The 288,358-nt window shown below is 36.0% G+C and overlaps 6 protein-coding genes and 1 pseudogene across 11 annotated transcripts in view; 3 read left to right on the forward strand and 4 right to left on the reverse strand.

Annotated features, from left to right (window-relative positions):
- The first annotated feature begins 6,914 nt into the window (after positions 1-6,914).
- Positions 6,915-32,715, forward strand: ACAT1 (acetyl-CoA acetyltransferase 1). 2 transcript variants are annotated; one of them, XM_063093824.1, is made up of 12 exons: positions 6,917-7,052; positions 18,658-18,705; positions 20,197-20,314; positions 20,595-20,690; positions 20,922-21,022; positions 24,238-24,381; positions 25,013-25,163; positions 27,395-27,490; positions 29,101-29,214; positions 30,021-30,085; positions 31,835-31,992; positions 32,400-32,715. In XM_063093824.1, exons 1-12 carry the CDS (start codon positions 6,981-6,983, stop codon positions 32,518-32,520), a joined length of 1,284 nt encoding a protein of 427 aa, XP_062949894.1. In that variant the 5' UTR covers positions 6,917-6,980; the 3' UTR covers positions 32,521-32,715. The 2 variants fall into 2 exon arrangements, with proteins under 2 accessions (XP_062949895.1, XP_062949894.1); XM_063093825.1 differs by lacking the exon at positions 31,835-31,992 and having other exon boundaries at positions 6,915-7,052.
- On the forward strand, positions 26,633-27,152 carry LOC134374931 (small ribosomal subunit protein uS19-like; annotated as a pseudogene).
- Positions 32,716-39,866: 7,151 nt separating the features above from the next.
- LOC134375444 (protein NPAT) lies at positions 39,867-81,957 on the reverse strand. The gene is made up of 18 exons (XM_063093877.1): positions 81,839-81,957; positions 68,563-68,681; positions 64,199-64,259; positions 62,886-62,958; positions 61,285-61,325; positions 60,381-60,605; positions 59,367-59,448; positions 58,078-58,165; positions 57,445-57,536; positions 57,274-57,361; positions 55,185-55,281; positions 54,221-54,349; positions 50,141-51,811; positions 48,554-48,669; positions 48,370-48,478; positions 43,966-44,026; positions 42,717-43,857; positions 39,867-41,500 (listed from the first exon to the last, which is right to left on the reverse strand). The coding sequence occupies exons 1-18, from the start codon at positions 81,873-81,875 to the stop codon at positions 41,423-41,425; spliced, it is 4,308 nt and encodes a 1,435-aa protein (XP_062949947.1). The 5' UTR covers positions 81,876-81,957; the 3' UTR covers positions 39,867-41,422.
- A 315-nt stretch (positions 81,958-82,272) lies between these two features.
- Positions 82,273-214,636, forward strand: LOC134374714 (serine-protein kinase ATM). 4 transcript variants are annotated; one of them, XM_063092642.1, is made up of 63 exons: positions 82,273-82,384; positions 88,155-88,256; positions 88,337-88,449; positions 89,730-89,875; positions 93,151-93,315; positions 103,432-103,597; positions 104,118-104,356; positions 106,213-106,376; positions 107,433-107,602; positions 108,956-109,327; positions 117,216-117,410; positions 118,202-118,297; positions 119,492-119,717; positions 121,350-121,475; positions 122,569-122,694; positions 123,541-123,630; positions 124,920-125,091; positions 128,194-128,393; positions 130,775-130,857; positions 130,952-131,107; positions 132,112-132,187; positions 132,314-132,444; positions 134,298-134,418; positions 136,136-136,309; positions 137,355-137,524; positions 141,441-141,687; positions 144,437-144,552; positions 145,661-145,787; positions 147,556-147,755; positions 151,773-151,947; positions 152,882-153,046; positions 153,966-154,098; positions 155,375-155,470; positions 157,711-157,882; positions 160,492-160,633; positions 161,695-161,871; positions 163,599-163,776; positions 168,858-168,945; positions 172,392-172,547; positions 176,360-176,447; positions 178,487-178,575; positions 178,675-178,777; positions 179,325-179,473; positions 180,817-180,921; positions 181,767-181,886; positions 184,471-184,705; positions 185,181-185,348; positions 186,374-186,487; positions 187,217-187,434; positions 188,263-188,470; positions 189,470-189,583; positions 189,901-190,059; positions 190,536-190,674; positions 191,709-191,791; positions 198,535-198,675; positions 199,466-199,582; positions 200,688-200,837; positions 202,757-202,922; positions 204,270-204,356; positions 208,128-208,242; positions 208,988-209,051; positions 213,245-213,381; positions 213,491-214,636. In XM_063092642.1, exons 2-63 carry the CDS (start codon positions 88,185-88,187, stop codon positions 213,672-213,674), a joined length of 9,174 nt encoding a protein of 3,057 aa, XP_062948712.1. In that variant the 5' UTR covers positions 82,273-82,384; positions 88,155-88,184; the 3' UTR covers positions 213,675-214,636. The 4 variants fall into 4 exon arrangements, with proteins under 4 accessions (XP_062948712.1, XP_062948708.1, XP_062948710.1 ...); XM_063092638.1 differs by lacking the exons at positions 151,773-151,947; positions 153,966-154,098; positions 155,375-155,470; ... (28 more) ...; positions 213,245-213,381; positions 213,491-214,636 and having other exon boundaries at positions 152,882-152,979; XM_063092640.1 differs by lacking the exons at positions 128,194-128,393; positions 132,112-132,187; positions 132,314-132,444; ... (39 more) ...; positions 213,245-213,381; positions 213,491-214,636 and having other exon boundaries at positions 130,952-131,041.
- LOC134374933 (small ribosomal subunit protein uS14-like) lies at positions 165,811-166,487 on the reverse strand. Its single transcript, XM_063093091.1, is given in 2 exon segments — positions 165,811-166,000; positions 166,477-166,487. Coding segments are annotated over 2 exon segments (201 nt in total).
- A 4,143-nt stretch (positions 214,637-218,779) lies between the features above and the next one.
- Positions 218,780-270,037, reverse strand: LOC134374606 (protein MFI-like). Its single transcript, XM_063092445.1, has 8 exons — positions 269,957-270,037; positions 250,535-250,627; positions 236,605-236,658; positions 236,268-236,468; positions 235,108-235,238; positions 226,840-227,010; positions 222,675-222,730; positions 218,780-218,931 (listed from the first exon to the last, which is right to left on the reverse strand). Exons 1-8 carry the CDS (start codon positions 270,035-270,037, stop codon positions 218,780-218,782), a joined length of 939 nt encoding a protein of 312 aa, XP_062948515.1.
- Positions 270,038-283,555: 13,518 nt separating this feature from the next.
- The window catches only part of LOC134375183 (protein O-glucosyltransferase 3), a 22,541-nt gene continuing 17,738 nt past the window's right edge, over positions 283,556-288,358 (reverse strand). For both annotated transcript variants that reach the window (XM_063093410.1, XM_063093409.1), the window contains 2 exons: positions 287,300-287,404; positions 283,556-285,747 (listed from right to left, as the gene is read on the reverse strand). In XM_063093410.1, the coding sequence (XP_062949480.1) occupies positions 285,622-285,747; positions 287,300-287,404 (231 nt within the window). In that variant the 3' untranslated portion in view covers positions 283,556-285,621. The remainder of the gene's footprint in view (positions 285,748-287,299; positions 287,405-288,358) is intronic.

A 288,358-nucleotide genomic window follows, 5' to 3' on the forward strand; every position in this document is an offset into this window, starting at 1 on the left:
AAACACTGTGTTCCTAAAGCAGGAGGTCTCTGTAGTTAAGAGCCGTTAAATAAAATTATAGAAGGCCATTATTTTGGAATATAAGCTCCTCATTGGAAAAATAGAATAATTTAATCAGTCCTCCTCGCCTGCCTGTCTGGTTGGGGGCGGTGCAGCACATTCTTTGTAAATACGTTGTGTGTGGGCGGAGTTAGTGCACATGCACAGCGCTGCAACTTGGCTAGCGTCTGCCTCAGGTGTCCGCCCTGCGCAGCCATGCTCTCAAACCTACAGCTCCAAGGACCTTTTTTGCTGGTTACCTAACTCATAGCCCTGTGTGTGAGGGGTCTGGTGACCAAGCCTGGCATATGGGGGTCTGGGGACCCAGCCTGGCATGCGAAAGGTTTGTGACCCAGTCTGTGAATGGGCTTGTGTGGTCTGTGAGCTCCAGACCCAGCCCTAGCTCAACAGTTGGCCCAGTTGGCAGGATTATGGGCAGGTAAAAGAGTTTGACACTCCTGCTCTAGGCCCCAAAAGACCAGACTAAAAATCAAAATGGGGTCACCCCTGCCAAGTTCCATGTCACCAAACCTAAATTAAGTTGTGTTCTGATCTTCAGAGAAATCAAGAGAGAGAGATAACAGCCAATTTCCCAAACAGGCCAGTTTCAGTCTTCAACAGGTATGATAATTAAGTTCCCTCTGTTTTAATCCTTACACAAAAAAGATAGCCTGAAATTACCTGATGTTAAACAAACAGTTATTTTTCTATGTTCTGTCTCTCTGTCCCCACCTTAAACAAGTAAAGTAACTTTGAAATGAGCAGTCTGCTTTTTTTTTTGGTGGCTGACTGGCAAGGGGAACCAAATTCTTGACCTTGGTGTTACAAGTAAGTGCTCTAACCCACTGAGCTAACCAACCAGCCCACTGTTTCTGTTTTCTTTAGCCTCTTCTGTCTATAAAACCAACCTCCTCTGCTCAGCTCATTGAACACTCCTATTTTATAGAATGACATGTTGCCTGAGTCTAGAATCACAATAAAGCCAATTGAGATCCTTAAATTTGCTGTAATTTTGTCCTTTGACAGAGCCTAGACAAGACTGCCTTGGTTCGAACTGTAGCTATCACTAACTACTAGCTCTGCACCCTTGGACAAACTTCTCTTGAGTTTTTTCATCTGTAAAATGTGGATAATGATACTCTGATTCAGTGCATTTATGTGAGGATTAAAAAAAACTGTGAAAGAACTGGCCCATTTTAAGAACTGCATAAAGAGCTATTATAACTAGGCGTCTTTTACTGTTTGATCCCCTAGTCTAGTCAGCAGCCTTGGCCTCTCACAACTGGTAATCTCTGTTTATTAGGCCAGACTAGCTGTTTAATTTTCTGAGTTATTTCTTTAAAAATTCAACTCAAAAATTTAACTGAGACTTTAGAACCTTTATACATTTCACACATATACACACAAAGCTTAAACACTGATATACATTGTAACGACTTTCTTTCGATGGCTATTTTAAGCAGTACAGGTATGGAAATGTTTGTGCTTGGTCTAGGGTAGGGTCAGCAAGAGAGGAGAGGGTGTGAGTGTGACATTCAGAGGAAGGAGGTAGGGCCGGCCTGTGGCTCACTCGGGAGAGTGCGGTGCTGATAACACCAAGGCCATGGCTTGGATCCTATATAGGGATGGCCGGTTGCTCACTGGGTGAGTGTGGTGCTGACAACACCAAGTCAAGGGTTAAGATCCCCTTACCGGTCATCTTTTAAAAAAAAAAATAAATAAAAAATAAAAAATAAAAAAAATAAAGATATGGGATCCGAACCCGTGGCCTTGGTGTTATCAGCACCACACTCTCCCGAGTGAGCCACGGGCCGGCCCACCAGTCATCTTTAGAAAAATAAAATAAAATAAAAAATTAAAAAATTAAAAAAAAGAGGAAGGAGGTAGGAATTGGTCTACTGAATATAGAGATTATCGTGGGTGTAGGAATCGCAGAGTACTTTAAGGGACCAACCTGGGATGACTAGGAAATTAAAGATAGGGGTGTTGTATTTATCTATTGTTACATAAAAAAATTACCCTGAAACATAGTGGCTTAAAACAACAATAACCATTTATTTTATCTCTTTGTTTCTGTGGATAATAAATTCAGACAGAACATAGTAGTGACAGCTTTCTGCTCCATGATATCTGGAGTCTCAGCTGGAAGGGCTGAAGGCTGGGGACAGGAATCATCTGAGGCCTTTTTACTCATATTTTCGTCTGGACTCAGCCTGGGAAGTTACATAATATCACTTTTGCCATACTCAATTGGTCCTGGCAGTCAGCATGCCCTGCCCAGATTCAAGAAGAGAGAAAATGGACTCTGCCTCTAGTGGGAAGAGTGAGGTCAGTCACATTGAAAGAAGAGCTTGTGCGGTGGGAGAACTACAGGTGTGGCCATCTTTTAAAAATCAGTCTCCCATAGCTGCCAACAAAACAAGAACATGTTAAAACGTAATAAGGGGGCCGGCCCGTGGCTCACTGGGGAGAGTGTGGCTCTGACAACACCAAGTCAAGGGTTAAGAGCCCCTTACCAGTCATCTTTAAAAAAAACAACAACAACAACAAAAAAACATAATAAGGGTGGAGATTTTACTCTCATTAGGAAAAACATGGCTTTGGCTCGGGGGCACATTGAGTTGAGGTGTTTAAGTTGAATGTTGTCACTCCTTTTGTCTTTTATATGACTACTAATATAAAGGAAACTCATGTTACAAAGCCACGAAGATTTGATGTCCCCAGCTAAAGGTCCATAGGTAATGAGGTCTGGCCACTTAATTCAGTTTGTTAGAGCACGGTGCTGATCACACCTGGGTCCGGCGTTCAGTCCCTGTGTCACTGAACTGAGAGGGGCTCATATCCGCTGTCCAAATATCTAGGAAATCTCTCACGCCAAAGTTGAAACTATGGCAAGTTTTACTTATAAACATTTATACCATTGACATTTTCCTAATTTACTCATTTTTAACAAATATATATGTAAATTGTTTATAGTAAACAAAGCTAGTCATTTAACTTATTATTATTATTTTTAAGTAAAAGCAACCTAAACCTTTATCAACTAGTTTTAACTAAGATCTTAGAGATATTGGACATAGGTACTGTGGATACCTATGTCTCCAGGACTCACCTTGGTCTCCTGTCTAGACCCTGGAATTTTGAGGCTCAGAATGAAAGACATAAGCTTACAGCAAGATGTGTGCAAAACTCTGTGGGAAGCCCAGTAGCCAGTCTTCATAGCTTTTAGTTCATAAAAAAAGTAAGCATAAAAAAAATCTCACAAAAGCAACAATTTTATGACTTTAAAACATCAGAGAGAGTATAAATCTATTTTGACCAACATACAAATGTAGGCAAAGATGTCTAAATTAAATTTAGAAAACATTTTTTATTTTATTTTACCAATAATCCTAAAAGCTAGCTTGATTTACCGAAGATTATGCATGTATCATTTATAAGCCAATTTGGTACCATGTGGACAATATACAGATGTGTATAAGCATAACATACATGTAGACACAACATACAGCTTACATATGTATACATGCATATACATAAAAACACAGAAATAAAGATCTTATAGTTTTAATTTAAAATCTTAGTTTTGAGACAGATTTAATATAAAATTCACTAGTTAAAAAACGGTGGGCTGGCCAGTTAGCTCAGTTGGTTAGAGCACATCCTTGTCACACCAAGGTCATGGGTTCAGGTCCCTGAATCAGCCAGCAGCCACAAAAACAAACAAAACAAAACAAAAAAAAACCCAGATGGATTTAAACTGAGTCTCTATAGAAGGAACAGGTTAAAGCTTATCTGTCCCATGTGACAGAAGCTCTGCCTAAAGCCAGGTAGCAGATTTATATATATATATATATTTTTTTTTGTGTGTGTGTGTGTGTGTGTGTGTGTGACCGGTAAGGGGATCTAACCCTTGGCTTGGTGTCGCAGGCACCGCGCTCAGCCAGTGAGCGCACCGGCCATCCCTATATAGGGTCCAAACCTGCGGCCCCGCACTCCCAGCGCCACACTCTCCCAAGTGAGCCACGGGGCGGGCCCAGCAGATTTATATTTTAAAGTACAGGGAAAGAATGTAAGTTTTTCCAAGGAGTTTGGGTGTGAGTGGCTTTGAAATCCTGTTCATGGCGTCATAACCATGGGGGCCAAGGGAAAACTTTCTCCTCGCTGCTGAGAAAATCACTGACAAATTTAGGTTAATACGAAGAAAAGTATAAATTACGTTTTTTAAAAATAGGTTCACTCTGGTACAAAATACACAAGCACGGAAGCCTGGGCATATGGCATATGGGACTTGATCCTGTTACTTTTTTTTTTTTTTTTTTGCAGCTGGCCAGTACAGTGATTGAACCCTAGACTTTGATGTTATCAGTATCATGCTCTAACCAACTGAGTTAACCAACTAGCCCCCTTACCTTATTTTTCACAAATCTGCTCCAATGGCAAAATGATGTTATAATTTAAAGAGCCATTTTTGGCCATTTTTCTTGGTCTCCCAACAAGTATGGGGGCCAAGCAGAGTTGCAATAATAGGTCATTTTCTTCTTCTTCATGGGCTCATGGCTGAATTTAGCCCAGTACTGCAGAACATAGCCAAGAGGGCTGCATGGTGGGATTGAGCTCCTAGTCCCTGTTGTGAACAAAATTTTGAACCAGTTTCTGTAGCTCTTGAGACAACTCATAAACAGAGAAATAAGATAGAAGGCCTGTGACCAGTGTCTCTATCTGGACCCTGAATATTGTTACTTTTTTTTTTTTCTAAAAGATGACTGGTAAGAGGATCTTAACCCTTGACTTGGTGTTGTCAGCACCACCCTCTCCCAAGTGAGCCATGAGCCGACCCTGTTATTTCCTTAATGGGCGCATCCTGTTGAGACTTGAACTCGTCCTGGGCTGCACCAGATGCCTATTATCCACTCAAGGTGGAGAGGGTTGACCTCAGGCTGGTGGCTCAGTCTGGTCAAGATTGAATGAACAGCTACCAGGTGTAAGGCCTATCAAGCTTCTGCTGGGGCTAACTCCTTCAAGGCATGCTGGACAAACACGGAACGAACAAAAAAACCCAGAAAACCCAAACCAAGACAGTCTTACAGGGTTGATTCTCACTTCCCCCCAAATAAGGGAAAAAGTAAGTCCTTTGTACCAAAAGCAAAAGCTTATAGCAGAAAGAACTAGGTTCTTGGTGTCATCGTACCAGGCTGTCACTTACCAAGGCACCTTCCCAGTCCCAAGCCAACCTTTTCCACTGCAAAGTTTGGGAGGATGGGGGGCATTTGGCCTCAGCACCCAGTCAGCTGGGGAAGGTCTAAAACCCGTCTCCAAGCAAAATGGTCTCCAGCAGCTGCTGAGGTGGTATCTGGGAATCCGCAGTTGGCTGGGAATCTGAGGCGCATGGGCGAAACACCCGTGAGAGCATGTGTCCCCATATGGGCCACCAAATTTGTTATCAAACTGAGAGGGGTCCATCATCCACTGCCCAAATATCTAAGAAATCTCTCATGCCAAAGTTTTCAGTGTTACAGATGAACGTTTATTTGAATGCCTTTCAAAGGAGCCTGTGGTAGCCAAAGGAGCTTTTAAGACTCTGTATTCCCTCATAGCTTAGAATCACAAGCATTTTTTAAAAAAAAATTTTTTTTTTTGTCTTTTTTCGTGACCGGCACTCAGCCAGTGAGTGCACCGATCATTCCTACGTAGGATCCGAACCCGCGGTGGGAGCGTTGCTGCGCTCCCAGCGCCGCACTCTCCTGAGTGCGCCACGGGCTCAGCCCCGAATCACGAGCATTTATAGAGAAAAATCATGAGTGAGGGTACCCAGGAGTCACATGTGAATCTGACTGGTGGGCGGTGAGGTCAGTGTAATTATTTCTGGCACCTGGATTGGTATTTTCTATGGTGTCTTACGGTCCAGGGTGTGTGCATTTCAGAGTAGGCTCAAAGTAGTTGTTACCTGCAGAGACGACTCATTACAGAATGTTATCCTAAGCCACAAGGCATTTATTTAACGAACAAACATTCTGACCTCCAGATGAAGTCTTAGCCTAAGGAAGTTTGTTTAATCGATACTATTCATCTTATTATTGCTACTCCTAGAAATCCAGCCTGCCCTGCCAGGTTAAGCCACTTTTTCTTAAGCTATTCCCCTTCTCCCCGCCCCGCCCACCCCACTGGGGTCAGGCGGGTAGCTAGGAGAGATCAGGGTTAGTTCCCTGGTTTGACCTGTACCTGCCACCTGCCAAAAAACAAAACAAAAAGTAATGGGTTCCCAAACATGAGAATGATCATAGCTAACATTTATACTGTTCTCTGGGAAGAGGTATAGGAAAGCAATATGAATATAATGATATCAGTTCAGCTCTACCACTTTCTGTGCAATCCTGGACAAAAGAAGTTGACTTCTTTGTATCTCAGTTACTTCAATAGTTGAATGGTGGATAATAGCAGCATTGAATTCATGGGGGTTTTTGTGAAGATTAATATCCTTACTAATTGTTCATTAATGTCTAGCTATTAATATGTATTCTATTCCTGTTCTTCCTCCTTCACTGGAAAACAAGTGCAAAATTATCTCGTCATAAATTAAAAGCTAATTGGTTTCTTCAAAATATTTTCATGAGTTTCCTTTGTACTGGGCGGGTATAACTGAGAGAAGCAGGCTCTGCTTACACATAAACCACTGGCCTCCGAAGGTTAGAAGTCGTGGAAACGGGAACAGCTCGTCAGGTGCTCACTAGCCCAGGTGCCAGGCCTGACGCCACGTCCGCCTCCCTCAGCCCCGCCCCAGCGCCAGGCCCCGCCCGCCGTGTCTGCCGGCCAAGCGCCGCCGACCGGAAGGAGGGGGGCGGGACCTGCTCCCGGCCGCTGGACGGGAGGACGCGGAGGTGGGTGGGGCGCTGCTGCGGGGCGTCTCCGCCCTTGAAGCCACCTCTCCGCCCTCTGCAACCATGGCTGTGCTGGCGGCGCTTGTGCGCGGCGGCGACCGCGGGCGCAGCCCCCTGCTCCGGGGGCTGATGCAGGTGAGCGGGTCTCGTCCCCCCGGGTGGGCCCCGTCCCCACTATGCTGGGACCCGCCTGTGAATGGACCGGTTCCCCCTGCCTCGGAAGGTTCCACCGCCGCGGTTCTTGCCGACGGCCCTGCGGCCGGGGCGCAGCCTTAAACGTAGGCCCCAAGAGAGCCACCGACGGGACTCTCCCTCGAAGAGCTCCATAGGGCCCCGGCAGCGCGCAGTGACTCGCTTATATTCACAAAGCACATTTCTGTGCCCAGCCTCTCTGCCTAGTCACCGTAATTGCTGTGAGTCGTGCGCCAGAAGGGGCACACATTCGGACAGGTGGGAAGGCCCGGGACTGACTCTCCCGGCCTGACCGCTAGACTGGAGAGATACGCCTCTTTGCAGCAGATACAATTGTTTCTGATATTTTCTTTAAAACATATTTGTGAGAATAATTGTTAAGAGAGAGGTTTGCTTGTTTTCCTTTTTTTTTCATGCAGTAGGTAAACATTGGGCTTACAAGGGGTGAGGCCTTATGTGATTAACAAAAAGATGTTCCTGCCCTGGAGCAATTTGAAACTTAACAGGGACAATAAATGGCTACTCAGATAGTACAAGAAATAAATGAGGGCGTCCAGAGGGGTATTTGGGGAATACAATAGTGGCAGAGCCTTGAAAGAACTTACTTTCCGTAAGTCAAGCAAGGGAACTTGCACCCCAGACGTAGTGTCTGGCAAAAGCCTCAGGAATCGGTAGAGAACTTCTGGGCATGGCTGGTGAAATTTGAGTTTAGTTTGGTCGGGGTAATAAACTTTGAAATTCATTTACGTTGTAACAGCTTGGATTTGACCCAGGTCAATGGGGATATTTTTGTTTTTGTTGTAATCGTAGGTCATGGAGAGTTACAGTGGAGAAAAGACTAATGTCTGTCTGGGTGTAGAGTAACATAACTTGAATTAGGGTTCTGGCAATAGGAGCTGAAAGGGAGCAGCATTATGCAAAAAACTGAAAAAATAAGTGTAGGACTGAGCTATGGAGTGAGGGTGGGGAGACGGAGTCTAAAATTAATCCTGGGTGGCTGAGATAATAGAAAATCCAGAAAGAGTAGGTTTCTGGGAAAGATATTTGTTTCATGGAATGACTTGATAAATCACAAAAATGTAATTAGGTTAACTTGAGTTTCAACCAATGTTAACTGGGTACACTAGGTACTCTAGGTATGTAAAAAAACAAGTGCAGAACCTTCTTAATTTATGATTTAATTAGGATCTGACAGTCAAACATAAATGTTCCTGATGAAAAAAGTGAACCTGTAGGTTAGATAGTGTACTTACTATATGGGGTATTTATTTTATTGAACTCTAAGAATCAGTTGTATTGGATGTTACTTGAATTAAGTGGTCATTTATTGAACCGTGGAAATCTGTTTAGCAGGATTTTCAATTTTCTGTGCCGTTTTGTGGAATGGAATTTAACCTGTCACCCATTACATTGGCTCTTTCCCCTTTGCCTTCAAATATGCATGAGTCCAACCTGTGGTCAGCACACCATATGGACTTTATCGCTGTTTGTTGTCTTTCTAGTTCTAGTTGCTTTTCTCTCTGGTCAAAGAACTAGTAGTTTCTGCTCATCATCTCCCATTTATTCTACATCCATTTCCCTTTGACTCTCTGCAGTTAAATTTCTGTGCCACTCAGCTGAAAAATACTAGTAATGTCCTTTCTGTATTTTTTCCTTCTTCTTGACCTTTATATACTATTTGACACTATTAACTACCCAATCCTTGAAAATCCCATTTTGTATTAGGTTTTTTTTTTTTTTTTTTTTTTTTAGAGATGACTGGTAAGGGGATCTTAACCCTTGACTTGGTGTTGTCAGCACCACGCTCTCCCAAGTGAGCTAACCGGCCATCCCTATACAGGGATCTGAACCCGTGGCCTTGGTGTTATCAGCACCACACTCTCCCAAATGACCCACAGGCTGGTCCTCGATGTCAACAATTTGTGAACAGTGTCAAAATTTATAAGATACCAGAGTGGGTATGAAAGATTTTTTTATTTTTGTTTTTTTTGGCAGTTGGCTGTTATAGGGATCTGGACCTTGGACCTTGGTGTTACAACACTGCCCTCTAACCAATTGACCTAACTGGCCGGCCCTAAGATTTTAACAAAGGAGTCATATAAATTAAAGGAATTCATAAAATAAACATATATATAAAATGAAAGGTGTTGATTGAAATTAACATAACTATTTAATACTTGGAGACATTCATAAAGGCATGAAGAAATATATATTTGGGATATCATGGGTTTTTTGTTTTGTTTTTGTTTTTAAAGATGACCGGTAAGGGGATCTTAACCCTTGACTTGGTGTTGTCAGCACCACGCTCTCCCAAGTGAGCTAACCGGCCATCCCTGTATAGGGATCCGAACCCATGGCCTTGGTGTTATCAGCACCACACTCTCCCTAGTGAGCCACGGGCCGGCCCTGGGATATCATGCTTTTATGTAAGGGAACTTGCATTCTTTATACAGAAAATATATACAAAATGTATTTTGAGTACTAACTGCTAAGCCCTCTATCCTAAGAAGTTGAAAAGTTTAAAAATGATTTAATCACTTTTCGCAATCATTTCCTCGACAATGGGTCATTTTCTAATTCATTTGACTGCTTTTTACAGTTATTTTGATATGGAGATGTTACCTGTGAATTTTTATTGTGTCTCCTACGGTTCCACATATACTTACAAAGGAATAATAAACAATTACTGTCACTTTTACAGGCTTTATCAGTGAACAGTCATAAGCAATTAATTAATTAATGACTAAAAAATAGTGCAGTATTTTGGAAAGAGCTGTTGCCCCAAGTTCCTAAAGTTTATTTCTATTTTTAATAAAATATATGATATTTCTAGTAGCGTAGAGGCTCAGGAGTCAGACTGCCTGGATTTGAAGTCCCAGCTCTGCCCTTTCCTGGCTGTGTGATGTTGGGCAGGCTGCTTGACCTGCCTGTGCTTCAGTTTCTTCATGTGTCAGATGAGAGCACCCGCTGGCTGGCTCCACTCTAATACATATTCCCTACCCATTTTTTGTATCCAACCCTCTTGTTACTCCCTAGCACTAGCCATGTGAGCTTCTGCCTGATCCCCTTCCTTTTTTCTCCTCTTGCCCTGCCACAATCGGTTCTCTACACTATGGCCAGATAGTCTTTTTATAATATAATAGTCTCCAGTGACTTGATCCAGACTCCTTATTATGGCCTGTTTGGTCCCTACTTACTTCTGTAGCTTCGGCTCACACTGCTCTCCTGAGCTTATTCTGCTTCTGCCACACTGCTACTTTTTTTTTTTTTCCCCCGCTGCTGGCCTATGGGGATCCAAACCCTTAATGCTGGGTCTTATCAGCACTCCACTCTACCAGCTGAGATAGCTGGCCAGCCTCTTTGCCACACTTCTCTTCTTTCTATTCTTACTAAGTGCCAGTTTTGTTCTTAATTCACAGCCTTTGTCCCAGGTTGTTCCCCACACCTCAAATGTTCTTTTCTTAGATCTTCCCAAGACTGGCTCTTTAATTTATGTTTCTCAGCTCTGTTGACATCTTCAGAGAGACTTTTTTGACCATCCCATGTAAAGTAGGCCCTTAGTTACTCTCAGGCTCATCCCATGTTTCTGGTTTCATAAAGTTTTTACTCTAGCTAAAATTTTCTCAGAGTTGCTAGTAAGAGTCAGACTTTGTTCAAATATTTGTTTAGCATCTACTGCCATCACTGAGATAGAAAATAAGTAAAACAAAATCGTCTCTTCTTGGAACTCACAATCTAGTGGGAAGACAGTCAAGCTACCTGAGGGTTACAAAATTATATATTCTGGGAACAATTAGAATGTGCACAGGGTACAGTGGAAGCTGAGATAGGAGTGCCTGCCTCTTCTGGCATGGTTGGGTGAGATTTCCAGAGTTGGCAGTACAGCTGAGCTGTCATGAAAGGTGATTGTTATGTAGATAAAACTTAACTGGTTGTGTTCATTGAACACTTATTTATGACACACTACGTTTAGTGTTCTGACCATTCTGTGATTTTGTCATTTGTTTCTCAGATATTTAATGAGCACTAGGCATTGTGCTAAGTGATCGGGATGTAGCAGTGAACAAGACACACTAAGTGGTAGGGACATATAGCTGTGAAGAAGAGACACAGTCCTGCTCTCAGGAAGCTTGCATTGTGCTGGGGGGGTGGGAATGCCTAATAAAACAAAGAGATGAAACCATATACTTACACAGTGTGAGAGGTGCTTTGAAGGAGATAAAGATGTTGATATAAAAGAGAGTAAAAAGTAGAGGCCAACTTTAAATAGAGTGGTTAGGGAGGACCACTCAGGGGGTTTGTCATTTGACATGAAGAATAAAGACATGAAGAATAAAAATGAACCAGCTGTTTTAGTCCATTTGTGTTGCTATAACAGAAATAAGAGAATGGGTAATTTATAAGGAGAAAAGATTTATTTGGCTTAAGATTGTGGGACAGCTGCATCTGGCACAGGCCTCAGGCTGCTTCTATTCATGGCAGAAAGTGGCAGGCAGCTGGCGGCAGGTACAAGCAGATCACATGGTGAGAGGAAGCAAGAGAGAGAGAGAGGAGGTGCCAGGGTCCTATAAATAACCAGCTCTCATGGGAACTAATAGAGTGAGAACTCACTCAGTACCCAACCCCCCCACCTAGGGAGAGCACTAATCCATGCATGAGGGATCCGCCCCCATGACTCAGTTTCCAACACTGCCACATTGGGGATCAAATTTCTGCATGAGTTTTGGAGGGGACCACACATCCAAACTCCATCATTCCACGCTTGGCCCCCAAAACTCATGTCCCTCTCACATACAAAATACAATCATTCCATCCCAACAGTGCCAAAAGTCTTAGCTTGTTCCAGCACCAACTTAAAATTCCGAAGTCCAGAGTCTCATCTGAGACCTAAAGCAAAAGTCCTTCCAGCTGTGAACCTGTAAAAGTCAAACCCATATTTATATACTGCCAAGATACAATGGTGGAGCAGACATTGGGTACATATTCTCATTTCAAAAGGGATGAATAGGTCAGAAGAAAGAAACAGGTCCCAAACAAGTCCAAAACCCAGCAGGGCAGACATTATGTCTTAAAGCTCCAAAATAATCTTTGACTCCAAGTCCTGTATCCTGGGCACAATGGGGCATCTGGGCCCCCAAAACCTTGGGCACCCTTGCTCCCACAGCTCTGCTAGGTGCAGCCCATTGAGCTGCACTGGTACCTGTAGCTTTTCAAGGCCGATGTTGCATGTTGCCAGCCTTACAGATCTGGAGTCCTGGAGGCAGCCCCACTGCCTTGGCTCTACTAGACATTTCCCTGGTGGGGGCTCTCTATGGGGGATCCTACCTCACTTTCCTGCTTGGCATTGCTCTAATAGATGGCCTCTGCAGTGGCTGCACCACTGTGGCAGCTCTGCTCCAGCGGCAGGTCTCTGCTTGGGTCCCCAGGCTTTTCCGTACATCCTCTGGAATCTTGGTGGAGGATGCCACACCTCCACTGCTCTCACATCCTGCCGGCCTGCGGACTTAACGCAATGTGGATGCCTCCAAGATTTCAGGCCTCTACACTACAGAGCTGCTGCATGAACCACACTTGAGGCCACTCCAGCCAGAGCAGCTGGGATGCAGGGAGCAGGTTTCCGGGGGCAGCTGCGCCCCAGGTCAATCCTCTGGGACAACTCAGTCCTTCTAGGCCTCAGGGCCTGTGATTTGTGGGGCACCCTTCTAGACTTCTCAGATGTCTTTAGGACATTTTTTCCATTGTCCTGGTTATTAGCATCTGGCTGCCTCATTGCCAAGATAATGTCTTTAGCAAACAGTTTGTCTGCTTCACCATTGCATTTTTCTCTTGCTCTCTGCTTGTCTACCACATGGCCAAGCTGCAAATTTTCCAAATCTTTACGCTGTGCTTCCCTTTTAAATTCTGGCTTTACATCATGCCTTTGCTGCCATAACTCAGAATAGGCTGTTCAGAGTAACCCTGCAGCTTCCTGAATGCTTTGTTGCTTAGAAATTTTTTCCACCAAGCATTCTGGTTCACAACTCTTAAGTCCCACCTTCCACAAAGTCCAAGGGCATAAACACAATGCAGCCAAGTTCCTTGCTACGGTGTAGCAAGGGTTATCTTTTGTCTAGTTCCCAGTAAGTTCCTAATTTCTATATGAGACCTCATCATCTGCATGGTCTTTACAGTCCACGTTTCTATCAGCATTCTGGTCACAACCATTTAACCAGTCTCCAAAATCTTCCAAACATTCTTTCATCTTTTTGTCTTTTTCTAAGTCCTCCAAATTTCTCCAACCTTTGCCCATTACCCAGTTCCAAAGCTGCATCCACATTTTTAGATACCTGTATAGCAGCATCCCACTACTGGTACCAATTTTCTATTTTAGTCCGTTTGTGTTGCTATAACAGAAATACCTGAGACTGGGTAATTTATAAGAAGAGGTTTATTTGGTTTACGATTCTGGGACAGCTGCATCTGGCATGGGCCTCAGGCTGTTTCTACTCATGGTGGAAAGCGGCAGGCAGCTGGCGGTGGGTATGAGCAGATCACATGGCGAGAGGAAGCAAGAGAGAGAGAGGAGGTGCCATGGTCCTAAAACCAGCTCTCGTGGGAACTAATAGAGCGAGATCCCACTCATTACTTCCCCTATCTAGGGAGAGCACTAATCCATTCATGAGGGATCCGCCACCATGACTCAATCAGTTTCCAGCACTGCCACATTGGGGATGAAATTTCCACATGAGTTTTTTTTTTTTTTTTTTTAAAAAGATGACCGGTAAGGGGATCTCAACCCTTGGCTTGGTGCTGTCAGCACCACGCTCAGCCAGTGAGCAAACTGGCCATCCCTATATAGGATCCGAACCCGTGGCCTTGGTGTTATCAGCACCGCACTCTACCAAGTGAGCCATGGGCCGGCCTTCCACATGAGTTTTGGAGGGGACAACACATCCAAACACCATCACTAGCCATGGAGAGGGGGGTAAGACTAGTACTGGCAGAGAAACTGCAAAGATCCTGTGGTGGGACAGGGTTCAGAAGAAAGAGGAGGCTAGTGTGGCTGGCACAGAGCAAGAGTGATGTGAGTTTGGAAAGGAAATCAGGAGCTGGGTCATGCAGGGCCTTGTAGGATAAGGTAAAGAGTTTGGATATGATTCCAAGAGCAATGGAAAGCCACCAAAGGATTTTAATCAGGGGAGTGATGTGACCTAATTTACATTTTTAAAACTGGAGGGACTGTAGAGAGGTGAGTTGGGGAAGCAGGAAACTAGGTAGAAGGCTATTAACAGGAGCAAGAGGTGGTGGCTTGGACTCCATTACAGTAGTGAAGATGAAGCAGAGTGGAAGAGTTTAGGTATGTTTTAGACAGAGTATTGACAGTATCTGTGATAGAGTATCTGGGTTTTAGGGGGTTGAGATAAAGGGAAGTCTGAAGGGTGATTTTGGCTTGAGCACCTGAGTTGGGGACTACAGGGAAGAAACCAGTATCCTAGGGGTAGAAATTGAAAACTGTTTACCTAAGGAGACAGTGAAGCTGGAAACTAAAAGGGATCTGGAACAAAGCCCTGGGGCATTCTAGCACTTGGAGGTTGAGAAGAAGAAAATGAGATAATAAAGGAGACTGAGAAGGATACAACTAGTGAGGTAGGAGGGAAACCACAAGATTGTGTTATGATGGAAGTCAAGAAAAGGGAGGGTTGTCTGTCGTGATTTGTACATATTATCTCATTTCATTCTCACAGCAACCCATGGAGGGTGTTCAAGAAAACCTAGGCAAAGCTAATCTAAAAAAGTTGCTCAAGAACACTCAGCTAGTAAGCCCAGGCTCTTAACCACTCTGCATATTTTCCAAAGAAGAAAACTGAGTCTGGGCTGGCTGGTTAGCTCAGTTGGTTAGAGTGCAACTTTATAATACGAGGGTCATGGGTTTGGATCCCCCTACCAGCCAGCTGCTCAAAAACAAACAAACAAACAAAAAAAAGTGGGTCCAGTGTTGCTGAGAGGTAAGTGAGATGATAATAGTGAAGTGTTTATTGGGTTTTGCTACACAGACATTGTTGGACCTTGCTGAGAGCCAGCAATGGTAGAGGTAGTGTTAAAAGCCAAATCTGAGTGGGTTGAACAGTAACCAGGAGGTGAGGACAAGGAAACAGAAATTGTAGGTAACTTGTTGGAAGAACTTTTCTTGTAAAAGGGAACTAAGAAATGAGGTGAAAGCTCAGTGGGAATGTGGGTCAAGGGACATTTGTTTGTTTTTACTTTGTTTTTTAGGTGGAGGGGCTCAGAGCCTGTTTGTATGCTATGGAATGACCCAGAAGTAAAAGGGATAAATGAGGTAGGGGAGAGAGAAAGGATAACTGAAGACGTGACATTTTTGGTAAATGGACGGTTAGCTCAGTTCTTAGAGCTCACTGTCATAACAGCATCGTTAAGGGTTCACATTCGCACACCAGCCAGCCGCAAAAAAAAAAAAAAAAAAAAGAAAGGCCACTGGAGATGGGATCTAGAGCAAAGTGGTGAGACCACGTAACTTTCAATTAAACTGAACCAGAAAGCTGAAAAAAGTGACTTAGTGAACAAGGAACATATCCACTTCAAAGTAGCTGGATAGAAAGGGGAATATTTGAAGAGATGTAATAGGCAAGCTCTGAGACATTCACAGATAGGAAATTGAGTGCATCTGGCCCTGCCAGAACTTGAACTGGAAAATCACTAAGCAAGTGATTTTTTTGTTTCTTGTAGTGTGCCATCGTCTTTTTCTCCTGTTCTCTGAGTATATATGAAGGTACTTAAAAGAGTTAATGGAGGGCCGGCCCCGTGGCGCACTTGGGAGAGTGCAGTGCTTGGGAGCTCAGCAGTGCTCCCGCCGAGGGTTCGGATCCTATATAGGGATGGCCGGGGTGCGGATAACACCAAGCCAAGGGTTGCGATCCCCTTAACGGTCACAAGAAAAGACCAAAAAAAAAAAAAAAGTTAGTGGAAAATGGATTTAAAAGATGATATGAACATTTCTGTGAACTTTTCTGTTTTTTTAAAGGTGACTGGTAAGGGGATCTTAACCCTTGACTTGGTGTTATCAGCACCACACTCTCCCAAGTGAGCCACAGGCCGGCCCCTTCCATGAACTTTTTAAAGACCCTTTGTTCCAGTCTTTTGCTTCCTTGCTTATTCATGGCTTTTCTCTTTGCTCTAACCTCTGCTTTTAATGGCATTGGCTGGCCATGGTGCTGACTAGTTCCAACCCTTTGTGACTTTTCAGTTCAAGTGCCCAGCTGGTCACCAGATGTCCCAGTCTCTCAGGGTGCCAGCTTGGGTCCGTCCATTCCATTGTTGGTCCCATCAGCTCTGGCCAGAGGAAGGGGAGGGGAGTCGCCTTGTAGGGGTTACCCCTTCTGGAGCTCTTTGAGAAAGGAGTGTGCTTGGAGAGGCAGTGATTGGCATGTTTACTACATGCAGGAACTTTTTATTTCAAAGTTGGACCACAGTTAATATGCTAACATCCCTTATGATAAATAGGTTATTTAAGCAGCAACCCAAATTCTATGTTCAGGGTCCGCTTGTTTTTGCATAGCTCATACCAAGGAGTACATACGCTGAGCAGATACACTTGGGCCTCGCCTACTTGTGTGCTGGCCTGGGCCAGTAGCATACACTATCACTTGAGTGGACATATGGAGCTCAGGAGAGTAAAAGCAAACCCAGACCTCCGTTAACTAATGATACAGCTTTAAGAAGTACAAATGTAGACAGAGATGGCAGGTCAGTTTTATTTCAAGGTCTGAGCAAACACAGGTTAATGATAGCAACAAGTAACATATTGGTGATCTCTGTTGTTTTGACATGAAGTTTAAACAAAATGTTTGTGAAACTCCTCTCTGAGCATTTCAGTGGAACTCCAGATTTGAAGACCATTGCAGAACACTGAGGAATCTTTCTCCTCTGAACCCAGGGGATGGCTCGCTTATTATGCCACTCTTATAGTTCTTACCAAATTCTGTCATAGGAATATGTACAGGTAACTTCAGCATTTCTCCCCCAGAAGATTATAATGCTGTAATGCCTTCTGTAAGGTAAATGATTTAACATGTTTGTCAAGCCAGTGAAGGATAAAATAGTTTTATGTATGTTAGTCATCTCTCCCTCACAAAGACCGTAAAAGGCCTCTTGGGAATAGGGGCTGCATTGAATACTTGTAATGATGAAATTTTAAAAATCAAATCAGGACAAAATTATTTCTTATAGCAAAGTTGTTTACATGAAGTTTCCATTAAAAAATGACTTATTCCATCGTATTAACGTTGAAAAAAAAAGATTATCTTAGAGTTACATTCTGTTCTTTCACTGCCTAGGAAAACATTCTGTTTTTAATCTGCCATTTGCATGTATCTGTCCTCATCTGAACAGTTTAGAAAAACCAATTTGTGGGGCTGGCCAGTTAGCTCAGTTGGTTACAGAATGGTGCTGATAACACCAAGGTCCAGGGTGTGATCCTTGTCACAGCCAGCCACCAAAACAAAACAAAACAAAAACAATTTGGGGAGGTACCTTGTGGTTATTGTGGTTATTTCCATTTACAAGTGTACTTGTCAAATGCACTCTCTTTTTGTCTGTTCTGAATTGTAAATTGAAAGTTTTAGTTAGTACTCGCATTGAGTCAGGACAAGGCATGTTTAGTCTGTGAAAAGCTAAATTCTTAGGTCAGTTTAAAGTTTAGATGTTTGTGGGCTTGTTTATGAGATGGGATTGCCCATTATAACTATCACAAGATTAGGTTCTATATATAAACTGTCATTTTTGAATATTTGTTATGCTTTCTGACCTCAGAGGATAAAGCATTTTATTCTTTGTTCTTTGTTCTGTAAATAATTCAGTTTCAGATCAGTTAGTTCTGCATTTTTAGAATTTCTTCTTGTTGGCATTTGTTCCTAAGAACAGTGTGGAACGAATTGAGTAGTGGTAGGGACAAGATGTTTACTCTTTCCTTTCTTAAAAAAGAATGTAACTTGTAATATAGACCATATTCTTATGAGGTGTGTTTGCCACCTCATATAAATCTGACATTTGTGGAAGTGGATGGGAAGTAGCCCCATCACTGAGAAGTATAAAATGATGTATGATGGAGTTTGGATGTGTTGTCCCCTCCAAAACTCATGTGAAAATTTGATCTCCAATGTGGCAGTGTAGGAAACTGATTGAGTCATGGGGATGGATCCCTCATGAATGGATTAATGCTCTCCCTGGAGGAGGGGGGATTAATGAGTGAGATCTTGCTCTATTCCTGCAAGAGCTCGTTGCTTAAAAAGACCCTGGCACCTCCTCTCTCTCTCTTGCTTCCTCTCGCCATGTGATCTGCTTGTACCCGCTGGCTGCCTGCCACTTTTCTGCCATGAGTAGAAACAGCCTGAGGCCCGTGCCAGATGCAGCTGTCTCAGAATCGTAAGCCAAAGAAACCTCTTTTCCTTATTAATTACCCAGTCTCAGGTATTTCTGTTATAGCAACACCAAACGGACTAAAACAATGTAGATTAATATTTTTTACATCATAACATTATTATTTATTTTACAGAAAATGAGATATGTAGAACGAAGATATGTATCAAAGTCCACTTTGAATGTAAGTATAAATTTAAATTGTGCTTTAAAATTTCAAGAATTTGAAAGGAATGCATTCACTTATGATTTGGGTATGTGTGAAGGCCAACGCAGGATTATGCAATGATTAGGGATAGCTGACTATTCAACTATCAAATTAAACTCGTATATTACCATAAAAATATTTCAGTTAGTCCCTGCATAATTCCTGCTGCTTCTTCGTTGTCTGCTGCAAAACAGCCTTCCCTCTAAAACTGGGCAGTGTTCTCCCCTTACTCTTAGAGACCCTCATTATATTGCGTGTGGCTTAATGTAGAGGCCACATGGAAGATCCTAGAAGAGAGGGACTGGACCAGCTGGGGATTAGAAAAGAAGGGCCATCACACCATCACCTAGTGCTTTCTGAGGTGTCCTTTCTTTGTTTTATAAGGGTCCCTTAAGTGACTTAGTAATATCTTTCTATCAGAATGTAGGGAATACTTCTCTTATTTATCTATGAGTTTAATGGGAGATTGTGGAAGACAAATGTGAGGAGAGAATTGTTACAGTAGTGTTTTATAGTACTTAAGAGAGCTTTTTCTACTTTTTCTTAATTTCGATATTATTATCTTAGTTGTTTAAGAACTTATGGCTCTGTTCAGATCCTCGTATCTGTCAGCCACCAAAAGATTAAAAAAAAAGAAAAGAAAAAAAGAAATTATGTCTCTGGCTGTGTCCTAGTTAAGTGGTATGGCCGCATCTAGCATACAGGTCTTGATCCCTAGCCCAGAATTCCCTTCAGTAATGGACCCTTTTTAGTTAGCGTTGTTTATTATGTAGTTAACAGAGTAAAGTGCCATTTTTAAAATTTTTTGACTGAGAAATAGAATTGAAATTTAAGTATCTGGCCTTAAAACTCCTGTGGAGAACTGGGGAGGATGTATGTCTGTTTGGGAGTTGGTTTGTCTTAGATTTTCTGTTAGGTCTTAAATAATAAAGTGCTATAGCATTGAGCTGATTAGTTTTATATCTTTTCAAATATTAAGATTATTTTAGGGGCCGAGCCCGTGGCGCACTTGGTAGAGTGCTGCGCAGGGAGCGCGGCGACGCTCCCGCCGCGGGTTCGGATCCTATATAGGACTGACCAGTGCACTCACTGGCTGAGTGCCGGTCACGAAAAAACGACAAGAAAAAAAAAAAAAAGATTATTTTAGTCTTTTATGACTACTCATTCATAAAAATAATTTTTTTTTTTTTTCCTTTTTTTGACCGGTAAGGGGATTGCAACCCTTGGCGCGGTGTCACTCGCACCGCGCTCAGCCAGTGAGTGCCCCGGCCATCCCTATATAGGATCTGAACCCGCAGCGGGAACACCGCTGCGCTCCCAGCGCCGCACTCTCCCGAGTGAGCCACGGGATCGGCCCATAAAAATAATTTCTTTCTTAGATAATATGCCCATGAATTATGTTTATTTAATGAAAAATGATTTGGATAAAATACCTGTAGTAGTTTTAACCATCTTCTGTCTTTCCAGGAAGTGGTTATAGTAAGTGCTGCAAGAACACCCATTGGATCTTTTCTAGGCAGCCTTTCCTCCCTGCCAGCCACTAAACTTGGTTCCATTGCAATTCAGGGAGCCATTGAAAAAGCAGGTCAGTAGTTGCTTTGCTTTTTGTGTTGAGGGGGCAGAATGATTCAATGGAACAGATACTTATTTTGCACTTAGTATATACATAATACTCTGAAATGACTTAATGCCCACATTTCTGAATTCCCTTGTAAAGAAATCTGTACTATAAAGTTAGGAATGAAACTCAAAACTGACAGGAAAAAGAAACCATTCCTGCTATGTAACCTAATGTACCTTATTAGATAATCACTAATCATTACATTGAATAAAATATGGAAATGCCTTTTTGGTGTTTTTAAAAGGGATTCCAAAAGACGAAGTGAAAGAAGCATACATGGGAAATGTTCTACAAGGAGGTGAAGGACAAGCCCCTACAAGGCAAGCAGTACTGGGTGCAGGTACCAGAAGTACATTTTTGCTTTTATAGTTAAAATGTTTGAAATGGCAAAATGGAGTTCATTTTAGTTTAAATAAAATATTAAATGCATAATATGATTTAACATTTATAAACATATTGGCAGAAGAAATGTTGAAGATTATAGACACATCCTCAATTCTATTAGTTTTAATTCTACAGTTGCATTTGAAAAGTATCTCTTTTTCAAAAGTATGACTTATATTGATTTTAGGCTTGCCTATATCTACTCCATGCACCACTGTAAACAAAGTTTGTGCTTCAGGAATGAAAGCCATCATGATGGCCTCTCAAAATCTTATGTGTGGACATCAGGTAAGAAGCACCTTCTTTTCCATTTACTAATTAAAATAATATCCAGTGCTAAAGATCTAAGTACATTCATGCTTTAGCAATGACATTCCTTCTCATAAGTAGTTACTGTGTTGTCTTAGGCACTCAGGAATGTCTGGATTTGCTAATTCCATTTGAAAACGATAGCCAAAGTGTTAAACAATAGCCTTGTATTAAAAAATAGTTTTCAGCCAAGTGTTTTAGTCAGAGAAGGAGATTCTGGGTGGTTTAAAAAATCATAAATTCTGTATTTGCCAGAAGAAGGGTTTTTGTTTATAAAAGAGAACAAGGTGCTGACCCTGGGAATCAAATCATTGATTGAGCCCAGGATTGATGACTACAGTGCCCAAATTCATTTGTTAAGTTCTGCAAGCTTTCTATTGACCTTGCTGATCTAGATCTTGTCTTTACCTAAGTGTGCAAGCTTTTTGTTGGCCTTGCTGATCTAGATTGTGTCTTTACTGAGATCAAGCAAGAGATAGGCTGCTCAGCAAATATATGCCACGATTTTAGGAGACTAGATGTAGATTCATAGAACTAAGAGTTCCAAGCCCTTCTTTTTTTTTTTTTTTTTTTTTTTGCCCCAGCCCAAGCTCTTCATTTTTAAGATGAGGAAAGTGAAACTGAGATGGTCACAAATACAAAGTTATAGGGCTGAAATGAAAAACAGGTATCTCATAATAAAAAAAAACAGAAAAAGAAAAAAACAGATGTCTTTATCCCTATCTAGTGCATTCCAGCCTATATCAGGGTGTAATAGACAAGGGTAAAAATCAATTGTGAGGTGTTTGCAAATTATTTTTTACATATACAAGAACTAAAATTGTGTGCACCCTTTGCTCTTACTCCTGCCTTGCTTTTTTTCCAGTTAGATGGTAAGCCAAAGAGAAAGGGTGGGGGAAAGGATGGAGTGATGTCTGAGTTACTGTACAAGATACTTCATTACAAAAGCAATATATGCACATGCTAAAAACTCAAATGGTGTAGAAGAGTATTATATAAAAAATAAGTCTTTTACTCACCTCCGTGAGTCGCTTACTCATTTACGAGTTTAGGTATTCTGCCACTTAAGACCAGAGAAACTTTGGGCAAGTAGCTTAACCGCTCTGTATCCCACTGAATGTGTTGGAGACCTTTCTCTCTCAGCACATAAGATAGTATTCTACTGAACTGAACAAGTATAGCTATTTTACAGGTCCTTATTGAATGGACATCTAGGTTGTTTCCACTTCTTCATTATTTTAAATAATGCTGTAGTATACATATATCTTTTGTACTTACACTAATTCTACTCCACTGATACAGTACAGTGTAGTGGTTAAGAGTACAGTCTGCAAACTTCAAATCCTAGTTCTGCCCCTTATTAGCGAGCATCTACTATGTGACAGTCACTGGAGATAGAGTACTGAACAAAACATTAAAAAATCTTCTCATGTACAAGTCTCTGTCAGAAAAATTCCTAAAATAATTTCTGAGTCAGAGAATTTAAGAATTTTTGATATTTTCAAAATGTTTCCCATGAAAGTTGTACCAGTTACACTTTATAAAAGTCGTGTGAGCCTGTTTGCCTATATCCTTACCAACATCTGATGTTACCAAACCCTTGTGAAACCAGTGGGTGAAAAATGGTCATGAGATTGTTTAGACGTTTCAAAACTGAATGTGATAGGGAAAGTTTTGTCTTGATTTGTTGTGGTTCTCTAGCAAATGCTATTTGCACTACATCGAAATACTTTTAATTAGTATTATTTGATTCATTCGTGCATGTGTACAATGACAGGCAAACTAGGAATGACCTTATTTTGAACATTCAATTATCTATGATTTTGGAAAGTGGTCTGTTTTATAATGAAGAAAAATTGATCTATTTTCTGTCACTTATTATTGCCATCATCCCCAGAAAATATTCAATATTTCAAGATAAGTGAATAAAACTTAGATGAGAACTAATTAAGAATTTCCATATTTCAGGATAGGCAAAATATTTAGATTTCTTTGGTATAGAACTTCTGCTTGTTTTTATTTCTGATTAAAAACTGTGAGAAAATATCCTTTTTTATTTTTTATTTCTGTGGCTGGCCGGTACAGGGATCCCAACCTGTGACCTTGGTGTTACAACCAACTGAGCTAACCAGCCAGCCCTTAAAACTGTGAGAAAATATCATTGGCTTTAATTTATATTTACATTAATGTTTTATATTAAACTGTTTGTTTTTAATTAGTCTTTATATGCAAGTGAATTTCTTTTATTGACTTGTAACAACAGTTTAATTGATTAATATTTATTAAACTCCTACATGCCAGTTGCCAAGGACATAAAAATATGAGTGTTTCTGGCCTCAAAGCTTAGTCTAAGTGAGAAGATTTGACATATAAACATAGCTACAATACAGTGTAATAATACTAATAAAAGTATTACACAATAATTGGGGAACACAAAAGAAGGAAAACTGTTTCGAGAGAGAAATAAGTGGTCAGGAAAAACATGAAGTTGCTGTGTTTTGATTAGTTTTAAAGGAAATGTAAGGTTTTTACATGTTGGTGGATGGGTCAGAAAGAGCAGAGGTATGTGAGAATAAGCATGGCATCTTTAGAGAGCTTTAAATAGTTCTGCATAAGCTGAGGTGTTGGTCCAGGCAATGAGACTGAAAAGGGAGAGAAAAGGCAGATTGTAAAGGACTTTATATACTATGCTGAGTTCTTTAAGGTGTGAAATGTTCAGACATATTTTAGACAAAGTGACTCAGATGAGTGTAGATGATGCCTTGGTGGAAGGAAAAGCTGCATGTCAGATAATCACATGGAAAATTATTACAGCTGTCTGGGAAGAGTTGGTAAGGACCTAAATCAAGGAAGTAGAAGGATTATTTCCATGAACTGAGATTACTTCTAATCTTTTAGAAGACATTACATTTTTAGCAATGTGAATGAAATAGTTTAGAAAGTAAGAATTTCAGAAGATGGTCTTACATGAAAGATTTCTGACGTTCTTATTGTGTGGTTCTAATCTAAACTCTCATTACACATTTTAGACTATTTCCTTTCATTAGGGTCAAGTAGTAAAGAGGATACTTCCTATATTCACTGACAATGTTTAATACATCCATGTAGAATACTTGTTCGTTGGTAGAGTATAAGGGGTATAATGTGTTTGCAACTATTTGAATTGACATGGGGTTTTTTGTGTTGCTGAGCAGGATGTGATGGTGGCAGGTGGGATGGAGAGCATGTCCAATGTCCCATATGTGATGAACAGAGGAGCAACACCATATGGTGGGGTAAAGCTTGAAGATTTGATTGTAAAAGATGGGCTAACTGATGTCTACAATAAAATTCACATGGTAAATGTTGCTTTTTAATGGAGAAATGCCATCTAATTTACAGTACAGCTCGATCTTTCTTAAGTATTTATTTTATATATATTTTGGGCAGCAGGAGGACCACAGCATTGCTGACATAATTATGTATTTTGGAAACTTAACTGAAAGATGGGCTCTATAAATTTAGTCATTCATTTGAGGAATGAATGCATTAGCATGGCTCAATTCTTAAAGAAATTGACCCATACCTGAATAGGCCATTTTCTGACTTTTTTTTTTTTTAAAAGATGACCGGTAAGGGGATCTTAACCCTTGGCTTGGTGTTATCAGCACCACGCTCAGCTAGTGAGCGAACCGGCCCTCCCTATATAGGATCCAAACCCATAGCCTTGGTGTTATCAGCACTGCACTCTCCCGAGTGAGCCACGGGCTGGCCCTATTTTCTGATTTATAAAAATGCAACTTCTGGGCTAATTTAAGTATTTGAAGGTAAGCCATGAGTGAAAAGTTACCTAGTACAGAAGGAAGTATATTTGAAGAAAATATATTTAAATGTTAACTGCTGTTAACTTATACAATAACTTATACAGTGTTAAAAGACATTTTCTTGGTTATGCAAAAGTTAGTTTAAAAAAATTCCAACTTTTATCAGGGCAACTGTGCTGAGAATACTGCAAAGAAGCTGAATATTGCACGAGATGAACAGGATTCTTATGCTATTAACTCTTACACCAGAAGTAAAGCAGCATGGGAAGTTGGAAAATTTGGAAATGAAGTTATTCCTGTCACAGTTACAGTAAAAGGTAGAAGGATAATGTTCCAAAATAGATTTTAATTTTTAGTAGACTTTACATGTTGCTGAATTTATTTTTTATTGGGGCATAGTTGGTTGATTGTTATCTGTGGGGTACAGCATTGAATATCTGTGTGCAGTATGTGATGTTCAAATCAGGATAATTGGTGTATTCATCATTTTACAATGTAATTGATTTTCATGGCCCTTTACCAATTCCCCCAGCAACCAGTTCTTTTCTCTTAAAAAGTTCAATGTATTGCGATTGTTGTATTTTTTTTTTTTCCTAATTTTTTTTTAGCTCCTACATATAAGTGAGGACATGCAGTATTTCTCTTTCTGTGCCTGGCTTATTTCACTTAACATACTTTTCTCTAAGTTCATCCATGTTGCTGTGAATGGCAACATTTCATTCTTTCTTATGGCAGAGTAGTATTCCATTGTACTGTTTGTTTTAAATTAGTACATTATTATCTTTGTTCATTTCAGCTGAGGACACTGACACTTCTGCTTATCGTTAATAAAGGGAAGAGTTGCTAGTGCAGAGATAACATATTTCAACTCATTTTAATGTCAAATTTTAAGCCAATTATAAGAGCCACTAAGTATATTATCATTTTTTATTATATTTTAATTGACACATAATTGTACATATTTATGGGGTACAGTGTGATATTTTGATATATTTATACAATGTATAATGATCAAATCAAGGTAGTTAGCATATTCCTCACCTCAATGCTTTATCATTTTTTTGTTGAGAACACTCAAAATCCTCTCCTTTTAAAAAATATACAATAGTTATAGTAATCCTACAGTGCTATAGAACTCTAGAACTTATTCCTCCTATATAGCTGTAATTTTGTATTCTTTAACCAGCGTCTCCCTATCACGTCTCCCATCCCCAAACCCTTTCGTTACCACTGTTCTATTTGCTACTTCTATGAGATCCACTTTTTAAACTTCCACATGAGAACAAAAGCGTATTATTTTTGATAAATGTATTCATTAGAATTCTCATATAAAAGACAGAGAATATATTAGCTTAAGTAAAAAGGGATTTATTAGAAGGCTACTTGTGGTACCTCCTACAACTGAAGGATGAAAACGGCATCAACCAGTCAGATTTGGGAATTTAAGGGATTAAAACTGGGTATTCAGTAGTATTAGGACACGCTCTCTTGGCTTCTCATTCCTGCATACTTTTGTGCTTTATTTTCTGAGTTAAGTTGTTGCTTCCATCTCATCTCTAGTCACATTTGTAGGGCTCTCAAAGAAAAGAGACTGCCTCACCAACTCCAGCGGAATAAATCCACAGCAAAGACTCATTAACTTGATTTAGGTTACATTTCTATTCTAGGAATGATTGCTGTGCTTTAGATGATAGAATACTAGAGTTTACCCAGTGTAGGTTGGACATCTACCCCAGGGGTCAGGAGAGTGGGGTCTGTGACCATAGAAGGGGGCTGAGAGAATGGGATGTGGATAAGATTTAAATTTCGGGATGTCTCCGTGGGGTTCGATACGGGGGTGGAAGGGCATCGTGCGTTTTCCTGCTGGGACCTCGGGTGCATCTGTGGTGGTGCCCAGGACCGCAGGAGGTGGGTCCCACGCAGGCGGAAGTGGAGCAGACGAAGAGGATCTTTGGCAAGTTCACCAACCGCAGTGGACTACGAGCAGATGATGTAGTAGCATAGTGACTGGCAGCTGTGGAGGCTGAACCTGGCCTTCGGTGGAAGCGGCACTTGCTGCTGAAGCACCTGTGCAAGGCTGAGAAGCCGCCAGAGGTACAGACTCACCCGTGGGACATGATCATCCTGCCTGAGATGGTGGACAACATGGTGGGTGTGTACAATGGCAAGACCTTCAACCTGGTGGAGAGTAAGCCTGAGATGATCTGCCACTACCTGGGCAAGTTCTCCATCACCTACAAGGCTGTGAAGCATGCTGGCCAGGCATCAGGACCACCCACTCTTCCCACTTCATTACCCTCAAGTAGCCTGCTTGGCCCATAAAGGAACATGCGTGTCTAGTAAAAAAAATTTTTCGTTAATACCCCTTTTTAAGACACTAACATAATAGAGATTATAGATGGTAGACTCTAGCACTTAATAGGGATGGTTTAAAGTACGCAGGCATACAAAGGAAGGCATGGACTACCAGGCACCTTGTGCGAATTTCTTGCTGGATGACTCATTGTTACCTTGAGTGTTTTGATTACTTGAAATATTTTTGTTTTAGGTAAACCAGATGTAGTGGTGAAAGAAGATGAAGAATATAAACGTGTTGATTTCAGTAAAGTTCCAAAGCTGAAGACAGTTTTCCAAAAAGAAAATGGTTGGTATTAAATGAAGCATAAGAAAAAATTAACTCAAGAGTACCATATCTATTGTTGGAATAACCTAAGGATTTTTAAAATGTTAATTATAAAAAAATCTAGATTTTTTAAACATTTTCAATATAGCAGGTTGAATTAAAATTAACAAAATATTAATTCAAAGTATATTAAAATTGCTTAATGGTTTATATCTTCAATATATAAATCTGAGGGAAGAGATCGTATGACTACAGAATTCAATTTTTCATATGCTGTTCATCTTGAAAATTTATTGTGACTTGAAGGTCAAGTTTACGTATTATGTTAAGTATAAGCTCCTTGACAATTAAGGTGACAGCTGTTGTTCACTGGTGTTAGTTATCTCCAGTGCCTGATATATAGCAGGTCCTCAAAAAATAACTGTTGAATGTTGGTACCAATGGAATCTTTGTGCCCTAAACTAATTGTTTTGAAATGCTTTGAGAAAAGATCTGTTGTGCATATAGTTATAGTATTTCCCCTTTGTGATTGAATCTCTCAGTTCTAAGTATAGGAATGGATCTTTTTTTTTTTAAAGCATCATATAACAATTTGTATTGCAAGAGTGTGTGTGTGTGTATGTATATATATTTTTAAAGATGACCCGTAAGGGGATCTTAACCCTTGACTTGTTGTTGTTAGCACCACTCTCTCCCAAGTGAGCTAACTGGCCTTCCCTATATAGGGATCAGAACCCGTGGCTTTGGTGTTATCAGCATCACTCACCCAAGTGAGCCACGGGCCAGCCCGCAAGAATATATTTTTATAAATTCAACAAGTCTATTATAGAGTCTTCATTGACATTTTATTTTTTAATTTTTTTATTTTATTTTATTTTATTTTTTCCATGACCGGCGCTTAGCCAGGGAGTGCACCGGTCATTCTTATATAGGATCCGAACCCGCGGGCGGGAGCGTCGCCGCGCTGCTAGCGCAGCACGCTACCGAGTGCGCCACGGGCTCAGCCCTTCATTGACATTTTAAAAAACAGCTTCGGGACTGGCCAGTTGATTAGCTCAGTTGATTAGAGCAGATCACCATACCGGCCAGCTGCAACCCCCTGCCCCGCCCCCCCCAAAAAACCCTAGCTTTACTGACACAATTTACACACCATAAAATTCTGTTTAAACTGTTCAGTTCAGTGGATTTTAGTATTCATGGACATTTAACTCCAAGTGATTATACAGAAGAAGAAATACCTGATTTGACACTGGTTTGAAAAATATATAGTAAATGTCTGCTATATTTTGGATAAGCAGAGTTAGGCCCTAGGGAGAATAATATGAATAATATATGGTCCCTGCCTTTGAAGAGTTGTAGTCTAGCGTTCACCCAGTGCCAACATGCATGTGTTGCTGAACTGGCTTTGAGAAAACTATTACTAAGAACTGACACAAAAAGGCGTTGTTACATTGATTGTGTTGTAGTTAGCTATGTACATGTTTCCAGAGGGCAGGAATTATCTCCATTCACATTTATATTTTTTCATACATTTAAGCAAGCCAGTCGGTATTCTGTAGGTATTTGTTAAATTGAACAAATGAATTCAGTGCAAAGGAATGTTTTGACTTCATGGTCATTGTTGCTTTCAGGCACAGTAACAGCTGCCAATGCCAGCACACTGAATGATGGGGCAGCTGCTGTGGTTCTGATGACCGCAGACGCAGCCAAGAGGCTCAACGTTAAACCACTGGCAAGAATAGCAGGTGAAAAATGTTCTGACCTTGTTTATTCCTAAATCTCTATGAGCTTTCCCATAAATTGAGTTTCATTGTTGGTAATCCATAATATTGGAGTTGGCTATTTCTATCTCGAGGTTGTATTGTGTGTCAGAATTTAACTGATATGTATTCTAATTGAGATAGAAACTCCTTTAATATTTTTGTTATAAGCAGCAGCTGGGTAGAATAAAAAGAATATGGGATTAGGAGTCTACAAATACAAAATCTAGATGTTCTGGCAAATGCCAGAAATTAACTATGGGATCTTGTGCAAGCACTCAATCTCCTTAAGCCTATTTTTAGCTGTAAAAATCTGCCTTCATAAGGACTTTATTTTGTTTATTTATAAAAATCTTTTAATTTCATTTTTTTTCTTAGCCGAGGTCATCGTTTCTTAACCTCTGCACTATTGATTTTGTACTAAATAATTCTTTGTTGTGGGGACTGTTCTGTGTATTGCAGAATGTTTAGCAGCATTGTTGGTCTCTACCCACTAAATGGCAGTGGCATCCTACCTGTTGTAATAACCCAAAATCTCTCTAGACAGTGCCAGTGTGTCCCTAAAGGCAAATTTTCCCTAGTCCCCCTCCTCCCCACAAAAATCAATGTCTTATATAATTGGTATAATTTCATAAAGTGTAGAATCTTAGAAAATGAACATATTTACATATAATAGGGATTAGGAAATGTGCATTTAATGGGTGAACTTGTCTTTTGCATATTATATTCAACAGCTATAACTTTGGGTGCTTGTAAAAAAGAATTTAATAACCTATTTTTTTTTTAAATAGCATTTGCTGATGCTGCTGTAGAGCCCATTGATTTTCCAATTGCACCTGCATACGCTGTACCAAAGGTGAGAACAAAGTGATGGGCCATACTCCATTATGTCAACTCCTGGTTTGCTTATACCAAAGTTGTGTTTTTTAGATTTTAAATGTTATTTGTCTGCCAAAACATAGAGATAGCTTGGTTTAGAATCTTCCTACTTCTCCTCTGAAAACAATAAGAGCAACAAGGATAACAAAACAAAAAAATAAGTAAAAGAGCAATGTACAAACTACATCTTCAGTAGAACAGATAAAAACTTCATAACTGAATTACATTTAAGTATGATGCTGAACTCACACACCTGGTATGGTAGCAACAAAGGGGGATGTTGGTGGGAGCAGGGAGGGAATGCTGGTGGTCCCAGATCTAGAATTTAAAGCAAATAGTCACTCCCAGGAGGAGTGCTCTCCATCCTGAAAGGGAACTGCTGGCAGCAGGTCTTCGAGTAAACAGTAAAACTAGGGAGAGAAAACCTACATATTCCAAATTTTAAGGGCTACCAAAGGCAGAAATAACCAAGTTTCTGGGGTCACAGGAAAAGAGAGTGCTGAGAAGGGTTGGTTAGGGGTTCAGGGATCTCAGAAGTCCCCAGCATATATTCCCTCCCAAGAGAGAGCCTCACCCTGAGAGTGAATTTGTGAGAGTACTACCCAGATTTTAAGAAAAGGAGTTAGTATGGAATAAGAGTAGAGAAGGATCAGAAACAATGGGTGGGGTTGGGGTTAAGTAGGTAGGTGACAATCTGTCCAGAGGTGTAGGTCTCAGAAAGTGAAAGAAGTATACAACTTCTGAAAGTGAATGCATCACATTGGAAAGCAAGGGTGATAAACAGTTCTGGATTTTTAAAAAAAATTTTTTATTATTAGCATATTCATTATCACAAATCATAATTTTTCTTTATGCTCTTTACCCAATCTTTCCGGTTCTGGATACTGAAGGTAGAAGCCAGATCCTGACTGGACTCTGAGAGCTATAGAAGTGGCTGTACTTAGCCCTATTTTGTCTCATGCTGTTTGAACAGAGGAAACTTTAAGCTATACAGCTTAGAAAGCCACATTGGCCCACTGATAGAAGAGAGGAATGGGAAGAGTTTCACGTTTATTTTATTGTTGCTCACAACAACAAAATTTCTTTTATAAAGAAAAAGGGCACTAGCAATAGTTTATAAAGGAATTAGCATAAAAATAATCACTAGCACAAAAACACCTTCCTGCATAGCCGAGGAACTACAAAAACAGATCATATAATGGAAGACTTTAAATAAATGATTTATAATGAAGATACAACAGATATAAATATCTGTTCCCCAGATAACCTCACAGCAACTTCTATAAAGCAGAAACTACACGAGAAGTGAGAAACAAACATACTAATAGTAGAGACGAATATATCTCTTTCATTGGACAGAGCAAGAATACAGAACTAAGCAATGTATAATCAGAAAAGTAAATCTTAAGACAATAAAATGTTATGTACTCCCAAATAGAGAATACCTTCTTTTCGAATAGCCATGGAATGGTCTAGAAAACCAAATTTTCTATCTCCTTAAAATAGCCAGAAAATAATACAAACAGAATTCTTTGATTATAACGCAATAAGATGAGAAATCAAAAGCCTGAAAATAAAAGGATCCTTCCTCCCAAAACTCCTTATTTGAATAACTGTTACATCAAAAGGAAATACAAACCAAGGTTGCAACATTTCCAGAAAACAATGAAAATAAGTTGTGATTGTTAATTATTTGAATATCATCTGTCTTTTAAAAAAAATTTAGGTTCTTAAAGATGCAGGATTGAAAAAAGAAGATATTACAATGTGGGAAGTAAATGAAGCCTTTAGTCTGGTTGTACTAGCAAACATTAAAATGCTGGGTATTGATCCCCAAAAAGTGAATATCAACGGAGGAGCCGTTTCTCTAGGGCATCCAATTGGGTAGGTAAAATGATAAAGAAAATCTGTCTAGCTTAATAGCTGTCTTTGTATTTCTATCTAAACTTGAACTGCTTCATGATAATTCCTACTGCTCTTGGTTTAACATTTCCATTCTACCCATCCTTCAAAAGGCAAACTCCATTTCTGATAGTATCGAGTACTGAACACAGAGACCTGTCACATGTCACTTGTATGCAGAAGAAAAAAAATAATACTGAAGGCTATGCTTGGGCTTTTAACAGGACTGTAACTCTTCCTGAAATAAGTCTCCCAAGTTTAAGTAGTTAATTCATCTATAAGTAGTGGTTAATAAAGTTTTCAGGAGTTTAATTTGGAATAGAAACATTTTTTGGTTAATTATAAATTCTATACTTCATTAAAGAACCCAAATGCTTTCTTAACCCTAGGATGTCTGGAGCCAGGATTGTCGTTCATTTGGCTCATGCCTTGAAGCAAGGAGAATACGGTCTTGCCAGTATTTGCAATGGAGGAGGAGGGGCTTCTGCTATGCTGATTCAGAAGCTGTAGACAACCTCTGTTAAGGAGACAACCCTGTGTGTCCAGAAGACCTGCTGTAATCAGTGTGACTACACTGGGTCAGGTTATACTTAAAATAAGCTATTTTGTTTATTGTTTTCTACTTTAACTTTTTAAAAACAAGATAAAAATGATCAAGTCCCTAAACCTTTTGAAATTACAAATAAATTTTTTCTTCTGTTTTAATTTTTTGGTAATCTTTAAAAGTTTGACACATTTTTACATTATTGATCTTTTGAAACACCAGTGTGTACTATTAGTAACTTAAGTAGGTAGAAACTTCCATTTGAGAGAACAAATCATAATTTATATTTTTGAGGACTGTTAAAGGTCAAGTGAATGTTATCTTTCATTTACATTTACATTTATTAGACTCTTTAAAGTGAGAGCTGGATACTCTGGGCAACCTACCAGTGTCTTATACCACAAATCAAGAAAACACATAGTGTGTGCAGTAGTACTAGAAGCAAAAAGAAAACCCATGTGCTCGGGCAGTTTCTCAACCTTTGCATTCAGGGTTGGAGAAGCGGGAAGGGGTCAAACTGAGAAAATCCTGGGATTTGGGCTTTGGGCTTTGAATTACTTTAACAGCACAGAGAGTGGGAAAGAAGGTGAAAGCTAAGTTGAATGGATTTTTAAAGAGGGGAAGAGAGTGCCACCTCCAATAAACCATGATGCCTATTCTTTATCAGGGTAGATGGTAGCATGAGAACCTTCAATTGCAATTCATCTGTAAAAAAGTTAAAACACTGTAGGCAGTGGCTATGCACACCAACCTCAACTTTAGCTCTGAAAAGGGAAAACTCCTACTCAGTGGGGAAGGGGAGAGGGCAGTATGATATCAAATTATAAATATCAATTATTTGCCACATATCTGTTGGCATATAATTCATTGTGGATCCTTTAAAGGGACAAAAAGATAATGTGTGGGAAAAAAAGAATTACTGTTCTTAAGATTCAGAGGAAGAATATTTCCAAGAACTTCTGTAGAATAATCACAACTAAATTGTCGAGGCTCATTATGTGCCACGTACTGTCCTCAAGGCTTTATTGTATTAACTCATTTAATCCTCCCCCAAACTCATACAGGTAGGTACCATTATTATCCTAAATCTATAGATAAGAAAATCAAGGCAAGGAGTGGCTAAATAAATTCCACAAATAAATAGAATCAACAAATAAATAGTGTTTCTTAAAAAGAAATGGTACTCTGAAGATATAATCCAATATCATAGAAAATGAAAACAGTAGAAAACACAGATTTTTAAGTCCTAAATGGAAAGATTTTAAAGGGTGTGTTTTATCTGTAAAATTAATTAGCAGAGAATCACGCTTAGACACCCTGGAGAAAACACATTAAAGAAAAAAAATTCTTCAAATATTTAGGTAGAAAAATAGGTAGCCCTAGTCCTTATTTCTTTTACATTAAATGTCAGGAGACAAGTGATCAATATCTACATATTTTTTTTTAAATTAATTAATTAATTAATTTATTTTTTTTTTTCGTGACCGGTACTCAGCCAGTGAGTGCATCGGCCATTCCTATATAGGATCCGAACCCGCGGCGGGAGCGTCGCAGCGCTCCCAGCGCCGCACTCTACCAAGTGCGCCATGGGCTCGGCCCAATATCTACATATTTTTAATGGAATGAAATATGATAGTAGAAAGAGTGGCTCAGCCATTTAAGAGCTTAGAAAATAGCACACTCTTGATGTTTCCTCCAAAACTGACAAAGGTCTGGACTAGTCCATGGAAAGGATTATTAAAAATTCAGGAATATGAAAGTTTTTAATGTTTTGAATGGCTACTTAAGGATTGGATGGGGAAGAACTGAAGATAGTGGTGGAATATGGATGAAATACTTATCTGCTTAAAGGCAAATACCAGTAGAATGAGTTCTACATTTTAAATTACTATAGAAGATAAAAGCCAAAAAATCCAATTATGAAGTAAAAAGAGTTGGCATACATCACATGCAGAAAGTATTCAAACAGGAAATGAACTATTTTATATAAAAAAAAGATTATTCAAAATGATGTTATGACGGTTATAGACTATGTATGCATATGTATGCATTGAGCAATAATACCAAAACAAAGCAAAAACTATGGCCAAGAAATTAAACATTTCTGAAAAAGAGGGTTTAAAAGCAAAATTAGAGAGGATTTGAATAAATATCAAACTCTGTACCTTTATAAATACCTATTTTTAAGCACCCATGCAACATTTATAAAATTTTGACTTATCATCTGACCATAATAATAAAAGTTTTTAAGCAAAAAGAGCATGATAAACTTATTCTAAGTAATTGTGTTAAAGATTAAAAAAAAAGAGAAAATTACTTACCTCATCTTCCAGATTTTGATGTTGAAAGTTGAAATCAGAAGTAAATTCAAAGCCTTAAATGCTTACAAGGTTTAAGAAGGAAAAAAACATCAGATAACTCTTTATTCAATTTAAGAAGTCAAAGAAAAAACTAGGAAGCACAAAGAATAAAGTAGAAATTAGTGAATCAAAAAAGCATACAACTGTTTAAAGAGGAGTTTTTGTCAGAAAGGAATTAAGTCACATCTAATTTAAAAGAGAACAAAAGCAAACATGAGAGAGAAAGAAATGTGATATTTGACTCAGGAAAAAGTTCAAAACCTGAATGGACAGATAAGCCTGGAAAAATCTGGGTGAAAAATATTGGAGGGCTGGCTGGTTAGCTCAGTTGCTTAGAGCGTAGTGCTGATAACACCAAGGTCTAGAGTTCAATCCCTGTACCAGCCAGCTGCAAAACAAACAAAAATTTTTAAGAAAAAATTGGAAAACTGCTTAAGCAAAAGTCTCCAGGCCTAGATGATTTAGTGGTGGCTTATTCTCAAGAGACAGTTATTTCCTATACTAAATAAACTTGCAGAAGAAAGAAAGAAAAAACAGCATCAGCTATAACAGCAGCTAGTTCTTACATCATGTTCCAGGCATTGATCTAAATGCTTTACATATGAGTATATTTAATGTCTTATTTAAACTTCACACCGACCTTAAGACAGGTACTATTTATTATCCCCAATATTCAGATAAACTAGAAAGAGAAGGAAAGATTTCAAGTTCATTTTAAAAACTGGCATAAGTTTGAAAGCAGTCTCATTAAAAGCAAACATTTAAAATGTTCACAAATCAAATTTAGTTATAATTAAAAGAATCAATCATTAAGATCACAACGTGTACAGTATTAGGATTATTAATATAAAAATACATTCATAGGTTTAAGGAAAATATTTTAATTGATGTTAGAACAGCACCTAATTAAGTTGAACAGGTTGATGGAAATTCTTAAAACACTACAAAGGCCAACATTATACTCAACGTTCCCATTAAAATTAGAAACAAGACAATGATGCCTACTTTGATCATTAGTAGCTGTAATGGAAGTGCTAATATCAGTGGAGTAAGAAGAAATAAAATTGGAAAGTAATGACAGCAAACCCTTTAACAACATGAGTTTGAACTGCACAAGTCAGCTAATACATGGTTTTTTTTTTCATTAAATATATTGGACAACTTTTGGTTAGATATGTCATGAATGTATGACATACAGTTAAGTAGACTACCTAAGAGTAGGCTCTTAGCAGTTGAGTAATGATGCCTCTTCTCCCCCATGTGGGCAATAGGGAGCACCTGCAACCTGGGGTAAAGTGCGTTAAGTACTTAAGTAGTGTTCAACATGGATTTTTGACTGTGTGGGGGCCAGCACCCTTAACCTCCATTTTCAAGAGTCAACTGTATTTACAGATGATACATCCTTAGTAAATTAAAAAAAAAAAAAAAAAAAAAAGACTGGAATATCCATTAGCACTAAGAGTTCACTCAGTATAGAAATTAAGTAGAAACTAAAATATAAGATACTTCATGTAGTAATTAAGACAGTATTACTGATACATCTTTCAAAAAATAGACCAATGGAACAGATTAGAGTCCAGAAACAAATCCACACATATACAGTTTACCAGCTTATGAAAAAGACAGTGCGATGCCGTTGGGAAAGGATAGTTTTTTTCAATAAATACTGTTGTATTAACTGAACATCCATATGGAAAATCAGTTCCAGATAGATGATCAATCAAAATATAATAAACAATAAAGCTTTTAGAAGAAAAATGCATCAAAACATTCAGACATCTGATATCCATCTGAAATTCAGAAAAAAAAAATCAGTAACAAAAAGGGAGACAACCCAATACAAAAATGGGCAAAAGACATGGACAGTCCAAAAGATACCCCAATAGCCAGTAGTCAAAAAGATGCTGACTTCGTCAGAAAAAAAACCACAATATGTGCCTATACACACCACCAAAATGGCTAAAATGAAAATACCAACAGTAATGTAGAATAACTGGAACTCTCCTTATACTGTTTTATGTAGTATGAATTGGTACAATCACACTAGAAAATGGAAAAACTTGAATAAGTTTGGATATATACAACCCTGTGACCCAGCAACGCCACTCCTACGTATACAGTCACGCAATGCCTAATGACAGGGATACATCCTGAAAAATGTGTCATTAGGCAGTTTTGTCATTCTGCAAACATCATAGAGTATACTCACAAACCTAGATGGTATAGCCTGTACCATATATAATACAGCCTATTGCTCTGACCACCATCGTATATGTACTCCAACAATGACTGAAATGTTAATTCAGTACGTGACTGTATATCCAACTGAAAAGTGTAATACATTCCCCCCCAAACATGTACAAGGATATTCACAGCAGTTCTGTTCTTAACAGCCCCAACCTAGAAACAATCAAAATATTTATCTATAAAATGGATTAACTGTGATAACCACAATGACAATATACACAGCACTGAGGATGACTGAACTGAATTACACACAGAACTTGAGGGGGGTCTCGCAAACATGAATCCATCTATATCGTTAAAAAAAAAAGCTAAAATTAATCTACGGTGCTAGAGGACATGATAATGATTACCCTTGGGGCTGACAGTTACTAGAAGCAGATCTGAGGGGGGTTTAGGATACTGGTCATGTTCTAGTCTTGATCTGGATGATTAAGTGGATGTGTTTAGCAAGAAATTTATGAGGATAGGGATAATTTTGATACAAATCATATAACCTTTACCATTTGCTTCTTTCAGTATCAGTATTAGTGTACTTCTAATCAGCATTCAAATAGAATTTGTATTTGAAACGATACAAGTGATTCTAAAGTTTTCAGAAAGCAAAAAAGGGATGAATACTTGAAAAAAAACAAGAATAGTAGTAATGGGTACAAAGTAAAATGATTTCACCAGTGGCACAGAATAGTCTACACACCACACATTATAGTGTGTATAATATGTGTATAAATTTAATAAAGGTTCAAAACCGTTGATAATATGCCTTTGGGGTTAGCTGGGTTTCATAATTCAGAATATTTTAGGTTTCTAAAGAGTAACTCAATGTATCCACCATATACTCCCAGTTGAATCTGGATTAGTACACTAATCAAACATATCACTGCCTGTACAGTAAAACAAGAATATTCATACCAACTCAAAGACTGTAAACAGTCTCATGTCATTTCAGGTCAGGTTTTGCCATGAAATGAGTTTTAGGGGAAAAAATTAGTTGTCAGAACCTTTTGGATTTCAGAATTGTGAAATCAGTATAGGATAAGAGAGACATTATAAGTTAGCAAGTGGGGTAAAGAAAAGCTTTTAACAAATTGTATTGGATCAAGTGGTTAAATATTTAGGGAAAAAATGTACTTTGATCCTTTCTTCATACCAGTTACCAAAACAAATTATATTTGGTTTAGCAGATAATTCCTAATTTTAACAAGTCAAGAAATAAAAGCCTAGAAACAAGCGATGATATAGTTGAATATACCTCTGGTAAGGGGTAAGCATACGCTGTGGAAGAAATGACAATTTGCTGGTAGGAGTGTAAACTGATGTAAATTTGGAGGCAGAATTTGGCAAAATGTATTGAGATCCTTAAAAAATGTATGCTAACTTTTTGATTTGGTAATTCTACTCTCTAAAATGTCTCCTAAGGTAATAATTGGTAAACAAATGTTTATTTACAAAAATACTGCTGTTTTGTTTGTAGCTAAAACTGGAAAATGCTTAATATTATTTGAAGTGAAAAAAGTGTCAGGAAGTTATATTTACAATATGAGCTCAACTATGCAGGAAAAAAATATGAAAAAAAAGATGAAGTATGCCAAAATAATGAAATGAACACTTACAAAAAGTCCATAATAAAGTCAATACTCAATATATAATTTTAAGAAGTTGGGACAGAGTTTGAAAGATGGTGGCTTGTAAAAGGATAAATGGAAAATATATAGTACAGGTTGTATATTCTTTATCTGAAATGCTTGGGACCAGCAGTATTTCAGAATTTAATGTTTTTTTGATTTTGAAATATTTGCATATACACATCACCTGAGCATCCCTAATTGGAAAATCTGAAATGCTCCAATATGCATTTCCTTTGAGCCCTATGTTGGTGCTAAAAAGTTTTGAATTTTGGAGTATTTCAGATTTTGGATTTTTGGGTTAAGGATGCTCAATCTGTAATATGCTGACATTACTCCTTATCAAAGCAGCAATCTAGTTCTCCTCAATAGTCATGACATCTGGCCTTTGCCCTAACGCTGACGGATGCTTTTCTCATGTGCAATTTCAACATGCTATAGGGTTCTAACAATACCCAGGGCTAAAATAATCAAATATTTTAATTATGAGACTTCTCAAATTTGGCATACATTGACTATCTTAACCCCCAAGTAATGTCCAAAGTATGGACCAGATCATCACATGTAGTTATAAAAATAATCAAACATTACTGTTCATGGTATACTTTAATCCTGAAATGTAGTCACTGGGCATTTGACTGTTAAAATAGCTACCAGGTACACTTGTACAATGAAGTATAGAACATTTGGACTTTCAGGATAAAATGGGATCTTGCTCTTGAACAAAAACAAAAGCTCAAAGTACAAGTTGTCTTTGGACTGTATCTAGTGACTCCTGGCCAGGTTAACTAAGAATCATGAAGAAAGTGAACTTATTTAGTTTATGAATTCTCAATACTTAGCCTATATAATTAAATATTAATTGCATGAAGAAAAAATCTGCAATCTTCAGCATTATAGAAACTCCTGAAAAAGAGTAAGCAGTAATTTGTTGACTTGCAAAGGAATTTAATCAAAGTTTCTAAACAAGACTGCCAATATAAAGTAATTCAAACTTTTGATGTTAATGAAAATATTTATTCAAACCTAAATGTAGTACAGTATCAAGTTAAATAAACATTAGCTGTATGATATTTAGTTCCTTAGGAATAGACCATTGCCACATCATAAAAATTTCTTACAACACAAATTTCCGCAGTAAGGTTTAGTAATTAAGGCGTGATTTCTACATTGAGAAATGCTGTGTTTGAGTAGGATGTATTTATATTTTTAAAGACCCAGTACAAAAAAATGGTTGAGGAAAGTGACTCTTTAAAAAAATATATACGTGTAGAAAAAAAACCCTAATATACTGATATTCAAACAGAAAGCACTTAAGAGAACATACTTAAAGTCTAGGCACAATTGGTCAGGTACTAATTATAGTTTCTGTTCTCATGTAAAAGTTTAAACCAATTCTTAGATTTGACTGATATGTTAGAGTCGAATACAGAGAAGGCACCTCTCTCACTCTCCTTAAGGACCTTTTTTTGGGCAGCCGGCTGATATGGGGATCTGAACCTTTGACCTTGGTATTATATGCACCACGCTCTACTGAGTGAGCCAATTGGCCAGCCCCAGGACCTTTTGAGAGTAACTCTTTATAACACTTTAAGGAATACACAGACAATGCACTTTATCTAAATATAGATATAGTTATTTAACACACCCTATTTTAGGAGAAACTAAATTAAAATATAAAACTATGATTTCTCTTTTTACATCTTATGATGAACATGACTTTCTAAAAGGACACCAGGAGATAATCCTCCACACAAACTTTAACATAGAATACAAAATTTATATTAAATGTGCATTGGTCACTACTATGTAAAGAATTCTATGAGTTAGTGCAATTCTTTAAATCCCCAGTATTTAGGGGAAAAGTATGTACATACCGAGAAACCTCAACTACTAACTACATAACCAAACTTTTTATGGCTCAATAGTCTAACCACTTAAAGTTCTGTAAAAGACCATAAACAAAAGATCAGAACACTCAATAAGTGGCTTATAAAATTCTCTCTTTAAAACAGAGAACAGAACTATTAGAAGAAATAGTTAAAGTGTACAATTCCAGGAATATAATCTTTACTGCAATTATAAGAAGGGGTGGTAAAGTATTCATTCCGGAAAAAACCCATCAAACTGAATTTCTGTTTAGATACTTTACTAGCAGTTGAGGTGGTTATCATTTTGTAGTACTTAGTAGCTACATATTTAAATGTCATGTTGAACAATTACTAAAGGCAATTTATAAGCATCATTTTCCTCCAAAAGAAGTGAAAAATGATTCCACATGAATAAGCCTCAGAATTAGGATAAGAAGTCAAAAAACACAGTGTAAGAACATCAACCTCTATTTCAACAAGATTTACACAATATTTACAATATGCAATTGTCAAAGCTATACAGTTTTGCAGACTGGCTTTACTTAACACTTCTGCAAATGTGTTTTCCAAGATAAAAACATACCAAGTAAGCCTATTTACAAACTAGGAAGCTGCTTCAGAAACAGCATGATTTAGCTATAAAGTGAAATTTCAGTACAATGAAAGTGCAGGTCATGCTTTCAGATTCTGTTAATATCCCATTCCCTACACTCATAGTTTAAGGGATACAAGTTTTAAACAGCTACTGTTCTTATATTTTCAGAATGTTTACTCATCATAATGCAATGATAACAAAAATTTGTCCACATCCATTCCAGCTGGAAATGAACTGGGTAGCTTCTTTTTCTGTCAAAAAAAAAAAAAAAAAGGAAGAAGAAGAAGAAGAAGAAAGAAAAAACAAACTCAAACAAGGCCAAAAAGCTTTCTTAATAAGTCACCTAGAACATTATATCGGGTTCTTCCATATACAACTAAAATTGCCAAAACTTTTAATTTTTTAGTCTGTTAGAATTTTAGTTCTACTTTAGAGAAGTAGAGCAAGTTTTTAAAACCCAAGGTTAATTAAATATATTTCAATCGTACTTCAATGTTAGTTTAGGGGAAAAAAACATTATACAGATCCAGAGTGTATCCAGAGACAAGACAGAACATGCTTTCTATAAGGTGGTCATTATTGCCAAATCATAAACCTTAGAAAGCTTTACTAACAGAGATATTAAGAGTAACAGGCATTTATCAAGTTCCAAACACTTACTATATACACCAGGTACTTTATATACACTACATTTAGTTCTCACAAACACCAGGTAATATGTATGGTGGTAACATCATGTCAAATGATGAGGCTGAGACTCAGGAAGGCTATAGTATTAACCATGGTCATGGAGCCAATAAGCAGCAGATGCAGGATTCAAACCCAGGCTTTCAGGGCAGCAAAGCCAAGATTCTTTCCCTGATATCATACTTCCTCTATGACATTTTAAACACTTTCTTTCTATTCAATCCACTTACTAAATAGCTGACCGAATTTAAAATAAATGGGTTTCATTCATCAATGCTACCCTTGTATTGCCTTCCTACAGACAACCATGGTTAAAAAAAAAGTTGGTAAATTTAATTTTTCCACAGCTCCAACATGTTAACATTCCAAAGAACCTACAGAAGAGATGATAAGATGTGATAAAAAACCCAAGATCTAAAAGGAGCAAAGTAGTTTTTTTACTTGGTAATTCCACACAGTAGTGGTTTCCCAATCTTTCATGCCTTATGTCATTCTCATGAAAAAACTTGGGTCCTACCATGACAAACAAAACCCCACTTTTCCCAAGGAAGATGTTTATAAATAAATGCCTTAGCAATTGTTTTGAAAATGCTGTTTCCCCTAGACAACTTCTGAGTACCACACTGAGAAACACTGCTATTGAATCTATTTTGTCAATAAAAACTCAAAACTGTCTTGATCATAACAGTCAGGTAGCTGTGGCAAAAAATGCTGAATTCTCTAATCTGGGTATTGAAAGAAGGGAAAGGTGTAGTTTTAAATCAAAACTTTCAAACTTGCCTTAATTTTCTTCTTTTTCATTGGTATTGATGAATTTGCAAGATTTTTACTAGAAGTACGGGAGTTTCGCTCATGCTCATCTAATTCCTCAATTTTCCGCTTCTTTGTGGTGCTCCTTGAAGATGCTCTAAACTGTTGTGTATTATCTTTTAGAGGAGTTGCTGAAGTAGTCCTAGAGATGGCTGCTCTGGACAGAATCATTAATGTATGGGCAGCCATGTTTACACTGTTTTCACTGCCTGTTTCACTGGCAGGGCTGCAGGCAGGCAAGTCTGGGGTGACAGGAGGGACCATTACTTTGGGTGTGCTACTGTCTTCACCAAAACGCCTACTAGAGGGGACCTTGATACCATCCGTAGGTTCTTCTTTATGTTTTTCCCCTGTTCCTGGGCCAGGTGTCCGGGGTACAGGTAAATCACTACTATCAGCAAGCCTATTTACTGGGCTATGCCACTGAACATCCTGTAACATTTCTGTGGTAATCACAGAACTTGCAGACTTAGTTTGTTCTTGTTTTAGATCCTTCACAGCTGTGCCTACTGAAATGACATTCTTACTGTTTGAAGATTTGCCTTGTTTTTTGGTCAGTTCTTGCAGTGAAGCTATAGTTTTCTCATTCTGTAAACCTCCATTTTGTTGTCCAACAGACAGTTTCGAAGTTTCTGGATTTTTCTGCCTTTCCATATCACCGCATAATTCATTCTCCTTATTAGCTGTTGCTTTATGGAAGGATTCAAGTACAATTTCTGTTGGTGGAACTTTCTTTTCTGACTGAGTTTCTCTTATGGTGGTATGTCGGCTAATGGCAGTTTCTGATTTAGATAAAATCTTAGGAATAGGAGGTTTCTCTCTGTCTTTTTTGATAGCATTATTAGAAGGGGGTTTTAAGGTGGAGGACACAATGGGTGAGTCAAGATTAGGAAAGGAAATTTCATTCCTTTCTTTGTTTTGGGACACTATCTTATGGTTTGGCCCCTGTGTATTTGCCACATGAGAAGGAATGCTATCAAAACAGAGCACCCGTCTGTGGCTTTCAAATTGTTTGTTAGCTGGAACTATACTTTCTACAGAGAAGGGAACTGTGATTTCTTCCAATTTTTTCCCAAGATCTGTAGCCATATTCTTGTCAGAAACTTCAGTTCTAAAAAAAAAAAAAAAAAAAAAAAATTACTTTTAGTAACAAAGAAATCCTTTGTTTTTAATCTGAGCATTCAAATAATGTATGTTAGAAACTACTTTATGCTCTCACCTATGTGCATGACATCCAACTGAATGACTTGATGAATCCACCAAATTATTTACTTGTTTTCCTGGAATTAAAAATGAATTCATTAGAAAAGAAAAACATTCCTGAGAGAATGGAACAGATGACAGTATCATACACCATGAGAAAAAATTTTAAATGATAGCTAATGTACAAATAAAACACTTTCACATACTGACTTTGTAATATACACAAGACTACCACTTATCCATTCTATAGAGGACATCTTGATATGGAGCAAATGACTTGCTTCAACTTCAGGCAAGTGTTACAAATCCAGTCTTTGGATCTACAAATTACAATGCTCAATATAACAATGTACTACATAGATCCAGACAGTTACTTAAAGAAAGATACATATGATACTTATTTGAAAGTTTTGCCCATGTAACTGTTCTGTTTGCAAGCCTGTGTCACTCAGAACACATGCTCTGGAGTTTTAATAGTTTGTTCTTAGTTTGTTCATATTTTAATTTCCATAGGCTTCAGCATTTATGTGAGAGCAGCAAGATATGAGAGCTAGGAAGGGGAGCAAAGATGAGACTCTGAAGGACCTTATATATTATGCAAAAGGTTTCAGAGACAATCCTTAAGAGTTTTAAACAGGGAATATGCATAAATAGATTTATGTTTTAGGAAAATTAATCTGGTAATACTGTGGAAGATGGAATAGAGAGGAGAGAAAACTGGAAGCATGAGTTCTAGTTAAAAGGCTACAAATACTTCAGGTAAGGGATGATGAGGGTCTTAGAGACAATAATGAGCATTCACATGGATATGAAGGGTAAAGGAAAATCAATGATGATGTTAATCAAGGAGGAAAAAAGGAGGCAGAGTTCTTTGAGGAAGAGAGGTGAGACTTAGATATGTTGAGTTTGAAGGTCTTGAGTTACATGAAATTAGCAAGGGAGAAGGATAATACTTTAGTGATAGTTCCAGAAGCTACCAATACTATCAACAGTTATAGAGGAGTAAAGTAAGGCAAAAATATAAAAACTCCAATACATATGGCAATATTAGGAGGCAGCTGGTGATCTTAGTATAGACAATTTTAGTAGAAACATGAGAAAAGACAATGATGTGGATGAAGGAATGGGAGATTAAGAGGGGTTGGGAATAAAGGATTGGCAGGTGGGACAAACATAAGTAAGTTTACAGTCATAGAGGGAAGGAGCCAAAAAAGGAAAGATGAAAGATACAGAAGATAAAATCTAGAGCACAAGTAGACTGCATTAACCTTAGAAAGAACGAGTTATTCTTTTACGGAAAAAAAGAAAAGGGAAGGATGATTTTCGAAGCAGGAAAGGTACATATTGAATGGGAGTGATCAGAAAATAAGTTTAATACTGATAAGCTGGAAAATAAAATCATTGGCTAAGATCGATGAGGTGAGGATTAGACAGACTTGAGAAAAGCTGTGCATGTCTGAAATAATTTGATGGGGGAATGGGAGAGAAAGCAGACAGGCAGACATTTAGAATGATTGCCAAGTGGCAGGTGGATGAGAAATAAATCTTTAAGTGGTATGGAATGGCAGCACTTCTAAAGCAATGCTGAGTACCCCACATGTAAAAGCAGAGATGGTTGGTTGGACAGATCAAGGGCTGTAGACTAGCCTGTGAGTATGTAGCAGAATGTGGATATACATTTTATTAAGAGTACTGGCAAAAGTGGCGGATGTGATATATTATGGGGTCTAGGCTGTACAGAGGAGGAAATTAATCCAGAAAAAAGATGAAAGTTCAGGCAAAAGGTTAGAATTCAAGTAATAGGAACTATTACTGGTTGAAAAGGAATTCAATGGGTACATGAAAATAAATGTATTTAGAGAGAAGTTATTGGCTTTAAAAAATCTTGTAAGGCCACTTAGCTTACTTGTGAGAGCATGGTGCTGGTAATGCCAAGGTCATGGGTTCAGATCCCTGTACTGGTCAGCTGCCAAAAAAATAAGTAAATACCGGCTAGCCACCAAAAAATAAAATAAAATAAAATAATTTTGTAAGTCTAATAAGAAGGTAAAAAAACTCAAGGTGTGGCTATAGAAAAGGTTGGCTGATGTAAAGATTCGATTGATAAGAACTGAAATCCTTACACTGTTAAATCTTCAAATCTATGAACATAGTTCTCTATTTAGATCTTATAGATTCTTTATGAGAGATTTCAAGTTTTCTCCATTTGTAACATTTTTGGTTAGGTTCTTTATTGTTCTGGTGATTATTATAAACGGTATCTTATTTTCTATTACATTTAATAATTGCTTATTGCTGGCATAAAAAACACAATTTGGATAAATTAATCATACTGGTAACTTTGTTGAATTCTTATTAGTTCCAGTAATTTCTTTATTGATTCTCTGGCACTTTCTGTATATAGAGCATGTCATCTGCTATAATAGTTTTATTCCCTCTCAACAAATATTTACACCCGTTTTCTTACTGTATTGTCATGGATCACTTATCTATGGTAACTTGTTTTTTGTTTTTATTTTTTTTTGGCAGCTGGCCAGTTTGGGGATCTGAACCCATGACCTTGGTGTTATAAGACTGTGCTCTAACCAACTGAGCTAACCGGCCAGCCCTGTATGGGAACTTGTATGTGGTGGAGGTAGAATCAGATGTCAGTGGGGAAAAGATGGATTATTTAATAAATAATTTATTAGTATTGGAAGTGTTGGCTTACTATCAAAAGGGTGAGAATGACCATCCTTGTTTTATTCTCAACTTCAAAGGGAATCCATAATGTTTACTAAGGATAGCCTTTAAGAACTTTTATTATAAATGGACGGTGAACTTTACCAATTTTTTTTTGGTATTGACTTTGTAATGGGATAAAAATAGAGTCAGACTGAGAAGATATTTGGGATATGTACCAATAATAGAATAACACCTCAACAGACAGGAAATCTAACAGAGAAGCAAGAATAGGATATGAATAAGCAATTCACAAAAGTGGAAATACCTATCATTTATAGTTATGAGAGACAATTCTGAACCTTATTAGTAATCAGAATAATGTAAAAGAACGATACAACATTCTAGTACTTAACATCATCCATCATTGTGGCAAAAATTAAGTTACCACATGGTATCAGGCATTGGCAATGTTGTGGGGGAAGTAGGAAAAATAATGGTGGAAGTATGTAAACTCTCTTCTCTATGACCAAGAAATTCTACTCCTGGGTATATGCCCCAAAGAAACTCTCATATGGGTCCACACAAGGCAAAGATGTTCATATCATCGATTGTCAAGATAAAAATCCTGGAAACAAAAGTCCATTGATAGGGGATAAATAAATAAAATAGGTTTATGCAAGTGATGGATTCCCAATGGTCATTAAAAGGATAAGATAAAGAACATAGAGTGGGGTGAGAAGAGGGACTTCACGGTGGAGGAGATAGCAGGGGTAAAGGTATAGGGACAAGACCAGCAAGTATAGGATGAGCGTCAAAGTATGGTTGGTAAAAAGGGTCCAAGCTGAGAAGTGGTAAGAGATGAGAGTGGAGAGGTTGTTAGTGGTGAGATGACAAATGCACATACATGTTACCCTGAGGAATTTCAATTTTAACCTGTGGGCAGTGGAGAGCTGCTAAAAGATTTTAGGCAGGGAAGCAACATGTTCAGATTTGTATTTTGAGGGAAAAAAAGTCACTCAGCCAGCAGATACAGGAAGAACTAGAAAAGTAACGACTACAAGAAGGGAGACAAGGATAGGATGTGACTGATATAACTTAGATGAAAAATGATGAATACTTGGACTAAGAAAGGAGAAATGTGTGTTAAAAGCGACTCCAGTTTTTTGACATAGGTAAATAGTTAGATGGTTGGGCTATTGACTAAAATAGGGAACACAGAAAGGTGTAATTTGCAAACTTTAAAGCCTTGCTACTCAGAGTGTGTGGCATAGTATCATCAGCACTGGCTGGCATTACTTGGAAGCTGTTAGAAATGAGGCATCCCAGGCCCTGTACAAGTCCTATTAATTCAACATCTGCATTAACAAGATCCCAGGTAGTTCATATACACATGAAAATTTGAGAAGCACTGTTCTTAAAGTCTCTATACAAATATATAAGGCACTTACTAAACACTTTAAAGCAGTCAGGAAAAACAGGAATTATGCTTATCTTAAATAGCTCCAAAGCATAGACCAAGGAAAAGCAGGCAAAAGCTAAAGGATTCAACAAGGGAAACAACTTTCTCAGAATCAAAGCTGTCCAATAACAGAGTTGGCTGCTTTCTGACATCTGTTACTAGAAAACTTTAAGTGATAGGAGAATCACTTGTTAGGAGTGGTATAGGTATTGAAAAGGAAAATATTCAGGTGTTGCTGCAAACAAGTACACAGATGTAGAGTTGACATTAATGAACTTAAAAAAAAAAAAATGGTACCTATACAAGGCTTGTTTCTTAGTCCCTGAGCCCTCTGAGATTTTGGAGGGATGGGGAATTGAGGGATACTTCTATTGCATACAGGTGCTGCCAAAGGCATATGAAGCACCTAGAAGAGAAGAAGCCATTAATTATACTATGTTAGAAAAGCTTCACTGCACCATTTTTAGTTCATAAATCTTACCTGCCGAGGAGGAGCAGAGAAGGTATTTCCATTCTGTCCAACTACAGATACAGGGATCATTCCCACCATTCCTTGGAGTACAGGCTGGACTGGAGAAGCAATTATGATGGCAGATCCTAAAAAAACAATTCTTATTAAGATAGGATTTCCTCTCAAATCTTCTGGTATGAAATACCAAAGTAATTATTACTTTTAAATAAATTCTGTGAACATCTCTCCCTTACAATATACTCCTTGAAAAAAATTGACTTAGAAACAACAGCAAGAGTAACAAATTAAGAAAAAGTTGATCTAAATATTAAGGTGGTCTTATGGCATTTAGTCACGGTTAATTATCGTGGGCAAGTCTAAGACTCTACTGTACAGAGAACATGTTACAATTATATCTTGATTTCTCTAGAAAGAATAGTTAAACTAATTAGAAGATGAATGGTTAATGTTTCAAGTCTGAATCTTTTACCAGAAAATTAGGATCCTGACTGAATGTTTATAGCCCAAGACTATGTTTATAATCTTAACCTATCATATCTCAATGGTATCAGTCAAAAAGCATCCAAAATTAAGTGCATGACCAGATAAAACTATGGGGTGGGGGAGAGAGCAGGAAATTACATCATCCTTAGAAGTCAACAATATAGTCCATGGCTATCATAATCTGGCCCTGCCCTGTAAATGAGCTTTTGCCTAATACACTCACTAACTACTCCTGTCAGGTTGATCTCACTTTTATGCATGCCTACTGCAGTCTCTCAAGTTACCTATGCTTGTGCTGCTTTCCTTGTCTATAAACACTTCCTTCCTTTAACCCCAAATACTACCTTATTTCTCTGAGCTTGAGCTCAAGTCACCCCATTCTCTACCAGTTCTGGCCTCTTCCTTATCTCATTTGAAACAGCACTTGAAACAGATTCATGAGGTTTAATACTTAACTGCTGATATTTAATCAAATTTTACTGTATGCCTACAATGTAAAAGGGGAGGGAGGGGAGCTTGAGAACCAGTACATAAGGGAATGTAGATGAATATGCCATAAGCTCTATCTTTGAGGAATGTACAATCAAGAATGACCAACATGACAAGCATGTCAATCACTAAATACGTATAAAACAGCATGTAATAAATGCTACAAGAGCCCCTATGAACAAAAGATTCTACAGACAGGGATTAATTCTAGAAGGCTGGAAGACAGAAATTAGAAAGGGTTTTATGGGGGAGAAATTCAAGTTGTTTTTGAAAGTCTCTATAAAAAGATGATAAATTCCTTGAAAACTACAGCTATTAAAAAAAATCTCCCACAACATTGGATTTTAGTAGGTATGTAGCCATGCAATGAATTATTCTTTCTTTTTGCCTTCTTGTAGATTATTAGCACATAGCTTGAGAAGTAATTGTGAAAAGAAAAAGAAAAAAATTAAACCTCTGAAGTCCACAGTTTACCAGCAGATTTAAAGAGGAGGTATAATCACAAGATTCAGAGTCTGTTCTCATACCATCTATCCATGATTTATTACCTCCTAGTCAATAACTTCATAAGAGAAATAAAATCCCTACCCACAGAAATTAATTTCAGTATGTTCTTAAAGTTACCTTGTGAAAAGTTAGGTGACACAGCTTGGTTGACAGCAAATACACTGTTTGACCTTGGTGGCGTCTGTAACTGAGGTGGTGGAGGTTGAGCAGTTATAGGTGCAGAATTTCCAGGCAACACCACTACATTAGACTGACTGACTGTTGTTCCCATGGCTGTTGGATCAGTCACACAGGTAGCTATAAGAATGTTATTTGAATTGCCAAAAGTTGTGCTTGTGGCTGGCATCAACTGTATGTATCCTCCATCCTTAGAAACACATGGTGTAACACTGGCTGTAAAAGCAATGCCATCTTCATTCTGAGTGTTGTTTATGGTAGAATCTTCAGGTTTGAGTGCTAAAAGGCTGTGTTCCATTGAGGCTGAATCTCCTACTTCAGCAGATAGAACAGCACCTGCAGTTTCTTCTGAAGATAGGCATTTAACTAATTCTGCATTTTTGGGAGGTGATTTAACAGGAGACAAAATTATAGTTGGCAAGTTTTCTCCACTGATACTAGAAACAGCAGTGTTAAGTTCAGTATCTGAGGAAACAAATGGATCATCACTAATGATAATTTTGAGAGAGACAATATTTGATGCATCTATTTCTGTTGAGTTGTTGCTAGAAGGTTTATCACCAGTATTTTGGGATCCAGGGTGAGAATCTCCCACTGAAGAACACACAGATTCTGAAGGAAGAGAGTGATTATTTTCTATAGGATTACCTTCCAGAGGCATCAATGCAACTTCCCCACAGTTATCATTTCCACCTAGAGAGAGAAAAATAGTATCTCCATCTTCTTGTACAGAAGATGAAGGCTCTTGTGAATCCAAAATAACTTTCTCAGACTTGGACGACTGAGTTTCATTTTCTGTATGATTTAACTCAGCAGATGCTGAATCATTAGATGGTTGTTTAACTGAAGGGACTGAATCTCCAAGATGAATTTCTACTTGTTGTCCAGATACATTTGAACCAGAACTTTCAACAGACACAGGTAATATTTTACTTTGAAGTGAAGAATTATCTTGGCAATCTGATAGTTGTTGTGATACAGATGATAATACATTATTGATTTCAATTTTACTCTTGTGAATTTCACTAGCATCTAGTGATTTGGAACCATGCAAATTAGTTTTAAGTCTTACTGTATCATTAGAATTTTCACAAAATTGACTTCTTTTTGATGACTTTCCAGTTAATGGAGTATTTTGGGATAAAAGTTGAGAACTTTTCCCAGACAGAATTAAGTTTTCATTGTTAGTTTCACTACCAAGTGAAACAAATTCAGTTATTGGTATATCAGGCTGATCAGGCTGTAATTGAGATTCATTCAGTACATTTGGAGACAGTGAATTCTTTTCAACCTCTATAGCCATTTCAGTTTCAGTGGACATCTGATTAGTGTATAATTCAGCACAATGCTGATTACACTCAGCATCAGAATTTCCTCTTTGGTTAAAGTCATTCAAATTAGGCACAGACTCAAAGGTAATGTCCAGGTTACACTTCTGTTTAGTAAGTACAGTTGTTTTAAAGGCTTTTTTCTGGATGCTAGAGCCTATTTGGGAAAAATTTTCCTGGGCTTCTTGTCTAAGCACATCACAGTTGCTGTCATTCTTCAAAGCATTTAATGCATCTTCACTTTGATAGGATGTACAAAATGGGGGCTGATTAGATTGCCCATCTGTAAAATATCAGGATAATGGAAAGATATGGTGAGCATGTTTGGCTTCTGAGGTAGTCATCTTTACTGGAAAACTTATTTTGCCAAGAAAGTTCCTGATCTTTGGCATATCAGTAAGTTGAAGTCCGACAGACTATATCTCCTATTTTCTGAGCATCAAACAATTTTCAAGTACTTTTCTAATTACTGATCCTTTTCAAAAACAAGTGTCAAATTATTTTTCGAGCTTCTTGGAAAACAGACAACACAATGAAGGAAGAAGCATAGGGGTTTAAGAGCAACTAATACTTACCAGCAGGTAAAAACACTAGCTCCAAAGATGTAGTGTGTTTTAAAACACTGACTTTTCAACCTCTACCATCTCTATTGACCTTACTTTATTTGATATATTCATAAAGGTAAAATGGAGCCAAGTACATTTTGCATGATCAAGTTTTTTTTTTTTGGCGGCTGGCTGGCATGGGAATCTGAACCGTTGACCTTGGTGTTATCAGCACCATGCTCTAACTGAGTGAGCTAACCAGCCTTCATGTTCAACATTTGTTCTCACTGCATACTATTTAACATTCAACACACATTTACTAAAGACCAATCATATGCTTGGTACTGGGACATAAAGATGAATAATCCAGTCTCTAGACTAGGAGAGATTAGTCTAGTCAGGAAAACAGATATAGAACAGAAAGTCATAATAAAACATGATTAAAATCTGTAATAGCATAGGAACAAAAGTCACCTCTTTCTGCCTATGGAGCATGAGAAAGCGTTATAAAGGAGGTACTGTATGAGGATTTCTTGAAACATAAAGGAAGTATGACAGATGGAGACAGAGGAAAGGGTGTTTCAGAAATGACAGCACTTATACACCGCGTCTTTCCACATTCACAATTTAACACAGCAAACATTACTTTGAAACAATATGAAATATATAGGGTAAAACCCAGAAAAATGTATGCCAACTATAGTATAATTCTGTTATGTAACATTGATAAAATGATATTGGGTATAGAGCACATTTGAATCCTTTTTGTGGAGAAAACAGTGAAAATCACGCCTAGGCTACATAAATTCAGGGGAAGTAGTTTCTTAATGAAGTGGAAAGGCTTTTTAACAAAGTAGGACTTCACATTTCTTTTTTTGCAGGGTGGAGCTTCAGTGAAGCACAATCTTTTAGACATAATATATAGTGAAAGACATACCCCACTATAATTGAGCTAGAAGAAATGGAGGATTGGGCTTGGGTGTTGTCACAAGACTCAAAGAAAGAATGTAGTCTGAAATGCTCCAAAGCCAGTTTCTGGAGGAAAAGATGTGAAAATTGGAAGCCATCAGGTTACTTAGGGGATGCGGGGGTTGATATACTTAAAAACAGGTGAGCAGAAAAGATTATTTTGGCATAACATGTAAATAGAATGGATAGAGGCAGTTATGAAAAGAAGAAGTTTAGCACGAAGTGTGAGAAGCCAGGATAATGGTTATCTTTGAGGAATAGGGATGGAGGGAGTAGTGATTGGGAAGGGGTACAAAGAGAAATTTTTGTGGTGCTGGTGATGTTTCATTTTTGTTTTTTACTACTTGGGAGACGGTTACATAGGTATCTGCTTTATTTAATTGATTGGATTTGGTAATTCAATGAGCTGTATATATTTTTACTGTGCACTTCTGTGCACGTGTTATATTTTAAAATAAGACTAAGTTTTTTAAAAATCTGCAAGTATTTTAAAAAATCTAAGATGAACTTATTCATAGACTTCCTTCATTCAATAAGTAGTTACTGTGGGTTAGTTACGTACCATACTGGTACTCCATGAGGGGCAGAACTGTAAAGAACCAACTTAGTAGACATAGTAGAAATATGAATGAAAACCTCATAAATCCTCAAACTCAAGACTATTATGGTATATAATTTAGACAGATTAGTCAGGGAAGCAGATACAGAACAGGAAGTCATAATAAAGCATGGTAAAAACTGTAACAGCATAGGAACAAAGGCACCTCTTTCTGCCTAGACAAATTAAATACAGATGCTGAGCAGTCAGCTAAACTCACTTACCAGGATGAATAATTGATACCACAAACAAACCTGACAAATTAGGAATTTGAATTTGTGCCTTAATAAAACTATGTTAAATGTTACAGACTTTTGTTCAACTGATCAACATTATTAATACTAAATTATGCATGTTAAGAATCTACTGTATTATAAAGAAATGAGCACTAAAAATTCACCTTTTAATCATAGTAATAAAGATTTAGGAGTAATTATTTTTAATGGGGAGAAAATTAGAAATAAAAAAATGACCTATATGGTAATTTGAACAACTTCCAAAATTAAACAATATTTTCTGTCTTTGAATTTTGAGAGTAATATTAAAATTTGGATTGATATTAACAAAATCAAATTCTTACCAGATTCTTCTGTTTTAAAAGGACTTTTAACTATTAGATTAGTTTCATCTGCTAAAACTATATTGGAATTGGTTTCCATATGCTGACTGGAAATGCCTTGTGATGTATTTTTATTATTCTTTGTTTTACCTGTTAAAAAGGGAACAAGGAAATAGTTAAATGAATAAAATAAAAATAAGCATCAATTAACACAGCTTGAGAGTGGTCAAGCAAATGTTAAACTTTGGTTCTAATTATGGTTTTGGGGATGTTTTTAGCATGCTGCTTCGTATATCATTTTAAAGCACAAACATCTTTCCACCAAATTGGTGGTTCTTGGACTTAAGCCTTTATCAGAATCTCCTGAAAGGCCCAACAAAACTGCATTTTCTTTTCTTTTTTTTTTTTTTAAAAGGATGACCGGTAAGGGGATCTCAACCCTTGGCTTAGTGTTGTCAGCACCACGCTCAGCCAGTGAGCAAACTGGCCATCCCTATATAGGATCCGAACCCGCGGCCTTGGTGTTATCAGCACCGCACTCTACCGAGTGAGCCACGGGCCGGCCCCAAAACTGCATTTTCAACGAGCTCTCAGATAATGTCAATATTGCTGGTTTAGGGGACTACACTTTGAGAACTACTATACTAGATCATAAAATTGAGGTCAATGGCCAGTTTTTTTGTATTCCTTTTATACCATTCAATTGTGTTTCGTATAATGTCTGTATAGCAGTAAACCTTAACACATTCCCTGTTGACCAGCAAAAATGCCCACAAAAACAAACAAAACTGTCCCCCATGTTTATAGCTGAGGCTTAAGTGAAAACAAAACAAAAACCCCTTTCATTTATCCATATAATGTTTGCTTTAATGAAAATAGGAACTTTTTCAGATACTCTGGGGAATGTTGTTTCACTCTGCTTAAGTTACCAAAGAAACTGGATAAACTCTTCTTCTAACTGCCTTGAAGGAAATGATCTACTTACCATAGTCAAAGAGATCAAAGAGTGCCTGAAATGCTGGGTCTGATTCTGTCTGTTCCAATATATACTGTATAGCTTCTTCAGACATGTGGATTTCATTCTGAAAATAAGAGTGAGTTGAAGGCATGATCCTAATTGAATTAATATGGTTTAATACCAGCAAAATAATTAGCAGACATTTGATAGTTTTGACTTTTTATGTGGAAGCATTCCTCTTCAAGAAAACTTCCTCTGATTTTAAGTGTAACAATATGTTCATTTAAAACAAGACTAGAAAATAGGTGAATGTTCCTTAATTCTACTTCCTAGAGTTAATCACTTTGGTGAATATATTCCTAAACATTAAAATAGATATGGGATCTATCAGTATATAAACAGAAATAAAATCATACTGTAATATTCTGCAATCTGCTTTCTACACAGTTTACTGTAGATTGCTTTGTAGGTCCTTCAGTATAAATCTGTCTCCCTTCATTTAGCCTTCTGCTTTGGTCTCTTCACATTAAATGCTCTCTTCAAATGTTAGACAATCCTTGCTTATCTGCTCATATTTAAAAGTAGCATGCCAAAAAAAAAAAAAAATTAAAAATAAATAAATAAATAAATAAATAAATTTGCATTAATTAAAAAAAAAAAAAAAAAAAGTAGCATGCCAAAAGCTACTTGCAAGCTCTGCGCCAATTTTGGGGGGTGAGTTTGTCAACAACAATCTAAGCTGTAGAATAATCTTGCAGAACCATCTGTATTTTTAGTTCTTTTCTTTTGAGCGAGTCAGACTTGTTGCTGGGAGAGAAAGTGTTTTTCGGGAAGAATGTAGAATGGGGAGAAGATACAGAGTTTAACTACCTCCTAAAATTTGCACATTATCATCCCGTTTGTAGCCCACCTTTCTATTTATTTTCAGAGGTACTGGTGCTACTTCTTGAGCCTTTTGGGATTTTCATTCTGTGAATTTGCTTTTTTCTGAGCTTTGCCTGGCTTACCTCTACTGGGTCTACTAAGTCAGGTACCACTTGTCCATTTCAACTTCCAAACATTGTTTTTCTGGTTTGTCTTTGGTAAAAATCATTTTTCTGGTTTATGCTTTAAAAAATTCCCTATATTGTTTTAAAAACTGTTATTTAACAGTTGATTAGAATGTGGTGCTGATGACACCAAGGTCTACGTTTTAATCCTTATACTGAGCGGCCACCAAAACAAACAAACAAACAAACAAACAAAAAAATCTTTAATTTTCCAGAAATATACAATATTAGGAAGAACCAAAGCAGATGGTTGCATCTTCACTTTCTTTAACATATTATTTCACTGTTTCTTTAAATTATTACACAGTTTGTAGCAGTGTAGAAGAACTTTAATTTATATAAACACTGGAAAGTATCATTGCTTACTACATACAAATGTACCCACTAATGAATCTTTTAGTATTAAATACTTGGAAATCCACCACTGATTGTTTTATGACTACTTCAAAAGTCTCTATCCAATATATTTTCAGGAACAGATTACATTTGGGTAATGAAGGAAAGCTTTATCTGGAATTATTATTTTAAATCGTTTTATATATCTAATCTGTTGACAGCAATTTTGAAATGAAACCAAAATACCATCAGTATTAACTATGAGTATGTGTACTACACACACACACACACACACACACACACACACACACACACACACACACACACACACACACACACACACACACACACACACACACACACACACACACACACACACACACACACACACACACACACACACACACACACACACACACACACACACACACACACACACACACACACACACACACACACACACACCCCCTACCCATACCGGATCTAATCTGTTGACAGCAATTTTGAAATGAAACCAAAATACCATCAGTATTAACTATGAGTATGTGTACTACACACACACACACACACACACACACACACACACACACACACACACACACACACACACACACACACACACACACACACACACACACACACACACACACACACACACACACACACACACACACACACACACACACACACACACACACACACACACACACACACACACCCCCTACCCATACCGGAAGTCCCAGGAGTTCATCAATTGAGGTCTCTTGTTCAGTAGGGTTGCTATCTGTTTGCTTAGGTACTTGAGTAATACTGTTATCACTGTAATACAGAAAGGAAAATCTTTAGCACAGTTATGCAATTGAGCAAAAAAAAATTACGCATTTTAAACATATATATCTCACCTAGTCAAAAACTTATTAATGTTTTCTGCTAGTTTTTCTTGGAGAGATTTGTTGCTTAATATTTTTTCTCGTGCATTTTCAATAACCATTTGCTGGAAAAGAAAGTCAGTATTAACAAAAGGATAGGAAAGAGTATTATGTTATTTATTTAAAAAGAACCAATCAATGGAAGCTATACAGTTTTAATAAACCTAAGTGGAAACTCAGAAGTTTCCACTTCTGAGAGCCACCCTAAGTGGTGGCTCTCTCCATATTAACACCTGAATATAGCACTTAAAAATTAGTGTTTTCACAGATCTTTCACCAACTTTTTCTTCACTGCATATATAATACAGTTCAACGCTCTAATTTATCATATAAGATTTTTAATAATCTGACCCTAGTAAAGCCCTATTATACTGCATGACTCAGCAAAAACCAATTATTTACAGTTTCCTAAACATACCACCATTTCTTATTTGTTGCATTTGCCCATGATATCTATTCTCTATCCCAAGGCAATTCCAATGCACAGTCTTACAGAAATACTACATTTTTACACACACACACACACACACGCATGCACGCACGTACGTACCAGAGTTTTAAAACTCAGGAATACCTTGAGTGGCAAAGTTTGGGAAGGCCACTTACTTTTTCTACTGCAAATGCATTTGGATCCTGGAAATTCCGTATTGTTGAATGAGGACCAGAAAAAGTCATATTCTTCCTTTGAGATTCACTGAAATACAATTTAAAAGCTTGTCTTTTAACTACTATGTCCAACAGATTCGGTGATAACCAAATAAAGAGACATACATTTTAAGATCATCACGGCAGAATAAATATTGATGTGTGTAGGAACAAAGGGCAGTAGAGTAGAAAAAGCATTACCAGACTTGCATTCAGAAGAAATGACTTTGAGATCTAGCTTTACCACTTACTAGCTATGTGGCTGGAAGCAAGGTAGTCTGTGACCTTTTCACCCATATTATAATGGGATAAGACCAACTGCATTATTGTGGAAGAATGAAATAAAATAAAGTATATGTAAAGACTTGACAAAAAAAAAGTCAAGGTTCCTATAAGTGTTAGATGTTGTTATTGCTGTTTTACTATTTTTTTTTTTGACCGGTAAGTAGATCGCAACCCTTGGCATGGTGTCGTCCGCACCATGCTCAGCCAGTGAGCGCACAGGCCATCCCTATATAGGATCCGAACCAGTGGCCTCTGCGGTAGTGCCGTACTCTCCCGAGTGAGCCAAGGGGACGGCCCCTGTTTTAGTATTTTATGTGAGTAAGTGAGAAGGCCTACAAAAAAAAGGAGGCTGAGGTCAACCTTGAATGAGAGACAACAAACAGAAAAACTCCAACAAAAATCATGGCTTGATGGCTGAGAAAACAGAAAAAAAATTTTAAACTATTATCTTCCTTTTCTGAAATATCCTTCAAACAAAGACACACAGGCTAAGTAGGACAGAAATAACTTTTCTCAAAGACTATCCCTGAAAAGATTCTGTCACTTGATTTAGGACTGTACATGTGTGTTTGTGTATCATAAAACATACTGGTATTATTTATATTCATTTAAAAAACACTTATTTTTTAAAAAACTGTAAAAATAAATAAATCAGAAAGATAAAAAAGAAAGAACAAACAAAAATTCTAAGATAATATCAATTGTAAGATTGCCATTATTTTATATAGCACTTCAGAAGAAACATTATAGTTTCCAACGAACAGTGATATGCCATCAGTTGAAGGATGCAGTCCAATTTCAGGGAGGGTTAGAATGTGGGCAAAGATGTGTTTTGAAATGGATATAACAGTAGATAGTCCCAAGAACTTAATCTAGCCTTGCTAATTTATTCACAGTGTAAGCATCCTGGTGTTGTTGTTTTTAAAATGGTTATTGGCAACTTGTCCCTTTTAAAAAGCATTTACCTTTTGCGTCTACCAGGAGACATTAAACTGGCATGAGTTTTCCTTTCCTGAGGACGAGGAATGATATTTATAGCCTCTCCAGCTGTATTTCAAGAAAACAAAACAGGAAATAATAGTTTTCTAAACTTGTAATGGGATAAGAAGCATTAAATACTGATTATTATGTTAAATTCAGTTAACATTTACTGAGTGCCTCCTATGTGCAAGGCATTGCAGAAGATATTAAGATTAATAAAATATAGTCCCTATGCCTTAAGGTTTTACAATAAAATACAAAGTACAATATAGTCTCAATAAAAAATAACATGGCAGAATGGCAAAAGTCTAAGTAGTATAAACTAAGTGTTCTGGGTGTAGAAAAGGATTTGGGGAAAAGACAGAAATGAGGAGGATCTTAATGGATGGTAATAAACTTTAGCTGCATAATAAAGAAAGATTAGGAACTAAGATAGCTGACACCTGAATTCTAGTCCCAACTCCATTATTAATTAGCTTCTTGCCCCTTACTTAGTATCATATATTTTCAATAGTTTCAAGTATACAACAAGCAAGATGTACCACATGATCTCTAAGTTTATTTGTAGCTCTGAAATTCAGCCAAGAATATGAAACATTTCCAACATGTAGAGATGGAGGTAAACTGGAAAGACATTCTTCATTCCATGAGGACAGACTGGCATGAACAAAGTAAGTAAGTGGTTAAATATAATGTATATATTATTTAAAATGAAATACAACAGGGTCTTTTCTATTAATACCAAAAACAGAATTAGAAGAGAGTTCAAGGTTGGACTTCAGATAGTACAGAAACAGGAAAAATCCCAGATTAAAATGACTCATAGATTTTATATACTTATTTTAAGGCAAATCTACTTAAAAGTCTGTTTCACTTCTAGCCTCTCATCTCTTTTTGGGGTCATAATTTTGTACTATGAGTATAAAGATATTAGTATATCATAGCCATTTATACAATTTGGTTAACAACAGAATTTAGAGAACAAAATTTAAACTTACTGGTTACTGTATCTTGTGACTGTGAATGGTTGACCACTACAAAATCTGACCTCAGTGGAGCTGAAACTTGGCCAGGTGGTCGAATAACTTGTGTAGCTGTCAAAGGAGAAGTGGTAAATTGTCCTGAAAGATAAGGTAAAGTCAGCAACTCTGAACTGACAGGAGCTTGTTGAGATGCAAGCCTTCTCTGCCGTTTGATTTCTGCAATACCACTTCTTGTTCGGGCTGAAACACATAAGCATTTAAAAAAATTAACTCAATATCAGCATAGTTCGGTAATTTTAACAAGTCATTATGATGCATGACCTATAATATTTTAACATTAGATCTACAGATGGAAAACGGCCCTTAAAAGTATGAACTGAACTTATGTAATAATTTCATGAGAAACAAAGTGAATATACTCAAACTTTATAAATCTAAGAGTACATCTGTCTGCTATATTTCATACTGATAACTCCTCCACAAATTAAGAAACTTGAACTTACAGAATGAGAATTAGAAGATGCTACTATATAAGAGTGAATGGGAAATGTAGGAAGTATTAAAAAATATGTTTGGGGCCAGCCCATGGCTCACTCGGGAGAGTGTGGTGCTGATAACACCAAGGCCACGGGTTCGGATCCCATATACCAATGGCCGGTTCGCTCACTGGCTGAGCGTGGTGCTCACAACACCAAGTCAAGGGTTAAGATCCCCTTACCGGTCATCTTTAAAAAAAAAAAAAAAAAAAAAAGTTTGTGATAAATGAAAATATTATTTTCTAAAATGATAAAAGTTGTACTTAGCCAGTAGTTTAAACAAAATATATACCTAGTGCACACATATATTCTTAACCAAAATGTTCATCAGACAGCTACAGTTTGAAGTAATTCTGAACACTGTTTATAGTTTAAATACCAACCTTTCTGATTGGCAGCAAACCCTGGGGAACTTTGCATGCTCCTAACAAATAAAACAAAGTAGTTATCCATTAAAAAGTTTTTGTTGCTGAGATATACTCTGATTTAGTTACAGTCAGACCTGAAGTAAATTATGAGTTCAAAGACAACAGATTTCTCTCAGACAAAAAGGACATACACAGCTTTTAGGTAAACAACTCTGACTTGCTTTAGGAGAAAGCTAGTGGCATGTAAACACACTCACACATAATTTTAATAATAAAGTTCCTATCCAATGCAACATGCATTGGAGTGCCCTGACATTACATTAAGAATATAATCTGACTTGTCTTTAGGAACTCTATATATTTAAGTTATCTACGTACCAAGTATAACATTTTCAGATATCTTTCATAATTATAGATACCTTCCCACAGAGAAATTCTGATTTCACATATGACTCCGTACATAAATACTTCAAAATCCCCAAATTGATGTCTAAGGACATCCGGCTTTTATCAAATTTATGACTACAAAATTATTTATCCAACCTCTAAAGAAGGAGCAAAGTAAACATATAGGAAAACTCACAGTACTAGCTAATTCTTCTACTCTGAATTGAAGTTACCCACCCATGTACTTGGTAAACAGTCACTTATACTGTGCCATCGTCCTAGGAAATGTGTCAAGTAAGTCTCCAACAAGAGCCACAAAACTTACTGAATTGAATGAAGCACTTTTAATAACACACAAACCAACCTTGGAAAAAACTTGAAGAATCCTTTCTTTTCATGCAATACCTTATCAGTAAAATATCTAAATAACAGAATTTATCAGTATTCACTAATTGTGAATGTTTTTGAAGATTATTTGAAAGGGCAGAAAAGATAATCAGAAAAGGGAAATATAAAGATAAGACTACCAAATAAGATGTGGTCCAGAGTTAGGCAGAACACGTTTGGAGCTATTTTAGCAGTTTGAGTAGAGGAAGAAAATGAGGCCTATACTGAAGTTATGTGGGGTATTCACTTGTAGCTCTGGAAAAAGACTACAGTTTTCATAACAAATTCTACACTCAAATAAGATATGTTATAAAACTGATATCAGTAGGGCTGGCATCCTTCCAAGGATGCTGAAACTGACATTCCAGGGTGTGAACTAGGTAGAAGGTAGATATTGGTACTATAAGAAAATTCTAAAAGAAGAAGATTCCAGAAGTGGCATTATTCTTAAAGCTTGTTTGTTTATAAGGAAAGAACTAAGGGGCATGGATTCATCACATCAGTTCTCTGAATATGTAATGAAGAGGCAGTTGTCTGAGGGAATTCATACTGGGCTGGGATTAGGAATTTTGTATTCTAGCCTGATATCTGCCTCTACATTGCTATAGGAACTTGGGAATGTGATTAAATTCGATGTATCTTAATTTCCTCATTTGTAAACATTTTATTAATAGTATGGATTTCAAATTATTCCTGTCAAAGACAAGAAATACCAATAATTTCTAGAATAATTTCAAAATTAGATAAGTGTTATATAAATGCACTGTGTAGGTCTTAATAAGATTTAAACCCAAAGTGTGTTTGCATTCCAAAATCATTATGCACATTCTAAAGCTTATTACCTGATTTGAGAAAGTGTATGGTCTAACTTCTTCCACAGAGATGACATTATTACTGGGACATCATTTGATGTTTCTAAATCATAGGAAGAAAAGTTCTTAATAAACCCAATTGGAGAAAAATTCATCATTCAATTGAAAATCACAGGAAAAACTTTTCTCTCAGTTGTTGACATTATGTTGGGAATTAAGGAATTAGCCTATTTTGCAAAATGGCCTACAAAGCTATAATAAGGCTGCTTTCTTTTCCCAAGCCATTGGGTATCAGGTACAATATGAGCGGAAATGGATATCTGTAAAATTCCTGAAGCTTTTTTAGGCCAATAATTTTATATCATCTTTGTATTACAAAAAGGACAAACTCTTTTTCATCTTTGTTCTGATATCATGTGACATTTGAAAGTGAATTAAAATAATTTGCTTTAGAATAATCATAAAAGTTATCCAAACTCCTTGTGAGTTTGCAAATTTAATCCTCAATTTCCTCATATTTAAAAATGAGTCTAATCAATACCTCTCACTGGGTTATTTTAAAGACTAAATGAGATAAAACATATGAAAGCACATAGCACAACGCTTGTGAGTAGACAGTATTCAATAAATGTTAAGCATGTTTCTTTTCTCTGGCTATCATTTTATGCTAATTATTTAACAACTATTTTGTGAATATTATAAGCTATGAAAGTAATATTAGAGAACAAAACAATTGAACTTTCCTCCTAAGACATCTATTTTATATTCTGGTAATTACAAGCCAGGATTTTGATTGGCTCCTGTGTTACACTACACAGAAGTTAAAATTAAAATGTCAGTTTGAAATGTTAAGACACATACGATACCTGTTCAGAGTAGACAACCCAGAGTTAAGAGTTTTGTCTTTTTGAAAGATGATTTTTTGATTATATTTGCTAACATTAAGGTTTTCACAATTTATGTATCACTCAACAGGCACACTAATTAATTAGGTGTTTCCCAGTAAAATTTATCTCATCATAATTAAGACAAATTTCCTCAAGGCTTTTACGAGACAAAAATATCCCTTAAAAATTATTTCTAATTAGGGCCGGCCTGTGGCTCACTTGGGAGAGTGTGGTGCTGATAACACCAAAGCCACAGGTTCAGATCCCATGTAGGGATGGCCAGTTGGCTCACTTGGGAGAGTATGGTGCTGACGACACCAAATCAAGGGTTAAAGATCCCCTTACCGGTCATCTTAAAAAAAAAAAAAATTATTTCTAATTAAAACAAGTACATAAATTCCATATAAAACTATCAGGGGCAAACGAAACAAAACAGCCCTGAACCCAAATTCTTACCTTTTGCTTTCATAGCTACATATTCATTTAAAATTGTTGTCAAGTTTTTTCCAAATAAGGACTGTAAAGTAAAAGATCAAGCATTACCAAAAATCATATACCACCACCAATAATTTCCCACCAGGAAACATTCCACCATTCAAAAGATAATAAAAGCTCTGGACTGCAGAGTAGCTGATAACAAAAGGGAGAAGTAGGTCATCAAAAATGAAAATAGTCATTCAAATTAGGGGTTGCATCAAATCTTCTAAGGGTAAAGAATCTTGCCTATTTGAATAAACATTGTGACTACATGTTTCTTTAGCTAAAATAGTGGACAGAAAAGAGGTCTAGTCAGACAATTGTTTAAAAACAGTAAGAATCCAATCCTAATCTGCCTTGGCTATCCTTGGATAAATGGCCTATGGAAAGCCATATGAACCTGCCAAAAGACAAAGTAAAAAAGCTGTGTGTGTAACAGATATACTTCCCAGAGATCAGTTCGCTCCTCCTTTCACTTATCATCTCAACCACCTACCTATTTTGTCCCCTATTCCCATTACTACAATCATGGGCAGATTTTATCACTGGTGATATTAAGATCGATCACTTGGTTATGGTGGTGTCCACCAGGATTCTCCACTTGACAGTTATAGTTTCTTTTTCTTCTTTTTCCAATTTTTTATTTTTTATTTATTTTTATTTTTAAAAGTTTATTATTTTACATTCAAAGATGTTGCTGTGGAGTAGTGGGAAGGGGAGGGGAGAAGAAGGTGGGGAAACCGAGGTGGAGGTGGGGGGTGGGGCTGGCCTGATTGTGGAGGGCAGAGGGGCACAGATAAGGCCCATGGGCTCCCCCAACTCCGGCTTGGGAGCCTGTGGGGATTCTGGCTGTGGCCCGGTTGTTGCCAGGCTGGATGTGGACATTGGTTGGGGCGTGGCTGACAGATTTTCATGTTATTGGTTAGAAGCAAGTCATGAAGTCAAGCCCACATATTTCTACACAAGGGGAAGGGAATTAAGCTCTACATCTTACTGCAGGGTATCTACATTTATCAGTTGGAATTCTTCTGTAAAAAAGATATTTCCTTTCTCTCCCATGTATTATTTAAGTATGTATATTTATTTTATTCTTTGGCTTATAAAGTAATAATATTTTGTTGTCTAAATTGTTCCAGGTTTAGCCATTGGGAACTTCTTTAAGTAGGCTCCCATGTCTTTTTTAATCCCCTTTTATCCTTTTTCTTTTTAGAACTTCCTTATTTGCTAAAAGATGTTTCAACCTCATCACATACAAGAGTACTTCAAAAAATTTGTGGAAAAATAGAATTAAAAGATAATACAAACCTTTCCATGAACTTTTTGAAGTACCCTCATATTTTCCCTGCTGCAGCCCTATAATCAGCCATTTCTCCAAAGAGCCCTGGTTCTTTTTATCGGAGAATAGTATTTAGAAACCAAGATCTGGATGCTAAGTGTGCTTACAGCTACATTGGTGTCTGGAAAATAGTATAATTTAGTCAGGCTCCTGCGGCTTAGGTCTGGCTGGGGGGTCAAGCAGCACATTTCTTTGTAAACAAGTTGTGTGGGTGGAGTTAGTGCACATGTGCGCCAATGTATCTTTCTAGTTAATTGCTTTTGTGCCCTTCTTCAGTTTGTGAAGCAGAGCTGGCTGGCAGAACTCCCCTCTAAAAACAGAGCATGTTTACTCTGCTGGCAGCTGCTCAGTTTCAGTTTTTCTTTGGACTTTGCTGGTAGTAGTTGAGTTTCTGAGTTTCTCTGTGGACTGCTTAGCTCTCAGACCTGTGTGTGTGTGTGTGTGTGGTGAATAAAGACTATTCCTTCTTCAACCAAGGCTCCAAGGACCTTTTTGCCAGTTACCTAGCTCACGGAAAGGTTTGTGAACAGGCTTGAGGGGTCTGTGAGCACCAGACCCCAGCTCTAGCTCTAGCTCTACAATTGGGTATCACTGCTTCTAGACCCTCTCAAAAGACAGCTACACACATATGTACAAATACATTTATATAAACATATCTATATTTCGGTATCTATCTGTACATATATTTAAATAACCATAACTTCATATTGATAAATCAGACTATAATCCAACACCATAGGTTTCCTTATTATGCTTATTTCTTTTTTCTCAGTGTGAAACCTGGCTCCCACTATCTACCATTTATTTACTTATTGCAAAGAATAGTTAACTTAGAATAGAAGGATTTATTTAAGATTCATCCACGTTGTGTGAATCAATAGCGTGTTGCTTCTTATTGTTGAACAGTATTACATTGCATGAATATACCATAGTTTGTCTATTCACTCACTTGCTGAAAGACATCTTGGTGGTTTTCAGTTCTGACCACTATGAGCAAACATCAGTATGCCGGTTTTTGTGTGAACATAAGTTTTCCAATCAAAGTGGGTAAACATATGGGAGTATGAGTGGTGGGTAACATAAGGAGTACATGTTTAACTTTATAAGCAACTGCCAAACTGTTTTTCAAAGCAGTTGTACAATTTTGCATTTGCATCAGCAATGAACTAGAGTTCCTGCTGCACTGCATCCTTGCCAAGGACTTGTCAGTTTTTGTTTTCTTATTTTAGCCATTCTAATAGGTAAGTATAGATATCTCACTTGTGTGTTAGTTTGCATTTTCCTAATGAGTAATGGTGTAAAGCATCTTTTCATATGCTTTTTGCCATCTATATATTTTCTTTGGTGAAGTATTTTTTTAAAAATTTGGTTGATTTGTTGTTGAATTTTTAGAGTTCCTTATATATTCTGGGTATAAGCCTTTATCAGATATGTGAATTGCAAATATTTTCACCCAGCCTGTGGCTTGTCATTCTTGTAACAGTGTCTCTTGTAGAGCAAAAGTTTTTAATTTTTATAAAGTTGAATTTGTTTAATTTCTTCTTTTGTTGTCCATATTCTTGGTGTCACATATAAAACTCACTGCCAAACCCAAGGTCATGCAAATTTTCTTCTAGAAGTCTTATGGTCCTATATTTTATATTTTGGTCTATAAACAATTTTGGTTAATTTTTGCACAGGGCATGAGGTATGTAGAGAGGTTCTTTTTCTGCAAATGGTTGTTTACTTTTTCCAGCAGCATTTGTTAAGACTATCCTTTCTCCATCAAATTGACTTTATACTTTGTCAAAAATCAGTTGTGTGTGTCTATGTCTGGACTTTCTGTACTGTTCCACTCACTGATCTATGCGCCTAACTTATCACCAATGCTCATTGATCTTGATTATTTTATCTTTTTAGTAAGTGTTGAAATTGGGTAATGTAAATCCTCTAACTTCTTTTTCAGAATTGTTTCGGCTGTTCTAGTTCCCTTTCCTTGTAACATTTAGAATTCAGCTTGCTACTATCTGCAAAGATGCTGGGATTCTGATTGTGATAGATCTATACATCAAATTGGGGAGAACTGACCTCTTAATATTGTGTCCCCTAGGGCCGACCCCGTGGCGCACTCGGGAGAGTGCGGTGCTGGGAGCGCAGCAGCACTCCCACCGCGGGTTCGGATCCTATATAGGGATGGCCGGTGCGCTCACTGGCTGAACGTGGTGTGGCCAGTCACAAAAAAGACAAAATATATATATATATATTGTGTCCCCTAATCCATGAACACAGTATCATTCTTTTATTCAAGCCTTAGATTTCTTTCATGTATATTTCAGCACACAGATTCCATACTTTTTTTTTAGATTACCTAAGCATTTTGTTTGTTGCTACTATAAATGGGTATTTAAAAAAATCAAATTCTAATTGCTCACTGCACATATATAGAAATACAATGTATTTTTGTATGTTTTATATTCTGTGATCTTGCTAAACTCTAATTTTATAGATTATTTTAGGTATCCTACACAGACAATCATGTTGATTGTGATAGCTGAAATGTTTCTAAGGAGCTATGTTTAAAATAAAATGGAACACCATGTAAAAAACATAGTTCTAGAAGGTATTCATTATATACTAAATGATGCTCTGTTAATCTAGTGATATTTACAAAAGAGTAACAAGATACCAAAATACCTGTTTTATATTTTTTGGAAGTAAGCAGCCAGATTTTAGTCCAGGCAGTAAAAAATAAGCTCTGAGACAAGCAGCAGTGAAACTAATCAGAAATGAGGGTGTAATTTTAAAACTGAATCTCAGAGGAAAAGTTGTAATTCACTGAACAACTTTGGCATAAATGTGTAAAAAGAACAGCTGGCCTTCTTTGGGTCTTATCAGTCATGCATGAATACAAGCCATTAAAAATTTCTGCCAATTTTGACTTTGCTGATGAGCTGATTTTAAAACTATGTTTATAGTCTCTTGTGTTGGCTGATGATGAAATATTTCCCTTAAGGAACAAATAACTCACCAGTAAGCAGGCTGGGATAAAGCCTTCACCTGTACAATATTCTGCATATTCTTTTAAATTTGAACTTTCCAAAATAAAAGTCTGGCAGGTAGAAGTGAGATTTTCTTGTTGTAAATAACCTAAATAAAAAATAAAAGTTTAGATACTTTCAGTAAGTTCTGCACTTTTGCTAAAACTGCTATTGAAAATGTTAGAGCAAGTACCATTATCACAATTGGAGCCTCAGGTAGAATGTAGTAGTATTCTGCAGCCTTGCCCCGAAACACCAGGTTGTGCAGTAATATAAAGTATAATTCACAGAATAGGTGGCCCCTTCATAGGAAATAATTCTAACAAAACTAGCAAAATAAGGTGTTTGACAAGGTGCAATTATTCACAGTAAATGCTTATAGGAAAATCAATAAAGAAGTAATAATAATAATGCTCCTCTACTTCATAACCTTGATATTGACTAGGTCAGAAAATGGCATAAATTCACTTACTGGATTATCAAAATACATTCTCACAATGTTGCTATTTATTTGATACTTATCTGCCTAATGATTTACGGGAAAAAAAAAGGAAGACCTACTCTACATTAAAGGCCATAAAGAAACTCCTTTCATTTTAACTTTAACTTCTTTCATTTTGTTGGCCTTTGGGCATCAAAGTATTATCAATTTTAAAGAATGCCTCAGTGCACACACAGGCCCCGTTGGCAAACAACAGGAGACTTATTTGCTTCCAGTATTCAAGGAAATCAATGTCCAATCACAGAATATAAACTCTTCAAAGAATACAGACTCTATAGAATTAGTTCAGCAAACTCATTAAACAGTAATAGTTAAAATATCAACAGTCACCATGGGGGAAGGAGGAGAATCTGATTATAAGAGCTGTCACATTACATTATTTAAAATGTCCAATTTTCCACAAAATATTATGAGACATGCAGAGAAACAATAAAATATAACTTATATACAGGGGGAAAAAAATCAAAAGCAGTTAATAGAAACAGTCCCCAAGAAAGCCCAGACATTGAACTTAAGACTTTAAACGAGCTGTAAGTTCAGAGAACTAAAGGAAACCATGCCTAAAAAATTATGAGAACAATATCTCACCAAATAGAAAATACCGATAAAGAAATAGATATTATAAGAAAGAACAAAATAGAAATTACGGAGTTAAAAATTATAATCACAGGAATGCAAAATTCACCATTGGCCTCAACAGCAGATTTTAGGAGAAAGAAGAATCAGCAAACTTAAAAATAAGTCAATTGCAATTATTCAATCTGAAGAAAGGAATCAAAATAGAATGATGAAAAGTGAACAGAGTCTCAGAGACCTGTGGAACACCATCAAGTGTATCAATGTAAGCACAATGGGACTTCCAGAATCAGAGAAGCAACGGAAATGGGCAGAAAAAAATACTTGAAGAAATAATGTCTAAAAACTTCCAAAACTTGAGGAAAAACATTAATCTACATATTAAGGAAACTCAATGAACGATAAACTCAAAGAGATCCATACTTAGACACATCATAAACTAAAAAAAAAACAAAGACAAAGAGAGAATCTTGAGAGCAGCAAGAAAAGTGACTCATCACGTAAGAGATCATCAATAAAACTGATAGCTGATTTCTCAAGAAAAACTGTGGAGGCTAGGGGCTGTGAGATGATATTCAAAAACCTGATTGAAAAAAAGTCAACCAAAAATTTTATATCCAGCAAGAATCTCCATTGAAAATGAAGAAATTAATATATTCCCAGATAAACAAAAACTGAAAGAATCTGCTGCTAGCAGGTTGCCCTGTAAAAAATACTAAAGGGGGAATCCTATGACACTGGAGTGTAACCTGAATTCACATTAAAAAAAAAAAACACCCCCCCCAAACCCAAAGAGCACTAGTGAAGGTAACTACACAGGTAAATATAAAACAGTATAAATAATATTTTGTATTTAACTTTTTTCATCTCTGCTTAAATAGACAACTGCATATAACAATAATTATAAATCTGGCTTGATCAGTGTTTAATGTATAAAGATGTAATTTATATAACTTTAATCTTAAAAGGGGGGGAAGAAAATGAAGCTATACAGTAATACATTTTCATATATATAAAATAAAGTTGACATTAATCTAAATAGGATTGTTTTAATTTAGGAAGTTAATAGTAAACTTCAGGACAATCACTGAGAAAATAACACAAAAATAAAAAATATAAAGAAAACAACAATGGAATTAAAATAGTAAAGTAAAAAAAATTTTTTAACATACAACAGGCAATAACAAAGAAAGAGAATAACATAGACATTAGACACATAGGCAACAAATAGCTAAATGGCAGACATAAGACATCCCTTATCAGTAATTAAAATTTAATGAATTAAACATTCTAATCAAAAAGTAGAGACTGACAGAATAAAAAAAAAAACAAAAAAACATGATCCAACTATATGCTCTGGACAAGAAACACTGGATTCAAAGACACAAATACGTGGAAAATTAAAGAATGGATAAGACATACCACCCAGAGAGTAACCAAATGAGACCTGGAGAAGTTATATTACTATCAGACAAAGAAGATATTAAGAAAATTATTGTTAGGGCTGGCCAGTTAGCTCAGTTGGTTGGAGTGCAGTGTCATAGCACCAAGGTCAAGGGTTTGTATCCTCATACTGGCTGGCCACAAGAAAAAGAAAAATTGTTACTACAGACAAAGATAATAATAAAAGGGCCATTTCTTCAAAAAGATAGTAATTACACACACAAGAGCCCAAAAAGCATGAAGCAAAAATTGACAGAAGTAGGAGAAACAGACAATTCAATAATAAAAGTTGAAAAATTTAATACTCACTTTCAATAAAGAATATAACAACTAGGCAGAAGATCAACAAGAAAACAGAAGATTTGAACAGCACTGTAAATGAATTAGACCTACAGAACACTGCACTCACCAGCAGAATACACATTTTTCTCAAGTATGCATGGAACATTCTCCAGAACAGACCGTATATTAGAACATAAAATAGGCCTCAATAAATTTAAAAAGACAAATCATACAGAGAATGAAATAAGAAATCAATAACATTAGGAAATGCAGAAAATTCACAAATATGTAGAAATTAAACAATACCCTCCTAAACAACAAAAGGGTTAAAAAAAACTCAAAAGGGAAATTAGAAAATATTTTGAGATAAATAAAAACATACCAAAACATATGAGATGCAGCTAAAGCTGTGCATGGTGGAAAATTGATAGTTGTAAACACATGTATTTAAAAAGCCGAAAAAAGCTTAAATCAATAACCTAATCTTCCATCTTAAAAAACTACAAAGAGCAAACTAACCCTACAGCAAGCAGAAGGAAGGAAACAGTATTAGGGTAGAACTAAATGAAACAGAGAAAAGAAAAACAATAGAGAAAAATTAATGAAAGTTGGTTCTCTGAAAAGATTAACAAAATGGACAAATCTTTAGCTAGATGGACCAAGAAAAAGTCTCAAATTACTAAAATCAGGAATGTAAGAGAGGACATTACTATTAACATTACAGAAATAAATGATTGTAAAGGAATACTATGAACAGTTGTATGCCAACAATTTATAGAGTATCTAGGTAAAATGGATAATTCCTAGAAATATACAAATTACTGGAAATGACTCAAGAAGAAATAGAAAATATGAATAGACCTATAACAAGAGACTGAATTTGTAACAAAAAAACTTCTCACAAAGAAAAGCCCAGGATCAAATAATCTCCCTGGTGAATTCTAAGAAACATTGAAAGAAGAGATAACAACCACCTAAAACAGACAAAGACATCACAAGAAAACTATACACTAATATTCCTTATGAAAACAGACATAAAAATCTTCAACAAAATACAGCACACAATATCCAGCAACATATAAAAATGACAATACACTATGACCAAGTGAGATTTAATGCAAGGTTGGTTGAATAAAACAGAAATAAATCAGTGTAAAATATATATTAATAAAGGACAAAAAGCATATTATCTTTATAGACCAGAAAAACAATGTGACAAAATCCAACACCCATTCATGATAAAACACTAGGAATAGAAGAGAATTTCCTCAATCTGATAAAGATATCTTAAAAAGCTCATAGCTAACATCATATCCAATGGCTAAAGACTCAAAGCTTTCTTCATAAGATCAGAGACCAGACAAGGATGTCTGCTCTTGCCACTTCTACTCGACATTGCACTAGAAGTTCTAGCCAGGGCAATCAGGATAGAAATTGAAATTAAAAGTATCCAGACTGGAAAGGAAAAAGCCAAACTACTTCTACAAGTATTTGCAGATGACATGATGTCCTATACAGAAAATCCTACGGAATCCACAAAAAACTATTAGTGTTGATAAATGACTTCAGCAAGGTTGTAGGATACAAGATGAATACACAAAAATCAACTGTGTTTCACTATGAACAATAAAAAATTAAGAAACAATTCCATTTACAATAATATCAAAAGGAATAAAATACTTAGGAATAAGTTTAACAAAAGAAGTGAAGACTTGTATACTGAAAAATAGAAAGCATCATTTAAAGAAATTAAAGACCTAAATCAATAGAAAGACATGTTGTGTTCATGAAATGGAAGGTTTAATATTGTTAAAAAGTTAACACCCCTAAAATTAATCTACACATTCAACATAACCCCTATCAAAATCTCAAATGCCTTCTGTGAAGAAATTGACAGCTGATCCTAAAATTTATAAGGAAATATGAAGACCCTAGAATAGCCAAAGCAATCTTGAAAACAAGGAAAAAGTTGAAGCACTCACGTGTATCCATTTGAAAACTTACTACAAAGCTAAGGTGATCAAGACAATGTGATAGTGGCATAAGGACAGACATACAGATTAATAAAACAGAATTGAGAATCCAGATTTACAGTCAATTTTTGAAAAGGGTGCCAAGACAATTCACTGGGAAAAAGAATAGTCTTTCCAATAACTGGTGCTGGAACAACTGGATATCCACATGCTAAGGAATGAAGTTGTACCCTTACCTCATACCATACACCAAAAATTACTCAAAATAATTACCAAAAATTAACTCAAAACGGACCAAAGACCTAAATGTAAGAGCTAAAACTATAAAATTCTTAGAAGAGAACACAGGTAATTCTTTGTGATCTTAGATTAGGCAATGATTTCTTAGATATGACACCTAAAGCACACACAACCAAAGAAAAACTAAACCGAGCATCCAAATTTAAAATGTTTCTGCTTCCAAGGATACTACTAAGAAAGTGAAAAGAAAACTGACAAAAATGGAAGAAAATATTTGCAAATCATATCTCTGATAGGGGACTAGAAATGACACTACAATAAAAAACTCTTACAAGACAATAATAAAAACATGAATAATCTAATTAAGAAATGGGTAAAGATCTGAATAGACCTTTCATCAAAGAGGATATACAAATTGCTAATAAGCTCACAAAAAGATACTCAACTTCATTAGTCATTAGGAAAATATAAAATCAAAACCACAAGGAGATATCAAATCATACCCACTAGGATAGCTAGAACCAAAACAGACAGTAAATAAATGTTGACAAGGATATGAAAAAACTGGGAGCCTCATACCTTGTTGGTGGGAGTGTAAAATTATGCAACCACTTTGGAAAACCGTTTGGCAAGTCCTCAAAAAGTTAAAGAATATGACCAAACAATTCCACTCCCAGATATACATCCAAGAGAAATCATATGTCCAAAGGAAACTTGTACACAAATGTTCATTGCAGCATTTTTTCATAGTAGTCAAAAAAGTGGGGGAAAAAAAGGGAGAGGAAAAAAGTAGAGACAGTTCAAATATTCACCAATGAATGGACATATAAAATACAGTATATCCATACAAAGTAATATTATTCACTCATAAAAAGGAATGAAGTACTAATACCTGCTATGACACGGATCAATCTTGAAAACATTATGCTAAGTGAAAGAAGTCAGACACGAAAGGCCACAAATTATATTTCATTTATATGTAATATCCAGAAAAGATAAATCCATAGATACAGAAAGTAGATTAGCCAGAGGATGGGGGAAAATGAAATTGGGAGTGACTGCTGCACAACACTGTGAATATACTAAAAACCACTAAATTTTACATATTGTAGTATGTGAATTATATCTTAAAGAAAAGATATAACTCTAAATTCTTAACATGTCATATGAACCTCTACTTGTTTCACACCCTAATCTCCTCTTCAGCCTTACATCTTGTCATTCTATCTTTTCCAGCCAAAGGGTCTTTTAGCTCTACAAAGACATATTCTCTTACTTCAAGGCCACTGTATATTCCCTTTGCTTGGGCAGCTCATCTTATCTTAGCCTACCTAACTTCAACTCATTCTTTAGGCTTAATACAACTATCACTTCCTCAGAGAACCTTTTTTTGAATCCTCTGTCATACTCCTACTACCTATACTCCTTACAGGAATTACTTAATACTATAAATATTCAGTTATACTTGCCTTATAGCACCCTTATCTCAGTGCTGGTATAATAGTCAATAAGTATTTGTTAGCTACTAGAGAAAGTATATCTAAGGTCTCTTCAGATTTTCAAATTATAAGGTTCTACCCTCTTCACCTGGAAGTACATCTTTAACGAGGCTTTGCAAGTCACAAAACACTAATTAGATGGCTTACAAAGTCATTATTTATGAGGGTTTTAAAAAGAAAAGGTCAAGGAAATGGTTATCCCATTTTAGGCAATGCCTTAACTGATTTTGGAATCAACTCACCATTTTCTAATGCAGTTGATGAACAAGTTTTCCAACCTCTTACTAACTAATGCTATAAGGAGAAACAAACAAATACACAAATCAAAAACCAAAGCCATCATGCTGTGGAGCATGAGAAAGCATTCAGAAACCTTTTATCTCAGATACTACTACTTCAATATTCCTATCAATGAAGATCATACCACAGATGTGAAATTACATGGATCAGAGACAGATTGCTATTTTCCTTCTTTTTTTTTAATTTGTGAAAACTATAACCAGATGGAAAGAAATTATTTTAATGATGGTTATATTATTTGGAATAAGTGAGTTAGCTGCTACTAGGATTTTGTGAACACGGACATTTAAAAACATGTACAAACCACTAGAATCACCAGGAAATAGGGCAGTTGGAACTTTTTCATCATATGCTTCAAGATTTAAATTGAAGACCTCAAACAGTTTCTTTCCATTATAAAGAGTTTCAAAAGTACTAATCACCCTAGATGTATTCACTCATGGGACTTTGACAGGTGGTGGTATGAAATCTAATTTCTTAAAGTAGATTTGCTTTTCCCTAGAGCATGCATTCTCAGAGTGATATCACCCTAAGGGAGTGAAAATGGTTCTGGGGAGGGGGAAACCACTTTTTATATGTAAATCACAGACAAACATACAATATATAAACATATACAGTATATTTGTGACATTAAAATTTTATGTGGTGAGGGGCATAAGGAAAAAAACGTCTAAGTCTCCTTAAAGTTGTGATAATGAAATAAAGGTTGAAGTCAAGTGAACAGATATGCTGTGGGGGGGGTGGGGAGAGGAGGGAGTGGAGAGGAATGGGTAAAGGGCATGAAAATCAGCTACAATGTATATTGAGAAGTAAAATTTTAAAAATTTAAATTTAAATTAAAAAAGAAAGGTTGAGAAACAGTGCCCTAAACAGAATATAGTGATAGTTAACCTTTTTCGGAAAAATATGGTTGTTTGTGCTAACATACCCTGGTAAAGGAATTGTCACAGATCTGAAAATTCATGACATGTCATAAAACTTTGCATAGCACACTTGAGAAAAGATTCTGTTAAAGGCTAGACTACTTTCATAACAAGTGTTTAAGTGACAGTGCATCTGAAAATAGTAGTATCTGACATGCACTATCTTCTGCTCCTTAAAACATGCCCAACTTTGGGCAATCTCATTCCCATTTTAGATTAGACTTGATCAAGTATTTTGCTTGAAGTTCCAATATAATGTAGTAAATAGCTTACTACTGTAGTGTATCATCATGTTCACTGATCATTATGTACATGATTAACAAGTTATTTTGCTTACAAAATGCTTATTTATCATCCAGTATCTGATTGTAACCAATTCTTAATAAAGTAATAGGGGAAATTTTAGGTACAAATTATTCTAAATCTCAAATATTACAATGAAAATACAAATCAGGCACCAATCACCTCTTATCACAATAATACAAATGATTTTCTCCCTTTTTTTCCTAAAAACAACTTCAAAATAAAAGAACTATATCTTTTTTTTCATGTACAGCACAAAATAAAAATCTTTTTATTGTCTTTCATGTGAAAGAACTATATCTCTTGTGTAATCTTACTGAAAAGGTATTTGAATAGGTAAGACAGTATGCTGGAGTTCCCATTTTCTTAATACTGTCTTTAGCCTGCTTTAAAGTGGAGATAGCAATGAGTAACGAAACAGAATGAAGGGGAAACATAACTGAAAAAAAGAAGGAAAAATAAAATCTTAACTATATCAAGGGTATTTTAATTTTAGGAACTGGAATGCCAAGAGTCTGACCTCTCTTCTTCCTATCTGTAGAGGGGAAAGAGAAAGAGACAGAAACCTGAGAAAGCAATAGATAGTACAGTTGCACCCTATGTGAAAATATCTCCTTCACGTATTCTAATTCCCCAGAAATACTAGTGGTCTAATGTTCTTTAAAAAAGGTAAATAATTCTTAGGAATACTTAATTTGCAGTGCCTTATATTATTAGATCCACAAATAACAGAGACAAGTCTCTGTCTATAAAGAAGTTGTGACCTGCTAAGAGCCGGTCACAGAAAATACATACACAAATAACTAATGCAAAGCAGAAGTGGTAAGAAAATAGGACTGACTTCATGGGAGGATAGGGGCTAGAGAAATTACTACCAGGCTTGGGGGAAATTATGCAATGTTTCAAGGAGGAGATGAGTCCTGAAGGATGACTGGGAATCCCACAGAAGTTGACAGAAAGCATATACACAGAGCATGTTTGGGTAACATGCCCAGTTTGGATATAGCAGAAAGTGTACGAAGGAGAACAGCTGGAGATACAACGGAAAAGTCAAGAATTGGTAAGGATCATAAAAAGCTGTAAATGTCAGCAATTAGTACAGATATTATTCAGTAGACAAAGGGGAATGTCATCATCACAGCTGCACTTCTGTAAATGTTTATTAAATATCTATGTCTTAGTGATATAAAGGTTAATAAAACCAGAGGCTTTTGACCTGTTATGGGTGTGTCAGTTCTGGTCCTGTTTGCCCTCAAATCTATTCTTAACCCTTTTCCTGCTCTCTACTGTATGACAGGAAGCCTGACTCCATACAGGCAATGTTTTCCAGGTTCCCATGTTAGCTGGCTTCTGGCTGGGTTCAGTAAATGGGAAGCACTAGTGGGAGACTAGAGGGCAGGAGGAAGAAGCCAAATTTTTTTCTCCCATTCCCTCTCTGCCTTGGTAGAATCTCCTCTATGACCACAGCTCCCTCATCAGACAAGTCTTCCATCTTCCACACAGTTAACCCAGCCTCAGGGGATTGCTTCTCTCCTTGTCCTCCTAATTAGTGTATTGGCTTCTTGCTGTTGCTAACTTCTGAGTTGCCTCATGTTAGCTGTTCAGCTTCTTACCTTTTCTATCACTGGTGTAACTAATTCCTTTATTATATTTTTTTTTTTTTGGTGGCTGGCTGGTTTGGGAATCCGAACCCTTGACCTTGGTGTTATAACACCATGCTCTAACCAACTGAACTAACTGACCAGTGCCCAACCAATACTTTCATTAAATCCTTCCATATTAAATACTCAAATTGGTTTCTGTTTTTCTGAATGGATGCTGACTCATACAGAAAGTAACAAACCTATTTAAGAAACTGAAGAAAATTCTGAACACATCATCCATAAAAATGCCCCCACCTGCACATAAACCTTTATAGATAATTTTGGGGGCTCCCAGAACTCTTGAAACTTGTCCATTAATCCAAGATTAAGAATACTATTTGAATAGGACAAAAAAGTAAATTTCAGTTTGGGAAGGTGAAAAAGTTCTGGAGATGATGATAGTGATGGCTGCAGAACAATGTGAATGTATTCAATGACACATAACTACACATTTAAAATTGGACGATGGTAAATTTTGTTAAGTATATTTTACCAAAAGAAGGTAAGTAAACACACAGCTACAATAAGACATGGTAAGAGTAAAACAGAAGTACAATGCTGTGGGAACATTTAAGGAGACAGTACTAACTGTACATGCTAGAAGAGGTTTCAGACATCATGTTTGACTTGAACCTTGAAAATCAGTGTACCAGGAAAACAAGGAGAAGCAGAATACATCTGGAGAAACCTTAAGTAGTTTGGTATGACTACCGCATAGGGCAGATGTTAAAAAGCTGATATCAAGTAGGAGAGGCATGTAGGATCAGTAGTTCCACAGAGCGCCTTAAAAACCAAACTTGTGACCCAGAGGCAATAAATAACACTTTAATGTTTTCTGGCCTATACGACATTTAAAAAAATTCCAGCAAGGCAACAGCTAGCTGTAGCTGAGTAGCAAGGGCTATTTAAGTGAAATAGTGAGGTGCAAAAGTCAGAGTGCAGTATACCGAAGAATGAAAGGCAGGTGAAGTAGGGCAGCTAAGTAGAATTCATTATGCTCTGAATGAATCTGACTTGTGAAAGGGTCACATACAGTATAAGACAGAATGTGAGGTGGGGTCCAGGAAAGTGTTTTGGCGTACATGTGTTTGAGGGTAAAAAACCTACTTATGTGAGGGCTGGCCCGTGGCTCACTTGGGAGAGTGTGGTGCTTATAACACCAAGGCCCCGGGTTCGGAACCCTGCATAGAGATGGCTGGTTGGCTTACTTGGGAGAGCGTGGTGCTGACAACACCAAGTCAAGGATTTAGATCACCTTTCCAGTCATCTTTAAAAAAAACACCCTAATTATGTTCTCTCTTTATGCTTAGCAATTGGCACAGTTTGGAACATGTTAGGAATCAAAAGATTTGCTAAAAAAAATTATGAAAAACAGCCAACAAGAGAAGGGCTGAAGATGGGGAGAGGGTACTGACGGAAGAATCATGAACAAATAATAAAATTGTTAATATGAAATATGCTATATGAGATACATAATGCTAAATGACAAAAGCAAGAGCAGTGAGTGTGAGGACTTTTTTTTTGGTATTGTGTACTTGTTGCACAATTTGAGATTTTTAGTGAGTGCATAATTGTTTCAACTCCTAGAATAGGAAGTGTGCTTTAGGAAGATTTGTAACAACAGCAAATAAGATGAATTGCAAGAAGGAAGACTATATGGAAAGCCACCACAGAAGTTCAAAAGAGAAGTAATGGTAGGCATAGTGGTAGGATTTGTGGCAGTGAAAATGGAATGTGAATAACAAAGAAGATTTTTAGGATGAGAAAACAATGACTCTGGAGTTTTTATTTTAAAATAAAAGTAGGAAGTCAAGCAGAAAAGCTGTTTTGTGGAGAAAGAACACTCATAAGTTGGTGTGAATTATTCCAATTAGAAAATCATACTGCTTGGGCCCAGGCCGTGGTGCACTGGGGAGAGTGCAGCGCTTGGGAGCGCAGCGACGCTCCCGCCGCGGGTTCGGATCCTATATAGGAATGGCCGGTGCACTCAGTGGCTGAGTACCGGTCACGAAAAAGACAAAAAAAAAAAAAAAAAAAAAAAATCATACTGCTTTCTCATGACTTTCTTAACTAAGAGTGATTTTGCCCTCCGAGGGACATACTGGCAATATCAAGAGACATTTTTCCAACTCTTCACAACTGGGCAGGGGTGGGGTGGGAGGGTGTCCTGTTGACATCTAGTGGATAGAGACCAGGGATGCTGATAAACATCCCACAATGTGAGGCTGAAAAAACACGTTTAAGATTACGGTTACAGTATCCCATCTGGATTACTAAAACGCCCAAATTCAAAATTCTTAAGCAAACAATATGCATGCAAGTAAAAATAAAGTATGGCAATGTATACTGTGAAAGTCTGCTTTTGTTTAATTTACACATAAGCCTAATCAATCTAACAATTAGAAGATAGCCACCTTTTTTAGCACAGATACAAATGTAGGTTAACTGTTGATATTCAATTCTGATAGAGTGGGCAAAAGATGAACCAAAGATCAACACGTATTGACTTAAACTTAAGTCATTAAGTTAATTTCTCCAAATATGGATGGTGTAACCATTTCCTCCTAATGTTTCCTGCAAAATGTGCTATCAGGAGCCCTGCGCAAACACCATTTTGGGGGATAGGGCCGAGTATTTTAAAAAGGTACAAGACAAATGGAATTTTCCAACAATAAATTAGCTGCAGCAATGGCTGTGGATACTACGGGAGGTTTCATCACAGATGTTTACCATTTACTTTTAGGGATGTCGCTTATGATGTCTGTAAATCACTGGCTCTGGTTTGGAGGTTTACGTGGCTCTTCCACTCAGCAGTACAATACTCTTTATTCTTTCAGGGGACAAACAGCAACAAAACCCGTCTCCCACACAGTCAATACACCCTAACAGACAAGTGGCCCACGAACTAACCCTTCTCAAATGAAGGAAAAACTAACTAGGGCTAGAAAATTTTCAACAAAAAGGCATTTTCCCTCTCACAGTTTTTGCTAATCAAAGGAATAGGAATTGCTGCTGTTTTAAAACATGGAACTGGCATTTCAAACCTCTACACTAGACGACGTATTGCGAAGAGGACAGAGAAGGAAGATCACCCCCACTCGTCCCAGATTCGTGGTTCTAAGGGCGGGTTATGAGAAGGGCGTCAGGAAGGTCTTCCTACAAAGCTGAGTGGCGGGGCAAGTCCTTTTTCGTCCTATTTGGGTCCCAGGACGGACAAGGAAATGTGCTCCCAAGGTTGAAGAACACGCAGTGCGTCCGTCACGTAGACATCTCTCTTTCAGGGGTCCCAATTAAGTGTGCAGGCCTGACTTTCCCTCGGAATCCGGGCCCCAGGCGTTCCTCCCGGAGCTCCTCTTCCGCCCTCTCCTAGCCATGCAGCCTATGAGGAGAGGAACATCCACATACAAAGAGGCTTAAACTGCGAAGAGCCTCCAAGGGATGAAGAAGCACCGCCAGTCTGAACTTGTAAGCCGGGAGGCAAAACCCCAAAGCTTCCCCACCCAGGGAAAACCTTTGGCCCCGAAGCTCCTTCCGTTCTGCTTAGCCTGGTTCAGTAACCCTCCCTCCCGCGTCCGCGCTTACCCAATACCAGCCGGGCTACGTCCGAGGGTAACAACATGATCGACGCCGCAGAAGGAACCACAATAAGAGACGAGGCTCAGGTGAAAGCAAACAGCGACAGCTCCTACGCCGCATCTCCCGGTTCCACTGGCGGCACTGAACCCGCGGCAATCTGTCCCGCCTCTTTCGTTTCACGCCAGCCAATCGCTTCCACGGAAGAAAGAAAGGCGCCGAAATGAAACCCGCCTCCGTTCCCCTTGCAGGTGTCGTCATTTCCGTCCTTAGCGTCTGAGGGCTGGGGCTGAGCAGGGCGAGGTGGTGGGTTGCGAGCTCCGGCGCCTGAGGGCCCCAGGAAACGCAGCGTCGCTCGTCATTGGTGGGCAGGGCGCAGGCGCGTTTCCGCAGGCTTAGGCCAGTGTTTTGGCGGAGCGAGTGTTTTGGGCTGAGGAGACCGCGTGACGCTTGGCGCGCATGGGCAGCCTGTGCTCCGCCGCCGCTCTGCCTTACTTCTTTCACTGAGACGGACGCTGCGCGGCCACGCCGGCTTTGAACCGGAAGCGCGAACAGGTACGTGAATAAAAGGGTGGAGAAACCTTGGCGGCGGGACAAGGCGAGAGGAGCGGGGGATTTGGGGTGTAGTCACCGCCGCCTCCAGAGCTCCTACTTTGGCCGTCGGAGTGCAGCGGTAGGGACGCGGAAGCAACGCAGAGGCCTCTGCGTTGGAAAATTCAGTCGTATGCGACCTAGTCTGTCCTCGCCTCCAGACGCCCAATCTCACGCTGTCCTCCCGAAAGGCCTGAGACGCCTTTATTCACCCCTTTCTCGGCCGCCAGGCCTCATCACCCTCTCCCGCCGTCTGTCCGAGCCCCTAACGGACTTAGCCAAGAGATTACTTTTTAAATGCTTTTAATTGAACCCTGCCTCCTGCGCGTCTCCTTTTTCTGTCACCCTGGGGTTCACATTTAACTAGGTGATTCGACTAGTCATCTTTTAAAATTCTCTTTCTCGTAATTAGTACTTTTAGTCAGTGAGCGTTTATTGAGATTTAAACTACATCCTCGTGGTTAAGAGCATGGGCTCTGCAATCACACTGCCAGAGTTCGAATTCTTACTGTCAGCTGTGTGACCTCACTGTTTTCTTTGTGAAGACAAATGAGATAATCCTTACTTGTGGTGAGTCCTCATGAACGTTAGCTATTTTTAACCAGGTACAGCTTAGTAGGAAGACAACTGTAATTCAAGATGACAGTGTGATAGAAGAGTACCGTGATGGTGGAAAAAGAACCATCAGAAGAGATTTATGAAACAGTCTTAAAGAAAGGGAATATGGTAATTGCTAACATTTATTGAGCATTTGTTGTGTTATACATTCATATAAACATATTTATGAATCCTTACGACAACTCTAGGTAGGTACTAGTATTGTTTTTCATTTTATTGAGAAAACTGAGTTTTGGAGAGATAGCTAATTTGCTCTACTTTGTACAGCTTGTAAGTGTCTGGACCAGGATTTGAACCAATTTCGTCTAATTATAGAGCCCACGTCTTAGCCGCTACAAAAGAATGGCATGCCAAGGGCAGAGTTATTTCTAGGAAGAAGGGAATTAGGCATCATTGTGAAATTCTGCAAAGAGATCAATTTGCTTGAGACCTAAAAAGGAGCATTGGGTTCATCAATTCAGACGCTGTTGGGAGATCTGTATTGTTTCAGTTTAATGTTGAGAGTGGAACCTAGAGAGTCTGAATAAGTGTATAAAAGGAATTCATCTTTATCTGGTGACACTCTTACGCTAGTTGACTACTTTCTTGTTTCTTTGACCTTCTTTCAGTTGCTCCGACATACCATGTTCTTTTTCCATCTTAGGATCTTTTGGCTATGCTAGTCTCCTTCCCTGAAATGTTGGTGCTCTAGCTCTTCCTATGATAGGCTCTAGTTCATTAGGATCTTGGCTTTATTATAACCTCCTCTGAGATGTGTTCCATAACAATTTGTGTAGAGTCCTGTTCGCTGTTATTTTTTATTTCCACTTTTTTTTTGGTGGCTGGCCAGTAGGAGGATCTGAACCTTTGACCTTAGTGTTATAAAGCTGTGCTCTAAACATCTGAGCTAACTGGCCAGCCCTCTGTTTTATTTTTGTTTCCTTTGAGTCATATATTACAATTTGAAATTATGCATTTATTTATGAGTTTACTTGTTTATTGTTACTCTCACTCCATGAGGGTAAGATTTGTGTCTGTTTAGTTCATTATTTGCCTAGTTATCCCTACCATAGTACCTCAAACACAGTAAGTGTGTAGTAAATATTGCTTAGATGTATCAGTGAATGAACATTTCTGTTTATGTGGATAGTACCGAATTGTTTTGTTTTCTTCAAAGTAATCAATTTTAAGAAAATGTAGGGGAAAAACAAGTTCAGAAAAGCAACAGCTTGGAAAAAGAAGAGTCAAGTTTAGGGCTGCCTCTTTTTGGAAATATTGCATTTCAGTAAACATGTTGTTTTTCACATTACAAATAGCGTCTTTAATATATTAAGAAATAAAGGTGCCTACCCTTATGGTTCTTTGGATATTGCTAAGGTGTCTCTATTGGTTAGAATACCATTTTTATTTTCCTTATTGACTGAATCAAGAAGACTTTAAACTAAGATTGAGGGAGAACAGGGAAGATAACAAGACAAAATCATAAGGAATGGAAAAATAAAAATGATAGTCAAGAAGTATATAATCAAATGGAAAAGACCATAAATAAGTAAGAAACTGTAATCTATAGCAGAGTAAAGTGGAGGTTGTAATACTGATAAGTATCAGGAGAACCACCAATGAATACAAATGGAGGAGAGAATTAGAGCTGTTTGCCAATGAAATGGGCAGCCTTGTTAGGGAGTTTAATCTCACTGAGAGTGTTGAAAGAGAGGGCAAAGAGTGGTCTCAGTCTCCAGGTGCTGGTGCCAAAAATACAGGCCACCATAGATTAGGACTGTGAGACAGAACCTGAGTCCTAGAGGAGTGATCTGAGACCCAGGGAGGTGGTCCGAAGCCTGATCCCAGGGTGACTGAGCACCTCCTATCACAGTTTCAGGTCTAACGTTTAAGTCATTAATCTATTTGAGTTGATTTTAGTATATGGTGAGAGACAGTGATCTAATTTTTTTCTTCTTCATTGGCTATCCAGTTTTCCAAGCCTCAGTTTATTGAAAAGGCTGACCTTTCCCCAATGTATGTTCTAGGCACCTTTATTGAAAATTGGTTGTTTGTAAATGCATGGATTTGTTTCTGGGTTCTCTATTCTGTTAAACAGCATTTTTTTGGGGAAGAGTGTAGAATGGAGAGAAGATACAAGGTTTAACTGCCTCCTAAAATTTGCTCCGTGTGTCTGTTTTTATGCCATTACCATGCTGTTTTGATTACTATAGCTTTGTTGTCAATTTTGAAGTCAGGTAATGTAATGCCTCCAGCCTTGTTCTTTTTGTTCAGGATTGCTTTGGCTATATGGGGTCTTTTGTGATTCCATACAAATTTTAAGATTTTTTTTTTTAATTCTGTGAAGAATGTCATTGGTATTTTGGTAGAGATTGCATTTAATCTGTAGATTGCTTTGGGTAGTATGGACATTTTGACAATATTAATTTCTTTCAATACATGAACACGGGTTGTCTTTCCATTTTTTCAGGCCCTTTTTGATTTCTTTCATCAGTGTTTTGTAGTTTTTATTATAGAAATCTTTCACTTCTTTGGTTAAGTTTATTCCTAGGGTTTTTTTTGGTTTTGTTTGTTTTTTTTTATAGCTATAGTAAATGGGATTACTTTCTTGATTTCTTTTTCAGCTAGTTCATTGTTGGTGTTTAGAAACACTGCTGATTTTTGTGTGTTCATTTTGTATCCTACAACTTTCCTGAATTTGTTTATCAATTCTAAGAGTTATTTGGTGGAGGCTTTAGCTTTTTCTCTATATAAGATGCTGTTGTCTGCAAACAGGGACAGTTTGACTTCCTCTTTTCCAATTTGGATGCCCTTTATTTCTTTCTCTTGCCTAATTGCTCTGGCTAGGACTTCCAGTGCTATGTTGAATGAGAGTGATGAAAGTGGGCATCGTTGTTTTGTTCCTGTTCTTAGAGGAAAGATTTCAACTTTTTCCTTGTTCAGTATGGTATTCTTTGTGAATTTGTCATGTATAGCCTGTATAATGTTGAGGTGCATTCTTCCCATACCTAATTTGTTGAGTTTTTATTAGGAAGAGATGTTGAATTTTATCAAATGCTTTCTCTGTATCTACTGAGATGATGATATGGTTTTTGTCTTTCATTTTGTTGGTGTGATACATCACATTTATTGCTTTGCATATGTTGAAACATCCTTGCATCTCTGGGATAAATCCCACTTGATTGTGGTGTGTAATCTTCTTGATGTGCTGTTGAATTCACTTTGCTAGAATTTTGTTGAGAATTTTTGCATCTATGTTCATTGGGGATATTGGCCTGTAGTTTTATTTTGTGTGTGTGTGTTCTTGTCTGATTTTGGTATCAAGGTGATGCTGGCCTCATAGAATGAGCTTGGAAGAATTCCCTCCTATTTGATTTTTTTGGAATAGTTTGAGAAAAATTGGTGTAATTTCCTCTTTAAAAGTTTGGTAGAAGTCAGCAGTGAGGTCATCTTGTCCTGGGCTTTTCTTTGTTGGGGAAATTCTAATTACTAATTCAATTTTGTTACTTGTTATTGGTCTATTCAGGTTTTCTGTTTATTGGTTCAGTTTTGGTAGGTTGTATGTGTCCAGAAGTTTGTCTGTTTCCTCCAGATTTTCCAGTTTGTTGGGTGTGGTTCATAACAGACATTAATGATTCTTTGTATTCTTGGTATCAGTTGTAATTTCTTTTTCATTTCCGATTTTCTTTATATGGTTCTCTTTTTTTTCTTAGTCTAGCTAATGGTTTGTCAATTTTGTTTATTTTTTCAAAAAACCAACTTCATTTTGTTGATCTTTTGTGTCTTTTTTTTTTTTTTTTTGGTCTCTATTTTGTTTAATTCTACTCTGATCTTTATTATTTCCTTTCCTATGCTAATTTTAAGATCAGATTGTTGTTGCTTTTATAGTTCCTTGAAGTGGAACTTTGAGTTGTTTATTTGAACGCTTTCTATCCTTTTTATGTAAGCATTTATTGCTGTAAACTTCCTTCTTACTGTTGCTTTTTCAGTATCCCATAGGTTTTGGTATATTGTGTTTTTAGTTTCATTTGTTTCAAAGAATTTATTTCCTTCTTAATTTCTTCTTTGGCCCAGTGGTCATTCAGGAGCATGTTTAATTTCCACGTATTTTTACAATTTGTGAAGTTCTCTTGTTATTAATTTCTAGTTTTATTCCATTGTGGTCTGAAAAGACACTTGATATTATTTGAGTTTTAAAAATTTGTTGAGACTTGACTTTTAGAGTAACGTGGTCTATCCTGGAGAATGTTCCATGTGCTAGGGGCAAGGGCTGTAGCACATACTGGTTCTTGAGCTCTGGAGGGGTGTGTGCAGGTGTACTGCAGCTCATTTACCCAGAGGTGTAGAGAGGGGTGGGGTGGAGGGGTTCCAAGTGGCCAGAGCTTGGGGTGCTAGTAGGGGTACTCAGAGGTTGGGGGATTTTCCATTGAAGTAGATATAGGGTCCCCAAGGTTGTGCGCAGGTCCTTGAGCCCTCAGGGGGGGCACTTGGGTGCTTAGCAATTGGGTGGGGCAATTGGGTGGCATCACCAGGGCTGTGGACAGGACATCAGTGGGTTTTTTGGGACTGCGGTCCTGACCTTAGTTTTATGGGAGAGGCTCTGGGGTGTTTGGCTGCTCCTTAGTTGAATTTAGTAGGGTTGCTGGGGTGGAGGGACAGGCAGGACCTTGGTCCCCTGGAAGAGGGACTGGGGTAAGTGGAAACTTTTCTGCTGGAGTAAGTGATCCTGAGCATCATGTCTCAATTTAAATGTCATGTTTCTTAGGTCTCAGACAATAAAGTTAATTATGCTATTAATTCTTTCATTCATTTATTATCATTGTTATTATTATTATTTTTGACTGCTGGCCTGTGCAGAGATGAAACCCTGGACTTTGGTGTTATCAATATCATGCTCTAATCAACTGAGCTAACTGGCCAGCCCTATACTTTTCTTATTTTTACCATTACCGTAAACGAAGTATACATTTGTGTGTTGAAGCACGGTTTTGATATTCCAGGAAAATCTCATGTTAAATATAAAAATGTAAAGAAAAAACATTGTTTTTGATTACAGTGTGTCTCTGTACAGTTAGATCTATCTATATTTTAATACCACAGTCTAAAATAATTTTATATATATTTGTATTTTTTACAGACAGTAATGTGTATTCTGAAATTCTGAACCATGAGTCTGGCACTTAATGATCTGCTTATTTGCTGCCGTCAACTAGAACATGATAGAGCTACAGAACGAAAGGTAGTAAATAACTAAGATTTAATCTCTCCTCGAAACATGTATGTGATTGGTAACCCATTATGTTTATTTTTCATTTTCAGAAGGAAGTTGAGAAATTTAAGCAACTGATTCGAGATCCTGAAACAGTTCTACATTTAGATCGGCATTCAGATTCCAGACAAGGAAAATATTTGAATTGGGATGCTGTTTTTAGGTATTCTATTCTAATTTTTTTTTTTACTGTCTTTATTTTTCTCTTTCATTTTTATTTCTTTTGTGATATTATTATTTTTGTGTGTAAGTCTTATTTATCTTTGCTCTTTATATATTATTGTGCCTTGCATAGTATATTTATCTAAAACATAATTTTTAAAGGATCCTCATATAGAAAGTTTAAAATTGTAAGTCATTTGTTTAATAAAATGTCTTGGACATATCTCAGTCAAGAAGGAGGATTTCTTTCTTATCAATTAGTTCATTATACTTTATTCAAATAAGAGAAACAAATTAAGTTATAATAAATGTTTAATTATTACTTTGACATATTGAAGTATTGCTGTCAATATAAGTAATTGCCATATGTGAAATTATACTAAAACAAGTAAAAGAAATATCAGAATATTTCCATATAAATGCGGTTAAAAAACAAAGAAAAGACACAGTTGATTGCTAGAGAGGAGTGGCAAATAGGATTGATGCATTTTACATTGAGGCATAATTTTCAACTGTGAAGTCCATTTATGACTAGAAACATATTGTGAAGCTTAGGAAAGATGAATAAAACATTTTAAATTAATGTAGAATATTGAGAGTGTTAAATACACTTGAAACATTTGCAGTCAAGAAGAAGTATGAGTATTTAGTTGTCCTTGAGTGTTTAGAACAGATAACTTATTGTATTTTTTAACTCCTATTTGATAGTAGATTGACTGTTACAGATCTGAGTACATGTAATATGAAAAATGCTTGCTCCTTTTCCTGTGGTTACTTAGTTTATTTTAGATACTACGAATACAGATTTTACCTAAAGATGAATACTACTGTGTGTAAGCTGATCAGGTAGGCCAAATATACACCTAGCACTTCTGGCTAGTCATAAATACCTTCTAGGAAGGCTTCATTTTAAAGGCTAGAAACTTTACTAACTGCCTAGGAAAGAGGAAGATCAGATACAGAGTAACAGAAAGAGATAAGAGAGTATTGAGAGCCCTTAATATGGTTGTAAGCTTTTAATGATAAAATGAGAAAGCAAGTAGTAAAGCAATAGAAAATCATGGAGATTACAGATTAAGAGCTTTGCAGACCAGACTTTAAATTGGTGATGTAGGAGTTAGGCCTTGAAAGAGAGATTTAATTGTTTCATTTAGCTGTACACTGATTGAAGCAATATGGTTTAAAAGATGTTTTTCGTGATGGCATGAAGGACTTTTTGAAATTATTATAGTAACTTAAGCATTTAATGAGTTTCTGAAGTTCCACTTTGTTTCCTTGAAGATTTTTACAGAAATATATTCAGAAAGAAACAGAATGTCTGAGAACAGCAAAACCAAATGTATCAGCCTCAGCACAAGCCTCCAGGCAGAAAAAGATGCAAGAAATCAGTAGTTTGGTCAAATACTTCATTAAATGTGCAAATAAAAGTAAGTGGTGTTATCAGTTATAAATAAATGGCTGAACACTGTTGCATGAATTTAATCTGAATATGGTAAGATGAAAGTTGAGTGCTGACTCTAATTTCTAGTACATATAATGATTTTTAATATTACAGGTTCAAATATTTGGGGGACTTTATGCAAGTGTAGGATGATAGGATCTAAGGATTAAAAAATTGAAAATTATTTCAACTGCCCAGTCTTGGATTCCCTCTCTATATATGTCCCTAGTACTCACATCCCTTTGAAACTTTGTTTTGTACCTTTGAACAGCTTTAAGAACATTAAAAGCCTGTCTTCTTTATTACTGCTTCGGCCTTGCAATCCTAATCATTTTTTCAGTGTGACATCCTTTGAGATATTTAAAGATAGCTATACTATTTCCCCTGAGTCCTCTTCTCTAAGGTAAATAGACCTACTTCCCTCGGCTCATATGACCTACTTTTTATGTCACTTTCTTTTGAATATTTTTCAGTGTACTTGTATCTCTCAAAGTATGTGACTCACTTACTTAGGTATATTTTGATTTGTACAGAGTAGAGCAGCACATGCATATCTTTTATTCTATACTTTTACTAATTCATTTTAAGATCGTATTAGCTTCCTTAGCAGTCAAAACCCACACTCTGGGTTGGCCGGTTTGCTCAGTTAGTTAGAGTGCTGCATTATAGCACCAAGGTCAAGGGTTTGGATCCTGGTATTGGACAGCTGCCCCAAAACCCCAAAAGATGAAACAAAAACCCACACTCTAAATTAACATCATGCTTACTCTGATTTAAGGAGAGAAAAAAAGTCTTTTTCTCCAAACGAGCCACATGTTTTCCATCTTGAACTTGTACAGTTGATTTTGAAGAGTTGATATTTTTGAACCAAAATGCAGGATCCTAGAAAGTTTTTGTAAGGAAATGGGCTTTAAACAAATGCTTCAAACCTAGAAGCAGAAATGTTTGTTTAGGGACTTCTGGGCTCAGACTCTATATACTCCTCACAGATGGGATATAGTTTTGTGATATCAACTTTAGTTTAACAATCAGGAAAGCACAAATGTTGGTAAACATTTAGTAGAAGCATGTAGATTGTTAGTGAATGGTATTTCAGAATGGTGGTATGAGACTTGTCTAAAGAACAGTGGTTTAGCAAATTTTTCACCTTCTTTGAGATGCCAGTTTATATGGATAGCTGCAAGCGCTTGTCAGAGACTACCGGAAAGCTACGCTGGAATATTCTGTACCTGCTTTTGCCTTGTGTGGTAGCCTTGTATCCAGTAAAATATCATATTCTTGGCTAGTAACCTTGTGATCTTAATATGTACTTATTAAATGGGTGAGTGAGAGAAAGATATCCTGCCAATTTTGTAGCTCACCAGAAAAGTTTGTAGCTTATAATTTTAACCTTGCAGAGAAAAAAACCCTTCAATTGCAAAATTAACAATGAAGATCACTTTTCAAAATGTGTGAATATGTTGGTTTACAAGAAAGAATGGGTGAAACTTTTAATGTGAGATCATTTAAACAGTTAATAAGTGGTGTTTTTATTTGACTTCCTTTTTTTTAAGTTTGACTTTGTAAGTTAAACCTCTTTAATCTTGGGGTAAAACCAGAGAGCTACTATTACCTCATCTCGTTTCTTCAGTTGTTTTTTTCAAAAGGTTGGAGGGTTGATGGGAATTAAAGCACATGTCTAGACTTTGCCAGACTTGATTAGCATGGGTATCCAAGGTATGATGAAAGAAACACATTTAAAAAAAGAGGTGGGAAGGAACAAGTAAGCAAATATTGTTCATTCCTTTATGCTTCTGCAGAAAGCATAGACAGAGCCTACAGAATAGAAAACCCAGCTGTGAAAAATAAGTTCCATGAGGTTCCATAAAGTCTCTGCAGGCAGTTTAGTTCTTTTTTCTTTCTTTTTGGCTGGCTGATACAGGGATCAAATCCTGGACCTTGGTGTTATCAGCACAGCACCACGCTCTAACCAACTGAGTTAACCAGCCAGCCAGTTCTCCTTTTAAGATTTTATAGAAAAAGTCAGCAAAATTCTTGAAACACTTAATCAAGTTTGGCAGAGGGAGGAAATATATTGGGATAAAGGACATAGGAAAATATGATTTTATCCTAATATTAATCTACGTAGTTATTCAACAAGTTTTTATTGAGGTTCTACTAATAGGATAGTCACTTGGATACCCTAGTATGTAGGAATATAGGGATTAATTTCTTTCCCTAAGGATCTAATAATACAATGGATGTTATACATAAGAAAATGTTACAAGGACTATAAGAGAGATGCACAGGGTGTTACAGAAGAGGATCATATGGTTGTGCATTTCCTCACTAGCCAGATGCCTAAAATTATGAAATAAGTCATAAGTAAGAATGATTTTGAAGTTATATCAGTGTATTTAGCATAGTCTGATACTTCTGAATATGATAACTAGTCTCATCCTAAGAAAATTCTAATCTAGAATATATTCAGATATATATAATGAGTTGTGTGCCCTGCTTATAGCTTATAACAATAAATATGTTATATTCCATTTTAAGATTCAGTCACTATGGACATACAACATTTCAGCTGTGACATCAATATGATTTGCTGAAAATAAGAATTATTTTTAAATGTAGTTTTACTTTCAAGAGTATATATCTATTACTGCTGAATTTTAGTGTCTCTAATAAATAAGTATACTGTTAAAATTATAGCCTTACATATTTGTATGCCATAAATGTTGTTATACGACTTGTAAATAATTTTGCTTTTCAGAGTAAATATCCTCCTTGTAATCTTACGTTATTCTAATAAATTTATTCTTCATATAGAGTGCCAAGAAGCTTTAGATCATTTTAAGTATAATGCCAGAAATTGTGAATTATTAAGGATAGAATAAATGTGTATTTTTGCTTTGTATCCCTACAGGGGTTGGCAAACTTTTTCTATAAAAAGGCCAGATAGTAAATCTTTTTGACTTTGAGTCGTATGGTCTCTGTCTCAGTTACTCAGCTCTGCTGTTTAACACAAGAGCAGCCATAGACCGTAAGTAAATTAATGGATATGACTATGTTCCAATGAAACTTTATTTACAAAAACAGGCAACTGGCTGAATTTTGCTCATGGGCCATAGTTTGCCAACCCCTGCTCTATGAGAAGGAGGTTAGTTACTAGTAATTTCCCAAATAAAACTATATAAATGGTGGCCATTCTAAGTGTCCTTCATTTATTTTTGTTAAGATTTATGTTTTTTTTGTTGTTATTTTATTTTTAAATAGGAGCACCCAGGCTAAAATGTCAAGAACTCTTGAATTATATCATGGATACAGTGAAAGATTCATCCAGTGGTGCCATTTATGGAGCTGATTATAGCAACATACTACTTAAAGACATTCTTTCAGTGAGAAAATACTGGTGTGAAATATCTCAGCAACAATGGCTAGGTATGACTTGAAGGATTGTGTTTGTGAATTTTTCCTTGTGAAGTGAAATTTCACCAAATAAAGCAGTCAGAGTCTGCCTGTATCCCCCAAATGACCTCATAGTTTAACAGTACTTCAGTAAAATTATATAGTTACAGAATCTGATACCTAATTTTTATTTATTACATATCTTCTGCATTATTAAGTCTGTATTAATTGTAGGTGCCTGCCGTCAGAACTGGAATTACAGAGTTGAAAGATGCCATTACTGTCCTCAAGGAGTTGATGGTCCAATGGCAGGAAAAAAATCAAGTAAATGAAAAATTATAATACAATATGATATAGATATGTTTGGGTGCATTGGGTACACAGAACGATGTCACCTAAACTCAACCATAATTAAATTAGAAAGGAGAAAAGCACAAGAGAGAAGTGTCATAAAAGTGAGAGCAAAAGAATTTCAAGTTGGAAGTGTGTAGTCAACATATTAAGTATTATAGAGGGGATGACACAAAAGTGTCCGTTGGATTAGGTATTAGCAGGGTACTGGTAAGGTAATGGGAACCAAATGTGTAAGAATAGATACAGGACCCAGTGACTTTCAGTTAGAGATTGAAATATTTCAGTTTATTGATTTCAACGGTGGAGTAACTCAGAGGGTTTAATGGGTAAAAGTGGAATTTGGCCTTAATAAGATGACCTTAAGCCATATGTCAAGGTCTTCTAATGCACCAGCTCTGAAAATTTAGAAACTCAGTCTTTTTTATTGAAAAGTATTTAGGCTAGATTTTGCTAACTAAATTAAAAGACATTTGTCTATATTCCTTATTGTCAATTCACTATTTCAAGATGAGATATGTGTAAATCACACAACCATGAACTAATCAGTGCCCTCACTCCTGCGTTATACTCTGCTACTCCCACATGAATAAAGGCCTTCTCAGCTGTTGCACTAATTTCTTAAGAGTCATTTGGGGCCTTTGTTTTGCTCTGAACTCAGGCCAGGCTGTGTACCAAACAGGGCCCTCAACAGGCGTAGTGGCAGCCTTTGGAGAATAGGCCAGTGATACCTAGAATATCAGTCAGGTCTCTCACTGTAATGGTCTAGTCATACTTTTGATATTTGGGCATTTTAGATTATCACTTATAACCATGGCTGTCACTGAAATAAAGGCACTTCTTCCCTTAGTCGCCTTACTATGATTCTTTCATGTGGCATGTTCTATGAAACCCTCTTTTTATTTTTAAGCAAAATACCGTTACGTCCTTTTTTTTTCTGTTACGTCTTTTAATCAGCCTTTTTGTCAAATTATTTTTCTAATTAGCTCCCTTCCTCATAACTTGTTTCTCTAATGAGGACTCTGTTTAAGAAGTGAAATCTATGCTCAAAATATATATTTAGTAGAAGTGGTGATTGAAGCCATGGTTATGAATGAGATTGTCTAGGGAGAGAGTTTGGAATGAGATGAGATGTCCTAAGACAGAGCCAACATTTCCGTATGAATTTTGGAATGAGCTTATTGATTTCTGCAAAAAAATCCTGTTGGGATTTTCATAGGGATTGCACTGAATCTATTGAACAATTTAGGAGGAAGAGACATCTTAACAATTGTAGTCCTCCAATCCATGAACACAATATATCTGCATTTTTTTAGGTCTGTTTTGATTTCTTTCATTAATGTTTTGTAATTGTGAGATTTTGTATATGTTTTGTCAGATTTATACTGTAGTAGTTTATAAGTTGAACTGTTTTAAAAATTTTGATTTCCAAATTGTTCATTGCTATTATACAGAAGTATAAATTGATTTTTGTATATTGACCTTTATCTTGGGACCTTGCCAAAATCACTTATTAGATCTAGGAGCATTTTTGTAGATTTCTTGGCATTTTCTATGTAGACAGTCATGTCATTTGTTAAGTAGTATTTTTTTTTCTTCCTTTCAAGATATTTGGCTTTTATTTCTTTTTTCTGTCGTCTTACATTGGCTAGGACCTCCAGCATGATTTTATTTTATTGTGGTAAAGTTTACCATTTAAACCATTTTTAAGTGTACAGTTTAGTGGCATTAAGTACATTCACATTGTTATATAAGAATCCCCACTATCTGCCTGCAGAACTTTTTTCTTTATGCTCATTAAACAACAGTTCCTTATTCTCCTCTCCTCTTAGCCCCCTGGCAGCTACCATTCTACTTTCTGTCTCTATGAATTTGACTATTCTAGGTACTTAATGGTTATAGATTGAATGTGTCCTTCCAAAATTCATGTGTTGAAATCTAATCCCCAGTACCATGGTATCTGGAACTGTGGCATTTGGGAAGTAATTAGTAATTTGGAAGTGTGGCATTTGGGAGGTAATTAGGTAATTCACTATGTATGTTGAGCCTTCCCAAATGGGATTAGTGCCCTAATAAGAAGAAGCCAGAGATCTAGCTTGCTCTCTTTCCACCATGTGAGGATACAGCTAGACGATCAGTAGTCTGCAACTGAGAAGAGGTCCCTCACCAGAAACCAATCATGCTGGCACCCTGGTCTCACATTTCTGGCCTCCAGAATTATGAGAAAAAAATTTCTGCTGTTTATAAGCCACCCAGGTTTATGGTTTTGTTATGGTACTTTGTTATAGCAGCCCAAACTAAGACACTCATTTAAGTGGCATTTAAGTGGTATTTGTTCTTTTGTGTTGGCTTATTAGAATTATCAAAATGTCTTCGAGGTTCATCCAATGTTGTAGCATATGTCAGATTTCCCTTTTTAAGGCTGAATAATATTCTATTGTATGTATATGCCACATTTTGTTTATTTCCTCATTCATTGATGGATACTTGGGTGTTTCCACCTTTTGGTTATTGTTAGTAATGCTGCTATGAACATGGCTTACAAATATATTTTCAGTTTTCTGTTTTCCAGTCTTTTGGGCTTATACTCAGAAGTGGAATTGTTAGATTGTATGGTAACTATGTTTAATTTTTTGAGTAACCAACATCCTATTTTCCATAGAGACTACATGCACCATTTTACATTTTTACCAGCAATATACAAGGGTTCCAGTGTCTTCACATTTTCACCAGCACTTATTTTCTGTTTGTTTGTTTTTTTTGATAATGGGTGTGAAGTGGTATCTCATTGTGGTTTTCTTTTTTTTCTTTTTTCTTTTTTTTTTTAAAGATGACTGGTAAGGGGATCTTAACCCTTGACTTGGTGTTGTCAGCACCACGCTCTCCCAAGTGAGCCATGGGCTGGCCCCTTCATTGTGGTTTTCATTTGCGTTTCCCAATGTTGAACTTTTTGTGTTTATAGGCCTTTTGGGTATCTTCTCCAGAGAAATGTCTGTTCAAGTCCTTTGCCTAATTTTTGTTGTTGTTTTTTAAGACTTTATTTTTTAAGAGTAGTTTTAGGTTCACAGCAAAAATTGAGTGGGTGGTATAGAGCTATTCTATATACTCCCAGCTTCCCAAACATGTATAGCATCCCCCATTATCAGCATCCCCCATCCTTTGTCTATTTTTTAAGGAGGTTCCTTTGTTGTTGTTTAGAGTCGTAGGAGTTCTTTATATATGCAATATTAATCCCTTATCTCATGTGTAGTTTGCATATATTTTCTCCCATTCCATGGGTTGCCTTTTCACTATGTAGTGTCCTGTGGTGCACAAAAGCTTTTAATTTGATGAAGTCCAATTTATCTATTTTTGTTGTTGTTGTTGCCAGTGCTTTTGGTGTCATATCCAAGAAATCATTGCCAAATCCAACATCATGAAAATCTTTCCTTATGTTTTCTTCTTAGAGTTTATAATTTTATCTCCAGTATGTTTTATTTTTTTAATGGAACCTTTCTAGCCATTCTAGTATGATTTTGAATAGAAGTGGTGAGAGCTGAAATCCTTGCCTTGTTTCTGATCTTAGGGGAAACATTCAGTATTTGACCATTAAGCTGTCAGCATGTTAGCTATCAGTTCAGGCTGAGGACCTTTCCTAGTTGCTGATGGTTTTTATCACTAATGGGTGTTGAATATTTTAAAATCTTTTTCTGGATCTATTGAGGTGATCATTTTTTTTTTTTTTCTTTAGTCTGTTGATCTGGTGAATTATGGTGATGGATTTTTCAAATGTTGAATCAACCTTGAGTGCCCAGGATGTACCCCATTAGGGCATGTTGTATTATGATTTTTATGTATTGCTGGATTGAATTTGGAGTCTCTTGTTTTGGGGAGGTTTTTAACTATGAATTCATTTCTTTAATAGATGTAGGATTATTTAGTTTTCCTATTACTTTTTTAGAGACCTTCATATTTGTTTCTTTCATGGAGTTTATAAATTTCAACTAAGTTATTAAATGATGAGCATAAAGTTGTTGACATTATTGCCTTATTCTTTTAATGTGTGTGGGCTCTGTAATATATTGCCTCTTGAATTATTGATTTCCGATATTAGTTTTTTCCTTCTGTTTGCTATGAGTTTGTTCTTTCTAGTTTCTTAAGGTAGAAGCTTTGATCATTGATTTGAGACCTTCTTTCCTAATATGTGCATTTATGTAATAAATTTTTCCCTAAACACTGTATTAGTCACATCTCACAGATTTTGACATGTATTTTCATTTTTGTTTAGTTTAGAATATGTTCTAGTTTTTCCTGAGAGTTCTTTGACCCATGGATTAATTGGAAGCATGTTGTTTAATTTCCATTTGTTTGGGGGATATTCCTGTTTTGTGTTTTCTTTTATACTTTTTAGTCTATTACATTGTGGTCAGATAATATACTTTTTTTGATTTAAATTATTTTAAATTATTAAAGTTTCTTTTATGACCCAGGTAAATGTTCCATGTGCATTTGAAAGCAACGTGTATCTGCTGCTGTTGATTGAATTATTCTGTAAATGGCAATTAGAGTCAATTGATTGATGATATTCAGTTCTATAACAGACTGGTGTGAAATCATGAGAATCAAGTGAGAAAAAGAGTTAGCAAATAAAGACAACACTTTAAAAAATTTTGGTAGTAAGAGGAAGGAGAAAGAGGGGTAGGTACTGTTAAAGATGAGTCATTGGAACATATGAAGGTACTTCAAAATAGAATTGAAAGATAATATGATCTTTCCACGAACTTTTTGAATTACCCTCGTATATAAATGTAATCAGAAGGATTCAGTAGAGAGTGTAGTTGGAATACACGGGGAAATTGATTATATGTATTTCATAAGAAGAAAGAGTTCTATAGAAGCAAGAGTCCTATGATTAGCCCAAGGAAGAAGGTAGCTTTTCTAATAAGATAGGAAGGAAGAAAAGTTAAAAACATTTAGTAGTTTCCCTGTACAACTAGTGTAAAATATGGATTTCTCTTCCAGGCCTTGAAAACTCTGCATAATTTTGCTTCTGCCTACCTATCTGACTTATTAAAGCCCACCGCTATCCTTCTAATTTTTGTGCTCCAGTTATACTGGCAGTTAGTCAGTTTCTCTAACTCAGTGGTTTCCAGACTTTTTTAAAAAATACTTTATTTTTTAGAGCAATTTTATATTCACAGTAAAACTGAGTGGAAAGTACTGAGTTCCTGTATACCACCTTACCCCACACATGCAGAGCCATCTCCACTAGCAAAATTCCACACCATAGTAGTATATTTGTTAAAATCAGTGAACCTACACTGACATGTCATTATCTATCACCCAAAGTCGGTAGCTTACATTAGGGTTCACTCTTTTTTTTTTTTTTTAATATGACTGGTAAGGGGAGCCTAACCCTTGACTTGGTGTTGTCAGCACCACACTCACCCATTGAGCTAACTAGCCATCCCTATATAGGGAGCCGAACCCGTGGCCTTGGTGTTATCAGCACCACACTCTCCCAAGTGAGCCACGGGCTGGCCCGTAGGGTTCACTCTTAATGCTGTATATTCTGTTGGTTTTAACAAATGCATAATGACATGTAGTCACCATTATAGTATCAAATAATAGTTTTACTGACCTCAAAATCCTCTGTGCTTCACCTATTCATCCCTCTTTCCCTCCCCCCAGTCTCTGGGAACCAGTGATCTCTTTACTGTCTGCATGATTTTGCCTTTTCCAGAATGTCAATACTGTCATGAGTTGCTTAGGGATGGGGATATGTTCTGAGAAATTCATCAGTAGGCAATTGTGTCATTGTGCAAATGTAGAGTTTACTTACACAAACCTAGATAGTATAGCCTACTACCCACCAATTTTATTTTGTATAGCCATTTAATCTTATGGGACCACCCTAGTATATGCAATCCATTGTTGATCGAAATGTCATTATGTGGTGCATGACTGTAGTTGGAATCATATAGTATGTAATCTTTTCAGATTGACTTCTTTCACTTAGTAATATGCATTTAAGGTTTTTCCATATTTTATCATGGCTTGATAAGCTCATTTGTTTTTAGCAAAGAATAATATTCCATTGTCTAGATATACCACAGTTTATCCATTCACCTACTAAAGGACGTCTTGAGTGCTTCCAAATTTTGGCAGTTATGAACATAACTGCTATAAACATAGGTGTGCAGGTTTTTGTGTAGACTCAAGTTTTCCGTTTGTTTTGGTAAATACAGAGGAATGCAGTTGCTGGATCATATGGTAAGACTGTGTTTAATGTTAAGAAACTACCATAAACTGTCTTTTAGAGTGGACATTGTCAATTTCTGTATTAAATCACAGTAAAGCATAATTTTATTTGTTATTTTAAATTGTAAAAACAGGAGTTCTAATATTTTTTCACACTGTAGTGGATCATCTCACACACTCCTGTTTAGAGTGTATGGGCTCTTTCTTGCCCCAGGTTATTTGTCATTCTTTTTCAGAGATACTCTATGGCTGATTTCATCATATTCTTCAGGTCTTAGCTTAAATGTACCTTCAATTTTCTGATTGCACTTTCTAAATTTGTTTCTTTCTTTTTATTTTCTACCATAGTACTGTGTTTCCTTTAAAGTACTTTTGTGAAAATAAATGATACACTTTTAAGCAATTCATGAGTCAAAGGAAAAATCTCAAAGGAAATCAAAATATACTTAAAATTGGGTTAAAATGAAAGATACACCTATCAAAATTTGTGGGATGCAGCTAAAGTTGTGCTGTGAGGGTAATTTATAGCATTAAATGCCTACGCAACAAAAGAGGAAAGGTCTTAAATCAATAATTTAAGCTTTCATCTCAAGAAACTAGACAATGAACACAAAAACCCCTGAAACTTCAAAACAAGCAGAAGAGTAGAAATCAATGAATTTGAAACAGAAAAACAATAGCAAAAAATCAATGAAACCAAAAGCTTATCCTTTGAAAACATTAATAGAATTGATAATCTTTAGCAAGAGTAAGATGAGAAGATACAAATTACTGATATTAGAAAGGATATGGGATAAAATTGTAGATCCTGTTGATATTAAAAGGATAATAAGGGAATACTGTGAACAACTCTGCGCACATTAATTTAAGTGGACCAATTCCTCAAAACCATGCACTATTAAAACTCATTCAGTAAGAAATAGATAATCTGAATAGCCCTATAACTATTAAAGAAGTTAAGTTGGTAATTTAAAACCTTTCATAAGACAAATTGGGGACAAGGTAAGGCTGCCCACTCTCACCACTCCTTTTCTACACTTTACTGGTGGTTTTAGCAAGGGCAATTAGGCAAGAAAAAGAAATAAAGGGCATACACATTAGAAAGGAAGAAATAAAACTGTTTCTTTTTGCAGATGACGTGATTATATAAAGCCCCAAGGAATCTACATTTAATGATGTTACTTGGGATTTTATTTTCTCAACTCCAGAAACTCCTGTTTTATATCATGTTACATTTCCCCCTGTGTAATGGAGACGTAAAAAAGAATTACTCAGTTACTCAAAGTAGTATGAATGCATTAAGAAGCCTGGACAGATGCACTTCAATAATTTCCCCATTAAGAGGAGAAAGCTGAATATGACAGCCCTGATTTAAAGTTAGCTTCTCCCTTTTATTGTAAAGACAGGGAAGTTTCACAAGAAAATTCAGTTGATTTAATCATTACAAAGAACACAAGGACATGGGCAGAGTTATGGCTAAGTATAGTTTTAACAATGAAAACTAGTAACATTAGTGAAATAAACAAAGTGACATTCCGTAGTGCAGTTTGCAAAAGGTAAAGTCAATCCACCAACAAAAGCTTGGTCTTAGCAAACACTTTCTTTTCCTACAGCGATTTCCTCAGTATGTTTACATAAAAATCAAGTAACTTTCTCAACATATCAATCAGTAGGTTAACCTGCACCAAGGACATCTGCCCTTTGAGCCAGCAATTTTTCTATGTTAACAATTCTTTATCTACAACAGAGACTTTAGCCTGGGGAAAGTTTCCTGTCTTTTGCAAGCTTAACATTCCTATGTGTAATTTTTAAAAGTTAGGCTATAACTGAAACTACAGGGCTTTGGAAGCTAGGCCCTGTGAAATACATTTGCTTTATAAATGTTACTCCATAATATCATGTTTTACCATCTGCTTTTTGAGCTTTTTTTGTTGTTGAATTTATGGGAGAAGTGAATTCATCTGGAGGCATGTACTGCACCCTTTTGGAAGAAGCTAGATTCTTCTGAGACTTGCTGAATGTCACATACCAGCCTTTTTATCACTTAGCAGGGGAGTAGGTGGGATTCTGTGAGAATTTGGATCATTTCCCCCAACTGACATAAAGCCCTGAAGTCTGTGCTTTACTTAGAGACATTAGTTGTATTATTGGCTTTTCATATTTTACCTCTCTCCCCCTAACTGATAAGAAGAGGAAAATGATCAAGATAACCTTTCTGGTTTTTTTGTTCTCCAAATTTGTCTGTGTAAACACACATTTTTACCATTGTTTAGGTATTCCATAATAGTGAAAATACCTTGGGAAGCACTGGTGTAAAGTTCTATAAACAGACATCACATAGTATGATAGGAATCATTTTAAAAATTGCTTTTCTGGGGCCGGCCCATGGCTCACTCGTAGAGTGTGGTGCTGATAACACCAAGGCCATGGGTTTGGATCCCATATAGGGATGGCCGGTTAGCTCACTTGGGAGAGCGTGGTGCTGACAACACCAAGTCAAGGGTTAAGATCCCCTTACCAGTCATCTCTAAAAAAAATAAATAAATAAAATAAATAAATAAATAATTGCTTTTCTTACTATGTTATGTTTGTGGTATTTATACTGTCTTTATATTCTTTTGTGTTAAATATCTCTGCTTTTAAACTATCCATTTCTGCATAATCATGTGACACCTACAGTTGAAAAGGAGGATACCCGTAGGTGTAATTCTTGCCCATTTTATCGAAGACTCTCTCTCTCTGAATGGGAAGAAAATCCTGCATTAACAACTTTGCTTTTCATTGTGTTGGGAGGTAATTCTCAATGCATCTTGCATTTCCACATGGATTGCAAGTGGAGACACTGCTTTTTTTGCCACATTTTTTCATGGATGTTTATATGGCAAACAGTTTTGGAAGATAGAAATGATGGCTTTCAGAACAAAAGACAGGTTTACTTGCAGCCCATTCATTATAAAAGCTTGGGGTTTCTCTACTGTAACACAGCCCACTTTTTGTACTGTGTCAAGTGCCCTCTTCCCATTGCCTTTGGGATTGGAGAACTGGTGCAAAAATGAAGGACTTTGGCTACTATCATTGCTGTGAGAAATAAATTCCTTTTTCTCTGATCAGGATTCTCATGTCTTCTGCCAGCATCCATGTAGTGGTCGTGCTAAATTGTTAAGTTTACAAGTAGGGTAAAATCTCAGACCCTTCATTGTTCTTGACACATTTTACACACATTAATCAAGTAGTAGTAATAAAAAAATGAAAACTGTGGTGTGTGCACTTGGTCAAGTGCTTTGTTAGGGTTAGATGAAGGAACATAGGCTTAGAGAAGTTAAGTAGTTTATTTGAGATCTCATACTACACTGCCTGTAGTTGTTCCTGTCTTAAAGGCATTTTATATAAAATAAAACTAAATATTGGTGGAGTACTTTAACCATATTAAGTAAATGAGTGCAGTATTTAATCTTTTTGTCTGTATGGGATTATGGAATATCTAAGTTGAATTGTGACATTTAACTTACATGCTTTTTTTAAAAACATAATAATAAGGGTGTTTTTTTTTTTCTTTAGAATTGTTCTCTTTGTACTTCAGGCTATATTTCAAACCTTCGCAAGACATTAATAGAGTTTTAGTGGCTAGAATAATTCATGCTGTCACCAAAGGATGCTGTTCGCAAACAGATGGATTAAATTCTAAATTTTTGGATTTTTTTTCTAAGGCTATTCAATATGCAAGGTAATCTAATCTCTTTTTGTTCTATTTTGTATTGAAAATCCATTTGATCTTCTTGTATAACCATGTTTTAGATTCCATAGCTAAAAATACTACCTTATAAACAAAACAGTGAACCATTGTAATAGACATAGCAGATTCCCGAAGGGTCAGTCAGGTCCAACACTTCCTGAATATCCAATATGCTGAACACTATGATGTTCTTAAGTGGGAAGTATTAATATACATTTGTGTGGTATTACTCAATTTATAATATGAGACATTTTATAAATAGTAGGTATTTCAAATCAATTTTATATATTTTCGGACAATATTTCAGCAGCAGGGAGAGCTAACTGAGGTGGTCTCAACACCAAATAAGAACTAACTTTTTCTGCGATTTTTTTTCTGAATATTTTTGAAACTAAGGCTATTGTTTTAAAATAGATTTTTTTTTCCAGCGTGCAATTTCATAACTGTCTTCAGTTTGTGCAGTTTCTTCCCCTTGTTATACCAAGTTGAGTTTGTGTGTTTTCTGTTGCAGACAAGAAAAGAGCTTAGCAGGTCTAAATCATATCTTAGCGGCCCTAATTATCTTCCTCAAGACTTTGGCTGTCAGCTGTCGAATTCGAGTTTGTGAATTAGGAGATGAAATTCTTCCTACCTTGCTTTATATTTGGACTCAACACAGGCTTAATGATTCTTTAAAAGAAGTAATTATCGAATTATTTCAACTGCAAATTTATATCCATCATCCAAAAGGAGCCAAAACCCAAGAAAAAGGTATAAAGGAAGTTATTACTGTTTTGAGTTTCCTTCTTCATTAAAACATAGAGGCTGAAGTGTGAAATCTGTATTGTAGGAGGATATGATCTTCCTCTGGATTGCTCTGCTTGATAATGTTATTGGTCATGAGAATGTTTTTCATATAGTTTTTAGAATTTGAAACAGCAGCAAATTGTATCATGCCTTCCCATTTGTTCAATATAGTGCTAGGTATTATGGGGAATACAAACAAATAAGAGACTGTTCCTTCTAGGAGCTGATTATGCATCAATTATTAATTAGTTGTAAAAGATGTGACACAGACTATGGCAAAAGAATTGAGAAAGATCTTGCTTATTCACATATTGCTTTTTTTAAGAAAAATCACATGGAGAAATTGGTGTGAAAATAGCCAGTCAGATGATTCAGTTCAAAGGAAGATATGTGCATGTTTCTTTATAGGAATGTGAGGTAGAAGGGGGAAGTAGCTGCTTTTAGCCTCATCGTTACTCCAGGCCCTTTGTTTGCTGGGAAAACCAGAAGTCAATCACTTGTTCTCTCTGATTCCTGTATATTTGTCTTTCACCAAGAAATTACAGTCCTTTGGTATCTGTGGGGGATTGATTCCAGGACTCACTCCCCCTTCACACATATACCAAAATCTGATACTAAATTCCTGCTCTTGTCCTGCATATGTGAAAAGTTGGCCTGCCATATAAGTGTGTTCCACATCCTGCAAATAATGTATTTTCGATCTGCAGTTGGTTGAAAAAAACCTGTGTATTAGTGGACCTGTGCACTTCAAACCCTTGATGTTTAATGATCAGCTGTATTGCACAGATGGTGTAGTTTTATTCAGTAGACAGAAATTTTATTGGATGGAACTGGAGCTGAAAAAGCTGCCCTTATGCTCAGTGTACAATTGCCTTTGGGCTTGTGCTCCCTTTGGGCCAATTCATTGTGGCTAGTATAATGACCTTATTAAGGTAGCATGCCACATTCAGTAATAGCAGCTAAAATGGAGTAAAACTGTTACAGCCATTTTTTTTTATCTAAAGTAGCTGTGTATGTTTCATGGCATCCTCTAATGTATACGTTGATATATATAAGAACACCTGAAACCACTATAAGTCAGAGAATGGTGACTTTTCATAGTTTTTTGTCTTACACCTAGCTCTCACCAGGATGAAGTTCAGGTATATTAGGAGATGTGATTTGTTTAGGATTTTAGTTAACTGCATATTTAGGATGAATTCAAAATTGGCAAAATGATAAGGCTGCCAGGAAAGCTAATATCTTTTTAGGCTCCATTTTTAAATGTTGTGGCACCTTGTTTGTGAGAATTAATAGCCCTGTTGTTCCACATACTGGTCAGACCACAGTTGGAGTATTATGTTCACCAGATTTTGTAGAGTCACAATTTTGAGAGGGACGTAAGTTGACTGGAGTGTGTCTTAGGAAAGATGACTGTGATGGTGAGAAGTCTGGATAACATGTCATTTGTATACTAGATGAAGGAACTGGTAATGTTTTTCTCTTAGACAAAAAAAGAGAACTTGGTCCTCATATGAAAGAGGGAACATATTAACTGTATTTACCTCAGGGAAGAGAATGAATTAGAGAGAGGTGGATTTTAGGTTTTACATCAGAATGTGGAAGAAATTTATAACAAATACGGTTATCTGAATGTGAAATGGACACTATTACAAAATAGTTTGTCAAGGATATTGTGAGAAGAGACATTAGTACTGAGTAGAAAGTTGGACAAGATATCTTCTAATATTGATGCATCTTAATAGCCGAATAGTTTTGTGGGAGTTGGCACTGCAAATGGATTATGTATAAAAGTTATATTTTAACTTTTTGAATTACAGGTGCTTATGAATCAACAAAATGGCAAAGTGTCTTATACAATTTATATGATCTGCTAGTGAATGAGATAAGTCATATAGGAAGTAGAGGAAAATATTCTTCAGGATCTCGTAATATTGCTGTCAAGGACAGTTTGATTGGATTAATGGCAGATATTTGTCACCAGGTATAGTAGGTCTTGTCACATTTTGAAATTTAGTGTTAATTTTCATTTTACTGGGCTATTTAAACCTGTGTTCTCATAAAAAACCTGTAAAATTACTCTGTACATGAACTATTCCTTTCAAAATAGCATAAGTATTTGGGAATACCCTTTTAACTTAAAAGATAACTCTTTTGCTTAGACTTAGTGAAAAACTAATAATGAACTTTCTTAAAAGATTGTCTATAGGAGATAAGATGACCTTAACCGTAATGTTTCCTTTTTTAAAAATGAACTAGAATTCACAGTGTAAAGTTCACTATTTTAAATTGTACAATTCAGTGGTTTTTAGTATTTTTACCATCATCACTATCTAATTCCACAACATTTTCATCACCCCAAAAAGAAACCTCATATCTATTGTCATTCAGTCCATTCCCTGCTTCTCGCTTCTGGTAAGCAACCACTAATGTACTTTGAGTTTCTATAGATTTGACTATTTTAGACATTTCATATAAATAAAATTATGTAATATGTGGTCTTTGTGTCTGGCTTTTTTTCCTTAATATTTTCAGGATTCATCTATGTTGTAGTTGTACCATGAATCACTACTTCATTCCTTTTTATAACTGAATAATATTCATTGTAAGTATGCGCTATATTTGGCTTACCCATTCATCAGTTGATGGCCTAATGTTTCTTAAGTAAAACTTTTTTGCCAGAGGCTTGGTTTAACATCCTATGTAGTTATATTGCTCTGTTATATATTAATAATAAATTTAAAATGTATTCCCTTTGAAAATATAGGTTTTGCTTTACTTTTAGACTTTCTTGGTGCTTTTAGTAAATGTTTCCAGGAAATAAAACTGATACATTACTTGATAATACCTGCTTTCTAAGAGTGCCATTACTGTCATGCAAAATGTTTGTTACTGTGTTATTGTATTTATATATTTCTATAATTCATTATTCTTGCTTTATGAGTTCCCTGTATCTTCATTTGAGAAGGAATGTTTTTGTCCTAATGAACTGTTAGAAAATAGTAGCAATGAAAAAAGTAGGTTTATTTTTATTTTACAGGTTTTTAATGAACGTATCAGGTCTTTGGAGATTTCTCAGTCATATACTACTACGCAAAGACAATGTAATGATTACAGTGCACCTTGTAAAAGGAGGAAAATAGAAATAGGCTGGGAAGTAATAAAAGACCATCTTCAGAAGCCACAGAATGATTTTGATCTTGTGCCTTGGTAAAATGTTATCTTTTTCTCATTCAATTATATTTTAGTCTCATTTATTTTTTTCTCCAAAAACCTTTAGCAGAATCCTTTCATATTATTAGCCAGAATCAGTTATTTGTCTACTGCCCAAACCAGTTACTAGCAAAGAGAAATGTGTCTGCCATGGCATGTTGAGATTAATCAATAATGGCTCATCTTCTGGGGCTAAGGACAGGGCTACCTTTCCTAAGCATATTGCCACAGCAAGGAAGAAGGGAATAGTTGTCTAGTAGGCAGTCAGTAGTGTCTGTCTGCCTTGTGGACACACACCAACGTGAAGAGATTTTAGCATGCATAGTGTCTTCTAGTAGAATTAGATTAGGAAGAAATTAACGATAGCATTGAGAAATCATAGAATGATTTTGACCTCATGCCATGATAAAGGTTATTTTTTCTTATCTTCTACCTTCTTTATTTCATATAGGATTCACAGATATTTAAATAATTAAATAAGTTGTAGAATTCTGTGGAATCACAAAACATTAGGTCTGGTAAGGACCTTTAGAATTTATCCAGATCAGCCATTTGCTGAAAAGAAAACTGAAACCCAGAAGGATTAAACAACTTGCCTAAGGACAGTTAGAAATTAATAGATTATAGTCAAACTTTGGTTAATGCTCTTTTGTTTTTTACTATGTTGATGGACTATTTAAATATAATTGAGTTGTGGGGAAAGTTGTGGGGATATTGATTTGCATAACTATTGCTTAAGCTTATGCATATTTTATGGAGTTGAGAGTGCCTATTTCCGATTCTTTAATTTGTCCATTCAGTCAAGAGTCAATTGTTGAATACCTGCTGTGTGTCAAGCATAAGAAAACAGAGATGAATAACATAAAGTTCTTATTCTTAAGTAGCACATATTCTGGAGAATTCACAGCAGATATTTATTGAATTAACTGAATTAATTTAAGGAAAATTTGTTTTGTGGGTTTTTCTTTGTTTTCTTTGTAATTTTGGTGATTAAGGATCAAAAAAGGACAAGATAACTCAGAAGTAAAATATTTCTAATTTAGTTATCCTTTAAAATTTTTGTTTAATATAATTAACATAATATCAGTTGTATTAATATTAATAATGACATTAATCTTAATATTATATAATAATAATAATATAATATACTATTAATATAATAGCTCAGCCAGCTATCCAAAATGTTATCAGTCTTCTGCCACTCTAGGGCCAGTTAATTTTGACAGTAGTATGGAAAATGGTGATGGTGATTCTCCTAATTAGGATTTTGTAAGGGTATATTTATTTTCTTTTAGTTTGTTAATGGGATTGAATAATTTTCAGGTTAATTATCCTCTTTTTTTCTTTTAGGCTACAGATTACAACTCAATTAATATCAAAGTATCCTGCAAGTTTACCTAACTGTGAACTATCACCATTATTGATGATACTGTATCAGCTTCTACCTCAGCAGCAACGTGGGGAACGCACACCATATGTGTTACGATGCCTTATAGAAGTTGCATTATGTCAGAGCAAGAAATCAAACCTAGAAAGCTCACAGAAATCAGATTTGTTAAAACTCTGGATTAAAATTTGGTCTATTACCTTTCGTGGTATAAGTTCTGAACAAATACAAGCTGAAAACTTTGGTTTACTTGGAGCCATAATTCAAGGTAGTCTAGTTGAGGTTGACAGAGAATTCTGGAAGTTATTTACTGGGTCAGCCTGCAGACCTTCATGGTAAGTTGGAATATGCATTGTATCAGAACTTACAGATATACACATGCAAACACACTAAAACATATATCCTTCATCATTTTAATAGTTTGTTATATCAGTTAAAGATATTTCTTTTTCAGGTGCTCTTGTCATTTGGCCAGGAAGACTTAATAAATGCATAACTGTGAATTTCATTTTAAATATGGAGAGACTATGAAAGGCCACTTTCTTTTTTTTTTTTTTTAGTTTGTCTTTGTTTGTTTGTTTGTTTGTTTTTAATTTTATTTTGTCGATATACATTGTAGCTGATTATTGCTCCCCATCACCAAGACCTCCCTCCCTTCTCCCTCCTCCCCAACCCCCCAACAATGTCCTTTCTGTTTGCTTGTCGTATCAACTTCAAATAATTGTGGTTGATATATCTTCTTCCCCCCCCCCCCGGCTTTTGTGTGTGTGTGTGTGTGTGTGTGTGTGTGTGTGTGTGTGTGTGTGTGTGTGTGTGTGTGTGTGTGTGTGTGTGTGTGTGTGTGTGTGTGTGAATTTATATATTAATTTTTAGCTCCCACCAATAAGTGAGAACATGTGGTATTTCTCTTTCTGTGCCTGACTTGTTTCACTTAATATAATTCTCTCAAGGTCCATCCATGTTGTTGCAAATGGCAGTATTTCATTCGTTTTTATAGCTGAGTAGTATTCCATTGTGTAGATGTACCACATTTTCCGTATCCACTCATCTGATGATGGGCATTTGGGCTGGTTCCAACTCTTGGCTATTGTAAAGAGTGCTGCGATAAACATTGGGGAACAGGTATACCTTAGACTTGATGATTTCCATTCCTCTGGGTATATTCCCAACAGTGGGATAGCTGGGTCGTATGGTAGATCTATCTGCAATTGTTTGAGGAACCTCCATACCATTTTCCATAGAGGCTGCACCATTTTGCAGTCCCACCAACAATGTATGAGAGTTCCTTTTTCTCCGCAGCCTCGCCAGCATTTATCGTTCAGGGTCTTTTGGATTTTAGCCATCCTAACTGGGGTTAGATGGTATCTCAATGTGGTTTTGATTTGCATTTCCCGGATGCTGAGTGATGTTGAGCATTTTTTCATATGTCTGTTGGCCATTTGTATATCTTCCTTAGAGAAATGCCTACTTAGCTCTTTTGCCCATTTTTTAATTGGGTTGCTTGTTTTCTTCTTGTAAAGTTGTTTGAGTTCCTTATATATTCTGGATATTAATCCTTTGTCAGATGTATATTTTGCAAATATTTTCTCCCACTCTGTTGGTTGTCTTTTAACTCTTTTAATTGTTTCTTTTGCTGTGCAGAAGCTTTTTAGTTTGATATAATCCCATTTGTTTATTTTTCCTTTGGTTGCCCGTGCTTTTAGTGTCATATTCATGAAGTCTGTGCCCAGGCCTATTTCCTGAAGTGTTTCTCCTATGTTTTCTTTAAGAAGTTTTATTGTTTCAGGGTGTATATTTAAATCCTTAATCCATTTTGAGTTGATTTTAGTATACGGTGAGAGGTATGGATCTAGTTTCATTCTCCTGCATATGGATATCCAGTTATCCCAGCACCATTTGCTGAAGAGGCAGTCCCTTCCCCAGTGAATAGGCTTGGTGCCTTTGTCAAAGATCAGCTGGCAGTAAGTGTGTGGGTTGATTTCTGGATTCTCTATTCTATTCCATTGGTCAGTGTGTCTGTTTTTATGCCAGTACCATACTGTTTTGGTTATTATAGCTTTGTAGTATAGCTTAAAGTCAGGTAGTGCTATGCCTCCAGCTTTATTTTTTTTGCTCAGCATTGCTTTGGCTATGCGTGGTCTTTTATTGTTCCATATAAATGTCTGAATACTTTTCCATTTCTGAGAAAAATGTCTTTGGAATTTTGATGGGGATTGCATTGAATTTGTATATCACTTTGGGTAGTATGGACATTTTCACTGTGTTGATTCTTCCAATCCAAGAGCATGGAATATCTTTCCATCTTCTTGTATCCTCTCTAATTTCTCTCAGCAGTGGTTTGTAGTTTGCATTATAGAGATTTTTCACATCCTTGGTTAACTCAATTCCTAAGTATTTTATTTTTTTGGTGCCTATTGTAAATGGGCAGGCTTTCTTGATTTCTCGTTCTGCATGTTCACTATTGGAGAAAAGAAATGCTACTGATTTTTGTGTGTTGATCTTGTATCCTGCTACTGTGCTGAAATCATTTATCAATTCCAACAGTTTTTTTGTAGATGTTTTAGGCTCTTCGATATATAGGATCATGTCATCTGCAAACAGGGACAGTTTGACTTCATCTTTTCCAATCTGGATGCCCTTTATTTCCTTCTCTTCTCTGATTGCTCTGGCTAGTACTTCCAACACTATGTTGAATAGGAGTTGTGAGAGTGGGCATCCTTGTCTAGTTCCTGTTCTTAAAGGAAAAGCTTTCAGCTTTTCCCCATTCAGGATGATATTGGCAGTGGGTTTGGCATATATGGCTTTAATTATGTTGAGATACTTTCCCTCTATACCTAACTTATAGAGGGTCTTTGTCATGAATGAGTGCTGAACTTTATCAAATGCTTTTTCGGCATCTATAGAGATGATCATGTGGTCCTTGTGTTTGAGTTTATTAATATGGTGTATCACATTTATTGATTTGCGTATGTTGAACCAAACTTGCATCCCTGGGATGAATCCCACTTGATCGTGATGAATAATTTTTCGTATGTGTTGCTGTATTCTGTTTGCTAGTATTTTAGTGAGGATATTTGCATCTATATTCATCAAGGATATCGGCCTGTAGTTTTCTTTTTTGGTTATATCTTTACCTGGTTTTGGTATCAGGATGATGTTTGCTTCATAGAATGAGTTTGGGAGATTTGCGTCCGTTTCAATCTTTTGGAATAGTTTGTAAAGAATCGGTGTCAATTCCTCTTTGAATGTTTGGTAAAATTCTGCTGTGAATCCATCTGGTCCTGGGCTTTTCTTTGTTGGGAGCCTTCTGATAACAGCTTCAATCTCCTTTATTGTTATTGGTCTGTTCAAATTTTCTACGTCTTCATGGTTCAGTTTTGGGAGCTTGTGTGTGTCCAGAAATTTATCCATTTCCTCCAGATTTTCAAATTTGTTGGCGTATAGTTGTTTATAGTAGTCTCGAATGATTCCTTGTATTTCAGATGAATCAGTTGTAATATCGCCTTTTTCATTTCTAATTTTTGTTATTTGAGTCTTCTCTCTTCTTTTTTTTGTTAGCCATGCTAATGGTCTGTCAATTTTATTTATCTTTTCAAAAAACCAACTTTTTGATTCGTTGATCTTTTGAATTGTTTTTTGGTTTTCAATTTCATTCAGTTCTGCTCTGATCTTAATGATTTCTTTCCGTCTGCTAACTTTAGGTTTGGATTGTTCTTGTTTTTCTAGTTCTTTAAGGTGAAGTGTTAGGTTGTTCACTTGCCATCTTTCTATTCTTCTGAAGTGAGCGTTTAATGCAATAAATTTCCCCCTCAATACTGCTTTTGCAGTATCCCATAGGTTTTGGTATGATGTATCATTGTTTTCATTCGTTTCAATAAATTTTTTGATTTCCTGCTTGATTTCTTCTTGGACCCATATGTCATTAAGTAGAATGCTGTTTAATTTCCATGTGTTTGTATAGTTTCCAGAGTTTCGTTTGTTATTAATTTCTAGTTTTAATCCATTGTGGTCTGAGAAGATACACGGGATAATTGCAATTTTTTTGAATTTATTGAGACTTGATTTGTGACCTAATATGTGATCTATCCTGGAGAATGATCCATGTGCTGATGAGATGAATGAATATTCTGAGGTTGTTGGGTGGAATGTTCTGTAGATATCTGCCAATTCCAATTGGTCTAGAGTCTTGTTTAGATCTTGTGTTTCTCTACTGATTCTTTGCCTAGATGATCTGTCTAATATTGACAGTGGGGTGTTCAGGTCCCCTGCTATTATGGTATTAGTGTCTATTTCCTTCTTTAGGTCTAATAGAGTTTGTTTTATAAATCTGGCTGCTCCAACATTGGGTGCGTACATATTTATGATTGTTATGTCTTCTTGATGGATCAGTCCTTTTATCATTAAGTAGTGTCCCTCATTGTCTCTTTTTATGGTTTTTAGTTTAAAGTCTATTTTGTCAGATATAAGAATAGCTACTCCAGCTTGTTTTTCTTTTCTGTTTGCATGGTAAATCTTTTTCCATCCTTTCACTCTTAGTCTGTGTGAATCTTTATGGGTGAGGTGGGTGTCTTGTAGGCAGCATATAGTTGGGTCCTGCTTTTTGATCCAGTCAGCCAGTCTGTGTCTTTTAATTGGGGAATTTAAGCCTTTTACATTAAGAGTTGTTATTGAAAGGTGTTGATTTATTCCTAGCATTTTATTGGTTGTTTGGTTGTCTTAGGTTTCTTTTGTTCCTTGCTTTCTGATTTACTGTTTGCTTTCTTTGTTTGTTGGTTCCTTAGGTTGTAGATAGCGTTTTTGTTAGCTTGTTTTCTCTTCATGAATGCCATTTTTATTATACTAGTGGGTTTAGATTTTTCTTGGGTTTTTATGGCAGTGGTAGTTATCTTTCAGGAACCAAACCCAGTACTCCCTTGAGGATTTCTTGTAAGGGTGGTCGTGTGGTAGTGAACTCCCGCAGTTTTTGTTTGTCTGAGAAATATACTATTTGCCCCTCATTTCGGAAGGATAGCCTTGCAGGGTAGAGTATTCTTGGCTGGCAATCTTTGTCTTTTAGTATTTTGAAAATATCATCCCATTCCTTTCTAGCTTTTAGGGTTTGTGATGAAAAGTCTGATGTTAATCTGATTGGGGCTCCCTTATAGGTGATTTGATGCTTCTCTCTTGCAGCTTTTAAGATTCTCTCTTTGTCTCTGAGTTTTGCCAATTTGATTATGACATGTCTTGGAGAAGGCCTTTTTGGGTTGAATACGTTTGGAGATCGTTGAGCTTCCTGGATCTGAAGATCTGTGATTTTTCCTATACCTGGGAAGTTTTCTGCCACTATTTTGTTGAATATGTTTTCAATGGAATCTCCATTTTCCTCCCCTTCTGGAATACCCGTGACTCGGATATTTGAGCGCTTGAGGTTGTCTGATATCTCTCTCAGATTTTCTTCCATGACCTTGATTCTTTTTTCTTTCTTTTTGTCTGTTTGTGTTATTTCAAACAGCCCATCTTCAAGTTCAGAGGTTCTCTCTTCAACTTCAACAAGCCTGCTGGTTAAACTCTCCGTTGTGTTTTTTATTTCGCTGAATAACTTCTTCAGTTCAGCAAGTTCTGCTACATTTTTTTTCAGGACATTGATTTCCTTGTACATTTCCTCTTTCAGATCCTGTATACTTTTCCTCATTTCATCATGATGTCTAGCTGAGTTTTCTTGTATCTCATTCAGTTTCCTTAGAATTATCACTCGAAATTCCTTGTCAGTTATTTCAAGGGCTTCTTGTTCTATAGGATCTAGAGTTTGAGATTTATTAACTTTTGGTGGTGTACTTTCTTGATTTTTTGTATTTCTGGTATCTTTTTTTTGGTGTTTATTCATTGTGGCCGGGGGTTTCACAGTTCACCGGTTTGAGACTAATGACTAACTAGGATGTTGCTGTGGTTGACAATTTCGTATGGCTCCCTCCGTGACTGCTCAGTTGGCCTCTAGTGCCTTGTGTGTGTGGTTGCCTCGGGTCTTGGGCTTCTCCGGGAAGCCACCTTTCTGGTCAGCTTGGACTCTGCTGGGCTGGTGGATCACGTACCACAGGGTGTGTGATCTCTGTTGAGCTTTCACTTCCTGTGCAGGACTTCTCCCCGTTCCGTGTGCTCTGGCCCAGGCTGTGAGATCGTGCAGTGGCTACCCCACCGGGTGTGTGGTTTCTGTCGAGTCTCCGCCTCCCTGGCCGCACGTCTCCACCCTCTCTGCGCACTGTGCTGGGCTGGGGCGTGTCTTCTGCACCCCTCGTCTGTCAGCTGGGCCTTCAAGACCCTGCTCGGCACCGCCTCACCCAGGAAGTCTACCAGGTTTCTGCTAGGCACAGACGACCGGTCTCTCTGGGTGCCTTTGTAGCACTGTGTAGATCTTTCTCGGGTCTTGTTCACCTTTGTATCCCCCCGGTATAAACCGAGTCTAGTGCCCGCCTGCAGCCTGCTCTCCGGCAGGTTCAAGCGGACCTGGGAACTCTCCTACCACACTATTCCCAACCAGAAATTCGTTAGGCTTTTTTCCAAACTGGTGGCCGCAGAGATGTTATCTGCCTCCCAGTAACAGGAAGTTTACCGGGGGCCAGAGTCCAGGGTGTGGTGGAGTGACAGTCGGCCCGCCCGTACTTCCTTGCCCTCCCAACACTAGCCGGGGACGCCCCATGCCACCAGCCCTGCCAGAGAACCGGGGAGGGAGTGGGAGAGGAGGCCGGCCCGCAGGCTCCGGAAAGCCCTGCGCCAGGCCAAGCAAGTGGGAGGGCTCAGTGATGGCCGAGCAGGGCGGAGCTGCCCGCACCTGGGAAAATGGAGGCAGCACCGGGCGGTGAGTGGCCTGGTGGTGCAGGCGGGAGCCGCGTGGGCATCCACCCCCCGAACAGAGCTGTGCCAGGGATCACTCACAGTGCTGTGCCAGGTCGGGTGCTCGCTCTCTGTCTCTGGTTTGCCGCCTTTCCCAGTTCTCGGCCGCTGCCGCCTCAGGTTGTTCAGTCGCGGCGCGGCTCGGGCGCTCCCAGGAATCTTCTTTAATGCCGGCCTGAAACCTCGAATCCTGAATAGGGCAGCTGGCCGCCTTCAGCGCGGCCCCGGCCTCCGGGATCCTGGCTGCGTCCACAGCAGCCCTGGCGCCGTGTTCCCTGTTTCGAGACTTGCTTTTGTAGCTAAGAAACAGTTCTTTTCCTGCTCCACACTTCAAAGCTGTTGCCTGTAAATGAGGCAGCCTCTCCTGCCGGGGGCAAAGTGGCGGTCACCCCCCACGACCGGCCAGCAGCAGCGGTCCTCCCTTAAGAGATGGCAAGAGGAAGGTCCACAAGTTTCCCGGCTGCCTGAGGCCCAGTGGCCGCCTTTTCCACCTCAGGTACTCCGCGCCAGCCGCCGCAGCCACCGCCATCTTGAAACCGCCCCAGCCATGATTTAAATATAGGCATTCTGCTTCAGAGTCCACACTTAAAAACTCTATTCTTTTTCCTTAGTAATAAAATTCTTGATTTTCATCTGACCATGAGGCCACTCAGAATAAAGACTTCATTTTCCAGAATGCCCAGTTAGCTCGGTTGGTTAGATGTGGTGCTGATAACACTAAGGTCAAGGATTCAATCCCCATAGCAGCCAGCTCCACTTCCCTCAGGATGACCCCAAAAGTCATGAACTCATCTCCGCGGCGAAAGGTAACAGTCTCTCCGCTCTTCTTGCCCTCGCAGGGCCCCGGGGACCAAGGTTCGCTTCCCGCCACCCGGGCTCCTCCTCCGCTCGCCCTCTTGGGTCGGGTCCTCTCGGAGGCGCCCTGCGCAGCAGGTCTCGGCGCCAACCGGGTGGCGGCGCTGTCTGCCCCGCGCGCGGCCGCCTCGGCCCGAGGGAGGAGGACGCACGGCCGACGGAGGAAGGGGAGGCGAAAGGCCACTTTCAAAGAATTTCTTAAAAGAATTATAAAGAGTTTGAATTTTTCCCTGTAATTTACAATTAATTATTTGTTCAATATTCATAAACCTTTTATTTGTAGTAGTGCATACTGTTTTTAAGGGATAGTTTTTAATCAAGAATCTTCTTGAGTATAATCAGACTTTTGACATATTTTATGTTCATTTATTCAACAAAAGTTGTGCCTGCTATGTGCCTGGCACTGTTCTGAGCATTGGAGGCATAGTGGTAACTAAGATAGACAAGGTCTCTGCTCCTCAAAGACCTTACTTTTAACAGTTGTCCTTTGTTTCATTATAGTCCTGCAGTATGCTGTTTGACTTTGGCACTGACCGTCTGTGTAGTTCCTGAAACGGTAAAAACAGGACCAGAGCAAAACATATGTGAAGTAAATAGAAGTGTTTCTTTAAAGGAATTGATAATGAAGTGGCTCTTATTCTATCAGTTAGAGGATGACTTAGAAGATAGTACAGAACTGCCTCCAATTCTTCACAGGTAATTTCAGTTCATTAGCAAGCTGCTGGGTTTTTTTGTTTTGTTTTATAAGGCTCCCTCCACTTAATTTAACACCAGATAGCTTTATTTTATAGTGATAATTCAGGATTTCCCAGAGCTAGCCCTAAATATTATACATTCTCTTTGATTTTACAGTGTTCTCTGTCCTTGTGCCTGGATCATTTCTGAAATAAATAAAAGGTTGTCTCACTGTGAGAATATGGGGATGTGCATAAGGAATATGCATAAATTCTTTGAGCATTTATGTGTTCCTTTTTCATCTGTGAATAGGTCCATATATCTGACTAAGGTAGATCCTGGGTCCTTAATCATGATGTGAGTATCTTCTAGGTTAAATATGTTAAACGAGCATATGTTAAATTAATGGAGTGAGGAATCAAGAGAAAGACAAAATAGGACTTAAGCACTAGGATGGAGAGCAGAGCAGCTTGCCCACTTACCTTTCAACAGATGGTAATTGGAACTGAATGTGGAGAACAGACCTTTGGATCCTGGTGCTTTTGCTTTAATTTCACAATCTTTTATTTATTTCAGAAATGATCTTAAAAAATTAGATGTGATTCTGTTTCTAAGCGGATAGTAATGTATTGTGTATATTTCTTAAATTCTCCTTTCAGATATTGAGAAATTCAGTACAGATGAAAGGAATTTTAATTTAGGATCCCAATATTTGAGGTCAAGGTTTATAGCCAAACATGGATGTTAAAGTTTAAAGAATTCTTTAAATGGCTTTTGGCCTGTTAAATGAAGCTTTTTATTTTTCTTTATAGTAATTTTCCTCATCTTGTACTGGAGAAAATCCTTGTGAGTCTCATTATGAAAAACTGTAAAGCTGCAATGAATTTTTTCCGAAGTGTGCCAGAATGGTATGTTATCTAGTAAAGTTCTGTTATTTTAAGATACATATTTAGTTACAAAGATAATTTTAGCAAGGTAGTAGCTGCATTTAATAATTATTAACTAAATTGGTCAAGTAAAAAAAATTGTAGCTGTTATCCAGGGAAAACTTTCTTTTAATTCAGTGATTATAATCTATATTCTATAATTTTAGATCAAGGTTACTGTTTTTTATTTTTTTATTTTTTATTTATTTACTTATTTATTTTTTAAAAGATGATTGGTAAGGGGATCTTAACCCTTGACTGGTGTTGTCAGCACCACGTTCTCCCAAGTGAGCTAACCAGCCATCCCTATTTAGGGATGTGAACCCATGGCCTTGGTGTTATCAGCACCACACTCTCCCAAGTGAACCACGGGCCAGCCCTAAGATTACTGTTTTTTAATGTTGTATAGCATAAATGTGACAAATGTCATTGGAAAAAATTGGATGGTTATGATGGGAAATTAGGAACATAAGATTTATGTGAAATGAGTTCTTAAAGATATAACGTAAAATTTTTATATGTAACGTAAAATTTGACTGTTAGCTTTAAAAATGAATGAGGTGCTAGTCAGTTAGCTCTGTTGGTTAGAGCTCAGTGTTATAACACCAAGGTCAAGCATTCAGATTCCTGTACTGGCCAGCCACCAAAAAACCCAAAATAAAACCCAAAAATTAATAATCGAAAACAAAAATAAATCTAAAAACCTAGTTTTAGTTGATTGACTCAGAAGACTTATGTTTATCACTGCGACTGAATATGACTCACTTGCATGAAGATTCCTAATCTCCCCAAGACAGCATAAGATTAAAAAAATTCTACATTTTGGAGAAGTCAAAGGTGAAAAAGGTATATTTTTACACAGTGTTACTGTCAGCGTTTATATATGGTGTTACTGTTTTCTTTTTAATACTTTCTGAATTTGCCCTTGAAATTGTAACTTGAATTTGTTTTCTGTATCTGTTAGTAAAATTTGCTACTTAATAATGAAATTTGATACAAGTAGGTATCAAAGCTCAGAGAAAAGAAGCATTTAAAAGAATAATTCATTAATTGTATAAGTAGTCTTTGAGTGATGTAGATGCTATGTTGATGTTTTCATTTGTAGTGTGTTATTACTACATGGAGGCAAAGTATTAGATAGTTTGATTATAAATTAAAGATCTTACTTTCTCAAAGTGAACACCACCAAAAAGACAAAGAAGAGCCTTCATTCTCAGAAGTAGAAGAGCTATTTCTTCAGACAACTTTTGACAAGATGGATTTTTTAACCATTGAGAAAGAATGTGCTATAGAAAAACACCAATCCGGTATTGGCTTTTCTGTCCACCAAAATCTCAAGGAATCACTGGATCGTTATCTTCTGGGATTATCAGAACAGCTTCTAAGCAGTTACTCACCTGAGGTGAGATTTTAAAGAAACAACTAAAGCCTGTAATTGTTTCAACTTTGGTAGGCAATTAGGAAGGAGAAATGAGGGCAGGAAAGGCACTAAGGATGATGAGAGGCTTGATTTTAGAAGCAATATTGGCAATACCTGGCTACAAATAGGGAAAACTAAGCCTGAAAAAGGAAAACAGAAGAATAATAATTTGAATACTTCCTGTGCATCAGGAATTCTGGTAGACATAAAAGAATTCTTTGGGTAGGTTAGTGGGGGAATAGTAAAGGTTTGAGCATAGGAATTATGTAATGAAAAGAACCTCTCAGTGCAAAGGAGGAAGATGTTACAGTAACAGTAAAGGATATTATTTAAACAGATCTAATAGACTTTGGTGGCATTTGAAGAGGGAGGAGTGATAATAAAGATACTAAATGGACTAGCAATTACCCATTTTTTAGAGACCATTGAGGAATTTCTCAGATATGGTTTTTCTTTGTCCTCATAAAATCACAAATTTTCTTATGTGACTTTTGCCAAACTCGCATTTCTTTGAACATGAAATGTCTTTCTACGCATTTCTGTGTATTCAGATCATACATATGTCAAAATCCTTCATAAAGCCTTTCTTAGATAATTTTGGCCACAATAATTTTTCATCTTTTAATTTTTATAATACTTAATATTTCAAATTTTTAATGGCACTTAGCATCTTCTTTGCAGCATGGATATTTATGTATGTTTTATGCACAGATATTTCTTAAACTATGCCATAAGCTCCTTACAAGGTGTATATATTTTAATTAATCTTTGTGTCCTCTATGATGCTTTGTTACATGGTAAATGATAAAATATTTGCTGAGTAAAATAAAGCCCGCAAGCCACTCAAAGGAGTAAATTCAGTAGCCAGGGAAAATGACCCAAAGAACTGAGAAAGGACAGTGTGCCTGATGACTATCTGTTTTACCCTTAACTACTGACATTTTTCTGCATCACAGTTGTAACCACTTTCATTACTAAGTAATTTTGTTTTCTGTATTTTCCCCTAAAATGCCATTTCCTGCAGTATAAGTACAAACCCCCCCCCAAATCTTGTTATTCTGTGTGACCTTTGTAGATTCTTACATAATTCTACAAAATTGTCTAAACAATATCTACTAGCAAAAATGCTTTGTGCTTATCTGTGGAGTCTAAAAAGCTGAATAAGTCAGGGTACTTGTCCTTCAGAAGCACAAAATGTCATTTTAATGTCTTTCCATATGAATCTAATTTCTACTTATGTTCTAAGACAGACATTTTTTGCCTGTCAGGCTTTTTTTTTTTTACTCTTTTTTTCTTCTCTAGCTCAAATAATTAAGGGCCTATATGTGCAGTACACTGTGCCACTTTAAGAGGGATATCTTACTTGACCATTAAGAGGTACTTTGGCTGTTTTTCTTGAAAGTCCTAGTTATCCTAATTCTATAGTGATCTCTTAGATGTTTTTAGAGATGTTCAGTATATGCCATCTTTAACTCATTTAACTGAACTTTTTTTTCTTAATATATATATATATATATATATATATATATATAATTTGTTCTTATAAAAGATAATTCTAGAGTACCCAAAAGTATTCATGAGATATATGGTTTTTAATTTGTGGTTTATTTTAAGATTACAGATTCAGAAACCCTAGTCCGGTGTTCAAGTCTTTTGGTGGGTGTTCTTGGCTGTTACTGTTATGTGGGCATAATATCTGAAGAGGAAGCATATAAATCAGAATTATTCCAGAAAGCCAAGGTAGGAGAATTAAAGTTTTGAATAAATTTGAATGAATTGTCTGTTGCTTTGCCTCCCACGGATTTGTCACCCCTTTTTCCCTGGGTGACGGAGTCGCCAAAGATTACTCAAAGCCCACCTCTTCTGAGCAAGAGAAGCCCCGAAAAGGGGTTAATCTCCCGGAACCCTCAAGAGTGAGGCATTCCTTCCATTTGGGAAATTAACCCCGAATTTGGGTTCTCTTCCCATTTTTATTCTCCGAAGTTACAGGAAGAGAACATAGGTGGGGTTTTGCTAAGTATAGTTTAACAAGTTTAACAATAGAAGCTGGTAACATTCAGTAAGACAAGCAAGGTGACATTCTATAATGCAATTTGCAACAAAAGCTTGATTTTAGCAAACATTCTCTTCTTACAGCAATTTCCCAGTATCTTTACATATCAATCAGTAACCTGTCTTTGAGCCAACAACCTTGCTGTTTTATAATTCTTTCTCTTACAACAGAGACTATAGCCTGGGGAAAATTTCCTGTCCTTTACATGGTCAATATTCGAAATTGTAAGGCTTTGGAAAACCAGGCCCTGTGAAGTACATTTGCTTTATGCATACTCCACAATTGTCTTCTTGGGAAAATTATTATATTTGTTTAGAAAACCAAATTTTTTATAGGTTAACCCATTCTCTTTCACTTATGCAGTCTGAGAGGAAATGATACTGTGTTCTTCCTTAAGATTTGAAATTATTGTAAGCCAACTATAAGTATAGCCAATGAAATAATCTCACATTAAAATTTAATTTTATTAACATAAATACTGATTTTTGTCTTTACTTTTAAAAGTTTTCTCTGTGATCAGTTATCCTAAAGAATCCTTGGCTAAAGGTATTAATCAAGTAGGCTCTAAGCATGAAACTTTTTTCCATCTACTCTGTCAATGGTATGATTTACAAAGAGGATAGGTTATAAGATTTGTCTTTTTTTTATTGTTCATACTTTTTAGTTATACTCTGTCATCATGTGTAACTTCTAAAACAATTTTGTCTCAAGTGAAACTAAAAAGCAATAGTGAACTGTAATTTTACCTGTAATTTGAATTTTTCCTTCTGTTCTTCATAGTCTCTAATGCAATGTGCAGGAGAAAGTATCACTCTCTTTAAAAATAAGACAAATGAGGAATCTAGAATTGGTTCACTGAGAAATATGATGCATCTATGTACAAGTTGCTTGTGTAACTGTACCAAGGTAAGATATTTTTCTTACTTGATATTTTAGTGTATTCAGGGGATGATTACTGGTTGGTGGTGTAATTATATTTTGCCTCATTCATAAGTTTATAATTGATTTAAAATTGTAAATATCCAGAGGTATAAAGCAACAGGTATTCTGATTTTCCCTTGAAATTAATTTCATCATTTCATTGCTAATTTCTGAGATTCTCTTACCACTTTTATGTACAACTTCTATTATTGCCAGCCTATTTTCATTCATTTAATAAAAATGTGTTGACTACCAACTATGTAATGTGCGTACCATTATTCAAGGATTTTTTAGTACCACAAAGATAAGCAACTCTAGCACATGCATTACTCCCTTTTGCCCAGATCATCTTAAATAATATTTGTTAGAAAGAGTGTTACTGTGTGTAATCTTTGTTTTGATTTGAAGCAGTCCTGTAGGGTGGCAGAGACAGGCCAGTGTGCTGGTAATAATTGGAAACCTCTTTGAAAGTTAATATTAAGTACATGGCCATGTATCATTATCATCCACATATATTTTTGGTTTTGTAATATGTTTTTCTGCCTTTTGGTTTCAGTGGGGAAGAAGAGAAATGGAAGTATAAACTCTAACTACAATTATTGCTTACTTATGTTTAGGGTCAATAGGTGGTACTTTAATGTTGTTTAAGCACAATGTAAGACATGTGCTATAGGTATTATTCTAAGAAAGAGATTAGTGTTTTGGGAGCAACTTATATCTTGGCCCTGTTAGTAAACTGTATCTACATTTTATTCAAAATAGAGATAATATTATCTGCCAAGAATAATTGTTTTTATTTCTTTGCTGCTTGTTTCTTTGTCTTAATTACAGCAGAATCCAAATAAGATTGCATCTGGCTTTTTCTTACGATTGTTAACATCAAAGTTAATGAATGACATTGCAGATATTTGTAAAAATTTGGTAAGTATGAGTCCTGTTTTATTGCTATATTTCATTAATTCTAAGATGCATAATTTTTTCTTATTGAAATCTCCCTTAAATAGTGATGCATCTCACAATATAGAGCATCTTATATTTTTATAAATGTGGAAATTAGTTATTTGGTTTGGGGCAAAGTATATTTGATTGCTTCTTAATATCAATACCTAGCATAGTGGCTGGCTTTTAGTTTCTCAATAAATAATAGATTGAAAGATTGGGAACTAATAATCATTCAGGTTTATACCTATTTCTATATAACGCTGTACCAAAATTCAAAATAACTCTATTCTTTAAAAAGACAGACAAAAACCTTGCCAGACAAGTAATATATTCTTATTGTGCTATTATTTTTCTTCTTCTATACTCCACGCCACACATACTTTGTTGTCTGGAACAGTGTTTAGCACACTTAGTAGATATTAGTAAATATCTATTGAGTGAAAAAAATATTCTGTAAGTTGAATATTTTCATTTCATGACAAATCTTGGTCATTTTTCTAGGTCACTATACTTATTTTATAAGATATATACAACTACATATTATTTTATTTAGCAGTGCATGGTACTCCACTATATGGGAATAATATATACATATATATTTTAGTTCATCTGCTCTTAATTAACATTTCAAATGGTTTCTGATTTTTTTGTTACAGCGATTTCTGTGGCAAAAATTCTTGTACTTTTATTTTGTCTACTTTTATTTGTACATATGAAGGATGTAGGATAAATTCTAGCAGTGGGTTTGATTGTAAAATTCTAGCATGTGAATTTTACTTTTTGATGGATATTTTCATTGCCCTCCAAAATAATTATACCAATTTATACTTCTTCCCATACTTTCATCAATTTTGAGTATTATGAACTTCTTAATGTAAGAAATTATTTTTAAAGTTTCCATATAATTTTGTTAAATAGACATATTACATTTTATATATCCATTTTCCTATTGTTGGACATTGAGTAAAAATATAGTATTTATACTTATGCATGAATCTTGAATTGTTTGATGAGGTAAATTTTAAGTACAATGTAATTCTGAAAGAAACCAACTTGAAAAGAACATTTTTGGGGCTGGCCCGTGGCTCACTTGGGAGAGTGTGGTGCTGATAACACCAAGGCCCTGGGTTTGGATCCCATATAGGGATGGCCGGTTAGCTCACTGGGTAAGCGTGGTGCTGACAACACCAAGTCAAGGGTTAAGATCCCCTTACCGGTCATCTTTTTAAAAAAAAAGAAGAAAACATTTTTGATTCTCTTCTTTGAAGGCATCTTTTATCAAAAAGCCATTTGACTATGGAGAAGTAGAATCAGTGGAAGATGATACTGACGGAAATCTAATGGAAGTGGAGGATCAGTCGTCCATGGATCTGTTTAATGATTACCCTGCCAGTAGTGTTAGTGATGGAAATGAATCTGGAGAGAGCCAAAGTGCTATTGGTAAATATGTATTTACTGCTTGGGATTTCTTTACCTCCTTAAATTGATTTGGCATTATGAAATTCTTCATTGATATTAATTTTATGCTCATTTAATTTTCCTTTAGTATAGTGTATTAGGATAGTTCCCTTCCTATACACTTTAGATTTCTCTGATTTTTTATTGAATTTATTAGTTTCCTATTTTATTCTTCATGGGAGGAATTTAAAATAATCATTAAAGAAATAAAACCATATGATAGGTTATTTGGACAGGAGAAAACAGGAGAGGGCTGGCCAATTAGCTCACTTGGTTAGAGCATGGTGCCGATAACACCAAGGTCAAGGGTTTAGATCCTTGTACTGGCTAGCTGCCAAAAAAAAAAAAAAAGAAAACAGGAAGGTGAAAAAGCACGTATATGCCATCATTTTTAACCTTTTTTAAAAAATTGAATCATAATTGATTATACCTATTTTTGGGGTTCAACGTTGATGTATATTGATGAAATCAATATTATTAGCATATATATTATTATAAATCGTGCTTATTCTTTATGCCGTTATCCAGTCTCTCCCCATCCCCCTCTCCCTCTCCCCTCCCACTTCTGATAACCCTAGATTTCTTCTGTCCGTAGTGGATTCTCTGTTGATTTGTTGCCTAGATGATCTGTACAGTGCTGAGAGAAGTGTGTTCAGGTCCCCCACTATTATCGTAGAGTAGGTGCTTCCTCTATCACTCTGGAATGTGCTTTGTGGAAAGAGACATCCTCTTCTTTTCTTTTTCTTTGGTCTCCACTGGTGACTCTCCTTGTGTCAGTGCACTTGAATGGCTGGCAGGCCATCTGCATGGTGTTTGTGGCGTCTAGCTGCTTTTGCGACAGACATGGCTATTGTGGTGGGCCACCCACATGGAAGTGGTGTTTTTGGCATGCTCCTTGTCTAGAGTGGGAGGAAGGGTCGGTCCTCAGCTCTGTGCCTCAGGACCCTGGGTTGGCCCGTGGTAATGGCAGTGTGCCTGGTTGTGGGGGGTGGGGGGGCTGTCAGTCTCTAGCTGCATGTCTCAGAGCCCTGAGCTCCATCTATTTTTACATTTCTAAGATGTTGTGGAGCAGTTGGGTGGGAGAGAGAGAGGGGAAGGGGAAAGGAAATAGGGTGGGAGAAGGAGGAAGGAGGGGGGTGCATGGTTGAGGCCCATGGCACCCCTCTCATTCATGCAGGGGAGAACAGGGAGCTTCCAGTGGTGGCTTGGTCATTGCTAGGCTGAATGCATTTATCAGAGGGGTGTGGCTGAAGCCATTGACCCTCAACTGCCCTGGCTTGGGATCCTAGGGTGTTTTCTGCGGCAGCTTGGTCATCATCGCTGGGCTGGTGTCAAGGGTCGTGGCTGAGGTCCAAGGTCCCCCACCACTTGGCTCAGGAGCCCAGGACGCTTCCTGCAGTGGCTTGGTGGTTGTTGCTGGGCTGGGTGTGGGTGTCAGGAGGACATGGACGAGGTCTTTGGCCTCCCACTGCCCCGTCTTGGGAGCCTGGGGTGCTTCCTGCAGTGGCTCGGTGGTCAGCTGAACTGGGTGTGGATGTTGGGGGGCATGGCTGGGGCCCCTACCCCTCCCCACTCCGTGTCTTGGGGGCCAAGGGGACTTCTGGTCCTTCTAGGTTTTATAGGTGTTCTTTCGTGAAGTGAGATCTTTACTAGTTAATATCAAACTTTGTCTCTGATCTGTGGGTATTTTGTTTTTTCTTTCAGTTCTGTGTTGGATTATTCATTGTTCCCACCTCTTAAACTTTTCACGGGAACTAATTTGTTGTCCTTTGCTTATTTCTAGAATGGGGGAACTTCCTGTGGGGACCAGCACTTGAGCCCTGTGGTTGAGCTAAATTGCTGCTTTGCTGCTGATTCCCTGGTGAAGGCTTTTTGTGCAGCTCAGGTTTGAATGGTTGACTTTGTATGTACTTCTGGGTCTCATGAGATCTGGTACACCTGGGTTGTGTAGAAACTCTGGTCTGGGCCTGAGTCTTTTCAGCAAAGTGCTCCCCCTGCAGTTCTGTATTCCTGACCAGTCTAAACAGAGTGCTGACTGGAGGGCCTGTGGTAATTGGAGGTCAGATCAGCTGTCCATGCTGTGCCCCAGTGTTCCCCAGGTGAGCCCGTCTCCCCCACCACTGGCGCTCTAAACACTTCCCATGGGGTGGGCTGTGTGCCAGTACCTTGCGATGACTCACCGTCCTCTGAGTGGCTCCTTTTTTCAGTTACTGTGGCTCCTCACTCCTGTGTGGGTCCTCAGGAACCCTGTTAGTGGTCTTGCAGGTCTGAGGGCCATCAGGGCCCTCTTCTCCCCTGCCACTTCTAAGCATGTTCATTCGAAGGGCACAGTTGCAGCTTTTGCCAGCTCTCGCTCCGTGTACTCACCAGCTCCAGCCCTGAAGTGGCTAGGATTTGAAATGGTGGGAGTGGTTCTTTCTCTCATTGTGGCTTCTCCTGCCTTCCTGCACTCTGTAGGTCTCTCTTCTTCTTTGCCTGAGCTCTAGCGGCCCCAGCTTGGCTGTTGTTGCTTTTAAAAGTTGTAAATTGGTTGATTTGTGGGAGAGAGTGATGCTGGGCACTGTCTATTCCACCATCTTGACTGGAAGTCCCCCACTTTTAACCTTTTTCTGTTATTTCTCCATAGATGCTTTCAAAATTGTAATCAGTATCAACATTCGTATATCTTTCATAGCTTGTCTGTTTAACATTAATTATAAGCATTTTTTTTCATGTAGCTGCTTGCATTGATAGTCATACTTTTTTATGGCTTTATAATATCCCAGTCATAAATGCCATAATTTACTTGATCTTTTTTATTGTCAGAAATTTAGATTCCTTTCTATTTCCCTATAATAAGCATTATTGCAGTGAATATTTGTCTATATAGATTTTTTCCATATTTTTGATTATTGATGACATAATCCTGGGATAACCTTTAATGAAGAGTTTTGAAGCTTTTAGTGTATAATTAATTTTGCTCTAATTTTGTTTTTCATATATGTCTACCTTTTTTTTGGTAAAGGGAAGGATAATTGAGTTAATATTCAACGTACGTGACAGTTGTGCCTCCTCTTAGTATTAATGAGTCCTTTTTATTTTTAGGTGCCATGAATCCTTTAGCTGAAGAATATCTATCAAAGCAAGATCTACTTGCTTTAGACATGCTCAAGTTCTTGTGTATGTGTGTAACTACTGCTCAGACCAATAATGTGTCATTTAGAGCAGCTGATATTCGGAGGAAATTGTTGATGTTAATTGATTCTAGCACACTAGACCCTGCTAAATCTCTCCATCTGCACATGGTGAGTTAAGTGAAATGAAGCTCTTTGGGTCTGTTGTTGCTGACTAAATGTAAATGGCTGACATATAAGAATCACATAGTGCCTTTGAAGACTAGAAATTACTTCCTTGAGAAATGAGTCTTAAACTAGTTGTAAAATACACTTTTTGCTTTTAATGTCCTGTGACAAAAATTTAAATGGATGCTGAAATGTTGAAACTTGACTGGATTTTGGATATATTCTCTTTAGGTATAATTAATTATAATTTATTTTAGACTAGGCCAAATAACAGAGATCCTGAATGTAAAAATAACACACAACATTGTGTTCGAAGTCTGAGTCTTGCCTTTGACCTTAGTGTATATGCTTCAAATTTTTTTGATGTAATTTTAAAGTGATAGTAAAGTAACAAAAATACTACAAAGATCTCCCATATACACTTCATAAGGTTCTACAATTAACATTTTACCACACTTGCCTAATCATTTTGTCTCTCTCTCTCCACATACACACACACACATCATTTTTTCTGAACCATTTTGAGAATAAGTTGCACATATGATGTTCCTTATAATTCACTGTGTATGTCCTAAAAATAAGGATACTCTTCTGTGTAGCCACAGTATAATCATCAAAATGAAGAAATTAACATTGTGTCATTGCATTTAGTTATGAAGTCTGTTCAGTTTCCTTCAATTTGGAACAGTTCCTTAATCTTTCCTCGTCTTTCATGACTGTCATATTTTTGAATAGTACAGGCTGTTTGCTGTGTAGAATCCCTCACTTTGGGTTTGACTGATGTTTCCACGTGATTAGATTTAGGCTTTGATGAGAATATTACAAAAGTAATCCCTCTCCTGCTCTCATCTCATCTCTTTTTTTTTTTTTTTTTTTTTTTAAAGATGACCAGTAAGGGGATCTTAACCCTTGACTTGGTGTTGTCAGCACCATGCTCAGCCAGTGAGCGAACCGGCCATCCGTATATGGGATCGGAACCCGGGGCCTTGGTGTTATCAACACCGCACTCTACCGAGTGAGCCACGGGCTGGCCCCTCATCTCATCTCTTTATCCATCTACTGATAATCTTCAATTCCAATCCAACATCAAAGGGTTTATTTGATTTTTTTTTTCTCTGTCCATATTTGTACCTCCTTTTTCTGGCAGTAAAAAAACTTGGCTTTCCACATCACTTCAACACATTTGTTCATTTATTAAGTAATCTTATATGCAACTAATCTGCTGCCAACATGGGCCATCTCTTAGCCCTGGCCCTGGTGAACATGGAGGTAGAACCTCTAGCCCAGCAAGTAGCCTTGTGGGTACCAGGTCACGTCCCCAGTTCCAGCAAATTGATTAACATGCATGGTGAGTCCCCAACTGGAACTTCTGATCATGGCAAACATGAATGGTGAGTCCCTGGTGGAATCCCTGGTCATGTTCCCAGCCTTGGTGAACATGCATGTCAATTCCCTAGCTCCAGAAAACAAGTTTTGTTGTATTCTGTTTGAGCTCCTGGTTTTGGCCCTGGAAAACACTGTAGTCAAGTCTCCAGCCCTGACCAAGGGGAAGGGTTATTTGCTTTTCTTGAAGCTTTGATGTTTAAGGTTGCTTCAAGACACTCAGTAACATTATACACATGGCTCTCATGTCAAATATTGAAGAGGATTGTTTAGTTTTCTTTGTTGATATCTGAGAAGAAATAAGAAATGTATTTTTCTACATATAGATGATAGGAAAAAAGTCTCTTATGATTTCTTGGTGTAGCTAGACAATTATTTGGCAGCACTCAGAAACTGGCTGCTTATTTATAGTTACCCAAACTGGTAGTTGCTGAATAGCTTCTTGTATCCATAACAACATAGAGAGCCTTACGAGGTTGCCATATAGGAAGATAGGTCAGGGTATTTGACTTTTTTCCTGCCCATGATTATCTCTGCTTTCCAAGATTCATTAATGGAATGGTTTTTAACCATTGAACTCTTATACCCAAGCACTGTTTTGGGAGGGTGGTGACGTAATATAGTTACATAGTCTTGCTCAAGCTCTAAACTGCAACAGTGATAATAAAGATCATTTATTGAATCCCCATAGTAGAGGCTAGACCTTTACGTTTATTTTTTCTAATCCTCACAGTTATCTGGCCAGGTAAGTGATACATCCACATTTTACAGGTGAGGTTATAAAGGCCCCAGACGTTATAAGGCAAGGTTTTTAACCACACAAGTTAAGGTTGTGGTGCTTGGATTTGAATTTACTGTACACTCTTTTTAAAAAATTTGTAGCTTCGTGTGTGTGTGTGTGTGTGTGTGTGTGTGAACGTGTGAATTTATGTTTACATGTATATACTATTTAAAGTAAGCGATCTATGACAAAAGCTGATTTTCCCCCCGTAACATCTTAGTATCTAGTGCTTTTAAAGGAGCTTCCTGGAGAAGAATATCCCTTGCCAATGGAAGATGTTGTTGAACTTCTGAAGCCACTATCGTAAGAAATTAAATCCATGTTATGTTCACTTTAAATTTTAAAAATAACTGATGTGTTCTGCTAAGCTTATAAAGCTAAATTTTTTCCACCGCAGCAATGTGTGTTCTTTGTACCGTCGTGACCAAGATGTTTGTAAAACAATTTTAAACCATTTCCTCCGCATAGTGACAAACCTAGGTCAAGGTAATATGGACTCTGACAATACAAGGGATGCTCAAGGACAGTTTCTTACAGTCATTGGAGCATTTTGGTAGGTACAGCCTATTTTTCTTTTGCTACCTCTGGATATAAATACATACTTTGTATTTCCACATTAGTGATTTCTTCTGATCCTCCTGTATAATATATCTTTTAACAATAGTAAAATGTAGTTTTTGTTTTCCTTCTTAATTGCTTGAAGAACATTGCTTTTTGCTTAAGGCTTGGCTTTCTATACTGTTGAGTATATTTCCCTGCAAATTTTGAATCACTTAGTAGTTTGACATGTATGGTGAATAAAGTGCAACAAGCCTAAATCAATTGAATTGTTCATGTCCCCAAAGTGAACAGATTGGACTTGTCACTATCTGGTTATTTCATGCATATGGTCACAGTCTAAGACAATAGCATGATAACTTATAGAGGAGCACATACAGGCTATTGTGCTTGGGACCAGAAGTATTTTGGATTTTGGATTTTTTTCAGATTCTGGAATATTTGCAGATACTTAACTGGTTGAGCATCCCTAATCTGAAAATCCAAAACCCGATGTGCTCTAATGAGCATTTTCTTTGAGCATTGTGTCAGCCAGAACTCAAAAAGTTTTAGATTTTGGAGCATTTCAGATTTTCAGATTTGGGATACTCCAACCTGTATGTAATTTGGAGCCCACGTTCTATTTGATTGATAAGGACTTCTAAATCACTGTAGAACGTGATTTTTCAAATCTTTGATATAATAATCAAAACTCTAAAAAAATTTTTCTTTTTAGAGCAAGTTTACTATAATGCAGTTAGCTGAAGTATGATAGTGCTAAAAATAGGTAGTCTTATAAAACAAATAATATACATTAAAATTAACTTTTTTTCAAACTAATTTCTTTTGGCTTGAATCTTTGGGAAGTTGAGTATACTGGCATATTCCACATAATTAGAATTAAATTTAGTACAGAAAAAATTTTGGAAGCAACCTATAATATAACCTTAATATCCAGCGATTTTTGTGACTATGCTTTTGTTGAAATTATTTGACATTGAAATACTTACTTGATTTCAGGCATCTCACAAAGGAGAAGAAATGCACATTCTCTGTAAGAATGGCACTAGTAAAATGCCTTAAAACTTTGCTTGAGGTGAGTTATTCCATATTTCTATTAAAGCCTCCATTGAAATTTTTAAAGTGGCCTTTGTTTCTGTTTATTTTGAGTGAATATTCTCTTAATGTTTCATATTTAACCTCAATTGTTCTTTTCTGATAGGCTGATCCTTACTCAAAATGGGCTATTCTTAATGTGATGGGAAAAGACTTTCCAGTAAATGAAATATTTCCTCAATTTCTTGCTGATAATCATCACCAAGTTCGAATGTTGGCTGCAGTGTCAATCAATAGGTAAGGAGTCAAGTATTCATGAAGTGTTTGGAATGCCATAGATAGCAATGCAATGTCTAGCACAGTCACTGCTCACTAGTTGTCATATTAAAAATAGGTAACATTTATCTTGGATATACCACAAGCTGGCATTCATGTTTTCTCTTAATTCTGACAAGTCCATCACTTAGATACTATTATTTTCTATAATTTGTCAATGAAAACTCTGGCTTAGAGAGGTAAAGTCACTTATGTACTGCTACAGCTGATAAGTGGTTGACTTGAATGAGATGTGTCTACTACCACTTATGGGAGATATAGAATGTTTGTTTATTACCATGATTTTATGTTAGTTTGTAAAACGATAATTAGCACATTTATTATTGTGGTAATTATTATATTTACTTGGGTGAACATACAGTTAGGCTCTGGAATGATTCAGTCGTGGGATTTGTTTTATGTTTGAGAATCTGAATAAACAAATATTAATTTCTTAAGGACTGCATGCATGTTTATCAGGTTAACAAATTGATTTTTAAACTCTAAATTACAACCTGCCTCTAAATTCTCCCATCTTGCACTTCATATAAATAAAGCGTTTCTCTGCTTTATTTTTCTCTGTAGTATTTATCTCTGCTTGAAATATTGTATTTTAACATATTTACCTCTTCTTATTCCTCTAAAATATAAGCTCCTAGAAGGCATTGGTTTTTGTCTCCTCTGTTCATTGCTGTATCTTTAGCACCTAAAACAATACTTGGCATATGATAGGTGTTCAATAACAATTGGTAAAATAAATGAGTATATTTGAAAAGAAGAATTACATGATGCTTTAAAAACATCAAAGCTGAAAATCATTTGACTAACTTTACTGTCCAATGTAAGTGACTAGTAGTAGAAGATCATCATAAAGAAATTGTCCCAGCAGTCATGTAAATATAAGTGTTAGGACTAATGACTCCAAAGTTTGAGTACTCTGACAGTAATGTTTTCATGAATCAGGTTTTGTGTCTTACTTTTCAGGTTTGGAACTCTTTTCAGTAAGACCGTAATGCATTGTAAGAATTGCTAATGAATGTGTAGAGTAGTTCAAGTCCTTATTAAATTTCACAGGTAAAAGATAGACAATATATGCTGAAGTTAAAGGTTTGAGGTTATATCCATAAGTTGAATGAATAAAGCAGTATAGTAGTGGCCTTGAAAAAAATCTCTTAAATTAAAAAAATATATAAATTCAGGAATGACATGAAAGTAGCATTTATTGATTCTGGGTGTCTACCTTGTTAGATATCTAATGCTCGTCTAATTTAAGAGAAGTTAGAGAAACTTGAGGAATTGGAGGAACACAACTAAAAAAATTTTAAGTACTAACAAAGGACAAAATTGACTAAAGATTGTATGTGAGCATCAAGCAAAACGCACTGATCGACTTTTCTCCATTACATAAAACAGAATTTAAATGGAACATCAAAGCATTAAGCTACCCACTTTCGGGGTGGGTAAGTGTTAGAGCAGGTTAACACAGGAGTCTGTGAACTCTTCTAATTGGTGTTTGACCAGAGAACGATTTTTCTTTTCAGGATAGTTTGAGTTCAGTGCTGTTCACCTTTGGGCAGTAGTTGAAATATCTTTTGATACTCTTCAGTTCTAGGAGAAAATGGATTATATGTTAAAGACCCTAATACTAAGTAGTTGTTCTGAACCTCTTTAAATGAACTCACATTTCATTAGTCTTTTGAAAAAAGAGCTAGTATGTCAGTATGTCTCACACAGTGATTTATTTTTGCTTCATAATATGCTTTGGAAAGTAGGGTTTGAGATAAAACATTTGTTTCACTTTTTGAGGTATTTTGTTTGTTTGTTTGTTTTTAAAGATTATTCCAGGATATGAAACAAGGAGATTCTTCCAGTTTATTGAAAGCACTTCCTTTGAAGCTTCAGCAAGCAGCTTTTGAAAATGCATACTTGAAAGCTCAGGAGGGAATGAGAGAAGTGGTAATTTTAGTAACACATATTTGCTATTATCATATGCTTTCTATGAATATGCTATACAAAGATACTTCAAAAAGTTCATGGAGAAATGAAATTAAAAGAAAATACAAATCTTTCCATGAAATATTTGAAGACCTCTTATATATTACTTTACCAAGTTTGACATAAGACAGTTTGTATCCCATAGTTTGCAATATAATGCTAGTCTGAAACAACTGTACAAATTGAATGAAAGTGCATTATTTACAGGTCAGAAGGGATTGAATAATAGCAATTTCTTTTGGTTCAACTTACATGTAGTGTTTTTGTGGGGAATAACAAAATTGAGTTTTTGATGAGAGTGTAAATGGCTTTCTTTTATTTAAAAAATCCTTTTGTGTAAGATCTGATTAAAAGCTAATTAAGAAAACAGGTGACGGTAGGTAGAAGTGGATTGCGAAAAAGATTCTAACATAAGATCAGATTATCTTGGTGTTTCTTAGTAAACCTTGTGATTTTCACATTTCTCTACAGAATAAAGTATTTTCTTAAAAAGGTGGAAATTGTCCTAGTGTTCAAATTTATTCATTTATTTATACCCTGATTTGTTTTTAAAAGTGATTTGAGGTTATTAATTAAATGACTATCAAACCTGTGATAGCAAGAAACTGAAAAAGACAGAGGATGAAAAAATGTGAATTTAGAAAAGAATTTCAATAGATTGGAAAGATGAGTGTAAATAATATGAAATATAATATAGGTAATGTGTATTATGCATTTTAAATCAGTCCATGATCTGCAAAAGGGGAAAATATTGACCTGATAGCAATTTGTTTAGAAAAGACCTAAGAAGTTTTATATCTTGAGATCACAGTATGGATCAGCATTGTGATAAAGTTGTCAAAAAAGCAAATTCTACTTCTTCATGGATAGAAGCCTATTGTCATGAAGAAAGTGAATGAAGAACTTGGATCTTCTATACTTTTTAAGGGACTTCTAGAATATTGGTTGTGAGTAAAAGTAGATTTTAAACCAGAATATTAGAGAGTGTATTGGTCTGTCTGTGTCTTATAAGGAATAGGTGAAGGAATTGACTCAGTGGAAAGCTTATAGCTGTTTTCAAACAAGTCAGTGATTGTCATTTAATAAAGTAATTAGGTTCTTACTTTTTTGTTTACCAAAAGACAGAACTAAGATCAGTGAGTGGCAGATTTTCTAAATGTGAACAGAAACTTCTATCAAATATAGCTAGTCGAAGAATGTAGACACCTGTTGGGATTTTATAATTGATTATTAAACTAGGAGTACACTCTATCTAGTTGCATGATTTTATTGTTCCTTTTGATAATAGATGATATTTTTAAACATATAAACAGCTGTATATTAATGTTTCTTAATGACAAAAAGCATCTTAGGGGTTATTCTTGGTAGTTGAAGAGTAGCTTTTAATCTCTCTCTCTTTGCGATTTCTTTCTTTTTTTCTTTACAATACTTTATACCTCACTGAAATGTTTTTCCTTTGGCAATTCTTTCCTTAATATTTTACAAAGAGCAGTCTTTCCCACTTCAGAAAGCTTATATTTTCTCAAAATCTCTATTCTTAGCTTCATCTGTGTAGGATTTAAAATTATTCACAAACTGCTTAGACTTTGTCATGAAGTTTTTTGATTTTAACCTGATTGGTTCATTTATAATGTTTACATGTTTACATTGCATTATTGTTTTCAAAATTCTTTTTAAGTCCCACAGTGCTGAGAACCCTGAACTTCTGGATGAGATTTATAATAGAAGATCTGTTTTATTGATGATGATAGCTGTGGTTTTATACTGTAGCCCTATCTGTGAAAAACAGGCTTTGTTTGCCCTGTGCAAATCTGTGAAAGATAATGGATTAGAACCTCACCTCGTGAAAAAGGTATATATGGATGAATATTTTTTATTATAATCTTACTTGGGTAGCTTTTAAACAATTAAGAAGGTTAAAGCTAGATTTTTAAAGTGGTCACTTATTTAAGACTTAGAAACAATTTTATTTTTTAGTTTGGGAATATTGGAAGGCAGTTATAATAACTCATTAAATGGTTTATTTATTTGTACACAGTGTCATTTCTTACATTCATTTTAAGAACATTTCACAAAGCATTCGTTGAACTAATAGAGCTGAATGACTTGTCACACAGACCAGGCCCTTTGTAAAAGCATTTACTGAGGGAAAAACATGGAGACAAGAGCAGTATCTAGTGTTTTGCTTGTTAGATTCTGGGGCAGCACAGTGGGATCTAGCAAGCTCAGAAGTCAAATTTTAGGACTGTGAGGCTTTTAAGTTATGTGATTAGAGGAGAAGGACTGGGGCCCAAGCCTTGCAATTACATCAGCACAATGTTGTAGAATGTTCGCCTCCTCCTTGTTCTACCACCTGAGCATTCATGATTTGGGAAGTTCCATGCCTTCCCATTGCAGATTTTTACATGATGAATCAATGGTAGATCAGTGGGCTAATATGCCATTTAACACTCTACCAGCATGGTTTATATGAAGCTTTATAGTAGGCTAACTTATAGGTAATCAGTCTTTGACAAGTTAACCTTTTATCTCTCAGTATTAAAATAAGTTTTGTTTTGTTTTTTAAAGTATACCATTATACTACCTAATTATTATAAGTTGTGTATAGTGTTTGAATTATTCTTATTTGGATTTAAGACCAAGAAGAATGATTTTACCTTAGACCTTCCTTTGAGATATAATCAAATGTTAAGAGTTTGCTATGTGACAGATACTATGTCAATTATATTAAATACATTTTCTCATTTTCTCTTGTATTATCCCTTTCTCATATGAGAAAATCAAGGTATAGAAAAGTTAAATGAATGTGTTAAGGTCCTACTGTAAATAACAAGAATTTAAATTATTTCTTTTTTTCATTTTTTTTTAAAACATTGACTTCTTTTTGGTTTGTGCAGGTTTTAGAGAAAGTTTCTGAAACTTTTGGATATAGACATTTAGAAGATTTCATGACTTCTCATTTAGATTATCTGGTTTTGGAATGGCTAAACCTTCAAGATACTGGATACACCTTATCTTCTTTTCCTTTTATTTTATTAAACTACACAAATATTGAGGATTTCTATAGGTAGGTTTATACATGGCATATGTGAAATATGTTTAATTTAAAATTAGATAATAATGTTTGGCAGTTCACCATCACCACCACTGCCGCCACTACCACCACCCAACTATAGATCTTTAAGGTCCCTTTGAGCTTAAATATTTGATAATCTTCCCTTTGAAAAAAATCAAAGATGAATTACTAGTGGCTGAATATTTCTGCCTTGTTTTCTTTTCTGTTGCTTGACTATGTACTGTTTAGTCATTAGAGGAGAAAATTTTGAAAATGGAGAGGTTGAATCAAATAAAGAATAGGGTTTAGGTATCAGAATGATGGGAAGGCACCTCTTTTGTGGGCATGTTCTGTGCTAGGGACTTTGCTAGGCATTTTACGTGTAGTATTATGGATGAGTTTTGGGTGTATGTAGATAGTTGCCTTTGAGAAGGATAGTCATATAAAAGTGAATATACTGGTCCTTATCATGCATTCATTTTGGCAATAACAATATTTACGTTTGTTCTTTTTTTTTCTTCCAAATTTTATTTTATTTTGTCAATATACAGTGTGGTTGATTATTGTGGCCAATTACCAAAACCTCCCTTGCAACAATGTCCTTTTTGTTTGCTTGTCGTATCAACTTCAAGGAATTGTAATTGTTATGTCTTCTTCACTCCCCCACCCCCACCCCTGGTTTTTCGTGTATTTATTTATTTATTTTTAGCTCCCACAAATAAGTGAGAGCATGTGATATTTCTTTTTCTATGCCTGACTTGTTTCACTTAATATAATTCTCTCTAGGTCCATCCATGTCATTGCAAATGGCAGTATTTCATTCTTTTTTATAGCAGAGTAGTATTCCATTGTATAGATATACCACATTTTCCGTATCCACTCATCTGATGATGGACATTTGCGCTGGTTCCAACTCTTAGCTATTGTAAAGAGTGCTGCAGTGAACATTGGGGAATAGGTACACCTTTGACTTGATGATTTCTGTTCCTCTGGGTATATTCCCAGCAGTGGGATAGCTGGGTCATATGGTAGATCTATCTGCAATTGTTTGAGGAACCTCCATACCATTTTCCATAGAGGCTGCACCATTTTGCAGTCCCATCAACAATGTATGAGAGTTCCTTTTTCTCCTCAACCTCGCCAGCATTTATCATTCACAGTCTTTTGGATATTAGCCATCCCAACTGGGATGAGATGGTATCTCAGTGTGGTTTTGATTTGCATTTCCCGGATGCTGAGTGATGTTGAGCATTTTTTCATATCTGTTGGCCATTCGTATATCTTCCTTAGAGAAATGCCTATTTAGCTCTTTTGCCCATTTTTTCATTGGGTTGCTTGTTTTTTTGTTGTAAAGTTGTTTGAGTTCCTTGTATATTCTGGATATTAATCCTTTGTCAGATGTATATTTTACAAATATTTTCTCCCACTCTGTTGGTTGTCTTTTAACTCTGTTAATTGTTTCTTTTGCTGTGCAGAAGCTTTTTAGTTTGATGAAATCCAATTTGTTTATTTTTCCTTTGGTTGCCCGTGCTTTGGGAGTCGTATTCATGAAGACTGTGTCCAGCCCTACTTCCTGAAGTGTTTCTCCTATGTTTTCTTTAAGAAGTTTTATTGTTTCAGGGTGTATATTTAATTATTTATTTATTTATTTATTTATTTTTTTAAATTTTATTTTGTCGATATCCATTGTGGCTGATTATTGCTCCCCATCACCAAAACCTCCCTCCCTTCTCCCTCCCCCCCTCCCCCCCAACAATGTCCTTTCTGTTTGCTTGTCGTATCAACTTCAAATAATTGTGGTTGTTATATCTTCTCCCCCGCCCCCAGTTTTGTGTGTGTGTGTGTGTGTGTGTGTGTGTGTGTGAATTTATATATTAATTTTTAGCTCCCACCAATAAGTGAGAACATGTGGTATTTCTCTTTCTGTGCCTGACTTGTTTCACTTAATATAATTCTCTCAAGGTCCATCCATGTTGTTGCAAATGGCAGTATTTCATTCGTTTTTATAGCTGAGTAGTATTCCATTGTGTAGATGTACCACATTTTCCGTATCCACTCATCTGATGATGGACATTTGGGCTGGTTCCAACTCTTGGCTATTGTAAAGAGTGCTGCGATAAACATTGGGGAACAGGTATACCTTCGACTTGATGATTTCCATTCCTCTGGGTATATTCCCAACAGTGGGATAGCTGGGTCGTATGGTAGATCTATCTGCAATTGTTTGAGGAACCTCCATACCATTTTCCATAGAGGCTGCACCATTTTGCAGTCCCACCAACAATGTATGAGAGTTCCTTTTTCTCCGCAGCCTCGCCAGCATTTATCGTTCAGGGTCTTTTGGATTTTAGCCATCCTAACTGGGGTTAGATGGTATCTCAATGTGGTTTTGATTTGCATTTCCCGGATGCTGAGTGATGTTGAGCATTTTTTCATATGTCTGTTGGCCATTTGTATATCTTCCTTAGAGAAATGCCTACTTAGCTCTTTTGCCCATTTTTTAATTGGGTTGCTTGTTTTCTTCTTGTAAAGTTGTTTGACTTCCTTATATATTCTGGATATTAATCCTTTGTCAGATGTATATTTTGCAAATATTTTCTCCCACTCTGTTGGTTGTCTTTTAACTCTTTTAATATATTTAATTCTTTAATCCGAGTTGATTTTAGTATATGGTGAGAGGTAGGGTCTAGTTTCATTCTCCTGCATATGGATATCCAGTTATCCCAGCACCATTTGCTGACGAGGCAGTCCCTTCCCCCAGTGTATAGGCTTGGTGCCTTTGTCAAAGATCAGATGGCTATAGGTGTGTGGGTTGATTTCTGGATTTTCTATTCTATTCCATTGATCAGTGTGTCTGTTTTTATGCCAGTACCATGCTGTTTTGGTTATTATAGCTTTGTAGTATAGTTTAAAGTCAGGTAGTGTTATGCCTCCAGCTTTATTTTTTTTTGCTCAGCATTGCTTTGGCTATGCATGGTCTTTTGTTATTCCATATAAATGTCTGGATAGTTTTTTCAATCAGTTTCCAACACTGCAACATTGGAGATCTAATTTCCACATGAGTTCTGGAGGGGACAACACATCCAAACTCCATCATTCCGCCCCTGGTCCCCCAAAACTCATGTCACTCTCACATACAAAATACTATCCCAAAATTCTATCCGAACAGTCCCAAAATTCATAGCTTGTTCCAGCACCAACTTAAAAGTCCAAAGTCCAAAGTCTCATCTGAGCCCAAAAGCAAAAGTCCTTCCAGCTGTGAACCTGAAAAACAAAACCAAATTTATCTACTGACAAGATACAATGGTGGAACAGGCATTGGGTACATATTTCCTTTCCAAAAGGGAGGAATAGGCCAAAAGAAAGGAGAAACAGGCCCCAAACAAGTCTGAAGCCCAGCAGGGCAGACATTATGTCTTAACGCTCCAAAATAATCTTCTTTGACTCAAATTCCTGCATCCTGGGCACAATTGGGCATCTGGGCCCCCAAAGCTTCAGGCAGCCTCGCTTCCACAGCTCTGCCAGGTGCAGCCCAGTGGGCTGAGCTGGTGCCTGCAGATTTTCGAGGCCTGAGTTGCACGTTACCACCAGCCTTGCATTTCTGGACTCCTGGCATCAGCCCCGCTGCCTTGGCTCTACTAGACATTTCTCTGTGGGGCATCTGACCTCACTTTTCTGCTCAGCATTGCTCTAGTAGATGACCTCTATGGTGGCTCCAGCCCTGTGGCAGGTCTCTGCCTGCTTACCAGACATCCTCTGGAATCTGGGTGGAGGCTGCCACGCCTTCCACATGAGTTTTGGAGGGGACAACACATCCACACTCCATCACTGACTATATTAAATCATTTTATTATTTTAAGAACCATATTATAAAATTTTACTTCGAAAAGTTATACATACACTATATCTTAAATTTTTATATTTTTAGATCTTCTTATAAAGTTTTGATTCCACATCTGGTAATTAGAAGTCATTTTGAAGAGGTGAAGTCTATTGCTAGTCATATTCAAGAGGACTGGAAAAGTCTTCTAACCAACTGCTTTCCAAAGATTCTTGTAAATATTCTTCCTTATTTTGCCTACGAGAGTACAGGAGACAGTGGGATAGCACAGCAAAGAGACACTGCCACCAAAGTCTATGATATCCTTAAAGGTGAAAACTTCTTGGGAAAACAGGTATGACTTCAACTTTTATCTTCTTTTTACCCCCGAATCGATCTGAGATGTAAGCTTTAAATTTTAAGGCTATTTATTCATCATTATCTGGCATAGCTAATCCATGAATCTTTTGTTATGCGTTGTTCTCTTCCTTTGATTGGGTTTTAAATAAGAGGAAATGTTTTTAATCATAAATAACCACACACACACATGCAAAAAAAACCCAAAAACTTTTGGAATAATTTTATTGCTTCTGCCTTTTTAAAAGTTAATTTTAATTGCTGTTAATACATGAAGGCAAATTGGTTGTTAAATTCAAGTAATACTGAACATTGTTTAGAATATCTTTACTTCCTCTTCAGAATCTCACCAAGCTTTCCACTTTTCCAGGTAAAGTACCATCCCATTCTAACATATGATATAATTTACTTTTGAAATATATTTATATCACTTTTCTCTACCGTAATATAAGCATTATGAAGGCAGGATTTTTTTTTTCTTTTTTTTTCTTTTTTTTTTTTGTGTGACTGGCACTCAGCCAGTGAGTGCACCAGCCATTCCTATATAGGATCCGAACCCGCGGCGGAAGTGTCGCCGCGCTCCCAGTGCCACATTCTCCCGAGCGCACCACGGGCTCGGCCCATGAAGGCAGGATTTTTATCTTTCTTTCTCCTAATGTATCCCAACCACCTAGTATATTTTCAGTACTCTTTAAGTATTTGTTAAAAGGAGGGGTCAAGAAGGATCTGACAAGCTTTATTTTGTAATACTTTATATACATCCAAAATTATTTGAGGCAACTTATATTAAAAGACATGCACATATTTTTAAGGTAAAAAAGATTTGTTCCCTTCAAATTTATTCTGTCATTTATTCATTCATTTATTTTGGATGTCAGTAAGGGCTGACTAGCCAAACTTGGTTTATATTAGAATTATGATTGGATAAGTGTCAAGAGACTTTTGTTTGTTTCCCAGCTATCTATATTGAACCAAAAACTGGAACAGCAAGTGCCTCAATTGCTTAAGTGGACCTAGTCAGAACTGGTTGTAAATCTGTAGTCTGGAGCCAAATGGTGAAAAGAGCACTTCTTTCCCAAAAGACAGTTGGAACAGAATGTTGGCACTCCAGAGGTTATGGATGGAATTTGAGAGAGACACTCTGTCTGCTTCTACCCCTCCCAGCTTAGATTGCTGAGCATCCCTGATCTTACCTTTTTCTTTTTTAAATGTATTCAAACCAAAAGATAATTTTCAGAGTCAGAATAGGTTTTGGAGGGAAAAGTGATTGCATTCAACCCTGATTGAAACACCAATCTCAAGAATGAAGAGAGGCATAAATTAAATAATAATTTATTAGCTTCTTGGTTGCAGACATAAGTTAAATTTTTGCTAGTCTCAATTTCATTTAACATTAACTAATTTTTTTTATAGTTTATTGTATAGTTTCTCTGCATCAATCTTTTAGATTCTTTTTTTCTGTGGATAAGTGTTAGTGCAACTATTGTCAGTCTTTGAGTCTTCTAAAACTGCCAATTGTTGAATGCCTGAAATGTTCACAGTTAATGAGATTGTTGGCTATATCTAGACATCTGAACAATTTCTTTGTACCTTGACTAGATGATACAGATCTGGCTTATTAGAGAATCATATGAAACTTGTGACGTTAGTTATCATACTATGTGTAAGGAAACTCATTAATTTTTCCTCTGATATTAATGAGACTTGACTAGTTTTTCCTTACTTATTCCATATATACTTTGGAATGAGGCTGGATTTTAAAAGGGTTGAAACCTTGGAGATGATTACGTGGACAACTGATCTAAAACTAGGGAAAGGCTAGGATCTTTACATTAGGTTTCTATCTTGTCACCTCCTTAAAGACTTTTTGTATTATGAAATATGTTTCCAAACTTCTTCATTCATGAAGTAAATCAGCCATTTACCTTTTAGTTTAGAGCACTGTAATTCCTTTTTTGGAGAGTTAATAAATCCACCTTTAAGAATTAACAGTTCTCATTCATTTGGCCAAGATGTAACATAGCAGATTCATTCTTTAAATTTAGTGATCTGTGCCTTTTGTGAGGCTACCTGTAGCAGGAAGCAGACTGATGAAAAGTCCACTCCTGTGGAGAAGCATTTTAGTCTACTATTGATGAAAGGGGATGTGGGTAGCAGCTAACCTCAGAATTTGGGATATCATCCATGTAGATGTCTGAGGAGAAGTCATACAGAGAAAAAAGATGGGAATTTCCAATTGGTGGAAATTCTTAGTAAAGTTCTACAAGTAAGACAGAGTTCCCAAATAAATCAAAAGTAAAATGAAGATTGAGGAGCAGTATAGATCAGTGGGGTATTTGGTTGGCAGGAGAATTACCAGGTTGAGGAATATAAAGGTACTTCAAAAAGTTCATGGAAAAGTAGAATTAAGAGATAATATGAATTTTTCCATGAGCCTTTTGAGGTACTGTTGTATAATGCTAGTGCTGAAGACTTAGTTAAAATGCTTCCTTAAAATTAAACTAAAGAGTTGGATTAAGGGGGACTTGTTTGTTAGAATTTCCCTACCTTCCTCTCAGTCTACAATTCACTGCATTGAAGAAAATGGAGTTAGCTATATGTCTTGTAGACCTTGGACTTCTGGCTGTCTATTTTCTTTTATAGTCATTGAATAATTTTGGAAAGAAGGCACTAACATAAGCCCATTGAGGCATCTTAAAGGTCACAAATATAAAAATATTAAATATCTTAATTTTGTGTCTTTTCAGATTGATCATTTATTTATTAGTAATTTACCAGAGATTGTGGTGGAATTATTGATGACATTACATGAACCAACAAATTCTGGTGCCAGCCAAAGCACTGACCTCTGTGACTTTTCGGGGTACGTACATTTTAAATTTAGAGAACTACCTACAACTTCACAAGTTCCTAAGGAAGTTTGTTGATTGTCACCTTCAAATGTCTATTTCAGCTTTTAGACGTATATTCTTTTTTAAAAGCTTGTTTCTTTAAAAATAGCCAACTTTGAATTGGAGTACTTACTATCCACTTTTACTGTAGTCTCCCCACAGTAATTGTACTTTCTAGTTTGGCCACTTTGTTGGCAGTTGTGCCAGCTGTTGTCTGTTGAAATTTTTTTCTCCATGCATATTCCTGGTTTTCTTTTCCTTGTCTGTGATTTGCCTTTCTTTATGATCCTATGTTCACCTTTTCTTTACCAAGTTTCTTAGCTGTACAATTTAATTTGGATGTGAAACCTCCTTGGTTAGAGTTATTTTCTCAGCTTGACTGTGAAATATTTGAAAACACCCTCTATTTTTTTATATACCCTACTGTGCTAGGCATGTGAAATAGTAATAATATCTCACAAAGTACTTTTACATATATAAATTTATTCTATCTAAATAGTGCCATTGCCGTATCTTAAAATAGTATTGCTTTTACATGACTAGCATAGACCTGAAGTGAAGTAATACTAAGGCTCATTTGTGGAGCTGCCATTAACTTTATAAAAGATTATTTAAACAAACCATTTTTTTTCTTTGCTTTTTTTTTTTGACTGGTAAGGGGATAGCAGCCCTTGGCACGGTGTTGTCTGCTCCACACTTGCTCAGCCAGTGAGCACACCGCCATCCCTATGTAGGATCCAAACCCACGGCCTCAGTGCTACCAGTGCCGCACTCTCCCGAGTGAGCCACGAGCCACAGGGCTGGCCCTTAAGCAAACCATTTTAAACAAATCATTTAAGATTGTTTAAGTCATAGAGGGTGAAAGGTATTTAGATATTCTGATTGTATATGGACTGTGGTAATGTCATTTGTGATTTTATTAAAAGTATAGTTTTTTAGTTAAAAAATAGTTTTAAAATTTGGGGGTTATCATCATGTGAATTTTGACTTGGGAGTTCACTGGTCTATCAATAAAACCTGTTCTTCTTGATAATTGTTTTTTGAAAATGATGACTGCATTTTCTCCTATAACTTTTTTAGGGATTTGGATCCTGCTCCTAATCCACCTCATTTTCCATCGCATGTGATTAAAGCAACATTTGCCTATATCAGCAATTGTCATAAAACCAAGCTTAAAAGCATTTTAGAAATTCTTTCTAAGAATCCTGTGAGTACACATTACTAATATAATAATTGAAGAGAGAATTTCTTCTTTTTCAGCTAGAAAAATCTGTGTAAGTACACTTTGGAGAGAGAAAAGTAAACAAATGGAAAATTTATCTGAATAACTAAAAAAGAAAAACACTCATTTACAAGTTTATATCTTGGTATTTTACTTGTTAGCATTAGTTAAAATGTGTTCATATGAGGGGTCTTCAAAAAGTTCATGGAAAATGTGTATCATGAAAAAACTGTATGGATTGCAAAATTTCTTTGCACCAAATAAACTCCTAATAACTTATTATAACATATATGAAAAGGATCTAGATTGAGGCACTAAGAAGGATAAGACATCAGTTTGAAAAGAGCCCCTATCAAAGCAACATGAATTGTGCTAAAATTGAAGCAAGAACAAACATCAAATTTATGGTGATGCTTGGGTGGAAGAATGGTGAAATCATTGATGCTTTATAAAAAGTTTATGGGGACAATGCCCCAGAGAAATCGGCAGTTTGCAAATAGATAACTCATTTTAAGAAAGGACAAGACAATATTAAAGATGAAGCCCACAGTGACAGACCACCTATATCAGTTTGAGAGGAAAAAATTAGTCTTTTTCATGTCCTAATTGAAGAGCACCAATGTTTAACAGCAGAGACACTAGCCAGCACCATAGATATCTCAGTCGGTTCAGCTTACACAGTTCTGACTGAAAAATTTAAGTTGAGCAAACTTGATGGGTGCCAAAACTGTTGTGCCCAGATCAGCTGCAGACAAGAGCAGAGCTTTCATTGGAAATTTTCAACACGTGGGATCAAAATCCTGAAGCATTTCTTCAAATAATTGTAACAGAAGCTGAACATAGCTTTACCACTAGAATCCTGAAGACCAAGTGCAATCAGAGCCAGGGCTACCAAGAGGTGGAAGTGGTCCAATCAAAGTAAAAGCAGACAGGTCAAGAGCAAAGGCCATAGCAACAGTTTTTTGGGATACTCAGGGCATTTTGCTTGTTGGCTTTCTGAAGGGCCAAAGAATGATAACATCTGCTTCTTATGAGAGTGTTTTGAGAAAGTTAGCCAGAGCAAAATACCTGGGAAACCTTCACCAGAGAACCCTTCTACACCATGACAATGCTCCTATGCATTCTCATCAAACAAGGGCAATTTTGTGAGAATTTCAAAGGGAAATCATTAGGCATCTATCTTACGCTTCTGTTTTGTCTCCTTTTGACTTCTATTTGTTTCCTAATCTTAAAAACTCTTTAAAGGGCATCCATTTTTCTTCAGTTTATGGTATAAAAATACTGCATTGATATAGTTAAATTTCCAGGATCCTCAGTTTTTCAGAGGTGGACTGAATGGCTGGTATCATCGTTTGCAAACGTGTCTTGAAATTGGCGGAGGTTATGTTGAGAAATAAAGTTTATATTTTAAATTTTTACCTTTTAAGTCCATTTTTCTACAAACTTTTTGAACTCCTATGAGTCCAGTATTTTGTGACACTTTAGTCATATACGTCTTATTAGCTCATGTTAGCTCAGAGAATGTATTTGCATTTGAATGAGAATACACTATTTAATTATAGTTTACTATCTGAAAACAAATTGACAATAGTTTTTTAAAGTTTAAGATAGTGATTTTCTTGATGTAATATTTCGCATTTGATACCAAATCCAAATCTAAATTGTTATTTAGTTATTTTAAATATAAAATGTATTTATTATGGCTGAGTATACTTGATGAGCAAGTTTTTACTAATGTATGTTTATTTTCTAGGATTCCTATCAGAAAATTCTTCTAGCAATATGTGAGCAAGCAGCTGAGACAAATAATGTTTATAAAAGGCACAGAATTCTTAAGATATATCACCTGTTTGTTAGTTTATTACTGAAAGATATAAAAAGTGGCTTAGGAGGAGCTTGGGCCTTTGTTCTTCGAGATGTTATTTATACTTTGATTCACTATATCAACAAAAGGTAAATAATATATTAAATGGACTAATACATAAATAGTTTTTCTACCCTGTTCTTTTAACTGAAAATGGATATGCTTTCTTAGAGGTAGACCCCAGAGTATTGTTTTCTGAATTTTGCTTTTAAAATATATATCTACCTGTTAGTTTTTAAAAATTGCACTGCTACATTTTCAGCTCTAGAAATCTCAAGTACTAAGGATCTTCAACATTTTAAAATAAATGTTCTAGTTATAGATTGCCTCAAATAAGTATGTTATTATAGAAGTGGGGTTGTATATTGAATTTAACATCCCTGATCTTTTCCATTGATTTTAATGAGATTTCTATTGGGTTTTTATTATTGTGGTAAAATGTGTAACATAAAATTTGTCATTTTCATCATGAAATGTCCGGTATAGTGAAATTAATTATGTTTACGGTTTTATGCAGTAACTACATATTCCCCCTTCCCTTCAGCCCCTGATACTTCTAGTCTACTTTCTGTCTTGATGAATTTGCCTATTTTAGATATTTCGTAAAAGTGGGATTGTAAAGTATTTGTCGTCTGTGTCTGACTTATTTCACTTAAAGCGTGTTAAAGGTTCATCCATCTTTGTAGCATGTATCAGAACTTCATTTCTTTTTATAGATGAATAATATTCCATTGTATGTGCTTGTCTGTTCATCAGTCGGTGAACACTTGGGTAGTTTCTGTCTTTTGACTGTTGTGAATAATGCTGCAGTGCCCAGTGGTGTATAGATATCTGTTTGAGTCCCTGTTCTCAATTCTAGGTACATACCTAGATGATATTGGCGGGTCACATGGTAATTTTATACTTAACTTTTCAAGGAACTGCCAAACAGTTTTCCACAGCAGCTTCACCATTTAATATCTCACCTGCAATGCAAAAGGGTTCCAATTTCTTCACTTTTTCACCTCCACTTATTATTTTCCATTTATTTTATTATAGCCATCCTGGTAGGTGTGAAGTGGTATATCATTGTGGTTTTGATTTTGTATTTCTCTAGTGGCTAATAATGTTTTACATCTTTTCATGTGCTTATTGACCATTTGTGTTTCTTCTTTGGAGAAATGTCTATTCAAGTTCTTTGCCCATTTAAGTTCATCACCCATTTTTTAAATTTGGTCTTTTTGTTGAACTCTGGGAGTTCTTTATATATTCTGGATATTAAACTCTTATTAGATATGTGATTTCCAGATACTTTCTCTCATTCTGTAAATTGTCTTTTTACTTTTCTGATAATGTCTACTGATGCCCAAAAGTTTTTAATTTTGATGAAGTCCAGTTTATCTACTTTTTGTCAGATCCAAGGTCATGAAGATGAATTGTCATTTCTGTTTTATAGAAACATAATTGATTTTTGTGTATTTTTTTGTGACCTGCAACCTTGTGGAATTTGTTTCTTAATTCTAGAAGTTTTCTTGTGAATTCTCTAGAAGTTTCTATGGCTATAGGATCAGGTCATCTGTGAGTAGAGATAGTTTTACTTCTTTCTTTTCAATTTAGATGTATTAATTTGTTTTTCTTGTTTAATTGCTTTGGATAAAACTCCAGTACCGTGTTGAATAGCCGTGATGAAAGTGGACGTCCCTGGTCTTGTTCCTGATCTTAGGGGAAAGCTTTCATTCTTTTACTATCGAGTATGATGTTTGTTATGGGTTTTCCATAAATCCCCTTATTATGTTGAGGAAATTTTTCTATTCCTATTTTTTCTGAGGGTTTTTTGTTTTTTTAAATCATGAAAAGGTGTTGGATTTTGTCAAATACCTTTTCTGTGTCTATTGAGATAATGTAGTTTTTTTCCTTCGTTCTGTTAATGTGATGTCTTACATAGATTGATTTTTCTTATATCACACCACTCTTGCATTCCTGGTCAAATTTCCCTTGGTCATGGTGTATAATCCTTTTAATATCCTGTTGGATTCAGTTTGCTAGTATTTTGTAGAGGAGTTTTGCATCTATATTCATAAGGAGTATTAGATATTCTAATTTTCTCATGATGTCTTCATCTTGCTTTGGAATCAGATAAATGCTGGCTTTATAGAATGAGTTATAATTGTTTTCTCTATTATACTTTTTTGAAGAGTTTGGGAAGGATTGGTGTTAGTTCTTTAAATGTTTAGTAGAATTTACCTGTGAAGCTTTCTGGTCCTCTGTTGTCTTTGTTGGAATATTCTTTATAACTGATTCAATATCTTTTGTTCTTACAAGACTGCTCAGATTTTCTGTTTCTTCTTGAGTCAGTTTTTGCAATTTGTGTGTTCCTACAAATTTGCACTTTTAATCTAGGTTATTTAATTTTTTGTATGCAGTTGTTCATGGTATTCTTTTATAATCCTTTTTATTTCTGTCTTCTCTTGCTCTCTCTTTTTTTTTTCTTTGTAAATCCAGCCCCAGAGGTTTGTCAGTTTTATCTTTCAGGGAATCAATTTTTGGTTTTGTTGGTTCTAATATTTTTCTATTCTCTGTTTTATTTATCTCTAATCTTTATGAAAGAAAGTGAGCTAAAATGCTGGGTACCAATCAAGCTTTATTAAAGAAAAGAAATCTGCCAGGCTGCACTCAAAATGGAGAGCAGCAGCCGGGGCTGCCCTCAAAGTGGAGAGCAGCACCAGGTGTTGGGGTGTGAGAGCTTATATAGGTTGTAGGGCACCAGAGCTGGCTGATGCAATCAAGGAGGGGCATTACGCTAGTGCAGAAGCTCCACCTGGTTGATGCAACCGGGGTGGAAAATTGCACCAGTGTGGAAGCCAAAAGGGTTTCTATTTCGCCGAAGTCACGAGGCTTCTCGTGAGGAAAAGGGGGCTGAGGCTGGCGGCCATTTTGTGCTTGGCCTTGCCTAAAATGGTGCTGGTTATGTTCAAAACCTATCACTTTATTATCTCCTTCTTCTGCTTGCTTTGGGTTTAGTTTACTCTTTTTTTCTAGTTCCCTAAGATGTAAAGTTAGGTTATTAAATTGAGATTTTTTTTTTTTAATGAAGGTGTTTACTGCTATGCATTTCCCTCTCAGCACTACCTTTGCTGCATCTCATGAGTTTTGGTATGTTGCGTTTTCACTTTCCTTTATCTCTGGCCTCTTTTAGCATATTTATGAGACTTCCTTAAATGGATACGGAATAAGAGAGAGCAAGAGAGAGAAAATAAACTTTTCCTAGTGTTTGAATATTGGGCCTCTGCTGGGACTCTTCAGCACTTAGCCAGGCTTGCATTGAGCCTTGGGATCAGCCCCAAGTAGAAGTTTAGGGTCTCTCTGGTCTGAGCAAAATTTGACCTTGGGCGTGTGTGTGGCTTTCTAAATTCCTCTTAACTTATGAGTGCTTTTACATACTGTGATCTCCCAAAGAAACTCCCTAGCTTTTCCTCCTTGGCTTTAGGCTGTCTATTGCATGTCTCAACAGTAATCTTTTGCCCTTCTTACCTGTGGGTTGTTGGTCAGCCTTACAAAGTTTCAAGCAATGCCCTGCAGCTTTTCTAGTCTGGATGAGGTTTGTTATGCAAAACAGAGCCAAGCACCTTGCATTAGTCCTTCAAGTAACTCCTAGACAGGTTAGAGTAGACATCACAGTAGTTTGCAAATAAGGTCTGCTTTGCTTCCTCAAGAACCACCATGAACCAGTGATCCACTCAGAATGTAGGCTGCCATTGCTGCTGAGCCATGGAGGGGTGGAGCAGGACAAGTGCAATCACCAGAAAGCTTTCCTACAATTTTTCAGTTGCCTTTTTCTTGATTCAGCATTTTCTTGTTTGCTGTAAACCTTGGACTGTTTACAGAGTCTTTCTAACGAAGTTGGCTCTGGCACTTTTGCTTATTTTTCAATGATGAAACCATAGAGCTGCCTACTCAGCATTTTGCTAATGTCACTAGTCTTTTTGGCTTATAAACCATTAAAGTATTAGATATGAAAGTGACTTTCATGTCAAAGCATATCAGAATTAGTGATGTTGAATAAATATGACTTTTGAGTTAATTTATTTCAAAGTAGTTTCCTAGACCTATTTTTCTTCCTATATTAGGCCTTCTCATTTCATGGATGTGTCGTTGCGTAGCTTCTCCCTTTGTTGTGACCTATTAAGTCGAGTTTGCCAGACAGCAGTGACTTACTGTAAGGATGCTTTAGAAAACCATCTTCACGTTATTGTTGGTACACTTATACCCCTTGTGGATGATCAGGTGGAAGTTCACAAGCAGGTAATTTCCCAAATCATTCTCAAAATGGTATTTGAGGGCCGGCCCCATGGCTCACTCGGGAGAGTGCGGCGCTGGGAGCGCGGTGTTAAGTCGAGTTTGCCAGACAGCAGTGACTTACTGTAAGGATGCTTTAGAAAACCATCTTCACGTTATTGTTGGTACACTTATACCCCTTGTGGATGATCAGGTGGAAGTTCACAAGCAGGTAATTTCCCAAATCATTCTCAAAATGGTATTTGAGGGCCGGCCCCATGGCTCACTCGGGAGAGTGCGGTGCTGGGAGCGCGGTGGTGCTCCCACCGCGGGTTCGGATCCTATATAGGGATGGCCGGTGTGCTCACTGGCTGAGTGTGGTGTGGGCAACACCAAGCCAAGGGTTGCGATCCCCTTACCGGTCACACACACAAAAAATGGTATTTGAAATATATTGATAAAGTATTATTAGGAGGAGATGAATGTTTTATGTTTACTTGGTAAAATTAGTAATTTTAGTATAAATAGTTTTTGAAAAATGGTTGGAAAAATGTTCTTAATGAATTAATCTTTGTATTCAGTTAATCTATACCACTTAATAATTTTGATCTAATAAATTACCTGGTAGTTTTGTCTATTACTTATGCTGAAGTGTAGAAGTTAGTCAAAACTAAAGATAGCTATTTACATCATTATGATGGTAAGATATTACCTATATAAAATGTTTTGTTAATATTGGCATTTTCATGCCTCAGTGCCCATTTTGTAGTAACACCTTACATATTTGTCAAATTATTTGAAAGCACAGAAACTAAAAGCTGGTATCTTTAGAAATAGAACATTTTATCTGAACTAGGTTGATCAAGTATCATTTACTACAGTAGGTTTTAGTTGTTGTACTTTAAAATATAATTAAGTATATTATCCCCTTTTAATTTTTTTCTTTTTTAATTATATTTAGGTGTTGGACTTACTGAAATACTTAGTAATAGATAACAAAGATAATGAAAACCTCTATGTCACGATTAAACTTTTAGATCCTTTTCCTGACCATGTTGTTTTTAAGGATTTACGTATTGCTCAGCAGAAAATCAAATACAGTAGAGGACCCTTTTCACTCTTGGAGGTAATAAAAATTCCATTGTGTTACAATTTTAAGAGAGCATAGACTGTAATACCTTATTAAAAACCTCTAATTCTCCAGCAGTAAAAAATAATCTTTTTTTTATTATGGTTTGAAAAAAATGAGATTTACCCTCTTAACTAATAAAAAAATGAATCTTAATGTATCTCCTTGCACTGCAGTAAAAGTATAAAGATCAGAGCTTCCTGGCGAAGATCTGAATTTAAATATTCAAGGAATCTGATATAAAATATTCTTGATTTTAAAACACATAAGATCCTGTGCTTCTTGAATATCTCAAAATACAATGGAATCCTTTGAGGGTCAATTTAATATGTGCATTAGAGATGATATTTAACTTTTTAAATTTTTTCTAGTATTTGTAGTTTTAATCCTTTTAAATTTCAAAATTATGTTCTTTTTATAGTTTTAAAAATCATATAAATCTTATATCCTTAAAATCATATTCTCTATTTGACTGTATATCAGTATGGAAACAGGGCTGGCCGGTTAGCTCACTTGGAAGAGTGTGGTGCTGGTAACACCAAGGTCAATGGTTCGCATGCATCCCCTTACCAGCCAATTTTTTAAAAATATGGATACATATTTAAATACATTAAGATGTAAAACTGGAGCTATACTACTGAATAAATAATCTGGCTTTTTTCCTACAATTGAGTATGCTGTAATAATTTTGAAATCTAACTGTGTTATGAGAAAGTCTGTTAGAATTTAAAGGATTAAAACATTGTAAGGTTTGAAGTGGAAGAAGTACTTTATTTCTACCTTGTTTGGTAGTAATAGTGATAGAGTCAGTGTCTGTAAAAGGCAATTACTATTTTTTTTTCTTTTTTAAAGTTTATATCATGGACTTGATGCATGTTAACAGCAAGTTACATTTTTAAGTAATTTTCTCTTTCAGGAAATTAACCATTTTCTCTCAGTAAGTGTTTATGATGCACTTCCATTGACAAGGCTTGAAGGATTGAAGGATCTTCGAAGACAACTGGAACAACATAAAGATCAGATGATGGATCTTGTGAGAGCATCTCAGGGTACTAATTTTAATAACATGAGTTATTTCTACCTGTTTCTTTTAAAAAGAATATTTAGAAATTTTTGCTTTTGGTTTGATTGCCACAGACTTAGTTCATACCCTCATCATTTCTCATCTAACCATAAAACTGGTCCTACCTGGTTTCCTCACCTTGAACTATTCCCATTTTATCCATCTTCTGCCAGAATGATTTCTCTGAATCCAAATACGTTCAGGTTATACTATAGCTTAAAAATTTTAACAACTTCCTACAATTTTAAAAGAAAAATTTTAATTATTTAGTGACAGGCATACAAGGTAATCTATCCGTGCCTTCTACTCCAGCCTACTTGAATGAGAGAAGTGTATCTCTTAATTTTAAGCCTGTTAGTCATGTGTATGTGTGTTGTGTGTATGTATATATGTGTGTATATTTATATGTTTTTCTAGCTTTTTTTAAACTTAAGAAAACATCTATTTTTGTATTAATTTGATTTGAGTTTATTACAGTATTGCACCTGGGGGAAAGTTTTTCTACTTAACGTGTTGATTTTCATCTTCCTGTGCCATTTATTTTATATTCTATTGTATTCTTTTTATCCTTAGTACTTTTTAAAACTAATTTTGGTTTTAACCATCTGAACTCAGAGTTTCTAGTCCATTTGTTCTGAGGAATATAAAATATGAACACCACTGTCTCTTGTTCTTATGTGTTTAGATATTCTATTGGCTAGACCTGCCTTGTGCTATACAACTACTAGCTATTTGTGGCTATTTAAAGTCAAATAAATTAAATTAAATAAAACTTAAAATTTAGTTTTTTCATTGTACTAGCATGTGTCAGGTTCTCAGTAGTACATGTGGCTAGTGGCTGTTTTTAGACAGCACAGATTATAGATGTTTCCATCATTGCAGGCAGTTCTGTTGGACATTGCTGGTCTTGATTCTAACTGTAAGATATTAAAAACCCAGAAAGGCTCTCAGGGTCCCTTCTAGCTTTAATGTTGAATGATTCTTAAGTTTCTAATTATTTGTGAGTTTGCTAAGGTATTGACATCCTGCGCAATTTGTTCAAGACATTTTTCTCTCTGTGTGTCTGCTAAATATTGCTAATCACTTCCACGTGGTTCTGTTTCATAAGGAAGTTCAAATTTATTCACTACATATTTTTTGAGCTGCTCATGACTTAAAACCTTTCTTTATAAAAAAAATTTAGTAAGATAATTTTATAGGCATATTGTAAACAAAAGTGTTATCATTGTGATAATTTAAATTTTTTTCAAAATTATTTCTAGATAACCCACAAGATAGCGTTATGGCAAAGCTAGTTGTCAACTTGTTGCAGTTATCCAAGATGGCAGTAAACCACACTGGTGAAAGAGAAGTTTTAGGTAAACTGTTTGACTGAAAGAATGTGAGGTTTTTATGTTTGAGTGGTCAACTTTATAGTATCTTCAAAGTAAGTGAAAGTTTGTCATTTGTGATATTGGGGAAATATGAGATGCTAGGTAAGTTATATTTCCTTTTTTTTTTTTTTTTTTTGGTAGATTCAGTCTATTATGAAATGGCTAATTTATATTTCTATTTAATTCAAGTATTCCTAAGCAGCCCCCCTTTCATATTATCCTTCCTTAAATATTTATATAAAATGAAGAGTTAGTGATTTACACATGTGCATAACTATTAATTTGCAAATGCCTTGTAAATATTCAGGAAAGTCAGAAATATCTGTTTGTAAAGTTTCAAATAAATTGAATTTTGATACATTTTATAAATATAACTGACTGGTATTTAATACCTTTTTTATATAACAGAAATAAGAATGAAGATTTGGAGCACTAGATTAAACTCAAATATTAAAAAAAAGCATTCAAGTCCTTTTCTACTGTCACCTTGTGTGGGGGGGGGGCCCTAATGTAAGATAAATGGCCAACATCATGTCTAGTATCAAACATAATTAAAGTCAACTGGAAGTTGTCATAACAGTGTTGCTTCAAATAGGAAAAATAAGAGGGATGAGTGTTGCTTCACAGATTTTACTGTATTTCAACAGTCTTCCTTAATTTCTCAGTGGGAGCCTAGTATGTAGGGTACTTTCTTTTTTCGTAGATTTTATTATTAAAATATATCTTACATATAGAAAAGTATATACATCATAAGTATATAGCTTGAACAGTTTTTTCTTTTTTCTTTTCTTTTTTTTTTTTTTAAAAAGATGACCGGCAAGGGGATCTTAACCCTTGACTTGGTGTTGTCAGCACCACACTCACCCAGTGAGCTAACTGGCCATCCCTATATGGGATCTGAACCCGTGGCCTTGGTGTTATCAGCACCACACTCTCCCGAGTGAGCCACGGGCCAGCCCTGAACAGTTTTTTCAAGCAGAGTACATGTGTACATCTAGCACCCAGCCCAAGAAACAACCTTACCATAAGCCTAGAACTTTTGACTAGGCATCTTGTTCCTTTGTCCGTAGTAGCACTGCTTCTAGGGACAAGCATGATTTGCTACAGTAGCCCCTTCCTATATAGCATAAAATCATAGTGGCTTGTACCCACAGCTAACATCATACTCAATGGTGAAAGACTGGAAGCTTTCCCCCTAAGATCAGGAATGAGACAAAAGTGCCTACTTTCACCACTGCTATTCAACATTATACTGGAATTTCTAGCCAGAGAAATTAAACAAGATAAAGCAATTAAAAGCATCCAACCTGGAAACAAGGTAGAACTATCCCTATTCACAGGTGACATGATCCAATATTTATCAGCACCACACTCTCCCGAGTGAGCCACAGGCCGGCCCTTGATCCAATATTTAGAAAGTCCCCGAGAACCCATAAGAAAGCAACTATAGAGCTAATAAATAAATTCAGCAATTGCAGGGTACAAGATGAGCACAAAAATCATTTGTGTTTATATATACCAGCAGTGAACAATCTAAAGAGGAAATTAGGAAAGCAATTTTGTTAAGAGTAGCACTTAAAATAAATAAATTCCTTGGAAGAAATTTAATCAAGGAGGTAGAAGACTCATACACATTCTGTTTGTTAGAAGTGAATCACTAAGTATAGTCCACACTCAAGGGGAAGGGAATTAGACGCAATGTTTTCAAAGGAGCAATATCAAAGAATTTTATATTACCGTGACTGGGAAAGAGCATGAGGAGTCCTCTAAGATGCTCAAAATGTTCTGTCTTCATCTGGGTAGTGATAAAAACAGATAAAAAAAAAAATGTGTGTGTGTATAAATTTTCACTGAACTATGTGTTTAAGATTTATAGACTTTATGTATTTGATACCTCAAAAAAAGATTTTAACATTTTTAAAGTTGATACTCTCGTATAGTGGCCAGGTTTAGACTTTCATACTTACTAACTACGTTCACTTACTAATTCATCTATCTACTGGATATGATTCTATAGGAAAAAATATCTGTGGCCCACATATGGATGATATGTAAAGGAAATGGTACGGTATTTTGTAGCTTCTTTAATCTGCTCAAAATCTTTGAAAATACACCCAAAGCTTGAAGCATGACAAAACAGCATTATATTTTTGAAATTAGAAAACTTCTGCTTTATGTAAGATTTCTTACCTATGACTTTACTGAAATGGAATTTCTGTACGCAGAGGCTGTTGGAAGCTGCTTGGGAGAAGTGGGTCCTATAGATTTCTCTACCATAGCTATACAACATAATAAAGACACATCTTATACCAAGGCTCTTGAGTTATTTGAAGATAAAGAACTTCAGTGGACCCTCATAATGCTGACCTACCTGAATAATACACTGGTAGAAGATTGGTGAGTATTTTTTGATACCTTCTAAGAGGGTGCTTCAAAAAGTTCATGGAAATAGAGAATTAAAAGATAATATGAATCGTTCCATGAACTTTTTGAAGTACCCTCATATCTGATTACACTTAATCTGACATTCAAGAGGAATGATACTTCACATAAATTAACATCATCTTTTAAGTTCTCATACTTTTTTTTAATCTCAAGTATTTTTATGAAAATTCTTGTATTTTTATTAATTCACATAGTTATTGATCCTATTATGTATGTACCGGGCACTAGATATAGTGATGAACACTTCAGACAGGGTCTCTATTAAATTCTAGTTGCAGTAAACTGGACAAACAATAATTACAAAAAATGCCAGGTGATTCTACACAGAAAATTAAGATAGTGGAATGTAATAGATGATATTTTAGGCACTTGTCAAAATCAGAGCTGCCACCCTCTTCTAAGCTACGCTTCATTTTAGTCTTTTTAAAATAAACCATAGAGCAGAAGTTTGCTGGCCCCAGAAGTCTTAAGCTAATCAGACAGGGTTTTCTATTACTCATTTATTCTCTATGCAAAACAGAATTGCAACAGATAATATCAAAATTTCAAAACTATTCAAAATATCAGTTTGCTGGTTGTGAAATTACTATTGCTTTTTATTTCCTTTCTGTCTCTCTGTTATTTTTTCATTGATTGGTTGATTGATTAATTGGTGTATTTGAGCACCCCATCACCACCATTTTTGGTGTTCTAACCATTTTTGGTTCTAATGGTTTGTCCCACTACCAAGAATCTTTCTAAAGTAAATATGTGTTCTAACTTTGTTTCTCTACCCGTTTTCTTCCTTCTCTAAGGGAATAAATGATGGGCAATATCTGCCTGCTGTGTCTCCATTATTGACTTAATGGACATATCTTTTTCTCTTTTGTTGTTGTTTTTATTATAGTAAATAAGTTGGAATGATTTCTTTCCTGACATTTTATTATAAGTTTTCAAACATACAGCAAAGTTGAAAGAATTTTATAGTAAACACCTATATACTAATCATATAGATTCTACCGTTAACATTTTACTACTGTCCTTGCTTTATTACTTTCAGCCAGGCTTCCAACCTCATATTAATCCACCTTATTTTAAAAATGTGTTTCAAAGTATATCTGGCACAGTTTTTGAAGAGAGATTTTCCACAGAAAATTTACAAGCATTAAATATTTCATTTGTTACATGGTAATTTGCAATTGGGGTTTCTGAAAAAGGTGGACACAGATATTAGTGTGACTTAAACTTGAGAATGATAGGGAACAGGTACAAGTTTTCCTATCTTTCTGTAAGAGGAAAAAAATCATTAGGTGTTTAAGGGGCTTTAGCATACAAAGGAGAATTTGACTAAGGGATTACCAGAATAGCTGGTCAAAGAAGGCTTCTTTGAGGAAGTGTCAACTTGGCTGATCTTAGTGATCAAAAATAAGCTGTAAAATGATTAGGGTAAAGCATTCCAGGCAGGGAATAGCTAGACTGGAAATAAGCTTGGTGTGTTTGAAGAACAGAAAGAAGCCTGGTATGGAGGAAGATGACAGGAGATGTTATTAGAAAGGTAGGAGTAATTCTGGTTAAGAAATTTGGATTTTATTTGAAGTATATAAGGAAGCCTGGAGTTTTAAGTAGTGTTGTGATGCAGCTTACATTTTTACTCTGGGTTTTATATGGCAAATGAGTTATGAAGGGGCAAAAGTGGAAACAGGAAGATCAATTATGTGGAACTATTACAGTAGTCCAGAGGAGAAATGGTAGTGACTTGGATTAGGGTGGACAAGAGAAACACGGATGGAATCAGGATATGTTTTTAACATATAAGGCCAGCAGAACTTGCTGATGAATTGAATATGGAGGAACGAAGGATAAATCCAGGCTTAGGGTTTATACTTTTATGTCATAAACTGAGATATCTAAAAGGAATTAAGCCTTTATTTGATAACTCATCACCATTAGAGTGTCAGACTTTATGATATTTTTTGTCAGCTGTCGTATTTTCAATACTCTTTTTGCAGCCGTGCTTTCCCTAATTTTTGTGAAAGAGGAACTTCACTTTTTTATTAGAGATTTTCGATGCCTTCCCTAACGATTTTCAGCTAGATTCTGGTCAGAATAAGTGTGTACATGCTGTTTGTTTAAAATTGTTTTTGACAGTAATTTTATTATTTGGGATAAAATGTCATTCTGCTTCACCCCAAAGTATTTGTATCCTCCAGAGAAAATATTATCAAAATATTGTTTTCTCAGTTGAATTAATATTTTAACATTCTCACTACTCATGTTTATTAGGTTATGTTATTTCCAAGTTTTTCTTTTTATGAGTGCTTGTCATTTATAGTAGTCATAATATAAACATGGTGAAGGGAATTGATGTTACAGTGATTAGTAACTGACGTTTACTTAAGGAATATTCAAAACACATTGACAGTTTTGACTCATTTGATGTTATAGAATTTTATAGATGTAAAATTTCCTAATATAAATTTTAAATTTTAGTTTTTTAATTTTTTCAGTGGGGGTTGCTTAACAGTAATCAAGATTAATAATTGATGTAGTTTATAGGCATTTGAATTACATGTGTTTTTCAGCGTCAAAGTTCGATCAGCTGCTGTTACCTGTTTGAAAAACATTTTAGCCACGAAGACTGGACATAGTTTCTGGGAGATTTATAAGATGACAACTGATCCTATGCTGGCCTATCTACAGCCTTTTAGAACATCGAGAAAAAAGGTGTGTTAAGTAATAAATGTTTATTGAATATCCACTATGTCTAGAATAGTTCTGTTTACTATGGGTTATGAATATCAAACTGCTTAAAATATTGTACTAACATTTAGCCTTTCCTAGAAATAATTTAAACTGTTCTTCTTCAATCCAACAGATTTGTTATTTTTTGTAAGGTAGTGTGGAAAAGCTGAGATAGGTAACTTAGCTAAGTGATGGTGGATTTGGGGAGTAGGGGAAATTTTTAATGACAGTCCTTTTTTACTTAGCAATAGAAAACCCTTTCTTTGATCCCATGAAAGCCATTGATCCTGGGTGTGGTTGATAGGTATTGTGATCAAAAAGCAGGTGTTTATTTCCATAGCAAATTAATGTATCATAATTCTCTAGTGAAATGTAAAATGACCTATAGATTTCTCCCTTTTTCTGTGTTCATAGCATAACAAAGTTCCACTGAAAGTACTCTGTGAATGATGTTCAAGAACTTTTGCTCCCTTAGTCTAAACATTCCTCTTTACTATTTTATTTTCATAAAGTGAGAATTACATAGTTGAGTTTTCACCAATTTAATTTCAGGGCTTACACCTATCATTGAAGTAGTACTTTTAATGTACCATAAATATAATATTGCTCCTAGTGAAATTACTAGTAATGTAAACTATTAATGAATTAGTAATAAAACCTCTAAAGCACTATAATTTTGACATCTAAAAATCTCATTTCATTTTGAAATCAGTTCTGTACAGTAGATTTGGACTGGCTTTGTACATGACATGGATGGTGCAGAGAGTTTGTCATTTGTATAATATACTACTAGAGAGTGAGTGCTGAGTAGAACTCAAGTTTTCTGCTGCCTAGACCAGTAATTTTTTACCATACCATTGTGCAACTCATATAAACATTAAATATGTTTTAATTTTAAAAGGTAATTATTGCCTTCAGATTTAGTTTCAACTATAGTTGTATTTGAAAACAGTTGGTTTGTGCGTAGATATTTGTTTCATGTAGGAAAGGTAAAATGGTTTTCTAATTCTCTTGCTTACATTTTCTGATCCCTTTCTTTCTAGTTTTTAGAAGTACCCAGACTTGATAAAGAAAGCCCTTTAGAAGGCCTAGATGATACAAGTCTGTGGATTCCTCAAAGTGAAAATCACGATGTTTGGGTAAAGACACTGACTTGTGCTTTTTTGGACAGTGGAAGCACTAAAAGTGAAATTCTTCAATTATTAAAGCCATTATGTGAAGTAAGATGATTAATTAGTCTGACTTAATTCCTTTTTTCTTTGTTTTTTCCATTCTGTGTGGCTACTGTGTACATATTTATGACCTATACATCTAAAGAGTGCTGTGGCATTACCCATCATTTTCATGCACTGTCACCCACACTCAGCTGTTATAAAACCGTAAAAGTGGGCATCTTTGTTTAGCTATGACTTTATATGTTAGGTTTCTGCTTTGACATAGCAACATACTAGATGAGTTCCAAGGGGTGCCTTGAATAATTTATTATTAATGATAGTTAAAATACTGATAATCGTAAATTATTTGTATTAGCCAAAAGTCTGCTCTAACTTTGTTTACTTCTGATAAGTAAACAAACTGTTTACTGTCTTTTACTTTCTCTGATATGCTTTCTTGAGTGAGAAAAAGGGGCAGCAGTAACATTGCTTTTTTATTTTTATAGTTACAATTTATTTAAATAAAGAGTAAAGGTACTTACTAAATCAAACAAAGTCTACTCTTTTATCAAATGTGTAATTCAAAATGGCACAATATAATGATGCTCTACGACAAAGTTACTACTCTAATTAATACTCACTGTCAAAAATGATTTAACAGAAGTGTGAAAACACAATATCTGACTAGGTCAGATACCTGCCAATTACAAATAACTGATGGGAAGTATTTTGGTAAAGCCCCTACCTTGAAAGCAGTTTTAAAAGTAGTCCTTGTTTTCTACAGTAAAAGTAGTGACTGTATCACATTCTCTGCAATACTACACTGCACTTGTACCAATTCGGCAGAGCGGTACCCTGGAGACAGACAGACAGACAGACAGACAGACAGACAGACACACACACACATACACACACACACACACAAACACACACACACACACACACACACACCTTATTAGTGAACAAACCTAAGATTTTTATAAAGCTTTGACTTTGAGCTAGAAGATAAAATGTTCCAAATATACATGTATACACACCCCAATTCCTAGTACCTTAAATTTTCCAGGTCCCAAACTGGATTTTTGACTTGTCTTTAATTTAAAAAGGAAAAAGTATGCAATAAGTGATCTGTATGTGAGTGGAGTCTGAATATTATGGATATGGAGTGTGATGATTTGTCCATATGATGATTATGGAGTGTGGTGAATGGCAAAAATAAGGTGGTGTACTGTTTTAATGTACCACATGTATTAAAGCGCTTTCCTGCATTTTGGAGCATACTACAAATAAGTACCCAAATTATACACCCAGAAATTGAGGTTTATTAAGAAATAAACATTTTCAGTGACTGTCATAGCTCTTTACTACATGTAGAAAATGCACAAAAATCATATTTACAGCTTTTTTCTTAAACCTTTGATACCCTTTTCCCCTTGTGTCAAGTCAGAAAACTGTTTGTGTTATTAATAATACTTTTTAATTCTGAAATTAGTAGTGACATTATAATTTTATTTGTAAGCATATCTTATTACGTTAATGGCCTTGACTGGAAATGGACAATTGCAGTGTAATATTAAACCGTTTGATGTAGATATACTAGCTTAGTATGATTAAGAAAGAAAACCAACACTACCTGTTACCCATGATTTTTGTGTTTTTTAGCAGTATATTGAGTTCATGGCAGATTAGTCTTTAATTTTTAAGAAGTTTATATGTCAGCAATAGGGAATGAAAATTTTAAGTAAAATGTATTACTTTAACTCAAATTATTGGGATGTGTTTGTATATTGTAGGTGAAAACTGACTTTTGTCAGATTGTGCTTCCATACTTGATTCATGATATTTTACTCCAAGATAGAAATGAATCATGGAGAAATCTGCTTTCTACACATGTTCAGGGATTTTTTACCAGCTGTTTTAGACAATTCTCACAAGCAAGCCGATCCACAACCCCTGCAAATTTGGATTCAGGTACCCTGTTAAATTTCCAACATTTATACTCTTCTCAAGTTCTAGAGAAGGATAGATTTAATTTTAATTCCGTCTAAAACATTTTGCAGGCTTAATTCTGTAACCTCTAAGTTTCTATTTTCTCATCTATAGAATGAGATAAAAGTTGTAGCAGGTTTTTTATTTTCTTTTAAACTCTTAAAAATTTTATGTACAGAAGAGGCAGTCCCTTCCCCAGTGAATAGGCTTGGTGCCTTTGTCAAAGATCAGATGGCAGTAAGTGTGTGGGTTGATTTCTGGATTCTTTATCTATTCCATTGGTCATTGTGTCTGTTTTTATGCCAGTACCATACTGTTTTGGTTATTATAGCTTTGTAGTATAGCTTAAAGTCAGGTAGTGTTATGCCTCCAGCTTTATTTTTTTTGCTGAGCATTGCTTTGGCTATTCGTGGTCTTTTATTGTTCCATATAAATGTCTGAATAGTTTTTTCCATTTCTGAGAAAAATGTCTTTGGAATTTTGATGGGTATTGCGTTGAATTTGTATATCACTTTGGGTAGTATGGACATTTTCACTATGTTGATTCTTCCAATCCAAGAGCATGGAATATCTTTCCATCTTCTTGTATCCTCTCTAATTTCTCTCAGCAGTGGTTTGTAGTTCTCATTATAGAGATTTTTCACATCCTTGGTTAACTCAATTCCTAAGGTGCTGGGATAACTGGATATCGATATGCAGGAGAATGAAACTAGATCCATACCTCTCACCGTATACTAAAATCAACTCAAAATGGATTAAGGATTTAAATATACACCCTGAGACAATAAAACTTCTTAAAGAAAACATAGGAGAAACACTTCAGGAAATAGGACTGGGCACAGACTTCATGAATACGACCCCAAAAGCACGGGCAACCAAAGGAAAAATAAACAAATGGGATTATATCAAACTAAAAAGCTTCTGCACAGCAAAAGAAACAATTAAAAGAGTTAAAAGACAACCAACAGAGTGGGAGAAAATATTTGCAAAATATACATCTGACAAAGGATTAATATCCAGAATATAAGGAAGTCAAACAACTTTACAAGAAGAAAACAAGCAACCCAATTAAAAAATGGGCAAAAGAGCTAAGTAGGCATTTCTCTAAGGAAGATATACAAATGGCCAACAGACATATGAAAAAATGCTCAACATCACTCAGCATCCGGGAAATGCAAATCAAAACCACATTGAGATACCATCTAACCCCAGTTAGGATGGCTAAAATCCAAAAGACCATGAACGATAAATGCTGGCGAGGCTGCGGAGAAAAAGGAACTCTCATACATTGTTGGTGGGACTGCAAAATGGTGCAGCCTCTATGGAAAATGGTATGGAGGTTCCTTAAACAATTGCAAATAGATCTACCATACGACCCAGCCATCCCACTGTTGGGAATATACCCAGAGGAATGGAAATCATCAAGTCGAAGGTATACCTGTTCCCCAATGTTCATCGCAGCACTCTTTACAATAGCCAAGAGTTGGAACCAGCCCAAATGCCCATCATCAGATGAGTGGATACGGAAAATGTGGTACATCTACACAATGGAATACTACTCAGCTATAAAAACGAATGAAATACTGCCATTTGCAACAACATGGATGGACCTTGAGAGAATTATATTAAGTGAAACAAGTCAGGCACAGAAAGAGAAATACCACATGTTCTCACTTATTGGTGGGAGCTAAAAATTAATATATAAATTCACACACACACACACACACACACACACAAACCGGGGGGGGGGAAGAAGATATAACAACCACAATTATTTGAAGTTGATACGACAAGCAAACAGAAAGGACATTGTTGGGGGGGAGGGCGGGAGGGAGAAGGGAGGGAGGTTTTGGTGATGGGGAGCAATAATCAGCTACAATGTATATCGACAAAATAAAATTTAAAAAAATAAAAAAATAAAATAAAAATGAAAAAAAAAAAATTTTATGTACAAAGAGCTAGCATGGTTTCTTTTGTTGAGTGGATGCCTTGGATAAACCATTCAAGGAAGATCACTTAATTCAACTTGATTAATCTTATATCCATCACGTACTGAAGGAAACACTGGTGGCACACATTGAGGCTGTACTTCCAGATCAGACCATGGCAATTTGAACAGATGGAGCAAGAGCAAGAACTCTGGCTGAATTTTTGAGGGTGACTCTAGTAGAGCTACTGGCGACCTATCTTGCTTTCAGGAATGCAACTAGGCAAAAGGTGTAGCAAGTTTTTGATGTATGTGAAGCACTTAGGATGATACTTGATGTGTATTACTCTCTCAGTAAATTAGGGCTATTAATAATGGGGCAACTAATTGAACATTCAGCACGAGTCATGCATGGTGCTTGACACTGATGATATGGATATGATCAAGACACACCACATTTTAGCAATGGGAAAAAGATGTAAGTAAGTAAATGCAATAAAATATTTTAGGTACTATGGTGGAGATACGATAGAATTTTTATATTTTCAGAGCTCTGGCCAACTCATTTTAAAACAGCAACCTTTTTATTGCAAAAGCATACGTGTTTATTGTGAAAAATATTGAAAAATTTCACAAATTCAAAAAAATTACACATAATCTGTGATCTAAGATAACTACATTTAACGTTTGGTATATATCCTTCCAATTTTTTGAAACAAAAATTGGATTGTACTTTATTTATTCTTATAACCTACTTTCCATCCATGATGTATAATGAGCATTTCCCATGGTAAAAGCTTAATAGAGGAAATTCAACCAGGGATTCAGTACACATAATATGTATATGAATAAGTGAGGGCTCATTATGGGTCAGTTTTTCAAACCTAAATTTTGAAAAAGTATATAAAATTTATAGATCTCCACTTTTAACTTACTGTCTTTAATATATATTATTAATGTATTTTATAGGCAAACATAAAACTAGCTACAAATTCACTTATTGTACTTCAAGACCAATACAATTCTAATAAAAATTTTGACTTAATGTGTTATTTTGCTGCAACTAAATTATTCCTCCCAACCTGACTATGGTTCCAGTCACTTCAACGTAGGTTCTGATTACTCAATTCTCCCAGTTGTTTCTTCTATTTTTACTACTACAGCCTTTATTTGACATGACTCTGATATCATTTAGACTTGACTTTGCTATGCTTTATCTTTTATGTGTGTTCTTTCCTATTGGCTAACAATAATTACAAACAAGTCTTCTGTTTGGAAGAAAATAGTTATGAACAGACATGGATGCTCATGCTGTGATTGTCATCTAAATGATCCAGAATATGCTTATATGAATTTTCTTTAGGCCATTGAAATGAAATTCTAAAATAAAAATTCTCACAGTAACTTTGCAAACTATTTAAAGTATACCTCCTATCTTTAACTGGGCAAATACTGGTATAAGTAACCAGTTACCAGTAAGCTTTTAAACTTTACATATTATTGTAATATAAAGTACTATTAAAAACAATTTTACTGGGCCGACCCCGTGGTGCACTCGGGAGAGTGCGGCGCTGGGAGCGCAGCAGTGCTCCCGCCGCGGGTTAGGATCCTATATAGGGATGGTGCGCTCACTGGCTGAGCGCGGTGTGGCCGGTCACAAAAAAGACAAAAAAAAAAAAAAAAAACAGTTTTACTGCATAATAAATTTAATATAATTATTGCCTGTGATAACCTGATATTTGTTATCATGAACCTTGGCCAAGACTTTTTTTCACGTTTGTTATCATTTATATAGATGCTCCTTGACTTACAATGGCGTTATGTTCTGATAAACTCATTGTAAGTTGAAAATATTGTTAATCAAAAAAATGCACTTAATAGAGTACACCTAACCTACTGAACATCATAGCTTAGCCTAGCTTACCTTAAACGTGCTCAGAACACTTACATTAGCCTACATTTGGGCAAAATTATCTAACACAAAGCCTATTTTATAATAAAATGTTGAATATCTCATATAATTTGTTGTTCTACTGAATGCATATTGCTTTTGCATCAACATAAAGTTGAAAAATTGTGTCAAACCATCATAAGTCGGGGACAATCTCTGTATACATATTTGTGCTACAATCACTGAAAGGTAAAATCATAACAGTTTTTTTGTTTGTTTCTGTGTAGAGTGCCAATATTTTTATTACCTTAAGTAAAAATTTAAACAATATACAATTCTGTACAATTCTACTTACCAAAAAGGCAATATAGATTTCTGTAAAACTTAAATGGTATATTTATCTTTTCTGATGTCTGTAAGTCTCACTGTCTTCACTTGTATGTCCGATATGTATCTCATACTCAGCTGTCCAAAGGTAAACTTACCATCTTCATCCCTTCTTACTACCTACTTCCTTTAATGTGTACCCCTTCAATGAATGGCACTCAGTTGCCCATGCCAGAAACCCCTCTCACATATCTCATCTGATTACCAAATCCTGCCAATTCTATGTCATAAATAACTTTAGTCCATATATTTCTCTCTGTCCCTAGCATTCTTGCTGCTTTCTAGCTCTGTGGTTCAGTACAGTTGAAATTCTTTCATTAAGTTCTTTCTTGCTTCCAGCCATCTAATATACTGTTCGTAGTATCTGGAACACTATCTCTTCTCCTGTCAGATATCACTTTTTCTACAAAACTTTTCTTGTGCAGGTGAGATTCCCTTCTATATGTCTCTGCAGCATTATAAACTTTCTCTATTCTTGCACTTATCACACTGTAAAGAGTCTCCCAGGCTAGGCAGTGAGTTCTGTGTGGTCACAAGTAGTCTATCTTGTTCATGGTTGTATACTGAGCACCTAGTACATAAAAACATCCTAGATAAGTATTTACTGAATCAATGAATTAGTCCCCATCAGACATAAAATATAAATTCTCAGTTTTGTTAAGTGTAATAGTTTCTTTTAAAAGAAAAATGCCATTAGATTCCATTTATTCATTTATATTTATTAAGAACCTATTTTGTGCTAGGAACTGCCCACCATAACTTTATAGTATAGAGGGAGACACACATAAACAACAAGGAAGAAAGTGCTTAAGCAAGTCTGCCTGGGACTGAGAGGAGATATCTTTCTTTCTTTGTCAGAGTCAGAGCACTTTTCCCGATGCTGTTTGGATAAAAGATCACAAAGAACAATGCTTGCTGTTGTGGACTACATGAGAAGACAAAAGAGGTGTTGTAAGAAATATTGCTTCTTGAGTTTGGGGATTTACAACTGTAATTTGTTAGTGCTGGCTGAATTTTAACACAATTATTTTAGGTGAAGCTACTACAAAGTGCTATATTTAATATGTGTGATGCTTATATCTCCTTGTAATAATCCATATTCAGAGTGACACTTTGGTTAATTCAGGAACTCTCAGTTCTAGTCCCAGCTGTATGAGTAGCAATATTATCTTTGTTAAATCATGCAGCCTTTTGGGGTTTTAATTTATCTACAAAGGGATGGGAAAGGAGCAAGTGATTTTCCAGGTTACTTTTAGTTGTGTTACCCCTCTTTTAACTTTCTATTTGCTTTTAGTTCTTAGAAGTAATTAACTTTCTGTTTGCTTTTAGTTCTTAGAAGTAACTAGAGTTGTGAAACATCTCCTTTACGTATCTTTATTATAAAAGTTTCTTTGTGTGTGCCATGGTCCTCAAAATCTATGGTAATACTGTGCTATCACAGTGTTTATTTTCACAATTCTGGTAAATTGTTTTAAAGTATAGTATCTTTGTTCCTATTATTTCTCATGAGATTTCTAACAGTGAGTACAGGAATTACTAGAAGGGTGGTATGACAGATCTCTACTGCTCAAGAGTTGACCATGTGGTATTTCTCTTTCTATGCCTGGCTTATTTCACTTAACATAATTTTCTCTAAGTTCATCCATGTTGCTTGAATGACAGTATTTCATTCTTTATTATGGCAGAGTAGTATGTTGTATAAATATACCACATTTTCCTTATCCAGTCGTCCAACGATGGACATTTAGGTTGGTTCCAACTATTTGGTATTGTAAATAGAGCTGCAATCAATTTGGGAGTACAGGTGTCCCTTCAACATGATGATTTCCATTCCTTTGAGTATATACCCAGCAATGGGATTGCTGGGTCATATGGGAGTTCTGTCTAGCTGTTTGAGGAACCTCTGTACCATTTTCCATAATGGCTGCACCAATTTACAGCCCCACCAATAGTGTAAGAGGATTCCCCTTTCTCCGCATCCTCACCAGCATTTGTTATTCTCTGTCTTTTTTATAATAGCCAGTCTAACTGGAGTGAGATGCTATCTCAGTGTGGTTTTGATTTGCATTTCCCAGATGCTGAGTGATGTTGAGCATTTTTTTCATGTCTGTGGGCCATTTGTATATATTCCTTTGAGAAATGCCTATTCAGCTCCTTTGCCCATTTTTAAATCAGTTTACTAGTTTTTTTACTGTTAAGTTATTTGAGTTCCTTGTATATTCTGGATATTAATCCTTTGTCAGATGCATAGTTTGCAAATATATTTTCCCACTCTGTAGATTGTCTTTTTGCTGTGTTAATTTTTTCTTTTGCTGTGTGTGCAGAAGCTTTTTAGTTTGATACGATCCCATTTGTTTATTTTTCCTTTGGTTGCCTGTGCTTTGGGGTAGTATTCAGAGAGTCTTTGCCCAGTTATACTTCCTGAAGTGTTTCCCCTATGTTTTCCTTTAGGAGTTTTATAGTTTCAGGATGTATGTTTAAGTCTTTAATCCATTTTGAGTTGATTTTGATATATGGCAAGAGATTTAGGTCTATTTTAATTCTTCTACATATGGATGTCTAATTTTCCCAGCACCATTTATGGAAGAGGCAGTCTTTTGCCTAATGTAGGTTCTTGGTGCCTTTGTCGAAGATCAGTTGGCTATAGGTCTGTGGGTTGATTTCTGGGTTCTCTGTTCTGTTCTATGGGTCCATGTGTCTGTTTTTATGACAGTATCATGCCGTTTTGGTTACTACAGCTTTGTAGTATAATTTGAAGTCAGGTAGTGTTATGTCTCCAGCTTTATTTATTTATTTTTTTTTTTGCTCAGGATTGCTTTGGCTATTTGGGGTCTTTTCTTGTTCCATATGAATGTTAGGATTGTTTTTTCTATGTGAAGAATGTCATTCGTATTTTGATAGGGATTGCATTGAATCTGTAGATCAGTTTGGGTAGTATGGACATTTTCACAATGTTAATTCTTCCAATCCAAGAGCATGGAATATCTTTCCATCTTTTGGTGTCCTCTTTTATTTCTTTCAACAGTGATTTGCAGTTCTCATTGTAGAGATCTTTCACATCCTTGGTTAACTTTATTCCTAGGTATTTATTTTTTTGGTGACTATTGTAAATGGGCTAGCTTTCTTGATTTCTTTCTCTGCAAGTTCATAGTTAGAGTATAAAAATGCTGATTTTTGTGTGTTGATTTTGTAACCTGTTGCATATCTCAGAAGAAATAGTATAGTAGGCCCATGATTTGAATAGGTGGGAATTGATATCTCATGAGTGTGTATGGTGGGGTCAGTAGTGGTTGGTAAAGAATGGCAGGGAGAGGTGGAAGAAGAAATCGAAGTTTTTTTTAACCTAAAAGCATTTACATCTTTAAAAAATCTATTTTTCTGTATCCTCTTCATACCTTTTCACTCCACTCATAGAAGTTTTAGGCCTTTCATTGTCTCTGTTTCTCGTTTCTTTTCTAGTTAGAAAGTACTGACTTACTTTATTGTCTTGTACCAGATTCTCTTCTGAGAAAGCCCATTTGAAGCTTTAATTGTAGCTGGGAGCATCTGTTTTCCTGGTGTTGGGAAGCAGTTTCTCCTTTGGGTCATTCATGTCAGACTTATCATTGAGGCAGAATGGTGTGACGTTGGTAGGACTTGGAGAAGACAAAAATTCTTAATATTCAGTTTTAATTCTGAATAAAACTTTAAAGACTATTTCTTGAGAAAATATGAATGGGATGTAGGGAAAAGGGTAAAGACCTGAGTTCAAGTCCATTAGAAGCTTTATGATCCGAACAAATTACAGCTAGATTTGAACCTAGCTATGTCCTACTACAAAGTTAGTTCTTTTAACTACTGCCTTGTCATTTCTCTATAGGGTTAGTTTTGAAAAAGATGATATCTATGATCCCTTCCAGTTCAGACTTACTATTACCACAGTGGAAGATTTTTATTAAATAACTCAATGTAAGCAATAAACTAAGGAGAAAGTGAGCTGCATTAGGAAACACATGCAATTGCATCTTAGGAGAAACAAGATATTGTCATTAAATTGACTATTTTAAAGGAGATGTGTGTGTTGTTAGGTATTCAGTGCAGCCTTTTTAGGCTGTGGTGCGTGGATTTCTTGATGATGACAGGTATAAACCCCAAATTTATATGGGGTGATAATCCATAGCTTTCATCATATTCTCTGAGGGGTTTTTGATCCAAAAAGATTGAGAAATCGAACTCTTCAGCCATGTTATCTTAGAATGTTTATAGCTGTATGTTCAGAAAATGTGGTTTTGGTTATTTCAATATAATTTTCTGTTTAACTGGTACTTGCTAACTGTATTCTATATCAACATGCTTTTCTTTTGATATTGAAATTTTAGAAATGGAGCAACATCATGTTTAATTTTTCTTTAGACCTTTTTCAGGAACAGTTTTTGATGATGCTTTCTGGCTGGATCTGAATTACCTAGAGGTTGCCAAGGTAGCTCAGTCTTGTGCTGCTCACTTTACAGCATTGCTTTATGCAGAAATTTATGCAGATAAGAAAAGCATGGATGATCAAGAGAAAAGGTAGTAGCATTTAGAATTTTTGGTTTTTAAAATTGCTGTTGACATTGTTTCAATAAAGGTGTATAGTAAAGATTTATTATGCCCCGTTCCCCTATTTAAAAGACATTTTAGATAAATATTTTGTTTTAAAGTAAAATGATAATAAATTTTTTAAAAGAAATAAGTAATTTCTGCTCAGAAATGAATAGGAATGTTTAATACTTATGTACTGTAAAAATTATACAGAGAGTAAGCTCCTGGAGGAAGAGACTACTTATTTTTCTCTGTATTCCCCTTAATAGCTAGCACTGGCAACTTAATATAAGTGATCAATAAATACTTTTCGAATGATTGAATGTTTCCCTGTTTCAGTCAGATTAGGTTTACCACTAATCCGTCAACTATTCAGGATCCATTTTACTTATTAAGTGGAAAGTAATGTGACTGATTTTTTGTCACTAAATAAGTTTCATTTCTTTATTTACCTGTATTTCTAGCTACTTTAATTTTCTCTCTTCTTACTGAATTAAAACTCTTATAAGAATTTAATAAAAATAGTTGTAGGTCATGGTGAGAAAACAGAAGAAATAGTCAAGAAAGTAGAAGTGTAAAACTACATACTTTATTATCCCAGCTTCTCTCCTCAAATCTTTGTTCATTTGAAATAGCCTAGTGTTTATTTTTACACTTAGCCTCACTTTCCCACCACAAAATCAGTCATGTATTAAGAAATCAAAACAGCAGAGATGTATTATGTGGATACATTTATCATTCTTGCTACAAATAATTCTTACTGTAGATTGTTATTATGCTGGAGGAAGTGTTCTGTTTGGACCATGGAAAGCCAGGAACCAGAGTCCAGATCCTGGTCAAAATGTAATTAACTTAGTAGACTTGGGCCAATTTCTTTCTTTCTTTTCTTTTTTTTTTTTTTTTCCCTAAATTTATTTATTTTATTTTTATTTTTTGTCGGCTGGCTGGTATGGGGATCCAAACCCTTGACCTTGGTGTTATAATGCTGCACTCTACCCAACTTAGCTCAACTGGCCGGCCTTATTTATTTTAAATTGCAGCAAAATATACTTAAAATAAAATGTATCATCTTAGCCACTTTAAAGTGTACAGTTCAGTGGCATTACATACATTCGTATTGTTATGCCACTATCACCACCACCCATCTCCAAAACTATTCTTATCTTGCAAAACTGAAATTTGATACCAATTAAATAATAACTCCCCCCCATTCCTCACTCCCCCAGCCCCTGGCAGCACCATTCTAGTTTGTTTCTATGAATTTGATTACTCTATGTACCTTATATTGATTACTGTAGTTTTATAGTAAGTTTTGAAATCAGGAAGTATGAATTGACCGACTTTGTGTTTTTAAGGTTTGTTTTGGCTATTCTGGGTCTCTTACGTTTCCATGTAAGTTTTAGTATCAGTGGTGTCTGTTCTGTATCTTACCTCTCTGGTTAATTCCTGCTTTTCAGTTGTAGATACTATTCATAATATATAACTGATATGTTCATGAATCACTATAAACTTCATATGAAGATAAATATGTTGTCCTTTAAGTACATATTGAGTAAGAAATTGATTACTGCCTATTTTTAAGAGTCTCTTCAATTTTAGTCAGGGCCTACATACTTGGTAGTAGTATTTATAATCTGAATGTGCTTTAGTTTCTTGGTTCCATAGAATAGTATTGCTTAATAATCAGGAATGAGTAAAATTTTTATCTATACTTCAGAAGAGCTAAGTTACTCATTCCTCATTAATAAGAAATACTGTTCTAAAAGTCACCTTTAATTTGAAGGTGATCATATGGAATATAACAAACTTTTGCAAAATTGCTCGTTTTAAAGCACATGTGCCTGGATTTTATTTTGGTTAATTTTAGGATAGAGTACTTGACAAATATGGCTTGCTTTGTTGTTGCTTTGACGGTCTGTTTTGTTTTTTCCCCCCATGTGTCTGATGGGAAAGGAAGGGTAAAGAGAGAGATGACGTGTATAGAGGTTAGGGAATGCTAGTTTTCTTTAGTGGCTCAATTAGGTGAGCTGAGGCTTTGTAAATCTAATTGTAAGCAAAATACAGATTAACAGTTTACCAACACTGTCAGTTAAGTCAAGAAAATGGATTGCTCTCTAAATTTCCTATTCAAGTTGTTTAATAGCAAAACTTGTTATGCTAGGTATTCCTAGCATAGGTATTCTGTAATACATGTAAAATTTTATTTTATTTGTTAACTTGCTCCTGAGAAAGTATGAGATTTCAATATTAGTGTTCATAATTTTTTTAGAAAAAAGTAAATTTAACTCTTCCAAACAGGATGTAGGCACAACTGTTAGTTCACAACCTTTGTCATCTTAATATTCCTAACACCCGAGGCAGTGCCTGACAGAAGTCTGGGCAACTCCATAAGTATTTGTCACCTGGATGAATTGCAGCCTTAGACTTACAAAGTTATACCCACTAATACTATCTTCCCCACTTTCAGATTTCTCCTCCAAAAACTAACTTTTTTTTTTTTATATAACATGCCAATAAGGGAAATATATGTGATAACTACACATAAGGGTCATAAAGGAAAATAGAATATTGTCAGCAGCATTCTGTCACTCATTGCTGTCCTCTGTCTCATCCTCCTTTGTTCGTTCCAAGAGGTAAATGTTATCTTGAGTTTTGTGTTTATCATTCCTTTGGATGATATTTTTACCATATAACTATGAACCCATAAATATTTAGTTTTGTCTATATGTGAGCTTAATAAGAAACTATATGTGTAATTTTCTGCAACTTTATTTTTTGCTAATTATTTTAATAAGATTATCTATTCTGTGTGTTGCTGTAGTTCATTAATTTGTCACTGCCATGTAATATCCCATTTGGAGAAGATACCACAATTTATTTACCCATTCTCCTATCAATGACATATATCTTAAGTGTACAATTACTGGGTTGCAGGGTATGCAAATTTTCGTTCTTATGAGATAGTGCCAAATTGTTTTTTTAAAGTGGTTATACCAATTTACATACTTATCAAAAATATCAAAAAGCCTTACATTTGAAGAAGGGAGCCCAAATACAACTATTTCTAGCTTGAGTGAGAAAAGTAAAAAAAACTGGAATAAGTTTATAGGTAAATAGTAGAGGCACTATCACTTATGATAATATTAATTTTATATATTAGATTTTATAGGCACTATAGCTGTCATGATTTTAGAATTGAATTTACTTATAGAACTGAATTCGTATGTATAAATGCATGGTTTAAAGCTTAAGGCCTTAGAGTAGACAAATCTGAGTTCTAATCCTGACTGTCATTAGTTTTATAATCTTGGTTTAAGTGTATCCTACTGATATACTTCCTTCTCAACAGTTAATATTATCAGATTTCTTAATTTATGTCAATTTATCAGGTGTTAGATAGTGTCTTATTAAGGTCTTAATATGTGTGTCTGTGAATATTAATTAGGGTGAACTTCAGGTAAAACCATTGACAGAATATTTAGGAACTGGATGGGGAGGGGGCAGCATATGCTCTGTTTTTAAACTGGCCTGCCTCTTTATAAGTAAGCATTATTTTGGCATATTGCTTTTCCATAGATAGGATATTATTATTAAAATGTAATTTTCATTCACAGAATTAACATTCACAAATTTCCATTCTAGGTCTAAATGGTATTATGCTTTAAAGTATAAATGGTTCATTATGTTTTATTTGCAATCTTCATTAGTTTTTTCTGTCAAAGTCTATAGTACTCATACATGTATTCATAAGCTTCCAAATAGTATGTTCTCATTAGAGGAAATTCTCTTGTGACAAGCAGAAGTCTTACATTTGAAGAAGGAAGCCAAAGTACAACTATTTCTAGTTTGAGTGAAAAAAGTAAAGAAGAAACTGGAATAAGTTTACAGGTAAATGTTAAAGGCTCTATTTTTTATGGCAATATTTATCTTACACTTTGGATCATTGTTTTGTTATAGATACTGTACAGATGTCATTTGATTTTAAAACTGAAGTTACTTATTGGACTGTACATCATACATATAAATTCATGGTGTGAAGCTTAAGCCTTCTAGTAGAGAAACTTGAGTTCTAATCCTGACTCTGCCACTTAATTATATAATCTTGCACAAATTACTTAACCTTTCAAACCTCGAGTTCCTTTATCTGAAAGATGGAAGTAGAACCACCTATCTGATAGGGTGAGTTTGTACCATGTATTTTCTGCCGTAGCACCCTGTTCATTTTCTTTATAGCACTTACAGTTCATCAGTATGTAATTTACTAGTTTACTTGTTTGTTGTATGTAACAGAAGAAGCAGATTGCTTCTGTAAATTTCTTAATATCTACTTTCAGATTGGCCCACTGTCAGGCATTCTTACTGAATTTCTTTTGTCAACTCATTCCTCTACAATGACAATTTCAACTTCTCCACTTTGCTTAAACACTCTCATGTTATCTTCTCTCCTTTTTGTTTTCAGCTTGCCTCCTACTTCTTGGACAAAATAGGAGGCATAGATTAAAAAATCCCAGTTCATCCCACTATCAAATATGGAAATCTCCCTGCATCTGCTCTTCTTGTAGAGAAACAGTTTCTCCTTCTATCTGAGGCTAATCCTTCTTCCTGTGCTTTTTTTTGTTTGTTTTTTGATCTGCTCTTTCTCAGAAACTTGATTTTTGAATATGCTGTGCTCCCTCTGAACTGTATTCTAAACATTTTCAAATCTCTCCTGTTAAAAACGTTCCCCTTTCTCACAAACACAAAATTATCTCCTTCTTCTCTGTGTTCTCTTTTAGGTATCACCCTCTCTCTTCCTTCCCTTCACGGCCAGACTTTGTAAAAGAGTTGTCTATATTTGCTGTCTCCATTTTCTCTTCTTCCATTCATTTCACTAAAACAGCACTTGCTAATGTCTCCAATAAACTTCATGTTGCTAAATCTGGTGGTCGCGTTTCATTCCTTTTTTTTCTTAATGCTTTGTTAACACTTCACACCATTGACCATGCCTTGCTTGAAATATGTTCTGTTTACCTTTTTGACCCAGTCTCCCGATTTTTCTCATTTCCGTTTTGACTTCTTTATAGTGTCATCCTTGCTTACTGAATTTTTGGAGTATCTTCTGTGTACAGTCACTGTGCTGGGCTTAGGTGCTGAATGTTACAACTTGGAGGGCTTGATTTCATGTTTATGAATAGAAACGTTTGAGTTGGAATATAGAATTATGCCAATATCAATGAATTTGAATTTAGAAAATATTTCCCAGAGCAAGCACCATAAAGGCAGTTAAATTGCTTGATCAGTTTTCTATGCAGTAAAATTTCTGACATTTTCTATTTTATGTTTTTTTTCTAATTTTCATTTTTATTTTACTAAGATTGTTTTAAGCAGTATCAATCTCTCCTGTGTAAATTTTACAACAAAGATTTGAGTAATCATATTACTTCTTTATTCATATCAGTTTTATAAGTTATAATGCACTTTTGTGTTGGTGGTATAGTGGTGAGCATAGCTGCCTTCCAATTGTAATGCAATTTTGAGTTTTCTTTCAAAGAAAGACCTTTACTGTTACCAGATTTAGTTTTTAAAAGTCAGACTTTGGAGAATTTCATTTTCTGACGTACATTTTTAGCTTTTGACAGTATTGTTGTTTTTTCAAAATTATTTTTGCATGTGATAAAAGCCTGGTAGGTTAGTATTTACTTTTTTATCTAACTCATAAAATTGTGAGCAATTTTTCTCAGGTACAGTACAATCATTCTGTTGTCTGGGACCAGTCTGTTATGCTGCTGATCCAAATCTTTAGTATATATTTCAATATCATTATATTTTATTTTTATAACATAACATTTAGAGTTGGAAGTTATATGTTGGTAATAATACAATTTAAAATTTGCTGAATTTATAAAGTGTTTTTTCCCCTCCAAGTTTTGTTGTTTTCTTGTTTTCAGGATCTTCTCTTAGAAATCTACAGAAGTATAGGAGAGCCAGATAGTCTATATGGCTGTGGCGGAGGGAAGATGTTACAACCCCTTACTAGGTAGATTGCATTTTTCTGGATAATGGTATAGTGATTCTGTTTATGAAGGAGTTACATGCATGTAGAACCCAAAAGAATTTTTACAATCTTTTCTTATAGACTACGAACATATGAACATGAAGCTATGTGGGGGAAAGCCCTAGTAACATATGACCTTGAGACAACAATCTCCTCATCAATTCGACAAGCAGGAATAATTCAGGTACAATTTTTTTTCCTGCTGTGGTAAAGCCTCATTAGTGTAGTGCTGAGATTATATCAGTGGAATACTTATACAGCTAGATAAACTCTAGAGATGAGACTGGAAGTTACCTGTTTTTCAGGCATTGGGCTAAAAACTCAGGAAGACAGAGGAAAGTCAGACAGATCATTGACCTAAAAGATAGTGTGGATCTGTTGATCTTAATCTTGTCAGCTAAATGTGTCTTGAGTATATACAGTGTGCCAGATAATGTACTTACTGCTTCACATGGAAAATCTCATGAAAACTATTTCTCATAGTTTGCATTGGAGTTGGTCCCAGAAGCTATCATTTCTAGTACTGACTAATGCTCATTAGCTTCCATCAAATATTAGAAACTTTTGAGCTCCGTCTGTGTGTCATACTAAACAATATTTTGGGATTTTAAGCAATATTGTGAGCTAAAATTTTTTAATGTTAATCTTTAAGGTTTAGTGACTTCTGTTTTGCTAGTTTTCTGTTGATATCTTTGATTACTTTTTTTTTTTTTTTAATAACTCTTGTTTAGGCTTTGCAGAATTTGGGACTCTGCCATATTCTTTCTGTCTATTTAAAAGGATTAGATCATGAAAATAAAGAATGCTGTGCTGAACTACAGGAACTTTATTACCAAGCAGCATGGAGGAATATGCAGTGGGATCACTGCAGTTCTGTCAAGTAAGAAGAAATCTGAGTTTTGTTAACCCCTTCCCTAAACAGCAACTGTTTTTATATTGTTTTACGAATGTAACAGGAGCTGTGTTTTTTATGTTTTGTAGATGTGCAAGCTACAGATATGTCTAAATGCTTAAATAAGATAGCAGTAAGCAGTGAACACATCTCCACCCCCACCCCCAAATATTTTTGAAAATGGAAATATAAAAAGTATTTTCCTTTGATAATCTTCTATCTGTTGGACTGAGGAATTCAAAGAAAAGTTTAGGTATTCTTTCCACTCCCTGCTACAAACAGTCAGATAGCACTTTTATTGGCTGGATGGTACACAAAGGACTGCTTATCTTTATGACATTTTCTTTTATTAAAAAAATACAGGTAACTCAGTTACCCAAGAAGATAACATTTATAACCTGCATGTAAGATCACCATGTTTTCTGAATGAAAAGCCAAACATCTAATCTAATAAAGGATTTCATATATATGTGAAGTCTTTTGATGATATAAACACTAAAAAATTAAATCATGTTTAATTGTATGTTTAATTGTATTCATAGAAAAAATTTTTCATTACTAAAGTGCCTTTCAGATTTAAAACTATACAACTGCTATGAAATTAGAGATAGGTGCTCTTATACAGTAAAATGTTTTAAAAATAAGCTGGTTCCTGCTTGCCTGTATAAATCAACATATACTGTTCTTCCCCTTGCCTGTTTTATTTCAGTCACACAGGCCTCTGTGTTTTTTGATGAGGTCAAGCTGTTCCTAGGCTTTAGATGTATATTCTGTTTTTTCTCCAGTTACCATGTAGATGGCTTCTTTTCACTGAGACTCTAGTTTAATAACATCATATTTTCAGAGAGACCTTTCTTGACTACCCTTTCTAAAGCAGCCACCCATTCTGTTCTGTTGCCCTATTTTAATTTTCCACATGTCCCTTGTCACTGTCTGATATTTTTCTTATTTTTTTGTTTATCTTCTGCAAATCAGAACGTAAATTCTGTGAGAGTGGGGACCTGATCTGACTTTGTCCATTAATGGATCCCCTTTATCAAGAACCTGGTACCTAGTGTCTTACACATAATAGGTGTTTATTGAATAAATAACTGAAAATATATCATATTTGGAATCAGGCAAAATATCTGAGAAAATTCCTTTTTTCCTGCTTGAAGAACTTAAATTCTTTCTGACTCCTACCAAAATTTCTAGAAATGCATTTTTTTAAGTGGAGAAATCTTAATTTTAGTTTAAAAGTTTAGTCCCTTGGTGAAGTAATTTATACATCTGCATCTTAGGATTCTCTGTTTTTAAATATATTTTTTTCTTTTATTTTTAAAATCTCACAGCAAAGAAATAGAAGGAACCAGTTACCACGAATCATTGTTTAATGCTCTGCAGTCTCTAAGAGACAAAGAATTCTCCACATTTTATGAAAGTCTCAAATATGCCAGGTATTACAAAAAGACAAAGTTATTGTATTTTAACATATAATGTCATGGCTTCTTTTCAAAACTTGAGGAATAATTTCAACGTAAGGATTGCATTGATGAAGGGATAAAGATTGCCTATGGCCAGGCATTGACATCTCATGCTGTGCCCTCTCTTCAGAAAAAATTCTCTTCGGATCCCAAATCAGTTCTTTACCCTGAGCCCTCAAGAAAGTCTTGGCAATTCCCACTCCTCTGTTCACTTCCTGTATAACTACCCTGAGAATTTTAATCTTATCTCCTCTAGTGGTTATATGGCATTTACCGCTCTTAGTGTTAGTGTTCTAATTTATAAAATGGTGCCTAATGATCAGTACTTAACAGGCTTGTTTTGAGACACAAATGAGAGTGATGCATGAGGAAGTACTTAACTATAACAGGCTAAACAAATGTAACATATTTTTGTTTAACAGTATTTAGTGACCTAATAAATCCTCTATTTATTACAGAAATAATATTTGCTACTATGTGCTCATTATATGCTGGCCACTTTGTTAGACTCTTTCCATATGTGTTCTCAAATCTTCGAAATAACTATGGAAGTGAAAAATCTTAGGCTTAGAGAAGTTCAGTGATAGGCCCAAAGTTACACAGTCATAAGTGGCAGAACTGGGATTTAGATCTAGGTCTGTGTGATTCCAAGGCTTATTTTGTTTCCACTGATATTTTGTATTCACTGTTCTTGTGAATATTAGTATTAGATCAGTAGAAAAGTCTATGATGAGAACTCTTTAACAACAAATTTGAACTATTATCTCCCTGAAAACCTCTTCTTTGTTTTCAAAGTGCCTTTTCTTTTTTGCCACTAGAGTAAAAGAAGTGGAAGAGTTGTGTAAGGGTAGCCTCGAGTCTGTGTATTCACTCTACCCCACACTTAGCAGATTGCAGGCCATCGGAGAGCTGGAGAACATTGGGGAGCTTTTCTCAAGGTAGGTGATTCATATGCCTTATTAATTCTAAAGTGCAACTTTTCTGTTACCAATAGTGACTTTAAAAAATAAAAACTATATAGAGACTAGTTGTGGGTGTGTTTCCTTCCCTTTATCAAGATATAAATTGATTAGCCTAGTGAACTGTGCTTTTCTTAAAATAAACATTTTCAAAAATATTCCTTGTAAAAATTCAGATTTTTAAAATTCACCTTAATTGTGCTTTCTTCTTTACAGCTTTTTCCCTGTTCTACCCCAGCTAAAATTGCTTCCTCATGTTTTTTCATAACATGTTTTACTCCATTCTGTTTTAGCACTACATTGCACTAGTGTCATTTTACGTGTACTCTGCCACACTAAACTAGAAGCTCCCTAGAAGTGGGGACAATTCTTTTATGCCCAGTGTTTTTTACTGGTGACCAATATTTGGTAAACATTCAGTGGACAGTGAATGTCAGTTAATTTGGAATAGGTGTTAGGGGAGATTGCCTCTTATAATGGTGAGAAGGAAGTGATCCAGGAATATTGGAAAATGAGATTAGTATGGTTATTTCAGATACTGTGAAGCTAAATTCTAATCTTATCACCCTGATAAAGTCAAAAAGTCTTTAGGCCTCTGTTTCTTCATTTCTAAAATGAGGGATTTATATTTGATGGTCTCTTAACGCCCCTGTTAGCCCTGCCACTCCGAATCATTGTTTTTATTATAAGAAGAAAGAAAGAGGGTATAAATTACTAAGATCGCCATACCTTTATGCACAAATAAAGCTTGGAATATGTTTTGGAAATAGAAAAGAGAAGGAAATTTTAGAGCTTTTTAAAAAAATATTTATTTGTTTATTTGTTTATTTATTTATTTATTTATTTATTATTTTTTAAATTTTATTTTGTCGATATACATTGTGGCTGATAATTGCTCCCCATCACCAAAACCTCCCTCCCTTCTCCCTCCCCCTCTCCCCCCCAACAATGTCCTTTCTGTTTGCTTGTCGTATCAACTTCAAGTAATTGTGTTTCAGAATTGCATAGCAGAAGACAAAGACATTAATGTGGCGTTTCTTAGGTAAAGAATAAAGTAACAAAACCTCTTTCTTCTTTCATTAATAAGTACATTGGCAGTTCCTACTGCCAGAAATCCAGGAACTTTTCCACTGAAAGAAAGATTTCTTCACTAAGAAAAGAACAGAGTACCTTAAGAAACCTCTAAAGAGTAGTACTGACTCTCTGGCAGGGAAATATGAAGAAGAGGCACAGAGGGAAAGTTTGATGAACTGGTGAAGAAATGTTTATGCTCTAGGACTAGATTTTATTTATCTACTTCAAGCAACACATATCATAACAAACCAAATGCACATGCAAAGATGAGAATTTAGCTATCTCTATTAAGTTGGATATTAAAGAGATTTGTGAGAATGCAAAGCAGTGTCATTCTCACTAAATTTTGTTTTGCTTTGGGAAGTATAGTTATTTTCCCTCAAAATTGATATTTTGATATATAGTAGATTTATTATTTTTTTAAAATAAAGTAATATGTTTTAGATTTTTTTCAGTTTTACTTTCTAATATGGTAATTATCAATAGATAGAATCCAAAAAATGAAAGCTCTTTGGGGTCTTCAATAATTTGTAAGAGTGTAAAAGGGTTCCTGAGACTAAAAAGTTTGAGACCTGCTGCTATAGGATCATTTTGAGAGGAATTAAAGTTTTGGTTTCTATGAATTTGTGTTGCTCTTTCCTTCCCTATCAAGCAACTAAAAGAGCTTTCATTTCCTACTCATCTCCTCCTCATCATCAGTCTCCCTGCTTCATTTTTTTATTTCTCTCAACATAGTAGTCCTGAAGGATTGGACAGTATTGCTTAATTTAATCATCTGGGAATCATACTATTCATATAAACTAATTTTACCATGTGAATTTTCTAATCTGTTAATAAATAATGTTGTAAATGAAACCTTTGCCAGGATGCCAGCTTTTCCTTTACTGGATTGTGATTTCTTTGACAGTAGCACTGAGTCATCCCCAGTAGGTAACTAATGAATGAGTTTACTTAATTTCCTTGCTGGCATATCCTCATTTATCCCAAGGAGCATTGAAGCAGGACTAGACCTATAGACATTCTTTATGATAGGTCTGATGAATGTGTTCTCATTTCTTAAGAGTATTTATTTAGAAGTGCTGCTTTTTGTGATGTCAAAGTGTATTTTTAAGAAAATCTTTTAAAGTATTCATCATCTGTGGCCTCTCTGCTGACTTCTTAGAGGTCTGATCACATGGCATTTTGTAGTTTTATAAACTTTGGTCCATATTTAGGATTATTCACAAGTTCCCGTCCTATTGCTACAGAACTTTCTTGTATTATATCTTAAGAACCTGCATGATTTATTTTTCATTCCTCTTGCTTATTTGCTTATGATCAAGAAGTTGGATGCCAGTTGTACAGAGGTTTATTTTTTTTATTGGCCGAATTAGTGTTTTACTGCATTAAAGCCTTAAAATTACTAATCCATGAACAAGATGTTGTAAAAAGGAGTCTTGAAAATTAGTATTTGTGAAAGAAGTTTAGAACTCTTTAATTTGGCTTTCAGATCAGTCACAGATAGACAACTCTCTGAAGTATATATGAAGTGGCGGAAACACTCCCAGCTTCTCAAGGATAGTGATTTTAATTTTCAGGAGCCTATCATGGCTCTACGCACAGTCATTTTGGAGATTCTGATGGAAAAGGAAATGGAGAATCCCCAAAGAGAATGTTTTAAGGACATTCTCACCAAGCACCTTGTAGAACTCTCTATACTTGCTCGAACTTTCAAGAATACCCAGGTAATAGGATTTAAAATTATGTCATCTCACCTCTTGACCTTTCTTTTTATTACTCAGAAAACAGAAAGCATGAGTGAAAAGGAAATATCATTGAGAGATAGAAATTGCTATTAAAATATTATATAACTTAATTGTTTAAGACTTCCCATTTTGGAATTAGACAGACTGGAGTTTAAGCCTTGGGCAAGGTACCTATCTTCTCTCAATCTCAACTTCCTGTTATAAAATGAGAAGGTACCTAACTTACTAGTAACAATTCAACGATTTTATATACTGTGTACATATATGTATAGAGACAGACAGACAGACATACAGATGTGGAATAGGAGAATGGGAGGCAGGCAGAGAGGTCCTTAAGACAGTCCCTGACAAATAGTGAAGTTCTCAGTGAATGGTAGTTGCTGCTTTCCTTATTATTGTTAATAGTAGTAGTAGCAATAGTAAACTATTTATTTCTATGTCATTTTTATTTCAGCTCCCTGAAAGGGCAATATTTCAAATTAAACAATATAATTCACCTAGTTGTGGAGTCTCTGAGTGGCAACTGGAGGAAGCACAAGTGTTCTGGGCAAAAAAGGAGCAGAGTCTTGCCCTGAATATTCTCAAGCAAATGATCAAGAAGTTGGATGCCAGTTGTACAGAGGTTTATTTTTTTTATTGGCTGAATTAGTGTTTTACTGTATTAAAGCCTTAAAATTACTAATTCATGAACAAGATGTTGTAAAAAGGAGTCTTGAAAATTAGTATTTGTGAAAGAAGTTTAGAAACTATCTGTTTTTCTTATTTGTAACAATTCTCAGTCCATTATGTGGTAGGTTCATTTAATTTATCCCAATGTTAAACCTTATAACTTTCTGTAGAATTCGAGAAAGGTATGTGGGAAATAAACATGAAATAGCTATTATAAATTTCAAATGGCAAGTAAAAAAAAATGAAAGAGGAAATGCATGAGAGAACAAAAGTAGAAAATAAAAAGCAAGTTAGTACAACTAGGTTGTCAATCCAAATGCTTTGAAGATATCACATCTAATATTTTATCTAACAATACCTGTTAGGTTATTGCAATCTTGTGTTGCTCCTTCAGCTATAGTCCCTAGCATCTACAAAGTAGAGGCATTTATAGGAATCATGAAGTGTTCAAGGCTGGGCTGCAGTGGTGTCCCACAGGCACATTTTTGCTTAGAGAAGAATATCAACTTACTGTACTTTTTAGATGTTAGATGCTTGTATGATATCCTGTATTATTAAAGAAGTCATCATGATACCAAAGCACTGTGTGCCAGTATGATATGTTTAAATATTGCTTAGCAGTGAAGGCTGTGTGGAATTACCTACCCTCTTTGTACCTCAGTTTTCTAATCTGCAACTTGGGGGTAGTAATAATACTCATTTTATAGGATTCTTATGAGGATTAAATGTATTAATATACATAATGCCATTAGGACGTGCCTGACATTTATAAGTACTCAATAAATGTGAGTTGCTCTGATAATAATAAACAGTAGGGAATGATTATTTTATACACTGTTTACTTGGAATTGTTAAAATAGTTGTATGGTGAAAGCAGATGAGGAAAAACCTTCTTAAACTGCTTTTTTCCCCTACAGGGAGGATGTTTTTGTATAGTGATAATAAATTACATTTTTAGGTTTTGCTTTTCTTATACAGAATGATCCCAGCCTAAAACTTATATACACAGAATGTCTGAGGGTTTGTGGCAACTGGTTAGCAGAAACTTGCTTAGAAAATCCAGCAGTCATCATGCAGACCTATCTAGAAAAGGTAAGATTTTGAAGCAACCCTTAAGTTAGTTATTTAGCATGAATATACTAGATCTTTTTATCAAGACCAAATGTATTTCAAAAGCAAATAAAAGTATGGTTTTATTTTTCCATATATTATTACTGCTGAATGGAACAATATATTTCCATATATTACAGCAGAATGAAACAATGTTATAAAAGAAGGAACTTATTTTGAAAGTAAATGCAAGTATGGCTTCCCTGCTCTCCCTACCTCCCACCACCAGTTACTCTTTCAACAAGTTGTTTCTGATAATTTCTCCAATTATTTATCTACAAAAATAGCTGATTAAGGAATATGCGAGTCAACCCTTGCTATTCATTTGTAGCCCAACCACTCACGAGCAAGGGCTAGGACTTCAGTACTCTAGCCCACTTGGATCTTCCTATTTCTCCTCATTCTTTTAGTTTGGCTAATTTCAGAAATAGTTACCTCACTAAATAAGTGTAAGATGAAAAGCATGATGTTATTTTCTTTAAATTTCATAGAGCTCTTTATTTTTGCACAGTTCCTTACAAATATTAGCTATTTTGGTTATTTCCACACTGTCAAAGTTGTTTTGAAAAGTCAAGAAAATATACTTCACATAATGTAGTTTTTACGTATATATAAGTTAAACTGTAGTGTGTATATTACCTTGATCTGAGTGATTTTTAAGATGTATTTAGTAGTTGTAACTGTAATTTAAATGAATGTGTTTTCTTGAAGGCAGTGGAAGTTGCTGGACATTATGATGGAGAAAGCAATGATGAGCTCAGAAATGGAAAAATGAAGGCATTTTTGTCATTAGCACGGTTCTCAGATACTCAGTACCAGAGAATTGAAAACTACATGAAATCATCTGAATTCGAAAACAAGCAAGCTCTCCTTAGAAGGGCCAAAGAGGAAGTGGGCCTCCTTAGGGAACATAAAATTCAGACCAACAGGTAACTAGGTGTCTACAGTGACAACTTTATGTTCACCAGTTAACTGAGTGAATGTTTTTGTGTAGAAAGTATGACTTCAGGGCCTGCCCCGTGACTCACTTGGTAGAGTGCGGTGCTGATAGCGCCAAGGCTGCAGGTTCGGATCCTATATAAGGATGGCCGGTGTGCTCACTGGCTGAGCGTGGTGTGGATGACACTGATCCAAGGGTTGCGATCCCCTTACCGGTCAAAAAAAAAGAAAGTATGACTTCATCTTCTTATCTGACTTAAAGTTTTGTTCACTAAAGCTTGGCTTAATTATATATAGATATTCTTGGCCCTACATTGAGTGGTTAATCACGACTTAAATTAGCATGTAAGACATTCACATGTGTTCTTTTATGAAGAATTCATGCTGCGGTTCTAAGCTTATTTGTAGAGTATGTAGATGTTAGCTTTTCATTTTGTCTTTTTTGGTTTGTTAGTTGGTGTCAGAGTTGAAAAAGAGGTAGGTGTTGAGATTAAATACAGAAGAGTTAATCTATTTTGATGTAATTAAATCTCTTTATTTAAACCTGCCTTGGGTCTGTATATTTTAGTGTAAGTAGAGAATTAAGTTAACTAAATAGCTTTAAGTAGTGTCTACTTTGTCCTCAGTTGTTGAGGAAGGCTGTGAATTACATAATTAAAACAAAAATAAATTTGTTCCCTTTATAATCCTTAGAATTTTGCTTTTTCTCCTGGGATGGACGTGTGATTTTTTTTGATTTATGTTGTATGTCACGTGTGATTTTGTAATTCTGTAAAATTTTATGGCTTTTGTGTTTTACTTTAATTATCCAATTCAAGATATACCGTAAAGGTTCAGCGAGAGCTGGAGCTAGATGAATGTGCACTCCATGCACTGAAAGAGGATCGTAAACGCTTCTTATGTAAAGCAGTTGAAAATTATATCAACTGCTTATTAAGTGGAGAAGAACATGATATGTGGGTATTCCGACTTTGTTCTCTCTGGCTTGAAAATTCTGGAGTTTCTGAAGTTAATGGCATGATGAAGGCAAGTCTTATTCGACCCAATATTCTAGCCTGTGCTTTAAAAACTTAGACATAAGCCCCATGATGTCAGAGACTTTATATGTGGGTACTTCAAAAAGTTCATTGGAAGATTTGTATTATCTTTTAATTCTATTTTTCCATGAAGTTTGAAGTATCCTCATATACCCCTTTGTATTCTTAGCACTTGGTTTGATGTTCTGTACATAGATAAGCTCTAAATGATACAGGTTTGTGTGATGGTGAGAGAACTTAGGTCAGTCTTTTCCTACATCTTTGCAATTATCATAGGAGAATGCCCCGAATGGGGTACCAGATTGGGGGTTTGGAAAGCTATGAAAGATGGTGTGATCACAGGTGAGTTTTTCCACCTGCTTTATGCTTGCCTGGTATTTTTACAGTGAATTGCTTTCGTAGATGGAAAAAAGATATTTTAAAGAAAATACCAAGACAGCAATATTTCATAAGTTTTTATTTAAAAATCTGAGATTTTAGTGATGACACCTGTTAAAGTTATGTTGATAAGATATATACCGTCAGTCAATTTGAAGGTTAAAGGTAAAATGGTTCTCTTGGATGAAAAGAATAAGACTCATAATAGATACAACTCTGCTGTAGTACACACTGAGTCCTGTTATTTTTGGCATTTAGGAAAAAATAATTATTCCATTTTATTGTACACTGATTTCTCAGGAGTGAATATCATAGTAGCACTCAGATCCATTTCTCCTTCTTGGATTCACTGGAACATAAGCAGTGCCAGGTATTCCAGTTCTGAATACAATTTAATTTAGGACAAAATACTTTGACTTACCAATGAATTTATCTAGAATCCCCATTAGAAAGACTTTCACAGATAGGAGAAGTGACAAAGAAGAAAATGTAGTTAGTGAAGTTTTGTTAACCACTAGATTGTGCTAGTAGAAGATTATTATGTTAGAGAATTTGCTTGACAATATTTGAAATTCATTTTTCTTAATTTTGTATTTATTTTTAATGATAGAGAGATGGAGTGAAGATCCCATCATATAAATATTTGCCTCTTATGTACCAACTGGCGGCTAGAATGGGAACCAAGATGATGGGAGGCCTAGGGTTTCATGAAGTCCTCAATAATGTAAGTAAACCTGAAAATCAAAACACAATAATTGTTTTGCTTTTATATTATTATATACTATATAAAGTATATACTACTGTTCCTCTCTGGGAAGTAGAAATACAAAATTTTGTATTTTGTCTCTTCTCCGTGTTACTCAGTTTCTCTCTCTTCTTCCTCATATGCCTCTTTATCTGTTTCTTACACACAGAGACATACACACACTTCACCACTGCAGTATCTAGGCAGTAACACATTTTAATATTAAGCAAAATGAAAAATGTTGTGAATTTTCTTTGTTTATTTGCATAAAACCAATAGTTTTAATTTTCTTACAGCTCATCTCTAGAATTTCAGTGGATCACCCCCATCATACTTTGTTTATTATACTGGCCTTAGCAAATGCAAACAAAGATGAATTTTTGACCAAACCAGAGGCAGTAAGAAGGAGTAAAATAACTAAAAATGCACCTAAACAAAGCTCTCAGCTTGATGAGGTATTTGGATTAAACATACATACCTTTTTGAATTATGATATTCATTCTTTCCCAGAATATTTCTTTCTTAAGTTTCAGAGATTTCAAGAATGTGTTTTGCTGACAATATTTAGTTTGTAAATCCTTTGTTATTATGATGCCACTTAAGATTGATTCAAAATTCCTGAATATTTCTCAAAGCATAGGAGATATCAGTAGTATTTTACTTTTTTTTCTCACAGCAACAGGCAAAGGAAAAAAACAGATTTTTGAAAGGCACCTAAGTCGTTGACTCTTGAGATTATCATACCTTTGATATATTTCATTCATACCGTGACTGTTTTTTTGTATCTGAGGAACTACAGTCCTTCTATTGTCTAGATCTGCATAAATTCTGGTTTTTACTTTTTATAGTTCTGAGAAGTGTGACTGTTGGGTAGTTCTTTATGTAATGTTTTTTCTTTCTTTCATTCTTTTTTTTTTTTTTTAATTAATAGGATCGAATGGAGGCTGCAAACAAAATCATCTGTACAATCAGAAGTAGGAGACCTCAGATGGTCAAAAGTATTGAGGCACTTTGTGATGCTTATATTATATTAGCAAACTTTGATGCCACTCAGTGGAAGACTCAGAGAAGTACGTGTTTTAAAGAATGAGTGTTGCTTTCTTGCTATGTTTTTCACTTTAAGGATCTATTAATTACAAATCTTAATATGTAAATCTGTTTAAAATCACAAACAATGCTGTAATTACAAATATAAAGGTGTTGGTGGTTATAATTCACACATGATACAAAAACTTAACTTTTATCTAATTACTCCAATACCCATTAGTTACTTTTTCAGTTAATATCTTTTAGTGGAACTGATAATAAGTGACTACAATAAATTAATTATTTGGTTTCTTCTGGTAATATTTGGGTGCAAATACTTGCTGCAGAGAAATGCATAGTGGTAAGTCTATTAAGATAACTGGATAACTGAGAGTTTCCAGGGTCAAAGGTTTTTTAAATGATAAGGTTACTCACTGTGCCCTGGGACTTAAAAACAAAAAGGCCTTATCATTTTCTCCATAGGTGCTAGAATATCTTTATTTGATCACTCTTTTTGCTGTGTCCGTTCAAATAATTATAAGCTACTGTAATATTTAGTTTTGTGACTGGCCTCTAAATATGCATTTGCTACTAAGAATCTCTCTCCCCATACTTTAACAGTTGTTTTCCTTTTTCTATTCAGTATCTTCAAGTTTAAATCCTTATTACTTTAAAATAAGAATGGGACTTCACATAGTATTTCTTTAAGCAAACAAAGAATATTGTCATGTTTTTTAGTTGCATTTAATAGTAATGTGACAGGAGTACATTATGTATGTGCTATGCTAACTATTATGTAATTATTTGAATATGCTCAACCTGGTCCCTTAGGTAGAATCTGGTCTAATTATTAGTGCAAGGTAACCTGCAAATCAATTTGCAGACCACATGAATCATTGCTAAGATCTGACCCTGAGATGCATCGTGGCCCAAGCTCTCAGTCTTCATTTCTAAATTGGGGCATGAATTAAGATTAACCACAAGTTGCCTATGGGATCTGCTGAATACTCCTGCGTCACCTTCATGGCTGTTCCTCAGTTTGCAGTTATCACTAATATCTTTTTATTTTTAAATATAGAAGGCATAAATATTCCAGCAGACCAGCCAATTACTAAACTTAAGAATTTACAAGATGTTGTTGTACCTACTATGGAAATTAAGGTAACTTATCATTAACTCTTTTGATTTTTTAAATTAAAGTCCTCTCTATTAGATGGAACCATTTAAAGTAGCTACTTTTATATAAGTCAAAAGTAGTTAAATATTGGCAATTTCATGTGTTTCAACCTTTTTTCTGCATTAGATTCCCTTTGCCCAAGACTTAAGATACTCAAAGGCTTCTTCTCCTGCTTTCTTTTTCTTTGCCTTCAGTTTTAAACTTCCCATCTTTCTTATGAAGGTCTATAGACTATTCACTTCATTGGCCAGAAGGAAAGCTTCCATGTACTTATGAGAAGATTAATTTTTGACTTGGCAAGAAAGTTTCTAGTTTCTTTATATTGTTTTAAAATTTTTGTATGCAGGAAAATATATTGGCTGTGATATATTACAGTATTAAGTAATACAGTATATTTTATAGTATTCAGGTGACTGTATATACATGATACATTAAGCTATGTCACAATCTTTTATTCTTACAAGTACCATGTGGGCAAGGATATATGTAATAATAAAGGTTATAGTTTAAAAAACGATAATTTTAAGTACATTGTAAATCTCTCCAAGTTTGCAGTTTAGTGCTTAGTATTTGTAGTTATGTGATTTGAAATATAGCTGCATCATTTGGATTAACTGATATTTTTCTAACTACATCAGCTAAGTTATTTAGCTGAATATTTCCTGAAAATGCCAAATTTAACAGTTATAACCTAGAAAACTCCTCTCCACCCTTTCCGAAAGTTTATTATATTTTTTGGGAGTAGTTATTTCTCAGATGACTTATCATATATGTGGTGACACCTGAATTCTGGTTTTTAAATAGTTTTTCAGCGACACTCTTCTAACTTGGTATGCCCTTGTTTTATTAAAGATATTTAGGAAGGAAATTGTGTTATCTGTGTCATTTTTTAAAACCTTTTCCAATATCAAATATTTTGTTTTCTTTTCTTTTGTTGGCTGACTGGTACGGGGATCTGAACCCGTGACCTTGGTGTTATGAGGCCGAGTCAAATATTCTATCTTTCCTTATACAGAAAGTAAAGTTATAGCTCCAGTTCTTAACCAATGGCAATTGTCATTTATTCCTCTGTTTATTTTTCTATTATTTATTTATTTATTTAAGAATATTCATGAGGGACAAAGCTAATTGTCACCCCTCCTGCCCATGATATGAGAGCCACGTTCATGCTGGGGGCATACCCATTACCAGAAATTACTATTGTACCCCTTGTCTGCACCCAATTATCCCCCAACTTCCCTCCCCTCCCCCCCTCAACTTTGTAGCCCTAGGATTATTCCCTCCCTCTGTTAGACCGTGGCACTACTGTGATCTTTCTTTCCTTCTTTCCTTTCTCTCTTAGCTCCCATTTTGAGTGACCACATGTTGTATTTATCCCTCTGTGCTTTGCTTATTTCACTCAACATAAGTTTCTCCAGGTTCGTCCGTGATGTTGCAAATGGGAGTATTTCATTCTTTTTTATGGCAGAGTAGTATTCCATAGTGTATATATATCACAGTTTCCTTATCCAATCATCCATCTATGGAATTTAGGTTGGGTCTATATCTAGGCTATTGTAAACAGAGCTGCGATGAACATGGGAGTGCAGGTATCTCTTTGACATGATGATTTCCATTCCTCTGGGTATATACCCAGAAGTGGGATTGCTGGATCATATGGAAGATCTATATGTAGTTGTTTGAGAAACCTCCATATTGTTTTCCGTAATGGTTGTACTAATTTACAGTCCCACCAACAGTGCAGCAGTGTTCCCATCTCTCCACACCCTCACCAGCATTTGTTATTCACTGTCTTTTTGATTATAGCCAGTCTATCTGGAGTGAGGTGGTATCTCAGTGTGGTTTTAATTTGCATTTCCCTGATGACTGGTGATGTTGAGCATTTTTTCATGTATCTGTTGGCCGTTTGTATGTGTTCCTTTGAAAAATGTCTATTCAGCTCCTTTGCCCATTTTTTAATTGGGTCATTTGGTTTTTTACTGTAAAGTAGCTTGAGTTCTATGTATATTCTGGATATTAATCCCCTGTGAGATGCATAGTTAGCAAAAATTTTCTCCCATTCTGTAGGTTGTCTTTTCACTTTGTTGATTGTTTCTTTTGCTGTGCAGAAATTTTTTAGTTTGATATAGTCCCATTTGTTTATTTTTTCTTTTTCTGATTGTGCTTTCAGGCTCATGTTCATAAAGCCTGTGCCCTGACCTAACTGCTGAAGTGTTTCACCTATATTTTCCCTTAGTAATTTTATAGTTTCGGATTTTATACCTAGGTCTTTAATCCATTTTGAATTGATCTTAGTGCATGGTGAGAGATGCATAACTAGTTTCATTCTTCTGCATATGGATATCCAGTTTTCCCAGCACCACTTGTTGAAGAGGCAATCTTTTCCCCAATGTAGATTTTTGTTGCCTTTGTCTAATATCAGATCACTGTAAGCCTGAGGAGTAATTTCTGGGTTCTCAATTCTAGTCCACTGGTCTGAATGTCTATTTTTATACCAGTACCATGCTGTTTTGGTTACAACAGCTTTGTAGTATAATTTGAAGTCAGGCAGAGTTATGCCTCCAGCTGTGTTTTTTTTGCTCAGGATTGCTTTAGCTATTTGGGGTCTTTTGTTTTTCCATGTGAAAGGTAAGATTGTTTTTTCCATTTCTGTGAAGAATGACATTCATTGGTATTTTGATGGGGATTGCATTGAATCTGTAGATCACTTTGGGTAGTATAGACATTTCACAATGTTAATTCTTCCAATCCAAGAGCATGGAATAACTTTGCACCATTTGTGTCTTCTTTAATTTCTTTCAGAAGTGGTTTATAGTTCTCATTGTAGAGGTCTTTCACCTCCTTGGTTAAATTGATCCCTAGGTATCTTATTTGGGGGGGGGGACAATTGTAAAGGGGCTTACTTTCTTTATTTCTCCTACTGTTAATTCATTATTTTTGTATATAAATTCTACTAATTTGGGGGCATTTATTTTGTATCCTGCAACATTACTGAAGTTATTTACCAGCTCTAGGAGTTTTTTGATAGAGTCTTTAGGTTTTTCTGTATACAGTATCATGTCATCTTGCAGATAGAGAAAATTTGACTTCATCTTTTCCAATCTGGATTCCCTTTATTTCTTTCTCTTGCTTGATTGCTCTAGCTAGTATCTCTAGTACTATGTTAAATAGAAGTGGTGAGAGTGAACATCCTTATCTTGTTCCTGTCCTTAAGGGGAAGGCCTTCAATTTTTCCCCATTCAAAATGATACTGGCAGTGGGCTTGTCATAAATGGCTTTAATTGTGTTGAGATATTTTCCTTCTATATCTAATTTTTTGAGAGTATTTATCATGAAGTGATGCTGAATTTTGTCAAATGCTTTTTCTGCATCTATTGAGATAATCATACGGTCTTTGTCCTTGAGTTTGTTGATGTGTTGTATTATATTTATTGACTTTCGTATGTTAAACCATCCTTGCATACCTGGGATGAATCCCACTTGATCATAGTATGTGATTTTTTTAATATGTTGCTGTATTCTGATTGGCAACATTTTGTTGAGGATTTTAGCATCTAGGTTCATCAAGGAGATTGGCCTATAATTTTCTTTTTTTGTTGTGTCTTTATCTGGTTTTGGTATCAGAGTTATGTTGGCCTTGTAGAATGAGTTTGGGAGAGTAGCATCTGTTTCATTTGTTTGGAATAGTTTGAGGGGAATTGGTATTAACTCCTCTTTAAATGTTTGATAGAGATTAGCCGTAAAGCCATCCAGACCCCTTTTTTGTTGTTGTTGGAAGATTGCTAATTACTGCTTCAATCTCCTTGCGTGTTATTGGTCTGTTCAGGTTTTCTGTCTCTTCTTGGTTCAGTCTTGGTAGTTTATATGTGTCTAGAAACTTATCCATATCTTCCAGATTTTCGTATTTGTTGTCATACAGTTGTTTATAATAGTCTCTGATGATTCTTTGTATTTCTGTGGTATCATTTGTAATGTCTTCCTTTTCATTTCTGATTTTTGTTATTTGAGTCTTCTCCCTTTTTTTTCGTTAACCTAGCTAATGGTGTGTCTATTTTATTTATCTTCTCAAAAAACCAACTTTTAGTTTTGTTGATCTTTTCTTGTTTTTTGGGTCTCTTTCTCATTTACTTCTGCTCTGATCTTAATCAATTCTTTCCATCTCCTACCTTTAGGTTTGGATTGTTGTTTTTCAAGTTCTTTGAGGCATAGTGTTAAGTTGTTTATTTGAAGTCTTTCCGTTCTTTTGATATAAGCATTTACTGCAATAAATTTGCCTCTTAGTGCTGCTTTTGCAATATGCCATAGGTTTTGGTATGATGTATGTTTATTTTCATTAATTTCTAGGAATTTTTTGATTTCCTGTTTAATTTCTTCTTGGACCCACAAGTCATTCAGGATCCTGTTATTTACTTTCCATGTATTCAGATAGCATCCAGACTTTTGCTTGTTGTTTATTTCCAGTTTTAGTCCATTGTGGTCTGGAAAGATAGTTGGAATGATTTCAGTTTTTAAAAATTTGTTGAGACTAGATTTTTGAACTAATATGTGGTCTATCCTGGAGAATGTACCATGAGCTGATGAGAAGAAAGTGTATTCTTTAACTGTTGGGTGAAACGTTCTGTATATATCTGCCAAGTCCAGTTGGTCTGGGGTGTAGATTAAATCCTGTGTCTCTTTGTTGATTTTTTGCCTGGAAGACCTGTCGCATACTGAGAGAGGGGTGTTCAAGTCACCCACTATTAATGTATTAAGTCCATCTCTTTCTTTAGGTCTAAGAGTGTTTCCTTAATATATCTAGGTGCTCTGGTATTGGGTGCATACATGTTTATGATTGTTATGTCTTCTAGCTGGATAGTTGCCTTTATCATTACACAGTGGCCTTCTTTGTCTTTTTTTATGTTTTTTGTTTTAAAGTCTGTTTTGTCTGATATAAGAATAGCTACTCCTGCTCGTTTTGTGTTTCCATTTGCACGGTATATCTTTTTCCATCCCTTCACTTTTAGTCTGTGTGTGTCTCTACAGGTGAGGTGGTTCTCTTGAAGACAGCATATACTTGGGTCTAGCTTTTTAATCCAGTTAGTCTGTGTCTTTTGAATGGGGAGTTTAGTCCATTCACATGTAGAGTAGTTCTTTACAAGTGTTGCTTAATTCCTATCACTTAATTGCTTTTTGTTTAGATGGTTTAAATATCCTTTGATCATTATTTCCCCTTTTATTTCTCTTCTTCAATGTTAGTTGGGAATTTAAGGTGGAATGATTTAACTTCTTTCTCTTTCTTGCTGGCATTTTTGTTTTAACTGTGGGTTTTGCTCTGTCTTGTATATTTTTGATAGTGGGCACCATTAGTCAGATGCCAGATGAATGACTCCTTTGAGAATTTCTTGCAGTGCTGGTCATGTGGTGGTGAACTCCCACAACTTTTGTTTGTCTGGGAAATACACTATTTCTCCTTCATTTCTGAAGGAGAGCCTTGCTGGGTAAAGAATTCTTGGCTGGTAATTTTTTTTCTTTTAGTATTTTTAATGTATCATTCCACTTTCTTCTGGCCTGTAGGGTTTCGGTTGAGAAGTCTGCTGTTAGTTTGATGGGGGTTCCCCTAAATGTGACCTGATGCTTTTCTCTTGCTGCTTGTAGAATTCTCTCTTTGTCTTTGAGCTTTGTGAATTTAACTATAATATGTCTTGGGGAGGATCTTTTTGGGTTGAATCTGTTTGGGGACCTTTGAGCTTCCTGGATCTGAAGGTCTGTATATTGCCCTACACCTGGGAGTTTTCTGTTACTATTTCCTCGAGTAGGTTTGGAATACCTTTTCCTTTCTCCTCCCCTTCAGGAATACCCACAATTCAGATGTTAGAGCGCTTGAAGTTGTCTGCTATCTCTCTTAGATTTTCCTCGTTATTTTTAATTTTTTTCCTTTTGTTGGTCTGCCTGAATTCTTTCAAAAAGACCATCATCAAGCTCTGAAATTCTTTCTTCTGCTTGCTCTACCCTGCTGCTCAAGCTCAGTTGTGTTTTTTATTTCATCGAGTGAGTCTTTCATTTCTAGAAGTTCTGCTACACTCTTTTTTAAGGTATTGATCTCTTTGTAGATTTCCTCCTTCATATTCTGAATATTTTTTTCTTGTTTGTGTTCTCTAATTGAGTCTTCCTTTATTTTAAGTTTTCTTAAGATCATTACTTGAAATTCTTTTTTGGACATTTCAAAGATTCCCTGTTCTGTGGAGTCTGACTTTGGAGCATTACTATATTCTTTTGGTGGTATCATTTTTTCTTGATTGTTTGTACTTCTAGTACTTTTTTGATGATGCTTGGTCATTTGGTAGAGAGTTCGCTTCTTCTATTACACTAAGGTTGGCTGTGTAGTGGCCCTGGTTGCTACTGTGGAGGTGAATTATCTTTGTTTGATAGTAGGTGTGATGGTGGTTATGTTAAACCATGTTGGTTCCTGTTCTAGACTCTGTGGATGTAGAATGGGCTCCTAGTGCCATCCGGTTCTGCTAGGCCAAACTCGATGAGTTGGACCCATAGGCTGGTGCTCGCCCAAGAAGCGGGGAGGGACCACCTCTAGCTGCAGGGCGCCGTGCGGGGCCTGGCACTCTCCCCCCTGGGTACGAAGCGGGGTGAGGGTCCGCATCCAGCCGCACAGTAAAATTGCCATTTATAATGTATTTTTCTTTAAACGTAAATAGCGTATCTGACCTTTTATCAAATTTATATTTTTTATTAGGTGGACCCCACTGGAGAATATGGAAATCTGGTTACTATACAGTCATTTAAAGCAGAATTTCGCTTAGCAGGGGGTTTAAATTTACCAAAAATAATAGATTGTGTAGGTTCTGATGGCAAAGAAAGGAGACAGCTTGTCAAGGTGAGACTTTCCTTCTCTTATGTGGTCTTTACATGGTTTTAATGAAGTCAAAGTTGAAGAAAAACTTTAGTTGATATTTTCTTCCTGCTTTATTTGGGTCTTCATATTTATTCTGAGTAATTACAAGTGAGGAGAAATTGTAGAATAGAAATGTAGTATATTCTAGAACCAGAATGCTTTTCTCCTTTTTTGTGTGTCTCTGAAAGACCATCATTATTATAACGTTGATTCAAGTAAAAGAATACTGTTAAGTTACAGACATGTTGAGGTTAACAGTCAACTTACTTTTGAAAAAGTATTTTGGTGGCTATTGCTTATTTCCTTGAATAGTACAAGTTGAAGGCCTTTGCCTCAGTATACTGGGCCTGGTACTGTGCCAAGTGCTATTTAAGTGTATCAGAAACGGACAGCATTCCTCCTTTACTGTTTGCTCAAGAGCTCTTTGGGCAGTGCTGGTGATTGATGGAGAAATACAGGGATTTGTAGAAAGATACAGTGCTGCTCCACTCAGGCATTTTGCAGTGTACCCTCAGGTGGGGGAATTCTAATTAGTCTAATTACAAAAGCAGCTGGGGAAACTTTTTTTTCTAAATCAGTCTACCTACCCAGTGTTATAGTTTATTCTATATGAAAGAATGGCAGTAGGTCTTAGTTATTTGAGAGACTGTTAAGAGGAGCACAGATGCTGAGATTGATTTCTAAATGCCTTTTCCTGTCCTCAGATGACTCTGTGTGTGTTTTTATGATAAAATGAACTGTGCTTAGTTATTCATGTTTGATTATGCTGAAGGGCCGTGATGACCTGAGACAAGATGCTGTCATGCAGCAGGTTTTCCAGATGTGTAATACATTACTACAGAGGAACACTGAAACTAGGAAGAGGAAATTGACTATTTGCACATATAAGGTAACTAGTTTGAACTTCTACTGTACAAAGGAGCAAATAGTAAACATTTTAGGCTTTGTGAGCCACATTGGTCTATGTTGCATATCTACCACTCTCTCCATTCTTCTCTCTCACTTTCTCCTTGTGATGGATGACTCATCTCCACTTGGTTTGCCTTCTATTTTGAGCTTAGATACACCAATTTCATTTTCATATCACAGCTTTTCTACTTCCCTCTGCCTGGAATGCTCTTCTCTCAGATCATTGTACCAGTTACTCCCTTACTTCATTCAGGTCCAATGTCACCTCCTCAAAAAGAGTCCTTCTCTGACCAAGTCACCATTACAGTAGTCTCCCCTTATCTGCAGGAAGGTCTTGTATTAGAATATATAAGACCTCCAGTGGATGCCTGAAACTGTGGTATGCCTGAAACTGTGGTAGTAACCAAACACTGTATATACTATGTTTTTTCCTATACATACATACCTATGATAAAATTTACTTTATAAATTAGGCACAGTAAGAGATTAACAACAAATAACTAATAATTAAATAGAACATTACAATATACTGTAATAAGATTTATGTAAATGTGGTTTCTGTCTCTCAAAATATCTTATTGCCCTGTGCCATGGGCCACTGAAACCACAGAAAGCAAAACTGCACATAAGGGGAGACTATAATTAAAGTCTTCCTTAAGACATGAAGCAAAAGCAGTTCAACATTTTAGTACATTAAAATAAAAATATATAAAGTTAAAAATACCATAAAGACAAGTGACCAACTGAGGAAAGCAGAGTTGATTCTTCTGCTAAATGGAACAAACTAAATATGGATCTATCACAGATGATAATGAGTATAATTAACAGGAGTTATCTCTCAGGGAATTGTGGAGATAGAGAGATGGGCAGGCTCTCAGAAGTCTAAGCAGCTGGTTAGAAAATCATAATCTTTGATCGTAAGTTTATTTCTGCTTGCTTTCCTCCAAAGAGCTTTGTCTCCTTTGGACAGAGAAATATTAACACAACTTGAAAAAATGCTTTGCACTGACTCTGATAGTCGAATGATCATGAAATACTCTTTAATGGCCTTCCATAATCAAAAAGTATTTAATCTGCAACTTCAGGTGGTTCCCCTGTCTCAGCGAAGTGGTGTTCTTGAGTGGTGCACGGGAACTGTCCCTATTGGTGAATTTCTTGTTAACAATGAAGATGGTGCTCATAAAAGATACAGGCCAAAGGATTTCAGTGCCCATCAATGCCAGAAGAAAATGATGGTGAGTGGCACTCAAAAGTTATTGCAAGATTATATTTAATAACTTATTAAAGCTGATGGCTATCAAATATTATAGAATACAAAAAGTTTTAGCTTCATGGGATAATTGTTAAAGGTGCTAAGTAAGAGAAAGTAAGCTCACCAGAGTAAAAGCATGAGTGAAAAAGAAAGGTTTTTAAACTATGTGAAGTGTCAGTTCTTGTTAGATAAGAAATTTAAACATTATTCAATTTATGCTAATTTGCTTTTAATTTGGGGTAAGCTAATTCTTAACACACTAACTAAAACAAAACAGCTTATGAAATGATTTTTATAAGAAACTGATATAGAGAGTTTTCTAAAACATTTGCCATGTCACACTGGCCATCTGGTCTGACATGCGTTCACCAGATGAGCAATATTTATTGAATGCCTTCTGTCTACAACGTACTATGCTGAGACTTCACAAATATTATGACTAATCATTATTGTTCTTACCTTATTTTAAAATGAGAAGTTCAGAGAATTTAACTTGCCCAAGGTCAATGAACTAATAAATAGTGGAGCAAGAATTTGAAGTCTGTCCAACTTCAAAATCCATTTACTTTTCATTTTATTGTGCTTTCTGTCACATGTTTTTAAAAACGTGTGGTTAGTGCTATAGGCATTGTGATAGAAGTCTGTACAGGTCACAGAGAGTACAGTGTAAGCATGGAGGAGGAGGTGGTTAGTTCTACCAGGGGCAGGGAGGAGTGGAGAGAATTAGATTCAAGAAAAGTCTTCATAGAGGAGATGTTTGAGCTCAGTTTTTTAAATGAGTTTGTTTCCAGGTAGAAGGAGCATACAAGCAAAGGGAAAGAGGCATGAGCAGGCAAAGGCAGCATAGGCTTAGTCTTTGAGGAGGAATAAATAGATGAGGTTGGAGCAGTAGTTGTTGGTCAGAAAGTGGAGGGTTACTTTATGAAATGCTAAGAAGTTTGTCTTTAGTGACAGAGGCCCTTTGAGAAGGATAGTGATATCAGATTTGCATTTTAGAAAGCCGACTCTGACAGCACTGTGGGTTATATTTTTGAGAAAGCAGACCGGAATCGTGAGACAGGGTCTGAGCTAAGACTAATAACATTAGTAATGGAGAATTGTGGGTAGATATGAGAAATATTAAGGAGGCAGAAGTAATGGGATTTGATGCTGATTAGAAGTGAGGCTGGGGAAAAGTAATAGTCTCCTTTTCTGGTTCTCCCAGACGGGGTGGTTAGTGAGGCTGTTTACTGAATTAAAGAATATAGGAGTGGCTGAGGTTTACCAAAGATGAACAGTTGTTTTGTTTGGGTTTGGGAGTGATCCAAGTGTAGATGTTAAGTGGGCAATTTAATAAGTGGGGGCTTATTAAAGATATCTGGGCCAAAGATACAGATTTAGAAGTCATCAGCACATAGATGAGAGTTGAGCTCATTGAAGTAGATAAGCTTTGCTTCAGGCAAGTGTTATATAGTGAGAAGATGCTGGAGAACAGATATCTGAGACATGTCAACTGTTTTGCCTCACCAGCCACCCAGAGATTCTTCCACTTTTCCTCCTTTTCACTGTTTCCTATTGCACCCTGGTGCTGTGATGCCACCTGAGATTATCTGGAGACACATTTGGCATTTCTGTGTTTACTTCCACCTACATTATAGGATTATTCAGAATGGAATTTACTTAAAACAAATAACAGTCACTGTTGTTGTGCCTCCTTCCCCTATGATTAATATGAAAATCCTAAAGGGATTATCACTTGTAAGTAATTGCTGCCCTGACCAGACTGTTAACTTCTTGTGGGTAGAGGATCTTGTTCATCTTTTTATTGCCCCTATATCATTTTTTCATGTAGAAACATAGTAGGCATTAGTTGAATTAGTTGAATACAATATTGAGAAAATAATATATATGATCTATTTAAAGGATGTGCAAAAGAAGTCTTTTGAAGAAAAATATGAAACCTTCATGGATATTTGCCAAAATTTTCAACCAGTTTTCCGTTACTTCTGCATGGAAAAATTCTTGGACCCAGCTGTTTGGTTTGAGAAACGATTGGCTTACACTCGCAGTGTGGCCACTTCTTCTATTGGTAATCTTGTACATCTTAGTAGATTCAGCACTTCTCTACATTCTGAGTTGCAAGGGGATGTTGCTGGTGATGGTGGTTGTTAAACAAACCATCTTTATCATTAGATTATCGTGTTTCTTGTTCATCCTGATTCTTAGCTTCTCTAACCATAGCTTTTTATAGCTTTTGCAGAAGAGAATTCTCCTGTTCCAAGGTAGGGAAATAAGACTGGTTTTTCTTATTCTTTGTTTTATAGTGAATATGGCTTATTTTCTCTCTTGTCAATATATTATTTTCTGAGATTTTTCTTTGGAAAATATTAAAACTTTGATAACTCCATTTGACTTATTTCCTTTAATCATTGTTATTCTTTTGCATAGAACCTCTATAAAATCATGATATTATCACCCAATGATTGATCCTGTTTAACAGAATTTTGTTTTCAGAATAGAAATCATGATATATACATGTTCATATATTTAGTACACAACATATGTTTTGACTTCATTTTTTAATTTCTCAGAAATTGGAATAGCTAGGTAGGGTAATCAGCAAAATTCTAGAGTATGAGAACCAATAGGAACTTTAGAAGTCGTCTAATCTATTGGTTTTCAACTAAAGATGACTCCTTCCATCACTTATGTACCAAACCCCAGGGAGACAGAGAATGTAGGTTTTGAAAAAGTTCACAAGTAATCACTAATCTGATTCAGCTAATTTAGTTTATAAATAGGAAAGTAGGCCCAGTTAATAACAGAGCTAGCCAGACACCAGGCGTCCTGACTCCCTACCCAGTGTTTTTTCTGTAACATCACATGGTACCTGTCATTTATGTTAAAAGCATTTTAAGGCATATCATCATCTGTCTTAAAAATAGAAATGCAGTTTTTCCTGGATATATACCTGGTGAGATGAATAAATGATTAATTTGTATTAAATCTAATTCATTAAGCAGAAGAAAGTTTCACTGAAGAATGAAGAATTTACCCATAGACGTCTCAAATTATAAGTATGCTCAATGAAAATTTAACTACCTATGATGTGATGCGTTAGCCCAAGTAAATAACTGATTTCAACTTTAACCACACTAATTTTCAGAGTACTAGTATTTTGAAATGTGTGCCTGTTAGTAAAGAGAAAATGTTGTTTAGGTGATCATCTAGGATTTATAAAATGCAGTATGCATGAAAATAGCTGGCAAAATATGACTTCAACTCAAAATGGCCAGTTACCTACATAATTTCCTTTAGGCTAAAAAGTCTAAACCACTTAAAAATTATATAGCGTCAATGGTATTAGTTGAAATTATGGTTAAATGTGTATTACAAATAGATGACATCAGTGATTTCGGGTTGTTTTTTTCTCCAGTTGGTTACATACTTGGACTTGGTGATAGACATGTACAAAATATCTTGATAAATGAGCAGTCAGCAGAGCTTGTACATATAGATTTAGGTAAGTAATAGAAGATAAGTATCTTTATTCCATTTAACAAATACTTGGTCATCAAGGAATGTAGTTTGCCTACCCAGATACTACAAATTAGAGGGAGACAGACACATCAAAGCAATAAATATTGCTGGGATTTTTTTTTTAAAGCATAAATACAGTGCTGCTGAAAGGAGTAGCTAACTCTGCCTAAGATAATGAGTAAAACTTACTAGAATATTGACATTTGAGCCAGGTCTGCAAGAAAGAAAGGAAGGATAAATCAGAAGATAGAACAGATTTAGAAGAAGGAACAATTAAGATACATAGCATGTTGTGAGAATGATGATACACTAAATGTGGCTGGAGTGAAGTTTGTATGTAGTTGAGTATCTTGAGAGATGGATTGGTAGGAGATTTTTAAAAACCAGGCTACGGAGTTTTGACTTTAGTTTGTTAAGTGATGGGAAGTAAATGAAGATATATTTAAGCGGGACATGATCATATTTGACTTTTGGAAAGATAATTTCAGGAACAATTTGGGAAGCAGTACTGGCAGCAGAAGACAAATTAGGGGGTATTATAATAGTTTAGATGAGAAATGATGATTATTTTGAAGTATTAGTGGAATTTCCAGGTAGAGTAGACATTTAATATGTAAGAAAGAAAAGAGTTTGAATATAATCACAGAGATATAGAGTGTTCAGCAAATAGATTTCAGTAGAAGTCATTGGACTGGAGAAGGTTCTGATCTTACACACCCTTGATAGAAAGGACTAAAGATAGAATTGTACAAAATGCTAGCATTGAAAATTCAGGTCAGAAAAAAACTGAATAATCAACAAGTCATGGAAAGTAGGATGTAGAGATATCTCGGAAGCCACGGGAAGAAAAAATTTCATGAGGGATGTAGTGCTCAACAGTATCTAACATAGAATGGTCAGATAGGATGAATGCTGAAAATGGGCCTTTGAATTTAACAATAGATCAATCTTAGAGATGTAGGAAGTACCCTTTGGATAGAATGGAGGAAGCCAGATTGTAAAATGGCAAGGATTGAATGAAAGTTAAGGATGTGTGTAGATGAAGAATGTGGAATTATTCTCCAAGAAGTTTAGAAGTGAAGGGAAGGATGGAAAGAAGTTTGCTGCAGAGATAAGAGACATACCTTTGGTTTTTGCTTTCTTAAAAGGGGAGAGGTGTGGGCCGAGCCCGTGGCGCACTCGGTAGCGTGCTGCGCTAGGAGCGCAGTGACGCTCCCGCCGCGGGTTCGGATCCTATATAGGAAGGACTGGTGCACTCACTGGCTGAGTGCCGGTCACGAAAAAAAAAAAAGGGGGGGAGAGGTGTGATCATGTTAGATACTCCAGATATATGAGAAAAACAAGATGATTGAAATAGCAGGGGAAATCATTATGTATGTATGTGTTTGGTAGCATTGGCTTTAGATTGAAGGCATGTTAACTTTTCTGTTGAGAGAATAGGAAAGGATGAGTGCTAATAGGAAAGTCTTAAGCTAGAGGGGAAAGAATTTGAAGGAAATTATGTTTGCTATTCTGTTTTTCCTGAGAAATGGAAACCATGTTCATTTGCTAAGAATTGGAAGGATGGTAACTGGTCCTTAAAAAACATAAAACAGGTACCATGGAAATAAGACCAAGACCTGACTAGAAAGGGATAAGTAAAAAAGACATTTCAAACAGTATAAGGGGTATTTTCCTGAAGTAACCATCCTAAAATTGTAGTGGAGCCAATAAATGTCATCATATAATATTCCAGCAATCCTCAACATCCCTAGAGTTGAAGTTGTAGTTTAAAATGGTAGGTGTGCATACGACCCAGCCATCCCACTGTTGGGAATATACCCAGAGGAATGGAAATCATCAAGTCGAAGGTATACCTGTTCCCCAATGTTCATCGCAGCACTCTTTACAATAGCCAAGAGTTGGAACCAGCCCAAATGCCCATCATCAGATGAGTGGATACGGAAAATGTGGTACATCTACACAATGGAATACTACTCAGCTATAAAAACGAATGAAATACTGCCATTTGCAACAACATGGATGGACCTTGAGAGAATTATATTAAGTGAAACAAGTCAGGCACAGAAAGAGAAATACCACATGTTCTCACTTATTGGAGGGAGCTAAAAATTAATATATAAATTCACACACACACATACACACACACACACAAACCGGGGGGGGGAAGAAGATATAACAACCACAATTATTTGAAGTTGATACAACAAGCAAACAGAAAGGACATTGTCGGGGGGGGGAGGGGGGGAGGGAGAAGGGAGGGAGGTTTTGGTGATGGGAAGCAATAATCAGCTACAATGTATATCGACAAAATAAAATTAAAAAAAAATAAATAAATAAATAAAAAAATAAAATGGTAGGTGTGGTGGATGGACAAGGGGACAAGGAGATTTGAGGTTACTGAGTAGAGTAACCGTCCTTGGAGTCTATACCCTTGGGCTAAGTAAGGAAGGAAGAGAGGCTCATAGTGTAAAAATCCCAATTGAATTCAAAAACTGTTTAATAAGAATAAGGAGGTCAAAGGAGAAGTTTTTATTACAATGTATAATTTAAGGATTTTAAGACAGTGCAGTTTTAGGAAATTATAAGTTCTGCAGTATAATTCATATAAGTGGTTTGGTAAGATGGGATAAAATTGAATTCCATAAAACAGAAAAATACAATTGAAATAAAAAATTTCAACAGAAGAATGAGGGGAGAGAAGAAAGAATCAGTAAACGTGGGGACAGAACAGTAGAAATTACCCAATATGAACAATAGAGAAAAAAATCATGAGAAAATCTTCAGCATCTAGGGCTAGACAGAGTTCTTAGACTCAGCACCAAAAGTACAGTCCTTAACTCTGAAAATTCAACAGTAGGAAAATAAAAGAATCCAATTATAAAATGAGCAAAAGGCATGAACATACATTTCACCAAAGAAAATATTTAGTAGCACACAAAAAGATGTTCACCTGCAGTACAAATGTGTATAGCAGCTTTATTGATGATAGCCAAAAGCTGGAAATAATCCAGATGCCCTTCAGAGGGAAAATGCTTAAACAAACTGTTAGTTCCATACCATGGAATACTATTAAACAATAAAAAGAAACAAAGTATTGATATACAGAACAGTTTGGATGACTCTCAATATAAGTGAAAAAGGTAATCCCAAAAGGTTACATACTATATGATTTCATTTCTATAATATACTTGAAATGAGGAAGTTATAAAAATGGATAATAGATTAGTAGTTGCTAGAAGAACAGGGGTTGGGGAAAGAATGATAGGTCATGGGAGAGAACTAGGTATAGCTGTAAAAGGGCAGTGTGCAGAATCCTTGTGGTGGAAATGTTATGTATCTTGACTACAGCAGTGTCAGTACCTTGATTGTGATATTGTACTAGTTTTACAAGATATTACAATTGGGGGGAAAATGGGTAAAAGATTTATGAGATGATCATTCTGTATTATTTCTTACAACTGCATGTGAATCTATAATTATATCAAAATTTTAAGTCTCATTACATTTTTTTAAATATACATATGTATGTTCTACATTTTAAATTCTACTAGTCTTCATTTTTAAAAATCACCCTTTAACCCAGATGGAGATGAAAGTAGGCAGAGCAGAAATAGAATAAAATACTCTGTTCTAGTGCTAATAGAATATAAGTGACAAATTATTTGTTGCCTTTGCAAAAGTTCATATGCCAGTTGGGAAGAAAGAAAATTAGCTGTCAAACCTCCTAACTTCACTGTGTTTTTTACTTTAGGGGTTGCTTTTGAACAGGGCAAAATTCTTCCTACTCCTGAAAGAGTTCCTTTTAGACTCACCAGAGATATTGTGGATGGCATGGGTATAACTGGTGTTGAAGGTGTCTTTAGACGGTAAGTGATACAAGGTAAGGGAGGGCAGATGATTTTTGGTGTCAAAATTATTTGGATTATAGATTGTATAGATTATAGAATTCAGTGCTAGAATTATATCCTAGTGCTTTACCAGTACTAAGGAAAAGATCCTGGATAAAAGCAATAATCGTTTCCCCTTCCTTCCAGACACTTGGGACTAACCCAATATAACATACATACTATCATTCCTACCCACCTCTGGAAGCCACCCACCTTTACCTTTGATGCCTCTGTCCTGGTTAGCTCTTTCTTTTTACTGATCAGAACTACTGTTGGGTGCTCATTGTTGGGGATATAGAAGAGACTATATTTTTGTTTTAAGGGAGCTTATATTCTAATACAACTTCCTACTAAAAAAGCTTTGCAGTTCCTTGTAGCTTTCCTGGCTTAGGTCTTATGTACTCAACTTTTATTGGGGCAGATTCTATCAAAGTGAACTAATAATTGTCATAGTAATCAAAGACTGAAAGAAAGGTTTCATAGTAGTATAGTGATATTCTTATAAATGATAAGCTTATGAAATAGTCACATATATGTTTGTATTCATTTCAGAGACATCTATTGATAGCCTCTCTGCCAAGTATTCTGCTCTTCGAGATAATAAATTGGGAATTATTAACAAGAATAGTTTCAGCATACTACACATGGGTGTATATAAAGAAAGATATATTGAAAACATTGATGTGTAACAAAATCCGCATTTATAATGTGTTTGGTTCTGTAGATGCTGTGAGAAAACTATGGAAGTTATGAGAAACTCTCAGGAAACTCTGTTAACCATTGTAGAGGTAACGTATATTATAAGGAAACCTTTGTGTCCCAGATAGACTGTGTATTTTGTTAAGAAGTCACCAATTTGAAGAGCACTGCTTCACTTTAATATCGTGGGACAATGCTGGGCAGGCAGAGGGAGGAGGTTGCACACTAAGCATCTTCACACATCAAAAAATAGTGGTTTAGAAATAAATGCCTCCAGTCCTCTCAGGTTTCTTGGAATGTAATAGCATTGTAAGTAATCTCTAGTCTTTAGTACATAAGTCAACTCTTTGACATCATAGACATCCTATATGGTGTTATTTTCAGAATGGTTTCCATTAGGGTTTAAAAGAAGTCAATAATTTATATCTCTTCTCCCTGCTTGTGTTCAAAACTAAGTAGTCAGACAGCTGGAGATGAAAGTGTCAGCATTGTTATTGGAGGAACATGGCTTAGGAGTGAGGTCCAAATTGGTTTGTTCGTGGTGCTCTCTTAGTGCCCCTCTGCTGTCTTAACTTTGGGACAGCCCACCTGTGTGAGGGTTTGGACCTGCAGAACATACACAGTCAGGATCACTGCCTTATGTTGATCGAGGGCAGGAAGGGAAGGAAGTCAAACAAATTTCCAGTGGTTGAGATGTTAGCTGTACCCAAATGAGGACTGGGTACCTATGGCAGTCATTCACCAACCTGCTCAGGGTATGTGGGACTCAGGAGGTGTTTCCTCTACAGGAAAACATGGGAAGTAGAGCAAAGGCATGCCTCCCTTACATTCTTCAGCTTTTTGTTCCTTTAACCTTGTGCTGCTGGACCTGGCTACACATTAGTATCATCTGTACTGCTTTTAAAAGATATTAATGCTGACTAAATTCAAAGCAAATTTCTAGGGACGGAGCAGGAATATTGGCATTTTTAAAGCTCTCCTACTGTGCCACTAGGGTTGAGAATCACTGTCCTCTTTCACTGGCGTTAACCATTAAGCCTTTGGTCAAGGACGTTGGGGCTATATCCCTGGGAAGATGAAATTAACAGTCTATCCGGGTGGTCCTGTGGCCACCTTTATGAACCAAGGTGTCTTTGTAGATTTCCTTTGGACTGCTGATAGTAGTATGTATTTTGCTACAAATTTTGCTGAAATGGTCCCAATAGTATATTTAAAATTAAATCCAAGGCTATACTGTTGCCAAGGCCGAAAATACATTCGATTTTCTTTTTCCCATTTCAAGTGATGTTCATACACGTTATTCATTACAATTTGCTATTGGTTCTGCAGTAAGAATGAATGATATAACATGGATGCCTCAATAATGTAGAAATTAAAGTCTAAAATCACATTATCTTGCCCTTTAGCGTTTAAGAGAAAAAGAGTTCAAACTTTTCAAATTAATTTAAGGTCCAAAGCAGTTTAACATATTTCCTGGTATTTTGCTCTACTTAGTCTCAGTCAGAAGGGTTTTTTTTAATGCTGGGGTAGATCTGGGAGTGTCTTCAGTAACTGTATCATGAGTTAACACTCACTAGAAGGGGGTAGTTCCTTTAGGGTCTCAGAAGTTTTATTAATTGAATGCCAAATTGCTCATGAACCTCATTGTTTAAAGAGTGGGAGGAGATCAAGTTAGAGAAGTGACAGTGGCCAGATCACCTAGGAGTTCCTACATCATTTGTAAGCACTTTGGATTTACTCTAAGTGAGGGTTTTGAGTCTTGAGAAGTGATTCACATCTCTACCTACAACAACTAGGTCACTTCTAAACACACCCTCTAATGCGTTGTGCAGTTTACACTGATCAACCCGATTCTCCCTCTGTAAATCTGTCCAAGTTTCCTGAAATCATTTGGTGTGGTTGTCCCAATCTTCAAGAGTAATTTGCCAGTTGGACTTTCTGTCTACAGCGTTAGAGGGTGCTTCTCAATAGTGTTCTGGGTCCCAATCCTCTGGGATGTTATTCCTTTCCTCTCTTGGATTTATTTCTTTTCCTCTGTTAGATTTCATTGAGCCACAGTCACTATTTCTGATCTAATGGGAATGAAAACATCTCCCTACTTCCTAAATCCCTCTTGCTGAGCACTTTGACTTGGGTGCAAGTCTCTTTCCTTCTCATTGTATTTCTCTCTCCTGGCCTTCAAGATCTCCTTTTCTTCATAATGGACCATCCTGTCCTCCAGAATTTTATCTTTTCTACTAAGGAAATATCTCTGTCCCTCTTCCTCAATGATGCTTAGCCAAGGGCAGTTTTGTGTCCTAGAAGATAGTTGGCAATGTCTGGAGAAATGTTGGGTTATCACAGTTACGGGGGAGTTGGTGAAGGTACTGTTGACATCTACTGGGTAGGGGCCAGGCATGCTGCTAAACATCCTACAGTGCACAGGCTAGCCCCACATCAAAGAAATGTCCAGCTCAAAAATGTCAATAGTGCCAAGACTGAGAAACCCTGCTCGTTTTTTTTTTCCCTTTTTTTTCATGCTCTAGTTCAATCAGTCTGTATTCCTTTATTGTTTTCATCCACTTCTATTTTAATGGTAAGACTAAAACATATTTTTCAAACTACTCTAGTTCCTTCTTGATTCCAATGTTTGCAAATATGATTCCTGACACAAGCCTTCGTTTTGAAATAATTGGTGGTATTCTCTACTTCAGTCCAAGAAGACCATATAGCCTATTACAGAGGCCTCCATTCCTTTTGATTAGTTTAATTAAATATACTTCCCTTTTGTGGGTGAAGCTGGTGTGGATCTCTGAAATCTTAAACCATGTCAATGCCCAAGTTGAAGTCACATAGGAGCCCTTGAATTTATGAACAAGCCACATGTAACCAAGGTCAATCCCTCCACAGTTTTTAATGGCCCTAGAGGATGCTCAAAACAGCATTTAAAAAAAAATAGATTTTGGTACTGCTGATCATAGTACATGTCCTGGAATTAAACATAATAAAGGTATTTTATAGTCCCAACCTGCATATATTCTGAGAAACATAGTAAAGGTAGTAGCAAAAGGAATTCCAACCTTGTGATGTGGAATCATTTGTCTCTGTAATTGAGTCATCACTTATTACTAAGACTGTATGGCACACATTTGCTAAAGCCTGACTATTAAAAAAAAAAAAAAAAAAAAAAAGTTCTGTGCTTATAAACACCAAGACAGTTAGCTGTCCTGAACTGCCAACATCAGAAATCCCTTATAACCTCACTTTCTAAAAAGCCACTTGCTCTGGCCATGTCAGTTATTTTGGTATCCAAATTCTGCTCCTTATATGTATCTCAGGATTCCAACCACAGCACCAGACCTTGGGGATTGAGGAGGTTTCAGTAAATTTCACTCTTTTTTTCTCTCCACAAATTTAGAACTAATTAAGAGAAAGTGAGCCATAGGAGTAAGGTGGAGATTAAAATCACCAGTCAGGGGCCGAGCCCGTGGCGCACTCGGGAGAGTGCGGCGCTGCAAGCGCGGCGACACTCCTGCCGCGGGTTCGGATCCTATATAGGATATGGCCGGTGCACTCACTGGCTGAGTGCCGGTCACGAAAAAGGCAAAAAAAAAAAAAAAAAAAAATCACCAGTCAGGTTGGGGAAGAAGGAGTGGGGTGAATGAGAAATGAATGGACACAAAGAATGATTACATATTGAAATAATTAATAAGGTAACTACCCTGATTTGTCCATCACATATTGTGTACAACTATTAATAGTCAGCTTTGTGTCCTGCAAATATGTATAATCAATTATGCTTCAATAAAAAATAATTTTTTAAAAAAAATGTCAGGTTTATTACTGATAAAACTGTTGCAGAACATGGCTTATGAGTGAGGTCCAAATAGACTTGATAGTACTCTCCCACAACCTAATACGTTGGGACAGCCCACCTGAGGGAAAATTGGGGCCTACAAAGCAAATGCCCTTCCTCAGGATCATACTGGTCAGTAGTAGAAAGAGAGAGAAACTGACTAGTGCTTATCTCCTTTTAATAGATTAGTTTCTCCCAGTCAGGAAACATGGGTCAGGATATGTCACCCCCCAACCACGAGGAAGAATGAATTCAGGACGGGATGAAAAGCTTGGAGTATTATGCTGTTGTAGTTTCCTCCACAGAGAAATATGAAGCATGTGTGATGTTTGCTCCCCATCTCCCATCAACTACCATGTGACTGGCCTCTTACTTTTATAGTAGTGATTCTACTTCACTAAATGATCAAAATGCACATTGTTCATCTAATGTATATATTCTATTTAGGTCCTTCTGTATGATCCACTCTTTGACTGGACTATGAATCCTTTGAAAGCTTTGTATTTACAGCAGAGGCCAGAAGATGAAACTGAGCTCCACTCCACTCTAAATGCAGATGACCAAGAATGCAAACGAAATCTCAGGTGAGCAGTATTTTAGAAAGAATCTATTGTCAATTGTTCAGATTTTCTTATTCCCAAGACCCTTTAAAACTGTTCCATCTCATTGAAACCTTTGTGTTTTTGTCCTTAGTGATATTGACCAGAGTTTCAACAAAGTAGCTGAACGTGTCTTGATGAGACTGCAAGAGAAACTGAAAGGAGTGGAGGAAGGCACCGTGCTCAGTGTGGGTGGACAAGTGAATTTACTCATACAGCAGGCCATGGATCCCAAAAATCTCAGCCGACTTTTCCCAGGATGGAAAGCTTGGGTGTGATCTTCAGCATATACCTTACCCTTGAATTCAACCTTTAGAAATTATATTTCAGTCTTCATTTTTAACCCACCCATGTACTTTGAATAGGGATTAATATTTAACTGTGTTGCGTTTTTTTGTTCCTTTCTTGTTTTAATTGCACCCAAAGATGCTTTGATGGTCTCAAGGAATATCTATGCTCTCACACTATAGAAATAATTGTTATTCATGCTCTACTTCTACGCTAAACACTTAACGAATATGAAGGTACATCAAAAAGTTTGTGGAAAGATTCATATTATTTTTTAAATTCATTTTTCCACAGACTTTTTGAAATACCCTCGTATTCTCAAGTATATTCCTTGTTATTTTCAATAGGATCACTGACTTACACATTAGCTGGAAACAATGGAAGCAGCAGGAGTGATGGTTTTTCCTTTGGTATGAATTGGAACAAATAAATATACTGCTACTTTGAGGTGGCTTTTAATTAAAACTTGTTCCGCAGATACTATATGTGAGTGATAAATTATTTGATAATGTAGAAAGGAAAAAAACTTCACATTTGTAACCATCTATCATGATAATGCTACGTTAAAAATAAGAAACAATATTGAACACAAAGTAGTATTTAAGAAATGTGTTTGGATTTTCAGTAGCAAGATCACCCACTATTACTAAATAAGGACGCTGTTACGGAGAAAAAATTTCAAAGACACAGTGTAGTTCCTTTTTGTGGGTGGGGAGGAGGGTAGCTGGCTGGTACAGGGATTGAACCCTGGACCTTGGTGTTATCAGCACTATGCTGTAACCAGCTGAGCTAACCATCCAGCCCTGTAGTTACTCTTTCAAAAAGATGTATGTTGTACCATTTCATTCTGTTCTCTTTATTTCTGTATTGTCCATAACTTTATCTTTCTCTGATGCTTTCATATATTCTTCTAGTTCATGAATTTTCTTGTCAGCTTTATATAATCTCTACTTTAACCTATTCATTGAGTTTCTTCTTTCAAAAATTGTTTTTCATTTCTAGCTATATATCATTCTCCAGACTGCCTGTTGTTTTTTGATGTCTAGTTTTATTGTTTTTAACTTTCAATTCCTTTTATGTCACTAATCATTTTGAACATCCATATTTTATAGTCACTGTAATAGTTCTATTAGATCAAGTTCCTGCTATTTGTATCTGTTGATTCTTGTACTTGGTGAACTGTTTATCCATTTTTGTCATTTTGAAAGGTGAGCTTACTTTCAGCACGGCTTTATCTGTGGGAATCTTGAGTGACCTGGGTTCCTTCCAGATAAATTTTGTGTCTGCTTATGTCACATTCCAGAGCTGTCACTGACACAAGACTACTCTTACTTTAATTTCTTGGCTTCAGGGTTTCCATACCTCAGGAATAGCATAAATTACTGAGGGGAGAGTATTCTCCCAGGCCAAGGCAAACACATTTCCTCATCTCCCTGTGATCTTAGGCAGAATATTTTGTTGATGCCCCTTTCACTGAGGGTATAAGCCTGCATGTGTCCCATCTTTGTGGCAGGGATGGAGAAACACGCCTTTAATTCCTGCTGCCTTTAGCAAGTTCAGGGTTCTTCATTCTCCATACAGATGTTAAAGCTGAAACCCCTGTATTAATGAGATTAGCAAAGTGTGCTAGGACAGATAGAGCATCAGCTCACACACTTACCTGTCTGGTTTTTAGTCCCCTTCATTTTTTACCCTAAAGATTTCTCCTTACTTTCTTATAAGTCCTGCTGTCTATTTAAAAGAGTGTTCCTTACATTTTATTTAGCATTTCTTTGTGTTTTGTTGGAGGGGAAGGGTTTAGGTATCTAGTTTTATATATATGTAGCTAGAAATGGAACACCTTTCTGTGCCCCATATGGTCTTATCAGATAAACATCTTAGATAAAAAGCCACCTCAAAGTAAAACTGACTTGAGTATTAGTGAATATAATCCCTCCTTCATCCTTAAGAAAGTGTTCATCCCAGTTGCAGAGATTAAGAAATGGGTGGTTGAACTTCACTCTTATTTGTACCTTCAAGGTTATGTAAACACTTTTTTTCTTACGAAGGGTTGGCATTTCTTTTTACTGCCAATGGCAAGCACTCACTCATATCTGATATTCGTACCTTTTCTTCCCTCAAAACCAATCTCCAGAAATTTTTGGAAATTTATTAATTTCTTGGTTTGTTTTTGGAAAGCTATCCTGAAATTTACTTTTCATTTAATGTTGTATATCTTTTTCTTATAAGTTTCCTAAATAATTGGTATACATTGGTAGTTTTATTACTGTAGTGAATCAAGGGAATGCAGTAAACTTAGAATGTCTTTGTTTAAGAAAGCCTTGAAATCTTCATGTGTGGAATAAAAAGTTATCAACTAGATCACAGTATAGTTAAAGTAATTTATAGTTAATTCTTGATAGTTGATAAATCCAACTAGGAGAAATATTTAATTCACAGATGACAGAATTAAGATTATAAATGATTTTGAGAAGCTGGAACACTATCTGGAAATGAGTAAGATAGAAAATTATCAGGAACAAACGAGGACGGGTTAGGTTTTTAAAATATTAATCATAGAATATTTGTTATATGCTGAGTACCTGACATACATTATATGCAGCATCTCTAATCCTTACAACAAAACCTTGCAAGATTAGTGATGTTATCCCGGTTTATAGCTAGAGAAAGTGAAGTTTGGAGAAATAAGATAACTTGTCAAGGTCAGAAGATAGTAAGCTTCAGGTACAAGTGTAAGACGAGCTAAATTGAAAAGATTTTAGGTGAAAAAAATCTAGGGTTCACGAGTTCACAAGGTCAGTGAATACTAGAGTAGAAGACGCTAGAAAAGCTAATAAGTTACAGACTGCTTGAACAGTTGTGTCCAGATTAAGGGAGATAATAGCCTCCCTACCATGCTCCCCAAAGTATCTACCTAATCAGTAAGTACATAAATCCATGGTGATTATAGTATGTAATTAAAATGTGTACACTTGGAAATGCTAAAAATTTAAATATGGTCCAAAGCAAATAAAAGCAAAGAGGGAAAACACTGGGCTTCTTAAAGATTAGAATAGGCTAATCTTTTTAAAAGTAGAAAGCCACTATACTGGTTTGAAATACAGAGGTATGTGCCATTTCAAGTATTTTAATAGCACCTTAATGAAATCATATGCTTTATGTACATTTGTTAGTACTATGAATGTATTTCTTTACTACAATGTTACCTGATCTATTATAAAATATTTTTTGAATAAATAATCCTAAAAGAAAGTGTATGTTGAGACTCATTCACTTTATTCAAATATTTGGGTGTTCTGCATGTCAGGTATGGGGCTAGTCCCTAGGGAGACAACAGTGAGCAAGGCCTGCCTAGTCTGCCTGTGTAGAGCTCACAGCCTGGGGACAGTAGGCACCTGATGGTGCAGTGTGAACTGGGGAGCCTACTACAAAGAACTGGTCTGGTATGCTGTGTCTCAGTCTAAATATTGTAGTACTTTTCCTTAATTACCTCTTGACAAAGGCAAATTAATATTCCTTCTTTGGATATAGAAAGTGATCCAGTTGACATTTCTAAAGTCTAAAAGATCTGTAGTAGATTATAACAAGTACAAAGATCCTGATATCCTAAATGTGAAGTTTGCTTTCCATCTGTTTATCTTACTTTTTAATAAATTCAGTTCTTTTCAGAGTTTCAGGCTCTTTTTTCTAGTTTCTGACAAAATGTATTTTGTATAAATACAGTAGAGTCAAAGTTTTCACAAAGATTAGATTCAGAATTTGGTAAGGTGAAGATCTCATATAATGGAAATCATCCCCTGAAAAATCCCTTACTTTGCCCTTAAAGGACAGCATACATAGTAAAAAAAAGTTTTACTTTCATAGTTTATGGTTCAAAAGCAGTGGGTCTCAACCAGGGGTGATTCTGGCTCCTCACTTGATATTTTCAAACCCAAATTTTTGTTATTCTGATGGGTACAAAATGGCATCATTGTTTGTACCTTAATTACTAGGGAGATTAAACTTTTTTATATGTGATTGTTGGTCGGTATGATTTTCTCTTTGATGACTTGCCTCTACATGTTCTTTGACAATATTTCTACTAGCCCTTTGTTGGTTATATAACATCTTTGCTAATATTTTTTTCCCATTCTGTGGCTTGTCTTTTCATTCTCTTAATGGAGTTTTTTTGGTTAACAGATGTTTTTATCAGTGTTTTCATTTCATTCACTGCAGCCCTGGCCAAAATCTTTATTGTAGCGTCCTGCGAGACCCCAGCCAGATCCATACAGCTAAACCACTGCCAGATTCTTGACACTCAGAAACTGTGAGATAACAAATGTTTGTTGTATTAAGCTGCTAAGTCATGGGATATTTACTGTGTATCAATAGATAACTGATTGACTGCTCTGACCTGAAAGAGGGAATAAGAATCCAAAGAGTTGTATGCAGGGTAGGGAAGGCAAGTTGCAGGCCCCCAAAAGAACTGAGATTAGGGGAAGGATCTAGAAAGAAAAATGAAAAAAGGAAAGGGAAACTGATGAAACAAGTAAAGAGAAAAATGCAAACAAGGAAAGAACATCATAGAAGAAAGAACTGTTAGATGAAATAAGAGTAGGAGAGAAACAGAAAGGAAAAGACAACTATGATGAGTAAGCAGGCAGAAAATCAAGAGGAGGAAGGAAACAAGGTATAGAGGAAGAAAATGGAGAAATGAAAGGATAAGGCAAAGTGGGAGAGGGAAGGAAGAAGCAAGGTGCATTTGAATATAGGATGAATGGGCAAAGCTCTGGCTTACATGAATGCGCTAAATGCCTCAAAGAAAGAAGGAAAATAATCAATGTGAAGGTTTTCTGCACCTAAATATATTATCTTTATTTGTGATTGTTAGAATACTACAGTTTCTCAGAATACCAGGAATAATTTCAGTGTTTTCTATGACCACTGTATTCAGTCGAGTGTTCTATTTCTATTCATCTTCCTTCCTTAACTGGGCTACATTCTGTGCCAAGAATATATATACACGTTACTCCAGTCAGAATAAGCTGTCTCTTGGCTATAACTGATACTTGCAGGGCTTGAAGAGCTATAACTCAGAAAAGAAAGTACTTTATATTTACATTCCAAAAGTGGAATCTGGCGTTAGTCTAGTAAAATTTGGTGTTTGATAAACATTTTCATAGAAAGTATCATCTGGTACTCCCATTTGTGTGTCTGATGTATCTTCATAGTCATTTATATTTTTCTGTGCTTGCTTAAACCTGAAACCTAAAGAGAAATGACAGATTAGAAAGATGCCAAATACAGTAAGATACAGACTCATTCAATGTGCTATATGCCAGGTAAGGTGTATTACACATTACTTTTCACCATTCTTAGAGTAGATATCTTTGTATCCTATTTAAAACCATAAATGCCCCAAATTTCTGAGTTCATCCTACTTTCACTACCATATATCATTGTCCATCTCTATAAAGGCTCTGCAGGGCCTGGGTTTGAGATTTGATCTACAGATAACTAGTTGTGTGATTTAAAGCAAGTTATTTAACCTCTCTAGGTCTCAGTATCCTCATCTGTAAAATAGGGATAATAATAGCACCTACCTCATCATATTTTTGTGAGAAATGTGATAGTTCATGTAAAAAATTAGCAAGTGTCTGGTATTTAGTTAGTACTTCGTTACTAACAGGTTTTATTCACAAATGAAGAGATACCTTTTCCCTCTCCAGAGCTAAAGTTTCTAAATCTGCTCTAGATTTGATCTTCTCTTGCTTCTTGAAGTAGTGGCACACATTTTCCCCTTCCCCAATGCCAACATCATTAATGGATCACCTTCACAGGCTTCAGTTATACAAATCTCCACTACTTAAAAATAATTTTTAAAAATTATAATTTATACCTTATGATCTGTGAACTATTTGCTCCATTTTATATATTTATTATAATTAAAGTTTTCCTTATAAAGTAAAAACAATAATAATTTTCACTTGCTCTTATGTTCCTTCCAACTACCATCTTTCCTTCTTTTCACAGTAATCTCTTATTTTTTCAGAGAAAAATTTTATTAACTGACCTGAAAATAAATCTACCTATTAAACTTATGTACTGTTGCTTAAAGAGTACTTACAGGTATATCATCTCAGTGTTTCTTTGTGAAAGTAGAAATCAATAGTAGATCAACTTGAAGAAATAAGCCACCGATAAACATATTTATTACTTTTACAACATTTCCTTTAAAATTTTTTGAGCATTATACATGAATTAATTTCCATCAGGCTTTCCGTATTACTGACATTTATAAAATTTCACTCCAGTGTGAGTTTTCATGAATTTAAAATATTTATTAACATTGAAAACTTAACTATACTTTGAAAACAGTATTTCAATACAGTGTGCATTCATACGTGTTTTTGTCAGTATACAGGCCAACTAAAGGCTTTTCCACATTGTTTATTCTGAAGAGGTTTCTCATTAGTGTGAGTTCTTTCATGGCTTTGAATTCAACTGGGACAACCAATTGCTTTCCCACATTTTGACATCTATAGGCTCGCTCTCCTTTATGCATTCTCATATGTGCTCAGAAGGTTGTGTGATAAATAAAAGCATTTCCACACTTTTAACTAGGGTTTCTCTCCAGTATGAATTCCTTCCTGAATTCAAAAGGAAGTGAGAAATCTGAAGGATTTATCACATTGTTTACACCCATAGACTTATTCTCCAGTATGAGTTCTTCATGTATTCAAAATGCACTGGGATAATGAGGGCTTTCCCATATCCATTTAGCATTTTTATCCAGTGTAAGTTTTTCATGCTTTCTCTTCATTGAGTCCTTTTGTGCATTCAGAATGATCTGGGGCAGTTAAAGACTTTCCCACATTCCTTGTGTTTACATGGCTTCTCTACATATTCCTGATTCTCATATGGTTTGTGTGCAATGTGAGATGGGATGTGCCTATTAAGGAATGAATGACATATGAAGACTTTTCCACAGAAAATACATTCACATGGTTTTACTCCAGTAGGACTTTTCTTGTTTAGATTAAGATTTGGAATCTGGCTGAAGTATTTCTCACACTGACAGCTTTCTTTACTTTCACAGACTTACTCTACAATATAGTTGCACAGATTTCTCCTGTGATTCTTGTACAGATCTTCAATCTGGTCTTCCCATTTCTTTCCTATAGAGGCCAAGTTCATAAAGATTTACCCCACAAAATCTCTGTGGAGTTTTTTCTGGGAATGATCCAGCATAGCCCACTCCTCCAGGGTGAAGTTGACAGCTACATCCTCAAAAGCCACTGAGACCATTTCCCACCTTGTGAGTCTTCCTGCATCCTCCCTAGAGCTCCTGCAGCCAGTGGAGGTCACAGTGCAACAGAGGCTGCCACAAAGCCACTTGGGGCCTCTAGTAGCAGCAAAGAACAGATGTGGAGGGCAGCATGTGAAAGAAAGGAAGACCAGTCATCTCTTTTAATTCAGTAATTTAGATTCTGTTTCCATTTTTGTACATGTCTTTCATTTATATTCTTTGATCTGCTATTGAGAACCTACTAAGTGCTACACTTTGGGGACTCAGTAGCAAACAAAACAGACAACTCCCTGCCCTCTAGTCAAGAGAGTTACCTAAAACTGTCCTTTAGAAGGCCATCAACTCCATTAGCCCCTGAAGTGGAAACTGCATGGTGTGTTTGAGAAATAGGCCGAAGACAAGTGACATGGGGTATTGTGATTGAGGGGGAGAGTGGTACCTGGAAAGGTGGAAAGCTAGGCCACAGTCAGAGCCTGAGGCCGTGATCTATTGAGGATTTTACTCCAAGAGCAGTGAGAAGCTCTGAGAGGCAGCAGAGTGTAGTCATGGTTAAAAGAATGGGTGCTGAACTAGGCTATCTTCAATTCAGATCCTGGCCCTCACATGAACTGACTCCGTGACCTTGAGCAAGTGACAGCACCTGTTGGTTTGCTCATCTGTAAGATGCAGATAATATAACCTGTCTCATTGGGTTGTTTTGAAAATCAGATGAATTAATTTTATAAAGCACTTCAAGACAGCAGTCCCCCATTGTAATTGCTGAGAAGGCTTTGTTAAATAAAGTGAAGTGTTTTGATTGTGCTGATTTATATGCATAAAATATCACTCTGTTGTGCAGAGAATGGACTGGAGGAGCATCGGTTTGGAGGCTAAGGCAGAAGTCTGCAGAGGGATGATGGCAACTTGGGCTGGGATGGTGGCAATGAGTTGGAAGTAAGTGGACAAGGTTAATGCTAATGATAGTTCATATTTAAGGCATATGTAGTAGGTGCCAGGCACTATTCTAAGGTCTTTACGTGAATTACCTCTTATTACCTCACAACAGCTTATGAGCTAGGCACTATTGTTACTCTTATTTCACAGATGAGGGAGCTTACCCAAGATCACACAGCCAGTAAACAGTACAGCCAAAAATCAAACCAAGGCAGTCCAACTTAGGACTCCACAATCGTAACCTCTCTGCTTTACTGCTTCTCACGGATGACAGCAGGACAGAACTCATACACTCAGATCATACAATCATATTAATTAGGCTTTGACTATGTTAGAATTACTGGTATTTCTGTGCTATGCTATGATAATACTGTTCTTCAACATGCTTGCTATCACTTTCAGCTGTTCAGTAATGTAGAGCACTTGGAGGGATGACAGTGACATAGAACCTAAAAAATATTTCCAACATTTTGAGGTATTTATTTTGCCAAGTGAAGTTTGCTCATTAAAAATTATTACTGCAACCATGAGATACGTAATTTTAAAAAAGGATTCATTTTTAAAAAATCATTTTATTTAACCCTAAGTAGAAGATTTCCTTATATTCCCCATCTTACATATAATGGTAAAAATGACTTGGCATATTAATCTAAATCTATACAATATGTAGGGCAGTGAAATGTTAGATGCTTAGAAATACATACATGTGTGGAATGTATTATTTTTGTCCATGAGGATTTCCTATAAAGTATTGCTAAAAATCACCTACCTTTGTAGTTAGCTGAAGAGTTGCTTGTAGCAATTTCCTTCCAGTTGGCAATATACCTAAGCACATTATATGGACATTAATTAAATTATTAGTAAGTAATAAGTTGATTCATTAGTACATGCTTAGAATACTTCTAAAATTGTACTTTCTTTAAGAAACCTTAGATTAATGGTGACAAATTCACCAGTCTCAATGTTTAATTTTCATGACTTTCCCACCTCCCAATAGCTCATGCATCTCAGGCAACCTCCAGGACAAGGAGTTGAAGGAGGTATAAAAATGGTGCTCACCATCTACTATATTAGTGTCTTTTTTTCTCCCTCCAGCATGTTTCCTCATCTTATCCTGTTTCATTCCTGTACAATCATGTCCTCAGTTGAGTGCCTACTAAGATGGTAGTTAACAACTTCTAAATTAAAAGTATGGACAGAAAACTTTGAGAAAAGTCAGGGGAAATCAAGAACAAAACTTTCTCCTTGGTTCCGGATTGCCAGACCTACTGTTTCTGACATGTCAGTGGAAATTTTAAAGTGTGTGGTTTAGGATCTTATTGGAGCAACGGCGCTGTTTTTGCAGTGTTCCAAAAAAAATAAGAGACATTCAAACAGGGCAAATGCAGCTGCCACCTAAGCTCCCTAAACAGAAACTGAAATAGGGAGACCTGGGTAGCCCAAGAAGAGGTAGAATAGGGAAGGACAAGGTATGATGAGTTGTGAAGATGTGGGAAATCTCCAAGAAGCAGGTTTCCTGTGACATTTCATTTGTTTGGGTTCCATATCCCCCTTTCCTAAGCCTCCTTTCAACTGCACTCATTTTTACTAAGAAATCAGTTAAGTAGATGGTCACAGCAGGTGCTGAAAGGGAGCTGGCAGAGAAAGGATGAGAATTAGAATTGTCATGTAATTCATAAAATACTGTGATTTTCCAAGTATTTACTTATTACATTTGAATTATTTTTACTTTTGTTAACCCTGTGCTCCATTTTTTGCCACATGAAGGTATATATTGTCCAAAAGTATTTAATTGTGATAAGATACTGTGTCTGAATTTCGCTCCTTCCTATTACTGCTACCTCTTGTTGCTTCATGAACTTTTTTTAATGGACTTAAATGGGATGCTGCTGGGTCACTTAAATTAGAGGATTCAGGACAACAGCAGGCAGTGTAAACCCTTTCCAGGATTGCTTTGTAGGCAATTCAATTGGTGGAACTTAAATTTTGGCAGACTTTGTGCTTTCAGTGATTGCTCAGGAACACTATGAAAGAGGTGGATGTCAATCACCCTGCTTCCTTGGAACTATATACTGAAAGTTTTCATTCCACCTTCAAGGAACCAAGATAAAGGACCTTGAATGATAGTATGCTAAGCCCTAATAGTCTGGGACAGAAACATATGCCATATTTAAGGCCGATCATTGACCCTGCTTTATCTAAGATTAGGATATGAATTTATTCCATTATTTAAAAAGAACTCATAAAATACCAGTGGTAATTGATAAGAAATATCAGTTTTACAAATAGAAGCAACAGTTTGATGATAGTATTACCACGCTGTTTATAACACAGAGTTGATCTCTCTTACTAAGAAAATTTTGAAATTTTTAAAAAATAATAACTGCAAAATATTGTATGTGGAATCTACAATGAATTCCTTCCAGAGTACAAATTAAACACCTTAATAGTCTGGGAAAAGTCCCCAGCCAGAGAGGCAACATAACAACTACATGTCTTAGAAATCAAAAGAACAGATAATAGAGGCTATCCACAACATATGTGAGCACAGAGCACCAACAACGTTAAATAGAATATCAGGACATTATTTAAGATTTCCTAGCTGTGAATTGCTTGATAGATATGTCAAAATTCACTTGCAGTTTGAAAAAATATGAAGATCCTGGAAGAGGGACATCCATCTTGATGGAGAATATGCAGCTGAATATCCATTAGGATGAATGCCAGCAACAGTCATGGTAGCCATCATGTGGCATTGTTGGTGACGCAAGGGTGGTGATATGGGGATTGTTTTACGTTCTACACATATGCAGCAACATATCTCTGAATACTGGAATCTATAACAGCACCATTAATGTCCTTGAGTCTAAGAGTAAAATTGGCTCTATCCATTCTTCACAATGATGATAATAATGTACTCAGTTGATAGCTGCAACGTGAATCTGAGGATGCACATGGCTTCATCCAGGAGAGTGGCAAGACAAGGGGCTAGCACAAAAGCCTCTGGAAAGAAATGGATTTTTATCACCAAATATCAGTGTTCAAGTTTATGCCATTCTAATGGCCAACAGGGACTGTCCATAAATTTTAAAGGATATTCTCCAAGGAATTAGTGGTTACCAGTTCTCCTGAAGAGAAAAATGTCAAACTCTGAAATTCTTATCAAACAAGGTGTTGTCTTTGCAGTGTGGTCTTACCTATCAGTGCTTGTGGTCTGCAGTGCTACTGAAATATTCCCAAATAATCTCTTGAGATTCCATCTGAAGTTTTTGTTGTCCAGGGCTCAGTGGAAAATCTTGCTTTCTAAGATTCCACGTTGGTGCCAAATTATGATTATATCCAACTCAGAAGAAGAACTGACAGAAGTTGTACATGGTTTGGAAACATGAGGTATGTGCATTTTTTTGAAAATTTTCAGAGTTACTCATCATATCAAAGCTAGAGGTGTATTCATTCCACTCAATATAGAGTATATGATACAAAGAAACCACCTCACATCTTACTGGTTTATTTATTTATTTATTTTACAAAGGAAAGCCATTAAGAATCTTTATCACCTTCCAGAAAAGGCTATTAGGGGGATGATAGTGGAGAAAGTCTTATGTAGACTGAGTTGCCTATTTATTTCTTCTCTTTGAATTCAACTGTTTTATTCTCGTTGTATTCCAGTAATGATAGAATACAGAATATTGGGTGTTCTTGTAATCTTTCACTAAACTTGCTGGCGTTTTACTTGAATTAGCCAAGTTTATAAGGGAAAGGCAGAGCAGGATTTCAAAAGCTCACCTTAGAAAATTCTCTATTCTTTTCTCAGAAGCTTATTCATAATGGACCTCTTCTACCTCTCTCTCCCTTCTCTCCCATCTCCAGCCAGCAATTTTTACTCTTAGGAAAGAAAGTAAAAGCAAGGCATCACAGCTCCTTTCTTTGGATGTCATTACTTGCATGATATTACCATCTCTATTTATTCAATGTCCCAGAAACCACAAATGTGCTGTCTACAGGGAATCCCAGTACTACAGTCTAGACAAGATATTGGGGTTATTGAATTACAACAATCTCTTTTTACTATGTGCTCATTTAAAAATATTTTAGAGCATCTACTGTGGATACTTAGTCCTTTTTTATCTGTCACTCTTTATTCTCTAATATATCCTTCTCATCAATGTCTTCTTTTTTCTTTCATCCTTGTTTTCCAATTTTCCTTTTTCTCTATCATTCTTTCCCTTTTTCTTTTATCTTTCCTTTTATCATTTTTCTCTTTTCTACTTCCGATTGTTTTCCAAAGTGGCTGCACCACTGCACATTCTCAAAAGCAGCACATAAGCGTTCCAATTTCTCCACATTCTCACCTACACTTGTTATTATGTGTCTTTTTAATTACGGCCATCCTAGTAGGTATGAAGTAGTATCTCATTGGGATTTAGATTTACATTTCCTTAATGGCTATATTAAATATTAAAAAATTTCCAGCATACAAAAAATTTTTAAAAATGTTTTTCAAGAGCTACAGTATATCACTGAAAAATTATAAGTTTTTAATGTCTCACATAGAAACATTAGATAGGAAATATAGATTAAGGAATTATCTATAGGAATATAGATTAAAGATATTCTTTGTATTATTAATTTCATGCTCTTTAAACTTGTTTCTAAATCTGAAAAGTCAAGCAAAGCAGAGTTAGACTAAGGCATAAGAATGAAGTCTGAGAATAAAGAACACTTAAGTCTAATTTTCTGTTTCCTATTTTTGGATTACTCCTTTTTTTTATCCCTCATTATTATTCTTTTCTTTCTAGAGAAATAATAAAAATTCAGTTGTTTGAAAGAGTATGTTTGCGATGCTAAGATTCAACATAGGAATGGGAAATGTTAGAAAGAAAAAATATATGATGACTGCACTTGTTCCCCCCAAAATAGTAACATGCATTTACTCATCAAAGTTCAGTGTATTTGTCCAGTTCAGCACTTCATCCACTTCCCACTCCATAACAGAATCTATCCCACTATCTTCAATAGCTCTTATTAGCCCTTTTGTTGCCGTGTGAATTAAACCTAGAGTTTCAGGATGTGTTGACTTAGCCTCCAGGCTTCCTGCGTAGTACCTAAATAAAGGAAAGGAAGAGAGACATATATTATTGCTATTTACATATTAAAACTATTTACATATTAAATCAAATCTTCATCCAAGATCTACGAGGGTACTCCAGAAAGTTCATAGAAAAATAGAATTAAAAGATAATAATATGAACTTTACCATAAACTTTTTGAAATATCCTTGTATGTGCTGGAATCGTTGTAGGGGAAAAGCAGCTTAATCCCCACACTAACCAAAGAGACCTCACTTCAAATCACTTCTCAATAAGTTGCATTTTTATGATACAAGGAAAAACTAAGTTATTAAATCACTGAATCACAGAATTACAGACTGGAAAGACCTTATAAACCAAACAACCAGCCCGTTCATTTTATAGGTGAGGAAATAAATCCTGGAGGAGTTGGGTAACTTTTACATAGTTGTGAGGCTAATGGTAGGTAGAAAGAGGGAAGGAAACGGGAAAAAGGAAAGAAAAAGAGAGGAAGAGATTATGCCATGTACTTTTCATACATTATCTTGTTTAATTCTCTTAAAGACAATAGCCTTGAGCAATAATCAGCCACAATGTATATCGACAAAATAAAATTAAAATAAATAAATAAATAAATAAATTTTTAAAAAGTAAAAAAAAAAAAAAAAAAGACAATAGCCTTTCGTAGCAGCTATTTTTATTCCCCATTTAGGGATGAAGAAATTGAGATTTGGAGAAGTTATGAAGTTGTTCAAGATCATGTAGGAAATAAATATGTATCAGAACTACCATTCAAACCCGACTCTAAGTCCAGGCTTATTCTGCAGCACTGTCTTATTTGAGGGATCTTCAAAAAGTTCGTGGAAAGATTCATATTAATGTTTAATTCTATTTCTCCACGAACTTTTTGAAGTACCCTCATATTAGTCTAAGCACATAAATTAGTGTATCTACCAAACATGAGCTATGTGAGTAGAGAGAAGTTATTAAGTCCTTACCAAGAACTTTGGGATATAGCATTTTTTTAGGTTATTCATTTTAAGATCTACATTGGTAGCCATTTTAAAGATTAATCTATTCTGAAATCATATTAATTTATCCAGCACTCATTAGGAAGCAGCATAGTAATAATACAAAGCCAGGACTCTGGTATCAAATTATCTGTATATAAATCTCAGTTCTGTAATTTGCTAGTTATATAAACTTTGTCAAAAAAACTAGCCTTTCTGCTGGGCCTCAGTGACCTCCTCCTTAAAATGGTAATCATAATACTACTACTTCCTAGCATTCTTGAGAGGTTTAGAAGTGTAAATCCATATAAGGCTTTTACAATAGTGACTGGCACAGAGTAAGCGTTCAGTAAAAGAAAGCTTACACAACATTGGGTGGTAGGGATATGACAATGACAAGATACTTCCCTGTCCTCATGAAGTTTCTGCTTGGTCAGACCTTAAGTGGGAAATGACCCATGAGAGCAACTGCATTTTATAGAAGCAGGAACATGACTCAATTTATAGGTTATTAAGAGCAAAAAATGGTAAGAAAGTATGACTTCTTAATTTTTCTATAGTTTTTCATTCACTTATTCATTTCTTTCATAAGTATCTAGTGAGTGTCCACCATTTGCAAAGTGCTATGTGTTTGTACAGTGATGAAATTAACCTCATGGAACTTGTAATCTTCTACTCTATACTCTGTTCCCTGAACATGATAGGCACTTAATAAACATGTATTAAGTAAATGAATAAATTAATAAATGAGTAATGGTACCCACTGGCACACAGTTATTGAACTAATGCCCATGTCATAACAAAAATGCATTTAGAAATTAGAAGGCTGGGGATAAAAGCATTTTTTTGTGAGTTCCTCCATGTTTTACCTTTCTAAATATACAAACAAGATTAGATTTTGAACCCTGAATGATATTCTTTTTTTCTTTTTCAACAGTGACATACAACCATTCAGATATCTATTTCTTTTCTTATCAGGGAAATATAAAAAGTGCTTTGTTTTTAAGGGAATTATAATAGCTGTAATTTAATTCTTAGGTTTTGAACTCTTCTAAAATTAGTTACTATTATAGTTAAGTGGTCTAAATAGTGATAAATAATAACAGGTTACCAAGTAGGAACAGTATTTCAAATACAATAGTGAGCAGAAATAAAGATCACACTATAATAATCCTAACTTGTTTTATAAATAAACTAGTGATTTTTCAAAAGAAAACAAAAACAATATAAAATTTGGCTTTATAGGTAATATTGCAATATATTTTTAGTTGTATTCACTTTCAAATGGTATCATATTCTTTCTAAACTAGGAAATTTAAAGGAAAGAACATCATAAGAAATGTTTGTCTGAATTTTACAACAGGGAGAGAAGTTAAAATACAAAGACCTAGGAAGACAAAGCTTAAATTGCAAAGGAGGTCAAGGAGAGCAAATATCTATAGGACACAGGAAGGTATGGGATTTAAAACCAGAATTCTTTTAGTAAGACCAGGGTTTAAAACAAAAAAATCAAAATTTTGTTGATTTGTTAATTGTTAATTCTCAGCAACAAACTGAAGAATGTTTAAATGCCATCAGTGAACAAAGCACACACAGTAAAATTTCTCATTCATTCCTTGCAACCCTACGAAAAGGAAACATAACACCCAGTCATAAGAATTCATTCATTCATTCACTTTTTCATTCTTTCATTCATTCTACAAGCAACATGTACTCATTAAGCATCAACTTATATCTGTGGTTCTGTGCTAAGAAACAGAACAGAGATGCTGTTCTGTAGGGGCTCAAAGTCTGGTGGAGGAGGCAGGCAAATAAACAGATAGTTGTAAAAATGTGACAACTGAATATATAAAAAGATCCACAGGGCACCGCAAAAAGAAGTGCCTGTGTCTAGGTAAGTCAGGAAAAGCTTCAGGAGATATTTGGACAAAGTATTAAAAGATGAAGATGTTGTTGCCAGCAAAGAGGGGGAATATTATGTGGGATGTAGGTAATGAGGAATCTTTAACATGTTTTAGGTAAGGAATTGATTTTACTTATTTGTGTTTTAGAAACATCACTTCAGTGTTTGTACAGAGATGAGGAAGAGATTAGAGAGAAGGAGACCAACTAAAAGATGGATTCAGCAGATAAAGTATAGATGAAACATTCTGAGATGATGCAGTAGAGAATGAAAGAAAATGTCAGATTTGAGAGATACTCTGAAAGTAGAATTAATAGGACTTGATAACAGATTACATGTAGGAGCTTATGAAGAGTAAGAAGTGTAGGACAATCCCTACATTTCTGGCATGGATGACTGGGTAAATGATGGTGTCATAAACAGACCAGGAGAAATACTGAGGAAAACACAACTTTTATAATGGGGAAGATATGAAACTCAGTTTGGGACCTATTGAGTTTGAGATAGAAATGTCCATATAATTAGAAATACAGAGCTCAGTTATGGATGAGAAATGTTTCAAGGGTAAATAAACATAGGAAAGAAAAAAGAAATAAAATAGAAGATTATTCATGTGCATTGGCCTGTCACTAGGTGGTGTCTCCCAGCTGTTACTGTGACTGAGCTTTAACAAGTCATACCACCATTCTGTCAAAGCCAGCTGTTTCTAAGTGATGGCACATATGGCAAGTGAATTTTGTTGTTCTGAGCTCACACTTTCTTTGCTGTAAATGGGTCCCCTCCCTGGTTAGAGGCAGTGGCATATGAAATAAAATGATGGATAAAGCATTCTGTAATGAATAGTGCTGCTGACAGAAGTAATGCAGGCTGAGAAATAGTTTATGTTTATAATATTTGTCTATCACTGTGAGGACAAAGGGATGCTTCCTGTATATGGGAAGTATCCAACATGATCAGCCCACCACCAGCTAGCCAGTATATCTCATTGCTGGGGGCAAAGCAATGTCTTTTGCTCTACAATCAGCTGTGACCATAGCCAGAACAGCCTTGGTGAGGGAAAAACCATGTTGTTGAGTCTGTATACAGTCTCCACCCCTGTGACCATGGCCACTTTGTACATAGCTCCATGGTGAAATTGCTGAGGTTACCAGGGAAAAATTTGACATACATAGGATAGATCATCTTGTCCATCTGATTACTAAGAGCTGTCTGCCTCATGTAAGCCCTTTGGAGGGCATTCACATGGGGCATGAATGACCTTTGTGCCCATTCTGAGTATACCTCTCCTCCGACCTAGTAACCAATTTTCCAATTTTATTCTTTCTAAATGCTGATCTATTAAGAAACTATTAGCCCACAGTCATTAAGATCCACTATTTCCCCTTCTACATGAAGTGAAAAACCAAATGTACCACCTGAAGTTGTGCCCACTGGAAGGATATCTATCCTTTGACCATTTTCTGGGCTAACTGAGGGTTTGTAATCTAGTGACTGTCCATTCTTGGATTGTGTCACCATCCGGTGCAGATCCACTGTAGGCCCAATATATCCTCCTCTGTCAACTTGTCATAGGGGACTCTTGTCAAGTCCAAAGATATTGAGATGATGTGGAGGCAATGGAGCATGAGTAGTGGTTGAAGGAGTCTGAGCGACAGCTCATGCAGCTTACTTGGGCTTTCTGAACTTTCTCAGACCCAGTCTCATATAAACCACATCTATTTCATTCTGAAACAATGCTGTATACTCTCTTTTATCCAGTGGATTATACAAAACCCAGGTCAGTTCACAATCACATAGTATTTGGCAACCTATTGTCAAGTATTCAGTCTCTACCAGGTCCTGGTAGCAAGCCTGGAAACTGATTTTTAAATGGAGAACAGTTTTTGGCAGAGGAGGGTATTCATTACCTTATTCCTAAACCCTACAGGTCTGTATTGTGATTCTCCTATTAGGACTCTAGAAGCTCCAGACAGTATTTCACTGTGCCACAGACATTTACAATACTTGTTGGGACCTCTGGGTCATAAAGCCCAAGTTTTAGGGCAGCTTGAACACACTGTGGACCTGATACAGAGTTCTTTCTTGCTCCATGTTCCACTGGAGCCTGGTGGCTTTATTAGGTCACCTAGTAAATGGACTGGAGCAGCATGCCCAAGTGTGTCATATATTACCTCCCAAATCAAGAGAGGTCCTCTAAGTGTTGTGTCTCTTCAAGGTGGATGGTGCAGGGTACAGCAACTAGTCTCTCACTTTTGAAAAGATATCCCAAAATGTGTTTAAGCTTCAGCTACGTGGCAGGCTCTTAACTTTTTACATAGTTTATCTCCCTCCTCCTAGTATGTGTTTGTCCTACTAAGCCATCCAGGGAGCTGTTTTTTTCTGTTCACCACATCCGATTAGTATAAGGTCATCAATGTAATAAACAGGCATGATGTTCTGTGGGAATCGAGATGTGTAAGCCCCTGGAGACTAGAGCAGGAAAACTGATACAGCTCTGAGAGTAAGATGTAAAGATACACTCTTCTTTCCATATAATTGCAAACTGCTTCTTTTCTTGCTTAGTGATCGGGATGGGAAAGAACACATTTGCCAGGTCAATAGCAGTATACCAGGTGCCAGGGGCTGTGTTCATTTGCTCCATTAAAGAAGCCACATCTAGAAGCCTAGCTGCAATATGTGTACCACCTGACCTCTACCACTTCAAAGTTCCATTATTCCCAGTGAACTAAAGGAACCAATTCCATTGCAGCTTTCCCCACTGTCATATCCAGCCTTATAAACCACAGTTTGCCAAAAATTCTGCTGCTCCCCTCACCCAGCCATTTCTTAATAACTTGATGAGAACATATTCCTGGACCTTCCTGGGGTAATGGCTAGTGGGTGGCTGAGATATTACACATAATAGAAACACACATTCTCCCAAGTCTTTAGAAATCGTTTTTTTACAGTATATCAGAGAAGTTCAGGCATTTGTTGACAGTAGAGCTTTGGATGAGTTCAGGCTTTGATTAGCTAACCTAACAGACTATTAACATAATTTCTGGATACTCAAGCCGACACATTAAATCCATAATCCCCAGTGAGTGTGGCCATATCAATAAGTTCAGCCCAATCAACTTTTGATCTAACAAACCTTAGAATCTACCCTCGCACAATGCTTCCAAGGTTTCTATCAATATAGATTTGTAAGTTCTTGTACCTCTTCTGGTTTATAAGCCATCTCCTTCTGGAGTAGATCTCTACCTGTCTGTCTGGGCTGTCCTGAGATACAAGGACATTGTGGGCTGGAAGCAGTGAGAAGTGGTGGTGGGAGAATCTTGAGGAGTATCAGCATAAGTGTGTGTGGCAACTGCATCGTGCAGTCACTGAAAGGCAGAGAAGGGCTGCTTCCCGCAAAAGGGGAGCAAGGGTTTCTTCCACCACCAAGGGGATTTGGAGGTTCAAGGTTCTTAGCCTTGTCTACATCTGCCCAAATGTCCTCATCCCAGGTCTGAGGGTTCTACTTCTTCCCCACTAGTGCCCTAACTTAGTGCAGAAGACCTAGCAGGGTAGAGCATTTAGTTGTACGGCATGTGCTATAACCCTGTGACTGTTGCAACTGGACCCCGGCTTGTCCTCAAGTCATCCTGCAACTCCAGGAGATGAAGAACTACTACAAAGCTTCCATGACTGTCTTCTGTTTGCACATGCTCTTTAAAAAAAATGTTTTACAACTTTATCGAGGTATAATTGATGTACAATAAACTACAGATATTTAAATTGTACAATTTGCCATTTTGACGTATGTATACTCCTGTGGATCCATCACTACAATAAAAAATGAATATATACATCACACCCAAAGTTTCCTGTGCCCCTTTGTAATCCTTCCTTCTCTCCTTTCCCCCATCTCCAGATAACTTAGATCTGCTTGTGTCACTCTAGATTTGTATCTTCTAGAATTTCAAGTAAATGGAATCATATAGAATGTCCTTTTTGACTGATTTCTTCTATTCAGCATCATCATTTTGAGATTCATCCATGTTGTTATGTGTATCTATAGTTCACTCCGTTGTACTGCTGACTACTATTCCTTTGTGTAGATATACCACTGTCTGTTTATCTACTTGCCTGTGGATGAACATTTGCGCTATTTCTGGGCTTTGGCTATTACAAAGAAACCTGCTATGAATGTTTATATACAATTTTCTGTGGATATATTTTTTTTTCCTCTTGAGTAAATACCTAAGGGTGGAATGGCTGGATTGAACAGTAGGTGTGTTAACTTGTAAAAAGAACTGACAAACTATTTTCTGAAGTGAATGTACCAGTTTGTATGTAGCCAGCAATTGGTGTGGCAGACTATTTTAGCCATTCTAGTGGGTATGTAGTTGTATCTCATCATCATATTAGTTTGTACTTCCCTAATGACTAACATCATGAGTTGTGCTAATTTGCTATCCATATATCTTCACTGATGTAGTGTTTGTTCAAATCTTTTGCCCATTTCTTAATTAGATTATCTTCTGATCATTTGAGTTTCGAGAGTTTTTTTGTTTTAGTTTATTTACATATCCTAGACTCAAGAACTTTTTTAGATATATGAGGGTACTTCAAAAAGTTTGTGGAAAAATAGAATTAAAAGATAATACTAATCTTTCTATGAACTTTTTGTAGCACCCTTGTATAGTTTGCAAATGTTTATCCCTATCTATGGCTTGCATTTTTATTTTTATTTGTTCAAAGGGCAAATGCTTTTAATTTTGATGAAGTGCAATTTAACAATTTTTCTTTTATATTTAATGCCTTCTTCTTAGGAAATCTTTGCCAGAATGAAGGTCACTAAGATTTTCTTCTTTGGTTACTTTTAGATTTTTTTGATTTTTGCTCTTATAATTAGATCTATAATCTCTTTTGAGTTAATTTTATATATGATGTGAGATAAGAGTCAAGATTTATTTTTCTGCATTTGAATAATCAATTTTTACAAAAGGTGATCTTTTCCTTAAATTTCCTTGGCACCTTTGTTGAAAATCAGTTACCAATATATGTGTGGGTCTATTTCACAAATTTATATTCTGTTCCATTGACATATATGTCTAACTTAATGTCAATACCACCATATCGTGATTACACTAGCTTTGTAAGTCTTGAAATCAGATAGTGTATGTTCTCCAAATTTGTTTTTTTCCCAAAATACTATATACTTTCCTAGTAAGTCTAAGTATTTCATCAACTTACATTTGCCTCATCCATTCTATTTTTCTAATTTTTCTTTTCTTATCCAAATCTTGCCTTCTCTTCAGTTTTGAAAAATGGAATTCAATTTCCTTTTTGTCTTCCACCTCTACATGGTCAGTAGATACCCAAAACTATTGAGAAACAAAAATGAATATACAAAATGTTGAAATATTGATTTTCTAGCTATAGCCAAGAACTTCTGTGTTTGTTCAGTAGGAATAGGCCAAGATAGGAATAGGGGAGAAGACAGACCCTTTTAAAGTATTCTAATTAAGTGATGGGTGAGTAATACATTGAACCTTCAGAAGCAGATGCTACAGAAAGACTGAAAAAGTACTAGTGTATTAAATGAATAAATGAATAGACATAGTCTAAGAGTGTCTCATCTGCTCACATGAATAGACCTGATTTATTCTTAGTGCTGTTGGCTTTTGATGACTTTAATTCTCAGAGTACAGGCACTCTCCGGGAATACCTAAGTCCCTCTATCCTGTCCCAAGACTGTGGCTTCCTCTGTATGACACTTTCACCTAACTGATCACCTATTTTCTCACTTCCAATTCATTCCTCCTCCCCTGCCCCCCCCCACACTAGATAACAAGGAGAGTTTGCTAGGCCCCCGCTACCCCCGCCATCAACACTATGTATCTGCTTCTATTAAATCACTTAACATATTTACTGCATTGTACTGATGTATCCTGTTTACTTGACTTTCTCCCTAATTAAAAAGCAAACTACTTGAGAGAAAGGACTATGTCTTTTCTACCATTGTACACCTGGATCTAGAACAATACCTGACACATGATTGATATGCACTAAAGTTTGTTGAATGAATTCACATTTTTACTTTCCATACTTAGTATATTTGACATACCACATTCTATAGTCTATATACTGAGTATATAATCTGCTGAGTACCAGAGGTGTCTAAAGATGGCCCAGATTCAAAGCTGATTATTAAAATAAAAGTAGAAGTAAATGTAAGAAAAAAAGTTAAATTGCTGTACCTTCAAGTATTACTAGTAGCCCCAGAGTAGAAACTTAAGCGAATTTTATCAATTAAATTACTAGGATTTATTCTTTTAAAAAATAATTTTAGAAAATAAGACAAATGGGTTTCTAAATATGTAAGATAAAAATTAATATTTCTCTTTTCTTACTCTATCAGAAACAGGCCTCCAGCCATTGTTTTCTATACGACGATACCAGCCACTACGACCCTCTTCCTCAAGATGATCACTTTTATTATGAGATGCATGCTTTGCTGGAAGTTTTGTGTAATCTCTAGGGCTGTTAGCACACAGATCTTCAATATGTCTCTGAGTAAAAATTTTATAGTATATATTAGGTGGAAATTTAACCTGTAGATGGAAAAGTTCAAAGGACCATTGTAATGTAATAATTATAAAAATCGCTTACATTTTTTAAAAATTACATCTTCTAAACTTCACAGAAATGTGCTTTAAGGCTACTAAATAAGAATTCACCCATACTTACTCCACCTAATCTGAATCGCACATGAATGCCAGCAGCAGCATCTAGAAGCTCTGCCTAGAAGAAAATATATTACTCTTCAACATTCTGTATGTACCAATTCACTACTTCTCACTCTAAAATAAATTTTAAAATAGTTGCTGAATATTGATTATTCATGAAATAGGTCAGGTGAACAGACCTCGAATAATTAAGTTAGAAAGTATTTTAAAAGCTAAGGACTTAGTTTCTTATGGACACTAGTAACTAAAATATAACTGGAATAATTATACCAAACTGTTTCCTTTCTATGCAATATATAAAAGTAAAAGCCAACTGATTTGTTATATTCATAAAGTGGAAGTTTTAAATAAGTCCTTAAATACATGATTTACATATAAAATATTATCTCACAGGTAAATTTAGAGACAACAATTGTGACTGGTCAACTTAAGTTCAACCCCAAATGACCTTTCCTAACTAGCTTTTGTTAAATCAAAAATCTATGTTTAAAATTCTGTAAGAATTGTGTACAAAAGGTCTTCTAAATTTTAGTACCCTGCACCAAATGGAAAGTAGGAAAAAATATCTTGGTCCTTTATAAGAAAGCAGTTCAACCTTGTCTCCTGATAATATTAGGTATTAAATGAGAAAACAGACGTTATCCTAAATTATTCAGTCTATAAAGCCTGTAAGACAACATGAGTTTTGCAGAATAGTTTTCTCCTGACTAAAAATGTTACAAACTCAAGTAAGAAGTGTGAGATCCTGTTATACAACATATTTTTTCATATTAGAACTATAACACTATACTTACATACATATGTATATGTTTTCACTAAAGTTAAAGTAGACACATTTTAAGAGTACAATTTAATGAATTTTTACATATGTATATATACCCATGAGATCTCCATGCATCAAAATACCAAACACTTTCAGCATCTCAGTTGATTTTCTTATTTCTCTCCCCGCCAATATTCTCCAAAAATCCCTTTATCACCACAGATTACTTTTGCCAGCTTTTGAACTTTACACAAAAGTTATTATACAGTATGTAGTCATTTGTGCCTGGCTTTTTTTTTTTTTTTTTCTCAATGTGAATCTGTGAGACTCATCCATGTAGTAACATAGAGCAGCAGTTAGTTCTTTTTCATTGCTATCAAGTATTCCATCATATAATATACCACGATTTATTTATCTACTCTATTATTGTTGAATATTTTATATGTCTCTAGTTTGGGGCTATTATGAATAAAACTGCTGTGAACATTATTGTTCATGTCTTTGTGTGGGTTATAGCATTCATTTCTCCTGGTTATGTACCCAGGAATAAAATATGAGAGGTCATGGGGCATATGTACAAGTAGCTATACTAGTGACTGCCAAAGAATTTTCCAAAGTTTGTGTACCAATTTACCACTCACCACCAAAATATGAGACTTCTTGTTGGTCCACATATTTATCAGTTCTTGGTACTGTCAATCCTTTTAATTTTAGTGATTCTGGTGGGGTTATAATGGTAGTTCATTGTAGTTTGAATGTGAATTTTCTTATGACTAACCATGTTAAGCACTGTTGCATATGCTTATTAGCCATTCAGATATATCAGTCCTCCTAGTGGTTTATCAATTGTATTAACCTATTCAAAGAACCAACTGGCTTTATTTTCCCCATTTTACTTCTACGTTCTATTCATTGATGTCTGATTTTATCTTTACTATTTCATTTTACTTTCTTTGGGTTCAATTTGCTTATCTTTTCTACCTTGAGGTAGAAACTTAGTTAATGTATGCATTTAGAGCTATAAATTTCCCTCTGAGCTTGCTATGGTTGTGGGATGTGTCCCCCCAAAAGCAGGCCTAATGGGAGGTGTTTAGGTCACAATGACTCCACCTTCATGAATGGTTTAATGCCAGTTATAAAAGGGCTCGAGGCTGTAAGTTTGATCTCTTGCATGCATGTTTACTCTCTCTCTGTCTCTCTCTCTCTCATGTGTGTGCTCTCTTGCCCTTCTATCTTCTGCAAGGATGAAGCAGCAAGAAGGCCCTTGCCAGATCTGGGCCACTTGACTTTGGACTTCTCAGCCTCCAGAACTGTAAGAAATAAATCTCTGTTCTTTATAAATTACCCAGACTCAGATATTATGTTATAGCAGCACAGAATGGGCTAAAAGCTCTACTTTAGCTGTATCCCACAAGTTTTGATGTAATATTTTCATTATCACTCAGCATAAAATATTTTCTAATTTTCTTTTTTAACACATGGATTATTTAATTTCATGTGCTTAATTTGTAAAAATTTGGTGGTTTTCTGTTTCTGTTCTGTTATTGATTTCTAGTTTAATTCTACTGGGACTAGAGAATATTCTCTATGGTTTCAATTCTTTTACATTTGTTGAGACTTGCATTAAATCCCACCACGTGATCTGTTTGGGGAAACATTTACTGTGCACTTAATTTAAAGAAAACATTAGTTTTGTAGAACTTTAGATATTTTGTAGTGTTGGCTGTAGAGTTCTATATCATATCAATTAGATCAAGATGTTAAAATGAAAAAAAAGATGTTAAAATCTGCTATATCTGTACTAAATTTTTTTTGCATGCTTGTTTATCAATTATCAAGAGATCTGTGTAAAAATCTCTGAGTATGATCGAAGATTATATTTCTTCTAATTATGCCAATTTTTGCTTTACACATTTAAGATTGTTATATTTTTCTGTTGACTCTTTTATCATTATCAAATGTCCCTTTTAATATCTCATAGTACCTTATGCCTTAAAGCCTAATTTGTCTGATATTAACATAATGATACCAGCTTTCTTTTAACTGAAGTTTGTATGATGTATCTTTTTCCAGCCTTTTACTTTTCATTTTTCTGTGCCCTTATATTTAAAGTATGCCTGAAAAATAAGGTATAGATAGGTTTTTGTTCAGTCTGATAAGTTTGCTTTTATGTGGGTTATTTAGTCTATGTACATTTCATTTAGTAATTATTATATTTAATATGTTTAGTAATAATTATTTGGACTTAAATTTTCTATATAAAATTTATATAATTATTTATATGCTTACTAATATAGATAGCTAAATAAGGGTTAGGCCTCACCGATATACTTGGGTTAAAGTCTACCATCTTGCTTTGCTTTTTATTTTTCCCACGTGTTTTTCATTCCATTATTTCTCCTTTCCTGCATTCCTTTGGGTTAATCAATTAATTGTTAATATTCCACATTTTCTCATCTATTAGCTTTTAATTAATATATTTTTTATGTTTTTTTAGCAGTTACTCTAGAGAGTACAATGTGCATACTTGACTTATTACTGTCCTGTTACCACTTTCTAAGCAATGCAAAAATCTTGTAACAGGTTAACTCCTTTTACTTCCCTCTCAGCCTTTGTGTTATTACTGTCATATATTTTACTTCTATAAATGTCATAAACCCAAGACATTATTGTTTTAAAATGTCAATATTCATTTCGATTTCAACATATATTTACCCTTTCCAATGTTCTTTATTCCTATAATTCTTATTCCCTTCTGAAAGAATTTTCCTTCAAGAACTCTCTTTGATTTTCTTCTTAATGTAGTTTGTTGGCAATTAATTATCTCAGCTTTTGTTTGTCTGAAAATATCATTACTTTGCTTCTACTTTGATATTTTTTGCACTGTTATAAAATTTCAGGTGGACAAGTTTTTTTTTTCTTTCAAAACACAAAAGATGCAATTCCCATTATTCTGGCTTTCCTAATATTTTTCCCCCCTCTATCTGCTTTTCAGATGGTAGCTTTGTCTTTGTTTCTTTGGAGTTTGGCTGTGATATGCCCAGGTATATGGCCTTTTTTGTATTTATGTTTTTTTATAATACACCATTCTTAAACGTATGGGTTGATTTCTTTAATTAATTTTGGTAATTTTGATCTATTATCTCTTCAAATATTGCTTCTGCCCCATTCTATGTCTTCTCTCTTTCTGAGACTCCAACTACATGTATGGTAGACCTCTGGACTGTGTCCTACATATCTATTACTTTCTGTTATTTTTTCCCATTATTTTTCTTCCTGAGCTGCAGTTTGGATATTGTCTGTTAACCTCTCTTTCAGTTCAGTAATCCTGTCTTTGGCTAATAGCAATTTTCTGTTAAATCTATCCAACACATTTCTAATTCCATAGATGATAATTTTAGTTCAGAATGTTCATTTGCTTCTTCTTTATATATTCCAGTTCTTTGCTGGAATTCTCCATATTACCATCCATTTTGTCCATCTTTGCTTTCATTTAAAAAAATATTAATCACAGATTTTCTGAAGTCCTACATGCTGACTCTAGTACCTGGATCATTAGTGGGTTGAATTATATGGTCTGTGTTTTCTTCTTGATCACATTCTTCTGCATCTTTACATGTCTAGTTATTTTTTATTGTATATTAGACACTACATATAAAAGAACTGTAGAGGCTTCACTAGAAAGGATTTACACTTCCTCTTTTAGTCAGTCAGAGTGAGGTACTGATCACATTAACCCAATCAGAGATTGAGCTGGGGCAAATTTGGAATCCACATCTGGTATGCCCATTTCTTGTTTTTCTGTTTATCAGATGTGGTCCTTGGGCTGTTATAAAAGATCCTGGCAGGTTTCTATCTCCTCAAACATGAAAGGCTGTGGACATTCAGTTATACTCTTAAGAAGATTTAAGTTTAATTCTTTACTTTTCTACTCCCTGAAGAATCAAAATATGACAAATATTTTTGGAGTGGGAGATAGACTGTGTGTTTCAGGCAGGTCCATTCCTTGTAGCACGACTTTGTCTCCTAAGCTTATGAGAGATTATGGGAAATTTCATTTAGTAGAATAGTGTTACTTAAAGTGGACTTAAATTAGTTGTAAATGTTCACTGCCAACTCTAAGGCGACCAATAAAAAAAGTAAAAAAGAAGTACAATTGATATGCTAAGAGAGGAGAGAAAATGGAATCATAAAATGCTCAGTTGAAACCAGAAAAGGCAGAAAAGTAGTGGAAGACAAAAGAAAGAACAAGGGCAACAAATAGGAAACAGTAACAAATACAGTAAATAACAATCAAACTATAACCATAACTTTAAATGTCAATGGTCTAAATATACCAACTAAAGCAGAGACTCTCAGAATGGATAAAAACAAGTCCCAACTATATGTTGTGTATAAGAAACCCATCTTAAATATAAAGATACAGATAGATTAAAAGCAAAGAAATGGAGAAAGATATATTAACACTAATCAAATGAAAGCTGAGCAGCTATATTAATTTCAGACAAAGCTGAATTCAGAGCAAGGAAGACTCCCGGTTATAGAGGAGCATTACATGATGCTAAAGTGGTCAATTCTCTAAGAAGACATAACAATCCCTAATGTGTATGCACCTAACAACAGAGCAGCAAAATATCTGATGCAAAAACTGATAGAACTGCAAGGAAAAACAGAGGAACCCATTACTATAGGTGGAGATTTAAAACCCCCTTAATCGGTAATTGACAGATTCAGCAGGCAGAAAATTAGTAAGACCATAATTGAACTGAACAATACCATCAGTCAACTGAATCTAATTGACATTTACAGACCACTTCATCCAACAACAGCATATTACACGTTCTTCTCAAGCTCACCCAGAATATTTAGCAAGAGAGACCATATTCTGGGCCATAAAACACACCTTAACAAATTTAAAAGAATAAAAGTCATACAAAGAATGCTCTCATGTATCTATGGAATTAAGCTTGAAATCAGTAAAAATAGCTGGAAAACCCCCACACTTGTTCTTGTTTTTGGCAGCTGGCCGGTAAGGGGATCTGAACCCTTGAAAAACCCTCAAGCTTGGAAGTTAAACACATTTCTAAATAAATAGGTAAAATAAGAAGTCTCAAGAGAAATTTAAAAATATTTTGAACTAAATGAAGTAAAAATACAACTTATCAAAATTTGTGGGATGCAGCAGAAAGAGTGCCTAGAGGAAAATTTATAGTATTGAATGCATATATTAGAAAACAAGAGCTGAAATTAACAATCTAAAATTCTAACTTAAAAACTTATGAAAAGCAAATTAAATCCAAAGTAAGCAGAAGAAAATAAATAATAAAAATCAGAGCAGAAATAATGAAATTGAAAACAAGAAATCAATAGAGAAAATCAAAGAAACAAAAAGCTGGTTTGAAAAGATCAATAAAATTGATAAGCTTCTGGCCAGGGTAACTAAGAAAAAAAGAAGATACAAATAACTAATATCAGAAATAAGAGAGGGCTCATTATTACTGATTCCATGGAAACTAAAAGGATAATAAACAAATTTTTTGAATACCTTTATGCCCAGAAATTTGATAACCTAGATGAAATGGGCCAATTCCTGGAAAGACACAATCTACCAAAATTCTCAGGAAGGAACAGACAATCTAAATAGATTATCTCTATTAAGGAAATTGAATCAATAATTAAAACCTTTCAAAACAGAAAGCAACAGGCCAGATGAGTTCACTGGTGAATTCTACCAAACATTTAAGGAATAAATTATACTAATTATCTGTAATCTCTTCCAGAAAATGGAAGCAAAGTGAATACTTGCTAATACATTCTAGAAGCTAGTATTACCTTAATACCAAAACCAGCGACATAACAAGAAAGGAAGACCAGTATTTCTCATGAACACAAATGCAAAAATCCTCAAAAAATATTAGCAAATAAAATTCAACAATGAATAAAAGTAATTATGCACCACGACCAAGTGGGGTTTATTCCAAGTATGCAAGGACATTATTATATTATATCAACAGGCTAAAGAAGAGGAAACAAATGTTCATATTAGTAGATACAAAAACGGCATTTGACAAAATCGAACACCCATTCATGATCAAAACTTCAGCAAACTAGGAGTGGAGGGAAACTTCCTCTACTTGATAAAGAATATCTACAAGAAACATACAGCTAACATCACACTTAATGGTGAGAAACTCGATACTTTCCTACTAAGATTAGGAAGAAGGCAAAGATATCCCCTCACCATTCCTATTTAACATCATACTGGAAGTCCTAGTTGATGCAGTAAGACAAGGAAATTAAAGGTATAGAGATTGAGAAGGAAAAAAATTTCTTTGTACACAGATGACACGATTGTCTTTTTTTGTGGGAGACTCTGTTAAGTGACGCTCTAGTCTCAGTCTCTACCAGGAAATGGGGATGCGTGGGTAACCCCACTCTCCCCAGGTTTTCCCAGACTTACTGTCTCAGAAGAAGGAAGCAGGAAGCCAGCACTCCTCTAAGCACAGCTTGGGAAGCTAGGCTAAGCACTGGCGGGGGGGGGGGGGGTCGGAAGCAGAACCGAGATCCTGCAACCCAGACATGACTGTCTATGTAAAAAATCCCAATGACTCAGCAAAGAAACTCCTGGCACTAATAAACAATTAAAATAATGTTGGAGGATAAAAAGTTAACATATACCAGCAATAAACAATTGAAATTTGAAATAACAACAGGCCATGTACGTTAGCACCCAAAAAAGTGAAATACATATAAATCTAAAATATGTAAAAATATATATGAGGAAAACTACAAAACTGTGATGAAAGAAATCAAAGAAGATCTAAACGAATGGAGAGAGATTCCATGTACCTGGATATGAAGACTCAATACTGTCAAAATGTCTGTTCTTCCCAACTTGATCTACAGGGTCAATGCAATCCCAATCAAAATCCCAGCAACTTATTTTGTGTATATTGTAAAACTGATTCTAAATTTTATATGGAAAGGCAAAAGACCCAGAATAACCACCACAATATTGAAGGAAAACAATAGAGGTGGAGGACTATCTGACTTCAAGACTTACTATTAAACTGCAGTAATCAAGACAGTGTGGTACTGATGAAAGAATATACAAATAGATAATAGAACAAGAGAGCCCAGAAATAGACCAACACAAATATAGTCAACTCATCTTTGATGAAGGATCAAAGGCAATTCAATAGAGAAAGGACTGTCTTCAACAAAATGGTGCTGGAACAACTGAACATCTACATGCAAAAAAAAGAAAAAAAAATCTAGACACAGACCTTACACCTTTCACCAAACATTAACTGAAAATGTAAAATGCAAAACTACAGAACTCTTAGAAGATAACATAAAAGGAAATCTAGGTGAACTTGGGTTTGGTGATGACTTTTTAGATACAACACCAAAAGCATGATACATGGAAGAAAAAATTATAGGAGGAACTTCATCAAAATTTAAAATTTCTGCTATGTAAAGGGCACTAAGAGGATGAAAAGATGAGCCACAGACTGGGGGAAAAAAATCTTTGCAACACATGCATCTGATAAAGGACTAGTATCCAAAATACACAAAGAACCCTTAAAACTCAACAATAAGAAAATGAACAGCCTGATTTTAAAGTGGGCAAAAAATCTGTAAAGACAGCTCACCAAAGATATAAAGATAACAAGCATATGAAAAGATGCTCAACATTCTATAAAATTAGGGAATTATAAATTAAAACAATGACATACATCTACACACCTCTTAGAATGGCTAAAATACAAACACTGGCAACACCAAATGCAAGCAAGGATGTGGAGAAATAGAAACTCTCATTCATTGCTGGTGGGAATGCAAAATGGTACAGCCACTTTGGAAAATGTTCAGCAGTTTGTTATAAAACTAAACATACTCTTACTATATGATTCAGCAAGAGAAATTTAATGAAAAGCACAATAGCAAGAGTAGAAAAGTCAGAAGGGAACAAAGGGAAATAAGTGCATTGTCTAGGAAGAGATTACATATGATATTCATAAGTCAAATATGCATGTTGCAATCTCTTGGATAAGCATAAAAGAATGGTAATAGAGAGAGAGAAAATGTAACGATGACAAAAAAGTCAGTCCCAAAGAAGGCCGTAAAGGATTGAAAAAGAACAGAGAACATTTGAGACAAATGGTAAATAGTAAAAGGGTAGATTTACATCCCAAACTATCAGTAATTACATTACATGTGAATGGAGTGAATGCTCCAAGAAAAAACAAGAGCATCATACTGAATGAAAAAATGTTAGCTAAAAACATGCTGCCCACAGAAAGACACAACTAAAATATAAAGATTTAGAATATTGAAAGTGTGGGCTGGCCAGTTGGCTAGAGCACAGCCTTGAAACACGAAGGTCAAGGGTTCAGATCCCCATACTGGCTAGCTGCCAAAAAAAAAAAAAGAATATTGAAAGTAAAATAATGGGAAAGATATACCATGCAAACAATAACCAAAATTAGTTGGTGTGGCTACATTAATATCAGAGATTTGGGACATTAAAGCAAAGAGTATTACTAGAGGTAAAGAGAGACACTTCAAAGGCTCAATTCACAAGAAAGATATAACAATCCTAAATTGGCATTCATTTAAAAACACGGTCTCAAATTTACTTATTTTTTATTGGAATGTATTGATTATACATATTTGTGAGGTACAGAACTGAATATCAATACATGTTTATGATGTGTGATGATCAAATCAGAGTAATCATCATATTCATCATTACAAAACTTAATCATTTCTTTGTGATGAGGACATTCGATTTCCTCTCCTCCAGCCACTCAACAACACACAGTAAATTATTGTTTATTATAGATGCCCAGGTTGACCATACACCCATAGAACTTACTTTTCCTATCCAGTTGTTCTGCATCCATTAACTGACCTCTCACTATCGACCTCTCCCCAGTCAAATATACTTAAACTAACAGAAAAATAGATCTCCAATTATAGTGAGAGATTTTAATACATGTCTCTCAGTAACTGATAGTACAACTAGGCAAAAATAATCAGTAAGGATACAGAAGATTTGATCAACGTAATTGACAAGCTTGACCTAGTTGACATCTATACAATGCTATGCTCAATAACTAAGGAATACATATTCTTTTCAAGTATAGACAAAATTTACAAAAATAGACAACAGAGGATTGAAATCACTGTGAAATTAAGGTAAGGATTGATAACAAAAAGATAACTTGGTAATTCCCAAGTGTTTGGAAATTTTAAAGTACAATTCTGAATAACTGGAAGAATCAAAATAGAAATTTGAAAATACTTTAAATTTAATGATAAAAATATGACATAACATATCAAAGCTTGTAAACTGTAACTAAAACCATAATTACATAAAAATTTATAGCCATAAATGCAAATATCAGAAAAGGCTGAAAAATCACTAAATTTAGCATTCATTTCAAAAAGCTAGAAAAATAACAGCAGATACAATTCAAAGAAAATATAAGAAGAAGTAATAAACAGCAGAAAATAATGAAATAGGGGCCGACCCCATGGCTCACTCGGGAGAGTGCGGCGCTGGGGAGCGCAGCGGCGCTCCCGCCGCGGGTTCGGATCCTATACAGGGATGGCTGGTGCGCTCACTGGCTGAGCGCGGTGTGAGCCACACCAAGCCAAGGGTTACGATCCCCTTACTGGTTACAAAAAAAAAAGAAAAGAAAAGAATGAAATAGGAAATGAATGAGCAATAAAGAACAACAACAAAACCAAAGATTGGTCCTTTGAAAAGACTAATAAAAGTGAAAAACCCAATGAGATTGGTTAAGAAAAATAAAGAAGACATAAATAACCAATACCAGAAATGAAATAAAAAGAAATATTAAATATTCTAAGACATTAGAAAAATCATAAGAGGATATTAAGAACAACTTTAAGCTAATAAGTTTGAAAATTTAGATAAAATGGACAACTTTCTGGAAAAATACTTTATCAAAGCTAGCACAAGAATAAATACAACATAGCAACAGACCTAAAACTATAAATTGAATTTGTAATTTAAAATCTTTCCACAAAGATAACTTCCTGCACAGATGGCTTCGCTGGCCAGTCCCTACATTTAAAGAAGTAACACTCGATGTAAAAAAAATAGAATCCAGAAAATAAATGGACAAAGAACATTTCCCAACTTGACAAGGCCAGCTAAATTTGACACCAGCTAATTCTGACAGATGGTCTGAGAAAGTAAATTACATGTTCTGCATAAACATAGGTACAAAAATGTTAAATATCTGCAAACTAAATTCAGTGATATTTAAAAAGGATAAAACCTCACAACCAAAATGTGTGTATTCTAGAAATGCTAAGATTTAACATTTAAACAAAAAAAATCAGAACAGCAGAATATCTCAATTAAAGCAAAAAACTTTCAGGCTGAACCCGTGGCGCACTCGGGAGAGTGTGGCGCTGGGAGCACTGCGATGCTCCCACCGTGGGTTCGGATCCTATATAGGAATGGCCAGTGCACTCACTGGCTGAGTGCCGGTCACGAAAAAGACCAAAAAAAAAAAAAAAGCAAAAAACTTTCATAAATTTTTGCGGGGGTGGGGTGGCGGGGAGGTGGCTGATAAGGGGATCAAACCCTGGGCCTTGGTGTTATCAGCACAATGATCTAACCAACTGAGCTAACCAGTCAGTCCCTTCTCATAAAATTTAACATCCATTCTTGAATTTAAAAATATACATATATATATATATATATTTACCTCAATAGGAATAGAACGGAACTTCCTTAATCGGACAAAGGATTTCTACCAAAAAAACCCCAATAGCACATCTCATACTACTCATACTTAACGTGAAAAATATTGAGCCTTTTCTCTCTGAGATTGAAAATGAGATAGTGGTTCACTTCTATTCACCATTACTGAAGGCTCTAGCCCATGCAAAAGACAAGAAAAAGATATAAAATTTATAATTTTGGAAAGGGAAAAAAATAAAATGCATTATTTGACGATGACATGACTGTTTATATAGAAAATCCAAAAGAATCTACATACAAATTATTAGAATTAATAAATGAGAATTGCAAAGTTTCTAGGAGCAAAGCCAATACATACCAATTGACTGTCTTCCTATATACTAGCATCAAAAATTAGAAAATAAAAATTTTATAACTATTATTTATAGAAGCATCAAAGAACAAGGTATAAATCTCACAAGAGATGTACAAGACCTCTACACAGAAAGCTATAAAGCATTGTTGAGAGAAAATATAGAAGAACTAAATAATGTTGCAAATTGAGTTTTCCAGAAGACACTGATGTGAAGTTTGGGTGCCACGGGTTTATTAGGAATCAACACCTATGAAAGGAAGGGGAAGAACAAAGAACTGGGTAGAGGACGAATTTAAACTGCAACACAAGCCTCACAAAGTCTGGGCCACACATGCAGGGAGCTCTTTAAGTGAATATTGCTCAAAAGAGTTATTCAACATCACAATGGCCTTATTATCCATCTCCCCACCCACCACACTCTGCTGGGTCACTGGATGTGGGCTTCCCTGGAAAGGGTTGAGACCCTAGAGTGAGGCAGTTCTCTGCAGTGAAGGTAGAAAATGAAGATCATCATAGCTGGAGACTGCCTTGTACGATTTCACTTATGTGAGGTAATTAGAGTAGTCAGATTCATAGAGACAGAAAGTAGAATGGTGGTTGCCAGGGGCTGGGTGAAGGGGGCTTTATTAGTCCGTTTTGTGTTGCTATAACAGAAATACCTGAGACTGGGTAGATTATAAAGAACAGAGGTTTATTTGGCTTATGATTCTGGGACAGCTGCATCTGGCACAGGCCTCAGGCTTCTGTTTATGGTGGAAAGTGGCAGGCAGCCAGCCGCAGGAGCAAACAGATCACATGGTGAGAGGAAGCAAGAGAGAAGGTGCCAGGGTCCTATAAACAACCAGCTCTCATGGGAATTAATAGAGTGAAAACTCACCCAGGACCCCCACCCCCCAGAGAGAGCATTAGTCCATTCATGAGGGATCTGCTTCCATGACTCAAACAGCTTCCAGCACTGCCACATTGAGGGTCAGATTTCCACATGAGTTATGGTGGGGACAACACATTCAAACTCTGTCAGGGGGAATGGGGAGTTACTGTTTAATGGGTAGAGTTTCAGTTTTACAAGATGAAAAAATTTATGGATATAGATGGTGGTGATTGTTGCACATTACGAATGTATTTAATACCACTGAACTGTACACTTAAAAATAGTTAAGATGGTAAAGTTTATATTATGTGCATTTTACAATAAAATTAATTGGAAAAAATTAATTAGTTAAAAAATATATATAAAGAACGGCTAAAAACCAATAGGAATAGGGTAGATACACACACACACACACACACACGCACAAAACTCGAACAAGCATTTCACAAAAGGTGCTCAATCTCATCAGCATTGGGGAAATGTAAATTAAAAAACTGACAGAGCAGCAAGAATTCCCAAAGATTGTTGGTGAAAATATAAATCAGTACAATAACTCTGGAAAACAGTTTGGCATTATCTCCTAGAGTTGAAGATAAACATAGCTCATTATTCAGCAATTCCTTTTCTACGTGCAGTAGAAACCAAAAGAAGTATGTGCACATGTGCACTAGGAGACATGAATAACAACATACCTAGAAGCAGTTATAATATCCTCAAGCTGGAAACAACCCAAAGACAAATCAACTGTAGAGTGAATAAATAGCAATATATTCATAAAATGGAATACTATCTGTTAATTTAAAAAAATGAAATCTAGCTACATTAATGTAATGTTGAATGAACAAATCTATACTCGAAGCATATTATAAGATTCTATAATAGAGAACAAAACTACAATGTTAGAATTCAAAATAGTGGTTACCTTTTGGAAGAAGAGAGTTGGCAGTGATTTGCAGGGCCCCTGAAGGGGTTACTGGAGTATGAAAACATTGATCTGGGTGATAGTTACACAAGTGTTCACTTTGTGATGATTCATTGAGCCATATATTTATGTTTTTTAAACTTTGACATGTGTGTAATACTTCAATAAAAAAATTTCAAAAAATAAAAAAGTATGAGCACACCGAATTGATAAAATAGCCACATATTTTTAATGAAAAAAATAAGATGCTATATCAATAAATAATGTCCTTACCTCTTTAGGATTAATATATTTCACTATCTGATATGGCTCCCCTTGTCTTCTTAAATTAATCAGGCTTTTAAAGTGTTGGAATACAGCGACATCCTGAAGGTTTCAAACACACATGATTTTATGGTCAAAACTAGATTTTCCAATTCTAATTAGTTTTTTGCCTAATTAGGGCAAAAACGAGTAAAAATCATAAAATAGATTTTATGTATGTACCCTAGATTTTAGAAATATTATTCACTCAGGGTTTGCTTTGACAAGCTAGGTAATATTGGTATTATTCTCACAAAGAATTTTACCCTTGAATTTGTAATTGCAATCACTATCAACTATAAATAAAATATCTAAAACTTTGGTTGAGTCAGTATACTCTCCAGAGTAAACTATGAGAAAAACCAATTATAGCCTACTGGTTAAGAACACTGAGTATAGCATAATATTGTCTGAGCTCTACAGTTAGTACCTACTAGCTGTGTGACCCTGGACAAGTTGCTTAACCTCTCTATACTGTTTCTTCATCTATAAAATAAGAATGATAAGAATTTTCTCATACAGCTATGGTGAGGAATAAATGAATTAATATTTGTAAAGCACTTAGAACAGTTTCTGGCATAAGAAAGCACTCAATAAATATGTAAACAGTTATTAGGATTACAGAAGCATCCTCACTCCAGTAGTAGTTCCACTAATTTACAAACTTTATCTACTTTCCATGTTAGTGCAAATTTTGTCAAGTGACCCCAAACAATTCTTCTATCTTGGAAAACTATTTCTTTGGTAACCCTGTCCTCATACACTAAACCCCCCCCCGAAAGTCCCTTAATAAACGCCTCCCACCCCTTTGCTTATGTTAAATAAGATAAAATAAGTTCAAATTGAAGTAACCCAAAGTAACAATGTAACAGTTTGAAGCCCCACTGCAATTGCGTATGAAAGATGGTGCAACCCATGTCAACACAAATAGTATGAAAAATTTATTATGATTTAAAATCTGAATAGTATCTTCTAAATAAGTAGATTACTATCTACTGATGCATAACAAACCACCCCAAAACTTAAGTGTCTTAGAGCAACAACCATTTATTATTTCTCTCTTTCTGTGAATTGATGGGGGCGTCCTGCTGGTCTTGATTGGACTCACATTTGTAGCTGTAGTCAGCTGTCAGATCAGCTGGAGCTGGGTGATTTAATATGGCCTCACACATATATATCTGAGTATTCAGTGTGGATTGTTGGAACATCGGAGTGGCTGGGCCACTGTCTCCACACAGACTCTCAGTTTGAGCTTCTTCACAGCATGGAGGTTTCAAAGTACCAAAGAGAGAAAGTGGAAGTTGCAACACCTCTTAAGACCTTTTGGAAGTCACACGGCAACACTTATTCTGCATTCTATTTATCAAACTCAAGTCCTAGCAGGCCTCATGAGGTCAAGTACAAAGTGTAACCCATAGGAAGTTCCATATGTACTATGGTCTCACTCAGAGGTGGCCCTGAAGTACAGTGGTGAAGGGTAATCCTTCCAGGGGCAGAACCTCAAATATCATACCCGGTTGTGTATGTGCCTAGAAAGAAAGACAGCCAGAATTACAGATTTACAGATGGGTAGGGACTGATGGTCAGGGAGTTTAAAAACGTGGTTAGAAAACTGTTGACAAGGTCTGAGGAAGAGGTAAAACTGAGCCCCTGATATGGCATCATTCCTTAGGGGAACTAGCCAGGTACCTTGTGACATGTTGATTATTTGGAACACTTCATTATGGAAAGGGTAACATTTTGTTCTCATTGGAATTGACACTTTACTCTTCCATGTACACAGTGCTTCTACAAAAACCACCATCTGTGTACTTTCAAAATGCTTTACTCACTGTCACAGTATCCCATATTAATATTGCTCCTGATCAGAGAACTTGGTTCACAGCAAACGCTGCACACCAGTGGGCCCATGCTCATTGAATGTACTGATCTTACCTTGTTTCCAATCACCCTGAAGCAACTGGCCTAATAGAACAGTGAAATGTCATTTTGGAGTCTCAGTTACAGTTAGACTTCCAGTGATAAATCTTTTCAGACTAGAGTGATGTCCTCCATATTGTAGTAAATGCTCTCAATCAACAACCAATATATGGTGCTATTTCTCACATAGCTAGCATTCATGAGTCTGGGAATCAAGGGGTGGAAATGGAAGTGTCTCCTTCTAAGTATCACCTTTAATTATCCACATTAAATGATTCCAAAGAAAATTCTGCTGCCTGTCCTTGTACCTTTGGGCTCTGCAGGTATAAAGGCCTTAGTTCCCATGGGAGGAATGCTTCCACCAAGGTACACAACGATGGTTTCATTAAAATGGAAGCTTATACTGCCACCTGGCCATTTTGTGCTTCTCATGCCAGTGAACCAACATGCAAAAAACAAACCAAAAAAACAAAAAGCAAAGGCAATTTCCGTACTGGCTAGGGTGATTAATCCTGACTATTAAGGGGAAAATGGGTTGTTACTACCAATGGGGATAGGGAAAAAAGTGTCTGGAATTCAGGAGATCTTTTGGGGTGACTCTTAGTAATCCATGTTCTATAAGAAAAGTTAATGAAAATTATAACAACCCAATATAGGCAGAATTGCTAAAGGCCTAGACCCCTCAGAAAAGAAGGTTTGGGGCCAGTCCGTGGCTCACTTGGGAGAGTGTGGTGCTGATAACACCAAGGCCAAGAATTCAAATCCCTATGTAGGGATGGCTGGTTAGCTCACTTTGGAGAGCACAGTGCTGACAACACCAAGTCAAGGGTTGAGATCCCCTTACCAGTCATCTTTAAAAAAAAAAAAAAAAGAAAAGAAAAGAAAACAAATGAAAGTTTGGGTCACCACCCCCACCCCCAGGCAAGGAACCACAACTAGGTGAGGTGTTTGCTGAAAAAAAAATATGGATTGGCTAGTAGAGGAACAAAGTTAGAAATACCCATACCAGCTACAACCCCATAATTAGCTGCAGAAATAAGTAGTATTTTTGAATATTTATCCTACATATCTATATACAATTAACCAATTCTTTTTCTTTCTTTTCTCCCTAAATGTAGTTAATATGTATGTTAATATATGTGTGTTACTGTGTTGATAATGGTGTGGGAGGCAGAATAATGGTCTCCCCAAAGATGTTCACACCTAATCCCTGTAATCTGTAAATATGCTATGTTACATGGAAAGGAGGAATGAAGATTGCAGATAGGACTAAGGTTGCCAATCAGCTGACTTTGACATAGGGAGATTATCCTGATGGGACCAAGGTAATCACAAGGGTCCATATAAAAGGGAGGTAGTGGCAGAGTGATGGGATGTGAGAAAGACTTGACAGGTCATTGCCAGCTTTGAAGATAGAAAGGGGCCATGATATGGGCAACTTGGAGAAGTGGGAAAAGTGGGAAGAGGTCCAAAAACAAATTCTTCCCTAGAACCTGCAGAAAGAACACAGCCATGCTGACACCTTGATTTTAGCCCAAAGAAACCCATTTTAGACTTCTGATCTCCAGAACCATAAGATAATAAATTTTTGTTGTTCAAAGCACCAAGTTTGTGGCGATTTTACAAGTGCTTAACATTATATCTAGTATTTAAGTTACAAGATGTCAAAGGTAGAGCATGGCTCACCAATAAGAAGAATAAAAATGACTGGAAGATGGATAAAGTTACTTCTGGGAAATGAGTACATATATTTTGGCCTATATGAGGAATAACTGTATCATGTTTGGTGGGAGCCTGATTTTAATACTGACTTTATTTGGAAGTTAAATATGGTTAAAAGAGGTGTGTATGGATTCCAAGGTGACAGTGGGTGAACTCTGCTGGATTATTCTACTGTCAATTTAATCAAGCAGGACAAATACAAAGAAAATGATATGTAGGCATATTATAGTCAAACTGCTGAAAACCAAAGACAAAAGGTAATTTAAAAGCAGCCAGAGAATTAAAAATACATTACTTTCAGGGGAGAAAGAGTAAAACTTATTCCTGACTTTTATTAGAAACTATGGAAGCCAGAATAGAATGGAATGCCATCTTTAAGGTACTGCAGGGAAGAAAACCCAACAACGTGCCAACCTATCTTTCTATGAAAGATGATAATATTCTTTGAAAATAAGAGTGAAATAAAAATGTAATTTTTCATAGAAGGCCTGTCCTTTAAGAAATACACTAAGGAATTCAATTCTTGAATTGGCAGGAAATTAATACCACAGGGAAGCACAGAACTGCAGCAAAGAAGGAAGAGTCCTGGAAAGAGTAAATATCTGGATAAATAAAAGTGAATACTAAAATTAAAGAAGACATAAATAAATGAAAATACATCATGGATCAGAAGGCTTAATATTGTTGGAGTGACAATATTACCCAAAGCAGATTCAATGCAATACTACAGATTAAATGCAATCCCTATCCAAAATCCCAATGGCATTTTTGGCATAAATAAAATTCCATTCTAAAATTCATGTGGAATTTCAAGAATTCCTGAGTAGTCAAAACAATTTTGAAAAAGAATTTAAAAAGTGAAAAAGTATGAGTTGGAAGAGTCACTTCCTGATTTTAAAACTTACTACAAAGCTACAATAATCAAAACAGTTTGGTATAATAAGGACAGACATATAGATCAATGAAATAGAACAGAGCACCCAAAAATAAATTCTTACATATATAACCAGTTGAGTTTCAATGAAGGTACTAAAACCATTCAATGGGGGGGAGGGGAGGAAGAGCAGTATTTTCAATTAATCGTGCTGTGAAAACTATATATCCACATACAAAAGACTGAAATTAGGCCATTAACTCACATAGTATACAAACATTAATTCAAACTGGATCAAAGACCTAAACATAAGAGTTAAAATCATAAAACTCTTAGAAGAAAATATAAGGGAAAAGCTCCATGACATTGGATTTGGCAATGATTTCTTGGATATGATACCAAAAGCACAAGCAACACAAGAAACAAAAATATAACCTGGACTACCTCAAAATTAAAAACTTTTGTGCATCAAAGGATACTGTCAAGAGAGTGAAAAGGCAATCCCCAGAATGGGAAAAAAAATATTTAAGGAGATATTTGGTAAGGAATTAATATCCAAAATATGTAAAGAACTACTATCTCAACAACAACAATGACAACAAAAACAAAACAAACAACTCAATTCAAAAAAGAGCAAAGGTCTTGAATACACATTTCTCCAAAGAAGACTTACAAATGGTGAGTAAGTACGTGAAAAGATGCTCAATATCAGGAGTCCTTAGGGAAATTAAAATCAAAACCACAATGAGATACCACTTAACATCCATTAGGATGGTGGTTATCAAAAAACTAAAATATAACAAGCATTGGCAGGGGTATAGAGAATTGGAAAACTTGTGCATTGCTGGTGGGAATATAAAATGGCATAGCCACAGATAGAGTTTGGATGTATTGTACTCCCAGAACTCATATGGAAATTTGATCCCCAGTGTGGCAGTTTGAATCACGGGGGTTCCCTCATGAATGGATTAATGCTCTCCCTAGGTGGGGGGAGTAATTAGTGAAGTCTCGCTCTGTTAGGTCCCGCAAGAGCTGGTTGTTTAAAAGACCCTGGCACCTCTCCTTCTCTCTCTTGCTTCCTCTCACCATGTGATCTGCTTGTACCCGTTGGCTGTCTGCCACTTTCCGCCATGAGTAGAAGCAACCTGAGGTCTGTGCCAAATGCCGCTGTTCCATAATTGTAAGTCAAATAAACCTCTATTCTTTATAAATTAACCAGTTTCATGTATCCTGTTATAGTAACACAAAAGGACAAATACAGCCACTGTGGAAAATTGTTTGGCAGTTCCTCACAAAGTTAAACATAGAATTATAATATGATCCAGCAATTCTACTTTTAGACATATACCCAAAAGAACTGAAAACAATGACTCAAAGAGACACTTGCACACCAATTTTCATAGCAGCATTATTAACAATAGCCGAAAGGTAGAAACAATCCAAATGTCCATTAACAGATGAATGAATAAACAAAATGTGATATATACATACAATGGAATATTATCCACCCCTAAGAAAGAAGGAAATTCTGATACAGGCTATAAATTGGACGAACCTTGAAAACTTTATGTTAAATGAAATAAGCCAGACACAAAAAGACAAATCCAATTATACAAGGTACCTAAAATAGGGAAATTCATAGAGACAGAAATTAGAATAGAGGTTATCAGGGTCTGGGTGTAGGCAGTTATTATTTAAGGGGTACAGAGGTTCTTTTTGGAATGATTAAAAAGTTCTGGAAACTGATATTGGTGATGGGTGTACAACATGATGAATGCACTTGATGTCACTCAATTACATACCTAAAAATGATTAAAATGGTAATTTTATGTTATGTTTTACCACAATAAAAGAAATCAACATCTACTGTTTAAAACAAGAATAGTTTTTTTGTAGAGGTTTTAGGCTGTCCGATATATAGGATCATGTCATCTGCAAACAGGGACAGTTTGACTTCATCTTTTCCAATCTGGATGCCCTTTATTTCCTTCTCTTCTCTGATTGCTCTGGCTAGTACTTCCAACACTATGTTGAATAGAAGTGGTGAGAGTGGGCATCCTTGTCTAGTGCCTATTCTTAAAGGAAAAGCTTTCAGCTTTTCCCCATTCAGGATGATATTGGCAGTGGGTTTGGCATATATGGCTTTAATTATGTTGAGATACTTTCCCTCTATACCTAACTTATAGAGGGTCTTTGTCATGAATGAGTGCTGAACTTTATCAAATGCTTTTTCAGCATCTATAGAGATGATCATATGGTCCTTGTGTTTGAGTTTATTAATATGGTGTATCACATTTATTGATTTGCGTATGTTGAACCAACCTTGCATCCCTGGGATGAATCCCACTTGATCGTGATGAATAATTTTTCGTATGTGTTGCTGTATTCTGTTTGCTAGTATTTTAGTGAGGATTTTTGCATCTATATTCATCAAGGATATCGGCCTGTAGTTTTCTTTTTTGGTTATATCTTTACCTGGTTTTGGTATCAGGATGATGTTTGCTTCATAGAATGAGTTTGGGAGATTTGCGTCCGTTTCAATCTTTTGGAATAGTTTGTAAAGAATCGGTGTCAATTCCTCTTTGAATGTTTGGTAAAATTCTGCTGTGAATCCATCTGGTCCAAAGACATTTTTCTCAGAAATGGAAAAAACTATTCAGACATTTATATGGAACAATAAAAGACCACGAATAGCCAAAGCAATGCTCAGCAAAAAAAATAAAGCTGGAGGCATAACACTACCTGACTTTAAGCTATACTACAAAGCTATAATAACCAAAACAGTATGGTACTGGCATAAAAACAGACACACTGACCAATGGAATAGAATAGAGAATCCAGAAATCAACCCACACACTTACTGCCATCTGATCTTTGACAAAGGCACCAAGCCTATTCAGTGGCGAAGGGACTGCCTCTTCAGCAAGTGGTGCTGGGATAACTGGATATCGATATGCAGGAGAATGAAACTAGATCCATACCTCTCACCGTATACTAAAATCAACTCAAAATGGATTAAGGATTTAAATATACACCCTGAGACAATAAAACTTCTTAAAGAAAACATAGGAGAAACACTTCAGGAAATAGGACTGGGCACAGACTTCATGAATACGACCCCAAAAGCACGGGCAACCAAAGGAAAAATAAACAAATGGGATTATATCAAACTAAAAAGCTTCTGCACAGCAAAAGAAACAATTAAAAGAGTTAAAAGACAACCAACAGAGTGGGAGAAAATATTTGCAAAATATACATCTGACAAAGGATTAATATCCAGAATATATAAGGAACTCAAACAACTTTACAAGAAGAAAACAAGCAACCCAATTAAAAAATGGGCAAAAGAGCTAAGTAGGCATTTCTCTAAGGAAGATATCCAAATGGCCAACAGACATATGAAAAAATGCTCAACATCACTCAGCATCCGGGAAATGCAAATCAAAACCACATTGAGATACCATCTAACCCCAGTTAGGATGGCTAAAATCCAAAAGACTGTGAACGATAAATGCTGGCGAGGCTGCGGAGAAAAAGGAACTCTCATACATTGTTGGTGGGACTGCAAAATGGTGCAGCCTCTATGGAAAATGGTATGGAGGTTCCTTAAACAATTGCAAATAGATCTACCATACGACCCAGCCATCCCACTGTTGGGAATATATCCAGAGGAATGGAAATCATCAAGTCGAAGGTATACCTGTTCCCCAATGTTCATCGCAGCACTCTTTACAATAGCCAAGAGTTGGAACCAGCCCAAATGCCCATCATCAGATGAGTGGATACGGAAAATGTGGTACATCTACACAATGGAATACTACTCAGCTATAAAAACGAATGAAATACTGCCATTTGCAACAACATGGATAGACCTTGAGAGAATTATATTAAGTGAAACAAGTCAGGCACAGAAAGAGAAATACCACATGTTCTCACTTATTGGAGGGAGCTAAAAATTAATATATAAATTCACACACACACATACACACACACACACAAACCGGTGGGGGGAAGAAGATATAACAACCACAATTATTTGAAGTTGATACAACAAGCAAACAGAAAGGACATTGTCGGGGGGGAGGGGGGGAGGGAGAAGGGAGGGAGGTTTTGGTGATGGGAAGCAATAATCAGCTACAATGTATATCGACAAAATAAAATTAAAAAAAAATAAATAAATAAAAAAAAAAAAAAAAAAAAAAAAAATAAAACAAGAATAGTAATGTCTTCTGTTATTTCATAGTGTAAGTGAAATATCTGACAACAATACCGCAAAGGAGAAAGGGAACAAAGGGAGTTAGCCTGTTATGAGATTCTTGCATTGTCGGGAAAGGGTAGAAGTACTAACTTAAGGTGGACACTATTATTCAAGAATAAATATTGTAAACTCTAGGGTAACCCAGTAAAAGAATGTGTAACTGGTCTAGTTATTTATTGCTGTGTAGCAAGCTACCCCAAAACTTAGTGGTGTCAAATAACCTCCATTTAATCACACTCACAATTATGGACTATGAATTCTTATAGGGCATAGTAGGTAAGTCTTGTCTTACTTCCAGGATGACTGAGGATTCAGCAGAGATGGCTTGAACAACTGGGAATGGCTGGGATAGCTCAATGGGAGCCCTATTTCAGAAACCTCAACTCTACTGAAGAGGCAGTCTTTTCCCCAACATATGTTCTTGTTACCTTTGTCAAAGATCAGTTGGTTGTACAAGGTTCTCTATTATGTTCCATTGGTCTAAGTGTCTGTTTTTATGCCAGCACCATGCTGTTTTGGTTACTAAAGTTTTGTAGTATAATTTGAATTCAGGTAGTGTTATGTTTCTGGCTTTATCATTTTTTTGCTCAGGGTAGCTTTGGCTGTTCAGGGCTTTTGTTGTTCCACATGAATGTTAGGATTGTTTTTTCTATTTCTGTGAAGAATGTCATTGGTATTTTGATGAGGATTGCTTTGAATCTGTAGACTGCCTTGGGTAGTATGGATATTTTCACAATGTTAATTCTTCCAATCCAAGAACATGGAATGTCTGTCCATTTTTTGTGTCCTTTTTAATTTCTTTCAACAGTGATTTGTAGTTCTTGTTGTAAAGTTCTTTCACCTCTTTGGTTAAATTGATTCCTAGGTATTTTGGGGTTTTTGGTGACTATTGTAAATGGACTTGCTTTCTTGATTTCTTTTTCTGCTGTTCATTGGAGTGTAAAAACTCTACTGATTTTTTTGTGATTTTGTATCCTGCAACTTTACTGAAATTGTTTATAAACTCTTAAGAGTTTTTTTGTAGCGTCTGATCTTTGACAAATGCACCAAGAACATACGTTGGGGAAAAGACTGCCTCTTCAATAGAATTGAGGTTTCTGATGTAGGGCCCCCATTGAGCTGTCCCAGCCATTCCCAGTTGTTCAAGCCATCTCAGTTGGATCCTCAGCTTGTCTATATATAGCGTCATGTCATCTGCGAACAGGGACAATTTGATTTCATCTTTTCCAGTCTGGATGCCCTTTATTTTTTTTCTCTTGCCTGACTTCTCTGGCTAGTACTTCCAATACTATGTTAATCAGGAGTGGTGAGAGTACACATCCTTGTCTTGTTCCTTTCTTAAAGCTTTTCCTCCTTCGGGATGATATTGGCAGTGGGTTTGTCTTATATGGCTTCTTTTGTGTTGAGATACTTTCCTTCTACCCTAATTTGCTGAGACTCCTTATCATGAAGTGATGTTGATTTTTTTCAAATGCTTCTGTGTGTACTGAGGCAATCATATGGTGGACATTTATATGTAGAAGAATGAAAATAGACTTGTTCCTCTCGCCATATACCAAAATCAACTCAAAATGGATTAAAGACTTAAATATATATCCTGAAAGTATAAAACTCCTGAAAGAAAACAAAGGAGAAATACTTCAGGAAGTAGGACTGGGCAAAGACTTTATGAATATGATCCCAAAAGGACAGGCAACCAAAGGAAAAATAAACAAATGGGATTATATCAAACTAAAAAGCTTCTGCACAGCAAAAGAAACAACAGAATGAAAAGACAACCTACAGAGTAGGAGAAAATATTTGCAAACTATGCATCCAACAAAGGATTAATATCCAGAATATGCAAGGAACTCAAACAACTTAATAATAAAAAACAAATAATCCAACTAAAAAATGGGCAAAGGAGCTGAATAGGCATTTCTCAAAGGAAGATATACAAATGACCAACAGACACATGAAAAAATGCTCAGTATCACTCAGCATCCAGGAAATGCAAATCAAAACCACACTGACATATCATCTCACCCATTTAGACTGGCTATTATCAAAAAGACAGAGAATAACAAATGCTAGCGAGGATGCAGAGAAAGGGGAACCCTGCTACACTGTTGGTGGGACTGTAAATTGGTGCCATTATGGAAAATGGTACAGTTTCCTCAAACAACTACAGACAGAACTGCCATTTGGTCCAGAAATTCCACTGCTGGGTATAAACCCAAAGAAATGGAAATCATCATGTTGAAGAGATACCTGCACTCCCATGTTTACCAAAGCTCTATTTATAATAGCCAAGAGCTGGAACCAACCTAAATGTCCATTGACAGATGACTGAATAAGGTAAATGTGCTATATCTATGCAATGGAATACTATTCTGCCATAAAAAATAATGAAATTCTGCCACTTGCAGCAACATGGATGAATTTAGAGAAAATTATGTTTTTTTTTTTTTTTAAAAGATGACCGGTAAGGGGATCTTAACCCTTGACTTGGTGTTGTCAGCACCACACTCAGCCAGTGAGCGAACCGGCCATCCATATATGGGATCCAAACCCGGGGCCTTGGTGTTATCAGCACCGCACTCTCCCGAGTGAGCCACGGGCCGGCCCTAGAGAAAATTATGTTAAGTGAAGTAAGCTAGGCACAGAAAGAAATACTGCATGACCTCACTCATAAGTGGGAGCTAAAAAATAAATAAAAGAAAGGTAGAAAGAAAGATACAACAATCACAATAATACACTGAACTTTCAAAAGGAGAGAACAGAACTGAGGTTACGAGGGGTGGGATAGGGAGAAGAGAAGGGTTGGGGGTAAGGGAAGAATTGGTAAAAGGGCACAAAAAACAATTACATTGTATAATGTTGAATATACTAATTACCCTGATTTCAGTATCACATATTGTATACAGGTTTTTTGTTTGTTAGTTTGTTTTTTTTAAAGATGACCGGTAAGGGGATCTCAACCCTTGGCTTGGTGTTGTCAGCACCACGCTAACCGGCCATCCCTATATAGGATCCGAACCCGTGGCCTTGGTGTTATCAGCACCACACTCTCCCGAGTGAGCCACAGGCCAGCCCTTGCATACAGTTTTTGATAGAACTGCTTTTGCTGCATCCCATAAATTTTATTATACTGTGTTTCCATTTTTGTTTGTCTAAAGATTTCCCTTTAAAAGTCACATATGACAAGCCCACAGCTGAATAATACTCGACAGTGAAAAGTTGAAAGCTTTTCCTCTAAGATCAGGAACAAGACAAGGATGCCCACTCTCACCACTTCTATTCAACATAGCATTGGAAGTCTTAGCCAGAGAGATTAGACAAAGGAAGAAATAAAAGATATCCACCCTGGAAAGGAAGAAGTTACGTTTTCTCTTTTTGCAGACAACATGATTTTATATATACAGAACCCTAAACACTCCACCAAAAAAACTTAGATAACTAGCAAATACCTAAATAATTAAATAACTAGTAAAGTTTAATTAGACCCTTATCTCACACTACATACAAAATTCAACTCACAATACATTAAAGAGTTAAATGTAAGACCTGAAACTGTAAAACTAATAGAAGAAAACATGGGGGAAAATCTCCATGACATTGGTCTGAACAATGATTTTTTGGATATGACCCCAAAACACAGGTGACAAAAGCAGAAATAGACAAATGAGATTACATTAAATTAAAAAGCTTCTGCACAGACAAGGAAATAATCAACAAAATGAAGAAAATACCTATGAAATTGGAGAAATTATTTAGAAATCATATATCAGATAAGGGGTTGATATCCAAAATATATAAGGAACTCAACTCAATAGCAAAAACCCAAGAACCTGATTAAAAAATGGGCAAAGGACTTCAATAGACATTTCTCAAAAGAAGACATACAAATGGCCAACAGGATATAAAAATTGGTCAACATCACTAATAATCAGAAAAATGCAAATTAAAACCATAATGAGATATCAGACCTGTTAAAATGGCTATTATCAAAAGACAAAAGATATGTGCATGTTGGCAAGGATGTAGAGAAAAGGGAAACCTTGCCTACTGTTGATGGGAATGTAAATTAGCACAGCCACTATGGAAAACAGAATTAAGTTTCCTCAAAAAACTAAAAATAGAACTATATAATGCAGCAATCCCACTACTGGGTATATATCCAAAGAAAATAAAATCAGTATGTCAAAGAGATATTTATATTCTCATGCTCATTGCAGCATCATTCACAACAGCCAAGATATGAAATCAACCTAGGTGTACATCAACAGATGAATAGATAAAGTAAATGTGGAATATATACACAATGGAATACTATTCAGCCTTACAGAAGAAAGAAATTCTAGGGCCGACCCCGTGGCGCACTTGGGAGAGTGCGGCGCTGGGAGCGCAGCAGTGCTCCCGCCCGCGGGTTCGGATCCTATATAAGGATGGCCGGTGTGCTGCTCACTGGCTGAGCGCAGTGCGGCCGGTCACAAAAAGACAAAAGACAAAAAAAAAAAAAAAAAAAAAACAAGAAAGAAATTCTATCATTGCAACAACATGGATGAACCTGGAGGACATTATGTTAAGTAAAATAAGCCAGGCACAGGAAGACAAATACCACATGATCTCACTTACATGTGGAAACTAAAAAAGTTTCTGGGCCATAAAGCAGGTTTCAACAAATTTCAAATTATTAAAATCATACAAAGTATATACTCTGGCCTCAGTAAAATTAAACCAGAAATCAGTAACAGAAAGATAATTGAAAACTCCTAAATATTTGATTATTAAACAACATACTTCTAAATAAACCATGGGTCAAAAAAATCACAGTGGAAATTTTAAAATATTTTCAACTAAAAGGTAATAAATATCAAAACCTGTGGGTAACTTTAAAGGAATGTTCAGAGGGAACTTAATAGCTTTAAATGCATATATTATAAAATAATAAAATTGAAAATCTAAGATCTAGTTTTCCACCTCCAGAAGTTTGAAAAAAACCAGAAAATCAAACCCCCCAAAAAGTTGAAGGAAAAAACAATAAAGATTGGAAATCAATGAAATAGAAACTAGAAGCAAAATAGAGAAAGCCAACAAAGCCAAAGGTCAGCTTTTAAGAAAGATTAATAAAATTGATAACCCCTTAGTAAAATATATGTAAACAAATGGAGAGAAAACTCATATTAGCAATACCACTATAGATCTTATAGACATTAAAAGGATAATGAGGGAAAATTGTAAACAATTTTATGCCAATAAATTTGACAATTTAGATGAAACAGACAAATTCCTTGAAAAAGTAATTTACCAAAATGGGCACAAGAAGAACTACACACCTGAATCTTTCTACATTATTAGAGAAATGGGATCCATAGTTTAAAACCCTTCCACAAAGAAAACTCCTAGTTTGGATGGCTTCGCTAATATATTCTTCAAAACATTTATAAAAGAAATAATACCAATCATACAAATTCTTGCAGATAATGAAAAAGAATAAATACTTCCTAACTCCTTTTATGAGGCCAACATAACCTTGATATCAACACCTGTCAAGGACATTACAAAAAAAAAAGGAGGGAAAAATTACATCCATAAACAATTATGCAAAAATCCCAAACAAAAGTTTAGCAGATCAAATCTGGGATATATCAAAATGGTAACACATGATGGTAAAGTGGAGTCTATTCAAGCAATGAAAGTTTGTTCAACATTTGAATATCAATCAACGTAATTTTCCATACAAAGAGAATGAAGAAGACCAAACGATCATCTAGTAGATGCAGCAAAAACATTTGATAAAATTCAACACCCACGATTTTCATAATAAAAAAAATCTCAGCAAACCAGGAATAAGATTAACTTTCTCAAGCTGATGATGAGTTTCTACAAAAAACTATAGGTAACACCTTAGCTAATGGTGAAACATTACATGCCTCTTGCTATGTTCAGGAAAAAGATAAGAATGTACATTATTACCATTTTTATTCAACATTGTGCTGGAGGATCTAGTCAGTCTAATAAAGCAAGAAAAATATGAAAGTTATAAAGTTTACAAAGGAAAAATAAAACTGTCATCATTCAATGACAATGCGGTTAAGTAGACAATCCAAAGGAATCTATTAAAAAAATTAGAAGGAGTAAATTGATACTAAATCAGAATGTAAAATTAAATTACATTCCTACACATTTGAAATAAATAATTAGAAAATAAAATCTAAAAAATAATATCACTTACAGTAGTATCAAAAAAAGTCAAATACCTAGAAATCAAATGAAAGATATGTAAGACTTCTACACTGCAAACTACAAAACATTTTGTAGAGAAATTAAAAATCTAAAGAAAGTATATCATGTTCATGAAAATTCAATACAGCAAGATGTCAGTTCTCCCTAAATTGATCTATTAATTCAATGTAATCCCAATTACAATCTCAAAAAATTGTAAAAATTGATAAGTTGATTTTAATATTCATGTGAAATGGAAAAACCTTAGAATAGCTATGATAATACTGAAGAACAAAGTTGGAGGACTATACTATCATATGTCCACACTTACTACATAGGAAGTAATATAGACAATATAGACAAAATACATCAATGCAACAGAACAGAGACTACAAAAACACTTCACATATATGATTACATGATTTAAACAATGACACCTCTGCAATTTATTGTGAAAAGGATGATGTTTTCAACAAAGGTACTTGATCAGTTGGAGATCCACAAAGAAAAAAATGAACTTTGTTCATACTTCTCAACATACACAAAAATTAAATTGAAATGGATACTAGATTTCAATCTAAAACTAAAGCAATTAAACCTCTAGGAAGAACATAAGGAAAATATCGTCTGAATTTGGTTACATAAATTTCTCAACAGTACACAGCAAGTACTAACCATAAAGAAAAAGAAACAAATTGGACTTTATTAAAATTAAATATACTTCTCTTTATCAAAAAACACCTTTAAGAGAGCAATGAGGCCAGCCTGGGAGAAGATATTTGCAATACATACATTCAATAAAGGACTTGCATTCAGGATATATGAAGTACTTCTCCAAGTGAGTATTTACTACATAAATACTTCCAGCACAGGTGATGGAATTTAGAGGTTTGAAGATCGAGAGGACAGGTGAAGAAAAGGGTAGGGATATTTATATCCTCATCATATATAAAGGGGAGTTGAGTGATCCTATGTCAGCCTGATGGAACAAGAGATGAAGGCTTAGATATGCTTTAAAGCAAAGGGTAACAAATGGAAGAACTAAAAATAATGACATTATCATACTGGGAAGAGAGATATTAGCAGGGTTAAGGAGGATAAGTAACAAATTTTCAATTATCTTTGCAGGAAGCCAACAGATAGCTTCTGAAGTTGATAAAAAATAATTGTACTTGTACAAGCATATTATTTAGAAGCATGGAAGTAACTACTAGAAGATCTACAACAAAAAATAGTTAAAAGTGGCTGGCTGCCTTTAGAATATGAGGGTGAAGGGTGGAATTGGGTAAAAGATTTGCTTTTTATTATAATATTCGATATTATCTTACCTATTAAAGAAATACACATATTACTTTGATAAAAATATTTTAAATGATTTTTTAAGTCCCTTCATTTACATTACTATGACTATGCAAATAATTCAGTTATAGGGCCAAGTAATGTGCTAAAACTATGGATCCTTTTTTAGAAGTCACCTTCTGGGCCACTTGAAATAGAATGTATCTGGAATCAAGATCAAACGTACTATATTCTCTTCACATCTTAGAACAATTTTAATCTCCCTTATATTTGAACCATGACTTTCATGGTTAGCTCTTTTTTTAGAGATTCTAACCTTTTTTTGAGATCTAGCCTCTGGTACCATTTTCCCCCAAAATATAACGCTCTTAGAGTTATTCAACATCTTGATCTAATTTAAATTGATTATTATTTTTATTTCCCTCAGGTTTTTTTTCCTTTCTTTTTCTTTTTGCTTTTATATCACTGGTTTTCCTTGGTGAACCTTGGTTGTCAATTAATACTTAAGAAAGTAGATCTGTGTCAATTTTTCTAGGGAGCTAGTATGTGCTTTTGTGTCAGTCTCCTGTTTCCCCAGTGTTCTCACTCATGAGTGGGAAGATTGCCTGGGAGCTTTGTGACGTAAGTGTAACAAGTCAACCAGCAGGCTTTCTTTAAGGGGTATGGTCAGGTAGCCAGCTATTAAGCAGGGTGTCCCTTGAATATTAAAATTAAATGGATTTTACTGTGGAGTGCCAAAGCCATGCTAGAACTAGCTTTCCCAAATAGTTCATCTGATTTTTTTTCTTTTGGCACCTGGCCTGTACAGGGATCTGAACCCTTGACCTTGGTGTTATAACACCATCCTCTAAACAACTGAGCTAACCAGACAACCTATTTGATTTTTCTTTTTTAAAAAGAGATAAGCCTTCAGGGTTTGGTGGGTTTTTTTTTTTTTTTTTTTTGGGGGGGGGTGTTTTGTTTTGTTTTGTTTTTCCTAACAGTATATGTTAATCTACCAGCAGATTTTGACTAGTGGTAAATATCCTTCTACCAGCAGCTCTGGGTCTGGAAGTGACAATGGAGACAAATGGCACAGCTGTTCCATGTACAGGCCTTCAATTAACACCTTGTCTTCTGTCCTTATCCTTCCAGCCCTTTTAAATTGCTAACTCCACCATCTAACCCCAGTTAGGATGGCTAAAATCCAAAAGACTCTGAACGATAAATGCTGGCGAGGTTGCGGAGAAAAAGGAACTCTCATACATTGTTGGTGGGACTGCAAAATGGTGCAGCCTCTATGGAAAATGGTATGGAGGTTCCTCAAACAATTGCAGATAGATCTACCATACGACCCAGCTATCCCACTGTTGGGAATATACCCAGAGGAATGGAAATCATCAAGTCGAAGGTATACCTGTTCCCCAATGTTCATCGCAGCACTCTTTACAATAGCCAAGAGTTGGAACCAGCCCAAATGTCCATCATCAGATGAGTGGATACGGAAAATGTGGTACATCTACACAATGGAATACTACTCAGCTATAAAAACGAATGAAATACTGCCATTTGCAACAACATGGATGGACCTTGAGAGAATTATATTAAGTGAAACAAGTCAGGCACAGAAAGAGAAATACCACATGTTCTCACTTATTGGTGGGAGCTAAAAATTAATATATAAATTCACACACACACACACACGAAACCGGGGGTGGGGGGGGAAGAAGATATAACAACCACAATTACCTGAAGTTGATACGACAAGCAAACAGAAAGGACATTGTTGGGGGGGTAGGGGGGAGGGAGACGGGAGGGAGGTTTTGGTGATGGGGAGCAATAACCATCCACAATGTATATCGACAAAATAAAATTAAAAAAAAAAATAAATAAATAAATAAATTGCTAACTCCAAATTCATATCTTTTTAGGGGTTCTGATGACAAACCAGTGTCCTCACTGTAGCCCCCTGAAGTGCGTCTAGACAAGTGCTTCTACACAGTTTTGTCCAACAGGATGCTATCATGGAGGTTCGGTTTTCCAGAAAATTGATAAAATTTCTTCTCGGCTCATGAACACCCTTCTCTCTGTTATGGATTAACCTTCTATATATTGTCATTTCAATGGGGTCCTAGAGGGATAGAAGGTGAAAATGTGTGCTCAGTCTACCAGTACACACACACACACACACACACACACACACACACACACACACACATCTTTATTTATATACATGGCTTCTCTACTGAAGCTCTCTTAAAGGTAAGTAGTGTATTATAAAATGTCCAGCATAGTGCCAAGAATATAAAACAGTTATTCAAAGATGTCTGGCTGGGGACGTGGGAGAAAAGAAGTCACAAATGACAGAAAAGCATAAGCCTGGATAATGAGTATGTTAATGGAACCAACAAAGAAAGAGTAGGTTTTAAAAGAAAATTATTATTTTAGTGTTGAAAATCAATGTATGTCCCAGCATAGGTTTTATGGCTTTAGTAGAGTCAAAAGAGGCAAATAATGGAAGCTATTTTGCAAAATTTAGTTAACTGATACAAAGGTTGTCTTGTGTGCTAGAAACAGAGCTATACCACTTCACACAAAGTTATCAGGCACAGAGTACTGCTGCTATCAGAGAGAAAAGAGTGAAGTCATTGTAGGTCTTGACTCAACTTGGAATATTCCTTATACCTATAAGATCAGCTCTATCAATACAACAGCTTGATAACTACTACATTAACCCAGATATAAACTTTAAGCTCTCCAAGAGTAGGTACTCAATAAATATTTAATGAGTGAATATATCCCTAATACCTGCTCACAAACCTGATTCCTGCGTCAAGAAATAAAAGGTTTAGAGATGAAAGTCAAATGAACCTATTAGTGACACTTTCTTGATAGTAAGTAGCCTTTTCATTGATTATCAAAGAGCCTGGCCCTGACCAGGAACTGAATAAATATGTGTGAAGCTAATGAAATAATTAATTATAACTTTTTGAAACTTAAAAAAAAGTGTGCTTTTAAAGTGAAGGGTGGTATACAATTCTGTACATATACCAAAACTACTGAATTGTATACTTTAGGCAGGTGAACTTTATGATATAAATTATATCTTAATAAAGCTGCTAAATAAACTCACAAGGAAACTTTTCCAGGCCTGCTGAATGATTCTGGCAGCTTTATCCTGCTTTGTAAATTCTGATTCCTGTTGCCAAGGCATTTGAAAGTCCTAACAGAAAATAATAAAAAAGGATATATTTAAAGTTATTTGCTATGCTTTGTAATAAAATCATCACTAGAACTCAATGAAAATTAGATAGACAGTTGTATAAATGAAGCAATGAAAAGAAAATATGGTATCAAAATAATTATAATAAAAATTAAAAGTCACCTATCATTGATTGCCTAATATGTACCAATTTGTTTATTTTTTCTAATTCCAACAACAATCCTGCATAGCAGATTTTACTAATATGCTTGTATTTGAGATGAGAAGACTGAGCTTCGAGGCCTAAGGTCAAATAGTGAGTAACAAAGCCAGTATTGAATCCAAGTCTCTTTGTCTTTAAAATCCACAACCTTAGCATACTCTGTTGTATGACTTCAAATAAACATTTTCTTTTCTTTTCTTTTTTTTTTTAAAGATGACCGGTAAGGGGATCTTAACCCTTGACTTGGTGCTGTCAGCACCACGCTCACCCAGTGAGCTAACTGGCCATCCCTATATGGGATCCGAACACGTGGCCTTGGTGTTATCAGCACCGCACTCTCCCGAGTGAGCCACAGGCCGGCCCCCAAATAAACATTTCTTAACACGCATAGAGACAGATTTGCATCCACAAAATTGCCCAGGCCGCTAAACCTAGAATTAGAGATGATTCCAGATTTTTTCTCTCTTTTTGACTATTAACTACATCGACTACTTAATACATAATGCATTAAGTTGTCAAAAAAAAAAAAGATGAAGTTTGGGCCGACCCCGTGGCGCACTTGGGAGAGTGCGGCGCTGGGAGCGCAGCAGTGCTCCCGCCGCGGGTTCGGATCCTATATAAGGATGGCCGGTCCGCTCACGGTGCGGCTGGTCACAAAAAGACAAAAAAAAAAAAAAAAAAAAAAAAAGATGAAGTTTGACTAGTAAGGAACAAACAAAATCACTAATTCTAATAATAATTTGTTTTAATACTGTGAAGAATTTAGAAATAGTCAGAAAGACATTATAATTTGAGTCCTTTAAAAAGGTGCAGTGAGCTAAATTATTATTTATGCTTCTTGAACATTTATACCTTAAAAATCATCTCATTCAAAATTGAATGACTAAAATACTGCCATTTGTGGCAACATAGTTTACATTATAAAGGGCATAATGCTCTAATGGTCAAATTAAAGGGGGGGGGAAGCTTTGCATTGAACACAGGGAGAAACATGGATTTTACTCAATCTCAGAGTTAGTAATAATTCACAGCATGTCATGCATTGCATTTACAGTAAAAATACGGTTCTGAGATGCTTTCTCATAGTCCAAAATAAATAAATTTTGCTTCAAAGTTTAAAATTCTGAACTGCTGCTTGTAAAATGCAATATGTATAAGGATTTACAAATCCCAGAACCCTGAAATATTTAAACATACAACACACATCTACTAAAATGTGTGCTATATTTAGAGAGACACAGACCAAACATAAAAACTACCTAAAACATATGCTATTTATAGAGAAAATAAAAGAAAAACCTATTTATATTTTTTCTTAATTTGTTATTTTCTCTCTTGGTGTTTAAAATCATTCAGAAGCTTAAAACTAAAGGTGTTTTCTTCCTAACTGTGTTTATTGTTGAGTTTCTTAAATTAACATTTTTAATAGTAGGAGAAGGTTCTCTATGAAAAAGAATTTGTCTTTTTTCTTTCCTTACAAATAGCTTTAACAAAAGGGAAGCACGGGGAGATTAAGTCTCTGAAGATAGACCAGGATTTAAGTCTCAACAAATTCTACTTCATACTTAGCTGTTTGATCCTGCATAATTTACTTAACTTATTCAAATTTCAGGTTTTTCATTTGTAAAATATAGGGACTGAGAGTACCTACCTCATAAAATTATGAAAATTAAGTCAGATAATACAGATAAAGCATTTAGTACAGTTTCTGGCCCACCATAACCACTCAATAAATCTTATAGACTATTACAATACAAACTATTTTCTAAAATAAGAACTATTCATGTGCATTATTCTGTTTAAAAAATTGATGTAACTGGACATTTTAAGCACAATTTTCTCTTAATTTACAAAGAAGTATTAGAACAAATGAGAAGGAATAATATTTGGGGTGTAAAAGATTTGTTAATTTTGACCAAAGGACAGTATTTCAAGAAATTCTCTTTCTAGTCAACAGATGGAGAAATAACAAAATATAGTTCATCTTTGTATTTTAGGACACTTCAGGAAAAAGTTTTCCTTGTGAATGATGTGATAACCAGTTTTAATAATTTTTAAAGACACTGTCACTATTTGTCATTAAAAGAGATAAACATAGAAGATAACTCTGCCATCTGAAATTTATTAATTTAAAAAATCATATCAAAATGTGACAAAAATAGAAAAATAATTATAATAAATTTTGATACATTGTGGTCACCTCTATTCATTACTCTTAGGTTTTCTTGTCCATGTTTTTTTTACTGGTCAACATATACAATACAGTTATTATTTGGTTATAAAATCAGGACAATTAAAAAATAGCATTAGAAATATATTAAAAATATCATTCCCTATTTAACATCTCATTACTGTTTAAAATCCAAAATATTTCAAAACACTGTCTAGACTTATTTACTTTAAAGGATATTATGTAAACAATACACAAATTCAAACAATATAGAACTACAGAGTAAAAAGTAAAAATTGTCCATCCCCCATTTCTTCTAGCCCAGTTCTGTCTTCAAAGGCTATCTCTGTTAATAGATGTGTTTCTTCCAGATCTTTTCTTATATATTTAAAAATTTTAAATATACGTATATGTGCCTGTGTACATACATATATACATAGTTTATATATATGCATACATTTGTATATAATATACACATTGTATATACACAAATATCTTCTATATACACATATACAAACACATATATATAAGGTTTGAATGAATGTGATCAAACTATATATATATTTTTTTACTCAACAATATTTGTTGAAGACTGCTCCATGTTAATACACATAGATCCTACTCATTCTTTTTATAGCTGCACAGTATTCCTAAGTATGGATGTCATAATTTACTTAATCTTTCCATTCATTATTGGACATTCAGATTGTTTCTTTTTTTTGGTTATGATTGCAAAATGAATATCCTAGTACATATATTTGTGTATATGTGCAACTATTCTTGTAGGATAGGTTTTTAGAAGTGGAATTGCTGTGACAAAAGGTATTCACATATATATTTGCATTGACTCTCTCTGGGAAGGGATACAAGCAACTGTTAAAAGTATTTGTCTCTAGGGAGGGCCCAGCAGACCGAGGGACCTAGGTTCAGGAATGAAAGAGATATTATTCCAGTATACTCTTTTATACTGTTTGTTTTTTTTCACAATGTGCATGTAGTTCACATATATGAGGGTACTACAAAAAGTTAATGGAAAGGTTATTTTTACCTTTTAATTCTATTTTTCCATGAACTTTTTGAAGTATATAACTCTATTTTTTTAAAAAAGAGCATGTATATTAAAATTTTGACACTGTCAAATTGTCCTAAAAAATGTTGTCCTGTGTACCTCCCCTCCCACAACCAGGCACACTGTGCCAGCACCGCAGGGCCCACCCTGGGACCCAAGGAATGGAGAAGGGGACCGGACCCCTCCTCCCACAACCAGGCACACTGTGCCAGCACCTCAGGGCCCACCCTGGGACCCAAGGAATGGAGAAGGGGACCGGACCCCTCCTCCCACAGCCAGGTACACCATGCCAGCGCCTCGGGGCCCAACCAGGGACCAGAGGCATGGAGATGGGAACCAGACACACCCCACAACCAGGCATACCGCCAGCACCAAGGAGCATGTCAAAAATATCACCTCCATGTGGGTGGCCCTCCAAAGCCAAGACAATAACCATGACTGCCGCGAAAGTGGCTAGACAGCACAACCACCATGCAGATGGTCCACCAACCACTGGAGTGCATTGACACAAGGAGAGTCACCAGCAGAAATAAAGAAAAGAAGAGGCTATCTCTCTCCACAAAGCCCATTTCAGAGTGACAGAAGTTTCCACTCTATGATAATATTGTGGGACCTGATCACACCTCTCAGCATTGGACAGATCATCTAGGCAACAAATTGACAGAGTAACCATTATTCTTTGAGAAGAAGAGAAGAAATCTAGGGTAATTAGAGGGAGAGGGGGGAGTGAGACAGGGGTTGGGAGAGATTGGACAAGGGGTATAAAGAATAATTACAATTTGTACCAATATATATGCTAGTAATATTGATTTGATCAACATATCTCAATGTTGAACCCCCAAAATATGTATAATCAATTTTGATTCAATAAATAATAATTTTTTTTAAAAAATGACCTATGGGAGTGCTTAATTCTAGATTTTACAAAAGTAAGAAACTAAAAACATAAATAGGACATTAGGGCTATAGTATGTCTTTTAATACTCTTTCCAAGAACTAAACTGTGTGATTTTTATCTTTATCAATGGATAGTGATTGGTTTTCACATATAAAGCAACACACGTGTGTGATATCATGATAGCATTAGTGCTAAGTCATGAAAATTTCATCACTTTCCCAAATACATTCCAAATTTTGTAGATAAAAATTTAATACAGTTTTAAAAATCCCTTTTAATTGACTGTGTGAACATGTTGTAGCCAACTTATTGGGCACTTTGATTGAAATAATTTTACCCAGGCTTTCTGCACACACCTGCTTCCTTCTTCTCCTGTGACATAGGCTAAAGGGGGTTAGGTGGCTGCCAAAAAAGTAAGCTATTATTATCTTCTATTGAAATAATCAATATCCTTATTTGTGTATTTGTTGAACATGTTTACTGTCTATATCATCTCCCTACAATTAAGTTCCTTCAGAGCAGACTATTCTCATTTATTGCTATATCCCCCATTTCCAGCAAACAGTAGGTGATCAATAAAAAATACTAGTTGGATGACTGAACAGGAGATTGGTTAAATAAATTATCATGCATTCATACAAGAGAATATAGTGAAAATATTAAAAGTGATGCTGTAAATGTACATATTGACATGTAAAATGGTTTATATCATAATGTTCAATTTTTAAAAAGCAGTGTATTAAACAATCTGTAATAAGCTATTTGTGTTAACTCCTCCCCCTTCCTTATTCTTATATTGTATGCAATTAAGAATTTGGGCCCTATTTAGTGTTACAGCAGGATTTTTTCTTTTTTAATTAGTAAGATAAGGGAAGGGGATGAGTGTGTATGTGTGTGTTGTGGTTGTTTGTGTGTAAGAAAGCTAAATCCTCGTTTTGTATTGATAAGAAGTTACCAGATAATGGCTAAATCTTAAAAAAAAAAAAAAAAAAGTAAAGAAAAGTAGAATAACACGTTACTTAAAATGTTATTTTAAGGAGGTAAAAAACAAAAAGAAGTGCATGTGCAATAAAGAAGATAGAATAGTGGGACAGAGAATGATCAGGGGCATTTTAACACAAGTAGTAAGGGAAATCTTCTCCAATGGAGAGACATATTCATGATGGAAAGAGTCAACTATAGGAAAATCTGGTGGAACAAGGTTCCAGGCATAGGGAACAGCAGATAAAAATGCCCCGAGATAAGGAATTTGGTGTTTTCAAGTGGCTGAAATAAAACAGTGTCAGTGGAGGTCAGAGAAAAGACAGGTGTGGAGTATGCATAAAGCAAATGTACTTCACAGGGCCTGGTTTTCCAAAGCCTTGCAGTTTCAAATATTGACCTTGCAAACGACAGGAAATTTTCCCCAGGCTATAGTCTCTATTGTAAGATAAAGAATTGTAACACAGCAAGGTTGCTGGCTCAAAGACAGACAGGTTACTGATTGATATGTCAAGATACTGGGAAATTGCTGTAAGAAGAGAATGTTTGCTAAAATCAAGCTTTTGTTAGTGGATAGACTTAATTGCATTATAGAATGTTGCCTTGCTTGTCTTACTCAATGTTACCAGTTTCTATTGTTAAACTTGTTAAACTATACTTAGCAAAACCCCACCTATGTTCTCTATCTGTAACTTCCTGATCTGGAGAAAAAATGTGGGAAGAGAACTTCAATTTGTGGTTAATTTCCCAAATGAAAGGAATGCCTCTCTCTTGAGGGTTCCAGGAGATTAACCCCTTTTCGGGGCTTCTCACTGCTCAGAAGAGATGGGCTTTGAGTAATCTTTGGCGGCTCTGTCACCCAGGGAAAAGGGGTGACAAATCCGTGGGAGGCAAAGCAACAGACAGGAGAGTGAGAGTTAGAATCAGGGAGGAAGGTAGGAGCCAAATTATACTTATACTGGAAATCAACTGGAATGGTTTCAGTAGTTTACTGAATGAAGCTTGTACTGGGGCTCAATAGAGTCAAATTTTGCATTTTCAGGAATTTTGTGATCTGGTCTTTAAACAAAGCCATTATTAAAAATTAAATTATTTAAGCCTATTACAGGGTTTAACAGTGGATCTATTGATATTTTGGGCTTGATAATTTTTAGTGGTGGGGATTGTCCTGTGCATGGTAGGATTTTAGCCGGATGTCTCTCCTCTATTAACCAGGTACCAGTAGCACAATTTTGATGACCAAAAAACATCTGCAGCCATTTCCCCGGTTGAGAACCACTGACCTATTGTATCTGCAAGGTGGAAATACTATATAAATGGTGCACTACTGCTCATCTCTTCCCAATTCCTGAGGCCATGTCAGTAGCTTGAAATTGGCCATGGTGAGAGTATTCACATCACAGAAATTGTGAAATACTACAAATCAGTACTTGATTTATTGTTTTGTTGGTTGTCTAGATTTAAGAAAGTGATGAAGATGTTAAGTAATGCAGATTAAATTTAAAAGTGTGTCATATATGTTACCATTACATATGAATAGCACAAAATATTGAGGAAATATTTTCCAGTATTCAAAATTACTATCTAACTCAAATAAGTCACTCACATCATTGAGGAACAGTGAAATTCCACATATTTTAAGAAAGAGAAACTGCTTAATTGTGTCAAATGCTTCTGAAGGGTCAAGTAAATTGAGAATAAATAATTATTTGGCCAGATAAAGTCACCAGTAGTCTTGATAAGTACTGTTTCAGCGGAGTCCCAGGGAGGAAAGAATGGGGTGGGTTGAAGAAGTGGGAAAGTTGAGACAGTAAGTACAGTAACAATTCTTTGGGGCACTGTAAGGGACAGGAGAGAAGGGGTAGTAGCTGGGGGTGGGAATGGATTCAAGAGTTGGGTTTTTTTCGGTTTTCAATATGGGAGATACTAAAGCATGTTAAGATGTTGTATATGATATGACCCAGTAGTGAGAGAGAAATTAAAGGTGTAAGAGAGGGATAAATTAAAGGATGAAACTCTTTGAGTAGGTGCAATAGGACACAGTCCAGAGAAGAAAGATGGGTAGGGCAGTTGCTTGCTTTAGATAAGAAATAAGACGATTTCATGTGGTTATTATGAGGTTCCAAATCAATTAATCAATGTGAAAACATTCATAAATTGTCAGATACTAAACTGTACTATCAAACCACTGCTCAGGTAATGAAGTATATCTTACTACATCCAGGTGCCACTTGCAGATTCAGAGACAAAGATTTTACAAGCGTATTACCTACTTTGGGAGATACTATCCCAAATCAATGATAACTTTTATTATAATAAGTCATGGCTCCACTGATCTACCTTTAGACTTTGTGAGAAAAAGCCCACAAGATGTATTTGGCTTCTCCTTTTCACTTACTTTAAAAGATGTGAAATAACTTGCTGGGATAGGAACCCATACTTCTTAACTCCTGTACTAAATTTTATTGATAAACGTGTTTCATGCTCTTGATCAGTTTCGAAATTTTGCTTTTCCTTTTTTACCTGTGGTCCTTCCTATTGAGGAAGGGGAGAGACAACTACTTAACCTGCTCCTTAAAAACGCCTTTCCCTTTTTCACTTCTTAATAGTTAAATGACAAAACGTAAAACCATATCATGAGTCGAACAGAAAAAAAAGTCCAGAAAAAATGTGAAGTAGTTGAACAAGTATTTCCTCCTCCGTCGGAAGAACGAAGTAGGGAGTGGGGGTCTGACAGCGCGCAGGATGGACAGGGAGGGCTTTTCAAGCAGACCCACGCAATTTTACCAACGGCAAGGCAAGGAAGCGCCGCGGAAGGGGTTAATCCCGGGGAGATTATAAACTGGAGGCGGGAGGCCTAGTGGGGGGCTTCAGAGGGAAGAAACGTCCTTACGAGGAACGGAGGGGCACGGACATCAAGGGGATAGGGACTTTAGGGCCCTGAAGCAGGGAAGGCTCAGACCAGTGGCCACAGAGACGAGGGGAACAGGCGTGGTACCGGCTGAGAGGGCGGGGACACCAGTCCCTTCACCTGCCAATTGACGCTGGCCCGGGTTCCACTTGTTTCTTTGGTAACGTCGCAGGCGGAAATGACGAAAATCTAGTTCCCCCCCCCGCCGCCCCCTTAGCCCCGCCTTCCAGGCCCCGCCGCTCGGTCCCGAGCTTCCCTCCACCCAGACCTCCACAAGTCCCGGGGATCCAAAAGGAAAGCGTGTGTAGAGCGTTGGTCCTGTCAGAAATTCTCACTGCCGTTGTCAATGGCTCTGAGGCAAAAGATTTTGGAAGAGGACCAAAGTGTCTGCGAAGTTGGGCTTAGTATATTATAAAGTCCAGCCACTTCAATCAAGGACCTTAAAGATGTTAGAGAAATATGATGAAATCTTTTCTATTTGATTAATTTAATTTATTCATTTGTAAATAAGAAAACTGATCCTTGTAGCGAATTGACAGATCTTGATCAAAGTCAGAGTGACACGTGACTGCAGTCCCATGCTATTTCTAAATTTAGCTCTTTAGCTGGTAAAGCCTAAACCAGTTTTTAAGTGAAAACAGATGACTTCCTAGGGTTTTCAAATAACCTTAAATTATAAAAGTACTGCGTATCTAAAGCAAGTTCGGTTGCTTGAATTGTGAATATCTGATGCTTTGGCATGTTTTAGTTAGTCGCGAATTATCGCAAAATATTCTCATTTACAACTGCCCCATTCTACTGTTTCCCTTCTATGCTCAAGGATATAAGAACGTCTAGTGGGAAAAAACACCCGAAGAAAAATTTCCTAATATAATAGAAACATCTGCACAGAAGAAATTCCCTGTAGGCTAATTCAGTGACTCACTGAGCTTCCAGAGTTCTTTAAAGTCATTATCACAGGCTGTCAGGTTAACACAGTTGGTCAGTGTGGTGTTATAATACCAAGGCCAAGGTTTTGGATCCCCATACCGGCCAGCCGCCAAAAAAAAAAAGAAAAGAAAAATCATTATCACAATCATAAGAAGCAGGGAGCTGAGTTTTAGTTCCCTTTCATGTAGTTACCTTGATGAATTAATATACAATAGCTATGAATAATAAACTATAAAAGTATAGTCATGGAAGCCTTATGTATACTGGTACTTAACATTTAATCTACTTTAAAAATGTAAATTCAAAACAACAAAACAACACAACATGAATGTACTTAATGCCACTGAAATGTATATTTACAAGTGACTAGAATGGTACATTTGTGTATATTTTACCACAATTTTAAAAATTAAAATTAAAAAACTACAAAACTAAGCCAGTAAATAATTCAGAACAAAATTTTCTAATTGTAGAGAATGAAATATAAAACACTTTTAAGGTATACTGCCTTGTTTATATATTCCTTTTTTAAAAAAGCTATTTGTAATGAAGTCGCTGTCTGAATTACTAAAAAACAAAATTACAATAGTTACTATTTGAGTATTCTTTATGTAATTTCTACTTAGGCTCAGACTTTCTTATGGTTCTAATACATGTTGAAATATTTGAATTCTTCAAAAGAAAAAGGTATCTTTCTTTAAAGTAGCCACAAGGGATCACTGAAGCTCAAAACCCTCATGTGTTTATTAATTTATACACGAGCTTAAATCTAGAAATGAGCTTAAATTACTAGGAAAGAGAACGCAGAAGAACTACTGGGTGGTTTCATAGAAATCTTTTCTTCCTTCCTTCTCTCTGTTGTCCTGTCCACTCATTTTCTTCCTCTTCTTTTTCTCTCTCTTCTTCTTTTTCTTATCATTATAATACAATGTGTAGTACTATATTTATGAAATTAACATTATTGCTTTCTAGTTGGAAGGCAAAGATTTCTCTTTATAAATCATGTAAAGACAAAAGATAAAGAAGCAAAATGAATTGGTATGAGAGAAGGGGAAATATTCATAGTGCAGGGGAAAAGTAGTCACAATTACATGACATTTTTTTCCTCTGCTGCTTTGGCACTGGGACAGACTCCAACAGTGGACAAGACTGCCCCTTGGATGTGATCATGAAATCTTTTAAAATCGTGAAAAATATCTCATGTAGTAGAAACCAACACCACACATGAGGAGTGGGCGTAGGTCAGAGTCCTGCAGTGGCCAGAGGGAAGCCATAGGGACCTTTAAGTAGGCGTCAATCTTCCTGTTGAGGTTTGATGAGCCTGGGGGAGCTGGCACTTCAAATAATTCTTTGCACAGAAATCTGTCCTCACCCCCAAGACTCCTTTTAAGGATTTCCCTGTTGCTTTCTTAAGAGGGGCTCATCAATCCACTATGCTAGTAGCAGTGAATGATTGTTCAAAAATCAAGATAAGGGCCCATATCGGTCTGAATTAGAATTTCCCTTATTCCTGCTTTGATATGCTAAATGATACAGGATTCTCTCTTTTCTATAGGGCAATTTAAATTTGTTAGCAAAAGAATTATGTAATGTTGGTACTGATGTCTTGGTAAACTGCTTTCAAAAACAAAAATCCAGTAATCAATCAATCTCTGATTTGTAGAATTTGCCAGTTTCCGGTGCTGAAAATACTCTCACCATGGTCAGTTAAGGGACCAATGTGATGTCTTTACATGTGAAGCTGGGAGCAAAAGTCCAATGGAGAGCTGGTAGGAGTGGGCTCTAGAACATCACTGAGCACTCTATTCTTAGAGAAGTTGTGTTTGTGAACTCTAAGCTTGCCAGAGTAGGACCCCTGCTCTTGGATACTTGCAACTTTATTTTTTATTTTGGTGGCTGATGTCGGGATCTGAACCTTCAGCCTTGGTGTTACAACACCACACTCTAACCAACTGAGCTAACCAGCCAGCCTTGGATACTTGCAGTTTATTTATTTATTTATTTATTTATTTATTGTCTTTTTCGTGACTGGCACTCAGCCAGTGAGTGCACCGGCCATTCCTATATAGGATCCGAACCCGCGGCGGGAGCGTTGCTGCGCTCCCAGCGCCGCACTCTCCCGAGTGCGCCACGGGCTCGGCCCGAATACTTGCACTTTAAAGGCTACTTTCTGTTACATTTGGTCTCAGATGAGATACATAAATTTAAGTTGGATCCTGCATTTAACAGTTGTAGAGTTTAGAGGGAACAGAAAACTTTCATTGTGGCAATGAGAACAGAATCTCGTAATAGCCTTCCCTTTACAAGTCTTTATGTCACCCCAAATTATTCCAAATCAGGGAGTCACTTAGTGAAACACCCCAATTTTAAATGATAGAAAAGTGGGGCAGAGGACAAGGAATTTTTCTTGGAGGATACATTTAGCTCCCATCAGGTGGCAGGTCCCTTCCTTTTCCATCCCATTGCTACAGTGCTAGTGGTACTAGCAATGCAGGTTTTGGCAGGAGGGTTCTCATTATACTTTGGGGACAGGAAAGTTGAGCAGATGGAGTGAGGTGTAAAGGGGAAACAATCTTCATGTTTCTCTAGCTGATTCATTTGTCATCTGAAGCTTGGTACTTCTGGCTGCCCACTAGTTGACAATAAAGGTGTGGATAATAACCCTTGGAAACCATGGATGGAGGCTTACTCTGTGCCTATTTACTACATGCCCTGTACTAAATTATTAGGACCACTTTTTTTTTTTAAAGATGATTGGTAAGGGGATCTTAACCCTTGACTTGGTGTTGTCAGCACCACTCTCCCAAGTGAGCTAACCGGCCATCCCTATATAGGGATCTGAACCCATGGCCTTGGTGTTATCAGCACCCCACTCTCCCAAGGGAGCCATGGGCTGGCCCTCCTGCACTAAATTAAATAGGATTTGGTCAATGCAGATCTTTACTGAGAGGCTCAGGTGTTTGTCCCAAACCTTCTGGAGTGGGGATAATATTGCTACCTCATACCCTTACAACAAGCCTCATGGCTTAGGTGGTCCTCAGTTCCCAAGCCCTCAGGCGTGCTGTAGTATTATGAAGACTATATCTGGTCTTTGTCTCTGATTCCTGGTGCACGGCTCCAAAAATCTTTTGAATTTCCTGAATGATAGGAGTGTTCTTGTTATACTAATGAGGTACTTGTGGTGGGCCCTTAGATGGCTTCAGATGAGGGATGATCACCAGATAGACCAAGCACATGATTAGAGGGTTGTCACTTTCAGCAACCTTGTCCTATATATATATCCTTTATACTAAAACTGTAATCATTATGCTTTCCTGAGTTTTGTGAGTTGTTCTGGTGAATCATCAAATGGGGGGGGTCATGGGAATCTGAATTTTTAGCCACTTGGTCAGAAGTGTAGGTGGCCTGAGAACCTCACTTGCAGCTGGTGTAAGGGCAGTCTTACAAAAGACTGAGCCTTTAAACTTGTGGAGTCTCCTGCTAATGGGTGGTTAGCATAAGAATTGCATTGAAGTACACTCAGTTGGAAACAAAACAAAACAGGGGTCTTGCAAAAATATTCTTTTATGACTAACCCTCTTCCCCTCTTTCCCTCCCTTCTGGCTGTCTTGTTTCCCTCTACATATGCTATCACCACCCCCGCCCACTTCCAGGATTTGCTGTCTTCCTACACAATAAAGAAACCCCAGTTTTTTACCTTCCTTCTGTCTAAGAAATGTTTCAGTGTAAGGTATCAGCTTAAAGTTAGCGTCTCCCACTTCCACACAACTCTACAGAGTACTTGGTTTAGAAGAGACTTGGTTTTGATCTGTGTCTGGAACAGCTCCACGAGATGTTGGAATGGGCTGGGGGCAGCAGTGGTTGGGAAACAATAAACAGTGACTCCGTGCATAAAAGAAGGATTTTTACGCTAGGGTCTGGCTAATTTTCTTGTCAACTATTTGAAGTCAAACACACCTCACCACCACAAGGATGATTTCCTTTCCCTCCAAACAAGAACTTTATATTTCTTTATATTTCTTCCTTGGCCTTATTATGCCAGGAGACCATTTGTCCTCTGCCTATCCTTCTTACATTTTCACCATCAATTCAAAATAATGGTGTCTAGCCCACATATCTTCTCTCTAATATTAGATTTCTGCCTACTAGGGATTGAATGGTGGTGACAGAAGCTTTGGTTCATTTATTCATGAAGACATAATAGAATTAAAATTATACCAACCCAGTTACAGAAATACCAGGCCTGTGGTGGTTACAACTTCTTTCTTAATTAAAAAAATTTGTCTTTTTCAAATTTATATTTAGACATTTACTTTATTTAAAAATATATATAATATGTTCTATCACATAAAATTCCAGACATAGATTTAAAAACAGCATAATGAAAAATATAAATATCTGTTTTCTTGTCTTATTTATATCTTTTGTGCATTTATTTTCCCAGGTTGGCATTTTTCTTTATTTTACAACTTTATATTCATACGTATAGTAAAAACAACTTAAGTATTATAGAAAGGTATAGAGCAAAAGGTAAAAATTCCCGTCTCTCCATCTTCTCCTCAGATTTGGTGAATCTCCTTCCAAACTTTCAACCACATGGATACATTTTTTTTTTTTACATGAATGGTTTTACATTATACATGTTCTGTAACTTGTTTTTCAATGAACACTCTCATGGAAAACTTTTTTTAAAAAGTTTTTAAAAAACCGTTTTTTTAAAAAGTCTATGGCAGAGTTAGTGAGGTGGAGGATTACCTAGACTAAGGCTGCTTGCTCTCTATAGAATTTCTTGAGGTTTTCCACTTTATTTCTCCAGCACATCTTTTCTATTCCACTCCCTGAAGCTGTCTGGTTTGTCTCATCTTGCTTTTAACTAATAGGCTCGTTTGGCAGCAAGTTATAATAATTTTAAAATTTTAAGATATTTCTAACAAAATGCCATTAGCCATCAGGACCTAGGGTTGGAGGACAGAGAAGTATGAGGAAAGCAACTTTTCTTGCCAAAATCCCAGTTCTGACAAGCCCCAACTCTTTGTACAATATATGTAAGACATGGATTCATTAGGATACAGTCTCAGGACAGCTTGCTCTTTATTTTATATTTGTGCACTTATGGTTTTGAACAATTGATGGGTATTAGAGTTTGCCTTGGATACTTGGCTTTCATTACACTGTTCCAAAATTTGGTTTTGTTTTTGTCTAGCTAAAAAAAATCCTGTGTTTTTATTGTTCTTCAAAAAGAATAAATATGACTGCTTTAAAGTGATTACATTGTTTTCCAGATTAAGTAAATATTTTAATCAGGGAAGTAAACATTTTTAAATTGGGAGTGTGGATAGCTCTTGTTCTAGAGCGTGTTAGTGAACTAAATCTTAGATTGGCGGCACTACAAGAAGTATGTAATGAATTTCTGGGCTACGAGTTGTAAGTCTTGACCTTGTCCTCAAAAGCAAGGAAATTTCCAATTTCTTAATCTTAGCAATGAAACTGACTGAAATAGAGGAAGGGTGGAGTGAGGAATGGGTGTTTGCCTCTGATGCAAGCTTATTAGCAAAACCCAAGATAGCAGGATTCCTGAAGCTTGTTGTAGGGGTTTTCAATATTTTCAAGAATCCCTTTTCAAGGTTAGAAAGAATTAAAGATCCCAACCTGACTACAGCTATCTTTTATCTAAATTTTTATATAGATAATAAATGATGCGTTTAGGATACCTTCATCTACATTAATAACTGTGTTGTTCTTGATGGGTATATAACCCAGATACATTGGGAATTACTAGCTTAAGGCACAATAGCTCCTTAATTTTGTCTCAGGCCTTGATAAAATTTTAGTTAAAAAGATATGATCAGTGCTTTAAAAAATATTCCCTCCACAGTGTCCATGCTACTTTTAATAGCAGAGTCATCTAGTCTTCCTTAATTATTCCCATCAGACCTTCCAAGAGGAGGCCGCCATTACCAAACAACAAAAGCAGCTTGTAACAGGAGAAATTATGCAGTGAGGGGGAAATAAACAAACAAACCCTACACAAAGATTTTTCTCTTCACAATTGGAAGCGGAAGAGGGAAAGTGAAGAAGGTATAGAAATAAACCAATAAATATGATGTAAGCAGTTTCATTAAGGGTGATTTCTATTTTGGCAAGCCTCTCTATCTGCTATGATGCCCAAGTTTTCTTTTTAGAGTCATTGTGATGCTGATAATAGCAGTTTTTACTCAAAGGAAATTAATATCCAAAGATTATTTGGTAATACTTGTTCAAATACTGCTATATCCATCCACATTATATAAAGCCACCAAGAGAGATGGTGCACTGGGTAAAGTCTTCTGTACTGTTCTTCACAGCTTAGATTCTATCTTAGGGCTTCTCATAAAGACGTAGCTGGCAAACCCCAAAGTAGGAATCTGGGCTTACTTAAAGCTCTTCTCTTAAATGCTTTTTCCTGTGGCACTGGCAGATGGATGTGTTATCCTCTGGCTGAGGAACAAGTTCCATTCCATCACGTATTTCGGGTTTGCTGGACTGGCGCTCAGCATATTTCTGAAATATATGTTTGAAGGCAACTGAAGTATTAGTCCATACTTCATTCCAGTGACTTCTTCACCCCCAATCATGCCATCTTTGCTAGTTGCTGTGTATTTTCATTCTAAAACCAAAGGTCTGGCTTATTTCAGTCCTAAAGTACATTTTAACTTCAGTTATTATAGACACTGCTCTAATATTTTATAATCTAGCAAGGAACCCCAACCCACAATTTTTTTTTTTTTTTTTTTGGTGGCTAACTGGCATGGGGATCTGAACCTGTGACCTTGGTATTACAAGGCTGCGCTCTAACCAACTGAACTAACTGGCCAGCCCCAGTCCACAATTTTATGTGTAGTTAGGAAACCTCTACAAAAGGGATGCCAAGCCAAATGTCCCTACTTGAAACAAACAGCAGCCCTCAGCATTTGTGCTCCACTTGTTAATGAATAATTAACTTCACTGACTTCTCAAACCAGCAAACAAAGATGGAAGCATCTCAAAATAAAGCTGGTAGTCTCACACCTCCTTCCCTAAGGCCTATAGTCAAATTTTTAAAATGGTAACAGGCCAGTGAAATGTTCCTCCACACTGGCCACTGATTGAAATATTGCTATAAATTGGATATTTCAGGTCCGTGGTTCCATGTCCATTTAGCTGTATGTTCCTGGTACCGGGCCAAACCCAACCAAATGCTGACATGAGTTAGTGAGGCTAATTAATATTTTAAGAGAGAAACACCTACTATTAAAATTAAAGTTAGGCCAGCAGAGGGGATGAACCCATTTAAGGAAAGGAAGAACTGCTTCTAGTAAATGGTGTAATTTATCACTTTTATTTTTCTATAAGGGTAGTATCCAAAGACATCTGAGGAAATTTACTTTTATTCTGTCCATAGAAAAAAAAAGCTTAGGTTAAAAACAAAAACATAATTTCCTATTTTTTTCTTCCTGGCCAGATTTTACTGAGTAAAACACAAGGCAGTTACTCAAAGGACCAATCCTCAGATTCCCAATAAACACTTGCACTTCGGAATTCAGCCCTAACATATTAGAACTATTATAAATATTTTTTATTTGCCTGATTGATTTTTGTAGCAAGCTAAATATTTACTTTCTGCCCTGTTCTGTGATAGCAAGGGCATGGATCTTCAATAGCAAGAACAAGGAGGCGACATTTTGAGAAGAGACATTAACCATCTCCAGCCCAATCCTCTTGTTTTCCAGATGAGGAAAGATGTTTATCTCTGAGGTTTAGAGAAATTACCTATACTAGGAATTCCACAAGGCATCTAATAAAAGAGAGCACTGACAAGATGGGAGGAGCTTCTAATCGATATTTGTAAGGGCTCTAAGTATTGTTTTTCATAATAATGAATGGATATAAAAAAAAATGGAGGTCACAAAGGGACTTAGCATTGGTTCTATCATTCCATAGGCTGGCTCCTGGGCTTAGCCAGTCAGGCCATAGGCTGATCTCCAAGTCCTTCAGGAAGCACAGCACAAGGGGCTCAGACCCAGCATGTGATCTGAGGACACCTGACCCAGCAGGACAGACACTCTGAACTGACCTGTAGTACACTGTAATAGTAACAGTAAAGCCTGTGCGGCTGTAGTAGGTCCCTAGCAGTCAACTGCCCTTCTTTTGCAATCTTCTTGGCTTCTTCATCATTTTCCTGAAAGATTAAAAAAAAGAATGAAAAACTCCTGCAACTTACAATGAAAACTAGGGGTGAGTGTGAGGTGAGACAGATGTGGGGTTGAATGTGAACAGTATGGAAGAGAAGGAAGATCATGGAAATGTAACTTAAGGATGAGGCTATGAAAATAGAGTACTTTCCTAGACATCTCTGTTAAAGAGAAATGAACACACGTTTGGACCCCAATTCTCAGTCCCCCACAGTGCATCAACCTACATGCAGCCTCTACTGTGACTATCTTGGTACTTTCCTAGCTGTCCAGGAAATAAGTTTGGGATTCATCATCTGTGTCCCCAGCCTAGCCCTCTCTCCATGAGAGCAGAATGAATCAATTTTCATGTTATAACATCTTTTAAAAGCTCCATTTAGATATGCAGTTAGAGCCAAAAAGTTGTAATGGTAGTTATAAAAGACTATATTGTTGTTGTAATAAAAAAATTCAGTCATTAGTATCCACAGTCTGTTCCTTCAGTAACAGGAATAGTCAGTGTTCCTAATTATACTTTTAGAAAATAGTTAATCTTCTACCATGTTGTCCACAGGAAAAGCCATTTGCAAGCAATTCTGGCTCTTATAAAGGGCCACAAAAAAAGATTGTGCCTCAGGCACACAGTTATTTCCATAACCATATATTGCTTCTTAGAAACTTAGAATAAAGTCTTATAATGGAAGGGTAAATTTTAATAGTTTTATAGTAAAACACAATAATTTAAAAATAATTTTCCTTTTCAGGAAACTTGTGATTCTTGGGATGTTGTATAACAAGCATTTGTTAAGAACTTGTGCCTTTTTTCTAACTGAGAAAAAGAAAAGTGTACCATAATTGCCTTAAATGTTTTCTTGTGCATAAAGTACTTTAACTCTGTGGTCTTTTCGATCTGTAATTTGCATTTCATGTGTTCTTGTTTGTGTGTATAAGTACGATTCATT

This window comes from Cynocephalus volans, chromosome 4, assembly GCF_027409185.1.
Source record: "Cynocephalus volans isolate mCynVol1 chromosome 4, mCynVol1.pri, whole genome shotgun sequence".
Classification (NCBI taxonomy): Eukaryota; Metazoa; Chordata; class Mammalia; order Dermoptera; family Cynocephalidae; genus Cynocephalus; species Cynocephalus volans.

What these genes read in the sequence shown, in the direction of transcription:
- ACAT1 (XM_063093824.1), top strand. Translation starts at nt 6,981, where the DNA reads ATGGCTGTGCTGGCGGCGCTTGTGCGCGGCGGCGACCGCGGGCGCAGC. An exon ending in GCAAGCAGTACTGGGTGCAG is followed by an intron (nt 20,691 to 20,921) that starts GTACCAGAAGTA and finishes TATTGATTTTAG; the next exon opens with GCTTGCCTATATCTACTCCA. An exon ending in TCTCTAGGGCATCCAATTGG is followed by an intron (nt 31,993 to 32,399) that starts GTAGGTAAAATG and finishes TCTTAACCCTAG; the next exon opens with GATGTCTGGAGCCAGGATTG.
- LOC134374606 (XM_063092445.1), bottom strand. Translation starts at nt 270,037, where the DNA reads ATGCCTTGGCAACAGGAATCAGAATTTACAAAGCAGGATAAAGCTGCC. An exon ending in TGCGATTCAGATTAGGTGGA is followed by an intron (nt 236,469 to 236,604) that starts GTAAGTATGGGT and finishes TTCCATCTACAG; the next exon opens with GTTAAATTTCCACCTAATAT. An exon ending in ATAGAATGGATGAGGCAAAT is followed by an intron (nt 227,011 to 235,107) that starts GTAAGTTGATGA and finishes TCCTTTATTTAG; the next exon opens with GTACTACGCAGGAAGCCTGG.
- LOC134374714 (XM_063092642.1), top strand. Translation starts at nt 88,185, where the DNA reads ATGAGTCTGGCACTTAATGATCTGCTTATTTGCTGCCGTCAACTAGAA. An exon ending in AACCTCACCTCGTGAAAAAG is followed by an intron (nt 136,310 to 137,354) that starts GTATATATGGAT and finishes TGGTTTGTGCAG; the next exon opens with GTTTTAGAGAAAGTTTCTGA. An exon ending in AAAGGAGACAGCTTGTCAAG is followed by an intron (nt 198,676 to 199,465) that starts GTGAGACTTTCC and finishes ATTATGCTGAAG; the next exon opens with GGCCGTGATGACCTGAGACA.
- LOC134375444 (XM_063093877.1), bottom strand. Translation starts at nt 81,875, where the DNA reads ATGTTGTTACCCTCGGACGTAGCCCGGCTGGTATTGG. An exon ending in TTATCCCAGCCTGCTTACTG is followed by an intron (nt 64,260 to 68,562) that starts GTGAGTTATTTG and finishes TTTACTTTACAG; the next exon opens with TCCTTATTTGGAAAAAACTT. An exon ending in TCTCTGCTCCTCCTCGGCAG is followed by an intron (nt 48,479 to 48,553) that starts GTAAGATTTATG and finishes CTTCTCTTCTAG; the next exon opens with GTGCTTCATATGCCTTTGGC.